The following is a 288,358-nucleotide window of genomic DNA, read 5'->3' as shown; positions in this document are numbered from 1 at the left end:
TTCTTATGTGGCCTTATGCGATAAACAGAAATACCAGATTATCTATTTTGTACTGAGGTTGGGAGACAAGGACTTTCTGGGTCATCCAAGATAGCTGACTGGGAAAAGAGCAAGCTAGGGTGAGCTAGACCTCACTTTTAACACCAAATAGGCAGTGGGATAATTTATAAACGTATCAAATAAAATAAAATAGCTAGGGATGGAGGAAATCCATTGGTTCCCACTGAAATATAATCAAATCTAGTTTCCAATTTCCAACCAAATCTTCACTTTCCATACTTGCAGGATTTGGGGGATGTAGATTTCTGAACAAGCCTCCTTATCTCCAAAGTATCAAAAAATATGTAAGTATGTATATCAGCTTAAAGCTTCCTATATGTGGTTTCCACCCACGTACTGTCAGGAATCTGAATCATGTAGATATTATAGAAGAGTTGTTATGTCACACACATAAATGTTGGGAAATGAACTATGAAGCCCAGCACAGTTTATATATTCATTTTAATTCTAATTCCTGAAGAGGGCTGTAGTCAAACAGAATATATTAATTACAAGGCAATTTATATCTTCTATTTTCTAACATGACAGAGTCTTCAAATGTCTATTAACACTCTCTCAAACTGTGAACGATGCATAACTACATGTTTTAATGTAAGCTGAGGGTGGGGGCAGAACAAAAACTATGCTTTCTAAAATTAAGTAAAATAATTGAACACTGTCAATACAATAATTCTCCATGTTATTTAATCATTTGTCCTTTCTGTTGCATTAAGAATTAAAATTTTAACAGTAATTTTGGAAGAAACCCTGCAGGCTGGCGGAGACTTTGGAAAGAAGCATGATCCTGAAATCTTACCTGGTGCCTTGCTACATGAAGTCCTCCTTTATTCAATCATGGTTTAGTGGATAAATGATTGCATCCATATAATCTACTAAACCATAAACCATGATTTACAAGCCACATTGGCTAGCTTCACACATTATGTTCAGCTAGAATTGAAAAGCCACATTGTTGCTTAATGCAATGCATAATCAAAGAATGTCTAGATAAAAGAACATGACAATATAACAATTGTATCTGACAAAACTCATCCCTATGCCATATCTGCGCTGTAAACATTCCAGAGGCCACTAGAGAGCCTATCTCTTTGGTGCGATCTCATGATCATCTGGATTTTTGCTGTGCAGAAATGGTAGACCTACCTTCGAGAACATCTAAACAGCATCAACTTAAGTTGATGCCCCCTATCCAGGTAAGTCACTGACCAGGTCTGCCATGGCAAGGAATGCCACTGTCTGAGGAGAAAGCCTTAGTTAAAATCTCCACATCAAACACTTCACTTGCTGGAAACCCTGAGCAGCCCTGTTCTGGATAGCTATTTGTGAAGGAAAGTTTGAACTGGTGACCTATTAAAAGGATGGAAATGCTCTTTGGTTCACAATTCATTATTCCTCTTGCCCCAAACCTTTAGAATTTAAGGAGTCTTCATTTTTTCCCTCCAAAATTGCTTGACCCTTCTATTAACAAGTTAAACTCACACTAAATTTAGTAGCTAAATAGACATTTCATCTGTCCTAGCCTGAGTCTATTTTAGGTGTAAGCACTTGATGTTCTCTGGGCTCCCTGATCAATCTGAATTTAATTATTTGTTTCTTTGTTTGTTTTAAATAGCAAGGTAGCATATTGGATAGCAAAGTGCTAGCATTCCCAATTATATTTACATTCAAGAATACATCTGGCCTCATAGATTTCATTAGAGAACAGAGGCATAGGGTGCCTGCCGTCTGGTGCTTTGGGTGTAAGCTGATCCATCTGCCAAGAAAAAAACTAAGTAAACTGGAGGCCATATTCAGAAGTTTGCTTTCTAATAAATAAATATTCTGTGGGGAGCCACCCCACTTTGTGCCATTTTGTGACAATACCCACAATTTAAAGGTCAAAGTGTGCACAGTAGCTCCCCCCATATCTTCCAACTCCTTTTTTAGGCATTGGTTTAATGCATTTTAAGCAGTAACTGAACAGGGGGGGGGGGGAAATAAAAATAAGTGATTGCAGAGCTATCACAACACTACAAAGAAACCGAGGAAAATCTTGTTGTTGAAATATCTGGTGAAATACAGAGGCAATATTTGTTGGCAATTCCCAGAAGCCTGTTCTGAAACTTGAATAGAAGAAAGCCACCCCCCTAGAGCTAATGACATTATTGAGAAACCTGCCATCTTTATATCAAAATGAGACTCGTGTACCCAACCTCTTGAGGTTTTTCTTGCTTACTGTATTATCTAATCAGAGGGTGAGAGGAGTGGAACACAAGTAGGAAACCCTGGATGTTTCCACAAAAATTTGATGGGAAAAAAGAAATTTGATATAGGCAGTGATGGAGTGAACGTATTATCCCAGCATGAAAGAAAGAGGTGAAAAAAGAACAAACTAGAGGGGTTCATGTACCATTTTGATAATATTCATGTGAACAAGAATAAAAAACTATGCATTCTGTCACCCCATGGATTATAGCCTTTACTGTAAGAAGGGAGATAGATGAACCCAGCAGCTGGTTCAGTCACTTAGTCAGCCTCCTGTACACTTTTGCCCATCAGTTTAGCCATGCTTGATGGTTAAATCACCATTGCCTGACTCCACACCCCAGAGAAGCACAAACTCTGGTTTAGAAACCACAGTAGTAAGACTGACCCAGCACACTAAAGTAAATATATAATGAATTCTAAAGGAATTTTAATACATTACAGATGTTGTTTTTCCACAAGAGAGAATAGGAGTAACGTTAGAAACTAAATTGTTGGGGAGGAAGCCTGTCCTTTGCAAAACCGTGATAGAGGAATATGTTGATTGGTGGGGTATGACCTTGTCCCTGAGGTGGGATTCCTTCTCCAACCCATATCCTTGAATGTGTTTAGGGAAGCCTAGTAGTTGCCCAGGGGGAGAAAATCAGAAACACTAAATCAATTCTGAATCAAGCTGATGAAAACTAATCATTGTTGGATGAATTTATCAAATAAATTCATTTTATACCTTCCAGAGTCAGAGTTGTGATTCCACATTACAATAAGTCACGAAGTAGTATGTTTGGTTTTACAGCAACATATTATGTGGACACAGCCGTAGTTTAATACTGGAGGCAATTTGTGGCATTCTAGGTATTGTCGAACTGAATAACATTCAGTAGACACACTGCCTTGGGCAAAACCTGGAGTGACACAGGTTGTCTTCCCTTGTATATGATGCATAAAGCTAGTCAAGACAAATATGACTTACTCAACAAATCACAATTAAGTAAGCTATGCCATAACGTGGTGTGTGAATCCATTTTAGTTGTGAATTGTAAAGACAATATGTTTAAGTGTGATGTAGAAACCTAGCCATAACAATTTAGTACTTTTCTAGTGCCTCCCTTCTTGTTCCTGCAAATCTCATCAGCATTGTACACCAAATGAATTTTCTATCCTTCACCACTAGTTACTCAACATTGAATAATAACTATTATGACTACTATTACTATTATTATCATTATATGACCATTATATATCCATTGTATCTGCTGGGCAAGCATCAGATGGATGCTATTACTCTTAAGCATAGAAGAAACAAAAGCTTCCTGGGAAGCAAAGCCAAGTGGGCTGAGATCTTCCTCTGCAGAAGAACATTTATCAAATGCTGACTCATCTACCCATGGGTGGCATTGCAAACCACTTCTCACGTGGCTCAGATAAAGCCTGTCTACCAATGTGAGCTATCTGGCTGCCACTTCCAGCATATAGTCATTAGTAGCACAATTGGTTTGCTTCTATTATTTAATGTTGTGCACAATTTTCCCACTCAGTGACTACAGAAGCAGCAGCAGCAGCAGCAAAAAAAAAAAAAAAAAGATTGATTAGTTCTGCAAAATAGTGCTTTCACTAAAACTATACTTGGGTTTGCACTCTCTTTCCTCCATTCTCCTTAAATGCAGTTGAGCATAATATACACAAAAATTGGTACAACTGTTCCTGCTCCTTTTTCTATGCTAGCCCCCCCCCTTTTTTAAAATAAATTGTTGTAATAGTACCACATATATATTTCTTTTACAGTTGTTCCTCTGCCAGGACAATCTTTATTTCCTCCACATTCTTCTAACATCCTTCCTCCATAAGGAAACCTCAGCACCACCAGAAGTACTGTCCTTCCTTGACCAGTTTCTGAACAAGCAAGAAAACAATTCCCCTAAAACTACAGATTGCCTGTTTAAAATGGCAAAAGATGTTACTGGCACTCAGATACGGACATTTAATATTTTCTGAAGAAAACATCTCTCAATACCAGCTATTCATCTACTTGTAGATGCATGTGGAATAGTGGATATATACAAACTGTCATTAAAACATCCTCACTTTGGCCACTATTGGTATATTTAAGTGTGTGCTTCCTTCTCCTCCTCCTCCTCCTCTTATCCACTTTCTAGTCTGCAGACAGACACAGGGAAAGAAAACAGGTGGAAAAGTTTGGTTTTAAGGGTTATTGTGTTTTCACTGTTTTCCTCTGTTTTGTTCATTGGTTGTATTATTTGGTTCTTTTTAATTATGTGAGTTGCCGAAGAGTCACAAACGTGAAATGGGCAGCTATACAAATTGAATGAATGAATGAATGAATGAATGAATGAATGAATGAATGAATGAATGAATGAGCTAACAATGAAGCAGGCAGGGAATCCACTGGAGATGTATCTAAAAAGTCAACATGGCAACTGGGACATGTGATCAAAGCATCACCCCCCTTTTATATATGTTATGTGGGCAATGCATTAAAAAAAAGGGAAGGGCTTTGACTATGTGGTCATTCTTGATTGAGGGGAAGGGTTTTTCTGGAGACACCTGTGAAATGTAGGTGAGATAAACATGATCATATTTCTTCTTCCATATTTCTGGTCAAAATAGTATTGGCTGCTATACAGGTTTTTTGGACTGATTCAAGAGATTAGAATATTTTCTCTAATTCTCAGTATACAGTGGTACCTCAGTTCACGAACTTAATTTGTTCCACGACTCTGGTCGCGACCCAAATTGGTCGCGAACCGAATCAAATTTCCCCTAAGGTTCAATGTAAATACGATCAATCCGTTCTGACCCCTCCAAATTTGGTCCCCAACCAATTTTGGTCACGTCCTGAATCAAATTTCCCCATAAGATTCAATGTAATTAGGGTTAATCCGTTCTGAACCATATGTTTTTTTAAAAAAAAAACCACCAAAATATGACACAAAGTACAGTACGAAAAGAGAGAACGCTAACCTTGCTCGACGTGACTTCTGGCGTGGAGGACAGGAAGGCTGGTGGGGAGGCGGTTATTGTTTGGAGGGAGAGTCCCCCTCCCTACAGGAAGCCACGACCACGTGTCACGGCAGGGAAAACGGCCGCAGATCCTGTCCGTCACCCGATCCAGCGTTCGCGAACGGAGGCAAAATTTTGCGAACGGAGCTGTTCGTGACCCGAATTGGTCGTGAACAGAAGCGTTTGTGACCCGAGGTACCACTGTATTTTCTCACAGTTGTAGTTTCTCAGGACAAAAACAAGACCAAAGCAAAGCCACTGCAATTTTTTTTTAAATGTACTTTTCCACTTGGAGAGCAAGTTGGACTGAAAAAGGCTATAATTCTGTCATATATGTATGGCACCCCAGAATAATAGGTGTATGACATTGCAGAGTACAAAATGAACTAATCATCATAATCATCATAAGCATAATGCTGAGATTTTTTAAAAAAGAAAGAAATGTGCAGCTGGTATGGCTAATGATAATCTTCAGCTTCAAAATTCTATTGAAGGATACCATCTTCCCATGGAGCTAATAGGAGTAAGTGTCACCATCATTCCTTCTTTTTCCTGAATGGTGAAAAGGGCTTCAGAGAAACCATCTACAGTAATCCATGATTTATTTATTGTCCTGCTCTCTTTATACATACTCTAGAGAATCTAATCAAAGCCACATGCTGGATACCCAACTCAATAACACCATATATCAATAGCCCCATGACTTTTGGCTTCTGTGCCTTGCGTAGATCCTTCAGAGGTTTACACAGCTGGGTCAAATATGACATGACAGCCAAAGACCTTATTCCAAACTGTCTTTCAAGAAGGACAGCTAATATTGGTATGTATAATTATTCCCTAGAATGACGAGCAAGAGGAAAATTCAGATACCAAATCTGCTCTTATCAAAGGTCAATTGAGAGCTGCAAAAGTTACATGATCCCAGTTCAGCATAACAAACAATGTTGCAAGAGACTAATGGATACATTAATAATATCAAAGAATGTACCTGGTTTTCAGATTTTTCTTAAATCCCTTGAAATGTGAGCATGGTTGACAATGTGCCTATACAGTATACATATTTTTCTGTTCTATTTCCCACCAGTTTAGAATAGCCTGATCACTCTACTTCAGGTGAGAATTAGAGGCATTCAATTCAGTACAGAATTGAAGCTCTGATTTAATCTGGTTTTCTCAATGGATGCAAATTTTGCACGTGCATACACTCTGCAAATTGCCAGAGTTTCAATCAAATCACCTTTGAATAAGCTCTCCACATTGAAGATTTGCACAATCCCTGTAAGTATGAAGAAAACAAGAGGTTTACTCAGCATAGGTACATATAGCTTTATTAAACATTCCTGTAATCTAACCACACTCCTGCATGTCACTGGCTTCTCTAAGGATTTCTATTCCAGTGTTTCTCAGCTTTGGCAACTTTAAGACATGTGGACTTCAACTCCCAGAATTTTCTCAGGCTGAGGAATTCTGGGAGTTGAAGTCCACATGTCTTAAAGTTGCCAAGGTTGAGAAACACTGTTCTATTCTATAGTGATGGGCATTTCTTCAAGGGAATGGATCCATGTACTGTATTGTTTCAAACAACCAAGGTTTGCAATGCATTTCATGTCATTTTTGATAAGATATTTACAACTTCTGAGTACAGCAGAGGGTTCCCATCTCCCAACTCTTCACTTCCAAACTTTACTGCTGATTCTGAAGCCTCTGAACTCTCTTCTGTCCTATGTTATCTATGTCCTAATGTTTCCCACCATACTCATTTCTAAGCTCTGAAGGTCATGGTTATGAGTTCAACATCAGAAGAATAAGCCCTTAGTCCCTGATCAGAGATATATTCTTACTGTAGACAAGGCCACTTCTAACGCAAAACAGAATCTGGCACAGCATATGCGGGCTTCCATCCTATATTCTCCAGCTCATAAAGATAACTTGCAAGCATGCTAAATGATGTTCAAGAGCTGCAACAGATGTTCACCTTAATGTCACTGTGAAGCTCTGTAATGCCAGCATTTGCCACTGCCTTGTGCCAAGATTTTATTATCATCTAATGAGACTGGACAAATTAGCCTGAAGAATATTTAGAAAGAAATGTTTTGAGGTAGAAAGTGAGGCAATGGAAAATGCATTTCATTTTAATAAATGATGACTCACCCTTTGTCATTTTTTTTAGGGGGGACAAGGCATTTCTCCTAATAGCAAGGGGAATAAAGGAGAAAGAGAACTGCTACCTTTTAAAAGGAGAATTTTCTAAGCACAATACAGAAACAAGATCTCTGTCTCCCTCCCTGCTCCCCTTCCCCATTTTGTAATTTCCAACTGGAAATCAAGAACACCCATCCACCAAGAGTTCAGCACAAAAGCTGGAATGGAATGTGCGTATAGACTGAATCCATACATCTTACTTCAAATAACTTTTCCCCTCTCCCATTTTTTGAGGGTGGTGGGCTTAGTGTTTTGTACAAATCTAGCCAGCATGATCACATTCTAGGGTTCTGCATGTTGACTAAGCATAATGGTGTCACATTTGATAAATCATTATTAAACCATGGCTTACCACCCTGGAGAACTTTGATCACAGCATTTATTCATTAGATAAATATTGACTTTGATTTGGAAGCTGAAGGTGTCATATATAGTGCTCTCTCCTCATATTTTTCTCCACCACCAGAACCTGGAAGGTGGAATGGCTGACAGAAAATGGCCCAAACTCACCCAGTGAATTTTCTTGGCTGAGGGTGGAATAAAACATGGCTTTCCTCATTTCTATTCCAACACTTTAACCACTATGGCACATTGGCTGTCAATATGAGTATAAGACATTGAACTCATCAATGGGGTTCATGAAGCAAACTAGATTATGGACAGTTTATCTGTAGTTTTGTTGAATAAAACACTATTGGCTGAATTCACAACACTAAAGCAGAAATAAGTGTGCCATATTTGGGCTCATGCTATGTGTAAATCCAGTGACTGAATTTAGGCAGATCATGTTGTTTCAGGACAGCTTAGTTGGAACAGGGACCCTTATCTTCCCAGAAAGTTCCAATTGCCAGTCTAGACAGGCACAATATTTCACCATGAAAGCTTCCAGTTCAGTTATTTGCCAGGGAGATAGCCACACAGAGATCCAACAGATTCAGATATGCAGTATAGGAACATGGATAAACATCTGAGTTGTTGATAGTAAGTGGCAAAGCCATCAGATATTAACCATTTGGGTTCATTTCAAGCCACAACATACAGATTATCTATTTCTACATCTTGTGGCATTTTCCCAGATCCAGAACCCAGTGGGATCAACTTATGTTTTATCATCCTTCATCGCTATTGATGGAGAATATTTTGCAGCTATTAATTCAGTAGAGTACAAATGACATGAACTGTTCATGTACTCCTAGAAACCTTCTGGTTCCAATCTAGCTTCCTACTCTAAAGCCAGGATACTGAACATGCATTCCCTCAAATCTTGGCAAAAACTCTCAAAACCTCTTTCAAACTTGTCAACAAATTGTAAGTTTGAGTGAGTTAGAAAATGGAAAAAAAAAATGCTTGAAACCACCTCTATTATTGTATTTAATAGTATAGTTTTGGTTTGGAAATCCAATCAGTTCAGCTGAATAATTGAATAGAATTGACTTTCTAAATTGGATAATTGTTTTGGATCAAACTGAGTCAATTGTTTCTAAACTGATCTAACAATCTGATGGATTCCCCCCCCCTTTTTTTTTTTTGGACAATCTGATTTGGAGATCCAAACTGAATCAATGCTTTAGCTGGATCTGCTTCAATCTGTGTACCCCTAGCATTTAACTAAGGGTAATGTTAACTAAACAAATTTAAATAAATTAAATCAAGTATAGATTTTTGTTCTGGCCATGCCCACTTCTGTCCAAGCCAAGTGGATGTCCTTGCATCCAAAAATGTTGTCATCCCCTCATTTTAAGGTATAAATTATCATTTGCTAACCCATGTTTTTCAAAAGTCTACTCAAGTGAAAAAGAAGAATGTTCTATTTTAAGTCATCTGAGAGTATCTCTTGTCTTGTATTATAGTTTTTCAAAGCAACACATGTTGTATATTGTTGTGAGCTCAATATGGCAAATTTAATCATTCAGTGTCAATTACACTGTGGCAGGATTGTGACTTCAACAGTAATTTACGAACTTTAATTAAACTGATTTCCAGCTAATTTTTGGAAAATATCCCTCCAATTACAGAGGGCATCTGTTATAATGAGAGCTTTGGCAAATGCCTATTTGCTTTAAAGACTAGGTGCATTGTACAATTAAGCTTGTATTATGTTTCAATGTGTTTGAGAGAACATTGATGACCATGATGTGTTAGAAGCTTAGAGGATTGCGATAATAAAGAGTGAGAGAAAGGAGGGGTGATTGTACATTAAGAAAACATTACAGTTCATTATCTTCATTAGCTGAGTGCATCTTTTGAACCAAAAAAAGATAGAAATTTCTGATAAGTGGAGACCAAGAAACAAGATTACTTAATAACTATAGTTAAGTTTGCAAATAACCAGTTTCACATGAGTGGCCTGATACCTTCACAAGTGCACCAAAAGAGTGGCTCCCAACCTGATAAGTCTATGCTCAGCCAGTCTGAAAAAAGCTGAAGCAACAGCTGATTATTTTAATTCATTGAAAATTAATGCTTAGAAAGAAAATATTGGAAATAGATGGCTCAAAATGTTGGGGGGTAAGGAGTGGAGGGGATTTAAGAAAAAAATATGGCTATAGAGGATGCAAATATAATTATTTTCTGGGTAAAATCCTTATAGGCAAATATTTTCTTTTCCTGCGCTTTGTCCTGTGTAGCCCCCTGACACTTTACTTAATGCTATCTTTTTTAATGTTCAGGGAATATGGTGTTAAAAAAAAAAAAGTTAAAATATAAAAATGAATGCTGGCCATCTCGTCTTCCTCTTCCTCCTCATCAATTTTGCTTGAGCCATATTGAACTCCTTTCAGTAATTTATAGGTATGTTTGTGTCAGTAAATGGGGACATAATGTTTGCACGCTGAGAACAATGGCCTGTTGTGGTCTGGGAAGGATCACCAACTGATAGCCCAAGATGTGTTGCCATGTTCCCAGATTTGATTATTTATACAGCACTATGACATCAATATATTAACTACTCAATCTCTAACTGTGGGATCCCTGTAGAAAGAAGAAGAGGAAGACATATCTAAAAGGACCAGTGAGCACCATGAGGCATTCTGAATGAGGGTGAGACAGAATACTCACACTCAGAAAAGTTTATTTCCGTCTTGCTTCCCAAATTGAAACGGGTGAAGATGAAGCATAAGATTCAAGAACTTGTTTTAAAACTTTTCAGGTTACATAATGGAAAGGCTTCTTTCTACAAAAGAAGGCCCCACATTCTCCTAGCTATTGGAAAACTTACATACAAAGTTATTGCTACTTTTCTCAGTTCTAATTACTATGACATGGGCATTAACCCAGGCCGGAGCAATGTTTAATGCCAAGCTTCCAGCATGGAATTTTCCAGTGGCTGCTGACACTCATAAAAAAGAGTCTGCAAATCTTTTCAATGCCGAGTCATTAGAGCTCATACAAAGGGCAAACTATTTGACACTTCTGCAATGATGCACTGTGCAAAAAGCCAACTATCATATTAAGTAGGGGGAAAGCACCGAAGGGAAACTAGAAACAGTAGCTTGTGGGAACGACTCAGAAGCACATAATGGCAGTTGGCTTTTTTATGTAATTGGTTCAACCTAGTGCATAAACACTTTCTCACCAGCCCTTCTCCTTCGTCCTCCCTGTACAGGCACAAAGAACTATACATTGTTCACTAGCTTCCTTTGCTCCAGCCGTACTATTTTATCAACCTTTCGTTTCCTCTGTTAAAGCCAGCTGGTGCTTTACTTTGCTACTGCTTAACTTGCAGCATCTTTTCCTGATTTACAGCCAAATACCCTCAACCAGAAAGCAATTTTTAGTAATTAGTAGCTGGATGCCTCAAAGACAAGAGCGGTTGAGTTCTTTTAATTTTGCAAAGTTGATTTTATTTGCCTGCCTTTGCTCTCCAAATAAACTTCAGTAATGTTAATGGTTGCTGAGCCATTTGCAATTACTGGGATTGCAATACTGGGAAGGGAGAAGAGCAAAAGGAATTGAGTTTCACACTAGGCCTCCTCCTTCTCTTCCTCCTCTTTGTACTTATGGTTTTTATTGAGGTAATTCAGTTGAAAGGCACTCAGGTGTTAAAAGAGATTAGCAAGTAATGAAATCAGCTCTTTTCCGGGTCTTCAGAATACACCACTCTTCTTTAATTTGTCAGGATTTCTGGACAGAATAGATGGTTGGCTAGGTCATGGCACTGGGTCATGGCATGGCACTAGTTTTGCAGGACATCCTGGAATCTGGCATTGGACTATTTCTGACTCAAACTCCCTGAACTTAAAAGCTTGGGCTATGTTGTTCCATAGGCAAAAGCAGATGGGTGGATTCTTATTAATTGTATAAAATCTGGGCATTTCAAAGGTTTTGTATTGGTTGCCAATCACTTATTCTCAAGCTGTACTTTCCTAGCCCATTCAGCAACTTTGTGGACATGACATATCAAGCCAAAGATTCTGGTTAATAAGTTCATGAACTTCTTATCATGTGATTCTCTAAGTAAGGCCCTAGGTTTATGACATCTGAACCCATCCCAGCCATCATTTTGGATTGGAGGAAATCATCATTTATAACCTATGATAAGCCTGGGTTTCAAATTCCAGTATCCGTAAATCCAGAACAGTAACCCTTTCAAATTATGATATAATTATAATTAGTGCTAATTAATCAGACCTTTTGGCTTAGTATGCTGAATGAGCTTTCACTTTTCCTTACAGGCTCAATGACTCAATGGGCAAAAACCTAAACAATTATTTTGCTGAGTGGATCTGGACAAAAGCCGTGAAAAATTCACAAAGCCAGGTGCAAGGCTACATAAGTATAATAGACAACAAAAATTATGTCCTTTGTGCATTTCATTCAGCTGGCAAAGTCATGGAAAGTGCAATAGGACAGAAGTGGATAATTGATGTGCAGTCAACAATGGCAGAAACAGAAGGACTGGGCCATTTATCACTTTCCAACAAATTCCACCGAAGCTGTGGATTTTTGTTTCTTTTCTACTTAGTGAGATTAGCAAAGAACACTGAATGTTGACATGTTCCTGATACATATTATTCTAACATTGATTCCAGGGTACATTGATTGATTGGAGATGCCTGATTCACTGAGATTAGAACCTAAAACTGTCAGTCACAAAATTACACCCACCTCTCTCATTTTCTTATATAGCATGTTTGGGGAAGAATGATTCCACTTTTGTAGACATATTGTTTGTACTCCCCTAAGGCTACCTTACCTGGACTGCAAAAAATCTGGAGGACCCACAATGGCAGCAAAAAGATTGTCTAGTGTTCACTTTTTTTTTTTTTTTTTGCACCCTAGCTATAGTAGCCTTATTCTCTGCTTCCAAATTCTGAATCGCTGACAAAATTTTAGGAAAATTCACATTCTATCCTAACCTATTCAGTTAGCCTACCTCTAGTGCTTTTTCCGTGTATTTCATAAACTTGAGTACTCCACTTTTTCTTGAAGATAAATTGATCTGTGAACAAAAGACTTTGGGAAAAGCTTGTGGATCATGACAGAAAAAAATAATTCTAGGAAATAAATGTGAAAACCAGTTCTTCAAATAAATCTATCCCAAGGCATAGGAGTCTGGTGTCAAAATAATTAGTGAGTGCAGTATATGGGACGTACCTTCCATAGTAGAAGGGAGTACAGTTACAATATGTTTAAAGTAGTGTTGTATACAAATGGCTGTCTGAAAGCTGAATGTTGTGTCTATCAGCAGCAAAGCACAGGATGACCCAAATATTGTAGGATAATATTTATTAAAGAGAAGAAGGAGGGAAAGAGAGGAACAATGATAAAGAAGGAAAAGAAGCTGCACTGAATTGTACTGATATGCATGCTTGCACAGATAGATAGATAGATAGATAGATAGATAGATAGATAGATAGATAGATAGATAGATAGATAGATAGATAGATAGATGATATAGGAAATATATTAACTCATTACACACAAAGCCCTGCTAAAGGGACCATATACTACAGGCAACAAATAAATCCATTGCTTTACATGGGATGCTGGTGTTATACTAATTATAAATCAGCAACCTTCCAGAATATAGAAAATAAATTCCATGAAGAAGTATTGACTACTCAGATAGAAATTCTACACAAAGCCAAAATAAGAGTTGCATATAAGTGGCCCATTAGGATGGCTCAAAATTCTCCATCCTGAAGGTTGGATGAAAAACTGAGAACATTTCACCAAATTTCTCCAGCTGGCAGAGAAACTCTCTAACATTTTCCTAGAATTAGAGGTCGCCAAGATTTGGCAACACAACAGGTTCATTCTTTTATGTTACCTTCTTTTTTTTGCCACTGCAAGTAGTGCTGGGAATAGCCATGCTGGTAACCTTGGCACTATTTTATTCTCTGCAAAAGCACAGTTTCAGAATTAATCCCCAGCATTTTCAGAAGGAAATGTTAGCCACTGCCACCACCACGGCCGCCATCTCCCCAAAATAACTAAACAGGGAACATTGGGAGATGTTCTGTGGAGTTACCTTTCTTTTCAGAAGAATAAAATGTAAAAAAATGCAGTTACACTGAACAAAAAACAAATCATGCAAAAAGCAGCAGGATAGGAATGGAAGACAAGTGTAAATGATAATTATGTCTCAGAAAAATAATGGGTAAGAAATTTCTACTCAGCTCTATTGAAATAATGGATATGAAATTTATGATGCAGTGTCTATGATTGAAGGCCACTACAAACCTTTTGTTGTGTATTTCCAGCAATGGGTAAGTAATGTAGTAGCTGGCCCTATTAATAACTAGTAATACTCATATTAGTAGTTCATAACCTTATCAAAAAGTGAAGTATCACAGGATTCAGCTAATGTTGTTAGGAAGTCTTTTATGGAGATTTTTTTTTCTGAATAAATATCTATATCTATATATCTATATCTCTATATAGATAGATATAGATACAGATATAGATCTTCAGCAACAAGATGAAGATCTATAATAGAGCAATTGAGGAAAAGAAGAAGCTTGGAAATGCAGTTACAAAGATTTCATAATTATATTGATCAAACATGTTTCTGCAAGGTGATAGCATAATGATTGTATGTTGCTGTTCCTGGACATTAATCACCCAGTTTTATCACATCGGTATAACTTCCTTTTTTCCCCCTAGTCATGCAAAAGGAATGCCAGAACTTTAAGTTTCTAGAGTATCCTGCTTTACATTAATATCTGACTTGGTGGATTCTCTACTAAGGGCAGCAATTATACAAACTGTAGCATCAGTAGTGCCATCTCATTATATATTTCAGTTCTGAGAGAATAGGAATATTAATGACATGTTTGATACTTGGCAAACATTTGCCTGCCTTCGCTTGGTGGCTGGAATGGCAAAAGAGGAATGAGAGCCATGCATTTTCTCGCCACTGCTCTACCCCTAGAACATTGGAGAGTATTTGGCATTTAATGATATGCAAAGTGTTGTTCCTGCTTGATTGTTGCTTAGTATGTATGCCTTCGAGCATGACTTGAAGTAATTTAACAACGGGAATAACAGGCATTTGGGAAGAAACTAATTTCATACAAAGCCAGACTGCAAGCATGAGCTTTGTTCATTAAAAGTTTCCTTATTCTATAAAATGTTGGTTATCAACAGGTTGGTCATGCATTTTACTTTGTAGATGGTCATGTGTTTAACTCTACTGATAGTCTTGTCTTGAAATGGCTTCCAGTCCTTGGTTTGAAGGTAGCATTCAACATTCTGCTACATAACTGTTGGGCTCCATTCTAAAATTGCTGTTCTATCATCACCTGACATCTGAAGAGATTTCAAGGACCTCTATTTTGGGGACTGATATTTTCACGCTTTGTCAAATGAAAACCATTGTAACCATGTCACAAGCACGATGCCACTGCTGCCTCAATGATCTTTCATGAAATTTCTTGGATATTTTAAGGTGACATTATGGTAACTTCCAACTGCACTGTGAAATGTTCGACACAGTAAAAAGGATACTGTAAATTTAAAGAATAGAGTTAGCTCCAATAGCATAGATAATCACTGCATTCCCTACTGCTTTCCAAATTCCTAATAGTTTATTTTTAGTGCTGATGTCAGGGTTATCATTGCTGGGCACCCTCCAAAGACAATACCTATTATAGTAGAGCATGTTATAAACACAAAATATCCACAATTGGAATGCATAGGTTGGTCCTTCTGGCTTCCTTGAGCAGGAGTCCCTAAGCCCCTCTCTTATAACACCTACTGTGCCATACCGCACTCCTGGAGGCAGCATTTTCAGTATTCAGCCACCAAATGCTATTCCAGAGAGAGTCTCTCTGGAACTTACTCAGAACTAAAGCAAGGTAAGAATTCTTTTCTCTCTGTTTTCCTTTTGTAGCTGAACCAACCAACCAGTTAGAATCCTTTCAGAATGAAGGTGCTGATTCAATAGCAAGTCAAACCTTTATTATGTATATCAAGTGCAGAAACTAATCCAGAGTTGAAAGCCAACATGAGAGAAGAAAAAGAAAAGAAACTTTCTTCTCCAGGGCTTGTCCCCACCCAGAAATCTATACACATACACAGCGAGAACAAGTAGACTAAGGTATAACAAATGCACATAACTCAAATAATTTTCCATCAATCAAAATCTCTCAATTTCTAATCTAATCTAGTTCCACTATTCTATAGATTGCTTTATTTATTTGTGTATTTTTCCCTGCCTTTTGAATCCCAGATTATCAGGGGTTGTGGTGCTGTTTACCTGGCTTGGAGTCAGTGTAGGAAACAATGCTCCACAAGTCCCAGGAAAGAAAAGGCAGAACAAAATTGGTCCCTTCCTCTTTTAAGAAGCCCACATGGAAGAGGAATTTTCTTGTTCCTGATGAACTCTATAACATTTGATTTTCCCATGCCTTCATTTTCTCTGCCTACCTAGACAGACATATCAGATTTTAGCTTTCCTATAACTCATTTCTTTCTGAACCTTTTGGGACAAAGTTTCTCCCCATTCACTACATTTACATGGGGAGTGGGGTGGGATAGGATGACAGAGATTTCTAGCTATGTTAGGCTTTTTCTTGTCATTGCTTCCATTGACCTAGTTACCCTGTCAGGACTGGGAGAAAATGAACAAATAATGGAGGCTAGAAAGAGCACTCAGTTGCTCATTAACTGCCTGTTCACCTACCTGTCTTTCCCTGCTAAGCAATAGTGGAAAATGAGCTTAGAGAGAACATGATTAGCTGTTGATATCAAGCACAGGAATGCTGCCCTGTAGAATCATAAGATCATATATCATAAAACCAGTACCAAATTTTATCCAGGGCTTATTAGTATCATGGGACTGGACTAGAGGAACTTTATTTTGAACCACAATTAAAATCCAGTGTTTACTTTTCAGCCAACCAGGATCTAGTTTCTAGTACATATACTATACCTGGAGGTTGCAAAATTTTGGCATTTTCCACTAATTATATTGGTTATCCTGCAACATCCTAGCAGTGAAGAAGCCTCACCAAGGATATGTAGGGCCCATTCAACTGCCCTTTCCAGAATTGCCTTCCACATTATCAATGCTTGTATAGAGAAGTTTCTCAGCCATTTGTGAAGGGCCCAATGTTAACATAGTCAGGGTCAGCAGAAGCGTCACTACTCCCTCCTTTGTAAATTCCCTAGGCAACGTAAGAGTTGAAGTTAGTCAAGGCTAGAGTTAGCCTATCCAAGACCTGTTTCCAGCATCCAGACTTTGACATGATCTGGAATCCTCCATGATCCAGATTCTACATAGTATGGAAACTTATGATTCCAAACTCAAATCTGTGTTTTCCTTCTTTCAATGGGAAAACAGAGACTGATGATTATGTTATGATCCAAAGCAGGTAGGAATATATGGTATAGCTTTCATTTAATTTTTCCAAAGGAGCTGTAGGTTGATTTCTAAACTGGACTACTTCCTCTCCAGCCCAGGTCATAAACTTATATCACAAGGTTAACAATTCCTGTCTGCAGTCCATAATAATTAGCTGGTATCCAATTGATTCAATTATTTAGTTAGAAGATACATATGCTACCCATCCCTTTAATTGCTTGGGTGGTTCGCAAAGATACAAAAACATCCTGCATTATAAATATAATAGACAGACAGCAGAATATAAAGTATAGGTAGATGAATTAATTTTGGATACCCTCACAAACTGTGACAAAGACAAATCTTGCTTTAACCTGAGTGGCAGTTTTTTCTATAGCATGAGCTCTATCTATATTAAGCATCAACAGTTTGACTAAGGTTACAGAACCCCAAACAACCACTAGATGTCAGCAGAAAGATACAGAACAATCTAAATCTTTCTTGCCATCTAGTGTTTGCCTGGATTTTTACAATCCAGATCTGGTACCTTTAGTTTAAAATATTTATTTTTTGGCAACCCTGAATCTGTTTCAGATATTGTGACAAATGGACATAATGAGAGATTAGTAAGAAAGTATTTCAAAGATTAATCTTAAAAAAGATTAAAGACCTTCTTTATATTTAAGCTAGAAGAAGATATATCTACCAGTTTAGAGAACATGACTTAGGGTTCAATTTATTCCTTTTCTTTTTCTGAGTGCAACATTTTGCACTCACTTAAACAATATCTGATTTGCTGGTAGTTTTCTTCTTTGTTCATTAAATTACCATCCTGGTTCTTCAGCAACATGTCTGGATAATAGCTGGGAATAAAAAAAAAAAAAAAAAGTGGCTCATACATAATTATAGTAATTCAGACAAAAAGTGTGTTATTCCCTCAAAACTAAATTAACTTTAAAAAAAATTAAGTAGGAAGTTCAATGGCAAAGCAGCAGTAGAAGTTACTGGACTAAACTCATTACACAGTATAAGAAAGAAATGTTAAAATGAAGTAAACAGGATGAAGAATGTATAGTACTCAACTTATTTCAGTGTTCTGGGGGGGAAATCAAGAGAGAAAGAAAGATGGAAGAAACTGCACAAAAATTTTAAAAGGAAGGAAGGAAGGAAGGAAGGAAGGAAGGAAGGAAGGAAGGAAGGAAGGAAGGAAGGAAGGAAGGAAGGAAGGAAGGAAGGAAGGAAGGAAGGAAGGAAGGAAGGAAGGACTAGGTGAAAGAAGAATATGATCTTACCAAGAACCTAGTCCATATATCTCTTTGGATCAAAACCAAATTCTTCCAAAGACAGGAACACACAAGGAACAATCAAGTAGCAAAATCAAAGGCCAATCCAGAGTTCAGGTATACTGGGTAGCCAAGAAGATCACATAATAAAACTTTCACCCACGAGTAACACTGATTATGAGCAGTAAGCTTATTTGTATTTATCAGACTATGCATTTAATCCAGATGCTGCTTTATAAATCAGACAGTCCTGGTTCATTGCACATTAGTTCCTGCAGCCTTTATAGTGTGTTCTCTCTAGGACCAGGAGGAAAAGGAGGCATGGATTGTTCCTTTCACCAGCTCTCTCTGCTCTAAGAAAATAATTTGTTTCCATTTGCTCCTGAAAGATGCCAATGATATACCAGACCCCCAAAAGTCCTGGTCTAAAGAGTCATAACCTCCTCTTGTTCTTCTCCTTGTCTTCATCAGAGGATTCTTCAGAGGTAACTTTGATGCATCTGTTCTGTGTACTGTGGATTGTCCAACTCTGTGCAATGAGAGAAAAATCAGTTGGGGAAGGTACTTTTGGTAGGCCAGTGGTAGGCAACATGTGGGAAGTTCCTCTGTCACACTCCCGTCCTGAATAAGAAAAAAAACCAAACCAACCAACCAAAAACATTCATAAGTCATTCTGAAGGACACAGGTTAGAGACAATATGGTACCACATAATGCCTAATTAAAATGCTATCACAAATTATTAACATTATTGATGAGAAGTTGGCATTGGGTATTCAACTTACTGGAGTCCATTGGATTCAGAACCTTGGAAACCCATGATCCCATATTACTTGCTCTAGGAGGACATTAATGACTTTGCATACAACCACAAACTGGGGAATATGGAAAGAGAATCTCTTTTGTTTGCTTGATTTATTATTTTTTAAAGTCATCTTCTCATTGCAAAAGCAATTTTGTGGAGCCTTGGGAAAATATATCTGTCTGTCTGTCTGTCTGTCTGTCTGTCTGTCTCACAATCCTTCAGTAATTTGAATCACTTCTCAAGGGGCACTGGTCGGTTGATTCAATAATATCCACTGAACATTGAGAGAGGATAGGTAACTTTTATATTACCCATCCCCAGACTCTAAAGACTTCTGTTGCCTTTGCATTTATCTGTGGCAAGTTTTGGGCAGGCGATATACCCCTCTATGCCTGCAAATGTAACCTGACAAAGAACATTAGAACATGGCAAGGTAAAATGTGCAAGCGCTTTGAATGAGGCCATCAAACTGATATAAGTCAGATTGGGCTGTTGTCAAAAGCATCAAGTCAGGCAGCATGCCATAATGATGCAAAAATGTTGACATGTAGGCAAAAACATCCTGATGGACATTTCATCGCATTCCCCCATTAACAGATGCCCATGAATCAGATTCTGAATCAGAACTGTGGACTGCATAAAGTGAGGGATATACTGAACCACTTAGATCATCAGTGCTATGGTACAGATAGCAGGTACAGCACACAGAAATCATATATATATATATATATATATATATATATATATATATATATACACACACACACACACGCACATATAGTACAAACACAATTTATTCTGTAGCCTTTGTCTATAAAACAATACATATTTGTAAAAGTTGCACAAAAGGTGGGGATGACTGTACATATGCAAATATCTGTGTTTGTGTGTGTGTGTGTGTGTGTGTGTGTGTGTGAATCTACCCCTCTGATTTGGGGAATACCCAGAGGAATAGTCTGAACTCCGCTTTCTCGACAGATGAAGGAATATACCCAGATGAAAGATGTTGAAACAGTTGCCCCATCCCTGTGGAAATCCTGCTTTCTAAAATCCCACACTCTTCTCTTTGCACAGAGGAACACATATCTGGCCCTTTGAGAGAGCATTTGAGAGCTAAGACCCTGGTAATGAATTGTTCTTAGCCCTTATATGAGTTTTTATTTGACTGGTAACTACCAAAATCTGCTGGGCAAAATATAAAGATTAGTAAATAAATAAATAAGTTAAGAGCTGTTGCAGACAAAACGTTGTGTATGTTGTATTTTCAAATGCATAAATAAATTTGTTGAGATCATACGCACTCCAAACTGTAAATCCATAACTACAGATTTAGTGGTCCTGGTTGTTATTATTAAATTTACTGAAATGAATTACAGAAAGGGGCTAGATTTCATTATAAGTCCTATCATTGTTACCAACAGAGGCCCATGCATTTTACAACTGATACGTGAGAAAATAATAAAATTAATACAAAGAATGGCTTCTGTTCTTTCTCTCTTAATAAATAAACCACAGATTGACCATCCAACTCTTTGCAAATTCATTGACATAATTGTTCCATTTTAAATATTTAGTTGAGTGAAGCTCTCTTATTAGAAGTGCGTTCATGTTTTCCATGCTTTCTTCCTTTTTTTTACAAAATAATACTTTAAAAATAAATGATATTTAAAGAGGAATAGCATAGCCTCTTTGAAAGCTGTCATAGGCTTGTTGCAAAACTGCCTCCACTAGGGGGCAAGACTATCTCATTTTAGTGTTATGAATACCACTTCTTAAGTTACTAAGACTTTCCACTCCAGAAGCATGTGGATTAAGTTAATCAAAGGAATATGTTGCTAGATGAAGGCCTGTCTTTCTTCTGATCTGGTAGCAGCTTCAAAAGCTGATGCTGTAAGTACCAGAACAAAAACTTGTCTAGATGTGCCTGCTTCCACCACTATCCTCCTCAATAAGCATAAAGACTCACCAGATGTTCTAGGTGTGCATGAAAAACATTCTTACACATTGCTGATTTTACTATAAACTGAGTGAACTTGTTAATCTTTCTTAGTTGTTGGATTTCATCTTGTGCAAACTATTGCAAGGAAGAGAAGATTGCAAACTAAGTTTATGGCTCAAAAGTAATATCTATGTCTTGTCTTACTTGTTCACTCTTTATTCCATCCTCTGCCATCCCTCCCCCCCCCCCCCCAAGCAATATCTTCTGGTTTTCCCTCTGATGCACTTTTGCTATTTGATTCTGATTCCTGGATCATGACTCCTGACTCTCAAAAGAAGCCTATCTGTGGCTATGTTGTCTTGGTTTAATTAATATGGAGAGGTTGAAATTATCTCACTAATACATAAATCATAGTATAGTGCTCTGAGCCTGAAGCAGAAAGATTCACACTGTGCATTTATCCAATTTTAGAAAAGCTGTCTATGGGTGTACATAGTCTTCTTGTATGTCAGCTGGCCATGACTGGGACTTGGGCCTCTAGCTGTATGGCATTGATGGGAAAACATTTATACATGTGTAGTATCATACTAGTATGATGTGTAGTACTGTCATACATTGAGAGCCAGTTTGGCCTAGTGGTGAAAGGCATCAGGTTAGAAACTGGGAGACAGAGAGTTCTAGTCCTGCCTTAGGCACGAAGCCAGCTGGGTGACTTGGGCCAGTCGCTTTCTCTGAGACCTAGGAAGGAGGCAAGGACAAACCACTTCTGAAAAACCTTGCCAAGAAAATTGCAGGGACTTGTCCAGGCAGTCACCAGGAGCCAACAATGACTCAAAAGCATTAGTGAGCCAGTTTGGTATAGTGGTCCAGCATCAGGCTAGAAACTGGGAGGCTGTGAGTTCTAGTCCTGTCTAGGCATGAAGCCAGCTGGGTGACCTTGAACCAGTCACTCTCTTTGAGCCCTAGGAAAGAGGCAAGGGCAAACCACTTCTGAAATGTTGCAAGAAAACTTCAAGGACTTGTCCAGGCAGTCGCTGAGAATCAGACACAATTGAATGGGAAAGAAAGAAAGAAAGAAAGAAAGAAAGAAAGAAAGAAAGAAAGAAAGAAAGAAAGAAAGAAAGAAAGAAAGAAAGAAAGATCATACTCCCATTATATTTTATTTACAGTTCCTTACCCCTACTACATATGAATTATTTCTCCACAACGACCAATACATTGACATCAGAGAAGCAATTCTGCCACAGGTGGGGATGCATGGCTGTAGGGTAGCTCAGTAGGATGGAACATAGCTAACTTTCATATTCATTCATTCATTCATTCATTCATTCATTCATTCATTCATTCATTTATTCAGCCTTTAGAGGAATTGTGTAAGCCTCCTTTAGTTCTGAATTTCATGTCTGTATTTGCAATATTAGAGTGATAAAACTGATTCATTCTTAGGGATATTGTAAAGTGAAAGGAAGCTAATTGCATATGAAGGTCCTTGAACATTAATGCATCATACAAAGCTTCCACTACACAGATGAATGTACCAATTACCACCTTTTCCTTGCAAAAACTTTTCCACTGTTTCTCTTGCTACTTCAAGAAAAAAAAGGTGCTCCTCAGCTCCTGTCCTCCCCACTAGACTCATTTCTGAATATTACTGGCCACTGTTCTGGAATCAATGAAGGGTATCATGGCAGATCTATTGTCACAATTCTGCATATGAATCATGCCAAGGAGAAACAACAACAAACAGAATTAAGGCCAAGTGGCACAGATGGTAAGAAGGCCTCTTGTATACTAGTTGCATGCTGTTCGTACCAGCAGGTGAACCAAGGAGATCTCCTTGGGGGAACAGTGGGACAGGGAGGAACTGAAACAACATGAAGAATGGCAAACTGCAAGATGTTTATTGTGATTTATTCCGAATTTCATCATTTAATTGTCTCTCTTCAATATTTATTCATGTAAAACAAACAAACAAAACTGCTTTCCACAACGTCTCCAAGGGTCCCTCTGAGAATATATCCACACAGAAGCATTTTCTTTACTGCTCGAGCTGTCCAGAGACACCATATGTTCCAACAATTGCTTACTACTCTCTCGTTTTCTCACAGCAGTCCCAGGTTACTCACTGTTCCAAATTGTTTGTCTTCCGGGGGTCACATTTTAAACTTTAACAGGCAAGTTCCTAATCTTATTATTTTCCATGCTTTTATTTTATCATTTTTCCTTGGATATTCTAAAAATGAAGGTTGTAGTCCTATATCAGGATTTTGAGGAAGTAAGCCCCACTGAACTTCTCTACAGCATCATCACAAGTCCATGGAGACCTATGAAAGAGAGGTCCTCACCACTCCTGGTCCATTGGACTTTCCTGTGGCCTTTTAATCTGATATAGTTCTGTTATAGCATTCTAAGAATATAAGAAGAAGCCATATATACCTTGCTGCTATCAAGCCACACCATCAAATATATTTGGGCACATGGAAGAGGAAAAAGAACATATATGGTTACATGGAAGATGGGGTAAAGCACCAGCCAACTTCACTGGGATGTTCTGGAAAATTGCAAAAAGTTAGTGGAAATTGGGAAATGGAAGAAAATGTGTTTAGTTCATATCTTAATAAAAACTGAACTAAATTTACATACCCCATACGACCATTTCAAAAGAAAGAAATGATAATTTTTTGGAAAGTTACAATTGCCTGTTCTCTCTCTCTCTCTCTCTCTCTCTCTCTCTCAGGGAAAAGTCTGTACAGAAGGGTACATTCATGAAAATAAATTTTCAAAAGGCATTACGTAAGGAGGAAAAATCTTTTTAAAAAGCATGTTTGGGAGAAATGGGTACCACTACTCATAATCATGTAAATAAATAAATAAAAATGCAATGTAAATAAAAAGAAAAAGAATTTAAAAAAGAAAAGAGAACTGATGAAGCAAACTTCAAGATCTGCCAATAAATAAATAAATAAATAAAAATAAAAATAAGAAAATTGACCTGGAGGGGAGGGAAGATGCAGCAACAGAAATTGACCCATTCACTCATTCTGACTAAAGGAAAACATTTTTACTCTTTACAATGATACTTATTTAGAGCTCATGTAAACAGTCAGAATACGATTCCTCACATCTATTGTAGATCCAGTCTATTTTGGGAAGATACTTTGAAATACATTCAACGATTAGTTTGTGTATGCATGTCTTTCTCCATTTAGAAATAGCAGGTCACTGAATTTTACCTATAAGTTAGAGTTATATAAATCTACCCCATTTCTGCTATGCATTTCTCTATGTCAGGTTGCAAGACTTCTTTATGTATCCTCCTTTCTCCTAAATCACAGCCAATCTATATTAGGAATTTGCTTTTAAAGTCCAAATAATATTTTTGCTTTGGATTTCCTCCCCCCAGGAAAAAAAAAAAAAAACTAAATAAAATTGAGTATTCATAGCAATAAGCCTTATTTACTGATCGCCTGCTGTGATGAAAATAACCTTAATATCCTCTGCTGAAAAATGCATTTACATTTTGTGATTATTTTTCTTCACCTGAGCATTCCTGACTCTCTCAAACAGAATGCTTTATATTGTACGATGGGACTTAGAAATCCAAAACTGATCAGAAGCTGCAGCATATAATTTTGAGTCCATTTTTATGTATATTTATGCTAAGCCTAAATCATGTTCTTGATTTCCATAAGCAGCCGGCATGAGATGGCAACCTTCTGCCACATTTCTTTTTTAAAGAAAATGTAGACAGCTTTGATGAACAAAATTGATAGGTAGGGGATGAACAGAAGAATACTGATGACACACGCGCAAAGTGATGTTTGATCAAAAAAATGAAGAGCATGTCAGATGGTCAGCCCAAAACTTCAGCTGCTTTGCAAAAGTTTTCAGGATATTAAAGGGGAAAATGAAAAGAAAGAAAACTATGGAACTTGTATATGAAGAAACTTCCAGCCTGATTATATGTAGGATGGCTCTGAAATAAATATCACTGGTGCTGGGCTTATTCTGGCTTTTTTTTTGGGGGGGGGGGGAATGCTCGGTAATATTAATGATTATGTGTGTTACCAGATTGTTGGTTCATTCACTAATTATGAAGAGATCTCAGCTCCCTTCCCCACTTCTTAGGCCATTCCATTAAACAATCTTCTTGAATGCATAACTCAGACTGATTTTCCTGTGACTTAGTCCAATACTAAACAGGCACTGTAGGAATCTCTAGAAGACAGCTAATCAGGAGATGCAAGCTCCTGATTGGCTACTGTCAGCCTTCCCAGGTAGATTAGACAGGAAACATGACCAGATGAGCTAATTTTACTTTATTGTAAGGCTACATTAACAGAATCTTGCAGGTTTGAAAGTACAAACTTCCTGCTGTCACCTTTACAGCCTGATAACTTAGGGAGGGTCTCTTCTCAGACTTTTGCTTCACCCACTATGCAGCTGCGGGCTATGCTTCCTCTTATCGGACCATTCCCTAGGCAGCATCTCTTTGCATAGTCTCTCATGGTCATTCCCACATACCATTACAGCTACCTTAAGTTTCCTTCCTTGGAAGCCACACCTATCCCTCTTAGAAGACCTCTGCTGGGGGAGCTTGCTTGGCCTTCAAAGGATAAAGGCAAGATGCTGTCTTTGAGTCTTGGCATTCTCCTCTTTCTCCTCTGAGTCATGCTGACATTTCATCACAGATGAGCAGAGGTTATTGGAGATAGATGGTCCTACAAATAACCCAGCTTGAAAGAACGTTATTTCAGCACACTTACCTTACAATGCACACAGAAGAAATATATTTGATTGATTGATTGATTGATTGATTGATTGATTGATTGATTTCTATCTCACTTTTCATTCAGGAACTTAAGGTGGCAACATAACACTTCCTCCTTCTATTTTCCCCACAGACACAACCCTGTGAGGAAGACTAGGCTGAGAGAGAATGACGGGCTTAGTGGCAAAGGATAAGCCAGACCTGGATTTCCTTGATGTTAGTCCAATAGCTTAACTGCTAGACCACACTTCCTTGATTGGTTGAAATGGATCTAGAACAGATGAGCATTGCTGCAGATTTCACTTTCCTGCAGTGTTAAATCTATTTTAAAAACTAGTGGAAGAAAGGAAAGGAAGTTTGCTTTGCAATGCCCTTAAATCCTAATTTTATTTATTTATTATTTTATCTATGTTTTTACACAAGGTTTAGTGGATTGCAATCTGTTTCATTAGTTGTACAGAATGTAACTTTGGAAAGAAACTTTTTATATACAGTGTTTTCTTTTCTTTTTTAAAGCAACAGCAGAAATGTGGTTGCTAATTTCCCAACAGTGAAAATGTAAATGCCTTATTTTCAAAAGTGAAGACAGAATTTGCTCCCAAGAAAGGGATTGGTTTCCTTTTCGAAGGTGGTTGAATCAAATCTTCAAATCAGATTCTACCTTCAAATCTAATAATTTATTTGGATCAAACTATCAAAGTGAATCAATTACTCTGAATCAATCTGTTTTTGTGCATGTGCATGTGCAGAAAATACTTTTAAAAATTTGAATGGACTTTTGACAACCTGGTTTGGAAATCCAACTTTAATCTATTCAGACTTCTGGATCAATGCTGCAAATAGGATGTGATCTAATCTGGTATTTAATTAATTTTAATTGAACACTTCTAAATACACAAAATGACCAAAAAGTTAAAAATAGATACATAAAAAATATACCAAAAAAGTTAAATCTTCACTCTTAGTTGCTTAATTATTTGGCAGTCAACATCAAGAGAAGGTAATTATCAGCCACTGAACTACAGAAACCTATAGCTTTCTCATAGTTTCTAAAAGAATGTCCGTCATTTCCTGAAACTTGCAACATTTGGCTACTTGAATGTGCAATTCTTCCATGATAAATTAATCCGAACTGATTAAACTTCTATATCACCTAATATAGAGATGCTCAAATACAGCACTCCTTTTACCAGAGAATAGTTCACACATGCATATTCATTTCATCAAAAGATATTCATGGATGGCTTGAAATGATAGGTTACAGAATCAAACCATGCTATTTCAGGCCCTATGAAAGTACAGACTTTAGCATTCAAACCCCGAGCTTATCATTAAAAATATATATTAATTCTACCTTTGATAGTCTGATGGTTTTTCCCATCCTCTGAGAATGATAGGCAAAGAGTACAAAAAGTATTGTGTTCAGATAATCTTCAATGAGTACCTATTTAAGTCCACTTATAGCTCATTCTGGTTATTCCATTAGGAAATAAGGTATTGCATTGCCAGCCTTCAAGATTATGTATTGTTAATGTTAGCTTTACTTTTGCATTAATCGCATCTATTATGCATGAGACAACTCAAAGGTGGAGGGTGTGTAGCAATCTGTGGTTTGGAGACTAAAGGTCTGTTTGAGGGCAATGTAGGAGCCTTTATGAGGGCTCTTTCCTGGAGCGACTGGTGTGAAACTCATACAATCAGCCAACTGCATTTCTTTTCACTGAATGACAACGGGATAGTGAGAAAGATTATTGCCATTTATGTCAGCGTTATTTCTCTTTGGGGAAAGGAGCTGGAGGCATTATATTGGGTACACAAAATCTCGTAATGTTTGTCTGTATCATGAGGACATACGTGCATGAGAATACCAATGCAGTCTATTCGGGCTTAAAAAAAAAAAAAAATTACGTATGCTAAACCGAAGGTCTGAAATGCATTGAATGTTTTCTCTTTGTCCTCTGCTTTTATGCAATGTTTGCCCTTACTTCTTTTAGAGGAATAAAGGAGTCGAGCTAAAAGGGCACTAATGAGAACAATTTCATTCCAACCAATCAGGAAGGTATAAATGGAAACTAAACTTTTGATTGTACTGTCAATACTTTTTTTTTTTTTTTGCAGCCATATAACTTGGTTGATTCATATTCAGCGGTTGGTCATTCCCTCCTGCCTATCCCTTCTACTCAATTATTGTGTATTCTATGCAGTCATGGGGGGAGGGGGGGCGGATAAGAAATTTATTGTCCTCATTGTTGATTTCTATCCAGCCTCTATTGCCCCTAGTTCAAGTCACTGCAATCATCTGACTTCTCTCCAAGGTAATGAATTAAATTTAACAGGTTTAATATACACTGAGGTTGTCCTTGGATGGTGCCACCAGAAGGAGGAAAACACAAATCTAACACTTTTATAGTTAAGAATGCCTAATCAAAGTATTCATGCAACTTCTTCAAATGCTGTGATGATTTTAGCTGAATCAAATTAACCCTTCAGCTCAAAATACAAAATAAAAAGAAAGATGAAAAATAAAGGCAAGAAAATCATAAGGATGCACACTTACATCATGGGGATTTGGTAATGGTCAGGTTTAAAGCCAAGGGGCAGAAGGAAAGGTTCAAAAGATTCTCTTTCCTAAAGAACTTGTTGAATTAGTCTAGAAAGGAACTGGAGGGCAGAAAGAGCCAGGAATTAGACTTCAACATGATAAAAAGAGCTCAGAATAGATGACACCATGCTTTGGGATCTCTTTGGGATCCTTGACTGGTAACTCATGACTATAATACACTTTTTGCATATTAGCTTTGAAAAATGTTCAGTTGTGTTCCTGCTTATTTCTCCAAGTGAGAGTCACATACATTTAGTCTTTTGGAGCAGGAGGCAGCTACAGCTTTCTCTGGGGGACAAAAAGCAAACATCGCTCAGATCTATGGAAATCTTATCTGGGACCACCAAAGCTTCCATAAAAGCAGTGGTCTCTAGCCTTTCACACTCATCTTACAGTCTCTCTGGAAAGATTAGAGGAAACGGGTGCTTTGCTCTGAGACATTCATTTCTGTCTTTAGTATTTGGTTAGCTATTTCTGGAATTCTGGTTGCTGAGCGCAAGAAAGAACATGGGGTAACCTAAAGAGAATAGGTGAATGAATGCCAAATTGTTCTCTTGGAAGGCTATATTTATTAAGCTAGTAACAATAGAAACAGATAAATCTTGATTGCCTTTAGCCCCTTAAAAAAATGGCAGCCTTGAAGAATTATGTATGAATTATTGTTATTGTTATTTAAAAAGATTTGACCTGAGTATGTTTGAACTATTAACAAGGAACTCTTGACTTGATTAGCATATGATCACAAGTATTAATGCGAGTGAAGTGGTAAGTTTGATCAGCCAGGTATTAGGTAAGCAGCAACGCAGAAAGGTTAAGCTGAGTTCATTCTTTCCTTTCCCAGAACGAACGTGTTAATATTTCTTTTTGAAATGAAACTAACAGGGTGAGCTTTTTCTTTTTCTTTTCTTTTTAATACTTCTCTTGACATCACAGGCTCAGTTAAAGTCACCTTTCCAGCTTCTGATCACCGTTTCCCAGGGTCAGAATGGAAGAAATTGCTTTTTTTTTTTTTTAATGCAAGCCTCATACTTGTTCATGTATGCAACAGAATCTATGCACTTTGCAAAGTGACTTAAGGAATTATTATAGGCCAACTAGCAAAGATAGCTAACCTTGTTCCTTGTGATAGCTTTCTTCCTGGTGTTAGGATTGTGATTTTGATCTTCCTGCTGATGACAACAAACATTTCAGGGTGATAGGATCTGGCTGACAGCCCCCTTGGATTATTCCAATAAATGTAGGTAGGCCATGCAACAAAGTATGATAAATTCCCTTAAATTGTTTTCTAGCTAAACACTTTGCCTTCTCAAACATTGAGCCCTGGTTTCTTTCTGTTTTAGTGCCAAGATACAACTCTCTTTTGCACACTGTTAATCACTCTCAGTATGTTTAAAATGAAGATCCCATCCCAAAGAAGGGCTTAGGAAGGAGAGAGTCCTCAGCCAGTGTCCTCTTTAGCAGCCAAGCATCCAGAAGATATGCAGTAGAATTTCTCTTGGCAAACAAGCCTCTTAATCCCCATTTGCATCTTTGCCAGATGCTTGTTTTAACCAGATAAGTTGCAGTTGGTAGCTCCTACAATTAGCTTTTTGGAGGTGCTCGATAACAGAATACAAATGCCAACATTCATGAAGGGAAACGACATGGAACTCCTTCACCACAATCCATGGGAAATTTCACAAATGGGCTGTGGAAAACATGATAAATAGGGAATCTCAAAGTGTCTTGCATTAAAGTTGATGACAAATGATGGTGAATGGAGGCTTTTTCCAAATGATTAGAGCAGTAAGGAGGAAGAGGAAGAGGATTTCCAGGGAAGAAATGGTGAACTGAAGACAGCTCTGCAAAAAATGGAGCTGACAACCACAGCAGAATGAAGAGCCAGTGAGTAGACCAGCTCTTTGTAATTCCTTTCTGGATAAGGAGAAGGCTTGAGATCACCCACAGTTGCTTCTCATGAGGAGAACACAAGACAAGAGTTTCCAGCTGGTTTAGAGCTTTGGGAGATGAGGGAATAGCCATCTAACCTTTGGATTGACAAGTGTTACAGGACTGGATGAGTTCCCTTCAATCCTTAGCAAAAGAAGTTTTAAATATGGGTTTAAGGACTTAATTATATATATATTTAAATAAACAGCAAAAGGGTGATTAAAACTTTGATTTTAGAAAGTTACAAATGAACTAAGGGTTCAGATACATTTGAAATGTATGAATACATTTGAAATGCTGGCGGCGCCTTGCAAAGGAGACAGGAGCAGTTGCTGGTAATGCGGAAGCCGCACACACCCGAAAAAGGCGCGAAGCAACGGAAACCTTGCCTCCTGTGCTCACCAGCTGGGCTCTGCTCTAGGAAGGAGGCCATGGCAAACCACTTCTGAAACACCTTGCCTTGAAAACTGCAGGGACTCATCCAGGCAGTCGCTGCAGAATCAGTAATGATTGAGTATGGAGGGGAAAAAAAAAATTGAAATAAGATTTTGGAATTAATTATGAGAATCCTTCTAGCGAGAAAATTCTTTTGTTTTGAATTCTTTAAAAAAACATGATAAGATAAGACTTTAAAAATTGGACACTACAGGGAGCTAGAAGGAACTAAGGATTGCAGTTAAAGGAGAAGAACAAATCTGACTTACTAATACAGAATGAAGCAAAATATTTTGTCATTGGACATACTGAAGGATATTTTTGAACAATGGACCCAGAAGTTAATTTTAAGAGTGTCTGCCTCTTTATATAGACTGTGTTTAAAAAATGTTATGGAAGAGGAAAAAAAAATTCCCTGACAAGATTGAGACTGATTTGAAAGTGTATTTAAAAATGACAGACTACAAGAATGACATGGAAAAATATGTTACACTGGACATACAAAAGAAACTGGCTGATGTCTTAATAATTAAAAGGGATATACAAATAACAAACCAAGAGCTTGACCTGGATAATTTTCCTATATTGGATTTACAAAAGAGGCTTGTTAAAGCTCTGAAGAATTTTGTAAGAAGGGGCAAAGAAAAAAGGAAAAGAAATCAAGTTCTACGACATTATTTGATGGGACTAAAGATCATTAGAAGTAAAAGGAAGGAATATAAAGTTGGTTTATTTGATCAAGGTTAAAATAGATATGTTGTTATCTCTGGTAACCCTTAATGGACGTTTGCTGACATCAGGTCTGAAATGATAAGGCTTTAAGGATTTGTTTATAGATAAGCAATAGGATATGGGAAGAAGAGATTATTTGTTGTAGTTTAAGAGAAAGTGATTTACTAAAATTGTTTATACTTGTGATGAAGGGGAAGTCATTTCTTTATATATTTCTATATTCTTATTTTTTTTCTTTTCTATTTTTCTTCTCTGCACTTTTTCTTTTTATTCTTTTTTTTAGTTTGCATTAATTTTTATTGTTAACTTAATTGTTTTTTATTAAAAAAAGGAGGAGCAGGAAAAGGAGGATCCCTAACAACACAACGGAGAGAAAACATCTACTGGATTTCTGCATGTTAAACTTTTCTAAGGCCTGTTGCCAAACAGCAAGAAGAAATGGAACGGTTCCTTGGTATGTTGGAGAAGTTACAGTTGTACTGTATGTGCCTCATATGGCATGGCATAAAGTAAGGACTGGCAAATGAAACAATTAGAACACAAAGTCACTCCATCCACACACCCTTAGTGGGCTCTTTGACCCAAAATGATTGGTGTGACTTCTTGTCATTTCTAAATGGCACACACATAGAAAAACTGTAATGCGAGTTCACAATACACAGAAGTATCCCAACCTATCACCAAATTAAAAAAAAAAAAAAGTGTTATGGAAATAACTGGAAATTCCATGAAAATAACTGGAATTTATTTGTTTGTTTGTTTATTTATTTATATTCCAAATTTAGATACCGCCCATCTCATAAAAAGTGATTCTGGGCGGTCCACAATAAAATAACAGTAAATGTTAAAATACAATAAAAACTATATAAAATAGAATAAAAATAGAATAAAAACCAAACACATACGCAAATAATCTCTTCCAAGATGTTAACATATGGGAGCGTCTTCAAGGTGCTAGCCACCTCCAGGGTTGGTTGCCCCTTTTTTCGCCCCATGCCAGTTGGCAGAGCCAGGTCTTGACTGCTTTCCAGAAGGACAAGAGAGTTGGGGCCTGTCTCACCTCTGGGGGAAGAGTATTCCATAGGGTGGGGGCCACGGCAGAGAAGGCTCTCTTTCTGGACCCTGCCAATCAACATTCTTTCATCGACAGGGTCCGCAGCATACCCTCCCTGCCTCCATGAAAATAACTGGAAATTCCATGAAAATAACTAGAAATTCCTGTCCTCTGTGTATATCACAGCACACTCATTATGGACCTTAGTTCTGAATGTGAAATGTAGACCTAGGACATAAAAAGATTGTTCATGTCTGCTGCCGTTTGTAATAATGCTGTGCTTTTCCCCCATAAGACCTGGTCTTGTCTTAATCTCAGAATGTTGGAGAAGTTAATTTGAGCTTCTCTTGGAGTTGTTCTTAACTTTATTTTATTGTTGGAAGGGGCTGGTGATCGTGATTTCATTTGCTATGAAACATCTTATTGTTTTGGAGCCTCCATAGCTGCCCCGATTTCCCAGTAGGAAAAAGTCATATGGCATGAGCTCCTTCCTGCCTTTTCATGACTGAAGCATAAAGCCATGAAGCTGGTCTGCTGAAGAGATGCTTGTTGAACAAAACACAGGGCACTTGCACACAAACCCTTGGTTATCTTATATCTATATGAGTGCAAGAACTCCACACTGCACCTCTGAGAATGTCACTTCAATTCTCTTCTCTTTGGGAACAAGGAAAAAAGAAAGAAAACAAATTCTCTTCCAGTTGAATCAGAGCAAGGAAGAAAATACAAAACAGGATTTTATTTATTGCATGACACTATCATCTTGTAACCCTGATTGAGACAGAGAATTGGTAGAGATGATGTAAAACCTCTCTCCCATTATAACCTCAGATGATGAAATAGATTCTTCAAGGGAAAATTGGGCATTGAAATCTGTATTACTTTGGTGGGTTCCTTCCTTCCTTCCTTCCTTCCTTCCTTCCTTCCTTCCTTCCTTCCTTCCTTCCTTCCTCCCTCCCTCCCTCCCTCCCTCCCTCCCTCCCTCCGCTTTCTTTCTTTCTTTCTTTCTTTCTTTCTTTCTTTCTTTCTTTCTTTCTTTCTTTCTTTCTTTCTTTCTTTCTTTCTTTCTTTCTCTGTTGGCATGCTTTTTTAGCATAATGAAATTGCTTTGCTCCTGCTTTATCTGAGATAACAAAAGCTCTATATGGACATTTTTTTCTAGAATGATGGATATGTACTTTATGCAAGGAAATGAAATACTAAAGAATATGTTCAACTACTGTATTTCAGTGGAAACAAAATATTTGTGTGGCCTTGTCTAGATGTATGACACTCAGGGAAATTCACAATCTCTCACATAACACATGTTTACATATTCACATTTAGTCTTAACCTAAACATGCAGGCCAATTATGTACATGTGGAACACTTATGTTTCTATTCTCTGTGCCAAATAATGAAAATGAAGTGACTCTACATTACCGCACAGGCAAGTAATGTGGTGTAAAGAGGGAAATGAATTGTTTATTTATTTGGCCAACTAGGTAATGGGAATTTAAATGGAATAATTTCTGTCAAATGGAAAAGAATATGCCACTTGAAATTTTAAAAAGCGGAGGAGGGAATTAAGCACGGGCAGATTTAGACATGGTGAGGCCTTTATCTATGGGAAGCTGTAGGGCTTCTATTGGTGACTGCTGAGGGAATAAGGATGAGTAACTAAATTTGGCAAGAATGCCACCAAGAACAATAACATACTCATGATGGGGGGGGGGATGGGGCAGACAAGGCCCCCCTTTGAACACAAGGTGTGAATGCATGCAAAAATAAAGCCTATCTTAATTAATGAGGATCATGTAAGATGTACAAGAGGGTTTAATTCATGGAGATTTTCATGAAGGAACTTATAATAAAACAGTAATAAATAAGATGAAACCTGATTTCTTTTAACATTTTAATATTTTATTGGTAAAGTATAAGAACTAGAAGATATGACAAAGTACAACCAAAAATATAATCCAAAAAGAAGATACAAAATAGTAATTAATTGAGTGAAGAAACTAGAAATATACCCATAAAGTATTAATATAAAACTATCTCAATCCTTTAACTATAAATCCTGAAATTCTTAGTGGCCCTTTCAGACCGTGAGACCCCAAGCCACAGCTTGCTCAGTTTATGCCTAAATCCAGAATTAAAATACTTGAGTTATTCCTGCCTGGTAATTTCTTTTGGACTTTTTGGTTACTGATACATAGTATTTTTTATACACACACACACACACACACGTATAAAAAATGTATATGGATTAAATTAGACCCTTATTGCTGTGTCAAAGATAAATACTTTCATTTCATGCTGTTCCTAATTTTAAAAAATTGAGAAGCTTGAAGGACTTATCTTGGCTACTCTGATAGGAACTCCCTTAATTCCTGAGTGCCATAAGCAGGGATGGGTGGCTCTCTCTTTCCCTCTCCAAAAATTCTTATTTTGCCCAAGTTTTGCTCAGCCACCTTTTGATACTCCCCCACCCCAAAAACAGCCAATTGTGCAGTTCTTTTCAAACATTTCTTAATTATTTAAGTGTGCATTTGCAAGGCAGAAATTCCATTTCCTCTTGAAAATATTCTTATATAATAACGTCACCTCTGTTCTTTAGCATGTACTATTAATATTCTGGGAATTGCAAGAATATGTACACCTGCAAAATAGATCTAATTAATATTGGCCCCAGATCCATAACAGATTGGATCTCATTGTAATTGGATGTCCCAATAAATTTATTAAAATTGCCCCAAACTCTAGGGGGACTTTGTCCAATCACATCTGAACTGAATCAGATGCCTGATATTTACCTTCCTTCTCCATTAGGAATCGATGATTATTGCCAGCTTTTGTTTCATATTTCACTTGTACAAAGGAAGGAAAGTAATACATGGGAACTCTATTGTCAATTGCAGGGTACAGAATATATCATTTTAGTCTGGATCCTTTTAAAGATTTGCAATATCACATATGTTAATTAGGCAATTTTTACAACTGCTAAGTGGAAGTTGTTATTATTATTGTTGGTCGCACAGTCAGCCAGATGTTTGGACTGAACTTGGCATTTTTATCCACCTATCGAGTCCTTCCCAAGGACCTGGGATACTCAGAAGTTGTGGTTTGACGGTGTTAAAGGTATCGTTGCTGGATATAAGCTATTCCAAGTACAGCTGCCTTTTGCCACTGACTGCTGGTGATTTTCTCAATGCCGATGGTCTCCAAGTGGAGCTCCAGATGTTTTGGGGTTATTATTATTATTCTTGTTGTTGTGTTTCAGGTGACAGTTGCCCAATGTAAAACCCACCCCTTTGCCAAAAGAAGAAAGGAAAGTTCTTCTGCAGTATCAAAAGCAAAGAAGATTGGTTTAAGACAGCTGATTTGCATGATACTTTAGTATTCTACACAGATCCTACCTTGTATAATCAAAGCACTCTCTGCAAGCCACCCTATTCATTTGTGAGCTGAGTGGGGAATAAAGTTTTCTGTGATCACAATAAATGAGATGGATCTAGGCAGGAAGGGAAGTATTTCAAGAGAGGAGGGAGGAAAGTCTCCAAAAGCAAGGTCAATGGAACAAAAGTGGGGAGACAGAGAAAGATTAAAAGGAGTTAGAAAAACATGGGGTGGGGGCATGAATAAATCATACTGAGAAGATGGTAACACTGGAAAAAAAAAAGGGAAAATGAAAGTATACTTGCTGGCTGATAGAGCAAGGGCTAGTCGACAGGCGCACGCTCACTTAGGGCAAGATTTTATTTTTCAAATAAAAATGAGAAGACCTCTCTGTGGCAGTTGGTCTCAGTGATATGAAGAAACTGGAGCCATGATATTATTTCTGTAATTTACTTCTTTCTTCCCATTTGCCTACAGGTGCAAGGTGATTAACAGTATTATGCTTAATAGTATTAAATATTTCCTTCTAAGAGCATCATGACTTCAATTAACTCCTCCAGGAGAAAGCAAAAAGCAAAGAAAAAAGAAAAAAGAAAAAAGAGGAAAGGAAAGGAAAGGAAAGGAAAGGAAAGGAAAGGAAAGGAAAGGAAAGGAAAGGAAAGGAAAGGAAAGGAAAGGAAAGGAAAGGAAAGGAAAGGAAAGGAAAGGAAAGGCCTTCCATTCAAAGGCAGTTTAAAAATGCTCACATTCTCTCAAAAATCACAAGGAATGAGGGGGTTTTTTTGGTCTGTTAATTATTCCTTTCTTTGCTGTTACACCATTATTTTTAAAAACCTCGTCAATTTAGCTACTGAATCCTTAAAATCATATTTAAGTATTTCATTTTTCCCATCATTGCTTTCTTTTATTCAGTTGGGGTGCACCCTGAAAGGTGGCCTAACATTATTTAAAATGCATTTTAAATAAATTACTGTGTTTCCCATGGTTCATGCCAGAGAACCCAGCTGTTCCTTCTGCCTATGACTCCTATATTTTCTGTTCTTAATATTTTCAGGCATTCTGTTTAGTGCCAGGATGAAAAGTGCTCACGCAATCTAAAGAAAGATTTTTGCTTTCAAACTGTCTTTCAAAAGAGAAGACAGTGTTACTAAAATGTTCATAGGTGTATTGGGGATATACTTACCTTTATTTTGTTAATAGGTATCCAGTAAGTATGAATAACCTGCCCATTGCAGAGTCATCTCTCCAACAATCTGCAGCTCTCTGACATCCTATTTCTCCATTGCATCTCAAAGAAAAGCTTCATGAAGGAGCTCCTCTGCTTGTGCTTCTTCACATGTGGTGCTAGTGTTACCACTAACAGGGAATCCTGTCTGTAAGATATTGGTGAAGAACTTCTCCATCTCCTGAATTTCTCAACCTTGGGTATGGACTTCAACTCTCAGAATTTCCCAGTTCTCACATCTTAAAATTGCCAAGGTTGAGAAACACTGCCCTAGAGAAATATGAAACAATCATGCCCCCCATTTCTTTGCTCATTAACCTAGGGGAGAATTTTGAAAGGCTATTTCTGCCCAGTACTAATTTTTACTGTTGTTCAACCACAAGATTAGAACCGCCAACACTCTCCCAGACAGAGAAAGGATTCTTTGTTTGTAGGCTATTGCAAAAGATCCACATCTTATAATGTAGACTTTTTTTGTGTGTGCGCATGTATGTGCCTTCCTGTTGTCTACTTGGAGTAGTCCCCGCAGTTTTCTTGGCAAGGTTTTTCAGAAGCAGTTTGCCATTGCCTCCTTCTTAGGGCTGAGAGAGAATGAGTGGCCCAAGGTCACCCAGCTGGTTTGTGCCTAAGGTGGAACTAGAACTCGCGGCCTCCTGATTTCCAGCCTGATGACTTAACCACCACATCAAACTGGCTCTCCTAGTCAAACTAATACTGTCTTATTCCTGCAATTTGCTTCATAGCTCTCTATAAATGCATTATGATTCTAAATGCGTTTCTCTCTTTGGTACGGACTCTTTCATTGGTTCAGTTTCTCATCACCTCTTCCTCCCACTACTCTGTTCCTTTTGTCACAATCTCCTTTTTTAAATCCAGAGCCACAATTTAAACTGGCAGATTCTCTCTCACTTTCCTGGCTAGCCTGCTCCTTTCCTCAGACTGTGGGTGGAAGGATATCACTTTAGGATCAGGCTCTGAGCAGTTGATAGACAACTAGGATGGGTGAGGGGCTGAGCTGCAAAGAGAAGCATGAAGTAGTGTTCTCATTAGAAGGTGGGAACACAGAACAAGGGGGAAAAATGCTTTTCTGTTCACTGAATATTGGGATTTTATTTTTCATTAATGTGAGATGAAAATTGTAAAAGCAAAGCAGTTTATTTATTTATTTTTTCGTTTGTCTGTCTCAAAAGGCTTCTGCTCCTACCTTTGAGGTACGGTACAAAATCAAACTATATGCACTTTCCCTATTTGGGGAGGAGGGGGGTGCCTTTAAGTCAGTTTTCGACTCCTGTCAACTACTTGGACTAGTCCCTGCAGTTCTCTTGGCAAGATTTCAGAAGTGGTTTGCCACTTCCTAGGGCTGACAGAAAGTGACTGGCCCAAGGTCACCCCGCTGGCTTTGTGCCTAAAGTGGAACTAGAACTCACAGTCTCCTGGTTTATAGGCTGCTGCCTCAACCACCACACCAAACTGGCCCTCTCTTATATACATAAGGGATAGGGGATATAATGGCTGGTGTGGGTCTTCCGGGCTGTGTGGCCGTGTTCTGGAAGTTTTGTTTCCTAACGTTTCGCCAGCACCTGTGAGCGGCATCTTCAGAGGGCAGGAGCACAGACAGGAGCAGTTCTCTCTGTGCCCAGGGTGATGTGACCCTTTTGTGGGTATTTATAGAGATCTGAGGGGGAAGGGGGTTGGAGGGGAAGGAGGGGTTGGGGGGGTTACTGAGTGGCTGCTTGTTTTGGTGTCAGAATCTGTGTGTATCTTCCTGGGGATTAGGCAGGGTTTTTTCTTCTATTGAATTGCTAACAAGGGGCTGCTGGGGGTGATTAGCAAGTTCATTGTGTGAACTGTTCACATGTCCTGGTGGTTGAGCTGAGTTCCTTGACCTTTTGCAGGCTGTATTTTTCAGGATTGGTAGCCAGGTTTTGTTGATTTTTAGACTCTCCTCTTTTTTATTGAAACTGTGCTGGTGTTTGTGAATCTCAATGGCTTCCCGGTATAGCCTGGTATAGTGGCTGTTGGTGTTGTCCAACACCAACAGCTGGCCGTGAAAGCCTTCGACAATACGATAGGGGATATAATTAACCTGTCTCCATCTAATCCATTCAGTCCTGAAGTTACAAGATACCCTAAAACATATTCTAAAAAACACTAGTTATTTCACAGATAGGCATCCTGCAGATGTGTGTGACCTCTAGCCTTATTTCTGCAAGTCCCAGAGGAACCCCAAGTTTGCATAGTTAAAATTCAGGGGCAAACTGCAGATTTTCAAAGTGCTTTTTGTTAGTTTTCCATGGGAAGAATGGGTAAAGTTGGTGCATTAAGACATAGTCAGATTGCACTGAAAAGCAAAGTCTTCAGGGAGCAGCTAGATAGAGTCCAGCAGATAGAGGTTATGAGTTGCTCTTTGTCAGGCTTCATCTAGATGGATGCTCAAACATGCAGGCAGAAGGGTGACTCTTGGCAACTGACTGGACCAGACCCTGTAGTTTTCTTGGCAGCATTTTCAGAATTTGCCCTTGTTTGGTTCCTTAAGCTGAGAGAGAGTGACTGGCCCAAGGTCACCCAGCTGGCTTTGGGCCTAAGGGGGGACTAGAACTCCCGGACTCCCGGTTTCTAGCCTGATGCCTTAACCACTATATCAAACTGGCTCTCACAGTGCAGACTAGTTGCAAATATTCTTATAAACCCTGCAACTCTCTACAGCATCTTTTCTTATACAGATTACACAGCCAGCTACAGAGGACAATCACATGAACCTGAGAAAAAGGGTAGTTGTTTTAAGGAGTTGTGGACAGGACCTGTGCATTCCACAGCTCCTTTTTGGAACTGACTCTGAAGCTCTGTACAGTCCTAATAGTTAAGCAGACTTGTCTGTCTACTGCTTGTCTGAAATTAATTTCAGAATAATGCTTATGGGATCCAAGATAAGCCTGGGGTTATTCTAATGTAAGGGAAAGTGATAGAAGAACTGACTCATCATCTGCATAACTTACATTTATATTTATACTCCAAATCTGTATCAGTATGAGGCTGTTCATGGAAAAGGCTCCTGTTTAGAAAATTAAAATTAAAATCTTAATATGAGTAAATTTTTTATGAGAACATATAACAAATAATTGGGGGAAAACACTGCATAATAAAGATGAAAGGGGAAATTATCCTTGTGAATTTTAAAGCTGAAGAATAAAGACTATTACATTAATAAGACTTAATTGTACCATTAAATATTTAGAATTACTTTTTCTAATAAATGTTGTTTTTACTTAACATATTTCTTTCCTTTTCATCTGTTACTTTGGAAAACCTGTTGTCCACTAAAAATAAAAAAGCTGCACGTTTTTACCTAGAAAGCAAAAACAATACTTTCACTCTTTTCACTGAATTTGAAGCTTCGTATTAGGATACACAGTAAGGAAAGGGGGAGGCTCAGGGGTCAAAGGTTTTAGGTGTGAAAGTTCCAAAATTCTTTCCCAGTCATGTCCAGGTGCGAATTTTGGAACTTCACTATCAATGCTTTTTTCTGTAACATGTAAAGTCAACACTGAACAAACCACGTTATAGCTTAGCATGCTGAAGGTTCTGTATTCAAAACCCAGCTACCTATTAATATAGACCTCGGACTTCGGTTGATATATCTCAGCTGCAGAAATATAGGCTGGAAGAAAAGAATGAGAGTTTCTATATATCTTTGGTATGATCTAGTGGTCACCTGGATGTTTGTAATCCAGATATGGTAGCCATAAAAGGCATGGCTATCTAGAAATTCCAGATTTTCTAGTCCCAACAGATCAGAAGGGTGTGTTAAAAGGACTGATGTAGGTAATACAGATAGTCTTCATTTAGCAACTGCCTCATTTAGCGACTGTTGCAGTTATGACAATGATGAAAAAACAACTTTGCAATCAGTCCTCGCATTTATGACCTTCACAGGTCTGTAAAGTGAAGGAAAGCTCAAACACAGTTGCAGTTTCATTTAGTGACTGCTTCACTTATCAGCCAAGTTGCTGTTCCCAATTGTGGTCCCTAAATGAGGACTACCTGTACTAACTTGGTTGTTCAATTGGCTGAGTCAATACAAGGAAGTTTCACCTTACTTCATGGATAGAAATTGCTTTCCTTAATATTCCCTCAATTTCTGCACAAGGCAGACAGGCCAATTGTGTCTTATCATTCTCCCTGAATCAAAATTTCATATAGGCAAGGAATTCCAAAAGCCATTTGCATGCCATTTTAAGTTCTGGAATAAAATGGGTTGGTGACACCATCATTCATGGTTTAGCACATGAAGTCTGCAGGTGCAATCCTGAATATTTCTAGCTAAAAGGAGAAGGAAGCAAGTGAGGTGAGAAACTGAGTGTATCCACTACATTAATCCATAGTGCAGTATTTCTTAACCTTGTCAACTTTAAGATATGTGGACTTCAACTCCCAGAATTCCCCAGCCAGCCATGCTGGCTGGGGAATTCTAGGAATTGAAGTCCATATATTTTAAAGTTGTTAAAGTTGAGAAACACTGCCATAGTTTATTTGGTTGTGTTTGTTTGATAGTGGCTTATCATGTTATGTCAACACAGCCACTGTGAATTATCCAATAAACCATGATGAAACCAACTGTAACTTAATGAAATATGTGAACCACATCAAAGATTTTGGCTTCATACTATGAAGAGTCTCTAGTAATCAGAAATGACAATGCTAAGTTAGCTGGACAAACATAAGATACACAAAAGGTAAATGGCTTGTGGTTATCGATCAGAATAAGGAAATAAAGGAAGACTGACTTGTACTGTTCCTAGCTGTGGCACAAGATACAAAACATGGCCACGTGCCTTAACATCTTAAAGCACTCCAGGGGCTTTGAAAGTGACAGATTTGAAGTCCCCCACTATCTTTTAACCCAATCCATCAACGTAACGGTTCCATGCCCTCCAACATCACAGAGACTGAAATGATGACATTCTTGACTACTGCTTTCACACTAAGAGTCGTTGTTCAACTGTATTGCCATCGGTTATATCCTTCTATAGCAGCCCACTAATAACTCTTCTTGATATGCTGGGATGACATTCGTATCAACGCCTTAGTTGACTTTGCAAAGAAGCCTATCCCACAGTGAATAATGAAATTGGGTACTAATTTATTAAAGGTGCACTGGAGGAAAATGTGACGTTCTAGAAATAGAAGACATAATATTTATATTATTTGAATGTCAATTGTAGAAGCAAGAGAGAGATCAGTATCTTGGACCGCGCATTAGATGAACGACCTATTGGGACCTTCATATTAAAACGTGTGGTCAGAATTCAAAAAATCACATATAATATGGCCCTTTATTTGAACAAAACAGTACAGTTGAGATCTGCATATTTGGATCTGATCAGGGTAAATTGTACGGGTGATACAGAAATATGATTTGTATTTAACTTGTTTCTTTTATTCTATTTTTAATATATGGTTGTATTAATGTTCTGTGTTTTATACTCCATATCAATAATAATAATAAAGTCATAGACAGACACTCCTGATTAGTACTTGGATGTGACGCTTCCAGGGGACATCAGGAGTATAAGCCAACATTGGGAGTTGAAAAGTTAATACTGGACATGTCCATGGGATCATCAGAAGCTGATCTTAACTTGGAGAAAACTATCTTTACAAACCTAAAAGTAAATAGAAACACACTTCTGCACCCAAATTTGCAAGCCAGTTAAGCACTACAAACTAATCTTAACAAGTTTACTTCCTATAGAAAATCAATGCCATGTTTACATACATGCAGACAATTAAAACAGCAAAATATGTCATCGATATGACTTTTGAGAAAAATACATGCCACAGATTTCTTTGGGATTTTAACATCTTGGAATGGGAGAAGGAAGGAGATATATCAACTTGCTTCATTATCACACACTAGAGGGCACTTGAAGCAGAGCAAAAGATGTATATTTGCAGCCTCTGAAACTGAAACTTTCCCCTAGACAAGATACATTGCAAACCAAAAGCAGAGGATTAGATCTTCTTTTCTTCTCATTTTGCATCCACCAAAATTAATGGGGAAGAATATGATAGCAAAGTGTTTTGCTTGATACATTGCTATTTGGTTTGAAATTTTATGATTTCCCATAATGTGTATTTCTTTCCTCTTAATACTCCACCTGACAGCAAGAAATCAAAATTGCAAATAGCATCTTAGGAATGCTATGGAGTTTTCATTACGCACCTACTGTTCTTGCAAAGTGCTATATAATATTAGCGGAAGGTAAGAAACCACCCTACATGTAAATGAACATCGCTCTTCACATTTCAAGAGAGCTTTCTCTTGGGACCCTCACTTCTATGGGGTGTCAGTTTATAAAAGAAACTGGGGATTTACCCTGCTCCATCAATCCAGCAGCTATCAACAAAGACATAAAACTTTTAAACAGGCACCTTATTTTATCCCTCTCTCTCTTCCTGTCTCTGGGGTGAAAGTAAGAACAGCCTGAAGAAATCAGTGGTGAGATTCAAAATGTGGACCCAGCTGTGACTGAAACATCACCATGTCTTTTTTCTAAGTGAAGAACAGCAGCAAAGACACTTTACACTCTTTTACCTTGTTTTCTGTTTGTTTGCCTGGCCATTTAATTTTTTAAAAAAATGAATTCAGAACCCACACCTGCATCTACTCAGCCAGGCATCACAAAGTTAGATGATCTCAGTTTGATGCAGAGAAATGTTGTAGAAAAAATTCCAAATCTAAACTGTTGGATTATACCCCTTGAAAAGTAGTCCTACCTGAATGTTCCTTCAGATTAAAATAATATTCATAAATTTTTCAGGAAAAAATGCATCTGTGTGTATGGGAGAAGAAGACAGTAATGCTATCCCCATATAACCTAGTGCTTCAATTCCAATAAGATGCTATAGAGTTCTAGCAAAAACTGTAATTCAGATTGCAAAGGAGGACAGTTTCCTGTAGTTTAAGAACTGCTATTTCTCCTTATTTATAATGACCTTGTGAAGTCAGCAATGTTGAGGAAGAGGCAACTTGATATACTCTAATTATTTCTAAATATTCCAATAACTTATTGTTCACCATCTGGTTGACTCTAATGACAACTGACTTCCTGCAGGTCAGCCTTGATCTCTCCTTCTTCCTTTTTGAAGAAGATAAGTCTGTACACTCTTTCATTAACTCTGACTGACTTGGAGAAAAGGAAGAAGGGAAAGGAAGAAGTATGAGAAAGGAACACCACGGTAAGTTCTGTCATCTGTCCTTCCATTTGTTCAGATCAGCAGCAGAGGAGAATGCACTTTAGGCTTTAAAGATTAAGACAGACTGAATATTGTTCTTAAACTTTAAAGTCTTAATAAGCTTGGAATGAGGAGTGCACAAATCACCCAATATTCAGTTCTAATCACTGATTTGATTCAACAAGTTGCATCAATCTGAGCCATTGATTTGATTTTATCTGTCAAGTCAAGTTGATGAATCAAGTCTATTTCATTTAGTTAATTGATCAGAGTCATCAAATCAAAGTTAGTCAATCTGGAGCATTGATTTGGTTAAAAGGGTATCTGAACACGCACTAACATCCTTTAAATCTCTAAATTAATTCAAAGGCATACAATACAATTTCACACCTTAAAGTGATTTAATGATTTACTTCAGATTTTCATGTTGAATCACTTTCTAATAGATCCACTGAATCACTTTCCAACTGGTAGTTTGAATCAAATCTTTCCATGACACTACTTAGAACCAGGTGAGCTAACATATCTTTCCATGTTTGCTTACGTCCACCTGAATCTTCAGGACTCTTGTTTCAAGTGTGAAACCCAAGTCAAGCAAGGAAGTTGGCTGCAAGGCAGATAATCTTTTTGGTGGTACCACTATAGCTGTGGAATAATTTCCATCTAAGCATTACTTGCATCTCTGTGTGTGGGCAATTGCACATGTATGCAAAATTAAAAATATATAATTTGTAGTGCTTTTTCTACCATTCTCATTCATCATCATCATCATCATCAACGGCATCATCATCGTAATACTATTTTCAAAATTTATTTTAAGAAGAGAAAAGAGACAGTTGGTAATATTCTCATTGATGGAGTGTGATATTCATGTAATAATTTAATGATGAAACTCCAGGAACTGTTGATGACTGTCCACACTTTATGGTCATTTCTTCAGTGATCTATACTTTTTCTGACTTTCCACACATCAATTAAATCTCAAAAGAAGATTTCACATGGTGCTTCCCCCACCCCCTGCACCCGGAGGTGACAGCCTGGGATGACTCAGAATGGTGCAAGGAGGTATAATAAAGAACAACAAGAAAAACGCTATCCACACTTCACAATGGAGTAAGTTTAGATTCAGAATTTGAAAGATATTCTGGAACAGCCTGGAAACAAAGAACAAAAAACACACCGTACTTTGAAGAGGAAAAAAACCTTTGAGAAATTGCAAGGCAGAATTTGGCATAGTATTAATTAATTCTGATCTTCATTCCTGTTGCTTTATCTGAAATGCATTATGCCACTAAGTTAATTTTTTTCTTTTCTTTCTCTGCAAGTGAGAGATATTTATACTGCTATTCTTTCCTTTAACATTGCACTTTATTATTTTATTTCTTGGGAACTGACAGGTCAATGTAAGTTATTTTGGCTAGCCTAAATAAATATGGAAATAAAATCAATGGGAAGGCAACTTTCTGTAAAACATATGTTTTCACTGAAATTGGGTTTTGGATTAACTAAATGCACATTTGAAGCTCTTCCCCTTCTTCCAAGAAATGTAACAGTAGTGTCTTAAACATCAAAGATTTGATGTTTCAGAATTGCATCTCAATCACAACTGTGGTTTTGTTATTCTGTTTGATCACTGCAGGTTGGATTAGTTGAAACTGGAAAGTCACAGTCAGATTTTCTGTTTCATTAACTGAGGGATCCTGTTCTAATGGCACAACAGTATAACCTGCACTGTCAGACAAACCAGTGAGGAGCAAATGAATAGTCCATTCTAGATGGTTCTTAATCCCAATCAATATAAGATAATTTAAGGTGTTTGCAGGTAACGTTTTCTCACAACTTGTCTTCTATCTGCAGCAATAGTCTAACCCAGTTCTACAGCTTGATCCGCTCTTTCTTTAGGCATTAACTGTATTTTCCCAATTTGTTTCTATATACCATTCTTATAACTTTTAGTCAATCAGAAAAGGTCTTTAGCTCTAGTTTCAATTTCTCCTTAATTGCAAGATTCCTAGGATGAACTTCTGAACTTCCTTTACCCATGACCTCATTTCCTCCATTAAATAGGAAATTCTTGTCAGTTAATGCCAAATACCATTTTCTTTTTCTTTTGAACTTCTGGCCAGCATAGCCTCAAAAGCAAACAGCAAGCATTTTGCAAACCCAAGAACCAAAGACAAGGGCTCTGTTCATATGATGCACTGAATAGCCAATTAGCCAACCTTATTTGTTTGTTTGTTTGTTTGTTTGTTGTAGAATCCCATCCTGTATGGTATTTCATTGTTCAGTGTGAAATATTGGCTTGAATAAACCATGCATTTAATCTAGCACTGGAAAATATGAATATAGCCAAAATGATTTGAACTTGCATAATTTTACACCCTTACATACAACAAAGGCTATCTATCCAGGAATAAGTTAGTTCCAGTAGAGAAAATGGGACCTTCTGTAATACCAGATGTTATCCTTGTTCTATCTATCTATCTATCTATCTATCTATCTATCTATCTATCTATCTATCTATCTATCTATCTATCTATCTATCCATCTATCCATCTATCCATCTATCCATCTATCCATCTATCCATCTATCCATCTATCCACACACTTACCAAGCTCCATATGTGTTTTTCTCAAACATTAAAAATAAGATGGAAAAAATATCTTCAGTCTATTGTTCTGTTCTTGTTCCACTTCCTGGCTATTTTGTCTCATTTAGGATTAGTCAGTCCTACCATTCATCTTGGAAGGAGAAAATTAGTTTTATAATAAAGAACTAATGATAGACTAACCTCATTTCCAAATGGTGTGAGCTATATCATTCAGTACAGAAATTGCTGGGAGAACCATTAACTTACCTCTTTGATGGCTGAAAGTGAGATTACAAGAATCAAAGAGACAGTAAATGACGGTTTTGGTGAAATGATGTCCATTGGGTCATGAAAGCTGAAAGCAAATGAGTAACTGAACAACATGTTATAGCATTTGTCCTTTTGGACCCCTTTCTAGTGGACATTTTGAGAATGTGTGGCCAATCTTGCAAACTAGCTACCAGAGAAGCCATGTCCATTCAAAACATGGTTTTCATAGTGAACATATCCAATCCCATAGAATTTACAGAATGCTATCTGCCAACCTCACTAACCCCACTCATAGCAAGATGCTTTCTATTACATCTACTTAACATTGGGCACACTCCTTTGTGATATGTGAGTACATTTCCAAAGTATTTGGTTGCAGCTACCTATTATTTTATTTTCTCTAAAAATTATTTCCATTTGGGAATTGTTAGAAATTTTTTAAAAAAATGTTGGAGAGAGACCTATGTTTTGTTTTTTTAGCATGCCTGCTTTGCAATTATGGTGACTCAAATATTTTTAAATGTAAAAAATCAAGGGGATAGAGTGAGGGTTAAAGGAATTGGCCATAGACATGTTGGTGCCCCAGGGTACAATATGGAGATATCACTTCTAGAGAATTGAAAACCCTTGAGGGTGAATACTAAGATGAGTTGCCCATCTTGATTGTACATACACGGCACCAGAGGATTCAAACTATTTATTGCATGAGAGTTAAAGCTAAGCCACCAGAGTATCTTTTGATGTAAAAAGCATGCAGAATGCAAAGGGAGACTTTCATTACAGTATCTACATTCTCATTCCTATTCAGCAAGTGAGAGCATGAGTGTAGAGGGAGTTACACCAAAAGATTCTTTATTCCAATGCAAATCCAGCACTAAATTTTTTTAAATATAAAGGAAACCCACATTCTCTGATGTTCTCTCTTTCAGTGCCTGATGTGTTTATGGTGGCCCAAGGGAATCAATTCAATTGTAAGTGGTAATAGAACATCGTCTAGTAAATATAACTACTGAACAGGAAATATATACCCTAGGTACAGATATACGATACACCTACATTTACAGTTTTCAGGGTAGCGAGAATCTAACAAATAAGAATGGAGTTTAAAAATCCAGAGGGAGACAATTAATCAAGGAAATTAAAAATATTTTCCTATGTCCATGAGAAAATTTCTAATTCAAAAGATCCTTCTATGAATCCTTTTTTAAAAATTTTTTTACAGATTCTTAACTTTTTCTCTACTTAATCTCCATTGCATTTATTTATTGATCTGAAAGATTACGAATGTATATCGTTTCTACTTCCAAGCATATTACATAATCAAAAAAGTGCTAAAATAGAACATTTGTTACAGGAAAAAAGTCCATCATGTGTTTTGAAGACCTATATTTGAAGTGGAGTCCTGAATTTTTTACTAGATATTTACACAGCAGAATTATCGCTTAGCACGTCTTTGGCTTTTATTTGGTCTGCAGATGTATTTTCCAATTTGTATCTCAGTGCTTTCGATATAAAGAAGAGTTACTTGATTTTTTAAAGTGCATGGACCATGTTGCTCTCAAAGTGAGAGACATCTGCTTTATTGTAGCCAAAGGCCAGCCTATTAAAATAAGAAATAAAGACAAGATATCCAGGTAGTAATACAATACAAAATAAGAACATCCATTAATATAAGTTAAAAGCAAGGAAAAAGGATGGGAGTTGAGCACAATAACAGGAGTACAATGACTGAAGAAAAAGTTATATTACAAATTTTAAAGCAGGTAAATTCCAAATTAAGTCCGGTGGCTTTGGGCAGAAATACCCGTAGCACAAAACTTAGACACTTTCCTGGAAAGTTCACTGAAATGATTACTTGGAAAAAAGTGTGATGTTTTTGAACATTGTGGAACTGGGGGGGTTATCCGTTCCTCTTTCCAGGGATGATAGATTGGGTAAGCCAAAAGTATATGAGGAGCAGAACAGTTATGCTGCCATGGTTGATCTTGGAAGGGAATGCTTTTATACCTCCCTGTTCTCAAAGTTAATACCTGCCACTTTGAAAAATAATGGTTGCATGTAATACCAATAGCTAGAATTGAGTTATTATTGTTATTGCTTAAACTCCACGCCTATGAGAGCTAAATAGTACAAGTCTCGGTATGCTGATTCAGATGTCTGACTGTATTCAGCTTGGACATAGGACTACAAATTTAATATTAGAGAAACAATATTCAATACGTGGGTCATTCAATAAAACATTCTCTGACCACTGGAAAAGCATCTCAGGATTTTAGCAATGTCTCCATTCCGCTTATACAGAAGAACGCCCATGGGTTGGGAAGAAAGTCCAGATCTGAAGGTTTTCTGTGATTGGCAGATATTTACAGTATGGCTGCTCCTTCACCTTCAGGAATCCAGTGGTGGAAGGGGGACAAAGGCATGTATTTCAGTGGTTATTCCCTTGGAATTCCTTATAAATTCGAAAAGTCAATGCCAGACAGGAAATTGTCATCATTAGAATATAAGAACATAAGTACAACCATGATAAATCAGGCTTTATACCCGTCTAGTCCAACACTGTGTTTCGCAATGCATTGGGAAAACTCATAAGCCTGGGAAAAGTGTGGAGGGGGAAAAAAAAAACCTGAAAAGGACAAACTAAAAACACACAACCAAACAATTAAGCAAGCACAGAAAACAATTCCTGTTTTTTTCCCCCTTCCCTTGCTCTGCCCTTGATTCAAATAATCAACAGGTTTGATCAATTGCCCTCAATTAATTGGAGAACACGTGCTTTTGAAATACAAGCATTTATTCAGTAAAGAAATAGACAAAAATAAAAAATAAAATAAAACTGCAAACAAAAAGCCACATTTTAAAAGAAAAAAAGTATTTTCCCTTAACTTTGTATGCAATTTTCTTCCCTCTTCCTTTTCCGCTGCTGGTAATTTCTCTAAAAGCATATTAAATTACATGAAGTTGCTATGTTTTTCTTAAATATTTTGAAACCCATTTAGAGGAACCTGTTTAGGGAAGAAAAAGTTGGTGCAGTTTTTAGATTATTATATTATCGTTATCATTATCATTAATATTCCAATTCAGTTCATTTCAGGGTAAAACATTTTTTCTCTTGTCCTTACTATTTGTTTTTGTTGGGTTTGTATTCTTCAACTGTATTGTATTTTATTCTCTTTGTTATATTGTGAGCCACTTGGAGCCATTCTGGAGTTGGGTGGTGCCTAAATCGATTTACTTAAAATAAAGTAAATAAATACCTCTTAATTGAAGTTTATGAACTTTTATGTACCATTCTGGTGGCATGAAGTGACCTGGCCAGCTTCTGTGCTTAAGGGAGGACCAGAATCTGAGTCTCTCCCTTTCCTAATTCAGCACCTTAATCACTATCCCACACTGGCTGTCACATTCCTTATATAAAAAATCTATAAATAAATCTAATCATACAATAAGGACTTTCAGTAATATAAAATTATGGCAGCCCACCCAAAGATGTATCATTTGAAAAATAAAAATAGAATGTCAGGTCCATGGCAAGGAGGAAGGAAAAGAAAGGAATGTGGAAGGGAAAAAGAAGATGGGGCAGAAGAGAAGAGAAGAGAAGAGAAGAGAAGAGAAGAGAAGAGAAGAGAAGAGAAGAGAAGAGAAGAGAAGAGGTTGGCTTTTGGCATTTTGAATGTATGCAGTCATCTTATCCATCCATATCTACTGAGAAGCACGCTCCATTAATCTTAGTGGGACTTATTCCAAGTAAGCATGTACAGGATTTAGTTTTCACACAAGTTATGGTCAATTAAATATTTTACAGAACAATCCTATTCACATTTATTTGAAAGTAGGTCTCATCAAGGTCTTTCTAAAACTTTGAAAGGCCTAGAGGCAGAACATTTATTTAAATCTCCCTCACTTTACTATTCCCTGACTCCTACTTCAATGTATTTTTTTCTCTGAGAGTTCACAACCCACCCCTGATTAAAATCTGGTGACTGCCTGGATTAATCCCTGTAACTTTCTTGGCAGGATTTTTGGAAATGGTTTGCCACTGCTTTCCTCCTAGGTCTGAGAGAGAGTGACTGGCCCAAAGTCATCCAGATGGCTTTGTGCCTAAAGCAAGACTAGAACTCACAGTCTCCTGGTCTGTAGCCTGGTGCCTTTAACCACTACTCTAAACTACCTTTCCCATGGTTTAAATAGCTTGCTTGCTTGCTTGCTTGCTTGCTTGCTTGCTTGCTTGCTTTCTTGTTAAACCCAGTATTTTAAACACTTTTAAGTTAACATTTTTTAAAAACCCATTCCCTTAACTACTCCAAACAACTTACAAAAGTACATTACAAATATAGAGTAGCTGTTTAAGGTTTGTGTGTGTGTGTGCCTTTGAGTCAGTGTTGTCTCCTGGCGACTGCCTGAACAAGTCCCTGCAGTATTCTTGGCAAGGTTTTTTGGAATTGGTTTGCCATTGCCTGCTTCCTTGGGCTGAGAGAGAGTGACTGGCCCAAGGTCACCCAATTGGCTTTGTGCCTAAGGCAGGACCAGAACTCCCGGTCTCCCGGTTTCTAGCCTGGTGCCTTAACCAGGACACCAAACTGACTCTCAAGCTGTTTAAGCAGAGTGATCTAATTTAGATAAAGTGGTTCACCAATGGCAATATTACAAACTTAGTAGCCAGTTTGCCCAATGTGACTACAGAAAGACAGAATATGGTGTCATACCTTGTGCTTTTTTTTTTTTTTTTTAAATAAAACATGGAAAAGGTTCCTTTACTACTCTACTTTCCTTGTTTTAATCCAGGTCTTTCTCTTTGCTTTTTTTTTTTTTTTTGCCTCTTTCCTATGTGCCCTGCTAAAATAATACTGCCTCCCATGTTTGCCTCTTCCTCTTTCAGGCAATTCCCATCCAGGTGCTTATCCACTGTTCTTTCCATCCATTGCAATATGGTTATTGGCAATGCACGAACTGACTCCTTTGGAATCCTTATAATTTTAGAAGCCCAATTGATGGACGTCCCAAATGGGAAGAAAACACCAAAGGGCACTTCAGTTTATGGCAAATCTGCGCTACTTAATGTTCAAAATCAAGTACAAAATAATCCAGCAAGGAAACAAGGCAAGGCTAAGAGAGAATTGGTAAACAGATAGTGTTCTAGCAACCATTATCTAGCAACTGCAGGCTTTTAAACCTGAGCTCTCAGAGACCTAGTTCAGCTACAGGCCATTAGATTCTTGCAGCATTCTTATTCATCTGGACTTGCAAAGGAAAAGTTACTCATGAGTTCTGCTTTCTAGATGAACAGTTCTTCACTTGGGCTCTGACTCTGTACCCTTTGATGCCTTAAAGACTTGGTAGGCAGTGATTGAGTTAGGGCTACCAAACTGAGGCTACAAAGATCCAGATGTCCACTCAATGGCAGCAAAGAGTAAATGTTCTAGATCTCTTTGTTTCCATCTGTGATCATATGGATATTTGCAATCCAATTCCAGTAGCCTGGTTCTTCTTCAAGGGGAAACTTTCTCATTTTCACTAATAATGTAGTGAAACATTTTCACTAATAATGTAGGAACTTTCCCTTATACTTGTGGTTTCCAAGCTTTATTTGTTGCTTAGACCCAGGGAGCTCCTAAAGAAGGGGCTTTAGGAGTGGGGAAATCACACTAAGAAGGCTTCAGAACTGAATGTGTGGAATACTGAATCCATGTCAGCCCTTCAAGGTCAACCAGGTCAAGAAACAGACACTACAGGGTTTCCAGGGGTGCTCTTTAGAATAATAACAGAATCTGGGAAGTCTGTCCAAGTTTCTCACTGTCCCATCTTATTTTAAACAAAATCAGATCAGGAGTACTCTGAGTTTCTTTCTCAGACTTCCTTCTATCTCAGAACCATGTAATCTTTTCTGTAAGTTCTCCCTTAAGGTCACATTCAGGAGATGGGTAGCTCTAAACGATAGATAGATAGATAGATAGATAGATAGATAGATAGATAGATAGATAGATAGATAGATAGATAGAAGCTCTCATGTAACTTCCCAAGGTCAGCTCTACATTCCTTTACAATTCACCTCTGTCAGGATGAATTACCAAAAGTTTCACATAACCCCTTAATCAATAGTACATTTGCATGTTTTTTCAGGTAATAAACACATTTCTAATAAATTTTTTTTTTAATCTAAGAAGCAAAACTGGTCTCAGACATATTGGATAAGGACTCCATCCTCCTCTTCATCTTCCATACCAAGATAGGCCAGCGAATAGGACACCACCTTCCACTCTAGAAGCTCAGAGAGACGCAACTTCATACTCCAGCTGTGTGCTTCCTCACTCTATCAGACAGAACAGCTGACTCTGGAGGGGGGGGGGAGTGAAAGCAGTAATAGGCTGAGTTCATACTTCCCATGAATCCATAGTATGGTTTTATTTACATTGAGCATATTACATGAGCCTAGCCATACATCAACCATAATTTGAGTCTCAATACTTGCAAATCCAGCCAAATGTAGTTTAATCAATAAACCATGGTTCAATAAATTATGCTTTGGCAGTTAGCACTTAGCAGGTGTTCACATGGCTATTGGTGCCTTTAAAATGGAAAAGAAACTCATGTTCGTGTCTGTATGAAAACTAGGAAGGTCTGTCCATGATGGTCACAATGATAGGCACTCTCAATCTGGTGCATTCATGCGGATGAAAGCACGGCTAAAGAGCATTAGCAAGCATTACATACGTAACCAATGCTGTGGCCCTAAAGAATGGGACATCATTCTTTGTTTTTGCTTTGATTTATCTTGTTATATTGCCAACAAACCTCCCAGTGGTTTACAATCCAGGCAATGTCTCCAAACCTGGAGCAAAATGACTACAGGCAAGTCGTTTTATTGTGCTTCGCTTTACTGTGCTTCGCAGATATTGTGTGTTTTTTTTTTTGTTTGTTTTTTTTACAGATTGAAGGTTTGTGGCAACCCTGTGTCAAGCAAGTCTATCAGATGATGGTTAGCATTTTTTAGCAATAAAGTATTTTTTAATTAAGGTACGTACATTTTGTTAGACCTAATGCTCCTGCTCACTTAATAGACTACAGAATAGTGTAAACAAAACTTTTATATGCCCTGAGAAACCAAAGAATTCACGGGACTCACTTTATGGCAATGGTCTGGAACCGAACCCGCAAAATCTCCGAGGTATGCCTTTATTCTGTTAAAGGAAAAAGAACCAGAATTTGCCCTCCAATACTGTTCTATAGCTTTGTACCCTGCAACTGGCGATTCCTTTGTTTCGTTCTTGCTGGTCTCGGCCTCTCTCCTGCCCTTCTCCGTCAGCCTCTTCTTGGCAGGCTTCCCACCTTTTCTGCTTCATAGCTTCCTTTTACTTTACTCTTTTACTTCCTTCTCTGCTGTCCTCATTTGGCACTCCTTGCCCACTTCTCTTTGCTACAAACTGCTTCCACATATTTCTGTGTTTTTTCTCTTTTCCTTTCCCCCTTTCTTATGCAACTTTCTTCCTTTCTTATTCTGCCTTTTTCCCTTCTTTTCTTTCTTCTTTCTGCCTTCTTGAGTTCAGCATAAAACTCAAAACACAGACACACACACACAATTTTTATTAAGTAGCTTCCAATTTTCTTTGGAAATTGGAAATATAATTATAAAATTACCTCTTACTCGATGGTTACCAAAAAAAAAGCTCTTTTTTTTATTATCCATTTGAAAGCTCAACTTCTTCCAACTGTTTTTCCTTTTCCATCACAGCTTTCAGTAGCTTAATGTTTTGCATGTGAAAGATTGCAAGTGTCATCTCCATCTTCTTCTGGCACTGGGAAAGGGGCCTAATCAGAAATTTTGGAGAGCCACTGCTTAGCGGTGAAAACAAAATTCAGCTGTATCCATCTCTCTCCATGGAGTCTATTGGAAAGCCTAGTTGGACCATGGAAAAGAAAACATTTTGGATGGGTGTCTCCAACATCATAACATCCTCCCTTGAAAAAAAATCACCCCATGATATGATCAGACTTTAAGCTAGCCTCTCTTCCTAGCTAATTCTAGGAAAGGAGGAGGGATAGACATTCAGCAAGGTTGGGGCTTTCCCCCATGCAGAAACTTGCCCAACAGAGGCATTCATGGGAGGAGATGGTCAAGGTAGCAGCCACAATTATACAATCAATCCCCCACTCCTTTTTCATGTGTGCTGCATGCAACACATATAGAAAAGGGACAGGTCTTTGACCATGTGGTTATAGCCACCATCTTGCCTTTTTTGAATCCCCCAAGGAGACTGCTTCTGCCAAGCAGTCTAGTCTTTTCTCCATGCCCCCTTAACATGGCTTTCATCTCATCCCCAGCCCACAAGTCTAAGTTGCCATATACATACATACATACATACATACATATACTCTGTGAGGTTCTATCACCCATTACCTATGGAGGAAGTCAGATGATTGGAAGTGCCTGGAAACAGACCCAGGAGCAAACAGATATTGGCAATGGGGACCATCAATTTCATGCTGGTATAGCTTTCTGCTAACTCAACAATGGATGGACAGCATTTTAGCTTAGTAGTGTAGTGGAAAAATACTCTGTATGTCTGCGTCAATGGAATACATCAATGGATTTCTTTAAACAAGACAAAGTTACTGTGGAATTTGCTGCCACCAGATGTGGTGATGGCCACAATTTAGGAAGTTTTAAAGGGGAAACTAGATATATTCATGGATGTCAGTTCCATCCATGGTTACTCATCCAAATGGCTGTCTATGGAGTTACAAGTCAAGGCAAACATTTCTTTGAACTGAGCTTGACTTTAGAAAACCTAATTTACAAGCTATTATTTCTGGATTTACAAAACATGCTAAGCCACAATGAGACAAACCACATCATACCTTAGCTTGGTCTGTGAGAACGTTCTGGGGCACATCCACTCCTTTTGTAGCAATGAAGGAAAAAAAAAAAAGCTGATCCAGATGAGGAAAAAACACACCTCACAATCACACAAAGATCCCAAGAAGTCTCAGAGCTTCAAGCTTTGACTTTTGTTTGTTCTGTTATGTAGCCTAGCTTTGAGGCATTTGAAATAATGACAAAAAGATGAAGACTGAAATTAATCTCTCTCTTTGCCTCTCATAACACTCCAACCTAGAAGACATTCAAGGAAGAGGGTAACCATAAACTAAAGGGGGACAATAGATATGGATACCATATCCTGCGATTTTTATTTTTTTTTTTAGTAATTTTAGAAAGCAAGGAGATTTGTCTTGGTGGTCAAAAAGCTCACCTTCTTTTCTCTAGTGCAGTGTTGTCCAAACTTGGCCACTTTAAGATGAGTGGACTTCAACTCCCAGAATTTCCCAGCCAGCCATTTGGATGCTGGCTGGGGAATTCTGGGAGTTGAAGTCCACTCATCTTAAAGTGGCCAAGTTTGGACAACACTGCTCTAGTGGAACCAGATTTTTATTGCTTCATGTCTCACCAGGTGGCAGCACTTTGTTATCTTAAGTGGGATCAGAAGGTAGGCACTCAAGCCTGCTTAGTACTGGGATGGGAGACCACCAGAGAATCTCAGGACTCTGGGCTATATATTGTAAGAAGAACATGGTTAGCTGTTGTTAAAAAAACAACAACTCATAAACTAGAAGAATGTCATGACTAGGAGTCAAACTTGACTTGGATGCACTACCTTAGTTAAAAGTTATTTCCGGGGGTGGGGGTTGGGTTTAGAGGACGTGTGTGTGTGTGTGTCTGTCCCTTCAAATCAGTGTTGACTCCTGGTGACCACTCAAACTAGTCCCTGCAGCGTTTTTGGCAAGATTTCAGAAGTGGTTTGCCATTGGCTCCTTCCTAGGGCTGAGAAAGAGTGAGTGGCTCAGGTTCACCCAGACTTCGTCCCTAAGGCTGGACTAGAACTCACGGTCTCCCATTTTCTAGCCTGGTGCCTTAACCACTACATCTATAGAGAATTATACTCACATGCTTAATTTCCAGTTTTTCAAAAGTAGACTGATTTATGCGTGGTTAATTAAATTGTACTAACATATGAATATATGAGTAAGACTAATACATATATACATAGATGTATGGTTATTTGAACATTTTGTCTGTTTTCTTTTCTCCCTCTCTTTTTGCAAATGGTTATGATGATGACAATAGGAAGGAGAGGAGGAAGAAGAAGGGGAGGCATTCAGGGAAACAGATGCTGGCTGTCAGTCACCTTTACAGGCAGAAGGGAAACCTCTGTCCAAAGAGCACTCATGAAATGGGGGCACTCACTGAAAGGAAATGGCCAGATTTGAAAAAGAGAGTCACTTAAAAAAAAAAAAATAGCCTTCACTGAAGAGAACCTTCACCTTATCTGGAGGGGGAATTCTTCTGTATAACAAGACTCCAGTACCAGTTTCAAGGAAAAAAAACAAACAGATTCATCCTCTGCCCCTGCTGGGAGCTGAAGACTGGGTTTTGATCAAATAAGACCTTAATGCGTTCCCCATCCCTTCTGAAAATCCTGTCTAAACCTTTCATCCTTCTTTCTCTTGTAAGTGAAGTCAGCAGGATGACGATTACATGCCATGAAGTCCTTGTCGACTCAGATAGAGTTCATCCATGACAATCTGTCTCTAACTGGTCTTTTGGGTCTTCCAAGGGCGCCTCCATCACCACTGTAGCTTCCACCTTGTTACTGATTGTCCTCTTCTTCTCTTTCCTTCCATCTTTTCCAGCATTACAGCCTTCTCCAGAGATCTAGGTCTTCACATAATGTTTCCGAAGTAGGACAATTCAAGCCTCGTCATTTGTGCCTCCAGTAATAACTCTGGGTTGATTTGTTTGATGACCCACTGGCTTGCTTTCTTGGCTGTCCAGGGTATTCTCAGAAGTCTTCTCCAGCTTGAAAGTTCAGAAGCGAGTGAACCCAGGGGAGGAAGGGAGAGAAAGGCAAACACTAGCTGAAGTTTAGCTATCCACAGTTGGGAGAAGAGAGCTCTCCTCCCTGTTCAATCCCCTTCTCTTGGCCTCAATTCCTTCCTAGTCTCTCTTTTTTAGTCTCCCCCCCCCCCCCCGCCCCGCTCCACTTGTCCTCCCCGAGGAAGAGGATTCCCTGGAGGTCTTCCAGCAGGCGGAACTCGCCGCACAGCCAGGTCATCTACGGATTTCTAGAGGAGTGAGGGGTCTCTAGACGCAAGCCAACCCACCAACAATCAAGAGGACTAGAAAGTTGAGCGCCAGCTAGACTGCGCGGAGAAGCGGGCGGGGGAGAGCGGGCGGGGGTGCGGGAAAGCCCCCCCCCCGCGCGTCCCCCCTCCCCGCTTCCTCTCCAGCAGCCTTTTAGACCGGCCTCCCAAGTCGGCCAAATAAGAAGTGCCAGGGGAGGCGCCTCGCTCACTTTCCCACCTCGCGCTTCGCCGTTCCCTTTGGCAGGTAGGGGCGTCGGGAGCGAGCGGCCGTGCGCGCGGGGGCGCGCAGAGTCCGGTGGCGTCTGAATGAGTGGATTTATTTTGGAATATCCCTCCCGCTCGCGTCGCCGGAGATGGGCTTTGGCAGCCGCGCTTGCTGCTGCCGCTGCAACCGCCGCCGCCGCCGGAAAGCCTTGCCGCGGGAGACGAAGACCCTGCACTAAAAAAAGGCGGCCGGGAGGGGGCTAAGCCTACAACTCCGCCGCCCTTCGCCGCGCCGGCCGACAGAGAGCGAAAGCGCCCGAGCCGCCCGGCGCAGCCTCGGGCGAAGAGCCCTTCCGAAAGTGGGGAGAGAGCCGGAGCCACAGCCAGGAGAAGGAACCAAAAAAAAAAAGGGGGGGACATCCAGGGAAGAGGAGCAACACTTGTGCGTTGGAAGCAGAGCAAACGCAAGAGACAGGTGGCTCGCCCGGACTGGCGATCGCTCGCCTGTCCTTGGCTAAAGGAGCGGGGAAGCAGACGCCGGCGAAGAAGTAACCCCAGCTTTGGAATCGAGTCGGGTTATCCTCGGTTTAACCGCCGCTTGCTTTCCCCTCCCTCCGCACCGAAGTGGGAGTTAGCGAGACGTCTTTTGCCTTCGAGCCGGGAGGGGAAGCGAAACAACGCCGTAAGTCCTGCTTTCGAAAATGATTATTAGGGTTATCACCACCATCCTCACCATCCCCAGCAGCAGCAGCTTTCTCCCTGCTTAAGAGAGGTTCTCACGTCAGAACGAACACCCGGGAAAGAGGAAGAGGGGATGGGGGGGGGGGTGGAAGGGAAAAAGTATATCTAACTCTGATCGCTCAGCGACCGATTTTTCTGCCTCCTTACTGGCTCTGCCGTTCCTGGGGAATCCTTGGTTCAGGAGAAGATGGGGGAGAAACAGCTGAAGGTGCCAATTTTGCGGTGGGAGGTGCGCTTAGTGAAGGTGGGGGCTTTGGTTCTCATCATTTGAAGCTCTAGCACACTAGCTTCTCTCCCCCCCCGCCCCCCCCCCCCATTTTCCGCCAGCTTTAAGATAGGCTTACAGACACCTCTTGAAAGACATTGCCTGGTTGGTGATGCTGAAATTAACTCCCTACACAGGGAGAGAGAGAAAGAAAGAAAGAAGGAATGAAAAGAAAAGAAAAAGAAGGAGGGAAGAAGCCACTTATTCACCAGATCCATAAATGATGGAGGAGAAAGGTGGAGTGGATGGAAAGAGAGGAACCCTTCCCCTTTTCAAAATAGCAACATCTCCCCTTGCCACTTTGGAAGAGGAGAACCAGGGCTAGCCAGTCTCCTCCTGATTTCCCAAAGCAGGCAGTATTTGAGTTATGCAACAGAGCTTCCCAGCAGAAAACCACCTTCTTATCTACAAGTTGTTTCTTTCCTCCTTTATTTATTAAATAGTCTGCCTACTTCAGAAGTGGAGCAGCTCATGCAAGATGAAACTTGCAGGAAACACCTTAGCTCCAGTCCCATATTAATGGCATCTTCTCCAACAGAGCAAGCCCAGTAGACTTTCAAAGGCAGCTCCTCTCAGTCTCTCTCCCACCCCCACCCCCACCCCCACCCCCCCACTCCCAGCATCTCATTCGGAATCAAGGAAGGGTTAGGGCTTGGAAGAATAACATGTTCTTTTACGTTTCTGCTTAAATCTCACAGCTTCTGGAGGTAACATTCCAATCAAGCTGTCAGTCTTCCCTGCAGACCACAGTGAGCTGTAGCAGAACATTTTGTTCAGCTATGGAAAAGCAGATCAGCTGAAGGCTCAGGGGCTGGGGAGGGGTTGCTGCAGATCTCCACTTTCCTGTGGGTGATGATGATGATGATGATGATGATGATGATGATGGTGGTGGAGGACAAAAAAAGCCTTTTTTTTTTAATCCCCTGTGGACTGACAGCATTAGTAAATACAGATTCCATGGTGATTTGAAGCTTACAGCTTCTATCTTAACTTAAACAGCTTGAAGAGCGAACAAGATGGAAACATTCCAAAGCAAAATGAAGGCACGGATGCCAACAGGTACCAAACTCTGTTAAGCCTAAACCCATTTTTATGTTCCCTGTCCCTTGGCTAGGATAATATGTTTGTATGCATGGTTAGCTTGAAGACTATTGATATTTCAGAAGGGTCAGTTTATCTACAGGAGGTTGACTGTCTGCTAATACCCAGGGATATCACTGTTTTTTTATAAGTTAACCCCATACTGTTAATAGCCGGTGGTCTCAAAGCTTAACTGTGTTTGCATATGGAGAGATCTAAAAGTGGTTCACTTCAGTTGCAATGAAACAATGTCAGAGTTAATGAACCTGAGTTGTGCCAAAGCCTCTTAAACTTCATTCATCTTTTCTTTTTTTTTTGGAAAATTCTCCAAAGGAATTTCTTGGGGGTAGACTAAGGCTCCTAGTCTTCACCAGATGGATTGTACTTACTGAAAGCATATTCCCTTGGCATCCTTGCAACTTCCTTGGAAGTAGATTTGCTTTGAACTGTCCTATTGCATGTGAGGTTTTGTGAAGAGACAAGGAATCCAATAAGAGTCCTTTGTGTTTTAAAAAAAACAACAACCAACCAACCTATATGGACATTGGGAATGCCTTCACCAGAAATGCAAGTTTGCTTAAAGAATCAAAATCAGAATGACCCAACTGCAAATAATGTTAATAATGATGCTGGGTTAGACAAGCTACTAAAAGAATGGATGAAAACTAAAGATTCCATTGTGGTTGTGCTATGTTGCAATGGTACTGAAGCATTCCTCATTATTCACTAAATGAAAACACCACCAATAAATAGGCATAAATCAATCCATGTTGATCAGAACCGTTGGTGTAAGCTCTTTGCTTGACCATGTGACTTTACCAAATGAGGAGGGGGGAAATCATATGCAGAAAGCAAGGGGCAGTTATGGAATAGTTTAACCTTTGCATACCTACCTTTCTCTCTGCAGACCCAGTATCAGAAGCACAGCCTTCTCTGTGAAATGCAGTTGATTCTCCTCTTCCTTTTGCAATATTGTTCTTCATAGCTTTCATCCTCCCTCTTTCCCTTGTCAAGCCTAAAGTATATAATGCATCATATCATATGTGAGCCATGATAAGAGAAGTATTTGGTTGAAACTTAGGGAAGGGCCTTTTCCGATAGGAAAGAACTAGCAGCTGTCTCTGGTCCTCAACATTGAGCTTATAGTTGCTTTTGTTTCCATTCAATGGAATCAGTTGGTCCCTCCAAAGATGTTAGAGGGCTAATGTGCATTTTAAATCAAATGTCAGAGGTATTGACAAATAACAGTTTAAATAAATCTCTCTAGCCCACCTTCTGTCTGCATACACTCCACTTTTTCTCTGTTTCCACTAAAAAAAAATAATATATATTTTCCTACCATTCTGGCAGGGAACTCTGCTATGATAACATGTAAAGAATATGGTCCAGACTTGTTTGAATTTCACTTCTAGATGCTATAAAAAAAGGTTGTCAAGGTAGCTCCAGTCTAGTCTAGATCTATTTTGGGGTTGGTTTGGTTTTACATCCATATAAAATAGCCCAACTGTATTTTATGACTGCAATGGGTAGAATGCTGTCAGCTTTATTGGCTTTTTCTATAAAAATGTTCTCTGCAAGTTTTATTTATTTGGAGAAGGTGAACAGAGATGAGTATACAGCTTGACTCCATTCTAGCCATATATGTGTGTGCACACACATGCATGCACTAACATTTATTTCTACAGGCTACCGATACATTATTCTGGAACAAAGTAAATAGATCCATGCATTTTTATTTCCTGGTTTCCCAATTCCATATATTGTTGAGAGATTAAATGGTCATTATAGAACTTTAACAAAGAAAGTTGAAAGCTTTCTGAGAATTATATTTGTCCCATCAGAGTCTTCCAGCTGAGCATCTTTGATCGCAGGAGTAATGATTTATATCCATGACTGAATCTGGAATGTATAGTCATGGATAAAATAGACCCACATTTTAATGGGGGAATAATACAATGTTGGCCAACTAAAATGTTCTCATGACAAGAGTTAATGTCAACAAGGGGAAGAAAATCCATAAAAAGGGGATGCTTGCAACAGAGTTGAGCAGATTAGAAACTGTTGCTGACACTGTACATACATGAATGCTTTGTTTTATAACGTGCCAGCCCTGAAGTGGAAAACAAAGCATACAACTCAGGCTGACCTTTAAGGAATGACAGCTACCTACAAAATGGTGATTGTGAGACTCAGATCTCACCTTTCTTTTTTGCTACTGAACTCACTTATTACATCAAATAGATGGCCTGGAGTTGATAGTGGTCTAATCTTGCTATTTCATGTTCCAGATTTTTGAGCACAGAGAGATCACGAATGAGTGGAACGCAAAGAAATATAACTTCTGTTCCTCATATGCCAATAATGTTTTCCCTATGATCCTGAACAGTTCAGGAAGACCAGTTGTTTAAGTTGGGTGATAACAGTTTGTGTTAATGGATAATCCAATTTGATAGTGACTCCAGAGCTGTCTAATCCTATATAAGAGAAATATGCAGGCTTGTAACTGCTTTAAATACTTTGTTTTAAATAATGTATATTTTTATTTTACAGACAGTAATATTTTAGATTCACCTTTGCATGGTTTATTAGTATACATCATTACAGTAGTTTATGTTGTATTTTACTATAGAGACTTTCTGCTATGTTGGTATTTTTACCTTCTTCATTTTTATTTGATTTCTAATGTTGTATATGTTCTAGACTTACTGGATATTGACTGAATGAACTTACTGATAACTATATCAGAGAGTCATTGAACTTTTGAGTTGTTAAATTATCAGAATTTTACATGGGAATGAACTGTACGTACCAGTAGAAACAGCAGCACAAATTCTGAGTATGGGATTTCATTCAAAGTTTTTTTGAAGATGGAATAATGCCTCTGTTAAACTATGGATACCTAAAAGTCCATTTACATAGTTCTTCTGCCTCTTCTTTTGCATGAATTTTTGGTTACCGTTTTGTAGATTGATCAGCATTCATTTTAGGAATTTGAATTTTATCAGAGAAAGACTGACTCAAGTTGTGTTGGAGTTTGTTGCTTCTGTATTTTGGGGGTCAAGAATCCAAGAATTAAATTTTTAGTGCTTAAATTTAATTCTTGGGAAATAACTGATCTACTTATTTAACTTGGCTGATCTGATTCTGTTTCTTTGTCTTTGCCACTGATGAGCGAGCATTTCTATGTTATATCAGCGGTACGAATACAAAGGAGCTACAAAGATAGACATATGCCTCCGAGAAACCTAGAAGCAGGTTATGAAGGCAAAAAGTTCTTTTTAGCACTTTGCAAATTCTACAATTTGAAGAGCAAATGTATGTAGGACATTAATAGTGTTAGACGACATTATAGATACAGTAAATATTAAGAAGCCACATAAGACATGCTTGTTTTACAAATCACATTCTGTCCAAAGCTTTTCTTTTTAAGAAACCAATGTTCACTGTTCCTTACATTTTCATGCTGAACAGCTGAGATTTAGGATGTGGCTGGAAACTCACCGGAACTGTAGAATCTGACCTCAGGAGATGTGATGAAGGTATATAGAGGGGAGAGAGAAAATGAGATCAGCCTGGCCAGTAAAGGGGGTCAGAGAGATAAACCAGTTAAAGGATTTTCACCTATGATGTAAATCTTTTCAGAGATCACAGTCTGATCCAGAAGAAGTAAAAAAAACCCACAGTTTTCTCCCAGTACACTCTGAATAGATGTCCTGGAATCCTATATATATAATAATAATCACAAATTTTGCAGAAATATGCATGCTTGAATTTTACTCAGACATTTCAACCTTGGCTTTTTGAAATGAAAGTTTAATTATACTGATGCACACGTACGCACAAACACATAACCTTAATTTCTTGAAGCAGCAATGCTAAAACTTAGTACATTTATACACTAGCCTACTCTCCTTGTCTCTACAATCTCAATCCCAGAATTTTTTTTTTTTTAATTCTGTTTCCGATCTGTGTCTTTAACACAGTTAGTTGGGGAAGATATCTATCTTAGCAGTATAATGTATGCTTTTCATGCAACTCATTTAAGGCTGTTAGGTCTTCAAAACTGGACTTTGGTTTCTTTTTCCTTGATCTATTGCAAAATCTGAAAGAGCACTAAGGGGAGCTGAGGATATTCAACAGTGAAATGCAGCGATAAACTAGTGATGAACAAATTTTATTATGGATAATCTATAATGTACCTTGGTCTTAAGGAGAATTGAATTGTCAACCATCATCAATTTGGACTTTTCAGCAAACACAGTCTCATTTTCACCTATTTCCTAAACCATGTTTAGTTTTGCAGACTGTGGCAGGTGTCTGTTCAGTGGAGAGTAAGGCACAAGGTGGTTACTGTTTGGGCTTTTCATTTTCTTCATTGTGCTTAGCATATCCACTTTCTATCTTTTTCCATTTAAAATGACGTACTTATTTGGAATAATTAATATGCTTCTGGTAATATCAAGCATGGATGAGAGAGAGCAGAGATTGGTAGGTACCTAGCTGATATTAGTCTAAGGGGAATGAAGATGATCTATGCATGACCCCAAAATATGACTGTAATCGTTGGATAAGGAATGAAAGGAAGGAAAGTGGAAAACAAAGGATTTAGTTAGATTCATTCCATTTCAGGGGTTATTGAAGTGAACCTGTTCCTCAGCTTGGTACAGTCCAGATAAAGTATCTATCCTTTCTTACCAGCATTGGCAATGCTAATTAGGAACTAGTGGGAGTTCTGGTCCAACACATTTGGGGGATGCTAGGATGGGGAAAGCTGATGAAATATGGTACACGCATCAGTTTGGAACATAAAGTATCAGTCTACAAACAGATACTTTGCTGCAGACATGGAGTTTTTATAACCACAGGACTTACTATAACTATACAGTTATAAGCATGAACATGCTCGTAACACTGTTTGACTGGTGACCAAATGAATGATCGGACTCCATTTAAAAGCAATATGGCTTGAGAAAATGTAAGGTCTACCCACGTTAGATCTACAGTGGTACATACACACAGTTTGTCACTTGACATTACAAGCATGCAATTGCCAATCTTCACTGATGAGGAGGAGTCCGTTTTTTACTCATGAACAAATGTGAAAGCAGACCTTTATAGACCACTTTGGCTGCATTGGATAAAAGTACCTAGCTTGTCTTACATTTCCATCTGAGGTGGAATAATCTGCTGCCAAACCAAATTAGAATTATTTAATGTAATTTAATTTAATTGATTTAGTTGTCGCACAATTCCGGAATGACTCTGGCCAGCTCACAACATAGCAAACAGAATAAAAGACCATTGTTTGGAACAAATCCACCTGTACCAAAGCTAAAAACATATTTGGGATAGAAATTTAACTTACATAGTTGCTTTCAACAGCTTTCTCATGTATGGTTTGCATGCCAAAAACAGTTTGCGTGCACAGAAACAGTTGTTTTAGGTGGCACTTTCCACAGGGGGCACTGTTTCACTTGCTCCAAATGTCATATTTGTGTATTTTAAAAGCAATGGATTTCTGAGTGAAGCAGAGATGGGAGGGGGAGAGGCATTTCAACCCTTGCATGCATATGAACGTACTCGTAATAGTTATTGTCTATATCTTTTATATGGTGAACATTGTTATTTAGGATATCACCCCCATAAAATTGATTTAAGGTGCTATTAGACTCCTCCTGATTTTAATATGTTCCTTTGTGATTCAGGTGGAATGCATATTTTCACCAGTTACACATAAAAATCCAACTCCAACTCCAACTCCAACTCCTCCTCCTCCTCCTCCTCCTCCTCCTCCTCCTCCTCCTCCTCCTTTTAAGATGCTCAGAAATCTATTGGTTTAAAGAACCACAAGTATTATGTGTTGTTGGTGGGGTACATACAAACTGGGTCAATTTCTGGTTTTGCTTTTGGGGACTGGATCATTACAGCTTCAGTGAGAAAAAATATAAGTAACGTAGATCTTCTGTGATTAGCTGAATGTTCAGATCAAAACTATTCTGAATGACTGCAGTGATACCTCTTTGATGTAGTAAATAAATCAGGGGTAGAGAAACTTTGGCCCTCAGGACATGAGGGCCCTCAATACATTTCTGCAGGCTGCAGAACGTCTGCAATTGCCTAAACCTGGTAGTGTGGTTTTCTGGCATGAAAATAACATGCATGAAAATTGTACTGTGAGTCCAAACCTAGATTTACATACTTTTTTTTTTTTAATACCAACTCCCAAAGTTTTCCCACATTCCTGGAGAAAGAATATATATATATATTACAGTCATACCTGTTTGCATTTGTAGATTTCCCAATGCATCCTTCAGTCTCCCTCCTTCCCCCACAAATTGTTAATTACAGGTAGTCCTCAGTTAACAATGGTAATTGGGACCAGAATTTCTGTTGCTAAGTGATGTGGTTATAAAGCTTGACATCAGCTTCTGGCACTTCTGGTTGTGACTGTTAAGTGAATCCTGTGCCGTCATTAAGCACAACATCATGTGGTTGCCATTTGTGACCTCCTTCCAGCTTCCCATTGCCTCTGTTTGTCAGAAGCCTGCAGTGAGGTCACAAATGGTGAACATGTGACCATGGGGACACTGCGACAGCCACAACTACAAGGACTGGTCATAGGTCCCCCTCGTTCAGCGCTGTTCTAAATTCAAACAGGTGCTGAATGAGTGGTTGTTAAGTGAGGACTACCTGTGTAGATTTCATCCCAGACTGAGGTTAATTGGTCATATAGCATGAGGGGAAAAAAGAAACCCTATATGTGAGTTTTGTAAATTTCTGTCTGTAGTAGCCAGAATCCCAAAAGAGTGAAATATATGTAAGAGCAGTTTCTCCAAATTATAAGTACAGATGGGGACATATGGACATCAAAAGGTTGGGAAAGCAGTGTTAAGTCATCCTCCATGCAAAATGTTGTTTTCACAGGTGAACATATGAAGGACATTTTAAAAAAAACATGCTTAAAAATAGCAAGATTATCTTCTGGTAGCTTCTTTTTGATAAATAAATTCTTTTATGTTTGTCCTTTGTGACATGAAGCACTTGAGATGTTAAGATTATCCATTTCTTTTAGTAACTGCTTCCCTTTATCATGGTAAGTAGGACCCTTTTTTTTAGCATAGCAGAAAGAGATGGAAAAATAACTCTTCGTTGAATGAATAGTTTAAATAAATATTGTGTCTTTGTTCTTTGCCATGCACATCAACATCCTTTCCAAACATTTTTTTTTCTTATTTAGTAGATGGTTACATACATAATATATTCTTCAAAGGACACTTGAAAGAAAGAAAGAAAGAAAGAAAGAAAGGGAAAAAAAATACCTGAGAAATAAAATTGAAGCTGGAAGATTCCCCCCCCCCGGAAAAAAGCAAAAGAAAAAAATGAGCAACAACTTGTAACCTATCAAGCTGAACGCAGACCACCCAGCCATGCACTGTGCTTTACTAGAGCTTGACAGCCCCTGAATTTGAAGTCCCAAGTGTGCTACAAAGTAGGGAATATATCAAGCCACTTGAGGCCATAAATGGCTGGCTGGCTGTGTTGAGTTCTGGTGCAGCACAGGCCTCTTCTGAGCTAGCTACCCACTGTCCGTCCCTGCCTTAAGTTATCCTGATCAGCATGAATAAGAATCCATGTTTTGATGAAAAAATGCTGAACATCTTTGAGAAAATGAAATTGCTGCTACATTTACTGGACTTGGGAAAGCCAACATCTTTTGCTTTCAGACTGCACAATTAGAGAAACTGGAGATGGGTGTCCAGTTTGTTTTCAAGGGGCTGGGTGAGTTGTGAAGTGGCTGAAGTCTGCTCAGAATGCTCTTGTTGTCTTTGTGGACTACCAGTAATTTTATCTTATGTGTGAACGTATTTGTATTTATTTTTTTTTAGAAAAATGCTGACTTGTTTAACAACTCTGGACAACTTACAAAGATATAATAATATTATTAAAAAGAAGAAATATGTACAGTCATATAGTAAATACTTAACATTCAAACAGTACAGCATTAAAAGTCCTGCATGAATAAGTCAGACTTTAGTTCCCTCCTAACTTGTAACAAAGAAGAGAATTTTCTTGAAACTAAATAGCAATTTGTTCCATAAAATGTCCCTGCCACAGAGAAAGAAGAGTTAACTATGGGTGTCACACTTGCAACAGATCATGCCACTGATGGCCTAAGAATGAAGAGGAGATTATATGGGAGCAAGTATTCCTTTGGTTTTATAATCTTTTAATGTATTATGTATTATTTATGTATTGCCGATTTTAGTTTGTTGTAAGCTGCCCAGAGTCCCCCGTTGTGGAGAGATGGGCGGGGACAAGTCAAATTAATAATAATAATAATAATAATAATAATAATAATAATAATAATAATATAATTCCTGTAAAGAGCTTGAATGAAAGCCATGTGAAGGTTTATACCATTATGGGTGGCTTGCATTGGGCTTGGAAGGTAATTGGCAGCAATGAATTAGTTTCAGCCTAGGAGTGATGCAAGACACTGTTCACCACTCACACATTCTGGGCTATCTTCAAGGGTTGACTCCCAAAGAGTACTTTGCAACAATCCATCTTAACATTACCAGTTTTTTACCCTCTGGGTAGGTCTTCCCTACCACTGATGTTAGGTGGCTGTCAAGCCTCAATATTGTATCTAGGAAGACCTCTGGACTGCAAACCTAATCCTTAAGGGAGAGTACAACTCCATTCAGTACAGTTCTCTCTCTCAAATATTGAAGACCACCCCTAGAAATAGTATCAACTCTGTCTTATCCACCTGTATTTTTCCACTTATGAATTGCATGCATATTAGTCTTCATTGTAAGTGGCAAAAAAGCACCGTACGTTTCTCATTCAAGGATTTCTAAGGAATGCAACCTTTGCAAATTTACTTAATCATTACTGCATTCACTGGAATTTTCTCCAGTCTATGGCAAGTTTAGATTGCAGTTTAAATCCTATAAGCAGTGCTCTCTCTTTTTTTCCCCATTATCTGGAGAAACCAAAATACCTTTCCACTTTTCAGATCAAGTGTGTGTGTGTGTGTGAGAGAGAGAGAGAGAGAGAGAGAGAGGGAGGGAAAGAGCACAAAACAGAATTCTTTTAAGGTGGTTTACCCCCCCCCCCATCAATATGTAGGGATGTTAGATAGATGCCAGATGTCAGAAAAAAAGATGTGTGGCTTACCTTCTGAGTTACAAGCCAAACTGAAAATTTTTGAACTAGGTTAGGAGAGTAAAAGAGAAAATGTTCAAAAGAGAGTTCTGTTTAAGTGCACCAAAGTTGTTTTTTTTTTTTTTTTAACATTTATTTGCGACTATGCTGATCATTTCTTACTGAGAGTTCTCACTTGGTGTCCTCCTTTCTCTGACTTGCACCCAAGAACAAAGTATCTTGCCATAGTTTTTGCAGCCCCCAAACAACTAACAGTTGGGAAAGATTTATTTTTGGGGAGAAGGGACATCCGTCTGGTGGCTGTGGCCTTTGGCCCTGATGTCTTTTCTGTCAGTGTAATCAATCACTCCATTGTGTTTGGTCTTCCAGCCATGGGCAAAAGTCAGGGATCAGTTCTAAAGCAAAGAGAGTAGAAAAAACAAAGTTTAAAAGCATGCAATGGGGATTCCTGCGTTATAAAATGTTCAGCTACATGACTTGTTTAACTGAACAAATAACTTGGCCAGCTGAAATTAATGGATTATCCATCTATCCATCTATTCATTTGTCTATCATAATTTTGACACCTGAGTCTTGTGGAATGGGGTGGGTTTTGCTCTAATTGTCAATAATCCAAAAATGTCAGTTGTTGCCAGTATTCCAGCACATAAATATATAGAATCTAAATGGCAATGGTGATGTTCATAGAAACATCTTTTTTCTTAAATCTCATCCATTTTTAAAAGGTTCACTTTCACCTTTTCTGGAGCCATGCCAAAAGGGGGAAAAATGGCTTTAGGCTGCAAATGACATAGACATGACTTGACTGATATTTTGCTACATCCTGTTTTTTCTCCCAGCAAGACAGAAGCAAAATGGATTGCCATTGATTAGAATTGTGAAACAGTTTTGTCTTAGACAGCTTCATCTCCATTTTCAATAGGTATCTTTGGTTTGGTGCCTTGAAAATGGGCTATGACTACAATGCCCAGAATTCTGAGGTAGCCTGGCCAAAAGGACCATGGTGAATGGGCGTTCTGAGAGTCATAGTCCTGACACATCTGGAGGATAACAGATTGAGGAAGGCTTTTTTTAGATCCTTGCAATGAACAAAGATAACAAGTAACAGGGGACGTAGTTTGAGTAAAGTCTAGAAGTGAGTCGTGTAATAAGCTCATGTAATTACCGAGAGAAAGCATTCAGGTACTTCCATTAAGGAAACTACTAAAAACATTTAAAGTTCTGTGTTTGTGTACACATCAAATTAGCAGGCTTAATGCAGGATTGCTGCAATGAACAAGAACTATTCATTTCATCGCTCCTTTGTGTGTGTTTCTAATCTGTTCTGTTCTGGTATATACTGCCTGCACTGTTAGAAAAAAAAAAAGACTGGCCCAAATTCTTAAAGCAGACGAAGGAAGGAAGGAAGGAAGGAAGGAAGGAAGGAAGGAAGGAAGGAAGGAAGGAAGGAAGGACGGGAGGGAGGGAGGGAGGGAGGGAGGGGAAGGAAAACCTATGTCTCAGATGTTCTCTTATGGATCACCAAAAAAGAAAAAAGAAAATAATAAAAGCGGGGGGGGGGGGAGTCGGGTCATAAGAGTTCCTCAATTTGCACAATGCTTGTATATGATAATTTATAGGAATAGATGAAAAGAGAGACACTATGACTTCATTTCAGTAGCAATGCACAATATCTTGCCATTAGCAGGGAACACTGAGAGCCCCTTTTGCTGTTTAGATACTAACTTCTGAAGCTCCTCCTCTGTCACCCAGGAAAATATCTGCATGTCTCCTGGACTATGATGGAAAGCATCTGCCCCTTCCTTCACCTGTCTTTCCACCCTCCTCTCCCCAAAAGATGATTTTAAATTAAAAAAGAAACTGGCTTGCCACAAGGCAAATCAGAACATAATTTTTATGCTCAAGAATGCCTATGGTACTATTTCAGCCCATAGACATTCTTACACAGATGGGTCTCAGTTTAAGCATTCATTTTGATTTCCTTGAAATAATTGATGCCATTGCCAGTATCAGGAAATATCTGTAGCAGTAAATTAAAAACTCCAAAGTATTCAGGGCAAAGAAAAGACAGAACCATGTGAAATTGAAGATGAATAGAATTGTGAGGAATGATTAGCAAATAAAGTAGGTATTTATGTGCTCTGGGTATGTGTGAGAGAATGTCAGTGAAATTGACTGGGTCTTTCCAGTATAATCAAAGGACTCAAGGAGTAGAATTAGGACTATGCCTGAGTTGTAAGTAAGGGGTTTTCCAAATGTCATATTACCAAATGAATTCAAGGAGGGAAAAACAAAAGAGTTGCTCTCCAAACAATAGGGAACGACCATAGCTTGTTGCCTTCCCACTTCATTCCACCACCAGGAGTTTCTAGACATTATTTTTATTATTATAAAAGCAGGGTTTTCTCCAATTACTCACTGAAGAGGATTAAATGAGCCCCGGAATTATAGAGTTGGAAGCAGCCACAAGGCTCACCTAGTCCAACCCTTGGCAATGTGTAGAAAAATGAATTAAATATTCATGAAAGGTGACTGTTCAGCCTCTTCTTCAAAATCTCCAGAGATGGAGAACCCATAGGTAGATGGTACAACTGTGGTAGAGGTCTGATCTTCCACCCTTCCCATGTTTTGACAATGAGATGAGGGGTAATGAACTATAATGATAGACAAGCAATGATTCCTTTATCATGCAAGGTTAGAACCCTGGTGTTGATGGCAACACTTTTAAAACGTCAGGCTGCCTGTCCTGCAGCAACTTTGAACCATAATTACCCACGCTCCTTCAGAACATATATTTGGGAAAAATAGCTCAGGTGATCCAGTAACACAGGTATTGAATCACTGGATTTCCCACCGTAACATTTCAATTGGCATCTGAATGTGCAAACTGGCTGCACTTAACAGCACTGAGGTTTGAAATGGTGTGAAGTATGACTCCTTGTGTATTTACCCATCTAGATCTGTTGGATATCTATTAATCATTACCTGTTCCAGAAGGTACCCCATAAAGTATTTCTTTGCAACAAATTTTTATTGTTGTTAGCCACCCAGAGTCACTGGTCTGAGATGAGCGGCTATATAAATTGAATGAATGAATGAATGAATGAATGAATGAATGAATGAATGAACGAACTTGCTTCTGAAGCAGTGACAACCCCAACTTTATTAACAACAAGCTGTAATATTTAAGCTTTCAATGATCTACTAGATGAGGATAGGTTTTCAGCCTCTTAGATAAAATGTACTGTCATTCTTAATCTTAATCTTACTTTATTATATTGTGCTTTATTATATTGTGTTTTATACCACTGTTGATATCCATATATTATTTAGTTGCTAACAACATCTTCACTTTACAAAACAATACATATTCAGTTACTTAAAACTAACCCGTGAGATATTGAAAAATTTAACCTAATTTTATGAAGTTTGTAAATTCCTCTTTACTCATGTTATGCTTTATTCTTTATTTTTTCTTTCTTCTCTTGTTTGTATTTTCTTTCTTTAACTTTTAAAACTGCTTATTTTTTGAAATGCCAAGTTTAATTTGCATTTTCCTATTGGCAGCATGTTCAGTAAACACATGGAAAAGGCAATGATATCTTACCCAAATTCCATGTTTTTACCATAATATATTCATTTGGGTTTACATACTGTATATAAATTCTGATCCATTCAGTCATACTTTAGAAAAACATAGATATATTCATGTAGTGCAACTCTATGTATACAGGCATATTCAGTGTATTAAAAACTATTGTTAAGAAATCGAAACTAAGATAATAAGGATGAAAAAAGCAGTGATCCTGACTTTCCAGCCCTAAATGCTAAGGGACCATGCTATTTAAAGGTATATACAACACTGCTTATAAATACTGTAACACAAGTATCAATTATCTAAAAACGTTTATGGCTATCTATGTTGACTTTTGTTGCCCAAACACATAAGTTTAATTCTGTATCAGTTTGCAGCTATTATAAAAATATGAATGCAAATTCTCATGCATTTCCAAGAGTAACATTGCACACAGGATATAAAAAAAAAGATATACTTTTTAATGTACATTTTTCCTAATAATCACACTTTTTTCCCCCATCAGCAATTTTTCCCACTCGTGCCATTCTGGACTCAGATTTCTTAAGGCATGCATTCAGCGTGTGTTTTACATTGGAGAACCGCATTGCTCAATTTGGGAAATCAAGTCCCAGTTTGGATATTAATTCCAGAGTGCAAAATAAGCTGATTCATACTAAAATGAAGAGTATGCAATTTTTTTCCCATTCCTAGATTGTTATTACTGTGTTAAGAATGGTTTTTAAAAGTATCATGCTTTCTGAAAATATGGCAGGCAAGTGCTCTCCTTCACTCTAGGCTTCACATAGATTTTAATTTGGGCACTTCGTATTTTAGTTTGTACAGTTAGTACAAATTAAAAGGCTTAGGGAGGATTCACCCCCACTGCAAGGAATACTGATTACACATAGGAACTAGACTGTTGCTGAATTACAAATCTTGGCATGAAATTGTTGTTCAGTGATATCTGGAGAGTCTACATACCACCTATGCTGTAGATAATATTTTAATTTTTTGTAATGTTACAGCATGTGAAAGCATGTGTTAACCAATGTTAAAGCATGTGGAGGGGTCAGACCTTTTTGGATGGGAGAATATCAAGACATGCCACAACTATAGGCATAAGGAATTTAGAAAAGTATCCTGGAAAATAAGAAATTATTACTGTATTATTGCCAAGAAAACTACATGGATCTATCCTTGTAACCCCCAGGAATCAAGCTTGACTTAGAGATTTTGTGTGTGTGTGTGTGTGTGTGTGTGTGTGTGTCTTCAAGTCAGTTTTTGACTCTGGGTGACTGCCTGGATTAGTCCTTGCAAATTTCTTGGCAAGATTTTTTTGGAAGTGGTTTGCCATTACCTGCTTCCTAGGGCTGAGAGAGAGTGACTGGCCCAAGGTCACCCAGCTGGCTTCATGCCTAAGGTGGGAGTAGAACTCATGGTCTACCCAATTTCTAGCCTGGTGTCTTCACCACTACACTAAAATGGCTCTCTATAAAGCAAAGGTAGATAAAAATAAGGAACTTAACTAGAGTAAGAATAAAGAATTCTTATTAAAACATTGAAATGACTCCTCCCCCTTTCACTTCTTTACCTTTCTTGATTGACACCAAGCTGATAGTTGACTACTCTTTACTGATGATCTGCTCAAACGTTGCTTCTGCCCTAGCTTCGTTCAAAAAGAGCTATCAAACAAAGTTTTTAATTGTTTACCCACGGCAATGTAATTTATTTCAATAAAATCAATACTGCAGCATTAGAAATGTAACAACAAATGTCTGGGAATCGACTGAACACACCTTAATGAATTGTTGAGGTCAGAGGACTTATCTATAACTTGTATTCACAATGATCAACAAGGCAACAATGAATGTGAAATGGAATTAGCAATGGATTGTCCCTAAAGGAAGTATTATTTGTAAAAAGGTCCCAACTCTCAAGAAATTGTAAAAATGTTCAACCCCGGAGATTACACTGCAAACCAAAGTGTGAATATGTGATGAAGCGGCTTATTGGGAAAAAGGCATTCTCTACTTTGAGACAGCCTTAAAAATTATTTTTGAGATTGTATGGCTATTTATTAAAAGGTGGTCTTGTTCATTACACTTTTTAAAAATTACTTTATTAGTCTTTAAGAAATCTTTAGACTTTAAGAAGTCTTTTTTTCGTGGACTGAATTTCTGAAATAATTCAAAGGAAGTTAATAATGGACTTTTTAAATGCATCACCTTCCTTGTTACAATGGCCCACAAGAACAAAACTGCATTGTTTGTATATTACACCATAAAGATCAATGCACTTAAGTGCATTATATATTATCATATGCATTGTCTTAACCTGGAAAATCAATTAGATGATATACGCATATTTTATCCTTGTGCTTATACCCTAAGCATGTTATATAGATTTAAACATCACTGATTTCAAAACAACAACTACTTAAATGAACCAAATCCAGAATTAGTGTCATAGTCCCCTTCTGATTCATTTGGTGTTATAGCACAAACCTATATATGGTTACTTGGATGGAAGCCCATTGCCTTTATGGGATTTATTTCTAAATAAGAAATGTTCTATGCTATCACTTATGCAATCTTAACTTGAGTCTTATGCATGAGCATGATAGATAACATACTGTCAATGAATGCATCTCTGAATCTTGACATCTGTCCGGTAAAGCTCTCATCTTTATTCTGGAGTTTTGGAGATGATCCTACTGAGACTAGAGTAGGACATCATCTGGGGTGGTGGTCTAGGACAGCCAATGACTCCCTTTGGTTTCCCCCTCTGATTATACGAGGTCTATCAATTGGATACTCCTCTTCTGTAAACTCCTGTTGTTCTCCTGCGATCCGACCCAAGAGACTCTTCTATCACAACTCTATAACTATTTGGGTGATATGTTTCTAGTAGCTTACATCTGTCAGGTTCCTAATAATTTCTAATAACAGACCCACTTCTGCATGCTAGGGACCCTTGCTTTTGCTACCAGAAAAATAAATAAATAAACACCTGATACTTCTGTCCATAGGGGCCCCATTTCGGAAGCTCCTTATCATTGTTATCAGAAGAGGAATCACTCCCTTTTGCAGATGGTTATTGTTGTTTGATATGTGCCCAAAATGTAGGAAAACTGGAGTTTATAAAATAAATGAAACAAGAACGTGTCTGCCAAATGGGTTCCTTGGCATCAAAACAAGCTAGCATCTAGATACTGTCATGTTGTGATGATAACCCTCTGCTGATACATTTTATGGTTCACGCTTGCCTAAAATAACTCAAGAATCAAGTTAGGTTTAATGCAAAATCCATTTAAATCATGAATGTTGTTTCTTCTCTCTGTTGTGGTTGATGCTGCTTTTTGTGAGCCTGGCAATAGTAGCTCTTCCTACAGAGCTATGCCAAGACTGGATTCAATTGTGGCTAATGAATCTTGATGCATTAGTGATGGCTCAATGGAAACTTAATTGAACACTTCTGAGTTGAGAGAAAGAAAGTCTAAATCTCCTGTCAAACGTGGTTTGTATGTATATGGATGCGTGTGTGCATTTAAAAGCACCTGAAAAAACATAATGTTTGCAAAACTAGCAGTTCTGGTCAGCTAATTCCCTTTCTCTTTCTTCATCATGCTAACAAAACCTGGAATACTTGCATTCCTATATTTAAGTCACAACATTTTCAGTTTTCTAGCAAGCTTTGTGCTGAGACTTTTTATACTTTATCAGGTGCCCAGAAATACCCAGAGTTGCTGTGCAGTGTTAAAAATATATTTTCTGTGTCAGCTTTTTATCATTCTTAATTTGACAGGGGGAAAAAAGTCAAAGGAGAACAGAGGAGAACATTTTGATCATATTTCCACGGTGGAACGTGTATAGCCATGCTCTTCCCTCCATTACAAAGTGACTGAGAGCATTGCAAGTGTTCCCTTTCTTCTTTGCAAAATCATCTTTCCATCTGTCTTTACTCTGCAATTAAACCCCAAGTAGAAACATCACAGAGAAAATTCTCAATGGTAATTTTCAGACTGGAAGAAGGGCAGTTCAGAAGATGAGAGAATGATGTAAAGCGATGTAACAGAGGGAGAAGACGCTGATAAATTTTCTCGGAAGGAAGGAAGGAAGGAAGGAAGGAAGGAAGGAAGGAAGGAAGGAAGGAAGGAAGGAAGGAAGGGCACAGGTTAGATAAATAAAAGATTTTAAAGGGATTCTGAAACATTCTGAGAAAAGGATAGAAAACAGAGTCCACTTTTTTTTTAGGAATGAAGACATTCTGGAATTGGAGGCCAGGTTTTGACACAATCTTCATTTAATTTTGGGCTATAGACCAAAAAAATGAGGGGTATCAAAGTTTTCTGGCTTTTATATTTATATTTATAATTAGAATTTTATGTTATAAAATTAACATGGAGGTCTACCAGCCTTAACCAGACACCAAATGGTGGCTTATGGAGTATAATCAATTTTCTGTTATGAGTTCCTATGAACCATAATTCATTATGAATAATAATCATAATAGCCTATAATTTGGGATGCATACATATCTACATGTAAGTTAGAAGAGACCAGGAATCTTAGCATCTCTTTCTAAAACTTGCCAGCAGAACTGAGCAAAGATCTCACTGAAAGCAGCCAGTTAATACTCACATAACACAAGGATAGAAGAACAGAACAGAACAGAACAGAACAGAACAGCAAACGGAGTGCCATTCAGGGCAGAGACATTTTTTTCCCTCCTCATTTATTTCCAAGTTTTAATTTTTAGAAACCCTTGAAAATCTCCTGCAGAAATCTTCCATCCTGTTCTGTGTTCTCCATGATATAGAACTATTTTAATAAAGTATAACCCATAAATAAATGAATGAATGAATGAATGAATGAATGAATGAATGAATGAATGAATGAATGAATGAACAGTGGGAAAAGACATAACTGCAGAATAGTCTCTCTCTCTCCACAAACAAAACAAGACACAAAAGACTTTTTTTGCTGCACTGAAATATAATTAAGAGCCTGCTCCATGTATTCACCCTTCCCTAATGCCAGTTTGAGCCAAGTCCTGTTCAGTATTTTTCCATAGTATCAATTCAATAAGACAAGGCCTTATTGATCATGTCACTACCAGTTTTTTTTTCAGAATAATTTCTTTAGAAAAGCTTGATTGTTGTTGTTGTTACTATTATTATTATTATTATTATTATTATTATTATTATTCCAAATGAGGGGAAAACCTTATGTATATGTATATCTATCTATATATATGTATAGAGAGGGGGGTGGGAGAGGCTTGGAGAAATCAAGTAACCTGGATTAATAGAAATGTTGTGTATGTGATGGCATAGAGAAAATTAATCAGATTTTTTCCCCCACTTTGGGCATCATTGCAGAAATGTGCTAAAAGGACTTGAATATTTTCCTTTTTTAAATGATTAATATCTTCATCATCACCACCACCACTATCACCACCACTGTCAGCTTTTACAAGGATCAGCAACTTTTGCGGTTAGCTCCATTAAACAAAAAATCATTTTTAAAACGATGATCATCATTAACATCATTGTCATTATCTGAAGCTTACGTTCAACACCCCCGAATAAACTGTTTTTGTGGATTGTGCAAAGGCAGTAGATGGGTACGTGAATTCAGCATTAGAAGCTTAAAAAGGTAAAATAAAATTGGTCAGGAAGGGTGGGAAGGAAGGAAAAGATTTCTACCCAAAGAAATTACAGAATGGCTTTCATTTTACTTTAGAGATACAAATATTCATTCCCCAAAATACCTGGAAATGAATTGCTAAATTGGATTGTTAAAATAGAATGCACAACCTTAGAATTTACAGATTTGAAAAAACCGAATGCCACACATGCCCAGTCATTTTACTGTATTGCTAACTTGAATTATTTCTCTCTTAATTTTTTAGGCATCTTTGAAGACAATAAATTCCAATGGAGGGTGTTTCTATCATCTAAGCAATCTCTATTTATGTTTATAGTGGTCTAAACACATGATGGAACTGTAAGTAAAACTCCTTTGCTGCATGATGAATCGGATGACTACAATCTGGAAGGAAGCAAAATAATTGTGTCATTTTCAGTGGTGATTTGCTTAGTGTGTGGAACAATGCCAGAAGGACTAGCAGAAATGCTTATGGATACATGGGCTCCATTAGTAATATTATGGATTACTGCATTCCCATCTATTTACATGGCTCCAATGAATCATTCTCAAGTATTACCCAGTAGATCCAGTAGAGGACTAAATGACCTCAATGAAGAACAGAGAGTGTTGAACCGTTCAAAGAGGGGCTGGGTATGGAATCAAATGTTTGTGCTAGAAGAGTTCTCTGGACCTGAACCTATATTAGTTGGACGGGTAAGTCAATATTTGTAATTCTTCAATGAGATTGATAACACATATTCATTTCTTTGAATTCTTCCATCAAACTGGCTTCATAGTTCTATGTCCTGTGAATGTTTTGACATGCTACAACTCAGATAGAAAAGGACCTGACCCCTAATTAGCTTTCTGGCATTAGAAAGAGCTATGAAGGACGATTATGTAGTTGGTTCTGATTTTATAAAATAATCGTTATTAATTTTATGTGGTTAGAATATTACAGTCACAAGAAATGGTATGAGTACGCACGCTTTGGGTTTTATTGATATAGATAGTTTGGCACTGAATGGTTCCACTCAATGTATCTTAATACTTCTGCACATCTTTGGGTTGCTTTGTGTAATATATAGCTGAGCTATATATATATTACATGTAAAATATAAAAAATACACTGTGTTGGGCCTACCTTGCTGGAAGATTAAATTATCTTCTTCAGGTAACCTCATGTGTATGTGTGTGTGTGTGGGGGGGTGAGTACAGGTGGTAGGATGGCTGAAGGCAGGAATGGTTTTCTCTAGGATGCATGAAAATGTTTTCAAGTTGGCCATATGAATGTTTTCAAGTTGTCTGTATGAATGTTTGGAGGGGAAGAGATGCATCTTTTTGATTTGACTTCAAGGCTGATAGTGAAGGATCAAATCTCAGTTGAAAAAAAAAGATTGGAACCAAAATCAAGGTGGCCTCCTGAAACAAACACAGAAGAGAATTAGTTCAAAGGCAGATTTGATTACCTGCCAGGGTTTGAGCTAAAGATGTGAAGAAGAGGCCACAGATGAAGATCCAAGAAGGAGAAAAGAAAATGAGTAAGAAAAGCCCATGGGGTGGGGGGGATTCTAAATAAAGCAGGATGTGTCTCTCATCTCCCTATCTCTCTGTGTGTCTCTCTGACACACACTTTCTACTTCTTTTGAAGCAAATAAGTATGTTTCAGAGTAGCAACAATTTAATATGTGTCTTCTGCCTAGAAAATATAAATATTGCATTTTCATTGCTAATGACACCTATTTGGTTCCCTTGGAATTCAAAGACCAACCCTCCCCCCCCCAAAAAAACAACAACACCCTAACAGAAATTAATAAGGACTAGGCAGAAGACTTCACTTTATTGTCAATCACAATGTGGAATAACTACAAACCACTTACATGATCAGAGATCTTAGAAATCTTAGTATAAATTGTCCAAACAGCACAAACAGTATGTCAGGCTTTCAACATCTTCATGCATCAAACTTCCCCCATCTAAATAGCGACCCAAATATTAACTGGTCTTCATAGGTTATTTATGTATTATCAATGTATTTAATTTGTTATAGTACACCCTCCCCCCCCCCGCCCAAACTCTGGGTGGTTTACACTAAATAGGTTTGCCATTTGATTTTCCAGCAAAATGCAGAGTGAGAAAAGTAGAAACATTTGCTAAAAAGGCTAGTAACTCTTGGTATTTCAACATTATTTTCTTTCTAATTCCTGCTTCTTTTTTATTACTGAAATGTAACTACATGGGCATTCACAACCAACTGGTGATGTGTTATTGAGTGTGATATTGAAAAATAAAATAAAATGAAAGGTTGTAATAGAATAATGAATGAAGCTGCAAAAGAGGCTTTGATTCTGTTTTTATTCTCGGCATTAGTCTGCTGTTGCTTAAAATAACAAACTTTGTTGCATATTTATACTATCCCGTGGTGCCTATCTCTGGTCTAGTTCTTTTTTGATATTCATAAATTGAAGTCACTCTTCACAATTTGTAAAGGTCTGTGTATTACAGAAGGTAAATCCAAAAGAAGTAGAAAAAATATATTAAGTTGAACATGATGATGATGATTTGAAAAACAGTTTTGATGAATGTAATCTTTGCTTGTTTACTCAAGAGCAAATTTTGAGGATAGTGGAACTTGCTCCTAAATAAACTAGAACTAAAGTTTAATAGAACACCTGAAATTGTGTAGGATAAGGGAGCTTTACAGTGCCTGATTAATCATTACCGTTCTTCTGGCAGGATGGAACCTACAGACGATTCTCAGCTAGTTCCAATCATTTGGCTATCAAACAGGACTTGATCCATGGATTGCATTCCAGGAAGACTGCAAAGCTTCCACCCCAACCTAACTTTCAAATCCAATTTATGGGTAGTCATGGAGACTGCTTTCCTATTTACTTAGGTTAATACCAAGGTATCACCCACACTTCTGTGAAAGAAGTGGTAGTTCTTACCAGCAATTGGCAATAGTAAGTGTCTGTTTAAAATTAAGAAGGACAAGCACTTTGTAGAACTATAAAGTACCGTGTGATTTCATTTGTCCCCATTTGGAAAAGTGAAATTGCTGTCACAGTAAAGGAGCCTGAAGCAGCCGTTAGATCAATAATGCCTCTACCAGTTTCAGTGGAACCTTGTTAACTATAATACCTATTTTTGCATCAAGATGATTTAAAAAAACCCAAAACTGATGCACAAATGCACTTATTCATTTTGCTAAAACATTACACAGAAAGAGATAAGATACAAATGTTGATACTGTATCTGTGTACAACCATATCAAGATTGCTTTTTTGCAATATTTTAGGAATCTGTTCTAAGTGTCCTGGTAACCCTTAAGTGCAAAGAAACTAAATGGTGTAATGAAGTATGCATTGACACTGCACTCTTTACAAAGTTCAGCTGGAAGGGTGAGATGAATAATGGAGATAGTCAGATAAAACTAACTTTCCCAAGTTAGTTCTGCCTGGGAAATAGGATAGTTTTATAGCTGATGAGCTAGCCGAAATTCAGCATTTCAGAACCATTCAGGATGCCAACTGAGGTTTATTTATTCAGTGCTAGTTTTGTACCCTACCAATCTTTCCTTCCAGACATTTGAAAAGCACACAAAAGGATGGGTTTACACAACATACACAACCCTAAATCCTGGATAGCAAAACTTAATTGCTGTGTTCAAATATTATACTAAAAGTAAGCATGTAAATCATATTGTGGCTAAATGTTAATGGCTGGTTCCCATAGATTGCTAAGCCAATGGTTAGGTTCTCACAAGATCCTGAATCTCAGGCTTTCAATTCCCCTTTTAGTCCATTCAAATGTGCTACAAACTTCCAGTTCTGGGGTAGCTGATAGGCAGTGAGAGACAGCTGTCTTAGGCAACAGATTTTGGATATCATGAAAGGGCAGGAAATTGTGAACCATTTTGTTGCCATATTGTGACTACTGGAAATAGAGAGAATGCTTCAGGGATTTTCTGTGTCACGTACAGGAAAACATTGTGCGGCTCTGAGTATTATGTTTCCTGATTTGGGTGGGTGGGCTTGTCATTTACAACTCTGCTTCAGGCAGCAAAATATCTTGAGCTGGCCCTGTGAATTAATTTATCCCAAAGTTATACATTTCTAATTTAAATTGATGCACAGTCTGGCAATAACACACCTATCAAGGAAAGTAAAATCAAAAGAAAGAAGACCCACAATCTGCCTTATTTGGAAATCATTATTCTGACCCCAAATCTGTAATAAGACTTTAGCCTTCATGGAATCTTTTACATTAATTCAAACATTAGCCAGATTTTATCCATTGATGATGGGTCCTCTCTGTCAGGGTTCCTCAACCTTGGCGACTTGAAGATGCGTGGACTACAACTCCCAGAACTCCCCAGCCAGCCATGCTGGCTGGGGAATTCTGGGAGTTGTAGTCCACGCATCTTCAAGTCGCCAAGGTTGAGGAACCCTGCTCTATACCTTTGTAACAGCTAGCAAAATTTGGTTTCCTATTAGGGCATACAAATTTATTGAAGTGTATTACAGTTTTTTTTTTTTTTTTAATGCATGCACACACACACACACAGGTTTTTTTTTTTAGGTACACGATATTCCCAACTGGATTTAAACTAGGAAAGATTATTTTTCAATCAAACGCACTGACAAAAAAGCAGATTGTAAGTTAAAATAGATTGTTGCCCATGTCTTGACTCCATCTATTTACTGCTGAGCTATTGGAACGATGCGCTGTCTTACATACCATATGTGTGCCAATTTCTCCAGTACAACTGGGGCAAGAGAAACATTGAGAGAAGTCTCTGGGAGCTTTCTTTCACCACCACATTAAATCACGTAGTACCATGCATTATGGCATCATTAAAGCATTCTGTCTTCCTTTAATTTCCATCATTATTCAAGTGCATTAGTAAATACATGGGGGAAGAAAGAGACAAGAAATAACCAACAGGCATATCCATTTTCCAAGAGTATTTCAAAAAGCATTTGCTCCTCAGTGTTGCTGTTTTTCTTTTCTTTTAATTTGCTGAGACCACTTTATAGTTTCTGAACTCTGTAGAACAGATGGAACGGTATAAAACGTGATTCCAAGGAAGAGGATGTTGGATCTCTTCCTGAATTCACAATTTTTGTACTCATTGTCTGCATATTCGTTCTTCATTGATCATACAAGCTTTGCTCTGTCTGTGCATCTATCTATGCATGTTCATTCAAACAACTAACACATTTAGAGGAAAATGATACAAAATGTCTAAAAAAGATGAGACATTTAACTCACACCAAATTCAGATGGGCATTACAATCTCTGCTTATTCTGCAGATTGGGTGTACAATTACATGCAAGGAAACAGCGGATCAGGGTCCCACATGATGACTTTGCTTCAACTTTCATATGCTTAAGTATTATGACTGGTTCAGAGCATGTAAATGAAATCCTAATTTTCCAGGAAATGGAATGTAAATTCTATCCAAATCTAATGTTAATATAGCTGGACTTTTGCATGGTTCCAATCTATGGAACTCAGTTGGCCCATTCTAATTATTAATCGATCCTCAGCAGAAAAGGGTCCTCACTAGTAGGGAATTCCAGGGCTTTTGACCAGGCCAGGCAGTTTTTAAAAAATCCTGAAAAAAGGAAGTGGCAAACTGCTTCCATATTTAATGAAAATATTCATGAAACTACAAGAGTGAAGCTCAACTTGAAGGAGATGTAAAAGTTGTCTCTCTCTGCTGTCCATACAAATGCTGGTGGATGATCTGTGTGACACATACAACAACAGGAATAGTAATTTAGAGTGGCCCCTTTGCCTGCTTGCTTACTGAATTAAGTATGAAATATGAACTAAGACTGCCTCAATAAGGTTCAGGTTCTTTGTGTAATGCTTGGACTGGATTCAGTTTCTAGTATTTTCCACCTTTATTTTACATTTGGCTGTAGCTTAAATCAGCACCAAAGAGATCTAAGGCCCCAATTTGTGTGTCTGAGCATACAGCAGAATTGTACCAGATGTGGCCAAGTAGTAATGATTATTCTAATCAATAAGTCGAAGTAGCAACAAAAGAATGTTGTTTCCGATGTTTTTTTTCAGTCCTGAAGACCCCCTCAATCCGATTTACAAATAGGATCATTTATCCCCATGATTGAACATTTTCTACCTCTTTCGTCTCTAAAGATTACAATGAAAGCCAGTGAGCTTTTGACTTTATTTATTTCTCACATTCTCACTTTCTTGTTATTCCAAAGATGCATACTTTTATTTGCATAGATTATATTAGATTAACAGATCAATCTTCTTTGTATTATGCCCATAAACCGATAACAGGAAAAAAAAAATGCCCATGGTTCTTAAAAAAAGAAAACTTTGCAAGATCCAACAGCAAGTAGAACTGCCCCATTCAAGTTTGAGGCCAGCCACAAGAAGCCTGCAAATCTACTTAAATTTATAAATGGAGCGCATTCTTCATGAGTAGTAATTTTAACTATAAAGAACAAACCCACAAAATTCTGTTTTCAGTCATAGGAATTGCAGCATAGATTGAGTAGGAAATAAATAAATAAAAATCAGAAGAATGGCAATTACATTTATCTCCACAAGTATTTCAACTGGCCAGTCTTACATTGCTAGTCTAAGCAGGCCCAAGTAAAATAAAATACTGCTGAAATCTTGAGAGATTTAGAATAGTTAAATAAGATCCTGCAAAATTTTGGCAATGTCATGAGAGATTCCTGAAATATCATGAGATTTTTTATTTGTTTGGGGCAATAGCCATTATATAATCTCATTATTGTTCATACTGATCAGCAATACTTCCTTAGAGTTGCAAACATGTTTCCCTACCCCACACCATCCTATCTAAAAATAGAGCTGTGTAGAGTGTTATCTAGAGATTCAATTTAAGATCGTTTCCATTGAATCTTCAGATCAGATCAACTCTCCAAGTCAGATTGATGTTATCTTCTTTATTGTATATTAGGGCATTTTAGTCTGGGCTGTCTGTCTGACTTAATGTTTTCAGCTGTTTTTATGTTTTCTAGTTTTGTACACTGCCCAGAGTCCACTGGAGTTGGGTGGCCAATACATTTAAATAAATTAAATACATAAAATAGTAAAAGAAAAGGGAATTGACCTGAATCAGATTGGACTGATTTTCTGAACTGATTTGAATAATCAGATTAGAATGAACGAGGATCAGAATCAAATCAAGCATTGGAATCACACTGGAGCCCACCTGCAAACTATGTGATGGTGTTAGAGATTGAATTTGGGGCTTTCCTCATCCAAAGCCCACATTGTAACCTTCTCTCATTTGGAACAATGCTTCTCTACAACGTAAACCAAATGCAGTTTGTCAAGGATGAATTGTAGTCCACCAAGGCTTCAGCATCTTACTTATTTTCCTGCTTGGCTTGAATTGCAAATGCCACTACTGTAGCTTACACATTACCGTAGTTTACACATTACATAAATGGCAAGAGGGCAACCTAAGCTTAAATGTGAACAGAGGGGGAAAGCGGGAGAGATCTAACTCTAAATCCCATTAAAAAATATTTCTGTCCATTTTTTGTTACGACTCATGAAACTCCAAATTGCTGGGGGTAAGGCATAAAAGCAAAGCTTTGGGTTTATCTGCACAAATAGATATGGGAACAGCACACAGACACACATTCACACATTCTGCCAGCTATAAGAAAAGCAGCCCTTCCTAAGAAAATGACGTTGTCCTTAACCGGCTGCTAGGGACGTTCAGCTGCACCTTTCAGGAGACATTTAACATCTTGTAATGATGGATCTCTGTAAACAATTTATGTCAAGTGTGAACACATTGGAATCAATGCATAAGCAGCTTTCAAACACTGCTTCCTTAAATGTATTTGCATGTGAAATGAAAAGGAAAGAAGAAATTTCATGTAATGCTTCGAAGCAGACCATTAGAAATCTTGATAATTTTGTTGTTGTTGTTGTTAATTATAATGTACCAGTTTTACAAATGCAATCAAATAAGAGACAAACGTTTTTGTTTTTTTTTTAATAAGAGGGCAGCCAAAAAAGATGAAAAGGATATTTGCAAGCATGATAAAAACCAGTATACAATTTCAAAATAGCAATAATTTAAATCTGCATATTAAAACATAATATCATTGTGAAGGTTTAAGTCAATATTAAAGGGTCAATATTAAAATTAGATTATTGTACAATAATTAGCAACAGTGGTCAATACTTCTCAAATTATGAATTATGAAGCAAGATAAAAGATGTGATCATTTTTGTCTAATCTGGAAAATTTGACAAAATTATGTTAGGAAAATCATACTAAATTGATATTGAAGTTAGATGTGGTACAAACCCATTTATACAATAGTAATCCAGAAATGGTTTCCACATAGTTACATTCTATATCAGATTTTTTTTTTCAGATATGAAGTCAATTTTGACATTAATTCATAATCCATAACTTAATTTGCTATTCTTCTATGGAAGTGGTTGTTTGTAATTTGCAATGGAAAACATAAAGAATATCAGCAGTTGTTACCATTTTCAAACCCACTTCTGTATACTTTGTAGGAATACTTTAATAATATTTAATAAGAAATTAAGAGGTTCAAAATAGAAATCCACCTTTAAAATTTGTTTCATTCTGTTATAAATTGCTTTCCAATATTTTTGAGCTTTTCAATGTTTTATAATATATATATATATATAAAGTGATCCCATGATTTTAGAAAATGCATAATGTATTTTCTCAATCAATACTAGGGTCATATGTTGTACCAATTTTTACTAAAAGCATATATTAACCATAAATTTGACATTTTTCTTCCATTGATACTCCCATTGTTGGATATCACTGTTCTATTTTCATTCTGCATCCATTTAATTTTGGACTTGTTTATTTTTTTAATAGTACTGTGGTGGTAGCCCATAACAAAACCCCAATAAATGATCTGAATTTTTTTGCGTGGTAACTTTTTTTTAATTCAGGAAAATCTATTAATATTCTACCTTTTTTCTGTAATTCCTTTTGGACTATACTATATATTTACAGATACTGAAACCAATGAGATGGTCTGGAGATTCTGAGGAGAGAGTCTTGAAGGATTTCATCTCTGTTTTATTAATAATTATATCTTACAACCTATATTAATTATTTCCCTCCACTGATCAAATGTCTTTGTACATTCTCCTTCATGAAAATACATATTTAATATCAAAGCCAAAGTCAATAGATCTGGAGTAATTCTTTTTCTATATTTATCCTTTTAAAACACTGATTATTATTGAATTATCTGTTAAAAATGTGTTTTTCTATTTATATCAGAGCAAAGGACATCTGGAAGTCCCACTTCTTCCATAGGAGCAATCCATTCATAAGGTGTGCTAATCTGTTACCCAAATTAAATAACTAGCTTGGTAATAAAACTTAAAATTTGGTACGGCCACTCCACCTTGTTCTTTAAAATTTTGAACTTTATCGTGGAAATTTAATTGAATCATATAAAATTAGTGTAATGTCTGATTTTCAATTTTTAGTGGGATCATTTGAAGCAAAAAACCCTGAGCCTTGGCAAAAGTTGTATTTTTAACACTGTTATCTTTCGAAACCAAGACAATTTCAGCTTTCTCCGTTTTGAAATATTTTCCATTGTAGCTTTCCAAATCTGTGAGTAATGGTTTTTAAATAAATGTGTATTACTTTTGCTAAATAATTCCCTAAATATCTTATTTTTAGCAGTAATATTAAAGCCTATGGTTTGCTGTAGTAGTGTTTTACTACCTCAGATACATTCCATGTCATCATCTGGGTTTTGTTCTTATAGAACTCATTACATCCAGAATAATGAGGAATTATTTAGCAGGGGAACAAGACAAGGTTTTTCATCCATCCTTTGGGTGGGTAACCATAAATACAACATTAGCTATATAAAGTCTTAATTTATGTTCTTCATTTAATAATTTGATTCCTGATATTGCATTTTCTTGTCATATCTCCTTTACCAGTGTTTCCAAAGCAAATAGAAATAAAGGAGAAAGAGGACAACCTTGTCTTGTTCCCTTATTTATACAGCTTTTTGTGATAAACATCTATTTATGATTATCTTGGCTGTTTGTTCTTTGTAAATACCCTGTATTCATGTAAGATAATTCATACCGCTTTTCATCTTTTATATTTATAAAAGGCCATTCCAAATTATCAAAGGCTTACCTTGAATGAAATATTATGAAAAATTAAGTTGCTGAAAGGTAGCTTTATATAATATACAGTAGCATAACATAACATAACAACATAACATAACATAACAACAAATAGACATTATATGTAATATAATTACATATATAGCTGTTAGCATTATTCTCAAGTGTTGCTATATTGTACTGTAATACAGAGTGGGAGAAAAAAATATGCCTAATTGTCAAGGGGCTGGGATGGAGATGTAGCAATAAATAAGTGCTTATTCTCATCCTAGCCACTCTGCAGAGCATTTAAATGGAATACAGATAGTCCTTGGTTAACAACAGTAATTGGGACCAGAATTCTGTTGCAAAGTGATGTGGTCATAAAGCATGAAATCATGTGACCACATTGGTTAGTGTTGACAATCCTGGCACTCCCCATTGCCATCGTTAAGCAAGGATTGCAGGTCGTTAAGCGAGTCCCAGGTGGGTCACAAGCAGGCCGCCAGGCAGGTAAGGTATGGCACAAGGTGGGGAGGTATGCAGATGGCCTGCGAGGCATGGTACAAGCATGGTGGGCTGGGGGTGGCTGCTGCTGGGTGGGGAAGGGTGTGCAAGTGGCCCGCTGCTGCCGGGTGGGGGAGGGTGTGAGAGACTTATCAGAGAGACTTGCGACCTTCCCTGCTGGCTTCCACATTGACTTTGCTTGTGGGAAGCTGTCAGGGAAGGTCACAAATGGCGATTTAATGACTGCAGGATGCTGCAACCATTGTAAGTGCGAGCCAGTTGCCGAGTGCCCAGATTGCAATCACATGACCACAGGGGTGCTGGGACCACCGGAACTTTGAGGAATGATTGTAAGTACCACTCATTCAGCACCATCGTAACTTCAAACGGTTGCTGAACTAGTGGTTGTTAAATGAGGACTACCTGTGGTGACTGTGGCAATACTTCTGGTGTACACTGCCTCCCTCCCCTTACTTTACCTTGAAGACGGGCATTCATATAGCATAAGTATTTGCAGGAGAGGAAAGCTTTTCTATTTGTGAAACATACACTTACTTTTTTGGACAATATGTTTGGGTGTAGAACTGAATGCATGAACACTGATAAGCCACCCTTTCCCTCTCCACATTACTAAGGCACGATCTTCCTGATGGTCTGCAGCAAGAACCATGCTTGTTATTTGTTTGCTTTAATTTTTAACAGATCTGCCTCCAAATTTTACTTCTATAGCAGAGCTGTCGTCGTTTTATCAAGGGACTCATTTGTTTGGGACGGCAATCAGTAGTCTGTTCCTAATCATGAAGGCACCAAAAATGGCCAAGCTTCAGATGTGGCCCCATGACACAAGCTCTGTGTACATGTGTGGCAACATTGCACACATATACATAGAGTTTGCACGGTGCTGCTGTGCCCCATGTTTGATCACCCTGCAGACAAGTATGCTTGTGTGGCAGTTAGGTAACATTTAAGCAAGCAGTATATGAAGCCAAAGCTAAAAATAAGCAGGGACAACCATTTTCTCCCCTTCAGGTACTTGAAATTCCTATTTCTGACACCTCTTCGCTCGGTGTCTCTATATCCCTTCCTACATTGCAGACATGGACAGATTGCTCCTGCCAGAAGTCTAAACTATTTTCTTGCAGATAGTTATTGAAAGTAGGCCAAGGGCTGCATGCTGCTTTAGGCCTGCAACACCCTACCCCCCATGTGTAGCTGGCAGAGCACCTAAAGCAGTTACGTGGCTCTTTTCTGTTTGTTTACTTTGCCAAATACTTCACGTTTATTTACACATGTAAATATGCAGTCTTGGTGGAGCATATCAGAGCTTTTAATTCTCTGATCTGCAGAGGCAACAGTGCTCTTGAACTTGTGTGGGTTGTGCAATGATGAGAGTCAATACCACAAATAGATATTCGCCTCCTCTTCAAACAAATCACCCCCACACAGGAACAGGGCTGGGTGAGAATTTTCATCAAGTTGTTTTTAACCCAAATGCCTCCACGTCGGTAAACGCCATCACAGAAAGGATGAGGGTGGAAGGAATTTATGAAAAAGAAAAACGTCCAAAGGTGGGGGACAAGAAAGCCATTCTGGAAGGGGACTTGCAATGCTCAGCTCTTAAAGGTTTGGATTTGAGTTCTTGTATAATCAACTACAATTATGCCCCTTCAGTTTCCAGAATCTCCAGGGTGATTTTTGGTTTGGTTTGTTTTTAGTCCGCTGTTTGCCACATTGAGAAAGAGCCTGAAACCTTGGAGAATTGGTCTTTTTAATGCAAATCACTTGGCTTTTGTTCTTTGACACATACATTTCCAAGATGCAGGACTTTTCACTGCAATTTCTCCTTAGGTAAGCTCTCCTTTTGAATGCAGCTGCTACTGTTTACATACAACGTTCACCAAAGTACCCCTTTTAGACCTTTTTTAGGGGATTTTTGTCTGAGGAAGACAAACACTCCTTGACTTTTTAATACTGCCATTTACCCCCTTGGGAAGCCTGTAGAGAGTGGGATGTTCTCCCCTTCCAGCAAACTTTGCAGCAGATTTATTTATTTTTTAACTTCCATAAAGGTTAAGCCCATTTAGCTGGGAATCACCTTCATCACTATGAACTCAAAAGGACTTAAAGCTGACTTCTGAACTGCATGCTATCGGATTTCATGGCAAGCATGCTGCCCTCTGCACACTTACGATATGATCCCATGGAATCGACCCATCTTTACATAAGCGTTGCTGCAAAGACTTTATAAGGATCCAAATAACTTTCACGAAACAATGGCCTTGACATTTCAAATGGAAGATCCCCTTTCATTTACCTAGAGATCCCATGTTTCAGGTTATTTTCTCTATATAAGGTATATGAAAGCAGAAGCTAAGATTACCCCCCCCCCCTTAATTTAAGAAAGTTGATTCTGACAGAAGCAGCAACCTAATTCTGCTGTAGAATGATCTGTCTTCTGGCATACTCAGTTGCTTTTTCCTGCAGATCTGATGGGCTAGGTAGAGCTCTTCTCTCCCTTTCTCTCTCTCTCCTTTGATGTAGAACTGGTCTATATTTGGAGTCTCCTCGGTAGCAGATGTGGGAAATCGTCGGCAGTGCATCAAATGTCACTGTTCTTTCCATTGGTGACAAAAGCAGAATTCACAAAGACTCCAGTGAAATAAAGGAAAGATGTTAGGTGACAGCACATGGCAATGAAATTTGTAGGCGTGTTACTGCAGCTTCTCATTTGCCAGCATTACAGAACACGGGGTAAATGTATCAGGCACGGTGGTGCAGTAAATGGCATCAGAACCGATATGCAGTCAGCTTTTGGTAGAAAACATGGATATTTAATGTACTTCACAGTTGTGGTTGCTGGTTTTGGGGTGGGAGACCAAAGCAGCTGATGTAAATACAATGGAGGTTTGAAAGTGACAAAAGCTTCTCTCTCTCTCTTTTAATTCATTGAATCAATACTGAATAATTCAGAAGAAAACTCCAGTCTCGGTGACAGAATGATGCGCTTTGGGTAGCAAGCTTCTCTAGTACCTCTTGTTTTACCTGATGTGATTCAGAGCTTCAAGAACCTTCCATCACTTTTAGAAAGTGCGGTGCATTGGTTGCTCATTTTTCTTTCACCCTAATGAAAACAGGAGGAGTCCTCCAAACATAAAAAAGCAAAAGTCTCTTTTGAGTTGAGTGCATATCTTCAGGATTTCACTGATGCATCTGTGCAGTTTTCTTGGTAACAGCATAGATGTTGTCTGCCATTGTCTTCTTCTAGGAAGTTTTTGTACCTGCCAGCCAGTCAGCTCTTCAAAGCAGGCCAGGCCATTAGCACACTCCACAGGCTCAACCTGAACTCTACTTTATCGATATAGGCTAAAGTAACAGAATCTGGAAAGCCTGACTGAGTTCTCCCTCCCCTCCCTCTTATACCCCAGTGAATTAGGCCAGAGGTAGACTGAGCGTGTTTCTAACGCTTTCTCTTTCCAAGGCTTAATGCATGCATTTGTTTTTGTAACTGTGTCGTTGTAGTTTCTCCAAGGTCATCTTTGTGGCTCTCTGTGCTAACCTACAACCTTGTGCTTCTATCCAAGTACTAACTAGGTTTGACCTTTGTTAACTTCCAAGTCCACAGAAGATCAGCCAGATGTTGCTCTGTGCTGAGGGACTCTAAAGTACAGATTTGTAGACATACAGTTGCTTCATGGAGCAAATGGTTGCTGCAGCCCGGGCGCCAGTACTAGCACCAAATATTCTAGCAAAACAAGGCTAGGTCTGTTAAGCAAATGTCACACTCGGATGTACATCACCAACTAAATCACATGGAAGAAGGTGGGTGGCCTCTGCTTAGCCTAATCTGGATAAGTTGTTTATTCCATGTTTGCTCACTCATCCCACTGTCATGGAGAGCTTCCACCCAACTCCTTGCTAGCACAGCCTATACTTCATCCCATGACATTTATTATGAAATATTAGGAATAGCACAGAATGATACAACAGAGGTCAAACTGCCCAATTAGTAAGTTAATCAATCAATCATTTAATTAATATGGAGCGCTCACTGCCATTAGATATACCTGTCAGAAGCTGCAAGAAGGGGTCAAGGAAATTGACGGAGGAGGAAAGGATATGTGTGTGTGTAACTGCCACATTCACTTGCAGTATTATAGTGCTAGGACTGAAGAAGCTTTAGTTATGCCACTGTAGTCTCTTTCCCCACTGTTAAGTCCCTGTCGGGAAGGGAAGGGAAGGGAAGGGAAGGGAAGGGAAGGGAAGGGAAGGGAAGGGAAGGGAAGGGAAGGGAAGGGAAGGGAAGGGGGTCCCTTGGTTTTTCCTTCCTGTATTTTCCTTGAAAAGGGAAAAGATGTATTGATTCTTTCTTTCTTTCTTTCTTTCTTTCTTTCTTTCTTTCTTTCTTTCTTTCTTTCTTTCTTTCTTTCTTTCTTCCTTCCTTCCTTCCTTCCTTCCTTCCTTCCTTCCTTCCTTCCTTCCTTCCTTCCTTCCCCTTCCTCTTGTTTCTCCCCTCCCCCTTCTTACTGGATGGCATGAAGCAGAAGAGGCAGTTGCCACATTATACTCACTTTCTGACTTATTCTCCATCTGTTCATCTGTGTCTGCCTTTCTGTGGCAGGCATTCAATAGCAAAGACTGACACTCTTCCATTGTAGTCTGCTGCCATTTCTAATCTCAGACATTTGCTTCCTTGTCATCATTATTACTTTTTAACACTGTCCTCCCCCAAGGAAGGATTAAGAACTTTATAGAGAAATCTCTTTTCTTCTTTTTCCCTTTTTTCATCCCCCCCCCCCCCCCCGTCCCCACAAAACTCCAGCAACATATCACTGTAGGAAATTAAGATGGCAAGGGTAAATGTCTGGAGCTTTGCTACACCACAGGATACCCATTTTGGGAAAAGTCTGAAAAGAAAAGACGTTAAGCAACCATTGCAGTTCTTTGGAGTATCACTGGGCTGCAAGGATCTGCCAGCTGTTCTCGATCTGAGTGTGCAATAGCACAGATTGTATAGCACTAAATTTAAGCAGCTGATGGTTAAAAGGACAGGGTCTAAGGGTGAAGAATTGGCTTCACACTTTGCTTATGGGCTTCCTAGAAAAAATTGGTTGAATCATCTCATTTAAAAAGTCTTTATAGTGTGCTTTATATCTGTTTCTTATCACTCATTTAGGTCCCCAAAGTCATATACATTTGGGTTTTCATCAAGCTTCAGTCAGTCACAAAAACTATATAATGCTGTATAATAGAATAAGAATTTTGATGCAAGTCAAATACCTAGGAAAAAAAAAAAAAGAATGTGTTAGCCAACCTTCCTTCTCTGCCATCTGTTTATTGGCATTGTATATTTTTCCTAATATAGGGTTGTGTGAATATTCCATTCAGACATTTGATTCAAAGGAAATAGAATTACTCCGTCAAATTGCATTTTTAAATAAAATAATAATTAAATAAATTATTAAATAAAATAATTAGATTAAATTAAATTAAATAAATAATAAAATAAAATAAAATAATAATAATTGGTTCACTGTATCAAACTGAATTGGATGCCTCTGAATTGATTCAGAAAAATTCAGACCTGTCTTGGAGGTTCAACAGAAATTTGAACACGCACAACGTACTCTTTTCTGAAAATCTGATTTGAAAGTTTGAATCTAGTCAATTTTCCAAATATTTTGAAAGTTTAAATTAGATTGATTCAGCTTTTTAAATTGACTTGCGAGTTTAAATTCTATCCAGGCTGATTTGCACACCCCAAATGTACGCAGCAGCCCCAAAGCAAGGCCCATGAATGGTTAGACAAGCTTGTCCAATTTGTAGAAGACATCTGGGACTACTCACTTCAGCACTCTCTCATGTACAACATTAGGAACACTACTGTATATTAGATGTTTTAAAACTCAGGCTAGAATGTTCTGACTGAAAACTTTCTGATTGAGTCTGAAGTCTCAGGTTCTGAAGGGACTCAGATATCTTTGCAGTCCACTCTTTTTATCCTTTCGGAAACCTTCTGTGGACCACTGTGAAACATTTCACAGTTAAAGTCAAGGGAAATTGTATTCGGGCAATATGACTCATGTGTTGTGCTTCCTTTCCTGTTCACTCTAATTTTCCTATTTATAGCCTAAAATGTGTACCATAAAACACTCCAACACTGAATTGCCGCCTAGCTGAACAGAACTATTGGAATATGCACTTCCGTATTTCCTCTTATATGTTATTAACTAGTAAAATGCCCATCACTGTGATCATGGAAAAGATGGATAGCCTTGACATTTATGAGTCTTCTCAAGAGAGACCCGGCTAGGACATCTAATTTTATGAGTTGTTCTCTTCTCCTCAGTAGAGGAATGTCCTATTATAGGAATGCTTACCTGCAGTTTGAAATAATACAGTGATGAAATGTGTTCCAGCAGAACAGGATTCTGATTTTCTTCCTTACTTTAAAATTCTTTATGGTAGTGCTTTGTAATTATAAACATAGGAAGTTAGGGAGTCTTGACTGTAAGGCCCTCATCATCTCCCCTTGTTGCTAGCCAGAAAATTGGTTTTCATTCCTCATTAGTTGCCAGGAAAGCGTGCTTATTTGCTTGCTTGCTTGCTTGCTTGCTTGCTTGCTTGCTTGCTTGCTTGCTTGCTTGCTTATTTATTTATTTATTTATTTATTTATTTATTTATTTATTTATTTATTTAGATTTATATAGCTGCCCATCTCACAAACGTGACTCTGGCAGCATACAATAAACAACCAATTAAAACAATTAAACACAGTTATAAATAAAACCATGGGAGAATACACCCTACATGCAGTGTAACCATCTCGGGGATTCCCCATTTCTCTGGGATCCTCAAGCCTGCTTGGGGAAAAAAAAAATGTTTTCAGGGATTTCCTACATACCAGTAGAGCTCAGGCTAATCTCATGTCAGGGGGAAATGATGTTCCAAAGGGCGGATGCTACAGCAGAAAAGGCCCATCTCCTGGGTTCTGTCAGATGGAACTCTTTAGCACAGGGTTCCTCAACCTCAGCAACTTTAAGATGGGTGGACATGCTGGCTGGGGAATTCTGGGAGTTGAAGTCCACCCATCTTAAAGTTGCTGAGGTTGAGGAACTCCTGCTTTAGCAGACAGAGAAGGAGAGGTGGCCCCTCAAATAACTTGGCCCCATGCCATGTGGACTTTAAAGGTAAAAAAACAGCACCTTGAGTTCAACCTAGAAGCAAACTGGCAACCAATGCAGCTCATGTAGCAGAGATATAACATGCGCTAAATGAGGAGTGCCCATAATTGCTCGTGCGGCTACATTTTGCGCCAGTTGAAGCTTCTGGATGCTCTTCAAGGGGAGGCCCCATGTAGTGCATTACAATAGTCCGTTGAGGAGATCATGAGTAACAGAGTAATCCTCTTAGCCTAAATAATGTTTTTCTATTCAATACATGATAATTTCATTCCCATTTCTCAGTGTGGTATTTTTCTTTTTTTCTTTTAGCTTACTTTGTTATGAGCGATGGTGGATGATGCTATTGGTGATACTGTTGTTATCTGTTGCACATTATTCCATCATTCTGGAGTCTCCCTGGCTGCTCATACTTCCCAATCTGAAAAAAGCACCATGGGAGTTGGTTCTTCCCAGGTCTTCTTTAGGAATTTAACTGAAGCATGGGAAGCCAAGGAGAGTATAGACTGTTGTAGAGAGTAATATACAGTGAAAGACAGGTCATTTTCACCATTTCTCAGACATCTAATAATCAGAAGAATCACAAGAATCCCTACCTTAATTAACATTTCACCATTTTCCCCAAGTTTGGAGAGATAAAATCAAAGGCATTTGTTTTCCAACCAAGTTGACTGAGAATGATTTAAAAAAAGCCCAGCACTGATTTGAAACAGAACTGCCAATATATTATTTCCCACCTCCATGAGAAGTGTTCTGTGTATTAAGTTGGCTTTTTTTTACTCATAACTCACTCAAGCATTTACATTTTCCAATAAAAGTTAATGCTAAACCTTAATGTATTAGATTCCAGAGCACTATTATAAGTAACAAATATAGCATAGCCCTCCAAGGTGTTCTCTATCATCAAAGTAAGATCCTTGTAATTCCCAAAGAAATTCCTTCAAACAAATGGCTGAAATTGCACAACACATTAAAATACATTGAAATGGGTTGGTTAGCTTGTGATCAATCATGTCGTGGAGAACATAGCCATTGTTATAGCATGTTGTGTAAAGAGACTATCCCATTAACTCACAGCATAGCTTGTCTGTTTGGACAAAGCACGTTATGTGAACACAGCTACTGTGTTGAGTTAGAGTTTGGGGTCTGGTGTATTGTATAAACACATCTCTGCAACCTGCTAGCTTCCTATTTATTTAATTTTAATTAAAATAATTCTTAAACCCATTGGGGCAGGGAACCTGGTGAAGACTAAAGATGTACTTGGAGGCAAATTGGTCATGAGGGTACCATACTGGGTTCCCCTACATAGATCTCCTGCAAAGTTCAACTCTGAGTTCTGTTTCAGTCTTTCTTTAGCCAGTTAATGGACCCAGAATTACCAAACACAGACAACTCCTCTGGGGCACATCTGACCTAGTTTTATTTCAACTGCAATTCCAGTTAATTCCAAAATTGCATGGGTTGTTAACTAATCCCAATAATACCTATAAGCATCACCAATCTCTTGGAAACTAAATCTGGCTTTCATATGTCACGAACAGTGAAGTTCTGTGATTGACTATTCACAAGGAAGTCTTATATTATTCAGTGGTGTTTACTTCCAATCAATGTCCTTCATTCTAATTGGTAGCCTGATCCAAGTTCTTGCTTTATATGGTTGTGGACTATGTGAAAGTCTTACTTACGTTCAGCATTCCCTCCTGAACACACAGCGCATAGATAGAAGTGTGGTTATAGGTTTGCTTTCATGTTCTCCTCTCCAGCAAATGGATGCATTTTCTTGACTGTCCAGGAACTAAGCATTTAACAGTTTGCTACCTTTGCATTACTGAATATTACCTTCTGGAAGGTTGAAATTCCAAATGCCATCTTGTGGGGCATGCTTCCAAGCCCCACAAGATGGCAACATTTAAGAAGAGGGACCTGGAGCGTGCCTACTCTATCTGATCTGGTGGAATGGGCAGATACCCTCAGGGAGAGGCGGTCTTCCACATGTCCTAGAAGGTTTGTGATTATACAACCTCCTCTTTTTCTTCTGCCATATTCTTCATTGTAGCACAGACCAGCATATATACCCACAGCAGACTTGTCTTACTGCCACATAAAGTATAATTTAGCTTCATGCTTTCTTTGATTCTTAAAAACAAGGGAAAAAACTACTAGAAGCAAGGCACCTTTGAATTTCCAAAGGATATTTTCCGCAAGACTGCTTTTATCTCTCTCCCACTCCCCCCCTTCTCTCTCTGTCTCTCTCTCTCTGTCTTTTAATGCTTCTAAGGATTTTTCTTTCTTTTTTTCACAGCACCTGCGCTCTGGAAATGTATCCCTCCAAATGTTCAAGTTGTGCAGACTTTGCTGTACAAAGACCTGTTTTCCCCCAGGTGGTAGATTAGGAAATATGTGATGTTGTGGGAATTTTAGTAATGTGTTTAGTATGATTCCCCCCCCCCTCCAATTTATCTTCTTATTTTTCTTGTATTGTATGGGCTTGTTTTTCCCTTGTATGTCATGCAGAGTCACCAGGAGTTGGGCAGCCTATCAATTTGATTTATAAATAAATAAATAAATAAATTGCATGCCCATCAGAGTTAAGAATGGCTTTCTGTTTAAAATTTGATAATTAAAAAGAGGCAGCCTCAATTAATTCCTCATTAGACTATAATCATTTTCAGTAAGGGCATAGTGAACCTTGGAAGGGCTGGAGGGAAAATAGGACAATCGTAGCTTTTTAAAATGCAGACAATGTAAAGTTCATTCCTCAAGGCAATTGCTACAGGAGAAAATAGCTGGGCATAGAATTTCAGACCTTAATCCCATTATTTATTGTTTGGAGTACTGAGTTGGAGCCAAATTGCATGGGAGTTAAATCTCCTTTTATTTTCTCTGCTCATTGGACCTCATGTCTCTTACCTGTGTCTTGAAACTAGTGACTCAGTCCTATAATCTAACGTAAAGACATTTATTTCCCATCGCTCCCACCCCAAGCAGCAATATTTGAATATAAGCAAAAATACAATTTTGACAAGTGCAAGCTGAGGATTCCTTCCTGTATGTTCCCTCAGGAACAAAGCTTGTTAAATTTAGCAGATCTAACTCTCAAATAAAACGCATAAGCTATTTTACTACAATCCTATAGATGTTTATGGAAGAATAAGACCCATACTGTTCAGTAGACCTTTCACCCAGAATGTTAGAATTCAGGATCAGTGACTGACACCTGAAAATGAGGAGATTCCAGATCAATAAAAGAAATGATTTGTTGACACAACCTAGAGTCGAAGTGTGGAATTTGCTGACATTGGGTTTGATTGTTACAAATTTATACAGTTTTAAAGGGACAGGACAGATTCATGGAAGATTCGGTTGCTGATGGCTAATATTCTTGAAGGCATATTGTTACCTCCAGTGGCATCCACCAGGGGGAGGAGTCAGACTTCGCAAGATGGCAGGCAGAGCGTCATAACACAAGCCCCACCTCTTTTGAATGTGTGCAAAATCGGACTGCAGTGTTCCCTCCGTCATCACCCATCCTTTTGCTGATTTTGACAGCCTCCCCACCCACTGACCCCGCTGGTCACTTCCAAAATCATAGATGACATGCCTGGAATAACAACAGCTAGAGAAAAAGAGCTTTCTTGCTCATGTGTGTGCACTTTCTAATGTAGTTGGCTGACCACCATTTGCACAAATACAATGCTAAATAAGCTTGTATTGTGGGTGAGGGAAAACTTCCCACATCTGACTACTGCTTCTCATCATTGCATTTTAGGAAAGACAACTGGCTTTCAAAATGTATTTCAAAAGAATTTCAGTAGAACCTCATCTCTCCAATCATCTACAGCCACTCTGGTTCCCGATGCTTCAAAGGGAATTCACCATTGCCATGAGAGTAAGGTAGACATGGGTTCCAATAAGCCGTGGTTTGATAATCATGGTTTCCCGATTAAATCACAGCGTGCTGAGTTTGCCCATTATCCCACATCACAAACCTATGCTAACAAACAACAATGGTTGACTTCATTCAGCAGGCTAAAGCTGAATGTATTATGGCTTACCACATTGTGGGAATTCAAATAGGTTTGAGCCATTGATATCTGTGAAAGGCTTTAATTCCATATACAATAGCTGGAAGGAAAAAAAAATCCCTTCACGATTGCTCTCAATGCTTCATTTTAAGCATTCCCCCCATTTTCTTTTTTCCTTTCTTTTTTCTCTGTAGTATAGCGGCATCTTCTTTAGTGCCCAGCATTATGAGAGAGACGTAATGACTTCAGTCTCCAAACATACTTGCTTTCTAGTTAATGGTCCAGAAGAGGCTGTACTGTTTAATCTTCAGATATGAAACAGTCAGTGATGCTCAGCCGTGGAAATCAAACCTTGGCTGACTGCAAAAGAGTAAAACTCTATTTCATAAAAATGAATTAAAATGAACTCAGCATTTCTTCCCCCCCCCTTTCTCCCCCCCCGTCTTTGAAAGAGGAAAAAAATGCTGAATTTAAAAGCATTATTTTTAAAGTCTTTAAAACAAAGTAAATCATGTGATTGTACAAGAAAAAATAGGGACAATGCAAGCCCTTTGAAAATCCACAGTGTTGATCCATTAATAATTATTTTTCAAATCTCATTAACTTCAGTTATTATTGTTGTTATTATTTAGACATATTACTATTATTACACACTTGGTATTAAACATAAGGAATTACACCATCAAGTTATGGCACAAACCACCAAGAATTATTTTGTGCCCTGTGCATAAAGGAATCATTCCAAAGTGTCTGATTGAAACAGAACAATGCATAGGGAACTGCACGGTGTGTGTGGGTGACAAAATGTTGATTATTATATTGCAATTCAAATGTCCTACCCCACTTACATATTTGCATGCAGAAGAATCTTGCATCATGACACCTAGGAAAAGATGCCGTAAGCATAGTCTGTATAACTCAGATTTGGCTGAACTGAACCTAGCATTAAGCCAGTATCTAATTCTTGAATTAACCAAAGTCAATAATTAGAGGTAAGAAAAGTAATTATGGCTTATTGTCTCAAGTTTGTTTTGTTTTTGTTTTCCTATACTCAAAAGAAATCTTCAGAGCACAAAATAAAACAGGATACTGGATTCAGACATAACATCAAGCAATGCTTTAAAACAAGTTATAGAAACTCACAGCAAATCGTCTTTTCAGACTGTAGTTTCTTGCCTCAAAATTACTGTAGCGTGTACATTATGCTGAGTCAACAATCAACTTAGCCACATTATGGCAGATTATTATGCATGTATTAAGCCGTTGTCTCTTCTGACTGCCAGCAGCTGAACAGTTTTAGGCAGAAGTCTTTCCCACCCCATCTATTAGAAATGCTGAGACTGAACATGGAAACCTTTACAGTATATGCAAAATATATACTTTAGCATTTTGGTATACTCCATGTTTAAGAATTGATTGGGAACATATAAAAATTACCAGGTCAGACTGTTTGCTAACAAAGCTGAATGTGATCTATTTACACAGGTAGGTCTTATACTTAAACAAGGCTTCCCTAGGAGTGTTACCTCCTCAGTATCAGCTTGAAGGCATATAGTACCCCTAGGCTACATTCACTGTTGGCACCACCACCCACTGATGTGAAGCTTTGTATTTTTGGAATGATTTGGAAGGAGGGTTGGAATTGGCAACCCCTAAGCTTTGGTGCCGTAGGCCAGTGCCTACTCAGCCTTAGCCTAAACCTGGCCCTCACCTCTTTATCAAGCAGAGATGGCAAAGACTCAATATGAGGGTCTTAATGTAAGGCAAGGAGTACAACTTTCTCTTTCTCTTTCTCAGGACTAAACTTATGTCAGAAACAGGTCAGGAGCTACTCCATATAAAGATTGGAACAAGATTCAGTTTGAAGACAGTTTGATCAAATGATTCCTTCAAACTGAATCTTCAAAACAAATAGTTTAAATTGGTCAATGCATTGAATTGGGTGTGTTTAAGATGATTGAAGATTGAGTGGCCATCTTCAGTGGATATCACTGGCATATATATTTTTACCAATCATTTTTTTTTAATTAATAGATTCAATCGTTCAGATCAACTTGATGATAGGAATTGAATCAAGCAGTTGAACTGAATGGCAGTGCAAACAGAATACATATGATTCACATACCCCTAATGATTGTTGTCCATCTGTTTAACTCTTTTCCCTTGTATTACTTTAAAAGCTGCAATGAGGTGATGACTTTTACAAAGTTCTGGGGCTACCACCAAGGGTTTTGGTGGTGGCCGAAAGGATTTTCTGTCTGTCTGTCTGTCTGTCTGTGTTCTGCCATAAAGCAATGGTTCCTTCTCATCAATATTTGGTAACTGGATGTTCACTTACAGTAAACCTGGAGTGTTCTATTTTTAACAGTCACAGCCAGTTAATGCTGAATCCATTTGCAAAACCATCTATGCTAGCAGGGATCACAACATTCTGTTGCACTGCAATGAAGTCCATTAGCTAATTATACATTATGTGAAGAAGTATTTTGTTCACTCTGAAACTACTGCTGCTGAGTTTGTGGTGTTAGCCCTGAATCTAATGTTGAGAGAGACGGGAGGTGGGTTTGGGATAAGAATATATTTTATTATATTCTCCTCCATGCGGATAGATTGTATATGAAGATCTCATGGTGGGAAAGCTCACATGCCTCTCTGTAGGAAGATGTGCAACTTTTGTTGGTGACATTCTATTAATGAATAAATTAAGTATAAGAGAATCTCATGAATCAGATTTCAGAAGTATAGGACTGAAGTACAGTTTAGTTGTTTAATGATGAACCATGCTGGACGTTTCAGGTTGGGACCCTGCAAAGTACTGTGCTCAAACCAAGCATGGCTTAGTATGATGTATGTATCTAATCAGCACATAAAGGCCTTGTTTCAGGATGGATAATGAATTCTAAGGAGAGGAGGGGAAAAAAAGGATAAAAAATGGGATTCACCACTGAGTAGTAAACTTTTGTGTCAAAGAACAGCATCATGGAAGAAAGCTGCATTTTTAACTCAACAGGTGCATCTGAAAATGAAAGAACTGATGTGGCATAGTTCTCTTGGAACACATTTTAGGAGAGTACCACACCACTGACAGAGGTTAGGTCTATCGGAGCTGGGCTCCAGAAATCCAAGTATCTAGTCAATGGCAGCAAAAAGATACAGAAGAACGCTAACATTCTGCTGCCATCCAGATACTTTCAGCCCAGATATTATAGCCCAAACAAAGCTTTTTCATTGTGTGCAAATGCTGGCAAAACTTTTTTTTTTTAAAGAGATCATACTTATACATAAATTCATGCATATATTTATTCTATTTCTGAAAGTTGGAAGCTTCACTCCTCCTCCTCCTCCTCCTCCTCCTCCTCCTCCTCTAAGTATCCAACGATAATCTAAATGATTTAGATTTTCTGAAGAAGGAAAGGGAGAGTTGGCTTCTCTTTACATCAGTGCATCAACAGTTACAGAAGAAATAGTAGGTGTTGGTTATTTACCAACAGCTCATTTCATTTCATTCATTTGTTTGTGTGCTTACAATTTTGTTAGTTGTGGCAGAGATTTCTGTACCATCCTATTCCAAGATCATGGATAGCATACAACAATATAAAACAATAAAAGAGATATCATCTGATATCTCAGTACACGCAATACAATTAGAATCCAGCAAGAAATTTGCTTAGGCACCAACATTTTGTCTAAAGAGGAAGATTTTTAGTATTTTTTTGAATGCCAGAAGAAGGGAGTGGGCAGCAGCGTGTTCCATAATATGGAGGCTACCTCAGAGAATGCCTGTTTTATGGTCCACAGGCTTTTCATTTCCACCAGGGTAGTATCTTAAGCAGAGCCTCTCTAGAATTCTAACAGGACAGGGAGATTCAAACTGGATCAGGTGGTCCCTTCAGGAAGTTAAAAACAGATTGTATAACACTTAAACCAAATTATTAGTATATAGTGACATTATATCATTTGGAATATTGCCTGAAGTACCCATTAGTCCCCATAGTTTTGCACTATACACTTAATATTGCTTTGGCTACCTCGAGACAGAGTTACCAGGTCTGAGTTGCAAAAAGCAACTCCTAGATGACAGCAAAGATTTAACTATTTTTCTCCTGCATGTGTTTGTAGCCTACATATGATAGGACTTAAGGGGCTGGCAGAGAAATTCACGGACCTGTGATTTCATGCATTAAAATTATAACATGGCTTTGATCTGGCTTAACCTGTTGTGTGAATCCACCATGGCATATAAACCTTGTTGTTGTGACTTAAGCCAATTGTGGTTTATTATGGAATAATTCATAGTCAAGAAAATAATGGTTTATGGTAATATATCACTCCAATCCCAAGGCTAATTATGCTGTCTACAAGTGGCCATATTTCTGGAAGGAGTGAGGTTAGGGATGCGACTGCTTGTGGACGTAAGAACTGGGATGGAAGGATTGTTCCCTTCTCTTCCACTGGTATGATCATCCGTTCAATGATGTCATATATTTGTGGGATTCACACTTTACCAAATGTGATTTGCTTTTGGCAAAGTACACTGTACGGTTTGTAAACCATGGCTGGTGTTATGCGTGAACCCATCCTTATGTGGCCTGTTCAGCAAAGCAAGATCAAACCAAATTGTGGCTTTCCCCCCCCCCCACTTTTTTTGATATATGAATCCAGCCATTGTATATGTTTGTGTGCTTCTTTACATGTTGGCTAGCTGCTTCATATGTGTAAAGCTTCATTGAAGCAGTCTTAGAGAACTCTAAGGTGAGCTGAAAACAAATAATAATAATAACAACAACAACAACAACAACAACTGTGGACAACTGCACAGACACTAGTTTCAGAACAGGAAGGAAGATGGGAAGCAGGAAAGCATGATTGGCCAGTCTAACAGAAGATGGAAAGAGGGAATTCTGTACATTTATTCAGTGACATTGGCTGACCCTGAAATCCAAATTCATCTTAAAGACAATATCTTTCTCCTTTAACTGCCAGCACATTTCTTTCTTCCATTAGCACAGCCATCCTGCTGAAGCTCAACAGCCTTGCAGATTCATTTCATTTGGTGCTCCTGCCAGGATGTCATTTCTCAGAGAGCCAAGATGGACTGTGGAATTCTCTCAAATGCATGCTCATGAGCTAACCTGGTTTTAGGTTAGCTAACCCAAGACAGTGGAGATAGAAGGAGGACAGATACTTGTTGCAAGCCCAAATCTGCTACAAGCCACAAAGAATATAAATCAGAACAATCCGAGAAGGCAGGAGCAAAAGCACTTCCCAGAGGCATTTGCCAAAGCTACATCTCACTGCAGAAGATTGCTGTTCCTCAGAGACCCCTGGCACCCTTGTTTCTCTTCTCACAATAGGGATTCGCTTACCTGCTGTATAGGTGCATATACAAGAAAGAGCAATTAACAGAAGTAACTAACATCCTTTATTGTTTCTTTCCGGATGATGGTCTTGAAACAAACCATTATCCAGAAATTAAGTTAAAAAAGATCAGTGGAACTGAACAAGGCCTTTTGAAAATCTTACCTGAAAGATCCCCCAGTTTAGAAGCCAGCTCTGTTGAAGAGGGTGTGCACCCACATTCAGCTGATAGTCCTGGCTTCGCACATATTCAAAGTACTGGAAAAAAGTGGAAGAGAAATCAGAAATAAATCTTGGCACTTGAATATAAAATGTTCCTACTTGCAGAACAATGCCCTGGGTTTCATTATCACCAAGGTAACTGCCAGGTTAAAAAATATAAAATAAAACAGAGTTCTCCTCTCCTTCAAGTTTTTCCATCTTCTTCTTCCCTCATTAATTCCAAACCTTCCTCAGCTCACTGTGTTGAATGTTTAGAAGAATTAAATATGACTTCCGGGAAAAAGGGGAAGCCTGCTCTCCAGGTTAACCAGGAGAACTACTGGGGAGTGCTGAAGACAGTTTCCTTTCTCAGAGTGTGTTAGAAATTTTTGTTCTCCATTCTTGTTAGCACACCCTTTGAGAATCAGCTGCACCTCCAGTTTGGATCCTTCAGTATGCTTGCCAGATTGCCTCTAGCTATCATCTCCCAAACTTTTCCTCCCCTTAAAACTCCATTTTTCATCTAATGAAACAAAGATATCAGTTCTGGGTTGAAAAAAATAATAATAATAAAACCAACAAATGGTACTTTATTTAAACAGACATTTCATAGCAGGAGACTGTGCTGTGGTTGTCATCTCCATTTTTATTTAGGGAACTGTCTCTTTTTATTACTTTCAGAGAGAAATAAGCTGTGCACACAGTGTTCTCTTTTTCAAAAGAATTAAAACTCCCAGGAACTGTAAGATTTTTTTTTTCACATAAAATAAAATAAAATAAAATAAAATAAAATAAAATAAAGCACGATTTCAGCCTTTAAGGAAATGGGCGGGGGAGGGAGGGGGAGGTGACTGACATATACACTTCAAAAGATGTGCTAATTTCATTTTATACCACTGAATCCAAAGATGACAAAAATGTCATTGGTATATCAGTGGAATAATAAGTTATATAATACTAGATAAGCAGATATATCTTATACTGGGGTTACGAATCTTGTTGCCCTCACACCATGCCACAGATTAGTAAGGATGAATCAGATGTGTTGAATTTGAAATGTTTGTTCTGGGCCCTTCCAACCTGATTCGGAGCAGCTCTGTCTTCCATTTGAAACAGGTGTCTTGACCTCCAAATAGACTTGGCTCAGATGGATTAGAATCTTTATTGTAGTCAAGAATAAAGCCACTTACAACAATGGATGGCCACTGCCAAGAAGGTGAGAATGATTTTTATCATTAACTTAAATTCATGGCTTCTTCCTCCCACTTTTCCAAATTAACAGATACTTGCTGTGGCACTTGGTGTCACTGAAGCTGTAATACTGCATGTTGACTTAATGGTCATCTCTGGCTTGAGAACTGTTGCTTCTTGCTTCAACCCTTACCCCATGCGTACGTAGATGCAGCACGTGGGGTTCCCTGTGTGGAAGGGACCCACTGAAGCAATCCCTTCAATATACTTGGGATGAATTGCAATAGATGACAAAACTTGATATGTTCCATTCTTTACAAAAAGAGTAAAAAAGAAAACAGAACAAAAAAACCCTGTCCTCTTTTACATTGGTCACCATAGGTATGATTATGATAATGACAAAATACCAAGCAGATATGAATAGTATTTATTGGGACAAAAGGTCAAATGCTTGTCTAAATACTAAGCCACTCCCACATGAGAGTAATGTTTAATAGTCTGATGTCATGGCAGTTTAGAAAATTAAACTGTTCACTGTGCTGTCGGTTTGCTGTCTGGGAACTTGGATTATGCTTATCTCTGTGGCTTCACCTTAGAGCATCAGCTGATTAGAGCCTGGGATTTAACAAAAGGATGCAGTTGTTTCTCTGGCAGTTATCCTGCACTCATTATATCTGAAAGTGAGCCCCATTGATGTCAATAAGATTTATTTTCAAGTAGTTTTTTTTATAGGATTACATTGTTGGATGCTCAAGAAGGCCAGCTGCTGTCTGATTACTAAGATATTCTGGAATGCATGAAAGAAATAATCAGATTTTGGATGATAAACTCCACTTTGACCAGCTATAGAAATTGGGATTTATGTACATTGTGACTGGTCATGCCCACCAGAGTCACTGAGAATCAGGGGGGCATACAAGTTTAATAAATGATGATGATGATGATGATGATGATGATGATGATGATGATGATGGTGGTGATGGTGATGGTGATGGAGAAGGAGAAGGAGAAGGAGAAGGAGAAGGAGAAGGAGAAGGAGGAGGAGGAGGAGGAGGAGGAGGAGGAGGAGAAGAAGAAGAAGAAGAAGAAGAAGAAGAAGAAGAAGAAGAAGAAGAAGAAGAAGAAGAAGAAGAAGAAGAAGAAGAAGAAGAAGAAGAAGAAGAAGAAGAAAGACAGAAGCTCAAGCACTTTATGAATTCAGAAACCTATGTCTAAGCATCTGCTGTAGAATAATGACCTGGTTGCTTAACAGGATTATATTTTACTTACATAGTTTTAAATGAGCATACACTTTAAAAAATGATTGAACTCCAGTGATCTCTCCTCCAGAAAGAACCAAAACACCCAGAACACTGACACAGAATGTCTCACGGTTCAAAAAAGACAATAAAGAACTTTCCACACTGTGCTAAACCATAATGTATTTTACTTGCTTTTGGCTAAGCGTGTGTTCAGTTCTCTTTTTGTGGTCTGTACTTGATTGTTCCCATGCTTATGGTCTCAAATCTCTGGGTTGCTGTGTTTTTGCTTCTCCCAATGCACCTGTTTCTAAAACTTTCTGTTGATTTGTCTGCTTATCGAAAGCTAATTTCTGTGATTTGCTTTCCATGCATTGGGAAAAGATAGCGAGTCAGCAAAACAGTTTTTCAAAAGTGCCAGCCAGGTTAGTTTAGTATGAATCTCTAGAGTTGCAATATTGAGCTATCCTTCAACCACCTACAAGGATGAAGGAAGGGGGGGGGGGGAAGTGGTTTAGCATTTTTTCCCCCATCCTGTTTTACTGGATAGTGGTCTGCTCTGGTGAATAAAATCTTAGCTCCACTAGAATGAATAGGAGTGGGATAGCTAAATTTTACCAATCTCATTTTGCTGGCTTTCTTCTTGATAATGAGAAAGAAATCTAACATTTTGATCAGATTAATAAATATGACTTGCTTTTCTTATTTTTCCAAGATTAAATGCACAATTCCCCCCCCAAAAAAAACAATTGTCATGAAAACTCATGCATATATCTGAGTATTTTTCTCCTAATATTCCTCTTTTGTTGTGTTCTCTCCTAATTGATGCAGTTTATTTACAGTTTTCTCCAATATTTTATCTCCACAGCCAAAACAATCAATAGGTTGAAGAATCAAGGTCATAAGCAGAAATATATCTGAGATGTTTGCTGCTGTTACACAAATCCAGCCAAATGTTTGTGGGAATGTAAATTCCCTTGATGAGATGGGAGAAATATCTCAATTGTTATGTGTACTTTCCCCTAACATATTCGTTTTGTAAATTGGGTGACTCCCCCTCTTTTTCCCTTTATCCTTGAAGTCAAGCCATTAAAACATCATAACCATTATCAACAACTGTGAATATATATTGTCAACACAATCATGATTATACTTTTTCCCCATACACTGAATTGTGTTGGTCATAATAATAAAGTTAATGGTTTTAAAGTGATATTTAGCATTCTTGAAATGCTTCTGATATACTTCTAAATGTGAATTAAGTAGTGAGTTTTAGGTAATTGTATCCATCTTTCTTTGTGAGGTAGTTGAGGATAAGCTTCACAGGTTCATGCAGATTTGAAGAAGGAACTTCTTGAACTTAATACAATATTTCAGCCTTTATGCTATAGTGTATCTGTAATGCAGCTGTGTAGAAACTCAGGCACTACATTGTTTTGTCTTCTTCAATCCTGAGTTGGGCAAAAAAAATGTAAGAAAGGAAGGGGAGGTAGGTAGCCAGGAATCAGGTCTCGAGGTGAAGCCCAAAGTGCTTGTTTTAAAAGGAAAGCAAAGTGCCTTCTAATGATGGATTTTACTCCTGTGGTATTTTATTAGTACATCAAGTTGAGCCCTGAAGTGCTAAATTGGCATTCTCTTGATTGTAGAACCTTCACCACTGCTTTCTGGGGAAGGGGGTGAGGAAAAATGAGGATCTCCCCATCTAAATGATGTTTTGCCATTTAAAATTCTCCACCAAATTTATGGGCAGAGAAACAAAATGGAGAATTTATCCAGGGAAAGGAGAAATTTCCCAACCACTTCTTAAAAGCAGAACTCACCCTTAGTAGTGATAGTACCATCACTAGTAGAAATGTCTGTCTGTCTGTCTGTCTGTCTATCATCTATCTATCTCAGCAGAAAGTTACCTTTTTATGTTTTCCCTTGGGATTTAATGGAAGTGTAGGAAGCCAGAGAAAGCAGCCCATACAATTTTGTTTGGTTATGGGAACTTCAAGTTGTGTAGTTAATATAGTTAAGGCACACATTATATTGTTCTGCATTTGTTTCCTGATAAATGCTGCCTTTTAATTTTGGAAGTTCTCTTGAACTGCTTACTTAAAAACTGGAGGTTTCCTATCTTAAAATCCAAATGCATAAAACCATTTCATCAAGGGAGATTACATTTCCACAAACAGTTGTCTGGATTTGTGTGACAGCAGCAACTTCTGAGATATTTTCCTGCTTATGACCTTGATTCTTCAACATATTGTTTCAGTAAAGGTCTGGGAAGAGGCTTAACCACCCTTAGTACTCAGGTGAACAGAAAGGAAGGATGTGACCTCAATAAACTTTAAACATATATGTGATATTCAGCATCTCTGTGGAACCTGAGTTTTTCAGTCCCAGTAGAACCATCACTCAGGTTCAGAGACACAAGAAAATGCTTCCACAATCATTTTAAAATTAATTAAAATAAAAACAATTACACAAGAACTTATATGAGAACACCTGGGAACTCATGAGATTTCAGTTGCTTCTTTAAAAAGTAGCTTTTAAAGATAGTGGACACCTAGTGATATTATGGGCACCTCATGGCTGACCCACATCCTAAATCCTATCTTTGAAAGCCTCCAATTCTAGTCATGCTCAATTCCAATGTAGAACATTGTTTTTAAAGATTGGTTTAGGTTCTAATGGATCAAGAGTTCAAACTGAAACTGCTGAAGCTCAGATCTGCTCTTAGTTCCATTTGTGTTTAAAATACCTCTTCTTTTGAAGTAGCATTTCTCCATCTTTCATTGATCTTTAAAACAATGGGAAAATTATCCGCAATAAAAAAAAATTAAGATACACAGCTTAAAGCATGTTCTTCTTCTTTCCCCTATGACTCCCACCATATCTTGAGGTAATTTATGAGTTTACCTTCCAAGTATCCCTCAGTCTAAAGTTTAGATTTTGGCAATAAGAGAAAGGAAATCTTTTAGGTTGATCATGCCTCAAAAATTATTCAGAGAAATTGTACAAGCTCAGTATCTCTCTGCTCCTAATTAAAGCAGCCATGTCCTTTTTCAGGCTTCAGTATCAGCCTGAAAAAGAATGCCACTGTTTTAAGAAGTTTAGTCATTAAAAGGACTCTTGAAGCAGTGACATCAGTTTTGAGACTCGGATAGAAGCTTGAAAAAAACAGGGTACTTTAATGAGTAGGAACAAGCTTGTTCTAGTGTTGTTCTCATGCTTGCATCAGGTCGAAAGCACTTTGCACCGTCTCTGTGTCACAGCATTTTCAAGAACAACGAAGCAGAATTAAACACAAGAACATAATTTTGGGCTAAAAGTAGGGGATGTGAAACTGCATACATCACCTTTTATGTGTATGTAATATATATTTTTCACAAGCGGGTATGTGGACAGCTTTCACTGTTATTATTGTTGTTTTATATTTATATCCTGTCTTCCCTCCTAGAGCTCCTATAATGTATATGGGCGTTCCCTTTTCCCATTTTATCCTCCCAGCAAAATATGCTGTGAGATAAGTTGGGCTGAGCTGACTGGGCCAAAGAAGAGTAATTAGGTCTTCAACTAGAGACTTGACGTTGGAACTCCTTGGGTTCCATTGCAACACAGTATATACTGCATTACTTTGATATCCCTGCATCTTTGATTTTAAAAATGACCCAGAGGATTAAAACATGGTTAAGAAACATGCACAGAAGCCTATGTTCTCATGCAGACACACAAACATTCATACCCACAGAGAGAGTGTGAGAGAGAATTATTGAGGGAGACTGTGAGTTCCCGACAGCTTGATGTTTTCCACTTGACTATTTGTCAGATGGCATATGTATAATTTATTCTTCTACATGGGCTACTTTGTCTTAAAAATGGCATTTCAAGCTCTCTAATTTTGATATTCCATTATTTGATTTCAGCTGCAGATAGCAATTTCTGTGGGTTTAGGGAATTTGTTCTCTCCTTTTTATACAGTTACTTGGAGATATGTTGACATTGAAATATTATGTTGGCATTTAGTCAGGTAAAATCACCCCACCACCTTTTGCATTTTTATAGTCATTGTAGCCTTATGCATAGTTCCTTACAATTAATTTCAACTAAATAAAAGTGTAACAATTGGAAACTTGATGTGGATTGGAAATGTGTTGCAAGTCCACTTTGTATTTATCCATCCAAAATACATCCAAGGGGGGATAAAAAAGTCAGCATGGTAGCTGTGACCGTGTGACTGAAGCCTTGTCAATTTTTTACATGTATTGTACATGCAATACAAATGAAAAGGGGCCAGGGGCTTCAGTTGCACAGTTGTAGCCATTGCTGTATCAGCTGACTTTGGCCAGGGCAGACGGCAGAGAATTCAATAATTTTATTTCAAATAGATACATGCACACATACACACAATGTCTGTGTGTGTGTGTGTGTGTGTGTGTGTGATCAAGTCAGTGTTGACTCTTAGTGACCACATAGGTAGACTTTTTTCCATGATGATCTGTCCCTAACCTGGTCTTTCAGGCCTTCCAACGGTGCACTCATTGTAACTGAGTCCATCCACCTTGCTGCTCATTGTCCTCTTCTTCTCTTTCCTTTCAGTAGACAGATAGACAAATAGATACACCCTGCACAAGCAGTTATGGGTTTGGCTCTTTATTCCCATGCAATACCTCTGCTATGTGAGCTGTATAAGTTACCAGTAGGCTTCCAGGTGCAATTCAAGGTTGCCTTGGTAGTTGTCACCTACAAAGCCCTACATGGCATAAGGCCTAGTAATTTGAAGGATCTTCTTTGTCTTGTTGTCTCTGTCCCATAAAATCTGATGTTGTTGGCAGGCTCTGGGCCCCATCTCTCAAGCAGTGCAATGCTATGGAACTCAGAAAGTATACCTCCCCTGTCATGGTGCAGTGGAATATCATTTCCCTAAAGATCTGAATAGTCCCAATCCTGTTTTCCTTCAAACAAGCCTTGAAAACCTGGCTTTAGGCTGAGGTGTTCACTCAGGGATATTCTATATATATTTTTAACATATATTTGTTCCACCTGTTAGAACCAGCTTTTATATTTTATTTTTGTGTACTTTTGTGTACTTTTTTCTTTTTTTAATATATTTTTAATATATTGCATTGTGCCATTATTGTTGCTGTTGTTTAACTTTATACCCTACCCAGAGTTGGTGGTAAGTTGGGTGGCTTTAGAAATTTAAATTTAACTAATAAATAAACGCCCACGCTGGCCCACCAAAAATAAAGTTATTTCTAAATTCTTGTGACATCACAAATTCATGATATTTTAGCCTTTGCAGCTTGCTGGACTTGGATCATCATGTAATTTTTATTGACTAAGAACTGCTCCATTCTGCTGCTGCTCTGAAATAGTAGAACTGAAAGAACTACTATTAGTAGAACTATTTCAAAGAACTACTATTAGTAGAACTATTTCATTGATAATATTTCATCCTGCTTTTTTGCTCAACAAACAATTCCTATTCTAAAAAATGGTACCTAATCTCTCTCCCTTTTCTGCCTTCGCTCTTTCCGTCTTAATATAAGAACTTAATAAAACTTGGGGATTTCTTTTTCAATAGGATCAGACAATTTGAACTGGGTTAAAAAAATTAGGAATTAGAAGTTAAACTGACAGATTTGTTCATTCAAAAAGTCAGTGAGTATAGAACTGCTGGCATGCAATGTCATTTTATAAATTTGTATTCTCTGGATCTTGCTGGGGAAGATGTGCATGGATTCCAACCTTGCATCTGAATTCTATAAACATTTCCTGGCAAATAAACCTAACTGAATTCAGAGTGAACGTGCCTCTGCATGGGTGCGAGTGGCTAACATAACCTGCTTTATTTCAAAGAACGCACAACTGGCAGGGGTTTTGGTCCTTTTGTGGCTTATTATTCATCTGTGTTCATTATGTGGAACTTGTGTAGCATAAAAATGGGATACACTTCACTGCAAAAAAATTGGAAAGAAGGGAGTCAGAAATTTATAGCCATATGTACTTGGCCAGAGATGAAAACACTCTTTTTCCTCTCTTTTTCTTTTCTCTTCCCCTCCTGCCCCCCACCTCATGAGTGTATAGCTAGTGGTTCTGAAGGACTGGAGACAAATTCTCTAATGATAAGGGTATATTTAACATGGACAGTCCCTCCTGCTGTTTAGAACTGGAAATCTGAATGAAAACCATAGGAGTCTGGGCTGTTTCTGATAGAAAGCAGTTTTTTAACAGCGTGAATTTATGAAAATACTTGCTTCAAATGAGAGTTTATTATTCTTAGTGCTGAAAATGATGCCTCATTTATTAAATTAAACCACACAGACATATCTGTCTTTGATTATGCAAGAAGGAAGGCTAGACTTTTATCTTGGGGAGGCTTCTGCTTTAATTTAAAGGGCTCCTTGTTTGCACAGCTGACAATAGATTGGTATAAACAATAGGTCAGTGTAAAATATTTGTTTTAATACATTGTGGGGAAGGTTTCCTATCTAACAGATGTACGTTTGGGATTTTAATGTAAGAATCTGAATGTAAATTGGCTGGTCTATTAAATGGCCAGAGTGGTTGTTACTTTCTGAAAATGTATGAGCCGTGTATCCAGGACTCTCAGCTATATTACTTCTACATTTATTTATGTACTACATTTTAAAAACTCCCATCAATGATAGGCCTTTGCCTTGTACATTTATTAATGATATAGATACAATTTCAAATAAAAACTTCTTAGAATACATTATATAATAAAACAGCATAAAAAGGTCTTTCCTTGTTTCTAGTGTAAAACTGCCTGACACTGTAATAGAAGTATGAATTTCCCCTTACAAGTTATTTCTACTTTGCAGCACTTCCTGGACTGACCATGTAACCTCAGCCCGTTAGCCCATGTTCTGAGAGCTTATGAACCTTATGTACATTAAAAAGCTGAATAAGGATTTTAAAAAGCAGAAAGCATCATAAATAATTTAGAAACAAGGGAGGAGGAGGGGGAGAGGGGGAGGGGGAGGGGGAGGGGAAGAGGAGGGGAGATGATGATCCTGAAAAACAATCAAAAGCTGAAATAAGAAAGACTCTGTATCCAAAGGCTAGCAATGAAGACATCATGGTAATGTGCCTGGAAGGTGAATTCCATAATTTGGGTGTTATCCCAGAAAATGCATTCCTGTCAATAACCTGAGGAAACAAGAGATCTCAGAAAAGAACCTCCAGCTGGCAGGCAGACACAGATGTTTTCCAGTAGACTAAAGTATTCTGAGAAATCCCTGTTCCCTTTATTTATTAATTTCCCCATTCACAACATTGGCCTTTCCTTGACTAAATTTGGCTGGAAGACATGCTTATCTCTCCATGTGGTGCTTATTTTCTTGGAAGGAATAACACAAAATACTTTAATGTATGTACTGATTAATCATCCAGAGAAAGTGCACTTTCCCACTAAATTAGCTCCTTAACGGTCAATGAAGGGGCACTTGTGGGTGAAAGGATGTTACAGGATGAGGTTGTCACACAATTGCAGCAGACGTCATGACACAAGTACGTAATGGCATCATTGGCATGATGTCCTTGTTGCCTGTATGCCATCACTGTGACAGCCTTCACGCTCTGTAACCAGGTCTTCTGTCTACAAAAAGCAATATTCACTTTCAAGAACAAAATACTCATACTGCTAGCAATGGGATGCTGGCCTCAGCGAAAGAGGAGGTGCAAGGGTGTGGCGATGCTCTTGCTGAATGTGGGTGTGAATGTTTAGAATTGACTGCCAGGGAGCTCCATGAAACTGAAGAAGAATCACAACAGTGGACACCTGTTTTGTCTTTATAAACTTCTTCGAGCTTTTGCTGTAACAGATTTTTGCTACTTCAAAACCCAGCTTTTGGCTACATTGAACAGTCAAAGTAAATTTCCACTTTATTGGCCTTTCAAGACGTAATGACAGCTTATTTCATGCTAAGTATCAGAAATGTCACTAAGAGTATGTACTGAGCTAGATAACAAATAAAATCAGCTTATGTGCATGTGCATGTGTGTGCGTGTGTACATGTGTATATGTGTGTATATGTGTGTTTGCATGTATGTATGTATATGCATGTGTGTATGTGTATATGTATATGTATGTATGCATGTGTGTATGTGTATATATATATATATATATATATACATAGACCCCCCCACACACACAGACAAATAAATGCATAAATAAATAAATAAGAAATGGGTATTGATGGGGGGAATCAGCTATATTTTAAAGCACTTTAAGATATTTTTATGGGATTTTCTTGTGGTTGAAACGTGCACAGTTCCTTCTGAAGGTTTTCCATTCTCATTTATATTTATGTATCACCCAAGACAAAGTGTTATTTTCATGAAGGGCCTAAATGGCTTGTAGGCAGAGAATTCTCTTCTGGGTTTCCCATAATTGTTGCACTAAACTTTTGATATTTGTAAAACTAATTAGGGAGATCTAGTCACCTTCCCATGTTGGCTTTTCCCCCCCTTGCTATACGCTCACTTTACTGCATCAGAAGCTTTTTTGTTTTTAACTGACTTCTTACATTGTCTGTAAAGTGGGACTGAACATTCATTTTCCCAAGACTTTTATTACATTAAAGACATCAAAAATATATATTTTGCTTGTGCATTAATTTGTTTCCCAAACTACTTTAATAATTGTTGTGGTTTTTTGTTTTTTTTTAAATTGGGATTCTTATGCACCCAGTAAAATCTGATCAGATAATCTTTCTGCTATTAATGACATTGAATCAGTTTTTCTCAGCCTCGTGGTGTAAACCAGATAGGAGTCACAACCAGAGGAGCTAATTCTACTCTGTTGTAATGCTACATTGACAGAATCTTGCAAGTCTGAAAGTACAATTCTGCCCCCCCCCCCATCTCTTTTACCACCTGAGAAACTAGGGAGGGTCCCTTCTGAGCCTCTTGCCCCTCCTACTTTCCAGCTGTGGGCTATGCTGTCTCTTATCTGACCGTTCCCTTGGCAGCGTCTCTTTGCCCAATCTCCCAAGCTCTTTCCCACATTCCATTACAGTTTTGGAGTCCAATTTATAAAAAATATGGGTAATTTCTCATTCAAGCTGAACATGTTCCCATAGAGTTCTAAAATATAATTGGTTTGTTTGGCATGGTAGGCTTTGTGAATCCTGCTAGTGTGGTCTGTACAAGGTATCTGTGTACAAACACAGCTAATACTCTCAGTCCAAGTAATAACTATGTGAGAATGACCTGAAGACACTTCCTATGCATCATGGGTGTCTGCAGTAAACCAAGACTGTCAAAATGATGACATACGCATGGTGATATCATAATGCAAATCCCACTCTATTGGACTTGTGTCACAACATCTGATGCAAGTACCTAAACTGTGGGTCTTCCATCACAACATATGTTCTGATCCCCACCACTTTTGAAAATGTGTCTTAAATGCATAGAAGGAAGGTGTCACATAATATAAAAAATATTACCCGAACTTTGGACCATGTTTTCCTGATGAAACTGGAATGATTTCCTCTTGAATAAATACCTTCATTGAAGCCACGGTTCCTCACATACTTGGCAGCACGGTCCTAGAATACGTCAAAAATAAGCCCTATTGATTTCAATAGGATTTAATCCAGGCTAGATTAAAATCTAACATTTCTTTTTTGCTGCCAAGAAAGTAAAACATAACTTATTTTTGCCCAGTTAGAAAAAGAGATGATTCTTTTGTTTTAAGTGTATGCGACTCATTTCATAATGCTACCAAAAAAAAAAAAAACCAAAGCTGTATGTGCTTTGTGCTTTGAAAATTCACAGTAATAACAAGCCTCAAAACATTTCAGTGTACACATAACTAAATACGTCTTTACTTTGCTTAGATGATTCCCCCAATGTCCTTATAATTACTTATAAGAAATAATGCAAATGAGGTTTTTTTCCCCTATGTATCAGGTCTGTCTATTGCAGGCAATTTGAAAGGGGGGTCTTTTCAAGTTTATTATGGTGTAAACAAGAAAATTGACATTCTACTCATGGATTTTGAGCAAATACCCATATTATTGAATGCTTTAAAGATGTTAAATGAATGAGATAAGCAGCTCTTGTTGGCATTCATCTAGCGTTTATTCTACATCTTTAAAATCCAATCTCAGATGGTAGTTCAGCATCGTATAGATTAAGTTATCGCCTGCTAATATATCTCACACATGAAAAATAGGCATTGTGCTTCAGTGATAAGGGCTAGCACATCTATAACTCAGAGGCTGACTGGACTGTGAGAATAGGTAATCACATCAAGATAAGTTAAAGTTGGGAGGGAGCATCTACATTTAATAAGCACCTGGAAAATTCTGCTGAAATTATGTGCAGTTTAGAATTTTATGTTTATCAATCAATATCTTTAGAGCAATCAAATACTATCATACATACACCAATACAGAGTCTGTGCATAAAGTAACACAGATAATATACTGAAACAATTGGAACTGCAATATTAAATGACAAATAGCAATTTAGCAAAAAATTGAAATTTGCCCTTAACCTGCCAGTGAAGAGGTAGATAGATCTGCCTTTTTGCAGCTGAAGGCCAGCTCCTTAAAATAACCTATAGGAGAAAATATGCAGGTAATAATACAATATAAAATAAAGAAACACCCACTAATAAAAACTAAAAGAAGAAAGGGGGAAAGCAGGGAGTTGAGTATAACGGTTGAAGAACATGGTAAATTATACATTTTGCGGTATGTAAATTCCAATGACGTCCAGTGGGTTCCCACACCAATAGCTATACTGTGACATTTAGTACTTTTCTGAAAACTTCACTGAACTGAGCACATAGGTAACAAATGCACTGTTCTCTGTTGGTGCCAACTCAAATATTTTGCAATTAGACGGGTTATCAGTTCTGCAGGGGTGATATGGATGATGGATTGGGCAAACCACAAGGATATGAGTAACTGTCTCCATTTCACATCAGAAAGATTGCCCACTCAATCTTGGAAGGAACATTGTTATGTTTCCCTGTTAGGTTCACCAAGGGGAAGATGTCTAGGCATGCCAGCAAATGCCCTTTGGTGTGACAGTATAATATTTGGGGCATATTTAAGCATGGCAAATGCAGATAGATGAGATTGAAATAGAAGCAGGGGGAGATGGTAGCTCTATCTCTTTGCTCATCAGGCTCCTGAATTCTTGGTTAACTTCAGTCCACATTTTTCAAGGCCTAGCATGCACAGAGTTGTATGGGTAAGTCTGCAAGAAATCAGGTCAGATGAAATTTGGTTCTTCAGTGGATAAGTGAGGCTGTCTAGGAATATGAACTGGGCCAGAGAGTCTCTTCCAAAAATGTGCTTGAGCCAGTATTTTAACTGGAATAGTCTCAAGTGGGCCTTGACAGTGATATATCTCAGTTGTAGTTGAAGGATATTATTGACAACTGTGCATGGGACTCAGAGTGTAGATCTGAAGAATCTGGATTGCATTGACTCTAATGCATGCATGCCTTTGTACATACAACACTGTATACAATACAGGAGAAGACTTAAGACTTTGTCCTTAAATAATTTAATTGCAGCAGGCACATTCTTGTTCCCCCTTTATCCTACATAAGGAGTAACAAAATATTTGAAGATTGTCATTTATAAGAGGTTGTAGATTGGAAATAAACCCTGATATATTTGTAGGTCTTTACCTGCTCGATCAAGATGTGTAAGGCAGATTAGAACTGCCTTGTGAATATCATCACCTTGGTTTTTGAATAGTAGATTTCTGGCATTGTAGTTGGGCAGAATGATGCCAGTGTACAAAGACTTCATCTTAGCCCTGCTTGTGTAACAGAGAATGACAGCATCATCAGCATATAATAGTATGGAGATTACGCTATGGATTAAGGATGGAAGGTGGGATTCAGGTGTAGTGAAGCTCTTCCAATATCATTGAAAGGATGCTGAGTATAAGCTAGTTCAGCTCTCTGCCATTTGTACAGTAGATCCACATGTAATGTACTGAGTAACACTATTATTAAGTGAAGAAAACAATAGTCCATAGAAGAAGCTCCCAGTTTTTGCCATTACTTGTTCTGGGGAACTATGTTGAAATCTACCTTCAAATCTATGAAAACAGTATAGAGAGAGCCTCTTGGAGTACTAGAATATTTTGCTGACAGATGGTGCATTGATCAACTATCAAAAACCATGGTCAAAAAAAGCTGCTCCATTGATCAACTATCATTGATCAACTATCAATCAGAAAAGCTGCTCCATTGATCAACTATCAAAAAGCATGGTGAAAAAAACTGCTCTATTCCCAGGCTACAATTTTTGGGGAGATTGTCTGGTCAGCAAACTTTCTGCACAGAATTTACTAATTACACCAAGCAAGCTGATTAGATAATGATTATCCAGGTTGATCTTATCCCCTTTTGTATGTATTCGAGTTACTAAGGAGTTGCTCCAGTCTTAGGGATTGAAAGAGAGGTGTCAGTGTGGGTAAACAAGGGGGAAAAACAGACCCACCATCCCCTGGAACTTTGCTATTTTTTAACTGATGAATTAAGGACAGTATTTCAGACTCCAAAATGAAAGGCCAGCCAGGTAAAGGATTAAGAAGGAATTAGTATGGACTCGAGTCCCTGACTGGTGTTTAAAATAAAGTTAACAAATATGCATTGCAAATTTCTGACTGCATTAAGTTATCTTATCCAAGACAATGTCCCATGGCTAAAGAAGCAGACAAATAAGACACTAGAACAAAGAGTCATGTCAGGAAGAAGGGTGTACATTCCAGGAAGGGAAAGGAGACAAAAACAATACAGTCCGCAGGGGGAGTGTGAGAAGCAAAAGACATTCCGGATAGCCACTCCCTAGAATCTTCCAGGGTATATCCACCAGTTGCTGTAGTATAGATTGAGTCTGGCAAGATTCTGTCTATAAGGTGTAAGCAAATAAAGGGACTGGACTGGACTGGACTGTTTCACCATTGTTCTTGGGCTGGGCCTGACAGTTTTAGAGAGAAGAAAGTTTCCTGGGAATAAGGATTGTTGTTGATTCTAACAATTTTGGGTGTACTGATCACTCAAGCTTTGACATGGATGCATTCCTTGTCAAACCAAAATTTGGAAAATACAGTGTGGGCATTTCAGGCTAGCCCTCGAGTAGACTTTAAACAGTAGTGGCATGAACAAGTAAACTATTGCTATCTGTATCTCCCTTGTGTTAGTGATGTATCATTTCGCTGCACAGCTTTAAATATGATTAAGATTTTCAAGCATGCATTCACTGAGTCATTTGAACATTTGATATGGTAAAGTTTCTTACATGTCACTTCTTCTCAAGCACTTTGTAGTAACTTGCCATTCTCTAAGGTGATGGTGAAATACTTATTACCAGTAGAAGGATGAGAGGTGATAAATCTGGAGAGCAGGGAGCCAATTCTTCAACAATTAGCATCAGATTGATTGTACTAACACTTTCCTAAAACTGAGCTCTTCTTTTTTGGTGTCCTGGAGTTATATAGTTCAGTATTGGTAGGCCATCTTTAATAGTCAGCTGTACCAATCTCTAGCCCCTGCATCAGTGCCCTTATCTTTTGAGCAATGTGGACTGAACAAGAAGGCTTTTCTTCATGTGTACTTGAAGTCTGGAAATATTGGAAAAAGAGTCCATTTGGGCCCATCCTGGTGATCTAAGAGCTAAAGTATAATTTCCTTTTTTAAACTTCCATGACTGTGATTAATAAACATGTTAAAGCCCCATGCTAGCTCATATATAAAGGACAGTAAAAGAGTATCTTTTTGACTAATCCTATATTTTTGCTGGTCAAGCTATTTTTTGATTTGAGGTGGGGGTGTTAGATTCTCTATGCTTAATTGCTGGGTTTCATTAGACTGGGTTTCTGTTGATCATGAAGTGATATTTATAACAAGTATGTGGGAGAGAATATAAAAGCTTTATTTGTTCATACTAGTATGTGTCAGAGAAAATTGGAAATATTCTATGTGTGCTTTGCTACCGTTTTCCAATAAATTCCCAACTGAACATATTTAGATAGCTTCAAAGCTGATACTATAGATCAACCTGGGTTCAACATTGATGTAGTATTTGCCTTGTTGGTCATAGCAACTTTTGGGTGGGTGTATATCCATATATTGTACACTTGGCATTACAGTATATTCTTTTCAAACCAGAATGCTGCTATTCTGATAGAGGTGCAGCTGTTTGTAGCTAGACTGGTCATCAGATCTATTGACCTTTGCAAACAGAGAACTTAGATTAAGAGTGAGTCCTTCTAAAAATATGCAATTTACACTCAGTTCAAAAAAATATTCTGGTGAGTTTTTCTGTCTATTGCAACCTTGCTATTTTCAGCATAGGTGGCCAATTTGATGATTACTCTCTCAGACTCTGAAGACAATTATTCCTAGTTAGTTTCTGACCATACTTAAGCAAGATGTAAAGGTGTTCAAGACATAGCTTGGGTGCAAGTGAAGGAAAACTGAAGATAAACTTGTCACAAGTTTGAAGTCGTTTTATAGTCTATGCTGTTTGAACATATACTATAATATATGTTCTTTCCATTGTTGTTGTATCTATTTACTGTCATACAACAGAAGTTTTTCAAATCATGAAGGGACATTTTGATCTAATATCCCAAAGGATAAAGGAACCTCAGAAACCAACTATGGCCAATTTGCTAGACACTTTATGCCTAGAATCATTCATATTCACTACAGCTTGATTTGTGCAGGTCTCAGAGGATTATTTTAGGGGTCTCCTTATCTGGTTTTGATAAAAAAAAGTATGTATGTATGTATGTATGTATGTATGTATGTATGTATGTATGTATGTATTTCCCTGTTGAGGTTAGCAAGGGTACAAGTGTGACTTTTGACAATTTGAGACCACTATATATTTGTTAAATTCTTGCCTGATGTACTTTGTAGAATCAACTCTATTGACCACTTTATTGACCACTCTTTTAAAAAGTGGTCAATACTTTGCTGGAGGGAGAGTTATCTCTTCAAGGAGGCAGTAACCTATCCAAAAGCTTGTTTGTGTGGGCAAGTATGTGCAAGTATACACATGCATATACCAAACATACTGTTTTAAATAAAGTGACCAGGCACGTGAGAATAAGTTGTTTGCAAGGATTCTTGGGTAATGTTAGTTTCTTGAAGCCATAGCAGGCTTGATCAAGGCAGGATTCCAGACTCCTTGTTAGCCCCCTGGAGCATATAAATTGGATCTGTTGTTTTATGACAGGGAAACGCCAAGGGATAGGACTAGAGAATGGCATGGCTACTCTATCCTGCAAGATTGATTGATTGATTGATTTGCTGTCATAACTCACACAACTTTGGGCAATTCACATAACTCATAAAAAACATAATCCATGATACATTAAACCAGCAATTAAACTAAATGTAAGTGAAATATTTAGCTAAAATAAAAATAAAATTAAGAAACCTCCTTCTCCAAAAAACTTAAAAAATAGCAGCAGTCCAGCAAGATAAGCCCCAAATGCGTGTGCACACACACACACACATACACGTAAACACAAACACTTTCCTGTGGACTAATAAATGGGGGCCATCTGGTGTGGAGAGGGGCATACAGAAACAAAAAGGGCTATTTCTGAAGTTCTGTCTCCCTCACATCACTAGGTTGGGGGAATCTGAAGTATTCTTTCATGGCTGAAAGCACAGATAGCCAGGACCCAAAACATGGTGAGTTTAATAGGTCAGAAACAGTGTTTTGAATTGTACTCAGAAGCATATTGGCAACCAAAGCAGTGCAGCACTCACAATACAGGTGTTGCCCTGTTGAAGTACCTCTTACCTGGCTGACATATTTAGTACCAACTGGAATTTTTGGGTGGTATTCAAAGTCAACCTCGAGTACAGTATGTTGCAGTAATCCAGTCTCAAGGTGATAAGGGCATAAGTGACTGCCACCAAGGCCTCCTATTCAAAAACCACCACCACGATAACTTCTTCCAGCTAATTTAAACATCTACCTGTTCATCTTGGATGTCTTTCCTCACTAGACTGCATATCATATTTCAGGATTCTGTTATATCATCCCTTGACAACTTATGTTCATATTTTTAAGGCCTGGTTCATAAAGAGTTCCTCATCCTTAATTGGACAGAAAGGTTAGTATTTTATTTTATTTATCCAGTTGATACGATGCCCATCTATCTGAAGACACCGTGGATAGCGAACAAGCAAAAAGAAGGCAAAAACAAAAGTTCCCATTAAAACAAAGAAAAACAAAGCAAGTTGAGGTCCAATACAATCACCATTGTCACCTCTCACAGACAACCATTCTGTGATGGAATGGAATTATGAAGGCCAGACTCAGGGAGAAAAACACTTTCTTTCATCTCCTGAGGCAAGAGGGAGAGATAAGAGGATGAGACTGGCACCTCCCCGAGGAATTCACAGTGTTGTGGCTGGCTGACTTTGGGAGTTGGGGTTTCAGTCTGGGAAGATTCTTGCTAGAGGTTGTAGCTAATAAACATTGCTGGACTGAATTTGCATTGTCTCTTGGAGTTCCTTGGGCTAGGCCCGACACATTCTGAAGCTCCCACAACACCTGGGGGAAGAGCAGGGTCTACATGGCCTTCTGAAAAACATGTAAGGAGAAGAAATAATATGCATACCCCATAGCAATCAACATAACATACTGTGGTTAATATTGGCTTCCAACTTAACTATTATTAGTAATAAGGGAACATTATGGTATATCAGTTAAAGTGATGGATTAGGACTTGGGAGACTAGGTTCAAAACCATCCTCATTTATGAAGCTGACTGGGTAACTCTGGGCCAGTCATTTTATCTCTGCCCAGCGTGACTCATAGGGTTGTTATGGGCAAAAAAAGCGGGGGGGTGGGGAGGGGAAGAAAGGAAGAAGAAAAGTTCCTGAAGGCAAAGTAGGATAAATATAAATCTAGGAAGCAAATATATAGAAGCCTGATCATTGTTAATAATTATGGTAATTAATCTTTATGAAGCATTTCAAATCAATGGCTCCAGTTTGGGCTACATATAGTTGGTGTCTCTCAGTCCAGGGTGCTCAAAATGGTCTGTTGGTTGTCTGTTTGCCCTAGGAATACTCAGTGTTGATTGTGTAGAGGGAACATAAAATGAAATTAAAAACAACTATAATATCTGTAGGGTAGGAGCTTTTGTTTAGCAAGAGAGTGCAGTTGCCATGGCTGTGATCAGATCCTTTTGTCCCTTAGCAAATGGCAAAAATCAGCTTGCCAGATTCCTCCCTCTGCAACTTCTGTAATTTCTTTCTCTTCATTCTGTTGTTCGCTCATGACATAAAGAAGGAAGTAATATTGCAACCTCTGTTGTCCTTAGTGGGCTTGCTGTGGACATTTGTCTACATTTTAGGAGCTTCTCTCTTCTCACCCTTGATTTCAGGTAACTGCTAGTTTATAATCTCTTCCTTGTGTGGATGTAACTTGGAAGGGCTACCCTCTACGGCCTCCTGATTTACCCTCAGTCCTTCATCTAGCGCTACAGTTGGCTTAAGAACCCCTCTGCTGTTGTCAAATTCAGTCAGATATACCTTGTGTTTTCACTGGGGAAAAAAAAAAGCTTTCAGCAAATGAAAAATTCTCAGGACATGCTTGAAGGTAAAGTTATCTCAGTCAAACATAACTTGCCATTTCTTGATGGACATGCTTGGGGAACTTTGGCTTGGTTGTTTATAGAACCAGCTGTCATAAGTTGTAATCAGTAAAGGGGTATCTGGACGTTAAATAGCTCATGGTTGCATTTTTTTTTTTAGTTCAAAACTTAATGTGTCCTGCCAGTCTTGTAAGAGACTTATCATGCCTTTCATGCCATGTTCTTAAATCCTACAATGTTCTGTTCTTTTTTCTTAATGTTTTAATGCTTTACTAGAACAGTCATTGCTAATCTAAGTATGAGTTTCCTTCCCAGGCTCATTTTTCCAATCAGATGTGCAAAATGCTGTCACTCAAGAAAGGACTCCATAAGTATTGGGTTTCTTATGTTGTACTTGAGTAGCTCAGAACTGCCAATGAAGCCTTCACCAAATATTTGAGGTCTCTGCCTGGCACTTTCTTCTACCCTTCAGAACTGAATCCTCCCTTGAGGATTCCTTATCCCACCTCATAAAGGTGAGAGATGAAATGAAAAGGAAATCGTTCTTTTCAATTTCCCTTTCAATTCCCTGGGAGTCCAAACTGAGTAGAGGACTCAACGTATATAGTGAAAGAAGAAGTGGCAAGAATGTCCTTCTATTGCATGTCAGTGCTTTTCTGTTTCTGAGGCCAAAGATGAGCAGCCAAGCTCAAAGTGAAGTGATACAGTTGTAGAAAATTCAGATAAGACCTCCTGGGGAAGAATGGGAAATAACTGGAATACAAGGGGGTGAACAGGAAGAAAGACATATTTAATCTGAACAGCCAGCTCTCATCTTTAATCTTTGGATCTATGTCTGTATTCCCCCCCCCCCAATATATCCTGCATGGGTCTGTGCCCTCTTTTGTGTGTTGATGATTTTATTTTATTTTATTTTATTTTATTTTATTTTATTTTATTTTATTTTATTTTATTTTATTTTATTTTATTTTATTTTATTTTATTTTATTTTATTTTATTTTTCCTAGTCTTGACCTATGTGAATCTTTCTTTCTGGTCTATGTGCGTCATGGCAAACATTTTGTGAATGGTCCTAAAACTCAGGTTGCCATATTGAACATCCCATGAATAGAGGAGAATTGTCATAAATGTGTAAGAAACTGGCAGTCACCTGTTTATCCTGGCTTATTACCACCTTGAATAAAAAATTGTTCACTGCTGCTTTACGTTTTTTGTTTTTGTTTTTTTGCCCAAGTGACAGTAATAAGGTGCTGATTTATGGCCATGTTCATCGTCTGTGTTGATAAGATTAAATCATAAATTGAGTATGAGCTAGTAGACTGTGGAAATACTGATCATAATTGATATCTTTAACATCTTGTTGTATAGATCTTATTCCTCTGGAATATATTTGCTTGGATATCTTTAATTTACTATCCTCCTTTATATATTCTTTCATGAGTACACTAAATATGTGGAGACAAAACTTTCTGCTCTTGCTGCTCTCCATCATGTTCTCCATTAGGTCATCCAACAGACTTGATAATATGAAATGTCAAAAAATACAGTTGCACATACATAGACATGTATGCCTTGAAACATGAGTGGACATGGAGCATAGTGTATCTAGATCTCTAAGAGCCTTTGGATGCAGAATCCTTCATCAGTAGGTTTCAGGAAGATGCTGTTATTAGTAAATTTCCAAAAGAGTTTTCTAAAAGCTTTTTTAACTTCCAATTCCCTGAATCTAAAAAGAGGTATTTTCCTACTGGATACTGATGAAAGATTTTTAGATCTCTTGGAAGAACATAACACTCAAAACCTGCTCTCCAGAAGAAGCCAAATAGGACTTTATTTTAAGAGCTCTTTTGTGCTATGGATTGATATGATTCTTCTAATTAAGGCAATGTGATTTATCTCAATCAAGCTGTTTCTGTTGCCTCAAAGCCTTGACCAGAACATCCTTTTTCATATCTCCTACGCATGTGCGGAAGGCTGTTCTAGGTATGGAATTGTCAGGGCGTGTTTGTGTGTAATTGCTTTATAGGTAGAAGAAAGGAAAGCTGTGTTGCTTTGCAAAGCAACTTTGAGGGTGTGCTTCACTCAAACCTTTGTTAAAACAAAATACTCACTCAACTGCTCTGGAACAAACTTTAAACTCTGAGAGTCTATAAAAGCTTTTCAGCTCAAACACAGCAGAAGCTATCCAGACACTTAACATGGCATGACTGAATTGGCAAACCTGTATTGTACGCTAGAATGAAAGCTGTTTTAAGAAGTTGATTGCTCTCTCATCATAAAACACGCAACATTCTTAATGCCATGGTAGTTTATTTAAGGCACTTCTTTCTTTTTCTAGTGGTTTAACATATATTTAGCCTTCCATTTCTCAGCCTTAGATCTAAGGGACTGTAGGTTGTTGACATAACCAACATCTCTGCCCTGAGAAACTAGCTCCCAAGAGAGGTCCCACTGTTGTTACCCATCACTTCCTTTATCTCAGATGCAAGGTTGCTGTCCTAGGTACTGAATATTAGCCACTGACCTCTGAAGTCATAACTATGCTTCTATTCATAGCGCTGAGCATCCAAGTTAAGCTAGGATTTCTGGATTTCTCCTCACTTTCATTTGATCTATTTGATTTGCTCAGTAATGAAAATGACAGGCACTGGTTTTTATAACTCAAAACCTGAGCATTCCTTTTTCTTTATTATTATTTTGCAAAATGGGAAAAGAGCGCAGAACTGAAAAGAAAAATAAACCGAATAAACCAATCCCCCCCCCCCAAAAAAACCCACAGAATGAATCCAGCTAGCGCTGCCAAGCCTGAGGAAAAGAAAACCTTAGGTCTGTACATAAATGTGTGTGTCCTAGCCCACCTCCCCCCGCAAAAAATTAAATATCAATATTCAATATTTCTGTCCAGAATAATTATTTTTTTTAAAAAAAAAAAGCATTAGTATAGTGAATAAATAGTGGCCAGATGTGAGTACATTTATCCTTTATTATAGAGTATTATCTATAATCCCTACCTCCAATTGTTTCTGCTTGTCTCATGAAATCCAACAGGGTGGGCATGCCTCAGGTCCAATTCATCTGATGGGACCCAGAAGCTGTGCCTTACCTTTTGCTGTGCTTGCCCTATAGAACAAAATGCCCCTTAAGATCTGGATGGGCCTGATCTTGTTGGCCTTTCATAAAAGATCTGTTCCATCCCCCATTTTAGGATTTGAACCAGAGCGAACACATTTTTAAGGTTTGGTTTGTACAAAATTGTGAGTGGCACCCCTTTTTTGAGGGGGGAGGGGAGTCCATTCTGGTGTTTTTCTGACATTTTTAACTGGATGTTAGCCACCCAGAGTCACATATGAGTTGGGCAACCCTATAAATTGAATAAAGAAATAAGCAAACAACACATTAATTTATATGTAGGAAAAATAGACAATAAAGCAACAACAGGATTCATTGTTGTTTATTTGTGATTTTTTCCCCCCCATTTCTTCAAAAATGACCAACTGGAAGGATTGGCTGTTGTCACCAAGATACAGTGGAACCTCGGTTTATGACCTTAATTCATTCCGTGACTCTGGTCGCCACCCAAATTGGTCGCAACCCGAAGCAAATTTCCCCATAAGGTTCAATGTAATTACCGTTAATCTGTTCTGGCGTGGAGGACAGGGAGGCGGCTATTGCTTGGAGGGAGAGTTCCCCTCCCTATGACCATGTGTTGGGGGGGGGATGGCCACGGACCACGTGTCGGGGGCGGAAAATGGCCACGGACCACGTGTCAGGGGCAGAAAAATGGCCGCGGACCATGTGTCAGGGGCGGAAAATTGGCCACGGACCACGTGTCAGGGCAGAAAATGGCCACGGACCACGTGTCAAGGTGGAAAATGGCCACGGACCACGTGTCAGGGGCAGAAAAATGGCTGCGGACCACGTGTCAGGGGCAGAAAATGGCCACGGACCACGTGTCAGGGCGAAAAATGGCCACGGACCACGTGTCAGGGCGGAAAAATGGCCACGGACCACATGTCAGGGGCGTAAAATGGCCACGGACCACATGTCAGGGGCGGAAAAATGGCCATGGACCGTGTCACGGGAGGGAAAATGGCCGCATATCCTGTTCGTACCCCGAGGTGGAGTTCGCAAACCGAAGCAAAATTTTGCGGCCGGAGCTGGTCGTAACCCGAAAAGTTCATTAACAGAAGCGTTCGTAACCCGAGGTTCCACTGTATATGCCAGTTTGCTTACAGTCCTAGAATACACTCTAGGAAGGTTACAGTTTTAACAGAGTGTAATACTACTTATGGATTGCCTTCCTGGGCAATTTCTAACATTGTTAGAATTAGGATAGAAGGGAATTTTGTGCCACAGAATATTCGCATGAGATTTTTGAAGTTCAGAATCTAGATTCATACTCCCAAAATTCTGTAAGACTTTCATGAGAACCTTTATTTGGATTAATCTCTAAACTGAACTAAATGGATTGAAATCAGGAAGAAATGAATTGGATGGTTTTCTGAATTGTCAAATCTGGGCCTGTATCAAATCGGGCAATAGATGGAAGGTTGTTGGTAAGCTAACAAATTAATATAAGGAAAATATACAACATTTTCAGTGCAGAACCACAGATTAGATTGGTCTCACAATGCACATTCAATATATGCACATCAATCAATCAAGTAGTTTCTGCTGGATTATCCTAATCCTGATGAAAGAAGTATGATAAGACCAAAACACTGGGAGGTTGGATGGATAAATAAGGATGAGACAGTGGAGGCCATTGGAATGCTCTTAGTCACTGACATCCTCAGTCTTGGAGTCATCCCAGGCTATAATTAATTCTATGATGGCCTGACATGCTTACATATCATATGAGTTGATAGAATGCTAAAATAGTCAACTACATTGTGATATCTGAAGACCTTCTAGGACATAACAGTATTTGTTGCATCTTTACTCTGTTTCATTATTCCAGCATTCACACAGAAGGGGAAAATAAATTCAGTTTAGGAAAAGTGTAAATTTCTTTTTTTAATTGAGGAGGCTGCATCATATCGGCCAACAGTGTGCAGAGATTTTGAAAATAAAAGCTGAATTGTTGACTCATGAGGCCCACTGTGAAAAGCAGTTAGTCATTTGGCCTTTTTGAAAGAAATGAGAGAACCACAGGAATCACATTTTCAGAGATGGATTAGAAGACAGAACTATGGTTATAAATGGACTGCTTGTTCTCTAGCTGTATTCCTGTAACATAAAAGATCCTTCTGAAAGGTTCGTCATGTGAATTTCTCCTGGAGTGTATAATTTACAAACAGGCCAGTCCTGGCGTCACAGAGCAAGAGGGGGTTCTGTAAATTGAATCCCCTGTTTAGTGCAGGTAATCTAGAGTATGTCTCCACACTTCAGGCTCATCTGTAGACTGTGGTTTACAAGCTACAATACTTCTGTTTGTATAAACATGAAAAGCCAAAACCAAGACAATATATAACATTTGGTTGGGCTGTTACTCAATTATTGAATAAGCTATTATTGATTGGGTTCAAACAATATGCTACTCCATAATCTATGGTTTACAAACCATGAAAGCTGAACTCACGCAACACATTATTTCAATAAGCAAACCAAACCATGGGTAAACTAGGCATTTAAGTTCATTTTTTAATGGGCCAAATTATGCACATCTATTTTCAATTTGTTCCTTCTGGTGGGCAGTTTGACTTGGACCAAGCTTGTATCCCATTTTGTTTGTCCAGTTCATATCAAAATACCTTAATGATTTTGATAATCCTAGATTGGGGATGCTGTGGATCACATCAGCCAAGGAATGTCAGCGGGCAGGGACCAGAAGGCATGTCTTCTCAGCCCCTTCCCTATGGAACATTCTTCCTTTGGGGTTCAGGATGGCCCCAACCCTGCTGGTCTTTCATAAGGCTTTAAAAAACCCCAAGCCTGGGGTCCCGAAAGTGTTAAAGGTCCCATTACCTGGTTGCGCTGTTGATTTTTATGTAATTTTATGATAATTATTGGCTGCCTGTATATATAATTTGTAATGGTTTTAATGGTTTTAACAATTGGAATGGTTCACCACCCAGAGTCACCTGGATTGAGATGGGTGGCTATAGAAATTGCATAAATAAAAATCAACAAATATGTCAGTTACAGTCCTACCTCGAATGCAAGGATATACATGGTGACCCTAACAAGATAGTAAGTAGCAAGCAAGGCAAAAACTGGTACAGAGATTATGGTTTGTTTGTTTGTTTGTTTCCAAAGCTGGCAGTCTGGAACAAAAAGCTTTAAGCCTGAACACTCAGAAACCCAATCTAAGATCAGCTGTGGCCATCAGAGATTTCCTATGTCTATGGCTCATGAGAAATTCTGACAGATCCATCCACCAATAAATTTTGGAGACAGAGCAAATGTAACAATCCCGACAATGTTCTGCTTTTGCTTCCTGAATTCCTCTTCATTTTTTTTTTTTCCTGGATGCTAGGTAGCCCTCGCTTACACTCTCAATACTGAGAGAAGTCAACAGCTTTAAAATCTATTTATATACACCACTGCTTCAAATAATGCAACACCGTCTCCATGCTGTGCTCCTTCCCCTATCTTTATTATTCTTATTTGTCCTTTATGATTTCTGTATTCACTCAATAGATAAAAAGCCATTAGGTGACAAAGAGAACTTATTATACTACCACTGGTGACTTTTGGCACCTGAAGGATGATGAATGCATTCATCAATGACATATCATTTAAATGATCATTTACCAGCATAAGCATTCAAGAGAAGCAGCAGATCATTTATTTTCAAGGGGGAATTTCTCCTGCAATTGAAGCTCCAATTCAGTATGATCTGTTGTTCCTTGAAAAAGCCACTGGTCCTTTTAAAACTTAGCACCTTCTGGAAGGAAGCTAGATGGATATTGTGAAATATTCTGCAGAAGCAAGCATGTGAAGATGTAATACAAAACTATAGTTTGCTTATTCACAACTTGCGGAATAAGCTACTTACTCACAGCTTGTGGAATAAGCTACTTAGCTTAGGTTTACTAGGTTTACATCATACTAAATGATAAACTTTACAATGTGGCTGGATTGACACATTTCATTAAGCCAAAACCAACAGATCACATTATAGCTTAGTGTAATGCATGATCCATGTAATACATACACTTCCTAGCCCCAGCCTGAAATGGTACCCAAAACTCTGATAATATAACACGAATAGCCAGTTCAAGCCTTTACAGCCCAGGCAATATCTATCTATCTATCTACCTACCTACCTACCTACCTACCTACCTACCTACCTACCTATCAGCTCACATAGCTTTGATAATGAGCAAGGATCAAGACAGAATGAGAGAGGAAGAGAAGAGGCAATACAGTCATTTGTGGATTAATTCTTCCTGCTAATGGAGAAGAAGTTTCAGTGGGTGGCAGTTTCTTTCTCACCTTGGTTGATCTTGAGAAGCTGAGCACAATGAGACTCATTTAGTGCTTGGATGGGAGAGCACCAGGAAATCCTAGGATTGTGAGCTACAGTGGGAAGTTTTTAAAAAAGAAAACATCTCATAAGAAGGTAATGGCAAACCACTTTAACTTTGTTGCCAGAATAAAACGACATGGACATGTCCATGAAGCTGTTAGAAGTTGAGCCATTAGAAGTGGAAGGAATGTTTACAGGAGACAGTTGTAGAGTTGCTCTGTCTGTTCTCCCTTTTTCTGTGCTCAGTTGGAATGTTGTTTATCCTGTTCTGAAATGTTTAGTATGTTTTTGTGTGCATATATGCTTTTTAAGGATTGTTCTTGGTTTGCTTCCTGCTGGTTGAGGAAGAAGACTCGAATCTTCAATGTGATGTGTATTTATTTCTACAGAGATGAAAAAAGCAACTGAACCTTTAAAAATAATACAGATTTTTAGTAGCATTAAGCATTTTTATTTTTGGATTTTATTAAAACTGTCATAATATCTTTTCTCTCACACAAAGATTCATAAAAGTCTTCTTGTCCTCCTTTTTTTTTAATCTTTACTTATTTCAGTATGTGTCTATGTATATTCTTCTCTGTTTGATCTTGTATGTCTCACATTATTCATTTTGTCATCTTTGAATTAGTCTGTGGTGATATAACACATTCTGAATGGAATAAACTTGCAGTTAATCCCTACCATCTACCTTGAAAGATTGATAGGAAACTCTGTGTTGGGGTGGGGAGAGGGAGGGAAATTAGTTGCAATCATCTTGAGATGGTGACTGATTCAAAGATTGTACTAAACCATGATTTTTGCATAATTTTAATGAACCTGCTACAATTATTTGGATGCCTGCAGTGCATCAAGCTATCATAGTTTTGTTTGCAACACACCCAAGCCACCAGTTTTGTGCATAGTATATCAAGCCAAAATTGAATCATATTATGCTTAGCATAATGAGCAAAAAAGTTATTGCTTGCAGAATAGCTATGACTGTGCGCAAGATAAGATATACTGTATATGTGTGTATGCATAATGAAGGTTGACCAACTGAAATAGGCAACTGGGAAAATGCAACATCACTCTTCAGAGGATAATATGCAGATTTGTGGGGGAGGAGGGGAAGAAATAGTCTTGATTTATAACCCAGCCAATATAATGTTTTTAAGGTATTTCTCAAGTTCCTTTGCTGGAGGCAGGAACTAGAACCAGGAGCTCATTCAGATCTAGAAGAAAATGCTACAGATACAGATAATAGGTGCATTTTTAAAAATATATCTGCACAGTAGCAGCAGTGGGATCTTCATCCTATGTTCTTTGTCTATTGTTCATTATGGGCCCACGTAATTATGAATTTGTTTATCTTTAACTTTGACATGAGAAAAGAATTTTGAATCCTAACAATGACTTTACATCCTTATACATATTTTATGATACTTAAGAAACTATATCCTGGGAGATAACATTAGTGCATTGAATGGCTTTTTAAAAAAATTTGGTAAAAATGACATAGATTTTGAAACATCCTTAAAAATGGTTCTATTATTATTATTATTATTATTATTATTATTATTATTATTATTATTATTAATCACATGGAGTTTCAAACAGCTGGCTTGCTAATGCTTTTAATTTCTTTTCACATTTATTATTGATTTTAACAGGAGAAAAATAATTACTGTTTTACTGAATTACTAGAATTGAGGAGAAGAAATGAATAGATAGATTAGCTTGTTTGTTGACCTCCAGCATAAAAAAAGAAAAGAAAAGAAAAGAAAAGAAAAGAAAAGAAAAAGAAAAAGAAAGAAAGAAAGAAAGAAAGAAAGAAAGAAAGAGAAAGAAAGAAAGAAAGAAAAAGGAAAAAAGGAAAAAAGGAAAAAAGGAAAAAAGGAAAAAAAGAAAAAAAGAAAAAAGAAAAAAAGAAAAAAAGAAAAAGAGCTTGGTTTTCTTTTTGCTGTTATCTAACATCTACATTTCAGGTGGTTGTTTGTGAGTAAATAAGATAAATATGCATGTATTTAATAAACTTCTCTAGTATTATCATGAAATACATCAAAGAATCTAGCAACACCTTAAACCAGGAGTCAACAGCATGAATCTGCAGGTCCCTGTATGTTTCCTTCATAGACCTTTCTAACAAAGAAAGGCTATTTCATCCATTTCTGTATTAATTTGCAAGTAATTGAGATGCCGATTGTGCCTTTACTGAATAGCTAGACTTTTAATATCTCCATATATTTCTAATGCCCAGTCAGTATTTTTGAATTATTAAATGGAAGCTGATTTCATTTGTTGGTGGTACAAAGAGGTAGCCGTATTTAGGGTTCCTGTTTGTGTCTGCATGCATGTGAAAATGAGAGGAGAGTCAATGGTGGGAAAACATGACATAACTGTTCTCATATGTAGTAATATAAGCTGCTATGAAATCTACAGTGTGCTGCTAGAAATCAAAAGACTGATTTGCAGAGATGAGTAAATCCTCAAGCTGTGGAAAGTACTTGAAAAGTGATTAATCATGATCCCAGTGAAACTTGCATAATATCCAGGGAACAGAGAAGAGCATACTATTCAGGCAGCCTACTCATTATAAAAATCCCATCTTAGCTGATTTTGACAGTTTTGTGATCCATCAGAAATAATACTTCTTTCTTTCCTTATTATTCTAAATATCTTCATTACATTAAATAATCCTGTATCAGGACTGTGAATTAAGCAAAATGAATGAGATCAAGTTTGTTGAATATTTTCAGATATACCTTTGTCCCCAAAACTGAAATTAAAATTCAAAACTATCCAAAATAAATGAGTAACAAAGTTTTTAACTAATGTTATTTTCTTGCAGTTTTATATATCCATTAGGGATGCTTAGGAAATTTGCTTATTTCTGAGGGCTAACAGAAGACATAGAACAGTTGGTTTGACTAAAAAAAGAGAGTGATTTACACCTTTGTAGAAACATATGTTTGATTATCTTCAGGTTGGATAAGCATGCATGCAAATTTTGTCTATTGTGTATTTTCAGACTGTTCTGTGGAGGAATCAATAGATCTTGGATGAACATACAAAATGCAGTGGGGAGGGGAAAAAGTTGGGTAGCTGAATGAGTGCAAAAAACAAATTGCTTATTTATAATTTCAGCTACACACAGACTTGGATCCAGGAAGCAGCAAGATCAAGTACATCTTGTCAGGTGATGGAGCTGGGACTATCTTTGTGATCAATGACAAGACAGGAGACATTCATGCCATGAAAAGACTTGACCGGGAAGAAAAAGCAGAGTATACATTGACTGCTCAGGCGGTCGATAGGGATACAAACAAACCACTCGAGCCTCCTTCGGAATTCATTATTAAGGTCCAAGACATCAATGACAATCCACCAGAATTTGTTGATGGTCCGTATCATGCAACTGTTCCAGAAATGTCCCTTGTAGGTATGTATGGCAGAATGACAGTTCCACATTTCTTTACAAAGCATTTTATTCCTCCCTGCTTTTGCATTTCTAGATTTGTATTTGAGCAAGTTTTCTTTCCAAACAATTCTTTGAGTCCCTCTGAAAGATGAATTGTTTGAAGAACAACTAGGTTGTTTTTGCACTACAGTTCAGGTGTTGTTGTGAGACTAGTGTTGCTGAGACAGTTTATCAATGTTTGTTCCAGCACATCATTGTGATACCATTAGTGTTACATTAATATTTACTTGTCTGAAGCATTTTTTCCAAGTATATGTGGATCACTTAGGATCTATGGTTACATGCTAATATCTCCCACACACCCGCTTCTTTCAAAATATAATTAGCTTGTAGTGGTTCTATGGAAGAGGTGACTGAGAGCAAAAAGTCCACTCAGGTAAAGCAAAATAAGAGAAGGTAAACAAGAGAAAGCAAAGCAAAATAAGAAGCACTGAAAATGTAGGGGAGATGTCTTGGCACTACTTTTGTAAAGAGATATAATGATGGGCCATAAGCTTTGCATACTGAAACTTTCTTGCTTGGTCAGTAGTCCTGTACAAAGTTGATGGTTAACAGGGCAGGCCCTGTAGTTGGGCAAAGTGATGTTGATACAGTTAGCAAATGTCTGGGGTGGAGGGCTGAAATGAGAGCTAAACTCTTAAACTAATCTATCTTCACATATAGGGTATGTGAAGATAGATTGAACACATAGGGTACAACTTTCCTAACCTTGAAATAAGCCAGTGGGCCGTGAATCAAGAACAGCTTGAAAGAGATGCTGTATAGCTGTATGGCTGCTGTGAGTTCCTGGAGGAAGTGTGTCTCTGTCCCCAACCAAAAAGGCCATAGCATTTTATACCATTTATAAAGCAAAAGATAAATTTTCAAGTAATTGCCCTACATCATTTAGAGCTTGAAAATGAAGATGGGAAGCTATAACCATACTGATGGAGGCAAACTTTGCCCTAATTTTAACATTCTAAAGCACATCACATCTTTACTAAGAATCCTTATTCTTGGCAATTTGCTCCTTGTGGGAAAGAAATAATGTAAATAGACATTTCGCTTGATCTACCATTTGTTTTCACCCTGTCCCTATGCAGCTCCTAAAATATTATTTCTGGACACTTGACAGAAAAGGTTGCCTGTCCCTGCTTTAAACAGCTAAATTTAGTAATGGATTGGCATAATATGGTAGCACCCAGTGTAAGTTAACAGTCAGTGCAATTTAACAATCTTGTGGTCTATTTTAAAGCAGCTGAAGTTTCCAGGCCATTTTTCAAAACAGATGCACACAAGACAGCTTGCACTACCAACTGGGAAGTCATCAGTGTGGATAATTGCAGCAAGACCACCTCTCCTTGGTTCACAGTTAGTCTTTTGACCTGAGCTATGCTATGGCTCATGACACAATGCTAAATCCAAGAGCACTTTAAAAATATGCACCCGATCTTCGACAATAAGGGAGAGCTAACAAGGACCACCTTTGGCTTTTATATAATGTGCTAGGTTTGGGTGGGGGGGAGGGAGAAGGGGGAAATGCATAGTCAAAAGATTTGTTTTTCTCTTAAAACTCATCTCTTTTTAAAAAGTAAGTTCAAGTCTCTCCTAAGTTACCTTGTTTTAAGAACACTGAATTTAATTTACTAAAGATTGTCAGGAGGCTTATGGCAAATGTATATCATATTCCACATCTCCTTCAAAAATTGCCGTCAATTTGTAATTGTTTAATATGTCTGGAATCAGGAGGGGAAAGTGTTAAGTGTATGGGAGTAATGATGCTAAATATATTTTACTTAATTTTAATCTAATGTATTTTATTTAAATTAAATGTAGAGTTTTTCCTCCTGGCCTACTTGTCAACTGGCCAATTAATGTTACCTCCATTCCTTCTGGATTGGCTTACAGCTTACTGGGTTTCATGTAGTCCATTACCACACAGAAGCATTAGTTCAGGTCATCCAGTGTTTGCCTCCCCCACCCCCTCTTTTTTTAGCACACAGCACAAAAATCCTCTTAACTTTCTCTTTTGTTTTAGATACATTTCATGAACAATAACTCCAGGGGGCTTTTCAGTAGTAATACTGAAAAGAATATTATGGAGAGGGAGTCATCCACTTGAGAAGTTTTTGGTGAATTTCTCCTCCTGGAGAAATTCGTAGAGATTTTCCATTCCATTTCTCTGCTGACAAATATGTGAAAGAATTTTGAGAGGCCAATGTTGGTCAGTTGCAATACCAGCATAAAAAACAAAATGCTCTCCTAATGAACCCAGTTCCTCACTCATTCCTGGTACCCTTAAAGAGCCTCTTTCCATGATGAAAATATCCCTTGCTTTCAGGAATTGCTGCTATAGAGCACTCCAAGTGCTTTTAGATGGTTCCTGCCTGAGGCAGCCTCTCTGTGGGGCTCTGGAGAGGAGAAGAACCTTGGGCCAAAGCATTTTGGGACAAGATGACACTGCCCACCTTTCCATATTTAGAACCAGATGAAATTACAACTTACCTTGACACTGGTGATAGGACAGGAAACTCTACTGCAACTGAGCACATCAGACTAGTTTTGGAGATGTAGGACGAATTGAATGAAGTACAGAATCTGTCCTCCAAGAGAGGAAAATTGTTTGGAAACACAGTAAGAATAATTGAGGAGTTGTCATTGCTGCCTCCTAGCTCATACCACCTGACAAAATTGCCTCACTTTGCTTAATAACAGAGCCAACTCTATCCATGAGCCAACTAGCATGATCCAGTCTATGTTTATGCAGGTTACAGAAAACAAAACAACATTAGGGATGCCTAAATATTTTCTTTAGGCTGTATTTGAAAGCAAAACAACCTCATTCGCACTGATGAACATGTCAATCCAAATTCATTTATCTGTTGGGTTTTGTTACTTCTCAGAATGTTATTGTACAGTTCTAGCTCAAGTAACAATTATAAAAGGCAAGTAAATGTACATTTGAGAAAGTCGTGCTAATACATTTGGTGGCTTTTGACCAGAATCAAGTTTTTAAATTTAATTTTACTAATATAGTTAGAAATTCTGATAGGTGTGACAGCCTACATATTTAGATGAAAATGATAGGTTTTTTTTTTTTTTTAGTACAGGTAAATGCAAAAATGGGGTAGATCAAGTTTATGAATAAGAACATGTTGGTGGACAAGATATGAACTGATCCATCAATTTGTCTATCAGTAGAAATGCTTCAGTTGGAGCCCAGGGATGACCACTTAGTCTGAAAATACATTCTATCAACTTAAACTAAGATTTCAGTTTAATCTACCTCACAGAGGATAAAAGTGATGATACCTCCTTGAACTTTTGGTAGAAGAGGAATATTAATTAAACTACACAAATAAATTATGGTCTGCTGGATGCTCTATTTTATAGACCTACTTTTTTGCATTATAATTAAGGTGTTGGACTGGACCAGGGAAACCCAGCTTCAAATCCCTACATTGTTGCAAAGGTAATGGCATGATTTGGGGCCAGTTACTTTTTCTTGGCCTAATTACTTCACAGAGTTATTAGGATAAATAATGCAGGACCCATCCCCGTGAACCACCTCCTGATTCCAGAAGAAAAGTGGGGTATAAATATAATGATATAACATACCAATGAGAGCCTGTGGCTCTCTAAATGAGAAATGAAATCTCCATGCCCCTCACTATAGGCCATGCTAGCTAGGAAATTAAGAAGCTGTAGTTTTGTAATGCCCAACTTACACTTTCTCACCTTGTTTTGAAAATGCTCTTTCTCTCTGTGTTCATGCACACAGACATTCTGAGGGATCTTGTTTTATTTGGAAGTAGCCAGCAATGTGGCTTTCAGTAGTTTCTATAAAGCTGTCAAGGCAAGCTGCTCATAAATGTTTACTTGGAAAAATGCCTGGATGCTTTATTCACAGTGTTGTGTCCTGTCTTGGATCTAAAAACAATAGACTGTCCTATTGCAGTTTTAAAGCAGAAGTACAGCCATACGCATTTACTGTGAGAGGCCAGAGTTGCCCTTTTGCTGACAGCCAGTACAATCAGTTCTACACAGCTATTGTCTGTACTAACTGGAGTGGGCCCAGAAGCATTTGTAGAGTTGAGATTGAGCTAGCTTGTCAATTCCAGCTCTTCTGGAGGTTTGAATGCCTTTGCTCCTTTCAACTGCTTCTGCTGAAATTGGCATAGGAGTTCTCCATTACTGTGTCAGCTTCCATGACCCAAATGGGTGCTTAATATGTTAAGCTCCTTTAATTATACCCCAGGGCAGTGAAGGCTTATGGCTTAGACATTTATATATATTTTTTTTGCCAGCACATTGGCAAGAGACTGCAAACACTTGGCACTAAAAAGGGAAAAGAACAAAGAAAATATGGAATGTTGGGTGAATGTTAATAATGGCTGCCTTTCAAAGCTAAGCGTATGAAAGATAGTTTCCTGGGCAAGATGTTCTTAATCAAATGAAAAGTCTACTGAGTTAAGCTATACATTTCTATCAACAGAAGAATAAGATGCTTCTAGAAGCCAAAAGAAAAGAAAAGAAAGTTGGCATGAAGTCTGTGGAATACACAACTATTTTGTGGTCAAAGGCATTTCTTCACCTTTTCTAATTTGACTTTCAGAGACTACAGAGACGATGGTGAAAATCTGAGAATTACTGCATGGGGCAGGGATAGAATTTTTGACACCTTGTCTTTTGATTGAGATGTTTGTAAAATATGCACATGGGCATCCCCAGAGGGGATGAGGGCAAATTATGACATGTATGTGATGCTATCATCGTGGAAATGATGCGACCATTTATGCAATGACATTATGATGACGATCTCATTTTGATGTCAGAATGGCTCGTTATGGATAACATTGAATGAGAATAGAATCTTTTATGGATGGAGAAGTGAGAGTGTTTATTTGAGACCCCTTTCCTCTTACTTTCTTCCCACAGCATCCTAGTGGGAATTTTTTTTTTTGCACCAATGTGTTTTTTGTTTTTTTGTTTTTTTGCCCTTTATAAAGTCAATGATTCAATAGACAGAAATAGATGGGGAAGCCCAAACCACTATTAGATTTGGGCTCATTAATTTTACTAGCTTGAATGGAAAACATCAGTCCATCGAATCATTCCCCTGAATGGGGCTTAAGTAATTTCTCCTATTGCCTCTCTTTCAAAGAGACCCATCCTGATTTCACTATCATTTTTCTAATGCCATAGTGAAGTCTGTCTTACAATTTCTCAAAAGCTTTTTTCCGTACTAAATGAAGCTTCTGTTTGTCTAAGTTTCTTTCAGAGTGCTTGAGAATTTCTTTTGCATTTCTTTACAGTGCTTTTCAACATACTTGATCATAGGACATAGTGGAGAATCCCATAGCTGCTGTTGTTTTCTGTTGTATATATTTTCATTGTTTGGGTGTCACCCTCACTGCCCACACTAAAGCCCAATGAGAGAAAATTCCTTCTGACTTCTTTCTCTGGAATTTAATTGACATGCATGCCGGAACCTAAGAAGGCTTTTGAAGGGGTGATTACAAAGTGAAAAAAAGGAGACATTCACAACCCTCTTGTACTTATTTAGTGAGGAGACAGGCAAGAAGGCCAACTTCACCCACACAAATTTCACTATTTTTTTCTTCTTCTCTTTAAAGGATATGTCAACCTTTGTGTTTTTTTCTATTCAACAGAAGAAATTAGAAAAAAGAAAAAATGCAGGAAGAACATTAAGACAACACAGCTATTGTCACATGTACCAAAGCAGTAAAAGTTATCACTGTCCTTAAGAACTCTTCCAAATCAAGCCACAGACCTTTCTAAGTTAGCAATCTGGTTCCCATAGTAGCTGTCTCTCACTGTTGTTTCTCAGCAGCTGGTAATTCAGATGCAAGACAGCTTTTGATCCTGCTGGTAACATAATACCCATTATGGTTTACAGCAATTGTCCATGTAGCTGTAGACAGAGAAGTCTTCCCTACTCACCTACATTACATAAAATGAGATGGGGAGGTCAATTGTATAAAGACTATGAATAAAGCTTTTTTTTTTTTTAATCCCCTGGGCAACATTTTCAAAATGTCCTACTTCCAGCCTAATGCACAAAGGAAGCTCAGAGTGATAGGTGTTTACCCTCTTTCCTTTGCAAGACCCCAATTTGGGATGGTTGTTCTGAAGGATTGTGTGCATGTCCCACTGAATTACCCCAACCACGCATGGTTGTAAAGGTAGTTCAGTATGAACAGTTAATTCTGCCTTTTAACCTTCGATGTAGCAGAAAACTCAAGCTCAAGAGTCAACTGTTACTACTCTTAACAGCCTTCCTGTTGCTGCCACTTTTGCCTGATTTCTTCCTGCTTTTAGACAATGGTAAGTGCTTTCAGTTAGGGGGGAAAAAAGGCCTCAGTGTCATCGAGGGCTGGAGCTGAAATGAGGAAAAGCTTGAAAATAATTTTAAGAGGGTTTAAGTTAAGGATTCTACATGGGGAATTAGTTGTTCAGAATTTTGTAGACACGCTAGAGGTAAACCAAGGTCCGGATGCACCATTCAATATCCCTTTCTCAAGCTGACATAGCGATAAAGCATATCCTCTGAAGAATAATTAAGTGGCAGTGTATTGAATTAGAATGTAGTTTCCTGTATTAAATCACTCTACTTGTGAAAAGTATCTTTTGCTTAGATATTCTGGATTTTGTTTTCGTTTTCGTTTTTGTTTTTCATTGCATGTACATTTCTCACTTTGCATTTTTGTACTTTTTTGACCCACCCATTTTCATGCTATTTCCATAATTTAATCTGCATGTTTATTCAATTTTATTTCTATACATGTTTGTACTTACGTTAGAAATGAAACTGTATCATAAAATGCAGAAAATCCAGAGTTAAACATGCAGTGATGTACTAGCTAGCTTTGAGGTTTGGAAGGTAGGTGAGAGAATCAGGTAACTTAATTTTTTTTTTTTCCCCTCATGAAGCTCAAGACTATCAGTTGTCTCATACAGAGATAGAGATACAGACATATTGAACACACAGAACATGTGTTTTTCGTGCTTCACCCCTGAACAGCAACTTAAACTGATAAAGTCCGAGGTGGGGAGGGGACTTTATTTTTCCCAGATTTTTCTAGGGTAATTATGCCTCTAGTAACAGAGGCTTTTCAGTTTCTAGAAATTCCTGACTTGGATCCCAACTTTAATTTAATTGTCAAAGCTTCAAGTACAATCACACAAGTGTAATCTCAGTGCATACTTAAAAACCAAAAGTAACAGTGTCAGTTATTATTACAATTTTTTAAAAATGGAAGGAATTCACCTCCCCAAATTATTTGCTAATAGTTATTTGTAATTATGACAATGATTATTAACTCATGCATTTTATCTTAGAAAAAAGGAAAAAAGAACTTTTAACTTAAAAAAGAAATATCCCACTCTTTCATCCAGGATATTTAGTGAATTTGGTGGCAGATTTGGAAGAGGTAGAAGAAAAGCTCCAAGTTATAGTATTTAATAGCTTTAAGAGATTATGTTAAAGAAGCCAAACTCATAGAAGCCAAAGTGGATTAGCCATGATAGCTAAAGAAAATCTATGCTTCAGAGCTTTGAATATCAAAACCTAGAGAAGGAAAAACAGCAGGAGTAAGCCACTGCTTTTATGTCCTATTTTGGGCTTCTGTGAAGCACCTGGGAGCCAGTTTGGTGTAGTGATGAAGGCATAGGCTAAAAACCAGGAGACCATGAGTCTCCTTAGGCACAAAACCAGATGGGTGACCTTGTATCAATCCCTCTCTCAGCCCTAGGAAGAAGAAGAAAATGGCAACCCACTTCCCAAAAACTTGCCAAGAAAACTGCAGAGACTAGTCCAGACAGTCACCAGGAGTCAATACTGACTCGAAAGCATACACTCACAGACAAAAAAATGAAGAACCTAGGTGGCCAAAGTTTGGAAAACAGAACAGATGGATACTTTGCTTGAGGATTTCTATAGAACAGTTGCATAGAACAAGGGAAGGGGCAAGTAACAATGCTGTTCCTATGTGTGTGTGTGTGTTTGTGTTTTCCTGCCAATTCTTACTGAAGCCGATGAACAAGAACTTGCTTTCAAATGTTCTTCCAAAAGGAAAAGGACTTTTCAGAAATTCTCACAGGTGGAGAGTGGTGGCCTTCCATTTATGCTGTCATGAAGTGGTAAGGAGGTGTGCAATCCCTTCTTCAGTGGTCTGCAGACTCATTCAGTTCTTGTGCTTCTGTTAAATCCTAAGGGTTGTACAGTAATCCTCCCTTGGGGCTTTTTCATCTCTGAAGCATGAGCAACCATGGGGGCCTCAGAACATAGAAGGATGTGAGCAGAAAATGACACTAGCAATAATATTCATACTGCCTCCAACCACCAACTCAGCTCAAAAATACTACCAAAAAGAAATTTGAATGAAATACTTAAGCAATCTAAGAAAATAGCAGGGAATTCCCTCCCTCCCTCCCTCCCTCCCTCCCTATCTGAGACATTGCAAGGCAGATTTCAGGGCAATCTTCTTTTCATAACCAGGAATTCTTTTTTTGATGAAGCTCTGTGGGTTTTTATTTCTTACCCATTCTGCCATTTCCCTGGTAGAAAATCTTTCCTGGCTTCCTTAAAGCTACCTAGCCAATCTATAGATGAACAGCCTGCTTTAGTTGTGGTTTGCATGCCTCTGTGGTTGGGATACCACTTGAAACATTCACGCCTTGAAATAATGTTACGATGCTGCATGCCCTGGAACTAGAGAACTTGTCTCTGCTGCAAAGCCCTCAAGCGACAAAGATGTTGTACAAGCCATTTCATTTTTAGATAACGGCACAAAGTTATAAGCAAGATAGAAGGGTGAGTGAATTAATCTCTCCAGCACTCTGCAAATAAAATCCAGGGATCTCGAGGAAAAGAAGCCTTTTATTTGTGGGATGCTGGAGAGATTAATGTTCTCACTCTTTATCTTGCATATAACATTGTACTGTTATCTAAAAATGAAATGGCTTATACTGTGTCTTCATAGTTTGAGAGGGTCTATGGATTCCACCATGGGCTATTGAAGGTAGAAATGGGTGACAGCTTTGTATCTGGAGGCCACATGTACAGCTTTTGGGGAGGCTGTAGAGCACAGTGGTCAGGACAGTAATGAACAGTGGGGAACACATCACATATATGGATAGGGACAGGACTTCAAGGTTTTCAGGGTGATTTTTTTCCTCTGTTAAAAATTATGTTAAATGCACTTAAGAGTGTGTGTTTCAACATGGTAGGAAAGCATTTCATTGATTTTGGCAATACTAGGGTGCTCCAAAAATGGGTTGAATGGCTATGTGTGGCTTCAGGCAGTCAGGCTTCAGACTGCTTATGGAATGTCTTGGATATTCACCAAAGAAGAAGGTGTTCAAACAGCAATCCCATTTTCACTATATAAGAGAACAAGATCAAATCGAGCTTTTCCCAAGTAAAGGTGGCAAAGTAGATTTCTTCTGCACTTCATAAACTACACAGGCAGGATCTGCAAGTGAGAGACAACAATTGCTTGTATGAAGTTGGAGCCAGACTTATTTGGGTTTAAGTAGGCCATGAATGTCTACTGGATGGTTGTATGTGTATGACACACTGAATCACAAATTAATCAACTGCACCTGAACCTACTCTATTATATGAAATCAATCAGTGTGCAAATCCAAAAAAAATGGATTAATCATAGTTAAGTATGTTGTGTAAATGCAGTTACTGAGTAGCTGTGGAAACTGAGTAGAATCTCATTTAATTGTCTGTTGCTCATGTCATGAATTCATATGGCTTAAACACCACCCATCTGAGATTCTTCCAGTCTTGTTCTCGCACTTGTACAAGACATTATAGCTACCTGATGTTCATGTTGGTGACATATTCATGGTTATATATTTTCTACCACAGTGCTCAGTGGAAACCACTGACTTCTAGCAGTGAAAAACATTAAAGTGGCGATATTCACATTCAAAGCAAATCCAACTGTAACATATGGAATCATGTAACATTTTTGTAAAATTGTAAGTAGTAAGAACTAGATCAACTTCATTTGCTGTATATGGTATCATCTTATTATGATAAAATGGTATTATTAAAATGGCGGTATAATCTGGAGTCCTCCTTTTCAAAATAATTATCAATAGGGAAGTGCAAAATTAATGGATCCGGTAATGGAATGTTCCACAGAATTCAAACATTTTGGTTTCTCTCTGGACCATGCTGCATCTCCTCCAGGAACATGCCGTTCTGGGTGGTTTGGTGGTTTCCAGATCCAAATCCCCCAGACGTGGTTCAGTCCTGATTGCCACAGTCCTGAAACAGCTCTGTGGTAATCTGGAATACCATGTTTGTGGCACCTCCAGTTGCTTCTGGTGAGGAGAATTTGATTCTAGAAATCACCAACATGCATAGTCTCAGAAGGGAGAAAAATGTTCTAGAGTCCTCCAGAATGGTCTGTTCCCAGATCGATGAATCTTCCCTGATAATCAATATTCCACATTTGTTGCAGAGAAGTTGGCAGAAGAGAAATCATCTATTCCTCCTACGTGGAAGTTGTTACGCAATCCCTCAGTTTAATGGAATGCAGAGGCAACTGAAACCAGCCTCTTTGACGGACTCAGCATTGCTTTGTCAGTGAAGCAAAATGTTCTGTTTCTGATGTCATGGAGCTTGTCAACAAATAAGATTATCTGTTGGTTCAATGCACCTTTCTAACAACTTTTGATTGAACGATAAAGATGCTGATTAGTTTTCATCAGCAATGCCAAGGATCGTCTGAGAGAAGCTGTTTTGGAGAAAGAAAACATGAGCTTAGTTTCTTTAGGGCTGACAGCGTGGGGTTGATTTACCAGATGCTTTAGGTGGCACTGTTGTGTCATATTGAGAAATAGTGGTTTCTCTCACATGTGCATGCACTGAAGAGAGTTCCCTGGGATTTCTTCCCTGAAATACTAGGAAAAGCTAGATGTTGTACACGCAGATACTTTGGTTGTCAGTCCAAAGGATTTGCATTAAATCAAGCCGTCATAATGACAATATTTAAAAGAAAAAAAAAAAATAACCAGAATAAAGCAGCATCATTTTGGCAGTTCTACAAATCAGTTTGAATTCTTTGCTTATTGAACTCTTGCTTCCTTTTATACATTCCAGAGTTGCAGTTATTTGTCTCGTATTTGTGATGATGATGAAGATGATGATGATGATGATTTTTAAGGAGCAACCAACTTTCTAGGATACAGGGCATTTTAAAGAAACCTAAAAAGCACAAGCCCATTTTGATTTGTGGCTTTCCTTGATGGGGAAACTTTTTTTCATGAGTTTGGTCTCAATTCCACTTCCTTTGTCTGCATTCCAAGCACTAAGTGGTCCTCCTTGCATACAGATGAGACATTGGAGTGGATCTCAGTAGAGCTTTTTTCAAGACTCAACCTTTAGAGAACAGCTGGTTTCACAATTTGATTGCACCTTTTCCTAAAGACCAAACAGTACCTTTCCTGTCTATGCTTGGCAAAGGCTCTTGAATCTGCTCTAACAGGTAGTTTTGGTCTTTGTGAAAGAGCCAGGAAGCTAAAGAACAACTGCAAACTATACTGACCATAATCTTAGAAACATAGATTCATCTAGTTTCCTCTCTTTTCTGAGTAGGGGAATCATATATCAGCTGTATTATTCTATTGTTTTATTATAAAAGTATATATTAACTGTATAGAGTTGAACTGATCATTCGCCATGTATTTTTACACCTATTACTTGTCTTGGCTTAAGTTTCCTTGCACTCAATAATAGTTTCTGAATACACATAAATAATCTTGCGGATTTAGAAAACAACCAGTTTACAGAACAACAACAAGGTTAATTTTGCCGCTGCTTTGGGTGCTCCCCTAGAACTCTTCATTGTCTGCAGAATTTTTCATTTTTGTAAGCATAATAGCCATAATAGCCATACTTTGTTCAGGTTTGGATGAATGCTGATGAAATTGATAAGCAGCCTGCTTCTTTTGTTTCTTTTCTTTTCTTTTTTTCTGTTTGCTGCCCTCTCATAAATGTCATTATTTCTTCTCAAAGAAATTAAGGGTTTCCTTTCACCTAATACAAATTCAAAATAAGGAAACAGTTAATATGACAGGTGCAAAAGTTTGGACACTCTTTCAGTTAGTACTTTACAACACTTCCTTTGACAGAAATAATAGCTTCCAAACATTTCCTGTAGCCAGCTGAAAATCTTTCTACTGATTTGGATTCCCCCCCCCCCCCATTCTTCCTTGAAGCACTCTTTCAGTTCAGAACTATTCTTAGGTATCTTTACATGCATTGAGTATTTGAGATATTCAAATAATATTCAAATCTGAGGAATTTGGGACCTTTCCCAAGCCTTTCTCATTCTTTCCTGGTTGATTTGGAAGTAAGTTTCAGGTCATTATCTTGCTGAAATATCCAACTCTTCTGTCATTTGAAATGAAAGGTTTATTGTCTTTGAACATGAATGTTTCATTTAACACTTTTTCTGCACAGCTATTTTTTTCTGATATACTATGAGTCTACATCAGAGGTAGCTGAACCTTTTTTTCAAAAGCTCCCTTCTCCTAAATAAGGAAAAGGTAAAATCAGAATGACCAGCACCACCCACATTTTGTCTATAATACATCTCCCCCCCACCCCCACTATGGTATCTCTTCATGACTTTCTTTTGGAGATAGACCTGTTTTTCCCCTCCCTCTCTTTCCTTCCCAATAGGCTCCTGGAAAAAAACAAAACAAAATCTTCTTGATAGAAGTGAGAATGCTTGCTTGAAGAAGATTTTTGAAGCTAGGTTTAGGAGGACCACCTAAAATCAGCCGGCATGAGTTTATGAGACCATAGATTGCCCATTTCTGATCTGATTGATAAACTCTTGCATGAATTAAATGTTTTTAATGGTATAGAAGAGAACAGAATGTTTCTTAGACTTGTTTCTAAAAAACAATTTGCATGTCAACAATTTATACAGGTTTCTCTAAGATTATAGTAACATTATTCTAAGGACTTGAGTTACCATGACAACAGCTATCATCTACCTATGAGAAGATAAGAAGGAGGGGAAAGCTAGGCAGATATAATTGTGGAGAGAAAACTTACAGATCTAGAGCAGGAAATGGAATGACTTCAGTATTAGGTATTCCGTAGTTCACTTTTATAGATAAACACCACCACCCCTCCCTGTGGTCAACTGATTTAAGGAGATTATACTTATTATTTTACCAGTTAAAGGAAGTCTAGTCATGTAAAGGGATACTAAAGTTATGTTATTGCTTAAAATAGTCTTGCTGGGTCAGGAAAAAAAAGTTTTTTGCAAAACATCAGTAATTAATAGATGATAGATACACATAAGTCAGGATCATATTGGTGAATGGCATACTGTATGTTTGTGTCAATGTGTTACATGATGATATAGAAGTAAGGCTCCATTATTCTCTTCCCCTGAAGCATTAAGCATGTTGAGCAAAGGCAGGGTGGTCAATCTTCTCCCAGCTGAAGGCCAGCTTTTTCCATTTAATCATTTACTGGGGTTGAAAAGTGGCAGGGCCAGAGGGGGCAGGGGGAAACAGATGTAATAATTAAAAAGATAATGAAAGTTAAAATATGAATGTACCATAATGGTACATCATTGGTCTCTTTGAAATCATGATGTTGGCATCCTTCATTTTACAAAAAAAGTCAAGATGACAAATTTCTAAGTATTAGGACATCCCAAAGGTTATGAAGCAGTTGAGAAAACAGCCTTTGCTCCATACAAATTAAATTTTGATGGTTGGTTCATTTCACCTGGAAATCTGTTACTTCCATATTAGTATGGCTTATCTTGTAGGTGGAGGTCTCAGCCTCCTTTTCCAGAAGCCTTCTACAGCTTCACAACCTGTTTCCTAGCCCTCTCTTCTGCCCCTTTGTAAAGCAGCTACATAATTGCTGACATTATTTCCTATAGGACACTTTACTTGGGATTATCCTTCTAAACTTCTGTGTGACACTGGACTCCCACATACTGCTGCCCTTCTGGCCAGTAAAAAGGTAAAATGGTATGTGACTAAAAGTGCTTCCTCTTCTTGGGAGATAACTCAATGTCACAGGGAAAAAACAAAATTAAACTTTTTTAAAGGATAAAATTGTAGAAAAACTTATAGCTTTAAGTATTTGAATGCAGGTAATAAATGTCAGAAAAGCTAAATTACAGTGTTGTCCTCTCTGGGGATCCAGCAACTGCAAATGAATGGAACAAGACAATTGATCTGAGAGAGTGTTTAAAATGACATATAGGAATTTTGGCATTCCTCAGAGGTGCAGATCTGCTACCAATCAAAGAAAACTGTTCCTCTCTCTGTCAATAGCCCATATTTCCTGAAGGTTTCATTCAGATTGTCAGATAATACAATAATTTTAAAATAAAGAGAAACATAAAAATGAACGCCACACACCAAAAAATGAAAATTAGATAAATGTTTGCTTAGAATTCCACTATTTCTGCTAAATAAGCAATTCTTGGATTGGATTTCCCTTCTGATTACAATTTACCTGGACCATCTCATTTTTCTTGAAGTTCCCAATTTTATTATTGGACCGAAGGAAAATGATCTCAGTTTTGTTCCTTTCTCTAATCCAGCATACAACTGTTTGCTTGCCTTTCTTCCCTTGGGGTTCTGCTTGTAGTTTCCCCAAGAACAAAGCTTTTTTCTATCTAGGAGGGGAAGGTAGGAGATTTGATTCTATACCTGACAAATACCATGTCACATTCAGAGTCAATGTTAACTGAAACTCGGACACTATCTCTTTGCCCTTCAGATTGGTCAGGCTTGAAGACTGCCTTTTACAACAGTATATACATTCCTTTGAACAAAGTGCTGCTTGCAGTAATGTGCAGATGTAAGCATGTGTACATGAGATGGCATTGCAGATCTTTTAACTGAAGTGGAAATATTTTTCCAGAGTTTAGTTGTGGGAGAAGAGGTAGAATCTGAAAAAGCCCTCTTAGGCTATACCATGGACACATTTCTTCCTTTATTTTATTTCTCAGCCATTACAATATTTCAACAAAATTGTTTCTTCATTGAATATAAATGCATGTACATTTTGAATGCTGTGAGCACATTCCTTTAGGGCATGTAAGGTTTCTCTCTCTCTCTCTTTCTCTCCCCCTTGATATTCCCATTTCAGTGGCATGTCGCCATCCATACTTTTCCACCTCCAAGGTGTTTTGTACATTTTTCTTTCTGAGTAATGTGCAGATTTGGTCCCCTGGCTTGCACATTAAAAAAAAAAAAGTGAGAATGGAATGCTACTGAAGGATGAATATCTTCACTTTGTAGAGGATTTTAATATGGTTTGTCAAGAAACATAAAGAGCTAGTGTGTGTCTAAATAGAAGAAGAAAATGAACAGCCACTATTGCTCATTTTTGGAATCTTTATTATGTACCCATAGGGATAACCCTTGGTACCTATTAGGCTCTCAGACCACTTCTCCCCCCACCCCAGGTTAGGTTTATTTATACATACCCATACCCCCACTAATACAAACATGCATTTAAACAGGAAAATTACATTTTGCAAACCAGTGCACAAATGTCTCATAGACAATCCTAGAATGAAAAATAATGGATGGCTGAACCCAGTGCTTTAATTGGAAATATTCCCACATGTTGAGGTTGGATAGGGGATATTAAAGTGAGGTGGTAATGACAGAAAAACTCATGGAGACTCAAAAAGGTGCTCAAGAACATTCTCTCCAGTTTGCCTTTGGGGAAACAGGGATGTTTTAATTAACTTTTCCATCCCCCAATGTAGACATTTTAGGAATGTATCTATGACATGCTTCCAAAATTGCAAATGTTTTCTACCTTAAAAAGTTTGAGACCTCTCTCTTTTGGAAGGAGTTCCAACATGGTACTCATGGCCATGAAAGGTTCTTGGAAACCTTCCTTCCTTCCTTCCTTCCTTCCTTCCTTCCTTCCTTCCTTCCTTCCTTCCTTCCTTCCTTCCTTCCTTCCTTCCTTCCTTCCTTCCTTCCTTCTCCCCTTTTTTGCTTATGCAGTAATAATGTCAAAGATTTACAAGCAGAAGTGAAAACAACAAATGCTTATGGATTCCCAAGCCCTTCCAGATTGTGTACATTTTAAAATTTAAATTTAGATTTTGGCACACATTCCCAGTTATGTGTGATATATGTTAGCTGGATTATTTCGTTGTGGTAAGTTTTATGTTTTGCCTGTTCTTTATGTCCCTAAGTTGTCGTTTTTTTAGCACCATCAATTTGTCTTCTGTGCAATGGGTATTTTGTTGTGCTTTAGGGAACAAATGCATGATTTTGCATTTGGGAGTAAGAGAGAATGAACAGAGAATAAAACAGAGCAGAATAGTTAGTGATTCTATGCAGGATGACATGGATAAGATTTCCATTAACCCTCTGTCCCTAGTGTGAAGTAAAAAAAAAGGGGGGGGGGTTCAGAGGAAAATCTCAGCATGGCACAAACAGAATAAAATGGTGAATTAAGGTTAACATCTAAATCATATTAGAAGTTATTAATATACGTTCTCCTTCTTTGAAGTCCACACTTATCGTGTGATTAGCAAAGCTTCAGTAGGCTGTTAAAATAATATGCTAAAAGTTCTGTATATATTTATCTAAAATGTGCTAATATTGAATAAAATTGTATTAATTGTGTGGCTGAAAGGAAGAAAAATAATTCAGATATTATTGCAGTAGTCTTTTACAAAACATCTTATATTATTAGAAGTAGGATCAAGTGCAATTTAGTTAATAACAGCCACTTCCTTTAAAATAGAGATGTGTCAGATGCAGAATGGCTTACTGAATAGGCTTGTGGTGACAATGGCAGAAGAAATCTAAGCTCAGAGAATTAAACAAACAAACAACACACACACACACACACACACACACACCATCTCTCATAGACAAACACCCACCCACCCACAGTAACACTTATTAGCTTTTCATTCTTCTGGATGAAACAGGACCTGCTGATCTGATTTTATTATTACTTTTTTTTATGGCCAACACTTATCTCCAGCCTTGTCAACAACATCTGTACTTGATAGTTTTCACACAATTAATTCAAAATTGCATATGCCCTGTATAATTGTGCTCATTTTGGCGTCATCTAAACAGAGATGCTGATACCATGCTTTGATAGAGAGGTTGACCTAGGCTTAGAAAGCAGAGTTAAGCAAAGCTCCCTGAAAGAGTATTTGGAGGCATGCTTTCAGTAGGAACCTGGTGTGGTTGTGTGTCTAGGGCAAATTTGAGGACTTCCCTTTAAGTGTGAACTCACAGGATAATTTGGGCTTTTATACTATATTTGTCTTCTTTTTATCATGGTATTCTTCCTAACTCTGATATACAACTTTTTTTTTTTTTTTTTTTTTTTAAGGGAGCAGCATTTAATCCATAATCCAATCATACATAACTTGGGAGTAAGTTGAGATAATGGGTTGGAAGTAAATCTGGAAAGGTATTCAACATTTCGAACTCTAGCGTTTTCCAAAAATCAAATAATAATAATTTTTCAAAAATAAAAGCTCTACTGGATGACTAGATTTGAATGGTGGGCTTTATTTTATTTTTAATTCACATTTAAAGCCCACCTACGAATTCTTTTGCCTGCTCGATCAGCTGAAGAAATGCATACAATTATAAGTAATTATTGTAAGTAATAAGTAAAATGAGAAGGAATATACATGTTATTAAATAACCATCTTTGGCCATGGTTAAACCCCATCAAATGCTATAGTAAACCTCGAAGGTCAGAATCTGCCAACTGTTTACAGATGCTAAATAGTCTAAACAGTGAAGTCTATTATAAATGTTATTTGAATATCTGTACACAGAGAAATAGCATCACTAGCAAGAGTAACAGAAGGGGAGGAAGGGTGAACAGACCTTCCAGTTTTACATATAACTGTGGGTTCCACATATGCAAGACTGGGTTTGAGCACCATTCCCAGGAGGGATTCATTCCATACTTTCTTGCCTGCTATCCCCACTCTGGGAAGTTCCCAGATCTGGGGCCTTTAGGCAACTTGGCTGTTACTGAGAATTCTAAGATCTCTCGAGGGATTCTCAGGTTGGGAGGACATTGCTAAATAATAATATGGCTTCAGGGTTTTTTGGGAGGTGGAGGTGGTAGTGTATCAGTCTACCCCAGTCTGACTTAGCATAACCAACAAATTAGGCTACTGTGGCTTGCAATACAAAGCAGTTTTAAAAATCCTGATTTCACGTCGTGTAAGAACCAATCCATCATGTGAGATTTATTAAAGTTCACTAGGTCTTAATTATAGCAACTTAGATCTCCTCATGAATATGGACTGTAAATAAAACAAAGACTGCTGAAAGACATGAGGTGGGCTCAGCTGATGTCTTTCTTAAACAAGAAAGGGACTCTCTTCCCTATATCCAGGCACATAAAGATTTGGTTTCAGAATGTGTAAGAAGTTGTGATGATTATGACACACACACACACACACACACAAACATGATGTACAACAGTGTGAAATCATGCAATGAATATTTAATCTTCTAGCCTTCTAGACTTACCAATTTCAGGCATTTGTGTTGAACAAAGACTGGCTGTGGACAGGCTTATATAGAAAAAGTGATGCTTGATGGAACAAAAAAACTGATGTATTAAGCTATAGAGCTGAAGAGTAATATGGGCTATGCAAAGTGACATGTTTATATTCAACATATAAAAATAAGAAGAGAGGAGAAAAATTTCAGGCATGAGATTCTCAGAGGGAAATACTAAGTGGAGTGAGAGTCCTTTAGCAGTTGCTTAAAAATTTCTAAGATAGATAATATGACGTATTAAAAATCATGTAGCATTGCGTGGAAATCATATCAATTAAAAAACTAAATATCATTTTAAAAAAAGCCTAGCCTACAGTTGCACCTCTGAAATCACCTACATGCTCATAAACTATGCATCCAGAAATTTCTGGCTAGCTATTTGTGAAGCATCAAGTGGGATTAGATGAGTTTTTTATTACTATTTGATTTCAGTTAGGTAGTTCCTGTGGCAATCAGGTTTATTGTGCCAGTTCTGGAGCTGGAATGATTGACTTGGAAGTGAACGACCAAATTCTGTTCTTGGAAATGGTGTTAATCCCAGTGGAGAAGCCAAGTCTTAATGTGATGCTAAACATGTCTGCTCCGAGTAAGCCCTGGGACTTGTGTCAAAGTACGTGGGCCTAGGATTCCATATGAGCTTCTGCCCATCAATTTTTCTCATTGCTAGTTGTCTTTATTACAGGCTAAGCAATGCCATCACTCATTTTCTAACATGTAAATGTAAATGATATGCTGGTAGCAGAGCTGGGAGAATTGACTCAGATTTGATTGGTTTAGCTTTCTTTGCGATCAAAATCAAAAGAGTGATCCGAAAAGGCTAAAGAAAGGGCATTTTTTTTAAAAAAAGAATTCTCTCAACAATGCAAAGTAAAAGAGAAACTGAGTAAAGGAGGTGATTGAAGAGAAAATAAATAATATTCAGAGTCTGACTATGGTTACCTCAAACTGTTGTAGCTGGAAATCAAAGAAAGAAAATACTTCACTTTCAAACCATTGTTTTTATATATATATATATATATATATATATATATATATATATATATATATATACAGCAGTTGAAACACTGCCAAGTTCCTTGAAATCTCTTGCTGCAAAGATCTTAAATGGAATATAATATACTGTATTGTTCATCTAGAATTTTGTACCCTTTTGATATGATTATTTTCCAAATGCTTGGAAGTCCATTTAATTCTGATAGGTAGCTTTATATTTTACAAAGCATTAAAAAGATATTTCAAATAATGTAACTGTTCTAAAATAAAATACATTGGCCTCAGAATTTTTTACATTGAAAACATGGAGCAAGAGCAGGCTTAGGAATGGAAAAATCTGTGTTGCACTCTGTGCTGTATATTCATGATTCATATGCTTATTCAGAAATCTCTTCCATCCTCTTCTTGCATTGCTCTGCCATTTAACAATGCGTAAAGTCTCATCTTGCAATATGTACTAAAATGCATCATTTTAAATTGTGGATTTCTGAACTGGTTTTTTTTTTTTTTTTTGGCTGAGCTTGCAATGAATTATTAGGCAACTTTGAAAGCTGTTCCACCTTGGCTGAATTCCATTCTGCATCTTATTCCAAGAAGCATGGATCAGTTTGCTTCTCCCTGAAATGTACAAAACATCTTGTGTAAATGAGGACTGATAATTTTGATAATTCCAAAGCACTAAATATCTAAGTTTCTTTAAAGACTGCCTGCTCCCCATTTTATTAATAGACTAAAAAAACCTTGAAAATCATTTTTTTTGGAACATCCCCAACTTGTGATTTAACCCTAAGTGTCCTTCAGGTATCTGGATTTCTGTGGTCATGTTGGTTAGAGAATTTTGGAAGTTGATATCTACACATCTAAAGAATACAAATTTTGGGAAGGCTGGTTTAATTGATGACAAGGCCAGACCTAGGGTACTCAGGAAAGGTCAGTGTCAGATCTTTCCCAGAAGAGTCCAGCTAAAGCAGATCAATCCAAACTGAACAGGGGGAAAACATGATTAATAGGACTTGATTCGCTGCAGGAAAAATCAAGGTGCAGGGAGAAGGCCAGCCGAAATAAATGGAGTAGTTCCAATTGGCTGAATTTCTCAGTCATTTGACAGTGTGATCTCAGCAACAATAGAAAACCAATTGATCGATGTCTTGTATCCGTAGTGTAATGAGCTTCACCCTCTTTGAAGGACCTACCTGAGCTGCTAAGACCCCTTACTTGATTTTGTAGTTCCAGATATCTGAGTTGCAAAGGAGATGGAGGTTTCATTGAGAGATCATCTTCTTACTTGGAGCACAAAGGCAAGGGACCCGTGCTCTGTCTTGGAGAATCATGCATGTGGAACTGGCATCTGAGAAGAGCTTTCTGGTATATTTGGAAATGTAAAGTAAACCTAGGAAGCTTTCTCTATAGAGATTTTTCCTTCCTTCCTTCCTTCCTTCCTTCCTTCCTTCCTTCCTTCCTTCCTTCCTTCCTTCCTTCCTTCCTTCCTTCCTTCCTTCCTTCCTTCCTTCCTTCCTGTTCTTTTGCTGTCATTGATTTTGTGCTACTAATTAATTTGGCTCATTTTTTTTAATTGATAGGATTTTTATACAATATTAGGATTTTTAATACCTTAGAGATTTGTTATTTGAAAGGCAGGTAATACATTTCTTTTAAATATAGGCTGCTTTTGGAATGCCCGACCCATACCTGTATCATGGTGATTCGCCTTTATTAGATTTGACTACCAGGTTAAACAATATTTTTATTTATTTAGGCTTTTAATATTTCTTTGGGGTGGGGGAAGAGGGAGTTACTTGCATCTGATCCTGTTCTTAATACATCTTAAATTGGGATGGCTTTTTTATCTGCTACAGAGTAAATTTATGCTTGTTATGCTTTCTGCATTTGATGTTATAGTACAGCTTCATTTCTTTGATCCTAATGTAAATTTTAGCATTTATTGTGTTTTATTATATGGTTTGCAATCCGCCTTGAAATATTATCAAAAGTCAAGATATCATTGTCATTTTGTCACTTCTGCATCCTCCACATTAGGATTAGAGCCAAAAGCGCCATTAAGAAATAAAAGGGGAATGACATTGGCAAATCTCCAGGGATGCTGAACTGTCCTATAGTCAACCAGTCCCCTGTCAGTCCTTTGAGGCAGGCCAAATCAGGTAACAGATACCCCAAAAACCATTGTGTAACTCAACTTTATGGTTACAGAGTGTAACAGAAGAATCTTGAAAATTTGACATAGTTTCTCTTATCCCGCTTTTATGCCAAAGAGAATCAAGGCAGGGCAATCTTGAGTGTCTTTCTCACCCCTTCCTCTCTTTCAGGGCTAAGCTGCTGTTTACATAACTGCTCTTCAAGGTTATCTGCATAGTCCTTTATGCCCACCCACCCAGGGAAAAAGTAGCTTTAAAAATCCATAAGCAAATAGGACCTATTACCTGCACAAGTCTTGGAATTGGAAGGAATCTGAGATATCAGCCTCATAACAGGAGAGAACATCTTCTGCTGGGGGGGGGGGGGGCAGGAAACACTCAACTGTCACAATTAAAATACAGAGACTCAATTTAAAAAAAAAAATGGCAGGGGCAGAAAATGCTATTGCTATTGTTATTATTATTTACACTTAATAGCAGCTTTCCCAAAATGGTCATACTTCTTATGTGTTGGAATTGCAGCTCCCAGAATTTCTTCCAGCAAGAAATTCTGGAAGCTACAGTTCAAATACATCCTGAGATTTCCATTGTTAGAGAAGACTAGCCTATGAAATCTTAGAAGAGACGCAACTCACATATTTACTCGCTGGACCCCTGATGTGCTGTGATCTTTTGCTCCAAGTTCCTCTTACTACAAGAGTAATAATTTAGGTGATACAGAAAAAGTAATGATAGAAACAGGTTGTTCTGTGTCTCTTGATCATCAAACTAATGGTGTATGTGTGTTTTTGCACACACACACGGATACACTGGAAAAAATCACGTTGTGTTTTATTTTTTCCTATCTTCCCCAAAGAAAGGTACCAGTGATCCAAGATCCTATTTTAGATGCTACCATCTTCAGTAGTTAAGTGGATATCAGTAGAGACAAAATTTTCATTATGATATTACAGCTGATGTATTTGCTTGGTAACTTACTATCTTGGTTGTGTTAGTGGCTCTTTCATTTTGTTTTGCTTTTAGAGTAACATTGTTTTTGGATCTGACTAGAGTTGGACGGATCCATGTAGATTTCTGCTACTCTAAAGCTGCTCCTGTTGATGCTCAGATTCTTTAGAACTTCAGGAGATAACCTTTTGAATATTATTTATGTTATGTGGCTTGATGATCTGATGCAAAAGGCTTTCTCATTTTAATTCCCAAATTGTGGAATGTACTCTGTGGAGCTGCAAATGGTTATGACTATGTCTGCTTTTCAAGTTTTGACACATTTTTCGGTTTAGCCCTTTGAACTGTTGGAGGAGTGTGGCTTTAAAATATTTTATTTGTATTGTTGAATTAACATTTTAGGATACAGCACCTCGATGTTTTGTGTGTGTGTGTGTGTGTTTAACCAAAGGATGGTGTATAAATGTTAGGGCTGCAAAAAGCCTCAAAGGGACACTTCACTTTGATCAAAGCGTACTTCTAAGCTCTTCTGCAAAGTGCCACAACACACTGCTTCTAATTTGGCAGAGCAAAGTGAATTTTGCTTTGCCTGTCACATCTGGTTTCTGGACTCGCACACCACATGTGCAGAAGGCACTTTTTTTGAAGCAAGGGAGCCCCCTTGATCAAGGCAGATTGGCCCTGTCTTGACACATCTAATGAAAGCATCAAGGCGGTGTGTGTTACTCCCTGTGTGCAAAACATCTCAATGAGATAAAACATGACTATTGTGCACAGCCTAATATAATTAAAGTGATCAACGCTGCATCAGTGCACAAGGTTAAACATTTTACTACTGGAACTACCACTATTAAACTCAGATTAATATTTGCCATGTACAGGAACATTTTGGTAGTGATATTAAGAATGGATGATTACCTTCCATGAAATGGTCATCCTGCTTTCTTACTCTGCCATTGTGATTACTGGAAGATGCTGTATTCATGTATGAGCCTTTAATGGTTTGGGGGCTACTTAGGTTGATTTTTGTTTCTTCTTTGACGAGCTGATGGTTTCCTTTATTTTCTCTAGCATTAGTTAATTCCATTTCCAAAGACAGCGTGAAACAAGACCATAAACTAGATTCTCCCTTACCAGTTGGGAGTTTACCATACATCTTTGAGAGTCTTGAACAAAACCAAATATTGTTTCTTTTTGCCATTAGGTACTTATGTTACTAAAGTGACAGCCACTGATGCTGATGATCCTGTTTATGGAAACAGCGCCAAGCTAGTCTACAGTATCTTGGAAGGACAACCTTATTTTTCAGTTGAACCACACACAGGTAAATGCGTCAGAATGTCAACTTACTTTCTTATGTGATTTGAGGAAAAATATGCTTCTGCAATGCTGTTTTGTGTCTTGCATTTAAACATAATGTGTAGGTAGGTGGTTGCCAACATTAGTCAATCTGTAGAGCATAAATATGTGACTCATTTCTCACTGTTGTATCCAAAGGCCTGACAGAGTACAAAGATTAAAATGAAAGAATAATGTTTATCAATTCTGTTGAGGCAACCAAGGTGGTAAGAGGGAAAAAGTCCACAGCTCATTGTTGTCAAATAGTCTGCATTTTGAGGAAAAATAAATGATTTTGGTAGTGTTTGTGGATGCAAATTCTTTTTACAGTCCTAAAGCCGAAGTTGTATTACTTTTATTGGGGGGGGGGGGGGAATCAAAGCTTGTGTACACACTGATATAGACAAGAGAAGGTTAGTGAGAAAATATGTGTTTTGCCCCCAAGGAGCTACAGTTTTAATCTTTAACATCTCCAGTTTGAAATGATAAATTTATCCTTTTCATTAGTTAGTTTCATTTATATCCTAGCAAAGAACTCAAGGCAGGGTTCAAGATTTTCTCCTATTTATCCCTATATTAGCCTTCTGAAATAATTCAGTTTTAAAGTCTGACTCAAGTTCATGGCTGAGTATCTGAATATACCCAGTCTTAGTCCAATGCTCTAACCAATATTCCCATTCTAAATCTAACTTCCCAAGGGATACCATGAAATGTGTTTTTCTACTGGCCTTGGAGAGCCAGTCAATGTTGCACAATTATTATTTTGGCTGCTGAAATGAAATAAATGATGTTATTTATTTTTAAGCTTATGGTTTGATTCTGTAAATAAATGCAATAAGCCTAGCTCTGGGGAGCATTCAATATTTTTTATTACTGATAGTACATATCTCCCCAAAGATTTTATACCAAAAGGGTATAACTTTATTGCATGACCGCCACAAATGAAAGAAAGTCCCTTTTTTTGATAACTACTCCAACATGGGAAGAATAATTTTGATATAAACATGCCAATCTAAGAAGAGTCAAATACCAACAATGTATAACCTTCACTGCAATTCTTGCATTGAAGCTGAAGTGAATCCACTCAGTTTCCATAACTTCTGCCAATTTGTCTCCTGTATGGGATTACCATACCCAAGCTTCCTTTAATAGGTGGATCTCCTATTTCTGATTGCAACAATAACCTATACATTTTTGAAATTGTTCCTTTTGGTTCTCAATAAAGACGTGCAGTGGTACCTCGGTTCATGAACTTAATTCGTTCCATGATTCTGGTCGTGAACCAAATCAAATTTCCCCATAAGGTTCAATGTAAATAATGTTAATCCATTCTGACCCCTACGAATGTGGTCGCCAACCGATTTTGGTCACCAACTGAATCAAATTTTCCCATAAGGTTCAATGTAAATAAGGTTAATCCATTCTGAACCATATGTATTTTTTTTTTAAACCACAAAAATATGAAACAAAGTACAGTACAGTACAGTATGAAGAGAGAGAACACTAACCTTGCTTGAGGCGACTTCTGGCGTGGAGGACAGGAAGGTGGGTGGGGAGGCGGTTATTGTTTGGAGGGAGAGTCCCCCTCGCCTACAGGAAGCCACGACCACGCGTCAGAGCAGGGAAGATGGCCGCGGGTCGTGTTCATCACCCGATGCGGAGTTCGTGAACGGAAGCAAAATTTTGCGAACGGTGCTGTTCATGAACCAAATTGTTTGTGAACAGAAGTGTTTGTGAACTGAGGTATTACTGTATTAAATTCTCATAGTTGCCATAGGACCGTGTTGCTGAAACTTTAATATTTCTATTACCCAAAAGAGATTTGAATTGATACCAGAAGAGGCATGGCAGCTTATCAACTATTCACTGATCGCTCTGAATTTATTGAAAGGTTCCCTATTACTATAAAAATCTTTTAGTCAATAAAGATTATATTCTTTCAAAGATTTCATTTTAGTCAAACCATAATAATTATCCTGATCAATATATTTTATTAGAGGAGTTGAAGGGGAAGTATCCTTTATCAAAACTGTGTATTTACAAATTTGAAGCATTGTTTTAGTAAAAACACTTTCAATTTGTTTTATTTAAGAAAAATATTTTGGGTGAAAAAAACATTGATTTATAAACTTATCTGGCTCTAACATAGTTTCAGTTTGAATCCACTGTTTAAAATAGTCTTCCAGGATAAATGGAATCATCTGCCCTAATAGTGCTGTTTGATAATATATTAAGAAATTGGGCATACCCCAGTCTCCCTGTTTTTGAAGTCTATATAAAATCCTTTTATTTAATCTCAGTTTTTGTGCATGAAAGCAAAAGCTTTCTTTTCTTTCTTTCTTTCTTTTTTCCCTTGCCAATGTCTTAAAGCCTGTTCTGGAATTACCACTGGGAGGCATTGAAATAAAAAGTTAAGCCATGCAATTTTTTTTTTCATTTTTACCACTGCAGTTTGCCCTAAAATATGGAAATGTTTTGAAGCCCAGTTTTTCATTTCTTTGTTTAATTTCTTCCATCTTGGTACATAATTATTTGTAAAAAAATTATTAATATTTTTAGTTACAGTGATGCCTCAATATTTTAGAGCTTTGTATACTACTGGAATCATTAGAACTGTGGAAATTTCCTTTTGAGTTTTTGGGAGTGCATGAAGAAACATCAAATGTGATTTATGAAAATTAACTGATAGTCCTGACACTTTTGTAAATTCCTTTAGCTCCTCCTTCATATAACTAGCTGAATAAGAAGCATCTGAGAGACTCAAGTTCATATTGTCTGCAAATAGATTTGAAAGATCCATTTTATCTCCCTTTTTTATCCCATTAATCTGATTATTGGATCTAAGTGGTATTGCCAGCACTTCTATAGCTAGGTTGAATAGTAAAGGTGATAAAGGAGAACACTGCTTGGTACCTCTTAAAATCATGATGAGATCTGAGTCATAACTGTTAACTCTTATCTGTACCTTAGTTGGTCTGTAAATAGGTTCAATCATCTTACAAAAGCTTGCTCCAAATTTAAATTTAATTAATACTCATTTTAAAAATTGTATTTCCAGAGAATAAAAGGCTTTAAATATATCTAAAGAACATATGGCTAATGAAGATTTATTCATTTTACTCATTTGCAATTTCCTGATAAGGGTAGATATATTTTGGTTTGGAATAAAGCCAAATTGGTCCGTATGAATAATTTTCCTATAATCACTTTTAATCAGTTAGCTAACAGTTTAGTATACATTTTACAGACCGTATTGAGAAGGGAGATGGGCCTATAAAATGCCAAATCCTGGGAATTTTTACCTGATTTAAGGAACAAAATTTTCTTAGACTGTTTCCAAGATGCTGGTAAAGGTTCACCCTGGTTCAAAGTATTACATAAAAACAGAAATTCAGGTATTAGGATCTCTTTAAATTCTTCATAAAATTCCCTTGACAATCCATCAGGGCTAGGAGATTTTCCATTTTGAATAGTGTTAAAGACTTCAGTCATTTCTAAAATAGAAAAGGGAGATTTCATAAATTGTATATCTTTTGGAACCAATTCTGGGAATAATAATCTATTTAAATATTGATTAATTTTTATTGGTGATGGGTTATTTGAGGAATATACTTATTGAAAAAAAAGTTCGAATCGTTCACTTATACCTTTAGTTTTGGTCACAATTTGACCATTGCTATTTTTAATTGCACTAATACATTTTTATCCTTAGGTTTTTTCAACTTATTCGCCAGTATTCTAGAATTTTTATTATCATATTTGTAGTATCTTTGCTTAGCAAAAATAAGCTGAGAGATTTTATCTGTCTGCAAATCATCCAACTCTCTCCTTTTATTTACTATCCGTTTGTAAATATTATCCAGTTCTGTTATAGTTTGCTAATAAATTGTTAATTTCTAAATAAAGCTTACTTCCCTTTTGTGTTGATGTATATTTGTTTAATCATGCTTCATCTGGTTTATACACTCTCCTCTTAATACTGCCTTCACAGCATCCCACCTTGTTCTTACTGATGTTTCGTTTGCATGATTTTCTTGAAAAAAGTGTCTCAAAGTTTGAGTTACTCTTCACTTTGCTGCTCCATTGTATAGTATTATAGGATTAAAACACCCGTTATAAGTAAATGGAATGATTTCTTCTAAATCGAGAATAATCATCATTGGAGCTTGATGTGATATAAATATTGTTGCAATTTTAACTTGTTGCAAAAAAATTGAAAAAGTTTTAGATATCCTAGAATGTGATTTATGTCTACCTGAATAAAATGTATGTGCTTTTGTTGCTGCATTCATAATTGTCCATGTATCCATGAGTCCAAAACTATGCACTAAGTTTTGAAATCTCTTATGCATTCCAGTCTGAGGTTTTAATGAATCACTATTGAAGTCCCCTCCTATTTTAAAATTATCTGCATTACTTTTTTTTCCTGTTCATAATCTTTTAAAAGTAACCAATCTGACCCAGATTAGGAACATAAATAGATGCTAAAGTTAATGATTTATTATCAAATTCTCCTTCTGTAAATATATATCCACCTTCCCTATCTTTCAAAATATGTTGAACCTTGAAAAGAACCTTTGACAAGAACAGCTACTCCCCTTGATTTATTAGATCCTTGTGCAAAAGACTGTTTATCAAAATACCTATCATTCAGCCGATTTGTTGTATATGTTTCTTGTCACATAACCACATGAGGTTTCAGTGACTTGACACAATTAACAATCCTTCACCTCTCAGACCTCTAACATTTAAAGAAATATTTGTACATTGTTCTCCCATTACCTACATTTTTTTAGAATGTCTCTGTCTAATTTCTCTATGCAGTTAAGATTATCTTGCATCCAGAAAATTACTGAAAGCTTATGGTTCACAAAAATCTATCGAAAAATTGATAGTATAAAGAGTATGTATAGCATTAGAATTCTTTTCCCTGCATTAATACCCTCCTCCTGTTCTCCCTCCCCACTTTGAAAATCACCCTCCTCCCTTATCCCTCCCCTGCCCCATCCCCATACTGTACTATGCCTCCATATCCAACCTCCCTACCCTCCAATCCCAATTAGACTGGTAGTGAAAAAATGGCAGAGGATCCTTTAAGGATCCTCTTAAGGGTGTGCGTGTGACCCACTGAGGTTCCTTCTCCCCCTCACCAGCCAATGAACTCCCAAATTTAATTAGTTCCTTGCCCATAGTTTTAGCTACATTATTATTTTATTTAATTCTTTACTCTTATTTATTTAGCTCCCTCCTTTTCCCCCTTCCACTAAACCTAAACATTAAAAAAAAGAAGTAATACAGTCAATATAATTTATTTGATTCCGCAGCTCCATGCAGCATTCTTATTTAATCTTCAGCTTGTAGCTGAGCCTGCTTTTCATGGTTCCAAGGACAAGTCATGGATTGCTTCCTTCATCCCTTGGTAGAGAACTCTGCCAATGAGTTGCCCATCTCAGTCAAAGTAGCAATACCTTTTCGTTCTTGTGATGTAAAAACAATCAGCTTGAAAGGGAATCCCTGCTTGTATCAAATATTGTTCTGCATAAGTTTTTCTGTCAGTGGTTTAAATTCCTTTCTTCACTACAATGTAGCTATGCTGATATTTTGAAAGAAGAATATTCTCTCACTGTCCTATTTAATCTGCTCCAGTTCACATGATTTTCTTATAATTTTGCCTTTTATATTTGAATGGGCAAATCTGACCAAAAGTTTCTGTGTGTTCCTAGGAAAGTAAACCTGGTGAGCACATTCAATATCTTTGTCTGTTAAGTTCAAATCAGAGCTCAGGTCATTAATTTTAGAGATGAAATAAGTAGTCAGATTGGCTGTTCCAGTTTTCTCTGACCCTCCTTTGATCCTTAAGTCATTGCTTCTGCTATGATCCTGTAAATCTGCCAACTCAATCTTTATTTCAGCAATACTCTTTTGAGCTTTGCCTATCTCCAAAGTATTGTTTGTAGCCATATCATAAGCTTTGCTGGCAACCTCACCTATATCAGTGAGATTTCCTTAAATTGTTTATTCATTTGCTTAGACACACCTGTCAAGTCTTTAGTTTCTCCCACAGCATGTTCATTCTATTCCATTCTGCTTCAATTCTTTTTTAAGTTGTTTTATTAATTGTCCAATTACCTCCATATCAGATGTCTGTCCGTGTCTGTGGGCAGAGGTTTCTTCCTCCATTGCTTCTTCTTCATCAGTGGGAAGAGGTAATTCCTCAACCTCCTTCAGGTCTTCCCAGTAAGCTTTGATCCTCTTTCCTTTGCACAGCGTCTTCTTCCTCAACATATTTTAAATTATTTTACTATTTGATAAGATATTCAATGAGGTAAACTGGCTATATTAAAGAAAATAGCTAGATCGGGGGAAGAGCAGAGAACACAGCACACCATCCTTCTGTAGACATACCTTTCTGTAGGTGGAAGGTAGCAAAAAAGAAGCAGAACTAATATTTGACTCTGTAATTTATGCTGTGGGGGGAATCCATAGCATTCATTGCAAATGTATGATTTCTCTTTTAAGTACATTCCAATGAAATGGACAAAGTGCTTGAAAGTATATTTTTTTAAATGGCACAGTCTAAAAACAGAACAATAGGCCTGTCCCTGAGGATGAATCAGAAGTGTGAAAAAATCATTTTATATTATCATTTGTAAATATCCTTTTGGAGTTTTCCCTCCCCACCCTTATCATCTTTATTCTGGAGCTACTGAGGTAGTGATTTTTCAATTGAGTAAGAACTGAATTATCCATTTTATAATATACTCCTTTGAATTAAAAGCCAGACAGAATTTCCTCTCCCCAGTTCCATATGTAGCTATTTATTCTAGCTTGCCAGGTTCTTGACAACCCAAACATGGATTGTATTATGAATGCAATAGGCAATAGCTGAGGGTCTTAAATTTTGAAAACTGCAAGAATATGGAACAGAGTATTCTTCAGAATGTGAGACCTTGCCAGTCGGGAATTGTATTGTAGGAAAAAATATTGTGGAACTCTTTGAATTCAAATGTCCTTTTGGTGTTTCATTAAAATTTATCTCTTCTGCTCTTCCTTTGGACGGTTCAGGCATGAATATTCCGTTCATGGCTTATTTGTATGTGTATATGCTGCTGCATTTTATTTGTTTCTTATTATTTTATAGTGAGGAATGTCGTCCTCCCTCCCTCCCTCCCTCCCTCCCTTGCTTCCTCCCTTGCTTCCTTCCTTGCTTCCTTCCTTTCTTGCTTGCTTCCTTGCTTCCTTGCTTCCTTGCTTCCTTGCTTCCTTGCTTCCTTGCTTCCTTCCTTCCTTCCTTCCTTCCTTCCTTCCTTCCTTCCTTCCTTCCTTCCTTCCTTCCTTCCTTCCTTCCCCCATTTGTATAAAAGGCTATATAGTGGAGAAGTAGCCTATATCTATACGAACTTTGCAATGTTTAATAAGATACTAAAGTTGATGCTGATTTTCTATGTCATGGATATGGGCTCTTCAAGTTTCAGCTGAATGCACAGATAGTGTCAAACTAGAATAAATGAGAGACACATGAGGTTGGCCTCTTTTCCTCCCTGACCACCAAATATGAGCCAGAAGAAAAGCTCTATTTTGCTCAGGGGCATAAATAGAGCCATCTGAACCACAAGGCAAATATAGCAGGTGCCATCACAATGTAACTTTTTTCTTTTCTTTACGTATCTAAGAATAAGTTGCACTGTCTGCTAAGGATTTTATGTTCTTTCTGACCTTTTGGAAATATGTGGCCTGCGATCGATTGATCGATCGTAGATAGATAGATAGATAGATAGATAGATAGATAGATAGATAGATAGATAGGCAGGCAGGCAGGCAGGCAGGCAGACAGACAGACACACACACACACACACAGACACACACACACATGTATGTGTGAATTCATTTATATGTATGTATTTCTCTCTCTTTCACACACATAGATACATTTATATATGCTTCATATAGTCAATTCATTACTTGTCTTTTAAGGAAAAAAAATCTTCCTTTGGCTGTTTTGGCCCAGTTTTCCTGTTTTGGCCCAGTTCATTTTTTTTTTTTTTTCATGGCCATGAATGCTTTTGTCAGTGCAATTCCTGGCATGTCCTGCAAGGTAAAACATACGTCTTGATTCAGAACAGATCACCCACCTTTGAACTATAATATTAAAGATCAAAATACTGCTTTAGGACATCATACCTTGGGATAAAGTCATGAAGGGTGAGCTGAAAGTACAAGACAGACAGAAGTGTGTATTCCAAACCAAACCATCTGAAATTTCAAAACAGACTTGAGAGATGATCACCTTTGATGTAAACCCTAGTCACATTAGTAGACTAGGTTCCTCACCACTACTCACATTCTAATATGAATAAATCTGAGCTTCTCCCATAGGTTGAATGTACATAGTTTGACATTTGGTGAGTTGATAGCCATATCAGTTGAATGAATGAATGAATGAATGAATGAATGAATGAATGAATGAATGAATGAATGAATCCAAATCACATTATTGTTTAATTAGAAGCTCTGACTACACAAAACATAATACATACAGCATGCATTAATCTTCTTTGGAAGACAGTTTTGTGATGTAAAATTCAATCTCCCTGCTGGTATAAAGTAATATAACAATCTTGCATTAAAAAAGTAAACAATGGGTTATTCAAGAAGCCATCCTCTTTCCAACACAAATAGTTGCAAACAGATGAACAATTTGATGGGGGGAAAAAAGTGTGCCATTAGATTTTTTTTTTTTTTTTTGATAATCTGAGCACTTTCCAGTTATGGGCATGATAATATCTGATATGCACCATGAATGTTTTTATGGGGTTTTACATGCAGTTGCTGGAAAGCCAGGAGTAACTGATCAAAGGGGGGTAGAGTTTCCAGCAGTTTGTGGCACTCTGAATTAAACTTTCCAGAGGCTGACATGCATAAAACATGTAAATGATACAAAGTTCTCACTGCAGCTCTGGGATCCCAGTAGTTTTGCAGTTTTTATAATATTGATGTTCACCAGAGGTGAAATAAGCACAGAGAATATCCAACGTTGGGCAGGCTACACATCTGAGTGACAGAGTATATGTTTGCAAGCAGAAAGTCCCTGTTAGGGCTGTGCAGGAAAAACTAAAAACAGTTCTCATTCATTTCAGTGAAAGAGAATTTGCTTTCATTTTTTTCTTCAGAGAAAAGAATTTCAAAGAAATGCTTGTGAGAGGAGCGTGGGATTCTTATGCTTAACTAGTAGCTGAGTATGACTATTGCTTCTTTTATTGTAAAAAAGTCTTTCTGGCGAACTCTAGCCTCACTGGCTGCAGTTAAATCCCAAAGAAAGATATGATAAGGGAATATTTCTTTTTCCTTCCTCAGATTGAACTATTTCTCTTTCCTTCCTCAGATTGAGAAGTGCAGATAGGTGGTATGTCTACCAGATTTTCTGCTGTACCTGAATTTACTTATATACATACATACATACATATATATATATATACATATTATATACATACATATACATATGTATATATGCATACATATATAATGTATGTATATGTATGTACTATATGTATGTTTCTAGCCTGGTGCCTTAACCACTACACCAATCTCTCTCTCTCTCTCTCTCTCTCTCTCTCTCTCTCTCTCCTCTCTCTCTCTTCTCTCTCTCTCTCTCTGGAACATGACATCTTTCAAAGTAATGAGAGTCCACCATCATATTTCAGTTTAAAAATATGAAGGGATGGTAGCATTAGAAAATTGTCTAGAAAAGAGCAGAGAGAGAGAGAGAGAGAGAGAGAGAGAGAGAGAGAGAGAGGTATTAGGTATCATCCTAGAAAGCAGCAATGGTTGGTATGGAGCAACCTCACCAGACCAATGCTTGGTCCTCCTTGTATCTCAATCTGCATCCCTTCGCAAGCCTTCCATGGCAATTCTTCAACGTCATCTCAGATGTGGAGATGTTCCTAGTCTCTCAGCAAGATGACATGCCTTTGCTATAAAGGAACTGTACTGGGTTACCTTATATAAAGAAACCACTTTCTCTGTAAGGGAGAACCATATTCAATTCCTATTTTTCAATTTTCAAATCTTGCAAGTCATCAAATTCACCTTTTGCTGAGTTGCAAAGCAATGACGTCCCAGCTTAAAAACAAAACAAAACAAAACAAAAAAACTGGGAGAAACTGCTCAGAAAAAAGGGAATGTATCAGGCAGAACCACTTACAAAAATGGACGTAACGCACACAAAAATATCAAATTGAATTTTGTGTGAATGTTTATGGAAGAAAATATCAAACTGATATGGAAACAGGCTGTGATGAGGCTGTTTCTCTCCTAAGACAATGACAGATAGGAGATTTCTACCTAACCCATCTCCCCCTTTCTGCTTCACGATGTTATTCCAAGCTCCTTTCTAGACAGTGCTTTTGAGTTAATGATGCAATGCTGTCAGTTCTTCTCATCATGGTAAAATATTATTTGCTTTTCTGTGTACACAGACATTAAGGTGTCCATGTTTTAACATGGTTGTTGTTCATTAACTGAAGTAAAACCAAACAATGTTTGTTTAAAAAAAAAGGAATGGAAAACTGTTTGTCAGCCTGGATAAATTTTCTGTCAATGATGCCAAATTAGTAATATATTTTATGTTGGACCTAATCATTATAACTTCCATAAATCATCACTATTACCTGCCAGTTTCATATGAAGCTGTAACTTTCTTTTCTTTTCTTTTTTTTACCATGTTTGTTGATAAGTTGACTTTCTGATATTATTTATAAAGCCATGCAAATTGTGTTTATTCTCTAATAACTCACTATCACCCAATTCTGCTCTACAGTTTCTCCCCCAGCAGTTGGTGGCTAGAAGTTGGTCTAAAATAGTTTTCATTTTTCAGCTGGTATGAATTAGGTTTTAAATCATGGCAAGTCATTATTGCAATTACAGTTATCTTAATGGCACATAATCTGAAGTGAAACCTTGTAGTGCAATAGAATCATGGTGAAAGAAAAAGTAAAAAAGAATACCTTTCAGCTATATTTGACACATTTATATTTTGCATGCAACTGCTAAAATAATTGAACTCCTAAATTATTTTTGATTATAATGAGGAAGATGTTGCATTTCCAAAAAGGCAAGTAGTGAGTGTTGTTGCTTTTGTGTTAATGGCGTATAGGTAGTAGTTTGTGTGAATTGTGCTCAGAAGTTGTATTTGAGCCCTGCTCTTTCTGTGTAGGGAACCACAGAGATGACCTTGAAGAAACTATTCTGAGTTGGTTACAACAGGTGCAAAAACATGTTGAGCCCAGGAAACAAAGGAAGTGTTAGGAAGAGACTCAGATGGACTCCTCCCTGACTTTCTGGGATAAGAGAAGAAAGATAAAAGGAAGATAATATTTAAGGAAATGGAGAGCCAGTTTGGTGTAGGAATAAAAGCACCAGACTAGAAACTGAAAGACTGTGAGTTCTAGTCCAGTCTTAGGCATGAAGCCAACTGGGTGACCTTGGACCAGTCAGGTTTCTTTTAGCCCTAGGAAGGAGGCAGTGGCAAGCCATTTCTGAAATCTTGTCAAGAAAGGGACTTTTCCAGGCAGTTACCAGGAATCAATAGTGACCAGAAGGCACCATAAATAAATAAAATAAATAAAAATAAGGATATAAGAAGGAAGGTAAAACATAAGCAGACTTGCAATAAAGTGGAGTTCTAGTCTTCCTGTGGGGTCTATCTCTATCTGGTCAACCTCAAAGGACTTGTTTTAAGAAAGGAGTCAAAACTTTCCTATTTAGACAAGATTGTTTGGTTGAAATTAGTTAAGATCTCACCAGGAATGACTTCTGGCCAGGAGGACAAGATTCATCCTCCTTATCTTTCTCCCTTTCCTTTCCCTTTCTCTTTCTTTCCATCATCATCATCATCATCATGGTACCTAAGGAGCAATGGAATAAATTTACTTAGAAATATTACCTTCATTATCAAATATGTATACAGTCACTAAGAAGCTGTCTCATATCAGACTCATTACTTTGATAATAACTAACTAAGACGTGGTGATGGAATGTGGCTATATGAGCCCCACTTCAAAATTTGGAGTCCCCAAAAGTTCCTGAGATAGCTGAAACCTGATGGCATGGCAGCAATTTCAGCAACATATTTTCCCTTGTTTAAAAACAAACAAAAAGAAAACCTAGAAATTGGTCTATTAAGAATATTAATTAAATATTAACAATTTAACCATATTTAATAAATCAACCCCACTTCCTAAAAATATGAACTGATTAAAAAAAAATGAGTCGTCCACGTCTCCTGATCAAGTTGTCTATCTTCCCCAGATGAAGTTCTTGAGGCCAAGTATAGCTACTTCCATCCTGTGCTAAATGTAAGCCTTTTAACTGGCTACGTCAGGCACTGAATCTAGGGTTTTCTGTATGCTTCGCTGGAGCATCAGGACTCAGCTAGGAGCCTCTCCTTTCATTCTGGAAATGAACAGTGTAAAATGAAAGCTAAGTTTACCTGTGGCTCAAGTTGTTTGCACTGCAGAAGGACAGCTTTCCAAGAAATGCTTTCCATTTCATTTCCTAAAGAGATTTGCCAATGAACATTAGTTCAGATCCAGAACTAATAATTCCTTAATCTTCTTGTAGCACATAGTTATAATGGTTATAATACCAGCTTTAGCCACAAGCTTCTTAAGGCCCATTGATAGGCTAGATCCTGAAAGTGCCATTAGTTACTGGATTAAAAACTCTGTCTTCCTCAAACGTTGTCTGCTACTTAATTAGCTGTGGAGCTTGTCCATGTTGGATGGCTTTGTACTTAAGATTTCTGGTGTCTTTTCTAGCATTTCTAATTTATCTCCCATGTATTTCTGTTTATAATATTCCACACAGTTTGGGGAACTCCTTGAACAGGAGTTCCTGTTCTTATTTTCTACAGTAAAAGTAGAAAATATATAAGAAAGACACAGTTCTCAGTTTATATTTGTGGAGGGGTATGACTCACTGAAGATTTGATTCAAATTATCAGTGACTCCATCGATCAGTTTGACAAATCAAGTGGATTTGAAAAGTTGAGTAAATTCAGTTGGAATCATCATTTTGATTTGGTTAAATTGTGTAGTTCTGTGCAAAAGCCCATCAATCTGCTGATTTGATGTGAAGGCATCTACTTAAGTTCAGCACATTAAATTGAGTCAGCAGTTTGATCTGAAGTTATTCAGTGTAACTGCCTTCAAATCAAAATTCCATAACAAAGCTTTGGTAATATCCACTGTCTGAGGTTGTTCTTAACAGGGGGTTAGATGAATTAAATGATAACAGTACTTTCCATGATTTTATCAAAACTTTATATTAGCAAATTATGGAAGAGATTATTAGAGAAGCAAAAGAGGCAGGTGGTTATCTTGATCAAAATCTGATCAATCAGAGTTGAGATCAAAGAGATCAACTATATTGGCTTTTCATTTAATCCAGCACAATTCTTATCAGGGAGATCTAAGTTGGCTTGATGTACCCATATGGCCCAGAGTTTCATGTATGTTATAGAAATTGCGTGTGAGAAACTTATCTCAGGCAAACCCAGCTCATAACGTGGGTGTCATTAAACCAAATCTGTTCACTCTTCGGGAAACATTATGAGAACATTAATTGGAAACAGACTTTATGGCATCAGTTGAACTAATTTTGATGTAAATGTCTTTACAGGGTTCTGAACTTCTATTAAAAAAGTGCCCCCCCTTCACCTATTAACATCTTTTCACCACCAGGCATGACCTGAGAGAGTGAAATGGCTTCTGTTGTGTTACATTGTATCTGGGTTAACCCAAAAAATGTTTACAAGGTCATCTTTGTAATCTTATTAACTTCCAGCAATGCCCTGAGTAACATCTGAGCAAATCCATTAAGTGCTGTGTAGTTGCACAGGTGGGCAATTGAGACCATATACCATGAGAGCAATCCAAACATAAAACTGATGCATAATGAGGAAGCCTGTTTATTAAATAGAGCGCATTAGACTGGAGCTGTCCAATCTTCAGAGCAGACATTTCCAGGTAAAATTGGAGTTAACCTATAAAACCCTGAAAGGTAAACCTGAAGGCTGGCAGAAGTAACAACTATTTATTGTAACTTGAATTTGGATGTCCCTAACTGCTCTTTGATTCTATGCTTCTTGTGATAACCAACTGAATGTAAATGGTATTTATCTAGTAAGCCAACTGAGATCATATGGATAAAGTAAGAGAAAGAAAATATTCTGCTGTGGGAGGTACACTTTTATAACTAAACATGGGGCTTTGAAGTCCAGAGTGAAAAGGGCAGTGAAGCAGTTACAGCAATGCACAACATTTCCTCAGAAAAGAGTGACCTGTGGACTTTGACTAGCACATCAGGGCTCACACAACCCATATCTTAGTGATTCAAAGAAGCTGTACCTTATAAGAGAATCCTAGCACAGTTTGAACTGCTAAAAAACAACTGACTTCCTTACCTACCACACATTTTGCATATATGTGTTTTCAGGATATACAAGATCTTACAAAGGAAATTCCCTAGATACTTTTCCAAAATTAGTGAAACTCCATCTCTCTCTTCTTCTAAAGCACGCGTTCCTCATTTCCGAACATTGCACTTGATGTGGATTTACAAGGAGGCTAAAACTATCAAAAGAAGAAAATGAAAGCACTGTAATATAATTGTGTTTATGTCCTTATGAGGAAATGTTCAGTTTTGTGGCTCTTCCATGTAACGTTTTGATCTGAAGAAACCAAATCTTTACTCAGACATCAGCTACTTGTCTATCGAATTTAAAATTTGGCTCCATCTATGATTTCTCGACCTTTTCTTCTATCTCATCTCCTGCCTCTCCTGCTGTTTGCTTCATGAATCTTGGACATATTTCAGGTTCCCTCACCACCTTTTCTTTCTCGTACTGCAGTATGCAATTTTACCACACCGCTATGGTGAAATATTATAACAGTGTACAAGTTCTTTCACTGGGGGAAAATAACTGAGTGTTAAAGTGAGCGAGAGAGGGAGAGAGAGGTGCTGGGATCTGATGTGTGATGTTAGTTGGATAACAATTTTTGTATATTGGGTAAGAGATAATTATGAGAAGTTATCAAATCACTGCTCAAATATTTGAAAGGTGTTAATGAGAGAAGGTGAGGGGACAGTTTGTAGCTGTGTACAAGGAGGTGTCAAAGGTACTGTCCTAGAATTAGATAAAGCAACTGCCTTGGTAGTATTAGAAGAAAGCTTTTGTTTGTTTCAATCAGGAAGGGGTGATGAGGTTTCATGTCCCAAAAAAGTAGATGACTTGTTTTTAATCAGAGCCTCAACAACAAAATAATTAGGAAAATAAAAACTGGGTGTGTATAATAAAGAGTAAAGGTTATTCCTGTTGCTGTTTACCAATCAGTTCAGAGACAGCCAATATGTACAGTAATTATCCAGTTGTGGCAGAACCACAGAGCCCAGCATTTTCATCATTGGCCAGACCGGCTGAGACTGCTGGGTGTTATTTGGGAGCATCTGAGGAGCCATAGATTACCCACCCTTTGAATTAGACTATGTTGGGGGAATCTATGTTGCTCCAGATGTTACTGAACTTGAACTCTGAGCAGCCTTATGAATTCTAAGCGTCCTGAATCATTAGAAATGGATCTAGACCTATATAGGGCTCTTCTCACCACATATCCAGGGATGTTCTATAATTTCACAATGGTGAAAAAAAATGTTTGAAAATGAGGAAAGAAACATGGGGAAAGAAGAAAAGGTAGATGGATTCATACAGAAAGAACTACATCATATTTTTGCCTTCATATCAGGAGTAGGGAAGTTGTTTCTTAAAGCCAACAATGCTGTATGTGCCTACCTAAAAGTGAAACACTTAATTCACTGGGATTCTGTCTCATATGGAACTGGATTCAATCCAGATGCACTTAGTTATGCTAAGACAACAGCTTTTTTTTTCTTGGTTGGCTTGTAGGAAGCCCTATGAACTTAGTGGGGCTTAACATTTTAAAGCACTAATCTAGAAAGATGAAAGTCTCAACATAGTAATATTAATTAAAAAGGAGGAAAATATCCAAGTCTTTACTTTTGAGGCCAGTAAGTTTAGCTTAAAAAGAAAAAATGGATTTCACTGTAGATTGTTTTAAATAATACTGCTTGTTCTATCAATGTTGTTGTTTTTTCTGTATACAAGGCAGATGCCCAAATTCTGCAAATTTGATTAGAAAAGTGACTGCATTCAGAATTTTAGTCTCAGCTTCAGAAGCTGGGTGGCTTCTACAATTGCCTGCAAATTTACAAAGAGAGGTCTAATCTAAGAGACGATCTCACATCCTCCATGCCGCCAACATGGAAAACAGAAGCCAGCATTAGGGACATTCTCCATATCTGTAATAAAAATGGGAAATGTTTTCAGACATTTTCATGCTGTTCATTTAGGATAAAGAAAATAGGAGCACAATTTCTGGCATTAGCCTTTGTGCATTGGTCAGTGAACATCTGTAGCAGGAGGGGTGATCTTTTTTGGTGGCTCCGTTGATTTAGGTGGTAGTATAACCAAGGTTCTAAATCATATAGAGAACCTATGTAAGCAGGGTGGAATTTTGTTTGTGGAAGTTACTTGTCCAGCACATGAAATACAATGAATAGAATAATGAAAACATGGAGACATAAGGACTGCTCTCACGTGTTTAGATGCTTGCTCTCACGTATTTGTAGTTGTGCAGGAAGGTAAACACTTGCACAGAATCTATTGAAACTGCCAGTCCAGGTGACACAAAGGGTTCGTCAAGAAGAATTGTATCATCTTGCCTTGAAATAGAGGATCTTGTTGCCTCTGCAGCATGAAACGCCTTTTTGAGTCAAAGTCAGTCTGTTTCACAAAGGATTCTTCTTCACTGTAAAGCACATGGGTAAAGTTTGCTCCCAGCTCTTCATTCTACTTCCCATTTTATCCTCTCTTTTTGTTGCTGATCAATCATTCAATTCCTTCTGAGTCTTCATGACCTAAATGGACATCATTTTGCCAGGGTTGCCTGTCAGTAATTGCTTTTCTTGAGTTTTGCAAGCCCTGCCTGCCTGCCTGCCTGCCTACCTGCCTGCCTGCCTGCCTGCCTGCCTGCCTGCCTGCCTGCCTGCCTCCCTCCCTCCCTCCCTCCCTTCCTTCCTATGCCAGCCCAATAATCAAGATTGTGACTTGCTTGTGTCCTCAGTGATTGTATCTATCTACCTCATCTTCTGTTGGCCTCCCTTTCAATTGCTTTTGATTTTCCCAAGCTTCAGAATCTTCTCCACTGACTCTTCTCTTTGCATTGTATGTCTAAATATGTGTAAATTTTAGCTTCATTATTAATGTTTACAGTAAATAGTTTGGTTTTACTTCAACTAGTCTTGAATGATTTGGTTTCACTGAGGTCCAAAGTGTTCTCTACAATTTTCTCCAGTGCCTCAAATCAAAGGCATGACTTCTTTGTTCAGGCTTTCTGATGGTCCAGCTTTACATTACAGTTGTTAAGCAAATCACACAGTTGTTAAGCAAGTCTTGGCTTGTCAGAAGCCCCCTAGGAAGGTCACAAATGGCAATCACATGACCCCAGGACACTGCAACTGTTGTAAATACATACCAGTTCCCAAGTACCCAAATCACAATCACGTGACCATGGGGATGCTGCGATGGTTGTAAGGGCAAGGGCCAGTCGTAAGTCATTTTTTCCAGTACCATTGTAACTTCGAACTGTGGTTAAATGGTCGTAAGTTGAGGACTATCTGTGTTCAATCTTTGCAGACCCATTAAAAATCTCTACAGCTATTACCAACCTGGTATGCATCTTAGAGGGGTCTTTTCTGCAGTTCATTGTCATTTTCTTTGATGCCTTTGCCCAATAGCAGAGAAATAATGTCTGAGAAATGGAAGTTAGAACCTTGGGAATGGTGAAGGCAGATTCTGAGATATTATTTGCCCATTGTTCTGCCTACATGCTGGATGGTGAGGAGGTATACAGGAAAAAAAAGTTTCTTTTTCTTTGCTTTTATTCATTAGAATTACATTTGTTTCATCACTGATTCAGAGAAAAATCAATTCTTTTTGTAACTTGTTTTTTGTTTGTTTTTGGGGGGGGGTGGCAATGGGAAAACCAGCCATTGTTCTATTCAGTGTAACCTTTGGGTTTGCTTTCCAGTTAACGTTTTTTTTTTTTTCAGGATTTCCATTCCTTCTCCTTGAGGGTTCCTGATGTTCTGAATGGGAGGTGATTCCATGTTTTCAAGCAGGAGGTGGTGGAAATTTTGTCACAGAGGGCTGCGCTTTTCATTTTACTTTTCATTTTTGTTTTTGGAGCTGTCAAGGCAGTGTCATAATGAGATCTCGAAAGGACACAGGCTTGGCGGGGGAGGAACATTTGCCACCCTTTTCTTCACCATGAGAAAAGGAGTTGAGGAATGAAAAATAATAGGTCTGTTAAGCTGGTCAGAAGCCTGGCACCCTGCTTTATTTTTTTATGGAAAATAGACAGCAATTCAACTGATCTGCTGTCAAATTTCACTGGCATAATGTTGCAGTTTGATGTACATTGTACATCCTTTCAAACACACACACGCAAAATGATGCAAAACTTGATTAAATCATGGTAATAAACAATCACATTTAGTCATTGGAAACTCACAAGCTGAATTATGAGATAATTTGCTGGCCTGCTTTTTTTCTTTCTTGATATGATAAGAGGATCACTCACAAGGAATTCCTAAAGCAACAGCATTGTTATAACCTGGTTTTTGATGGATAAGGTGTTTTGTTCTGTTTGTTTGTTGGCTCAGGGATTCAAATAGGGTGCGAGTTTGCAGAGTGAAAAAAGAGAAACAGAAATAAAATTTTCGTCCTCCTTGTAATTTGTTAGTATCTCTACCTACACCTAAAATTGCACGCCCCCTGCTCAAGATCTCCCGTTTGCTAATCTTCAGCACTTTTGCCCTTGAATGCTGCACAGATGTGACACCCATCAAGTGGTATATATCCTAGTTTCTAAAATGAATAAATATGCTTTTCTAGGGCACACCAGATCCTTCACCACTTTAATAGGAATGGTTAATTAGTTGACTTATCCAACTTCCCAGATGACCCTGTCTCAGTGTTTCTGTTTCTTCTTAGGTTTGGAGGGAAAAAAAAAGAAAAGAAAAAGCTATTTTAAAAGTTAGCTAATAGCCTACAGTTTTCTGTTTTTCTCTCTTTGCTCCATTACCCTTTTTCTTGTAACTGGCAGTAAATGATGTGAAAAGTAATCCAGAATTTTCCACATAATTCCATTTGCCTCTGATGTTATCAGACAGGTGGCTCTGAAAATAACTACTGAAATGAAAGAAGTTTAAAACAGAAATGATTTTCCAAATTCCAATTCTCATTTTTTTTAAAAAAAAAGCTGGGTTTTTTCCTCCTTCCCTGTGGCCATCCCCTACATCTGTCACAGTACTGACAATTGCGTTTTGCCCTTTTCTAAACAGATATTTGATGGTGAGATGGTTTTTCTATGACAGTTTTATGATAAAGAAAAATAGGTTTGACAAAGGGGAGCTGCATGCCAGCTGGGAAGCCTGCTACGTAATTATTCATTCACCTATTAGCAATTGCTAAAAACATAACTGACAATACTTGATGGGTAAAACTGAGGGTTTTTTTTTAAAGGCTGATAACAAAGAAATGATACATATTGACTATTTCCTAATATGAGGTGGGCGTTGTGTAATACCTAAGGGCATAGAACATTTTATATATCTTCCCTGATATTAAAAACCATCCATGAGAGTCAGATCATAAAACAAGTACCAGTTTTAAAAGGAGGAATTTCATGAAAAGATGGTAGATTTTGGGTTAGTCTGTGTTTTTAAAGGAGCTAATTTTATTCACTGTTCCTGAGCTAGTATGCAGATGGATACACAATTATTCATTGAATTCTACCGTTCTCGAGATTTTGCAATGCATATCTTGACTACACGCATGTGTACAAAGAACACTTCCATGAAAATGCATATTGGGAAATTTGATGTGTAAATAGATCTACTCCAGAAAATTAGATAATAAATTTTGCATTGCATGTGATTTTTTTTTTTTAAATGAAGAATAATGCAGACATGAAATACAATGGACTTCCAACCAAACTACAACACAAAACTGATATGGGACAGATATTGACTGAGTGGCATATAACCCTACATTTCATGTTCACACCTTACATTAAAACATTGCTTATTTTTATCTTGATTGGGTAAACCAACCACAGGCAGTTGTATGGATCAACCCAGTAATTATGACTTATTTGGTCAATTTGTAGTTTGCCGACTGAACTTTTTCAATGTCTCTTTCCATCTTGTGGAGTGATTACAGGCTCAAGTGAGGTATAAAAACTAGGAATAAGCTAAAATACCATAAATGAACCATGTATACCTATTAACGTATTACTCTAAGGCAGGGTTCCTCAACCTTGGCAACTTTAAGACGGGTGGACTTAATTCTGGGAGTTGAAGTCCACCCATCTTAAAGTTGCCAAGGTTGAGGAACCCTGCTCTAAGGCACAGTTGCAATCCGTACATCAAAAGCAAAACAGAGCTTCAAACTAAGTTTTATTACCCTATTATCATTTGCTCACTGACCCCATTTGCATGGCATTATAAGACAAAAATGAAAACATTATGGTGAGGGCAATAGCTTTTCTAGTCCAGCATCCTGTTTTTCATAGTTAACTAACAGATTTTATGGGAAGCAAATAGATGAGAGGGCTTCAATGTGCGAAGTGCTGTTACCCTAATAGGAAACCTCACCCACGTAGTCTGGCCAATCGCCACATAAATGTTGTTCAGGCACAAAAGGAAATGGAAGTTTTGTTGTTGTTTACACTTCTAAAAATGGTCTCATTCTCTTGTGTTAATCTGCATTCCTCGTAGCTGTCCCTTTCCCATGCAAGTGACTTGTTTTACAGAGCGTACTTTTGTAACTGGTATTTTTTAACTGACTCTTGAATGCATTTGCTTTTTTTTTTTTTCCCCAGGAAGGCAATTAGCACATTTTTAAGAATATGTAAATAGATACATACATAAACAATACCTTCATGTACTCCCATTAAGCTGCCAGATGTCCCAAGAATGGACACCACCAATCACTTATTTAATAAGCAGAAAGGGAAATTCAAGTTTCGCTGCCGGAAATGGATAGTTACTGCCATTAAAGCTGACAGTATTATCATTTTTATCCCTGCTGCCTGGGGGGTTACTAATCCATTATTATAGACTGCATGTTCAGTATGCAGAGAAAGTGTGAATAAATTCAGCTGTGCTGCAACTGACTTGTGTTGTTGTTTTTAAATAATATAAATACATATTGACAATGTCTATGTTTTCTATTATAATGTTTTAAAAAATGAGAAGACTGGGCAAACCTGATCATGGAAGGGATGCTGGCTTTTCCCTCTCTAAGTTTCAGGTCCCAAACCAGAGTTGTGTGCTCTACGGAAACTCTCAAGGGCCAAAAGAGCTCAGAAAGTGGCAAGTGCCTCCCCCCCCTCCCCAATTTCCTCAAGAGTAGCCTTCCAAGCCAGGATATAATAACTTGTTTCAAACTCATAGCCAGCAGGCCACATGCAGCCTTCCAAATAATTTTTTGAGGCCCACAACAATATTTTGCAGGTGCTGAGGATATTGCTCAGCAAGGCTAGATTGCTGAGCATCAGGTAGACACACAGGATGGGCCACAGGATGTGCAAGTAAAAGGAGTAATATGGTGGCAGCAGATAGAGGCCCCTTACACAGAGCATTGACTGAATGCAGCTCCATTGTGCATTCAGATGAGCTTTGGAATGGGGAAGACCAAAGTTTCCAGTCTTTTTGTGGGTCTCTATGTGGGGCGTTTTGTTTTTATTTTTTGCAGGGGAAAGCTAAGAATCAGAATCCAGAGACTTAAGGCACCTAATTCACCCATTTAAGTCTCCCAAATCCCCATGATTTCAAGCTACCCTTAAATACTCTAAGGCATGTATTTGTCCATTAAAGCCCTTCCTGGCCAGGTTGAAAATAAATATTATTGGCCAACCTGCACTGTGTGGCATCCATCCAGAAGTAAGTAGTCTATACCTTGGTTATGCATTATTATGAATGCATTGATCCTCTAGCCTAATGAAAATCGCTAATGGAAACCACTGGCTGGTAACAAGGACAGCAACAATATTCATAGTTCCTTGATATCTGAAACATCTCTCCTTAGGTGAGGGGGGACAGAGACTGCCAGAGGCAGTTATCTGATTGAATTAAACATAGATGGAATCTAAAACTGAAGCTTCTTTACAGAGTAACAGTTGATCATTAAAGATCAAATGCCGGGTTTATTTTTGTGCTCCCTGTTTTAGGGAACTGTTTACCAATGCTCAGCTATATGTGTAAATAAATATCTTCTGAAGGCATTAGTTCTCTTTTAATTCTTTCCTTCTTTCTTCTCCCTTCCTGCCTGGGGCTGCCTGAAGCAAAGTATCTCATCCTGCTGTGCAGGAGAGTCAGATGCAAAGAGAAGTAAAGTTAAACTGCAGAATTCATTGCCCATTTAGATAGTTTTGAAACTGAAATGGAAAGATTTGGGTAGGGTCACACTATTAATGGCTGTTATTTTTAATGCTGGTTGCTACCTCTGGAATCACCAGGAGCATGCCTTGAACTTTCGGAATAAGGTTGGCTTGTCAGTGCATGACACGAGAGAAACACTGCTCTTATCGAGCCTTGGCCAAAGAATAACACAGGTCTATGTGGGATAGTCATAGTTTCCCACTGAGCATGCTGGTTCAGGAGGGACACACAAGGAGCAGTGAAGAAGGAAGTGGATATCCACCTAGCTATTCAGATAAGCCAAATCAGCTGGCAGTTAATAAGGTGAGAGATACCAAGCTAGATACCCGCATTTCTTATATATTAAATATGTTAGACGAGATAAGCCATTGGCCTGATCCAGATGGGTTCTTCATGTGTTATTACATTTTAAACCTTACCTTTGAATGAAGATGGTTTCAAGAGAATCATCCCAAATATTAAATCCAGCTTTGGTCACTCTGCGTGAAGTTCTCACTTCCCTTTCTGATGGTATTTTCTTTCTTTCTTTCTTTCCTTTCCCCAGCTATCATCAAAACTGCTCTTTCAAATATGGACCGGGAAGCCAAAGAGGAATATACCGTGGTCATCCAGGCAAAGGATATGGGTGGGCACATGGGTGGACTCTCTGGAACCACCACTGTGACTATTACTCTGACTGATGTCAATGACAATCCTCCAAAATTTGCGCAAAGTAAGTGACCCTTCAGATGCATCTTACTCATAGTAATCAGGCATCAGTGATTGGATACACATATCACTGGAAGGAACTAAGTGGCTTGTCTGGTTTTGTCTTGGCATGCTAACCACTGTTATTTGTAATCAGTGGCAGGTGCTATGTGAAACCCAGTCATTGTATTTTACCCAGTAAATAACAATGGTGTGTGATTTATAAAGTTCCTAATTGCATAAAATAGAAAGGTGATTATTTTGGGAGCCAGTGCAGTGTAATGGTTTAGGTCTTGGACTAGAAGTGAGGAGACTGTGATTGTATGTGGGAATGACCTTGGGAGACAGGAGAAAGACCCACAGCCAGGGCAATGGTCTGGTAAGAGGCAGTTCAGTCCACAGGTGGTGGTGGTGGGGAAGCATGGGAAGCATTTCAGAAGGGACCCTCTCTAGTTTTCCAGAGACTAAAAAGAGAGGAGGGGAGAAACACTTTCAGTCTTGCAAGGTTTTGTTTAATGTAACCTTACAATAAAAATAGTGCTGATGTTCCTGGTTGTGCTTCTTGTCTGGACTACCTCGAAGGGCTAACAGAGACCCAGGTTCTAGTCATCCTCTGGATAGGGAGATTAGCTGTATGACCTTCGGCTAATCACTCCTTCTCAGCCCAAATTAGTGTCAGGTTACTCAACACGCCAGCTGTGGAACAAAAACTGCTCATCCCATCAGTCATTGATACCCTTTTGTTGTGGGATCTAGGCATGTTCAAGGCAAACCAAATGGAGCCTGCAACCAAGCAGGACAAACACAGAGATGAAGAAATATGACTATTTAGGGGAAGTGGAAACAGATAAAAATGGTTGCATAATTCAGTATAATCAGCAGCACAGTCACGTTGTTGATCTCTTTTGTCTTCTTGTTGCCTTTCTTCCATTCTTTCATCCTCATGTTCCTAATCCTTTTATGATAGCTCCTTTTCTGCAAGGCACCTATTTATTTCAATCTTCTCCACTTCTCCTTCTGTGCTTGCAGCTGCTATAGCCGCTTTCCTCCCTCAGGTTTAAAGCTGGGCAAAAGTTGCCTTTAAAAATTCTCCTTGCAATCTGTGGGCAAAGAAATTGGAGTGATTTGTCCAGTCGATAAGCAGAAGAAAGCCATGCCTGTGAAAAGTCTCCGCCTGGCACTAGTCACACCTCCAATCTGTTGTTCATTGTTCTTGAAATAGTTTGCCTTTTGATATATATGAGTTTTACTTATATCTTATGTAAGTAAAAAATAACTTGGCAGATTATCTATCTATCTATCTATCTATCTATCTATCTATCTATCTATCTATCTATCTATCTATCTATCTATCATCTATCCATATCTATCTATCTATCTATCTATCTATCTATCTATCTATCTATCTATCTATCTATCCATCCATCCATCCATCCATCCATCCATCCATCCATCCATCCATCCATCCACCAAGTCATTTTTTACTTAGTCCACCTCTAAAATGCTTATTATAACATGGGAACTTGTTTTATATTGAGTTGCAGACAATGTCTGGATGGACATGGGTTTACTGATTGCTGTAGCTATTTAAATTTGATCTGTGTGAAGGATAAGGGTGGATTAGTATTGATTCCAACACAGATACAATAAATATTTCTGATATGTAGGTTCATATAGAACAGCACCGGGATTGGAGTAATCTCACACAGGTTTAGGGTCACAGCTTGAATTAATGAGAAGTTTAAAAATGTGAGCGCTGAAAATCCATAGGAAAAAAAAATCTGTTTATAATATTGATATCTATACCCTCCTTTTCCCCATTTCCTGCATGTCTCCTTTCCGTCCTCTGTTTCTTAGCCTTGTGTTGTTTCCAGTGCTTTCAAAACCCCATTAGATTAGTGTTGTGTTAGAATCAATGAGTGACATGTCTAAAAAGATAAGCAGTGATGAAAGCAAGAAACCAAGCAATACATAATTGGAGAGGAGAACTGGAGAAACAATTCTAGGTCCAGTTAATTCTTGATCTTTAATTCAAAATCCATATTTACTGCTATCGTTCCTATGTATGCCTCACTCAGCTGTTCTAGGGTGCTGGGTTGCGTGGATCAACAACCTGAGAGTTATAATAAGGGTTGATTTTATTGGGCATAGGTGCATTCTCCTAGGATTTATTAATATAACCATCCATGACGGTTAGCTGTTTTTCCCTATCATTTATTTTAACTAGATGCTTAGTATATGAAAGGAAGACAGAACAATTGGAAAAGAGGCAGACTTTGTGTTTGTCCAACACACTTAACCAGGTTAGTGAATGCTCAGGCAGGTACATTCACACATGTTAAACATACTTAGTGCTAATCTTCATTTTCTTCTTCTTCTTCTACTTTTATAATATTTTATTGAGATTTTAAAGATACATATTTAAAAGTTAGAAGTGAAAAGGAAAATTTGAAATACAAAATATAAAGAAAAGGAAAAGAAAAAGTGAGGTAAAGGAAAGGAAAAAAAGATATGAAAAATAGATAACTTCCAATCTATCTCTGGTCTTAGAAATAATAAGACTATCATAAGTGCTAGTTTTTAATACATTAAATAGGAATAATTCTTCGTCTAAATATATCCCATTACATTTATAATCTAATCTTCAAATCCCCATGTAAGCTTCACCCCACCTGCATTTTGCAAATAGTCCATCAATGGTTTCCATTCTTTAAGGTAGTAGTTGTTTGAGTTTTCTTTTAATAGGTAAGTCAGTTTGTCATTTTCTGCCACATCCATCAGTTTTAACAACCATTCTTGTATTGTTGGTAGTGTCTGGGTTTTTCAAAATGGTACATAAGGTCATCTTGCTGCGGTAATCATGGATTAATCTCAATTTTCTTCTACCCTTGATTTTCTTTCTTACTATCTTAGTAGACTTGGCAAACCCAGCAGTTTTGTCTGGTTAGCTTCTGATCAGTGTGTTGCGCACCACCAGATTATACATCAGTTCAGTAAGCAAGTTCACTGCTGAGTGCAAACACAATTGGCCGCATCATAAGTCATATTCATGCCCTCAGCAATTTTTTTCTGTATGGCAGCTGCCTATGATGTTATAATTATACATTGGCTGCTGTTTTATATTGTCATATTTATTTATTTATTTATTTATTTAAAAGATTCGTATGGCTGCCCATCTTAAACAATTCTGGGTGGCTCACATCAGCAATCAGTCATAGCTATATATTATTAGCCCTGAACTGAACATCCAGCATCCAAGTGTTTCTGGTCAACAGGCAATATGATGTAGAGGAACTTGGCATATGGATAGTAAACGATGCCAATAATGGATAGCATAGTCATATTTTGTTTTTCAATTGCTTCCTTGGCGGTCTTAGAATTAAAAATGGTGGGTTGACATCAAGCTAGTGCATGCTTCGTTTTAATTCATGTAATTGTGGCAATAGCCAGAATTGTTAGTCATTTTATGAGAACAACATTGTTTTTAGCCAAGAACAGGAAGATTAGAAATTGTATATAAAAATAAAATTCCAAGTACGTCAACTGGCTTAGCAAAGTTGTTTATTACCATTTGAGTGTGATATATAAATCTTATCAATATCTACCTAGTATTCTCTTTCACAATTATTTCACCTAGATAGGAACCTTTGGAATTGTATGATGAATTTATTCTTTAAAAGAATTTTTAGTACCTTACTGAAGTATATTTTCTGTGATTCCTTTGCTGGAAGTCATGTTACTTATCTAGATTTTTTTTAAAAAAAAATTGTTTTGTTTGCTTGGGCTCAGAACAGAAGTCTTTTCTCATGCTACTACTGGTTTAAATATGGTAGCTCTTTATTATGGATTCAAAGTTATAATTTTGAAAAGTTGCTCTTACAGAGCAATTCTACACATGTTACAAAATCTTTTGAAAGCAGTGGAGTGTCTTCCTTAGCTAAATATAAACAATCTAGGAATAACCTTAAAAAAGTGATTGGGGAAAAAGCAAAACAAAAAATTATTGTAGCCATCCAATTGTGCCTTCAAGTCCATGCTGACTCCTGGCAAATGCCTGGACAAGTTTCTGCAGTGTTCTTGAGAAAGGGTTTTTGGAAGTGGTTTGCCATTGCCTCCTTCCTAAGGCTGAGAGAGAGTGACTGGCCCAAGGTCACCCAACTTCATGCCTAAGGCAGGATTAGAATTCACAGTCTCCCAGTTTCTAGCCTGGTGCCTTGACCTCTACACCAAACTGAATCTCTCATATATATTCAGTGTTTATCTGTAGTTGTTCTACAGAAGACTTTAAATTCATACATATAGCAATTACGGTGCAGTAAATGCTTGATTTACAATGGCTACTCATTAGGACCATCTAAAGCTTCAGTGTGGAGATTTGATTGAAACCGGTTTGACTGAATCTCTGATTTAAATCAATACTTTGAATATGATTGGAACTCAGATTGGATTTGTATATGCAAAAGAGCTCTTCCCTCTGTATCAACTTGGAAAATTGAATCGAAGCAACCTGGTTCAACAATTCAAATCGGAAAGTTGAATGTTGGACCACTTGATATAATGTTGTGTCAATAGCTGTCAGTTACTGAATCACATCAGATGAAGAAGCAAAATTGAATCAATAATAGGAATTAGCGCCAATCTGCAAAGCCAAGAGTCCACATACTAGATTAGAAGGCTAACCTTCATTTCTTTCCTTAATAATAATGAAAAGAATCACATTTTCATTATAAACTGCTACACATCAATGGTGTATTATATGTTAGCTAAAGCTACAGTAATTATAAAATGATCCTCATTCAATAATTATACTGTATAGGCCAGTCCTCTACATAATACTGGTTGAATAGTGAGCATTGAATCTATCATATTATATTGCCCCTCAAACCTTTTAAAATAAGACTGAGCCACATTAAAAGTCACGCTCAGATTGTGATAAATTACAATCTGTTCCCCCCAGGAAGTGTTTTGGTACCATCAGTTAGCTGCAATGGTTGTAATCTGTTTGCTGCTCATTGTTTTAATCTAACTGGATATTTTATGGAATAAAAATTAACTCAGCATATATTGACTTGAAGTCTTTGTGGCAGTCTGAAACAGCTCTAGTTTTGTATTTGATTTTACAGGAAATTGAACCTAGCTATGTTAGATATCAGGAGAGATTAATAGCAACAGCAACTCTGTATATTTGCCAACATATTTTTTATGCCTTTCACAAAAATAAGAATAATATAGTAGTTACTGTCTTGGACAAGCATGAGATTCAGGTTTGAATCCCCACTCAACCATAGAATTCATTGAATAGCTTTGGTTCGGAGATAGCAGTTGGCTTAATTAGTACTTAGTGATGTCCACTTATATTGCCTTGAGATCCTGGAGAAAAGATATAATAGATATATAGGCACACAGACATTGTTATGCATATTTTTTGGGAAAATAAAAGTAAACAACAACAGAATGTCACAGCTGTAGTAGAACTACACTGAACTAGAAGGTGATCAATATTCATAAGATATAATGCTTGGCATATTCACAATAAATTATAATGAACTCAGACAGTACTCAGAGAGCTATGTGTGTTTATTGTTTCTGAGCAGAACATATATGTGTATTTATGGCTAGATTTCAAATAAATACAGCCCTCCTGGGCTGTTGAAATAAGAACAGTGAACTTTCACAACTATTTGAGTTTTCTTGAAAATAATTTTAGAGGCACTTATAACACACAATGTAAAACAAACCCCAATAGTTATAGATAACACTTTTTTTCACAAGAACAGCAGATTTTTGGACAAAGCTTTCAGTGCATGAAAATAAATATATATAAATGTATAGTGCATAAACCATATTTCAGTTTTATGTTCTGCATTAGGCAATGTAAATAGCTATCTCCTGTTGAATTACTTTTTTGTTATTCCATAAATTAATTCCCTTTCAGAATGTGTAATTGTTCTAAGATAGCGCACAATGTGTTTCAATGACTTCAAAAATTAGATTATTTAAAATAATAATACAACAATAATGTTCTGTAATGAATAATAGACTATTTGACTAGATTTCGTTGTATTTTAGCCATCTGTGTTTTTAATGGACATTAAGACATTGAGATGTAATTTACAATCTCAATAAAATAATCTGAATATGTTTTTAGCGGTCCCTTTAGAAGAAAAATATTGGGTGTGGAAAATGTGACAGTAGGTAATTAAAGCAAAGCAAGAGTCAACAAACTTTTCAGTGCTGGGTGTTATTGTATTTCCTAATTTGTGTGTGTGTGTGTGTGTGTGTGTGTGAGAGAGAGAGAGAGAGAGAGAGAAATGCATGCACACATATGGCTGCAATCTTGTAAGACTGTCACGTCACTTAAAATGTGAGATTCTTACTGTGGGTGTACACAAATGAACTAAAATCCATTTTGAATTTGTGATCTGGTTTAAAAAGTCAAGTCTGCAAATTTGAATTGTCAAGTAGAATCTGTGATTTAGGAATTTGATTCGTAATAATTTGTGCTTGCATGCAGAGAAGACTAACATATTTTTGAACTATTTTGAAGGCACCTGATTTAATTTGGAATGTTTTTTTCTTAATTTGCTTCAAAATCACTCTCAAATCAAAGCTTTGCACAGTTCTAATTTTCACAAGATTTTGCTGCTATTATTATTATTATTATTATTATTATTATTATTATTATTATTATTTCATTTAATTTTGAGGTCCTGTGGATATTAACTGACCCCTGCAATAAGGGATTTAAAAGTCAATGCAGCATTTTGAATTGGCCCTGGAAGTAAGCGGGTGCAGAACCAGATGTAATTTAATGTAGTTAATATTATTTTGCACTTATGTAATAACCCACCTTTTGGGGAACTTCATACAACCTAAAGCCCTAGGTATGAATGACTGTGTGCAAAACTCAGCATTCTGGGATTGGCTTCCAGCTTGTGCAGATCTGGCTATGAACTGGGACTGCTGATCCAGTTTTCTGAAAGTAAATCTACTTGAACAGGTGTAGCAGATGTTCCATTCCTAAAACCGTGAATTTTGCACATCCCTAGTGAGAGAAAAAAGGATATTTCACATATAAAAGTGTACTGGTGTATTTCCTGTGGCCTGTGCATCAAATAAAGAGGAACATTTCTCATATACTTGTCACTGAGATGGTGAAAACATGGTCGATACCATGTGCTAAATTATTTTTTGGGGAGTCATGATCAGTACAGGTGGATGTTATTAGAAAAGCATTGCCAGACAAGTAAGATTGAAGAAACATGGTTCTTGAGGGATTATCTACTATCTTACAGGATTTATCTGACAGACGGAATTCTGCAAGACTGCTTCCTGAAATAACCTCAGAGAAGATAATTTTGGACTCCTTCTATTCAGATTATATTCACAATTGTACATTAGATCATGTCCATCATCATGATTAGGATTATAAACTGTGTCCAGTACTGGCATCTTAAATGGAATCTCTGATCCAACTAATGATGTCCTTAAATTATGGATTTTTTTTTTTTAAAGATGAAAAATGAGTATGGGCTATGGCATATATTTTTCAATATATTAAGGAAAATGCCTGATTAAACCATAGAAGCCTTCTGAAAAATGGCCTGTGACAATCTTTTATTGTAATTCCATTTCTTCCTTATATGTTATGAATTATTTTAGTGGTTGCCAGTGAGATCCCTATCTATATTTCAACCTCGGAAACACTAACAAAGAATATAGTACATAATAAAATGCTGTTCTGTTTTTGTAGCCCATCATGCATTATTTTAGGCAATAAGCATAAGACATAATGGGTACAGAATCTGAATGTAGGGAACAAAGAAATCAATTGTATCTTAAGGCTGCAAATGAACCATTTGCATGGTTTTATTTTCATTTATTTATTTATTTTTACATGAAGGCTCTTGTATCACCACAAATGGCAAACTATTTTCAAAGAGATGTATGAAACAGAGTATATTATTTTTGTTTTTGCTCATACTGGCAGAAGGAAAAGTTACATGCAGCTATTTTCTCATTTCCTTCCTAGAGATGGAGGAGATATTGTTTTGAATCACAGTTTAATGTCTACTAACCTCTTTGCACTTTCCAAACCAAAGCTTGCAACATTATTTTGATACACTTCTGAATTTTATAAAGCTTTAGGCCAGTAATGATAAAATAGGCCAAGAAATAAAAATAAATATTCATTACATTTGTCACCTTTATAAGATTGTCTGAGTGGCAAATTTACAACAACGAGAAAAGAAATTAACGGACATCCAGAAGAAATAAAATCAGCACCATCTGAAATACACAGCATTCCCACTGGGACCCCATATCCCTGTCTAAGCCAAGGGCTCTGGGGAAGACCCAGGTTTTAAAGGCCCATTTGAAGTTTAATTGCAATGACTTTTGGCTATAGCAAATAAAGTTTGTATTGTATTAAGTGTGTCTGTGTGGTACAGCCTTTTCCAAGCTAGGTAAGCAGATATGTTGTCATTTCCCAGAATTCTCAGCAGAGGTCATGGGGACAAATTAATTCTGGAAGTTTAGCTTCACATACCTGCAGGGTGCTGTATTTGGGAGAAGATTAGTATATGTGAAAGAGTGATGTGGCATTCCCTATAGCTGATGTTGGCAAATCTGTCAGGCCAAAGAGCATATTTGGAATGTTGAGAGCATGTCATGGATATTTTCAGCTTGGCCATGTCCAACATGACTGTCATGGTAGATGTGACCAATCATAAAACATTCATGTACCAAAAGGGAAACTGAGGAAGTGGCTGACACACTTTTTATACTCTAAGGATGTGCCGTACTACCCAGATTACATTTTATTAAATTTCATCTTACCTTACCTTACTTGACCTTATTTTTCTGGGCATCTGGGCATACCTCCAACAAACCACTGAGCTATCACCATCCTCCATTTTTTTAATGCCTATCAAATAACTGTATACGTCCAGCTTTGACTGAAGGCTGATCCACACTTCCTGTTTCCCCAGTAAGAGGGTGGGTCACCAACCATTTCAGGAGAGCACGAATGGATGACCCCCAGCCCACGAGAAAGGCAACTTTCACTCATGTTTTCTGGGTCCAAAGTAGTGTTTTTTACTCTCTCCAAGTCTACAGATCCCTGATGTAATTATATTCTAGTACTTAATAGAGTCTATTTTCTTTACAGATAAGTAGCAAGCTCATTAGTCTTAGCCCAGAAATGAAGTTGCTATCTCCTAAGGTTAGGCATTCTAGTGCCCTCCAGATGTTTTGTCTTTCAGTCCTCATCAACCCCAGTCAATGGTAAAGGATCAAAAACACCTGGAAGGCACCAGGTTGTCTACCACTGTTCTTCTTGCGAGAATTCAAAATCTTTCAGTAAATCTCCTTTGGCTGGTTAGATTCAATCAACAGAATGAAATAATTGATTAGTAAAGAGGCTTTTTTAGCAGAAAAAAGCCTCGTTTTTTCCATTTCACAAACAATGGACTTTTTAATATTTTAAACAAAATGTGTGCCCCCAAAACAGGGCTTCTTAAGTATATATACTTTATAACCGTTCTGAGACATGCTATTAGTGATAATCTGTGCAAATAGTTATGGCAATTATGTTATGACACCAGCAAATTCTGCCTGTGAAAGGAACCAAAAAATGAGAAGATGAGGTCCTGGTGTTTCTATTTAAGACTGTCTGACTCATCTGGTATGCATGAATTGTATCTGATTGGTTTCAGAGATAGGTAGTCCCTGAAACGGATAATTTCACCTCTTACCCAGAGCTGAAACAAGTGAATTACTAAGAAGCATGCATAATTAGGCCATCTGTAGACATGTTCAGGAGGCAGAGATTACCCATGCTTTGCCAGCTTCCAGATCATTACTAAAAGTCAGAGATGTCATTAGAATGAACAATTTCATTCTTTCCCTAAGTAATGAGAAACTGAGAGGTAATGTAAAATACTCTGTTGGAAACCAGTTTAAGCAGGTAAGAAATATTTGCCTATGATTTGAATTAGGAATGGGCAAAACTATTAGAATGTTCCACCAGCCCTAGTTTAATCAAAAGTGTCTTAGAGGAAATTTCTGCAATTCTCATTTTAATGTTCTTTGAAAGTTTAGGGTTCTTAATCTCCCTTTTTTTATGTTTGAATTGTCTATTATTAGACTTTAAAACAATTATGGATATTTTACCCTGATATGATAAACTGTGTGGAATGTTATTTCATGAATGTCACAAACTACTATTAGTGATTACATTTCTGAAAGTTGGTAAAAATGAGGGGTTTCTTTAGATGGCTAATGGTGATTGAGATAATGCCTATTGATGACATGGTTTTCTTTATTATTACTGATTTTTATTACTTAGGTATTTTATTTAGCATGGATGTTTTGTTGTATTGTTGTTGTGAACTGCTTGGTTCAGCGTGGTAGATACAAAATGAATGAATGAATGAATGAATGAATGAATGAATGAATGAATGAATATAAATAAACAAATAAATAAATAAATAAATAAATAAATAAATAAGAAAGCAAGGGATACATTTTAATTAAAATAGTCAGTTGCACAGAGCAAATCCCAGTTAATACAATAGTTCATTGTTCTATTTTATATTTCTACTCCTCCTTTGAAATTTTGCCAAATGTCTCCAAATAAATACAACTTTCCAGATCTTGTTCATCTAGTTGGCAATACTTACTCTCTCTACTCAGCTCCATAATTAAACATTAATAAATTTGCAGCAATTAGTACATCAACATGTAAGTTCCCCACTGTTTTTTGCTGTGATACCATTGAGGGGCAAAAGGTTGAGGATTAATGAGATTCTTAGCAAGGTTGAAGTTTAACAGTTTCATCTCCTTCTGTGGTCCTGTGGGAAAATCCCTTCTCTGGAACTTTAGAATGAGAGTCATTTGCAGAGTTCGGCACCAAGACCATAAGAGATCTGCTAACAAAATGGATCATTCTTAGACCTAGGTATTTGTCATCCTGCAGACTGTACTATATATGATGCAACATATAGCCAAATAAAGCTGTAAGAATATGACTATATTCCAAACTGCCACATTTAGGATATGGAGAACAGGAAGAAAAGATGGAATGAAATAAGGTTTGATGTTATTCAGGTTGCTGCTAAGTGGTTGCTGTTTTCATCTCTCTTACTCTCACTTTCTTTCAGGTTTGTATCATTTCTCAATATTGGAAGACATTGCTATTGGCGAACCAGTAGGAAGGGTTAAAGCAAATGACCTGGATATTGGCGAGAATGCGAAGTCATCCTATGACATTATTGAAGGAGATGGCATGGATATCTTTGAGATCACCTCTGACTCTCAGACTCAGGAAGGCATTATTAGATTAAGAAAGGTAAATGGCATGGAAACTGGAGGAAGTCTGAGTTTGTGGATCTTGGCAACACACAAAACAGCCCTTAAAGCAGAGGTGCACAACTTGGGTTGGGACCAGGACAGAGAAGATGTGGACCAGCTAAGAAATATATTAGATTTCAAAAGTGAAGCCTTCCTCAAGTGAAGCGCAGCTCCTGGGTACTACACATGACACATTCATGTAGTTTTATTGGCAGCAATATGGAAATGGTCTCTCATTATTGTCTTCTGGAATGTATTTTTGACTTTTCAACTTAATTTACAATTCTGGGATGTCTTGGTGATCTCCCATCCAACTTTTAAACAGGTCCAATCCTGCCGCTTAGTCTTTTTGAGATCAGCCATGGTCAGCTAGATGCTGGCACTTCTTGTGACAAATTTGATTTGATTTTGTTTAAATTTTGGTTGAGATAGAAACTGATGATTTCCTTCAGTGCAATTAACATAATGGTGCACTGGGTGCTCTTTTCTCTCACGAAAACTTCAGTTGGGCAAAATCTTTTGGAGAAGCCACAGGAAATGTATGCAAGGCTTTGGGGAGCCAAATGTGGCCCTGGAAAGTGAAAGTCTCCTTTTGCTGTCAAAGTAGAGAAGGCTTCTGACTGGGTGGAAGTAGATATTGTCATTTCTAAATTTAGTCATTTATGATTTATATTCTCTCTCATATTAAGAAATAAATGTTTGAATATTATAATCGCAATCAGAGGATAGAATTAGGTCATACTGGTCGGCATGAGGAAACATTCTTATTTATCCTCACATGGAGGCCAATCCTTCATGTGCAGATTGGCTTCCATGGATTTATTTGTCAGAAGAGAGAGAGAGAAAGAAAGAGTGTGAAATTGTTGGACTTTCGTTCAATGAACATCTGCCAGCACTATTTTGGGATGTCCCATTCTTTTTCTTCTGTTTTCCTCCCATTCTGCGGTCATTTTCAAATATTGTCTCTGACCTTCTCTATGTTCCAGCAAAGGTTCTTGAATTCCAAATCTGAATAACAATCCAGACTGTTAGACTTCTTGTCTACTGCTCCTTCATATTTTGTAAGAAATCAGTTTGGGACTATTCAGACAGTCTCACTGGATTTGCTCAAACCTCCCTTTAATTTTGTATCTTGTCCATACCTTGGCCAATCAGATGCCTACAAGCAGGAGATAAGGACAACTGTCTTTTCTCTACCATTGCCTACTCCTGTTCTTGTTCTCATCAGTTGCTACTTGGAGGCATATTGTCTCTAATTATCTTGGAGTTGCACACAGCAGGCAATAACCACAGGTATCCCATACCCTGTATACATGGATTTTACTAATCCCTTTTAAAGCTATCCAGTGGTTGTAAATTCCATTATGTTGTATCCTATGTCCTTCTCTTTTTCTCAATGTCCATCCAACCAGTCTCATTGCAGGACCCTAGTCCTGATATCCAAAAAGTAAGGGTGCAGGGAACCATTGTATCTACTTTCACTATACTAGGTGCAATTCTACAATGATTTGTCATGTTCCTTTAAAAAAAAAAAAAAAACCAAGCCAACCTTGAGCAACAATATACCCTTTCTTAATAGAGAATGTGTCCCATCCTTAGTGTGTTTGGTTGGCATTTTCTGCATCTGGTTCCCCAAAAGAAACTAGTGAAAAGTGTTTTAATAGATGGAAAATCATCATCGTCATCATCATCATCATCATCATCATCATCATCATCATCACTGTGATTTGCACCTCTTTATATGCAGAGGAAGAAGAGGTTACCAAATAGCACTGCCTTTCATTCCCACTGCTGAATTTTCATTTCTTGTAATTTTGAAGTGGGAAACACATGGAAGCCATAAGATAAACCTAAGAGAGTTTTAACATTATTAAAAAAAAAAAAAAACCCTCAATGGAAGTAATAGCCTCCCCATTTGTATAATGTGACTTAGCCCACTTGCACCACCATCCTGCCCAACTAAAAATTAAATGTTTTCCCCAGCCACTAAATGTTGTCTTCCTCTGCTTTATATCAGAGACTTCTATCTTGCTTCTTATAAAGATTCAGGAAAGGAGTTGATCCTGGAGCAATTAGATCCCAAATTTCCACTAGTTTGAACACTTATTAGTAGATACTGGTTGCAATCAGACACAGTTTCCAGCTAGTACATGAACTAATGGATGTATATCTGTTATTGTTTTTAATTTCAGGTGTATTATTATTATTATTATTATTATTATTATTATTATTATTATTGTTTCCATCATGCATTTAGAGCACTAGGCTGACAGATTCCTTGGACTGGTATGATTTATTGCTGCTGAATTTGCAGTGGTTCAAATAATACCATTAAGTGATTGGCAAATTGTGTATATGCTGATTTCCAGCAACCTATTCATCGGTACAAAAGCGTAGTAATTTCTGAGTTGGCAGAGAAGCGGGTGCTTGTCATGTTTACTAAAAATTGCAAAGTTACATTAGAACTAGATTCAAAAACTCTGCTGATTTAAAAAAAAAGATATGAAAATATGAATATATACTTAAGCTTTCAGAGACTTCCTGAAAGAGTTCTGGAATTTTTATTTGTGCTCTTTATATTTGCATTGCAGATTTAAGCTTCTCTGTTTCTTTTCTCTTTTTCTTTGTTCCGATCTATGGGACATTGTGATGCAAATTTATATATCTTTCTGAAGCTTGACAAATTTGCACATTTGAAATGTTAATCATTGTGAGGCATCAAAGGGTTGGATTGTGAATCCGTACATGTCAATGTTCTTGAAGTTGCAGCAGATACTAATCTTGGGTGATCATAAAATTGATGATTTAGGATGCCTCTTTAAAAAAAAAAAAGTCTTGTAACTCCTATTATTATTATTTCTTATCTGCCATGTTTCAAATATTTATGAGCAAAACCAATCAGAAGTGCTTCTCTCCAAGGCCTATAGAAATGATTGGCAAATTGTGAATATGAATATCCAATCATCCTTGCTCTATAGAGATGCTGTGAATCAGAGACTTTTTTTTTGCGCTCCTGATACAAAGATCATTTTGCACACAGCATGTACAATTGACTTAATTGTGTATCAGCTGTTATATCCAGCCATTGTATATTCTCTCCCTCTCTCTCTCTCTCTCTCTCTCTCTCCCTCCCTCCTGAACCCCATAATACTATCTCCCGGAACCTTACATGTAATAATAATAATAATAATAATAATAATAATAATAATAATAATAATAATATTCAGATCTGCACTGTAGTATTTCAGTAGCAAATGTGAATAGAGAGCCTATGGGTCATTTAACTTACTGTCAACAATGTAAGTACAACAATTATTCAGATCTTCAGGGCACTTATGCACTTAACAACTCTACTCTTGAAGGTAAGTCTCCAAAGCTTGTGATTTTAATGTGCAAGAAGGCCCAAACAATCATGAAAACAAAGGATCACGTTGCCTAAATCTCTAAAGCTGTGCCCCATCAGTCTCTCGATAATTAAAACTGTATTTGCCTTCTTAACTGTTTGAGCTTCAATGTAATAGCAGCAGAATTTCCTTGCAAGCTGCGCTCTCAATGACCAGCTATAAAGTCTCATTAAACCAAAAGTATTGGGTCTCTTTAAGCCAATAGTAAAAGAACATTGGATATGTTTAAAAGTGGGCTTTAAATGCAGTTCTGAACCTCTCTTATGCCATTAAGATAAACTTCTGAGCCTATTTTCTTTTTTGCCCAGAGTTTTTTGTTTTTTTTTTACTCTTAGGGATTATGGGCAGAGGTCTTTTCCATTGCATGTTTCTTGACTCTTAACTGGAGATATTGTGAACTGAATCTAGGTCCTTCTGAATGCAGCTGACCTCTCAGACATGATTGCTTCCATTTTTGATTAATACTAATGATGCATTAATGCATTAAATCACAAACAAAGCCAGATGTAATGTTGCACACCTTGAAAACATTTCCATATGCTCAGTGCTGCTTTGTTTAAGTGTACCAGAAGGTTAAGCTTCTAGACAGTTACTGTAAACATCTCTCTACCATTATGATTCACAAATATAAATTTAAGTTAATGGATACTACAATGTTCCTCTCCCCATATGATTAGAACTAAATTGTTCTGAATCCTGATACTCTTAATGAAAGAACAATACCTTCAGTCTGTTCTTTTCACACATTTCTGCAAACAGTAGAATACTTATGCCACATGAAACTTGTTCATTTTTCCCTCTTTGCTCTTTAACTACAGTGAACAGAATGACAATTAGCTGAGTGATTTACATGCAATCTAGGCTATTAGCAGGAAAAATTATTCCATAGCAAAAAAAAAAGAACAGTGACAAAATTTCAAGTGAGAAACTTTTATATGGTTTTTTTTTTTTTTAAGATTTTAAATGGAGAGAGCAAATCTCCAATTTGGTGGGGTTTCACTGAAGCTTACCAAATAAATGAGACTACAGTAAACAGCCATGAAATGTGCAGTCCTGATGAAAGACAATGAAAAGGGATTGCATTCAAAGTCAAAAAATGGAGGTGAAACAGATGCACTGGCAATTACATTTGCTTGTTCTTGCTGCTGTGGTCATTTGGAAAAAGCTTTTGTGTTTGTTATTCTTAACAGCCCTTGGACTTTGAGACCAAAAGTTCATATACATTGAAGGTAGAAGCAACTAATGTATATATCGATCCACGTTTCATCAGCGTGGGACCCTTCAAGGATACAGCAACAGTAAAAATTGTAGTGGAAGATGCTGATGAACCTCCAGTCTTTTCATCACCAACATATCTACTGGAAGTGCATGAAAATGCTGCTATTAACTCCGTGATTGGTCAGGTGACTGCCCACGATCCAGATGGATCTTCAAGCTCTATAAGGTACTGCTGCCTTATAACAATACCTCCTGCCTGAACAAAGGGCTTCATAATGTGCATGATATCTGAAAGATCATCTCTAACCTCCCATTGTGTTTGACTTCTTTTTTTTCCCTTTGGAGAACTGAAGAATTAAATTTAGTCAGATCATTTCTCCATCTAGTAAAGTCAACACTGAATGTCTGCAGTTTTCTAGGTTTTCAGCTAAGAGTTTTTTTCCCAGTCTGACCTAGAAATGTTGGTTCTTCAGCTAGGAAACCTGTGCATACTATGCCACTGAGCTAAGCTTTAGTTTTATAGTAGCTTTAGCATTACAGTATTTTTTTGAGTGACCTTATCACACCCCTGCTTGTTTGGACCTTCTGTCTTTCCAGGTCGAGAGAAAGATTGTTTTACCTTTCTTGGCATTGTTTTTTTAAGTGATTCTAAGACGGATTTTTAACAAAAATGCAACTGTGTAACATTTACATTTTTCTCTGGATTTCATTCTGGATTTAAGATCATACTGATAAGGATGATTCTGTGTCATTTGATGGATAACCACTGTATAGTCTCTGAGCATGATCATTCTGAATGCCATGGAGGAAAGAAGAAGGGAGGGAGAAAAAAGAGGGGGAAAAGCCTGAAAAACAAACAATATGTTTGGGGGAAAACAACATTTTCTTCCCATCCTTCCCATCAGGTTCCCTTAAATTGAGCCAAGTGAACAAATGAAGGCAGCTGATAGCCAATGAACAAATAATATTCTTGTGAAACCTGTTTCTCACTGTGTCCCCCCTGTTGTGTCAGACTTTTTGTTTTATGGGGGATGGTGGTAGTGGTGAGAGTAGGAGAATATATTAAAGCCCAACATTTTACAAGCTTCAAATGATACGTCTGCAAGGATTGGTTCTGGAATGAAATGAAAGTTGATTAATATACTTAAAAAAAAATTAATTGGAAAGAATCCCAGCTTCTTTTGTACTACTGAGTATGCTGTAGACACTTAAGAAGAAACAAAAATTTTTTTAAAAAAAACTGCCATAAAGGATGTCTAATAGAGTCAGGTTGTTCCATTCCTTATTCTGTGGCCTCCCAGGGCACCCATTGCCACTACTTTTATCTTCCCGCCCCACCCCACAAATCAGTGGGCACATTTACACATAAAATATAGATCTGTTGCCTCATCATCTTTATTTCCAAACAACACCACTGATGTCACTATGATTTGTTTGTTTGTTTTGGTATGAGAGAGGTTGTGTGCTTGTTTTTATTACAAATAATTTAAATGACATCTGGTGGATATTTTATTGTACTGTTCCTATGGTCATACTGTGAACTGCCAAGAATTTTTTGATTGTGGCAAATGCAAGTCTAACAAAAATAAATACATCCAGTGCCATGTTTTGATATAAAATTGATTCTGGAAGCTGGTGGTTTGCTTTGCAGCATGCTAGCTTAAATTTCAAATATAATTGAAGCAATGTTTATATACTTTTTAAAAAATGGTTTAGTGCCCAGGATGCCATGTTGGAGACCCACCTTCTCCACTCTTCTTTCTTTGTCTTCCTCCTTACCTGAAATCTATATATCATGGTTGTTAAGTGCATCTATTCCAAGAACATTTTCTGGGTTAAGAAAATATAAGTCACAGAGCAAATGTGCTGGTCTTCAAGGTGCCATTAAAAAAAAAAAAGCTAGATAAACATTCAAGCTGATCAGAAAGGGGAAAGTTCTTAAATCCATCACCTTCAGGCACTTCCTCTTTTTTAATTGCTTTGGAAATGTTTCTTTGCCTCATGAGTACAGGCCCTACACCAAATTCTTTGAAGCTGCCATCTGTGCAATAGGATTATACAGGTCTGGTTGTTAATCAGATAAGAAATTTCAAGTTATTAAGTCACAAGAGGAAAAATTTCAGGCAGAAATTCCTGACTAGTTATTGAAAATATATATCTTACTATGCCAATCTCTCTCATTAAGCCTTGTGAGCATTTTGGGCACCACACAATCCATCATTACCTTATTGTATGATGGTATTTCACATGTTTTAATTAAATATGCAGAACTAGTGTGTGGGGGTCCCATTTCTCATCTGGATTCTGACTGATATGCATCCTGATTCAGCCTTTCTAATGCCTACAGTGCTTTTGCCCTGCATTTTTTTTTTTAGTTTTAGTTTTTTGTTTGTTTGCTGGTCTGTGGTTTCTGTGCAAGCCAATGCTTTAAGTTATTCATTTCAGTGAATAGATTCCTTAAAGCAGTGAAGTTCCCCCCCTCCACCAGGTTCAGGAAGTCAGAATGCTTTAGAGATAAGCAGAGAGAGATTGTGCTTGTGCAAGATCCAAAATACATGTTCCAAATAGTTTTTTGAAGCACACACAGCCCTACTATAGACTCCTAAGTTACTAAACACAGCATAGTCTTGTTTCAAAATATGGCATTGCCCATATTTCAAAACAAATGATAAGGCTAAACATTAGAGGGGCTTTCAGGGAAGCAAAAAGCTGGTTTGACAAGAGTAACAAAATGTATCAGGACGGTGCTGTTTTCAGATTTCTGGGGGGGAAACCCTTCTTAGCATGCCAAGGTTTCTTTTGGGGGCGGGGGAGGTAATTTAAATGCTATGTAGCCTTTGTTAAGATTGTTAAATCATCATCAATGACTCTTGATGGTTTTCAAAGTGCTGTCAAGGGATATGATGAGATGTGGGTAGCATAACTGGATGAGTGATCTAAAGAACTATGATCAGGAGAATGAATGGAAAGGGGAAATAGATTGTATAAAAATCAATAGCCATATGCAGATTTCCTTATGAAGAGATTTTACATACAACATCCCAAAAATATATAGTTATTAATGTAAATTTACCTATTGTAAGACATCTCTGTCCTTCACCCCATTTTAGTAGACAACTCTAGAAATGTGTTCTTTTTTTTCTAATAGAACTTGCTGAAACAAATCAGAAATGTTGTGAAAGATGGTTGAAAGACAGATGCTTCCTGTTCAGTTGATTTACTGAGAACTTCTTTTTGTTGTTCTTTGAATTTTATAAGTTGAACTGTACCTAGATACTATTCAATCTGTTCCAAATTTAGTATCTGCTTACTCTATAACTTAGAATAATATTTAACAAATTGATTTCTTACCTTCTCCATTGTTAAAACACATCTGTTGCCATCCCAAATAGAAGAAATGATGATGATGATGATGATGATGATGATGATAATAATTCTCTCTTGTTCCTTTTGCAGTTGATAAACCAGATTATTGCAATTTTCAAAATATTTTTGATTAGCAAACTTCATCTTCACATAAGTGTCATTTACTTCCATTAAGTCCAGTTGTTTACATAGTTTTCAGCTTTTAGTCTAAATGCAAAAGTGGATTCTGCTTTTGTCTTAATTCTAGTTGCTTCCATTCATTCATCAATATGTCTATTTTCATGTGGCTTTCTTTCAGTTTGACAGTTCTCTCTAAATGTTTTACTCAAATCCTACACTGAAAATAAAGAACTCTCAGGAGCTAGTTGGCTACTGCGCTGACATTAAAGATAACAAAGTATTCTAGTCATTTCCAGCTTCCTTTTATGAAGTGGGCTATGGAAGTGTAGTGCTTGAGGTTCATTGTCCAAAATGTATAGTCCTAGGGAAAGATACAGCTGGTATGTGTTCATCCTTTTGCATTCTCTGAAGCATCTTTTGGTGAAAATATCCAGAATGATGCCCAGCCCTGTTGCTATTTCTAAAAAGAACCTGGGTAACCAAACAGTGGACATGTTGGAATTTCAAAGTCTGTCTGTCTGTCTGTCTGTCTGTCTGTCTGTCTGTCTGTCTGTCTGTCTATCTATCTATCTATCTATCTATCTATCTATCTATCTATCTATCTATCTATCTATCTATCTATCTATCCCATTTAAAAAGTGCAATTTATAACCGAGAACTGTGGTGAATTGCAGTGAAGTGTGAACATTTGGAGAAGGGTGAAATCTAAGGAAAAACCAAGTTCAAATCTGCATGTTAGAGCAAGGGGTCCATATCAGTTAGTTTACATATTTGGAAAGATCAGATCCTTCATATTTTTAATATTATATCTTCCCAAACATCTTTGTGGAATTCAAATGAGGTTATTCTCCACTCTTCCAAACTTGTGTTGGTTTTCTCTCAAAACTTTGGTAACTATTGGTTCTTGGATCTAGTCTTTCTCCCTTCAGTATTCTTCTTCTTTAAGAAAGGAACACTTGTATATGCATATGTACACAGCACACACACATAGAGTCCTGAAGGGTATTTCATCTTCAGCAAAAGTAAATCATTTTCTTAATACACAGCAGGGTCTAAAATTCTAGATAAAATATTTTATGCCTTCCCAAGCTATGGCTGTTTATCTCAGTCACCTAGTAGCATGCCCTCTCTGGTTGGCATGGCTGAGATACGGTGATTTACAGTATCAATATTGTGATTCATGTCTCAGCAGGAGAAAGCTGAAAGGCTGGGAAGGTTCAGGTTTTGTTGTAAAAGCCTTAATTTACATCAATACAAAACAGCATTTGGGTGGAAATGAGGAAAAAGGCAGGGAGGTAAAGTTACACTCCAATCCATATTTCTGAACCATTGGCTGAAGAAATCTATGTTCTCGCTACCCATTTCTTCCAAATTCTGTTTCCAAATCTAGCCACCACTACCCAATTAACTGTGGCATTACTAAAACCATTTCAAATTACTAATCATTTATTTATTCTTTCCATCCCACTCCCTCCATTTGATAGAAACATGCCTTCATATGTTGCTTAGATGTTCAATTACTGCATCTACATTGACAGTTTTCAGGTTTATTCTTTTGTCCCTGCTCTGGATGATACAGCATAGGCATCTCTTTTCAATGTCTTAGCAGAATTTCTGACTGGATGTGCCTCCACTGTCTTAAACAGAACATGAAACCATGAAGACAGGCATTATGGTATCCCGTCTTGGTTATCTCATCTCCCTCGCTCCCCTTTTGTTTCTCCCTTTGCTTCAAGGTTGCCAGCTTCAGGTCTCCTGATGATAGGCTGTCTTTAAAGTATTCCATTAAAAAAAACAAAACCAAAAGTGTTAAAACCTGTGATTTCCATTTAATGAATATTCAAAGGATCCATCAGTTCCTCACTACTGAGATGGGTAAGCAGTTGGTTCATGCCCTGGTTGTGTCTCTCTTGAATTATTGTGGAAGGCCGTTGGCTGGATTACCCAAGACTCATGCCAACATTTGATCTGTGTCCAGAATACTGCTATTTGTATATGCTGGACCTTCCTTCTTTCACGTCTACCTCTTCTTATTGCCTGTTGTAACACTGCTGGGGTTGACATTGTACTTTGTGTAAGGGCCCACCCAGCAATTTAAAAAAAGCTTATGGTGGTTTATAAGCCCATGAGTTTAATCCAACTACCAGACCAGAGTTGATAGGTTCTCCTTGTGTACTAGAAGAGCCAGGTTGTGATTGCAACCCTTTTCATGCCTGTCTCCCTGTTTTTCTTTAATCAACTCCCACTCAAATAACGTTTACAGTCAGATCTCCTAAAGGTTTAAAAGCACTAAAACACTATTTTTTTCTTGAGACTTTGTGAAACCACTCAAATAAATAAATAAATAAATACTTATTAATTTGTATGTTCAGATGTTGTTTTTATTATATGTCATGGGCCTTATGGTCTAGAAGCTCCATATTTTATTCCATAATTTTACAATATTACAGGATGTTACAGGATGAATTGTGGGTTTTATTCTGGACTGCATTTAGTTCTAGGGGCAGGGTAAATTTACTGCTGCTGTTTTTGCTACTCCTCCACCTCTAAGTTCTGGATGCCAAAATGTATTTCTGTTAGATAACCAAGTTATGATGCAATGCATTTTCTTGAAAGATCCAAATCAGTTCAGAACAGAGTTTGAAGAGAAAAAGTTGTTTAAAGATCCCAGATGTACTCCCCAACCTGAACATGGTATGAGATAGCTAACATACTAATTAATCTCTCCGAGGCAAGGGAGAATACTGAATAGATGCAAACCAATTGATATGATGTTTTGAGATATAATACCTTAGAACAATAGTCAATATACTTCTTTATTTAAATTCTCTGGTGGGATTTAGTGAAACCCTAAAAGCTGTGGTTGCTATGCCATATCGTTTTTCCTCCAGTCTCTCTACCTCTTTCTTTCTCTTTCATTCTCTGCATGACCCGTCAGAAATTGGAAGGTTTAATTTCTCAGTTTGGTTTCTTTTACAAGGAATGCATTAATAAAACAACTATATGAAAATGGTCTGACATAAAAGCTTTCCTGAAGAATTTGCAGGGAGTTCTAAATCACCATTTTGTTTAACGCACTGTTGGAGCAATTTACTACTGCGATTTCTTGTTTAGTCAAGTTGGCTTTCCGTGTTTAGGCTGCATAATGTACCTGCACATTCTCATTTGCTCTGCTATCAGTTCAAAGTTGTTTTGTTAGACACCAATGAGATCAATTTGTAAAATGGTCATTTTTCAGTTTTTAGAAGTATTTTACCCATGAAAAGTTTTTTTTTTTAAACCAGCTGTTGTCTTCAGAATTGGTATACAACATAAACAGATGACACATTTATCTAATTAATGTAAAGTCATTTTTCTTGGAATGAGAGTGCTGGCTGCATCTTCTTTAAAACACACAGACATGTACAAAACAACCTTCCCTCTTAATGTATTGACAGAATTATCAGCAGTTGCGATGAAATACAACAGGAGCTGTCCAATAAAAGTGATGGATCATCTAATTAACTCTTGATTCGCAGTAGTTTTTAAAAGACGCTACCTACTGATCTTAGTGACGGCTTCTAACCTTCATGCTGAGAGCGTACAGCTAATTACTCCTTGGACTATAATTCTGCTTCCTGATTCTCAGTCCATCTTTATTTATTTATTTATTTGGCCTTATGAATTATGCCATTATTGAGTTCAGTGAATCCACTGAAGCTAGAAAGCTGCTATTCAACCAAACATGGATTTCTCCGATTATGCTAACAATGCATTCAGGTCAGGCAAAAGTATTTAAGTGAATTTCAGTGATGTTCATTTTCTAGGTTTTCCATCGATCGAAATACTGACCTTGAGAGACAATTCAACATTAATACCCAAGATGGAAGGATAACGTTGGCCACACCTCTGGACAGAGAAACTAGCACATGGCATAACATAACCATTGTAGCAATGGAAGAAAGTAAGTGATTGTCTTATTTTGTCTTTAACTACTCAGCTGTGTTTTCCTATTTTCTTGTAAAGGTTCAATGAGCTAAAGCCACCAGGAATTGTAATTTATCAGTTAGTCTTCTGAAAAGTTGGGGGGGAGGGAGAGAGAAGAATAATGGTTTATGGTGAGTAATCTACATGTATTCCTGTTTATTATTGTTGTTTTTAATCAGATATGCCACCAGAGTAAAATTATGCCATCCAGGAATGGAATAGTATGGGAAATGCTCCAAGTAATGCTTTTAATAAATAGCTCTGCAACAACATGTGAGAGCTGACATTTTTATGACATGTAGATGTCTCTCTCTTTTCCCCTTTGAAATAATACCTAGGTGCTTGGACCTGCCTCATTTTTCTTTCAAACCATGGGATATAAACATTATACAAAATTTAACAGCCTCCTGAAAACGCATTGCCAGAAATCCTGTTTCTTAGTTATTTTGTTTACTTCCCTAAAACAACATTGACTATCTGCTTCACTGCCTTCCCCCTTAAGGTTTTGCCAAGGAAATAGATGAATTTACAAATCAGAAATGAGTGTTGGCAATGGAGTACAGACAGTAGTGATTCCACCAGGTTTATGAATTCCTGCTCTAGAAATAGAAATGTCTTTGGCTCCTGAAGGCTGGCTTCAAATATTAGCAAAGCAGAGCCTCTAGATTAGTTCACAATGCGCATCTCTAGAGAATAGAATTTATGCCCAACAGTCCACCTTCAAAACATTATTCTTTCTATACTTTTACTGACTTAAACTTATTTAGGGATTACATCACTGGTCATAGTCAGAGAATAGATGATTCCCACTGATAGATTGATAAAGAGAGATCAGACTTAGTCCCTGGTGTTTCATGAATGTGAAACAGAAACAGGCAGCAAATGCACCCTCACTTGCCCTGATTATGTTACCTAGTTGGATGATGAAACGTCTGCAACCAAACAACCAAGCACAGAGAACACCAAAAACTCCACTGAAAACTTTTAAAATATATTTATTGCGTTTTAAAGATGTTATGTTCAGATACAAAATGAATTCAAAGACAATGAAGGGCAATGAGCCTACTAAAACAATATCAAGCCAAAAATAATACAAGTCAGGCTGGTGATGTAAGAGATAGATACAGTGGTACCTCGGGTTACGAATGCCTCTGTTCACAAACTTTTCGGGTTACGACCAGCTCCGGCCGCAAAAATTTACCTCGGTTTGTGAACTCCGCCTCGGGTTATGAACTGAATCTGCGGCCATTTTCCCTGCTGCCACGCGGTCGCGGCTTCCTGTGGGCGAGATTGCGGTAGCAAGGAGACGTTCGGTGAGGCCTGTGGTGTGTTTTGTGGCGTTTTGGAAGGTTTTTGGTGTGCTTGTCAGCATGGCTCCAAAGAAAATGCAGAGCAGGCTTGGCAAGAATAATTTGCTTCGGGTTGCAACCAATTCGAGTTGTGACCAGTCACGGAACGGATTAAGTTCGTAACCCGAGGTACCACTAAGGAACAGAAGTCTGATATATACCTCCAGTGTACCCTACAAGACTCAGTAGATATTAGTACTTCTGGCAACATGCACAAAGGAGTCCTAATGGCAGCTGAATGGACTTGAGGTTAATTTCACAGTTCTGAGGCATTAAATAATGTAAGGCAGATTTTTGTTTTGCTATGTTTTCTTTTTTTCATGGCAGAAAGAGGTCTTGAAACTGGTCCCCTGGTTTGCCTATAGTGTTAGCCTAGGAGCAAGGATACCCAAATTTAAATACACTTTAAGCCATGAAAGATCCATTTTTTATTGGTTCTGATTTGTTTGTAACTTCATGAGGTTGCAGTTAGGGGATGTACAGTATGGGCTGGCAGAATTATGAATATGCAAGTCCAGAAAATGCCTTTTTTTTACTCAAAATATGCCAAATGGTGAATTCCTGGTGCCATTCTCAGACTGCTGGAAGCAGCTGTTCTGGGAGAGGAAGCAGTCTGTGGTGGTTAACAAGCCAATTGTAAGGCCACCTCATATCCAGAACACCAGAAAACATTTCCTGTTCTGTGGGACATTTTCAATAGACTACGTAGGGGAGAGTTGTGTTAGTCTGTGATGGAAGAAAATCAGGAGTCTGGTGAATGCCTTTCCTAACACATTTTATTAGAAAGCATAAGCTTGTGTGGGCTGCAGCTTCTTCCTCAGAAGAAGTGGCACAGAAGTGTCACTAGAAGGCACTAGAAGTGTCTAGCCACAGAGTGGCTAGACTGATGTAGGATTTAAATTGGGGTGACGAGAGGAAAGGTAGGGGAGGAAGGAAGATAGGTTGGTTATGCAGATGCAAGTTACATGTGAGATAGATTACAGGTACCTTATTAATTAACATTTGCAATGTATTAAAAATCCATTGTGTTCGTTGAGACCTTCTGAGATTGCCTGAAACCTTTTGATGTTAACAATTTCTCGCTTGATGTTGCTGTTAAAGACCCACTTTTCTAAAGCGTCCTGAGATGTTGAAGAGGTCTCATGTTATGCTGTCCTTGTTCTGATGTCAAACTTGTGTCCATTAATTCTTTTGTGCAAAGTTTGTCCTGTTTGTCCTGTGTAGAATCCAGAGGGCCATTGCTGGCAGATGATCAAGGAAGAGCATGTGAAGGTGTCTCTAATCTTGTGTGTGTACTTTACGGGGCCTGGGATAGTGCTGTTGGTGTAGATGTGGGACCAAAGTAGATATCTGGGTTTGTTGCAGGATCTGGTTCCCATATTGGTATTATTGCTCTGTTGTTTCTTACTGCTTGTGAGAATCTGATTCGGGTTGGGTGGTTATCTGTATACAAGTATGGGACTGCTACTCAGTGCCTGAGAAAGTGTGGTGCCATCATCCAGTATGGGCTGTAGTTTATTAATAATGCATTTGAGTGACTTGAGTTGTGAGCTGTAGGAGTTCTGTTTCTGTGGTCTGTCTTTTGATGTCCTCCCTGGGAACTGATCTGGTTCTATTGTCTATCGATCTCATTGGATGGGTAGTTCAGTCTCCTCTGAAATTCATGGTTTAATTCCATCAGTTGAGCATCTCTGTCAAGGAAGCAGAACAGGCAGAGCTGTACTGTAGAGCCTGGATGTAGATAATAGATTTTGATAGATTTGGTGGTGTGTTCTGGCTGAAAGCTGGAATCATGTAGGTATGCATGGCAATTTGTAGGTTTCCTGGGCAATGTGGTACTTATGTGTCCATTGGGTAGTTTTGCAGTGACATTCTGTAGATAGTCTAAGCTGTGGTTGATGGTGAGGTGGAAGTTGTTAAAGTTATAAATCTCTCATAAAATTCCTTCATGACTTCAACAACTTCCATTTACAAGAAGGGGAAAAGGAATCTACCTGCCAATTATCGCCCCTTCAGTCTACTAAATATCGTAAGCAAATTATACGCTAAAAGTTTAAATACAAAATTACTGGACTTGATGGAATCCTAACCAATTTTGGGAGAGGAACAAGCTAGTTTTAAACTAATACTTCTTCCCTTGATCACACATTTGTTTTACAATGGCTAGTAGAGAAGTATACAGCTACACTCAACTCAGCACTATATGCAGCTTTCATTGACTTTAAATCTATGTTCAATACAATATCCAGAGTTAAACTGTGGGACAAACTTAATAAACCCTTAACACATAGATAGCTATTACTATTGATATATAAGTTGCTAGAAAACCCCTGTGTAAAAAATCAATTTATTTCACGAGGCCATCTTACAAAAGCAATTCCTGCAGTAAGAGGACTCAGACAGGGCTATATTCTCCCCTCAACATTATTAAATCCTTATATAAATTCCCTGGTGGCCTACCACAACACTCCAGGTTTCCCACACACACACACCAAAATTAGCACAGAGACATATCTGAATGCTAGTTTATGCACATGACACAGACCTCCTGTCCCAGTTTCCATTTGGTTTAAAAGATGCACTAAGATTATTTGCCACTCATTGCATAGATGAATTAACAATTTATGAAAAGATAAAAATGCTGGCATTTACTAAGCACTCCAGTACCCACAAATGGCAACCAAATGGACATAAAATTGAACAAATTAAAATTTTCAGATACCTTGGAATTGTCTTCCAGGTCCCAGGTGGGAGAAACACGCATGAGGATTATGTAGTTCAGAATGCTCCAAAATCAGTTTCAGGAGTTGAAATTTTTTACAGAGGAAGAGGTGGCTTATTTATTCTGACCATCCTAAAGCTATTTACAGCTAAAGCATGTGCCCACTCTTGTGTGGTACACAGCTTGGCCCTGATGGCAATTATTCAGAATTACAAATTGTGCAATCCAAATTCTTAAGAAATATCCTCCAGGTACCACGCTACATCTCTGATGTTGCTCTCTGATGCAAAACAGGGATCAATTAAAATTGAGGAGACGATCTTGCCAATCTTCTTTATGTACTGGCTGAAGTTAATTCTTTTCCCCATAGAATGTACCTTTCTGATACTAGCAGATAATTTTAATGCTAGGTGGAAGAATATATTCTAGACAAATTGCATGTATAGCTTTTTGCAGGAAGCTCTCTTCTCCTATGAACAAGCCAAGATAATTCTGACACCATGCATTCTGGGCAGGGAACAACAAGACCAGTCTTTCCTGCCCAGGAACATTTTCCTGAGCAGTCAATCTTGCATTTGAGGCTGGTGAGATACTTAAATTATATCATGGTATTCAAGTTGAGAAGAGATTTAACACTGGCTTGATTTAATGTTCTGCCTTCAGCTATTCTGGAAGGCAGATACAAAAAAATTCCATATGTTGCCTGATTATGTCTGTATAATCAGACACCATAGAATCTACTGCCCATATTTTATTGAATTGCTCTTTTTATAGAGATATTCAAATCCATTTTATTGCCCCTTATCTGGTAAACTATCCAAGTCATTCTGATCTCTTCTATACACAAACTCTTCTTTTAGATCAAATGGACTGTACCTCCTCGGGTGCTGCCAAATTCTGTTGTGCTGCCAGCAGAATAAGATCCAGGTTGACTAACCCCAACATTAATTAATATAATATAACTATAGCTTACCCTTGAATACCTTTGAATTAGTATATACATAAATAGGGAGGTTTTATTGTTTCCCTACTTCTGTCTTAGACTCTTAATTTTATATCACTATTGTTAAGTATTTAGGATAAATCACTACTAGGTTACTAGTAGTAAAAATGTTCTGTTTTGCCCTTTTAGCTTTTGTTTCATATTTAGGCTTCCTCTTCTACTTTTAAATAGTTAATTTATTGTTTTGTTCTAGACTGGTCTTTGACTGAAATAAACTTGGAACTGAATAGAACAGTTTCCACCCCACCATCAACTTCAGCCTAGATCTGTGAACAGAACAGGATAAAAAAATGATTTCTTCTAGTAAATAAAAACAAATGACATAATTTCAGAGCTACAAATATATAGATGTAGATATATAGATATATTTAAATAAAGAATCAGGGTATATATGAGAAGAATTATTTCATAAATAGCATAATTATTTCATAAATCCATTGGGTAAGATTATAGGATCTGTGATTCTGTTCCCACAGCAATCCACTTTGAATTCCTATAAAATTAGCTGGAACTGAAACAAAATGAAGCCTTTTCAAAATATTGCAACAACCAACTACATTCATTTAAATTAATCCCAAAAATATGTTGATTTACCTAGTCTTGTTTCCAAAGCACACTGACATATGGGAGTCCACTGTTTCTATAATGATTATTACTGAATGTTAGAGAATCTATAAAGACATGTTTGAATCCTTGCCTTTTCATTCCTAGATTTTGGAAGGGGATGATCCAACATCAAGTCCTACTTCCATTGTCCATAGATGGCAGTTTTTGGAAATCCTGCCATTGGACCCCCATAACTTAGTGCCTTTAAAAATAATAGTCAAGACTGTATTATTTCCCAAATGAAAGTTCAACAATTGAGAGTTTAATTTCTCATCCCTTTCTGTTTTCATGTATGGCCCTCAGGGTTTGACAAAGAAGGAAGGAGATATTTTAGATTAGAATAAACTGTCAAGCAGGAAGCTAAAGGAGAAAGGGTGTCAGGCCTTTGAGGTGGTCCAGACAAGAAGCAGAAACCATGAGTACTAACACTACCTTTATTGTAAGGTTACAGTAACAGAATCTTGCGAGTCTGAAAGCACTTCCACCCTCCTTTATTTTTACTTTCCAGAAAACTAGGGAGAGTCCCTTCTGAGATGCTTCTCATACCCCTTTTCCTTCTGTGGGCTGAGATACCTTTTGCATGATGGTTGTCTAGTCTGTGGCTCTTCCTCCTGTCTCCCAAGGTCATTCCCACAGACCATTACATTGGGGCAGTTTGTTTGAATCCCCACGTTCCACTTACAGGAGTTTATAATGAATTGCAGAGCATCCTGGCAAGTCAAATTCACAATTGGATATAACCCTCTAGTTTTGGATTTGCCTGGGACACAATTTAAATTTTATCAGTTCTATAATATGCAACAATTGCCATTTATTTATCTACAGTCTGATGATGATAATGATGATTCCCAGATATTCATATATATATCACATTTATATAGCTGCCCATCTCACACAAAGCAACTCTGGGTGGCTACTATTCAAATAATTAATGTATGAATGAATTAATGTATGAAAAAAAATGAAACTACCTTAGACAATATATCTTATTAATATGTCAGAACAGAGGTTGGCAATCAGTCAGCTGCAAGGTGTTTGTGCATTTCTAAAACTTTGATCCAAGAAATTATTTTTTTTAAAAAATGGCTTCAAACATTTAACATATTGGTGTTCTTGTATGAGATCTCATGAATTGTTGGCATTTTCATATGAAACCTTATTAGATTTTGTCATTTTTGACATGAGGTGTGAGATTGTTGACATCTGTCATGATTTCCTTTTTAATATCTGGGGATGGGGAAGAGGGTCCCTGAAAAATTGCGAATTAGTGTCACAGGGATTTTAAATATATACATATATATACACATACACACACACACACACACACACACACATTTGCTATGTATAGTTTCCTTCTGGGCACATATGATCTGTTTTCCTATTTTATTTTTTCTGCTTTTCAAATTACAAGCCTTCTAGTGTTGTGTGGAATCTCTATTGACAATTAAAGAATCTTCACTAGAATGAATAAGGGTAATAAGCAAGAAAGCAGGAATTGAGAATTGAAATTTTCCTTCTTTCAGAATTGTCCATTGAATCAATATAGAGAATCAGTGTCTCTTATGATCTTAAAAGAAGATTAATTCATAGATATGGATGGATGGATGGATGGATGGATGGATGGATGGATGGATGGATGGATGGATGGAGATAGCGATCTGTAGGACTCAGACTCCTTAGTGGATATTTTTTAAAAGTTGGTTCTTGACTTTCTTTTGTTTGAGAACTAAAAAATCTAAAGGTATGTTCATGTATTCATTTTGATTGTGTCCCTTGGTAGCCTCTTATTGGGTGAATATTATTACTATGGTGAACCAGGTTCTTGGAAGAGAGTTAAGAATCAAAGTTATCAATATGTTGCTAAATTCTGTTTCAAAATTTTGGAATGTTCCTATTTATCAAGAACTTTGGATTTACCATGCTGAGATTTTTGCCAAAAAGTGGTCCTGGAAAGGCACACATATATCAGGTATGAAAGGTTAACTAGATGAAATGTATCAGCTCTCAAACTTTGAACTGGCTTTTTACTGATGTCAAGAAACATTGAACAATGTGGCCAAGGTTTAATTTATTTAAAATTGAGTCATAGCATCTTTTATATAGATGTAATTATTGTTGTATTGTTGAATTTGGTATAGGATTTATGGGGTGGGGGGTATAGTTTCCTCTATCTTTTTTTCAGTGTGTTTTGTTTCGATTCACATTCTCCCTTTTGCACAAAGAAATTTATCTGATTTTTGGCAAAGGAGATGGTAGTCTTCTAGAAATTGAGAATGCAATCCAGAGGGAGAAGAACATTTAGAAAAGCTTCTGGCAAATGAGGTTGTAGAAGGATCTTGCAGAACAGGCAGAACATGAAAGTTTATTTTCAGTTGGAAAAATGGTGACCTTTGCAGAACAAAAGAAAAATGAACTGTGTAGACCTTTTAGACATTAGGGAAATACCAGTTTGAACAGATGCCATCAGCTTCCTGGTTCTTTCAGCATGGAACAAAACATCTGTACATTTTGTTAGAGTGAGCTGTGAATGGACCACAGTTCTGTACTCCCAATTTTTACCAAAGAAACTACAGTGCTTATTGGTGTAATGCTCCTTTAAAATGTAATTCCATTTATTTATTTATTCATGCATTTAAATTATTAGAACAATAAACTACAAATGTAACCAGGCAGTTTTCTGTTATCTTAGTAATTGTGGAGTTTGATTTGGTTGTGTGTGTGTGTGTGTGTGTGTTTCATGTTTACTTATTATAAACATGTAAAACAAAACAACAGTGGTGCTAATAATTAAAGCCAACAGTTCAAAACAACAATCACTGGGATACGTAAAGCAAAAGAACATTAGCAACAGCACCGATTATTAACAAAGAAACACAAAACATTAGATAAAAATCCTGTTTCAATAAAATAAAATAAACATCCTGCATTTTTAAAGGCTTTAGTAAATTAAAAAAAAATCAGTTTCACTTTTGGACTGAACCCTTGGAGTCATTATATTATTTTTATCATTTCAATCATGGACTGGACTCCTAACAAATTTTACTGTCACCTCACCACTATAAGGACTTAGACACTGTGCCATGAACTTGTTAAAGTATGGTGTGCTGCTTGCTTTCTTCTGAGCATCAAAGTGCAGGCTCTAAATTTACATTCATCCTGTATTATGACTTACAAAACCCAAAACAGGTCCAAAAAGGTTTCAGATCCACTGATTTTTAATGAACTTGATTGCACTTCTCTCTCTGTATTGAACTGCAGTCTATGTATTTTCTGTGGAGAATCCTAATAGAATACCCCAAACGTAGCAGTTACTTGTAGTGTGAATTTCTCCTCTTTTTCCTCAGGCTTGACAAATCAGACATTAGTGGGTTTTATGATTCTGCTTTAAGTGTGCAATTAATATTGCTATTGATGGCTCTTTTAAGGTTATAAGAAAATCAAGTGTGGTGGGTTTTTAAATTTATTTTTAACTTCCATAACATCCGCTTCACTAAAGCTTGGTATCTGTAATATATGGAGAACAATTTGATTTCTTAAGACTTAAGATTGGATTATTCAAGCTTACATAGTACTAAATTTCTGCAATTGTCCCCATGTCACAATTAAAATGGTTCCTTCCCTGCATATAGTACATAGATGTCATTTCAATCTTATTAGAGCAGGGCAAAAATCTTGGCACAAGCTATTTCTACAGCTGCTTGGAAAAGCATCCATTGTTTTCCAACTTGGCATTAATACTATTGTAGTGTCCTCACCCTCAGTCATGATTAATTAATTGATGCAAACAACATTGGATACAAATGGGGATTTAATATTGTTCAGAATCACATGAATAGATTATAACAGTGGCAACAATATAACTACGACAAGGCAGGCAGGCCGAATTAAAACTATGATAATTACACTCACAGAATGTAAGTTTGACCTGGACCATTCATATATCTAAGTTAAAAGCTACTTAAATTGTAGGGCTTGGATACATCTTAAAGGTATTCATTACTTTCCTGGTACACATAGACAAATTACTCTGATAAAATGATGTAGTTTCCTTTGAATTGTGCTCTGCTCATAGTGCCTTCATGAATACATCCATGTAGTTTTCCTAGCAAAAATGCAGAAGTATTGTTCCAAGGTTTTTTGTTTTTTTTTAGATCCCCCATCCAGCTTGCAACTTCATATTCCTTAGTAAAAATTAGGCCTAACTCTGCACAGAGAAGGTCAGTCAGGCGTTGTCACAGACTTAGTCAATCAGTTAAAGTACAAGAGGTCATGTTTTAGCGATATGCCAAACTTGGTTATTTTTTAACTTTGTTATTTTTAAAAATGTGTTTTTGATGTCTTTTTGTGTTGTGTGATTCCACATTTTTTGATTACCTTATTGGGCCAACCCAAACAATGGGTTAATTCAGTAATCAGATTATGAAATTTGTGTGGTACTAATGAAGAACTGAGTTTTTGAATCCCAGGTTTTCTTCTGCCATTCCCAGGGTGGGGTATCAGAAGATAGAAGACAAGGTTTGGTGATGAGAATTGAGTGGATCAATTTTAACCATTTTTATTTATTTATTTATTTATTTGGTGTGGGGAGTATGGGAATTAGTTTGACTTAGTTCAGAGATCATCAACAGCAAAATTAAGCCCTGACATCTTTCTCCAGCCATGCCCTTGACTTCCCAAATTATCTCTTCCTCTTCCTCTTCCTCTTCCTCTTCCTCTTCCTCTTCCTCTTCCTCTTCCTCTTCCTCTTCCTCCCCCTCCCCTCCCTTCCCCCGCTCCCTCCTCCTCCTCCTCCTCCTCCTCCTCCTCCTCCTCCTCCTCCTCCTCCTCCTCCTCCTCCTCCTCCTCCTTCTTCTTCTTCTTCTTCTTCTTCTTCTTCTTCTTCTTCTTCTTCTTCTTCTTCTTCTTCTTCTTCTTCTTAGCAACAACTAAACTAAATAATAAGGGAAACATGTTTCCAGCTACCCATAGAAACCCCACAAGCATGAGTTTCTCAGAAGGTGGGACAGGAAAGGAAAGTGACGTCTTATGTGTCATGATGTCATCAAGCAAATGATGTGAATCACATTCTATGTCATTTACTCCATTACACAACTGATACAAAATACACTATTCATTCCAGTTGGGTGATGATGTCATGAGGTATGTGACATCATTATGGCTTCTGCCAGATGTCATTGCTGACAAGCAAGGCATTGCCATTTCCACTAACTACAGATTTGAAGTTTGGTGTAGATATTTCCACAAACCAGCTGCCATGGGACTACTTGCCTATTGAAGAATGACTGCCATAATTGGTATGGCATAAAACATCCATTTATCAGAAGCATGGAAGGTTGTTTCCCAGATACTCTGGGTCACGTGCACACCAGCCTTTGTGGAGATGAGTGGGCAGTTGGCATGCTTCTATAAATAGCAGTGTTCTATAAATAGCTCCTAGGAGATTTTCTTTTAATGTGGTCCTATAGAACCTATATAGGACTTGGGGACATTCTTGGAAAAAAAAGGAGAAAGAGAGAGAGATTGATGTTAGTGATGATGATGATCCTTTCTATTTATTTATTTTTTTATTACTATGATTTTTCTAAGAGAGAGAGAGAGAGAGAGAGAGAGAGAAACATATGCTGAGGTGGGGATTTTTCCAAAATTGGGCAATTAAGTGAAATGCTTTCCCCAGAAATGACCTTTTTCTGCCTACTGAGAAAGAATTGGAATTCTGCCATTCATGTCATCAAGGTCAGAGAATCCCTCTGAAAATGTGGTGGAAAAAAAAATGTGTTTTCTTTCATTTGGTTTTCCTGAGGCAGAACTGGAATGACAGATAGTTGCCATTTGTCCAATACAGATGGTTTAAATGGCCTTAAAAGAAAATTGGACAAATTCATGAAGGAGACATAAAAATGTTAATGCTGTGCCAAAATCTATCCTGCAATTTCTCAAAAGATTTCTTCCCATGCAAAAGATACTCTTAAAATTTTACATTCATAGAGCTGGAAGGAACTGCATAGGCGATTGAGTCCACCCGATGCTTATGGATTTTTTACAGGTAGTCCTCATTTAGCAACTGCCTTATTTAGTGACTGTTCACAATTACGACGGTGGTGAAAAAGTAACTTTGTGACCAGTCCTCACATTTATGACCTTCACAGGTCTGTAAAGCAAAGGAAAGCTGAAGTAAAATCATAAGCACAGTTGCAGCTTCACTTAGAGACTGCTTTGCTTAACAACCAAGCTGCTGATCCAAGCTGTGGTCGCTAAATGAGGACAACTGCACATTATTGTTAGAATGCTTTAGAATATCTTTTGATCTTACTTTATGGTAGAGCAGTTGAAGGTGTTAGTGCTCTTGTGTATTTTTAGAACATTTTTCAATATCATTCCCTAGCTGTCCCTAGTTCCTGAGCTGAAAAAAACTTCATGGGAAAATCTACCTCTTGGTATCTTTGTTCGGAGGTTTATTGAAGCATGAGATGCCAGGGGGGTGCTGGAGAGAAGATTGTACCATGAAATGCATCCTTAACATTTTTTACTAACTCCTTCATAAGATAAATGCAATAACTCCACACCCACGTTAACAGAGTTTTCTTTTCTTTTGGGGTAAAAAAGAGGAAGCTGTTCCTTTTCCATCAAATAGAAAGAAAATTGTTGAAAACAATGCTGAAGCAATTTTTGGTCCAGCACTAACATTTATAATCAGCTACTGGACAGGACAGCTGAATAGTTCCAAGATGTCCAGAAGCTGCATGGCACTGAATATTTCTAGCTGTTGAGAGGCAGCAGTATAAGAAAAATATTGGCCTACATGTTCTGAATATTGGCCTAGATGTTCTGACTTCACTAGTTTATCACACTGGGAAGAAGGATGTTGGAACCAAATTCTAAACTCTAGTCATCATCGAAATTTCTTATTATTTCAGTGAATCCCAGCACCCCCGAAAAATTAATAATCCTATTTTATTATTTCATGAGATCAGCAGACAATCACTTTGGCAGTATCAAGGAAAAGAATCTGAATCTTCAGATAGTGTTAACAATGCATCAGTCCAACTGTTTACCACTCTCTCTGCATCAATTTCAGGAAATAAATAGTCAACAGAGGAAATATTGAGGAGTTGGCTTAGAATTTACTGGTCAGTCCCAAGAAATGACAATATCATTGATATTGTTTCATTAAGTGGTTGGCTTCAAGTGGCTTTTTGTTTAAAGTCCAGAGGAAGCAAATGAGAAAGATTACCATCTATAATTCCAGAAGGAATGAGAAGTCCATGTGTTGATACTGGCAATTAGCCTCACTAAATGGTGTACAACAAACAAAACATAAGAATCTCAAGGATAAAGCTGTGCAATGTTTCAGGATGTCATTATATATGAATGTCTCTGTGTGAGCGACAGAGACAGAAATTACTTTTACCTGCAGCATTGTCGAAAATGAAAGCTGCGATATGTTCTTTGTCACAAGCCAAAGTTGTTCTTGATGGTTTACCAAGAATATTAATATTGTAACTGAAATACCACATTCGTATCAGTTATCTCTCTCTCTTTTCACGCTCACACACACACAACACATTTAAATATGTGATAAAAATATTGGAAACAGATTAAACGGAACGAGACAGTTGAACTACTCTGTCAGATGTCACATGTATTACAATGCCGTAAATAGTTTGGTCACAGTTTTATTTTTCCAGTTTGTTTTTCAATTTCTGCCTTTCTCTGCAAGTTTAGAAGTGACATATCTAATCATCTTTATGAAGTTTGTCTCATTCCCCCACCTAATTTTTAGCAAATTACACTACAGTGATTTCCTCCCCTGGAAAGATGGTATCAAACATATATTTAAATTTGATATACACTATCCCATGAGTTTAAAAAGGAATAAATGGGAACTAGCTTATTGTCATCATATTAGTTAACTAAAATTAGGGTGCTCGATGCTAGTACCATTTATCACCAGCATTTGTGTGTGTGTATGTGTGTGTGTGTTGTTTTGCAGTACAAATGTATTTGCATCTTTTCAACAGTGTCCATGGGGGAGATCAAAATTGACAAGAGAGCAGATGGAGCATCACAATGCAAGCCCCGCTCCTTTTGAATTTATTTATAAGCGGGACTTAAATTTGCAATACTCTCTCTGCTGTTTTTGATTCACACACCCCACTGATCCCGCAACATATTTAATCTCAGTAATGCTCACAGCCCCAGAGAAAAAAGTATATTTTATTTATTTTACCAATAGGGCTAGGACCTGTCTTTCAGTTCAGCAAAATCTAGTACTCTTTTTGTGAAAATCATGAAGAAGCTGGGAAATTAAACTGCAGTGCCAAATGGAGAAAAGCATTTGCTTTTCCCCCTCTTTCCCCCACTTGTTCCCCATTTGTAATAAAAATTGAATTGGTTCCATCTATATCTTGTCATTCTTACCACTGTAATGATTAAGTGGTTAAGCTACAGGGCTGTGAAGCTCATGTTCAGGTCTTTACTTGACCATGAAACTTACCTGGTGACTATAGGCTAGTCACTCTCTCTGAGCCCACTTACCACACAGGGACTTTGAATGGAGGTGCTTGGTACACTGTCTCAATTTTTCAAATGAGACATGGGATACAAGTGTGATCAATAAACGAATACACTTCAGTTGAGGATGAATGCTAAATGGTAATGAAGGTGTTCAGGAAAAAGACTGAGGAACTGGATGATCAGAATTTGTCGGTTTGTTAAATTTGGATCTCAGCTGTGATCTGGATGGGTCTCTGAGTTCCTTGCTTCCTCATCCTTTTGGATGAATGATTAGAAGATGTTTGATAATGGATTTTTTTTCCTAGTTAAAATTAATCTTCCTTTATAAAATGAGATTATGTGGCTTTCCGTGATAATAGCTCTGTCCTTTGACTCTACCCTCTCCTGCTGTTTTTGTGAATGGCTGACTTCAGTGATTTTTAAGTTTAAAACCCCTGTTGTGATGGTTCCAGGAATAAAACGAAAACAAAACTAAATGTGTTAATTTCTAGGAAAGGTAAATGTGTGGAAAAGATAGGAGAATGTGAGAAAGGGAATTTATTTTAAGACTGCATTGACAAAATGATTGTGAGCTGAAAGTCTCCCGCCCCGCCCCCCCCAGGACTGGATGACTGCCAAATGGAAAAATGTATTCCTGTCTCATGAACAGATATTTGCACAACAAACCTAGATGGCTCCTTCTTCTCCTTCTCCTTCTCCTTCTCCTTCTCCTTCTCCTTCTCCTTCTCCTTCTCCTTCTCCTTCTCCTTCTCCTTCTCCTTCTCCTTCTCCTTTTCTTTCATACAATCTTGTCTTTCAGGACAGAGTCCATTCTCCATTATAATTGTCTGATTTTTTTTTTATGGCATGCCAAAAAGCTGTTGGGTTTTACTGAGATTTTATCATATTTAGAGTCCTATCTAAATTTTGTCCCAAAATATTTTTGGTTGTAAATATAAAGCAAGAAGCATGTGTTTATATGGGTTCTGGCAAATGAAATATTTTTGGAAGTGTTCATCTTTGCTTAAAAACTAATTAAAATATTTTCCTGATCTTTTGAAAGAACTTTATAAAAGAGGATTCTGACATCATTTAGAATACTGGCAGATAAGGATTATAATTAGGTCCATACTATGTTATATTATGGATTGTTTGGTTTTGGCTTAGTATGCTAAATTAATCTAGCCTTTGTTATTTGCCAAATCATGTGAATTCAGCCAATCATGGTTTGGTCAACATACCCAAATTAAGTGTATCATGGATTAATGTGTACATTTTTCACTATTTCTTGCTAATAATTCATACTGACCTGGCCTACTAATCTTATAAAGGTGATGGAAAAACTCATTTTGGGAAAAAAAAGTTTAATATATAATAAATGTAAGGTTTTTTTTTTTTCTTTTTATGAGGCATTAATAAGACTTGCTTAAAAACAGCATACAGACAGTCCTCACTTAACCATTCATTCAGTGACTAAAGTTACAGTAATGCTGAACTAATGGTACTTATGCCCGGTCCCTGAAGTTACAGCTATTGCAAAGCCCCTTAGGTCACGTGATCAAAATTCGGGCAGTTGGCAGCCCACCCACAGGGGTGCTTCAACTCCCCCCTCCTATCTCACCCCCCATCTCTGCCCTTTTGGCCACCCTGCACAGTGGCACTCCTTAGCAGCAGCGCTGGGGCTGAATTAGAAGCCAGGAGTTTTCAGCAGTCTCAGCTGGCCACCTGCCCCCCCAGATCTCTATTTCAGCCCCAGCACCACCACCATCGAGGAGTGTCACTGTGCAGGATGGCCAAAAAGGCAGAGATGGGAAGAGATAAGTGGGTGGGGGGAATTGAAGAGTAAGCAGAGGAGGCAGTCCCTTACCTTACCAAGGCTTGGAGCTGGGAGAGACCAAACCAGGAAAGGCTTGGATCAGGGTGGGTTCTCACCTAACAACTGATAGAATTTGGTTAACAACAGCAACAGGGAGTGCCAGGATTGCTGTCACTAAGTGATACAGTCACGTGACATTGCGCTTTATGACTGTGTCACTTAGTGATGGAAATTCCTGTCCCAATTACTGTCATAACTTGAGTACTACCTGTATTAAAAATTGTAGTAAACAGTCCAATGAAAAGTTGTTTCTTGTTCCTCTTACCATTTTCCAGATAGATAACTTGTCTGGTAAATTGTGGCCTGGTGGTGGAGCAAGGAGGCCCTGCCAGGCAATCTCACATGAGATATTCAAAAACCAAATATGACTGTTGAGAATTATTTTTTAGGCTCTGAAAAAGGAAAGGGGAAGGGGAAGGAGGGGAGGGAAGGGAAGGGAAGGGAAGGGAAGGGAAGGGAAGGGAAGGGAAGGAAAGGAAAGGAAAGGAAAGGAAAGGAAAGGAAAGGAAAGGAAAGGAAAGGAAAGGAAAGGAAAGGAAAGGAAAGGAAAGGAAAGGAAAGGAAAGGAAAGGAAAGGAAAGGAAAGGAAAGGAAAGGAAAATCTATTATTTAGTCATCAAGGATAGGTTTGTTTGTTTGTTTATTATTTTTGAAAGAAGAAAAAAAGAGCAAATCAACAAGCAAAAAATGGGGAAAAAAGATGTAGAAATATTATATGAGTAAGTGGACAAAGGAATCACCAAGATTATACAGTTAGTGCTTAGTATATCATTGATGAGAAATTTACCATAAAAAAACAAAGTACATTAAATTATTTTAACAATATAAGAAGGGATTTGAATCACTGTGCTAAGGGCCTAAATCTCCATTATTTCCTAAGGATAGTTATTGAGAGCCTCAGCAAGTGTTCGCACCTGGCCATTCTTGGCTTGCAAGATGCTGTAAGCAGAGTCGAGCTTAGTACTTGGATCGGGTTCCTCTGGAGAACCCCAGCTTAGTAGTCTAGACTGGGAAGCCTAAAAAAATATCCCCAAAGAAGGCATTAAGAGTCAAGGTCAACTTGAAAGAGACTTTACTTTGTGGGGTTGAAAAAAATATATTTGGTTTGGCTTTTAACATGAAATCACTTAAATATTGTACTATTTGAGAGCCGTTATGGTATAGCAGTGAAGGTAGTAGAGTGGAGAAACCAAGGTTCTAATCTTCCTTTAGGCACAGAACCCAGCAAGGTAACCATAGGCCAGCTGCTCCCTCCCAGCCTTAAATCAGCATCAGGTTGTAAGAAAAAACTCTCATCACATTATGCGCTTCACTATGTGAATACACCAAGCACAGTGCAAAACCAGCAGAGCAAGTAGACAAATGTCAGAAACAGCAACAATTTGATTGTATTATTTCATCTGTCATAAGAACCCATAAGTTATTTATCTTTGAAATTAGCTCATGGTCTCCAAATTTTTTGATGCTGTTTCCAACTAAAAAAATGCATACTTCGGAAGAAAGTTTCCTAAGGAAGGGGATAATATATTGTGGAAAAATAACGTGCCCCAAAGTATTGTATTAGAAAATTGGTTGGGGAAAAGAATGGTTTCTATTAAGCAAAATTGTGCAAAAAGCAGTGGAATGCTTACTGAATTAATGATAAAATGGATTTTTTTAAAAAAGATAAAAACCAATGGAATAATGGCGGGGGGGACTTATCACAACTGGTATTTTGTAATCCCATTACCATCTTTTGTTATTTTTTTTTCCTGGAAAAAAATATCAACTTCGTCTTTAATGGGTAGTTAGGCATTTGAAGCTGGTGTTTCCAAATTCAAGGCTAGCGCTTTCTCCATTACATCACAATTCGGTTGAATAAAATGCTTAAATAAGTATTCAGTCAAAATATGGATGAGCATACATATTGCTGGTTGTGCTATAAATCCATCAGTTCTTTTAGGTAATAGGCATGGATAATGGCTATTTCTGATTAAAGCAAAGAGTTTTAAAATCAAAGTAATTGTTGTCTTATTACCTTCAAACCAAATAATTAGGTAAAAAGAAATGAATGCTTTGCTTTCTTGTCACTCTTCATCTCCCCCATCTGAGGGGAAGGGGAGGTGGAGGAGAGGAGGTAGCACCAATATGTCTGAGATATAACTCTAAAGTTTCCTTACATTTTGTGATGTATTCAGCGATCCTTTTTATATTTTAGAAAGTCAAAGTTGCAGGGAAACAAAGCTGTATATTGTATGATCTCTTTCAGTGTGAGACCATCTAAATGCCATTGATTTCAGTGGGAGAATTAGGTGCTTTCTTCTTCTCTCTCCCTTTGAGATCAATAGATATAAAAATGTTCAAGTTTGGCTGGTTTTCCCCTGCAGTTCTTCAAGCACATGCAGAAGAGGTAATAAAGGATGCATTCAAAAGATTTACTACTTCACTTTCCAATCAATTTGTCTGCAGAACACTTTACCCTTGTCTTAGATTAAACATGGTTGGATTTTTTTCCCCTTAATGCATTTTTTTTAATCAACACCTTCACATTTTTAGATTATTTTCACATATAGTTTTTTTGATGTGGTACTTAAATGTCAGCATCGTCTCTCATAGGCAGAAGGGGTCCCATGAACAATGGCCAGTACTAAACATACTCACTCCTGGCCTTTCGGAGGGATCTGAAGACCTGGCTCTGCCATCTGGCCTGGGGCAAGGAGGGGGATCATCAGCTGTGGGGTTGGCTAGTCCCTTACTGGCTGCCTTGAACCATCAGCCTCCTGGATTTTTCCCTTTTATTTTTGTGAATGTGTATTGTTATAGGTTTTAATTGTATATTTATTTATTGTTTTAACGTGTTGTGAACCGTCCAGAGTCCCCCATTGGGAGGAGATGGGCGGGGGACAAATTTAATAAATAAATAAATAAATAAATAAATAAATAAATAAATAAATGGGTGAAGATAGTCAGTCTCTAAAGGTGCTGAGGCCACAGCTTACCCTTCTGACCTCCTGGTGGGCTGCAGGAGGACAACCTATGACATGGTGGTGTTATTGGAAGGGAGGGGCCATTTTGTCTCTGGGAGGTAGAATGGCTGAATTTCAGTGAAAAAAAAAACTAGTTTTGGTGTATTATAAAGATGGAAATAGAGATGTCTTACCTCGCACATTGTCAGTTTTTCTGTTTGTGTGTGTGTGCTTGGATTTTTTTTTTTTTTTAAGAAGAAAGGAAGAGAGGGAGGAAGAACATATGGCAAATATTGGCTATTTTGCCACTGAAATTTGGTAGCAAAATTTCAGAGTTTGGGTCTTTCACTTAGGTTTCATAAGGACGCCCTCCTGGATTCTTACTCAAGGAACCTTACCCTATAACCTCATTGGTTTTTCGTTTAGAGAAAAGTGCCCTTCTTCCTTCTACCAATGTCCAAAGTTCTTGTTAGTAAGGTAAGGATTTTTGTTTGTTTGTTTTGTTTAGGAAGGGCTTGTCCTTCTAGATTTTTGTGATAGCAGTCTTCACTTCTCCTGAGAATCATAACCATGCACATTTGATAGAAAGCTATATATATCTATGCTGCATGCAAACAAGCAAATCAGTTAAGGAATATTGCTGGCTACCCAGAGAACTGAAGTGGTTCCAGTCTCCTAGCAACTTCTGAGAAGGATGGCTTTCCTAAAACCCTGGAGTATCAGTGGTGGTCAGAGTAAACCTAAGACATGTGAACCAATGATCTGAGTTGACATAAGCACCTCTGTATTTGCAGACATGAGATTTGTCATCCAGCTAATAGTGTTCGTGCATGCAGTAACCACCACTTGAGTTAGCAGGATAGTTGCGTAGACAAGCACGAATATCACCTCTACCAAGTTGCCTCTCATTTCTCATGACTGAACTACTTAATGCTTGCAATAGCCCCATTGGTCAGGTGTGTCCCCAAGAAGCTGCATGTGGATGAGTAATTTGCCTGGGGTGCTCTGGGTTTCATATCTGATGGGAAAACTTCAGCATGGACCTGATAGGTTTTTTAATTAGGTCTCGGTATTGATGTGATTACAAATCTTCAGTTCTTTGTGACTCAGGGAAAGGAGAATGAAAATTCACCTTTGCCTGCATATCTCCAGATCACCTATTGATCCCTCACACAATAAATGACCTTGGCAGATATATGTCACCTCATGAAGGTGAATGGAGGAAAAACTCTTGAGAGTCACTAATCAGACTTGTAGATTGCTTGAGTGCCACTGTTTATGGATTTTCAGCTGCTTGTTCTCTGAAAATGATCCAAAATCATTTACACTGGAGGCAGGGTGCCCACTGCACTCTTATTAAATGAACTAGGTTTTATATGTCAGAAATGCAATACTATGTTGGTATTCTGTTAGGTCACAGCCACAAATACAGTTAAGTACTGAGTTTTGGGTGAATATGCATAGGGTTGATTTCACATCTAGCTAGCTATCATCATCTACACCATCAGCATGATGTGTAGGAGTGAGAGACTAGTTTTGTTCCTTTCCTGTTTTTGACAATTTCACTGTGACCTGTAACTCAACTGCATCATCTCACCTTCTGCATCCTGAGTTCAATGGGGGAATCCCTAGAATAAGAACCAAAATTGTACTTTTCAGCTCTGTAATTTTCAACACTTGGCATTCATTTGCATCTCCAACCACCCTTTACATTACCAAGACTCAAGCATGTACGGATTAAACATTGTTGCCCCCTCCAAAAGACATATGTAGATATGCAAGTTTTTGGGTGTGGTGTTTCACTGTGTACAAATGCAGTTCTGTGCACTGTTAGAACAACATCAAAAAGAGAGTTTGATGGATAAAAATCTGTCAGTATATCTATTCTTGTAGTGTTTTCTTGTATAAATGTGAACAAGGATAATAGGGACATTAAGTTCCCTGAAGAAGTAAATAAATTTAGGAAATTCTGAAGGCATAGTGCTTTTCGCAAGGCATGAAAATATAGTATGATTTCTCTAACTATTTTTGTAAACTGTTTTTTTTAGAATAATGTTTTCCTTAAAGACAGTTTAATCTGGTTAGTAAAAACTCCACCACGACCACCTATTATAAAGAAAGATATTATTGGGAACAATCAAAAACAGCAATGGAAAGAACCTTGGCCACTGGTGACAATAGTCCAGAAGCTGTTTGCTGTTGCCAGTTTCTGTTTTGTTTTGTCTCAAAATGAAAGCAGAAATGAACAGGCAAACGATGGAAGGGGCTTAAAATACCATGCAGGATACATCACCAAGCAGTCTGACCCCACCATCACTTCCACTTCATACAGTTCCACATCAGAGGTGCCTTCAGGTTTGCAGCTTCTATCGAAAGGACGAAAGCAGCATTGTGCCATTGCAATGCAAACTCCAGAGCTTCCATATGTGTGTCAAGTCCATGATGTCCAAAACCCAATTCAGAAGCATCCTCACGCAACCAGGTTTGGTTCAGAAAAATATTTCTTTATTATGGGCTACATGTAGCTTGCAAACAGAACATTGCTAAAACTAAAGCCTTGGGTAAACTTCCCTCTATTTATCCCCCCTCCCCTTATTGCCTGGCGTCTCAATTCTTCTCCACCTGGTGGTGACCTCTTTCCTTCCTCCCCCTCCTACCTGAGCTCCTTCCTGGCTCTTTGGGCCCCAGCTGCCTTGCCTGCAATCAGGCCAGTCTAAATTGCCCATATATGGTTAAGCTCCTTCCTACCTCCCTTACTACTCCCATTACAACCTTTAACAGCAACCCCCCCCCCTTAGTTACAAGTGGCAGAAACAAATCAATCCAACTCCCATCAAATGCAATACAAAGGAAAACAACAATAGTTGGGTGATGCAGGTTCTGACAATGTGTGTGTGATCTCAAATGTAGGTACAATGGTGGAAAGCTGCTTTCATCATGTGCTCCCTTGATTCTCGCCTTGCTCATATTTCTCTCTCTCTCTGTGTCTCTGTCTCTGTCTCTGTCTCTCTCTCTCTCTCTGTGTATGTTTGCACACACACATCTTTGAGGTAGTGTTGACTCCTGGCAACTGCCTGAACAAATTCCCTACAGTTTTCTTAGCAAGATTTTCAGAAGTGGCTTGCCATTGCCTTTTTCCTATGGCTGAGAGAAAGGCACTGGGCCAAGGTTACCCCATAAATATCTGTAGCTTAAAGGTTACTAGAACCTGGCCCCCCAGCTCCTGGTCCAGTACCTTAACCTCTAGACCAAGCTGGCTTTTGGACTGAGAGAAAGGGACTGCCCAAGGTCACCCAGTTGGCTTTGTGCCTAGGGCAGGACTAGAACTCACAGTCTCCCAGTTTCTAGCCTGGTGCTTTAACCACTATACTGAACTGGCTCTGGCAATGTATTTAAGTACAAAGTATTTAAAACAAACTAAGACAAATCAATTATATCCATCTGTTTGGCTTTATACCATGCTCTTCCTATCCTGAAGTTTGCAAAGCTGAAGCTTTGCACTTCTATATTCACATGGTTCACATTTATCAAGATGGTATCTAGTTGTATTCCCAATCACTTGATTTTTGTTGTTTGTTGTTCAGTCGTTAAGTCGTGTCCGACTCTTCGTGACCCCATGAACCATATTGCGCCAGGCCTTCCTGTCCCTCACTGCCTCCCTGAGTTTGCTCAGTTTCATGCTCATTGCTTCAGTGATGCTATCCAACCATCTCATCCTCTGCCGTCCTCTTCTCCTTTGGCCTTCAATCTTTCCCAGCATCAGGGTCTTCTCACTTATTATCACTTGATTTTACCTGTATTGTTTTAGTCCTTTTCTCCTCCTCCTTCCAGCTTCTCTTACTGTGATCTTAATATCCAATATTACACTGCATATTGTAGAGGGAGGAGGAAAGGGGAAAAGCTTACACACTCAGCAGTTTTGAATAGCTTGGGATTACAGAAACGTATTAAATGAAATAGGCACAAGGAATGACCCACTCTTGGGGGCCAGAAATGCCATGGGTGACTGGGATCTCAGATTACAGAAAGAAAAACGGACCTCTCTTCCCAGGAGTATGGAATGAAAGCTGCTGAGAAGATGGGATGGAACCTGGTAATACCTTGTATAAGTATAGGGGAGAATGTGGAGGCTGAAAGTGTGGACATTCCACTCTGGGGCATCCTTCTTGTGGGATGGAGGGTACAGAATGACCTGTGGAGCTGAGGGTGAAGTGATAGGGCATCTGTCATTCCAGTTTGGACATGGATCTGAGTGACATGGGCCACATTGTGCTATCTATGCTGCAGTTGCTGATGACTATAAATGGTCTAGATGGCTTGCTGGAAGAAAGTCTTTCCAGGCCTTTGTATTACAGATGGCGGTGAAGCTGTCAGTTTAACTGTCTGGTGTAGGTTCTATTGCTGCTGGGCACTGGCCAAATGAGGTGCTATTGCAAAGGGCGAACCTTTTGCTACTTGTCCATGGCTGTGGGAGCTGATTTAGGATGATGCCAATGCAGCAGAGTAGCGTGAGGAGGATACAAATGAGGCATGCTGATTTCGAGAGCTTCTTGCTGTGCTGAAGGATCATATAGGTTATAAGAAGATAGCTTTGTGGCAGTTGTCAGGTTGTTAGCATATATGGGTATTCTGAAGCATAGGGACAAGGACGGGTTGTAAGGTATATCAGGCCATGGGCTTCTACACAATGTGTTGTTTTAATTTGAAATGCTGTTATTCTGTGCAAAATGGACTGAAAATAACATCTATTTCAGGATATAAGCGCTTGGGATAAGAAGGTTTATTGTAGAAAAACTAAAAAAGCCATTATGAGAGAATTTCAGCAACTGCTATGTATCAAATGCAAGCTCTATTTATAGAGAAATCATTATTCAAATTCTTGTGCCTCTTTCTCAGGCTCAGAAGCCATTTCCTTTGGGCAGGAGAGGTGGTTTTAAGAACCAGCTTATCTGTTCCATAAGTTCATATTTTTTAAAAAAATCAAAATTTGATCTACTTCCATATTTTAAAAAAAAGAAATTAAAAAATGGAATGTATGTTCCATTGAAAATATCATGTGGTCCTTAGTCCTGATTGAGCCCATGAATCCTAATCTGTCAATTAATAAATATAAGAATCTCCTTTGTTGGATGAGAATATGTGATTAGAGACTCATATATATATATATATATATATATATACACACACACACACACACACACACACATGCAATATGGTTCATGGGGTCACGAAGAGTCGGACACGACTTAACGATTGAACAACAACAAATACACACACACACACACACACACATATGTATATATTAGAAGGCTTGCGATTCAAATGGAAGACAAGTAGGATCTCTGCGTTTGCAAGAGTACAGACCTGTCCCCTCTAGCTTATATCCTGTCTGTTCAGAATATGTTCTCAAAGCCACAAATTTAGCATGATTGATTTGGACTGTAAGTGCTCCCTGTGAACAGAAATCTATTTTTTGAGGGAGCAGTATGCTATAACAGTGTTCATTCATCCTGTTCTGCTAATTTGCTACATTAAAGGAAAGAATAAAATATATTTTTGTATGATCTCTTGACCTGGCATGTGAAGGAACATTATCAATTCCACCACTTAGGCCTCCTAATTCCAAGCAACCTGATCAATTGCTAGTAGGAATTTACATACCTGGTTATCTGGGAGAGTGCAAGTGAAATTTCTGAACAGTAACCCAAGGTATAACCCCACCCAACACCCTCATTCTTTATTCTTACTTATCAGCCCAATTATTTTATCTCAGCTTTCTGCTCGAAGCTAAACATTCTTCCTCCAATTTGCTTTTCACAGCAATCCTATGAAATAGGATGGGCTAAAAATGTCTAGCTCCATTTCTTTGATTTAGTGAGGACTTGAATATTCACCTCATGATCCCACTCACTATATCACATTTGCTCAGATGCTATAAAATGCAAAATTCCAACACCTATGACATGAGAAGACAGTTTGGCATTAAGGAGGTTTAGATAGGAATAATCCATCATATTCTTTTTCTTCATTTACATTTATACTTACTGATGTTTAAAATGTGCATTCCTCCCTTCAAAACCAGGGTTTTTTTCCACACTAAAACCATAAAATTAAAAAAAATCCTAATCTAAAATGCACAATTAAATATCCTAATTAAAATACATGATACAACCAATGCAAGCAAGAACTAGAGGACAGTAGTTCAGAATTTCTAAGCAGCATGTATGCTTAAAATTAGCACATGTACTGATTAAAATGTCTGAGAGAATAAAATAAATTTGGCTGACACCAGAAAGACAATCAGCTCAGCCCTGAATATATATCAGGGGGTGACATGAATGAGTTACCACTGAAAGGGCTAATTCTAGGTAGCACCTCACCACTTCTCATCATGGGAGGGCATTCAGAGTAGGGTTTCTGGTGATCTTCCACCCTGAAATAAAAATAATTATACTTCATAAACAAAAGGAGCAAACAAATAAGAAATCAATTTTCAGTTGTAGTCTTAAGTAATCTTCCTGGTATCTCCATCTTGGCAATTTCTGTACTCAGTAAGTTTTCCTCTAGTGTGTTTAGCAAATTATATAGATTGTTTAATGAATTCTCTGCCAGTTTCTAAGAATAATATCTGTAGGTTTCATGTTTGTGGTTCAGATGAAAGACAAACATTTGGGGACCAGCCACAAGAGACATAAATAATTTCTTCAGAAGCTTATCTAATTAATTGCATTTCACTATAACGTCTCTAAAATTTGAACTGCCATTGTTCTGCTAATTTAGATAAAAGGAAATCTTGAGTGCTTAAATGTGACACTTGGCACTGAGAATTCAATGCTGTGTGTGTGTGTGCGCGCATATTTGTGATGTTCTGAATATTCAGCTTGCATGTAACTGAATCTCACCCTGATAAGAAATACATTGTTCTTCCGTGTTCAATGCATACCCTACATCAGTGCATGGCAAAGTGATTCCTTACTGTTCTCCTTTATGTAAATTCTGGCAGGTAGTGAGCAGGTGAAATTGACACAGGCTAGTTGGCTTATTCTTACGGAACTGCATAATGCAGTCTTCAGATATATCCAAATATAGGGAGCAAATTTATGCCATTCTGTTCTATTTTCAGCAAAATGTCACCTGCAGCGCCTGGTATTTCAAGGAGAAGGCCACAAACCTTATTTATAAGCAGCAATTATAAACTAGAATAAACTGATTAGGGCTCTGTTTTGAAAATTAACTGTATGGAACAAAACAAGACTCATATCTAAGTAAACACACATAGGAACTAGGCAATGAATTAAGAGAAGTATGATAAAGTGTAGCTATAAATGTGGGTCAGAGTTTTTGCCCCCTCTGTGCATAATTTTCATGAGTTCAAAAGCACATATCTTTATCAAATAAATCAACCCGAGTTCTTGAATAAGTGGGAAATATTCTTTGTCCCTTTCTTTTTAATGATTCACCTCAATTTCTGTTATTTATGCTTTCCACAAAACATTTTAGAGCCCTTCTGTTGGATTTTTTTAACCCTTCTCTCTCCTTTTCTCTATGCTCCCCCCTCCCCTTCTCTTTTCCCCTTTCCTTTTTGCTAAGCCGAAATAATAGATGTGCAGTCAGGCTGGCTAATAGAGTAAAATGGGAAAGATAAGAAAGAAAATAAATCTTGGTTGTTTACAGCCTCTCTTCCCCCATGCAGAATGCCCTTTATCAATAAAACAATGCAAACTTCATCAGAAAATAGGCATCTACCAATTTAATCCAAGAAGGTCTTCATCAGCCTAATCTCCAGCAAAAGCTGTTTTCAATAGGGATTTATTTGCTGTCTCTCCTTTGTTAAATACTGTCCCTTCTTTATCTTCATTTCCTCCCTCTTCCAATTTTGAATAAATCAGCCCAATTACTGGAAGTAGAAAAGGCGCATCGAGCTTTCAGGACAAAAATGTATTTCTACCTTGGGCCCTTGATGTCGTTAGAATGGTATGAAGTGTGCTTACCTTTCTCTTTTCTCTTTTCTTTTTTTCCTCCCCTGTGCTGTGTTTTTCTTCTCTTAGGAAATCCCAGTCAAATATCTCGAGTACCTGTTGCTATCAAAGTTCTTGATGTAAATGACAACGCTCCTGAACTTGTATCCGGGAACGAAGCCTATTTATGCGAAAATGGAAAAACTGGAAAAGTAAATATGCCTTGGTTCTCCACCCTGTGCAGTTTTTTTTTCCCCCTCTCAAGTCTCTTGATTGCCTGTCTGTTGATATGGTTTGATGTGAAACTGGCCCTGTTCAATTTGAAGTCGTGGTCTATTTAGTAACAGCAAGTCCTTGGCAATTTTTCTCACTCAAGGGTATGGAAAGCCAATGTGGAACAGTGCTTTAAATGTTATAATTTTGGGCCTGGGAGATCCAAGATTTATCATTCAGCCAGAAAAGTTGAACAGGGTGACTAGTCCAGGGACCTCTCTACCCCACTCCACAGAGGACTTGTGGAAAAGCTTGGGGAAGTGATTGCTCTATATGCCACCTTCAGCTCCTGGAGGAAAGGCAGAATATAAATCTAATCAATAAACTCTATAACACTTTTCCCAGTTTGGAACTTTCTGGGTGTGTTAGATTTCTAACCCCACCACTTTAAGACCACAACTGTCTTGGAGTTATGGGAGTTCATGTCTAACACTTCTGGTGGGTTACAGGTTGGAGAAAATTGTTCTTCCCAGCTAGTTGATCAGATGGCCATGCAAACTCTCACAAAAACTCACACAATGGGCAGACTGGGCCTATTCACAACACAGCTATCATTCTGAAGCAGGAGATTTGACCATGTTGCCTTGAAAAGCAGGAGGCAAACTGCTAAGGGTGTTATTAGTAATCCTCTTAAACTTTCTCTGATGGCCTCCACCACCACATATGAACTTTATCTATTTTGGAACCAGAGCCATTTTAATGAACATATTGTTTACAGAGGGCTTTTGAAATTAACCTAAGGATCACACACAAATACAGAAGGAATTGCAGAAATATTTAAACTTACAAATAGATATCTCCCCCCCCCACACACACACACATTGTAAGTACACAAGTTCTATACATATGAATGCTAACTTTTTTTTTTTTTTTTAACCTGGATCAGTCTTGACACAGACATCCAAAATTGCATTCCTAAGTGAAAGATCATAGGTTTAGGAGGAGGAGTTTGTATACATGATCCTCTCATCCTCCATACATGTTCAGTTTACTCTGATTGATCAGGCCTTGTAAAGATTGCAAACATCTCCAACAGATGGGTGTCCCATCTCCACTTGAATATATTCAGCCAAAGACAGCTTACCACCACCTTTGCTTGCTAGTTTTGCTGTCAAAGTGCTCTTCCACCCACAACCTGCCTTTCTGTAACTTATAGCCATTATTCCACATCCTACGTTCTTGGGGAAAGACAAGTCATGGTCTTATCCTGTTTGACAATTCTTGGGTACTTATCTGTCTTTTCTCAAGGCTAAACAGATCAGTGTCAGTCTCTCAGTGTAAGAGCCCATTCTCCCAATTTTACCAAAAAAGACTGACAACACTTTTCTAGTTTTAGATGAACAATAAAGAAACAGTTGCTGATTTTATTTATGTGTTTGTTTAGTAATTTATTTAGGCAATATCTCTGGTGTAGAATTGCAGGATCTTGAGCACCAAACTTTTATTTTTTTTATCAGAGATTGAGTCTAGAGATGCTATTGGAAGAAGGAGAGAATAAGGAAAAAATAAAAGTGCAGTTTGCAAGTGTGTATCTAAGATGGAGATACTTTTAAAGCATGTATCAGGCAGAAAAGTTAACCAGGTTCTTAAATCTTTCCAAGGAGATTGAATCCACATCAGCCTTGGCCATCATTCAAGAAGACACACAGTGTTGGACTCTGTTGAATGATGTAACAGACCCTTATCTATTAGAAAGTAATATAGGACAAATGAAACAGAATAGTTTTATAATCCAGCTTGTGAAGACAATGAGTGATTGGAAATCCACAGCTTTCTATATACCTGATTTATTTTTGACTAGTGACATTTTAATTTAAATAAACAGCAGTTGACAGCTTGCCACTAAAGTTGTTAATCCAGCTAATTTTGTGCCTTGTGGGGTTTGGCATTAAAATCACCATTTACCAAAGCAGCTTACCTGATAATGATAATGGAGTCTGAATTTCTAGACAGTTAAAAGAAACAAGCAAACAACAGTTCCATTGAATAATGAAATTAGTGAAATATGGCTTCCACACTTAATCTAGGTTATCAGTGTAGGTAATGTTGGGCATTTGATTTTATCCCTTCAGTGGAATTCATACTACCTTCTAGACTCCCTTCCTTCCTTCCTTCCTTCCTTCCTTCCTTCCTTCCTTCCTTCCTTCCTTCCTTCCTTCCTTCCTTCCTTCCTTCCTTCCTTCCTTCCTAGCAATCCCACTACTGGTATAAATATGACTGAAATAAATATGACTATGATATAAATATGGCTGAAACAGTAAAATTCAGATTCCTGAGGTCTGAAGCAAATTATGAGTTGTACCCTCTCCCCACTCTATATACAGTAGAGTCTAACAGCTCTCCTTCACATACTCCACAGCATACTCCACAGTATCTGATGATAATACACTAATTTTTTTTGGGGGGGGGGGATTGAACCTTGCTAGCACCCTTTCCCATTTAGCATAGGATGTCACATTCTTACTAATGTTAGTCTAGAAAGGTACAAATACTGCATTTTCTATTAAGGCCAGTCCATACATACATAAAATAAATACACTTGCACACACATTAACATTCCCCTCCTCAATTATCTTGCATGTATTTAGTGAGTGAGAGAAACAAAGAGAGAAGCCTCCTTCAACTGGACCCCAAGCTAACATTTAGCACAGTTTTTTTTAAATTTCCTATTTAATGTACATAATCTGGGAGAAATCAACATTTGGTTGTTCCTTTATTTCACAGCTGAACGACAGAGGAAGCACTTGAGCTTCTAATGACCCCAAAATGAGGATTTTCAAATAATTATGTTTAGCACGTGAAGAAATAAGTGAGAAGAATCAGTGATTGGTTTGCTGTCCTGTTAGGGCAAGCAGCTAATCCCATTCCGGTCCCCATCCCAGATTATATTCTCAGATAAGAAGGCTACAAGAAGTTGTGGGGTTTTATCTGTCAGACTGCTGAAAGGCTTCCTCCACACACATATAGGGTAGGCTGCAGTATGATGGACTATTTGTGATGATTCTAACTGTTTCAAGAGTTAGAAGTAATGGCGATAGGAAGTTAACAAATAATGGATGTTTTGAAAGGAAGGAAATAACTTCAACTGGCTATGATAGGCTGAGAATTTCAGTATATTATTTTACGTGGCACGATGAAAGGAACACAGAGCTGAGACAAGAAGGCAGAGAATGGATAGACAGCCAGAGAAAAGATGAAGGAAGGGAAGGAATATAACTAAGATACTGGACTAAAAGAAAATATGAATCTCATAGAAGAATGGATGAAAAAGCAGATGGAGGTGGATGGAAACCAAAAAGAAAATGATACAACTGTTTCACAGGATCTTAGGACAGGACAAGTCTTAGTAAACTGCTCAATATTTAACTATGAATGCCATTTTCAATCAATCCCAGAACATTCAGATTGGCTTCACAAGGCAAGAATACCATGTCTAAACATGCCTCATGAATTAAAAATGCACCACTGATAAACTGAAACCAGAAACTTAAAATGCAGTTCAAATTATGTAAACTCAGTGTTAAAAAAATTCACTTCCATTAATTTAGGCAGACTGACCTTACGCAAATGAAGTAAAAAGTTGAACTTCCTAACCTATCTCTTCTTCCCTATAATTAACCCTTCCCTCTTTTGCCTTTTTGCTGTTGCCCTTTTGGATCATGGGGGGAAAAAAAAAAAGATTTGGAAAAGACAATGTCATGATTGCTATAATCTGACAACCAGGATGAGACCATTTACGTTTCAGCCTCATGAATTGTGAACCCAAGCTATATATATCTGGGATTCAATAATGAAGTATAATTCAGAAGGACAAAAGTTTCTCAACAGTAGAAGTGTGTGTCTGAATATATTTTTTTTAAATGTCAATTTGGTATGCAGATATTCATAACAAACTACCCTCAGAAAGTAGCCATTCAAAGCCTTTCTTTAGTCTAAATCTGAATTCCCCAAGTTCTTTGAAATTAAATCTCTATCATATAACATGAAGGACAAATGCAGTCACTGCCTATCATTTGAATACATTTACAGATTTGCAGGTAAACTTACAGCTGAGTTTGAATCACCTTAAGGGAGCTGATTACATCTCAACCTCTTAGAAAACCTGATTTGCAGTCTGTAAATATACTGAGTAAACTATCGGGTGCAGTTCATTTCTCCATGTGTTCTATTTTGGATCCTGCTATAATTGAGAGTGGCAATGATGGCTGCTAGTGAAATAATGGAATACGTTAAAAAATGTTGATGTACAACATTGCAAGATGAATTCTTTAAGCTTTTATTCCAAATCCATAATAGTTGAATGCTAAACTCAAATCTGCTGAAAAAGCATGCTGCTTTGCATTGGGTGTTCTTTATACAACTTTGCTGACTTAGAAGCCCGCCCCCCAGCTTGCTTCTACTCATCAATCTGAGATTAATTAATTTAATGAATCACCAGTTGGAAAAGAAAACCCTTACAGAAGAGTCATATCCATTAATTGAATAGAGAGAGAGAAATTGGATTGAGCCAAAAATATCCTTTACCCAAGAACATTCATTTGTATAAGATATCATTTCTTAATTTCTAAAGTATTGTAATCTATCCTAACTAAATTCTGCCTTGAAGGATAGCAAATAATATGCATTATAGCATTCCTTTGAAGTGGGGGGAGGTGTTTTACATAAAAAGTTCTCATCTCACAATAAAGAGGAAGATGTGTTCTAAACATGCTCATCTGGTATCTAGAGGTTAGTGGCAGATAGACTACTTCAAGTCCCTTAATCTCCCTTCATTTTTAGTCACTGTATCAGATTTAGACTGAACAACTCTTCCAATACAGCAAGACTGCTGTGGCCTAATTTTGCCTTTGAGAAGCACAAGAGGGTTTGCCTTCCCCAAAGTGGGTGGTAAGGGGGACAAGGAATTGGGCTGGACTAGGACCCATACTAAGTTTCTTTCAGTTTGCATTAAATGAAGTGCAGTAAATATGAATATTCCTCATGCATTTATTGGTTTCTTTTTCATTAAGCTATTCAATTTGGAGGCAATATTAAGAAATGTGTTGAATGCTACAAGCCGTGCAAGGAAAGGACTTTCTGAATTATCCTGGTCAGGCTAGCAGATCCACAACTCTACCCTAGAGTACAGATTTTCAAAAATAGGCTATCCAGTCTTTGGTTTTGAATCAAAGCTTCTTCGCTTTGCCCAACTCTCCTTCCACCCCTTTCATGCTGTCTTCCCAAACTTAACATTGCCTCTTCACATATATCCAATCTCTTCTAGGGAATCCAGCTGTATGTTGGCCAGTAGTGGGAATGCCCAAGTTCTGATGGATAATCTAATTCAAGCACAGAGGAAGATTACCTACCATTTACCATTAACCAGCTTCCTTGGCCTCTTAAAAAAGCTATTATTACCTTCTTTAGGAGAGTTAGTTCAAATCAGCATCTAGAACAGAAACAGGTACCAGCCACTTAAACCCTAACAAATTAAAGAAAGAAAAAATGTAAACCGATTCTCTGAAAACTGAAAATAGAAGCTGTGTTGCAAATTTATCTACAGGGGGTTTTTTGTTTTGCTTTGCTTTGCTTTTTAAGGAAATATCACTCTCAATGTGATATTTGTTAAATCCATTAAGATATAAGATATGCTCTAGTATTTCCCTGTGTGAAGGAAAATATATTGCTGAAAGAAGGTAGTGCCAGCACAAGCACTAATGCAGTGCTGGAGTTTGCCTTGAAATTTCTCAAAAGGGTGTCTCTCCCCCCCACTCCTGGTGAAAGAGGCTTCAGGACTTCTACTTTCTTTTCAGGGTGCTTGAAAATGTCTTTCAAATTTCTCAATGATTCCCCCCCCCCCCGCCCCCTGTTACACATCTTTTCATCACTGTGAAACCTCTGCCCGCACCTAGGGATATAATGCACCATATGAATGGGGGTGGATGAACATCTTAACTACATCTGAATCACTTTTGAAAATCAAACCTGTAAAGGATGTTTTGTGGGTTAATCCAATTCTTCTCCCTATCCATGCAATGGGTACGGAAACGTTTGTTATTTTCACACAGAAATAAATTATCCCATGTTTTCTCCCTATCAGTTCTCATCCAATTTCATGAAAAAGAATCTGTTTTTCAAATGTCTTCCAAAACAGAAGAGAACATTCTCAAGGGTAGAGTGTGGGTGTTCTTGCATTTATTTAATTAGAAGTATTTGTCCGGACTGTCTTTCATTATACAGTTATCTCTGTACAATAAAAGCAGCTGTGCGTTCATTGGCCAAGTAGCATCTGTGCACTCACAACACATTTTGGACAAGTGACAATCCACAGCCAATGTGCTTCCTTCATTAGAAGAGGTGAAATGTGGTGCTTTGTAGAAGGACACCAAAGGGACATATTGTTCATGCCTTCATTAAAGCAAAGCAATTTTTCAAGGCCTGGACAACCATGAAAGGTATGGTATAATAAACAGAGTGATGGACTGGGATCAGGGAGACCCAGGTTCAAACCAACATTTGGCCATGGAGCACACGGGGTAATAGCGATTACATTTTCTCAGCCTAAACTACCTCACAGGATTGCTGTCAGGATAAAATTAGGTGATCCCTGCCTAGAGACCACCTTCATTCTGATAGAGAAAGGCTGGTATAACTCTCAAGCCATGACAAAGTCTCATACTCCAGTCTTATATAGATCTTTGAGGCAGTTTCAAATAGCAAAAGCAATTGATATTGGAAAACAGGGAAAAATAGTATCCCCCCCCCCCAAAAAAAAGCCTCTCTTTCCATTTCTGATGTTGTGATTTCCAAGGTTAAAGGTGACAACTAATTACTATAATCATGGTCATTTATTAAGCAATCACTTAGTACTAAGGTAAGTGAGGGAAGAAGATGCAATTTACTTGATAGCATGGTAAGGAGAATTGGGCAATGAGAAATTGTTGGGAAGTTAGGTATCTGCCTGGAACAACAAAACCCATACAGGTGTCATTGTTGTTTGCCTATTTTACATATGGTAAACTTACATATGTATGTTTTGTAAAAAGATACAAGTTTGTTTTACCCCTGAAAGAACCATTGTGACTCTCCCCATATTAACATTTAAAACATTAAAAAAAGAAATCCCATGATCCCTAGGGCAATGTTACACTCCTCAAAAGGTAATGAAAGAAAGGTCTGACATTAGAGGGGAAGATCTTTCTTGTATTCCTCTTAGGGCACTATGGGACAGAGTAACATTGGGTCCTTGCATTTACTTATTTACTTTACACCGAAAGTCAGTAGCTCTTCCCACACAAATTTTGGTCACTGTCTAGCCAGTATTACATTGAACATCTCAGATTTAAGTAAATATGTTTGTTTTCCTGTTTTAGGTCATTCACACCATGAGAGTCATTGACAAAGACGATCCCAAAAATGGACACTATTTTGTTTACAACCTTCCATCTGAAATGGCCAACAACCCTAATTTTACAATTAAGGAAAATGAAGGTAAATATAATATGAGGGAGAGTTGGAGACTGTATTTTTTACTTCTTTCATTACTTCATTTTGCTAATATTCTTGGTGACCTGCTCTGTTTCCCAATGAGAATTTGACTTCAGTCTTTATGGCACTGTCACTGTTCGTTTTCAAGGTATTTGGTATTGATACTCTACATACGATACACTGGATTATAGCAAATATAGACAGAAGGATTATTTCACCTAGCAAAGTCTTTCAGGAGAGTTTTATGTTGTAATGCATTTGTTGCTCTTTTTGATGTACCGGTGATCACTTGTATACATTATGGTATGTTTCTTCATGGACAAAGCAATATTTACTTCACATTTAACGAGGGGTGGAATTATTTCCACTTGTATTTCTTTACTGCTGTGTGGGTTTCTTTTGACCTGCACTACACTCGTTCTGAATTCTGACTTAACAACAATAATCTCCAACATCAATTTCAGAATCACAGCACAGTTTTCTGTAGTTTCTAATGGTTTCAGCTTATTTGCCTCTTCCGTCCTTCAATACGTTACTAGAGCATGCATTTAGAGAAATGAAACTGGAGCTGAGATAAATTTTCTGAAAATATTCTTTTTCTTAGGATTTTTTTTTTTTTTTTTGGTATCCTGCTTTGCAGAAGGGGAAAAAAAAAAAAGCTGTTTTGAAAAGGAAACTGGAAATGGCCAAATAGAAATGCAGAGCAGACCAACTTGAAAGGCCTCCTGAAACTATAATTTATTCAAGATTTGAATGGACACAGAAATGTCCCCAAATGATACATTTATTCTCAGGCTTGTCATCTGTTAACAACAACAACTGCAGGCTTGGTATGGGAATGAGATTGTAGTTATGTGATCAATAATTTTAACTTCTCTTCACAATCAATGGTTCTCCCAGAGCTCATTAATTGCCATGTCAAAGGAGGGGGTGGAGATTTTAAGGGTATATTTATCACCTAGGGTTTTGCTAGACATGAATCACAGTGTGATGGAGCTACAAAAAGAGTAATATGATTTTAGTCTGCATTAATAGAACCATCCTTTCCAAATCCTAAGAACTAAAATACCCCATACCTGGAACATTAAGTATAATTTTGGACGCTGTGCTTTAAGAAACATTAGAGACAAATTGGAACAGTTTCAGAAAGGGGCAACTAAGGAGCTACAAACTACAAAGAAAAGCTAAAGAATTTAGCATGTGGAAGCAGGAGAAAACAAGACCAATGAGAAAAATAAGAGAAATTCTCAGTGATGCTGAAGTGATGCCACATGTAAGAGCAAAAGGACTTGTTTTTTATGTTCCCAATAAATTGGATTACACCTAGTAGTTGCATGTGAGAGAGGGGATAAACTTTAGGAGAAACTTAGTATGGTTCAGTACTGGAACCAATTGTCTAGGGACATCAAAGATCTTGACAAAAGAAGGATAGGATAAACATCCATTACTCATCTCTAGTTGAGACTTTCTTGCATCAAACATGGATTGGACTCCTCCTCCTCCAATTAATTATTCCAAGTTCCATTAAAAATGGTCATAATGTAACTCACAACTGTGAAAGCAATGTGATCGTGCATTCATAAAGCTCAGCTATGCTAAATCATCCCTAACCTCTCCCCTCCAAACAGTTTCTTTTCTGAAACTTCCTGCCCCTCTAAATTCACTTGCCAAACAGCATAGGAACACTTTGTATTCTCAAGCAGAAGTAATGCTATTTTTGTATGACTTGATGGCAAGTAAGTAACCTTTATCCTGGGAGACCAATCCCAAGACTTGTTTGCAGTTTTTTTTTTTTTAAATCATTATCTCCTATCTAATAGATTTTGATGCACATACATTCAAGCTTACTCATTAAAACAGTGTGGTCCAAACTTGGCCACTTTAAGATGAGTGGACTTCAACTCCCATGGCTGGCTGGGGAATTCTGGGAGTTGAAGTCCACTCATCTTAAAGTGGCCAAGTTTGGACAACACTGCATTAAAACAACACCCTGGTAGCTGAGTTACTATAGAATCTTTTCACTTCAAGTAAATGATGAATTACTGGAGGATCAGCAGCAGCAACAAGCCAACCATTTGTTCAAGCTTAGTGATATGAGATCATATGAAAGGTCCAGATGTTTATAGAGGCAAGGTGTAATGATCACACAAAGGCCTTTCTTCCATTGCCTTGTAATATTGTTCCAATTGTGAAAGGCACAGACTTTAACATTTCTTTTTTTTTTCTTCTCTTAATACAATAAAAGGAGTTACGATGATGATTCTGCTCAAAGAAATCCCCAACAGTATATGAGGAAAGAGGAACAGCTAAAAAGAAAAAGAGAAATCCTGCTGTAAAACCCATAAAATAGTAATAAAACAATCACCCATGAAGTAAAAACAAACCAGAACAAAACACTGAGAGTACGAAAACTAAGTTCATTTGAAAAGGCAGTCTGAAAGAAAAGTTGGTTCTGGAACAAATGTCTGGGTGAGGAAGGATGTCCCCAGTCAGGGGAAAATGCAGGATCCAGTGCTTTCATCCAAATGCCAAAGCAGTATTGCATTGTTGCCACACAAGGTCCACCCCTTTTGTACATGCATAAGTGACACATGTACTAGAGAAGCAGCACCTCCATCGTGCCACTGTGTGACGCTCCTTTCATAATTTGACCCCCCACACACATACACGTCCTTTTGATGTCACTGTGTCCAGTTGTTTAAAACAAAGGACTCCATGGAAACTGGATTTCCCTAAAGGAGTTTTGTGATTAATATGCCAACACCAAGAAGCTGTATTCCTAACCATTCTGACCTCAATCCACCAAGCTACTCTTAGTGCATGGTTATACTGTGGGGAGAGGCATTGCATGCTTTACATAACTGCAACTCCGTTTCCGATTTATTTATTTATTTAGTAGACTTGTCCCCGCCCATCTCCCCACAATGGGGGACTCTGGGCGGTTTACATCAAATTAAAACCATAAATAGATAATTAAAAGTTATAAAAAGAGAACCACACTTACACAGATAGAAAAAAGATAAAAAATCCAAGAGGCCGATGGAGGCCACACCAGGCCACTAAGGGCTAGCCAACCCCATTTCTGACAACCTCCCTCCCCGCCCCAGGCCAGATGGCAGAGCCAAGTCTTCAAATCCCTCCAAAAGGCCGGGAGTGAGGGGGCCTGTCTCACCTCTGGGGGCAAGATGTTCCAAAGGGTGGGGGCTATAGCAGAGAAGGTCCGCCTTCTGGACCCCGCTAATCGGAGTTCTTTTGCTGAGGGGGTCCGGAGCATGCCCTCTCTGTGAGATCGGGTGGCACGGGTTGACATCATGGGGGCGAGGTGGTCCCTCAGGTAGCCTGGCCCCATGCCAACATTCCAAACAACTGTTTACCAAGCTATGTTGTTATTTGGTGTGTATGTGTGTATCTATGTTTGTGTGTGTGTGTGTCTGTGGGCGTATGTATATGTACACACACACACACACTCACATACATACTGTTCCTTTATTAGAAAATGTTTTGAAAAGTGAAATAGGAGAAAATGTTTTTCATTGAAATAAGTCCCACTTTATGATATGCCCATTCCCTTGGAAATCTGGATATATGCCTAAGTTCACCCATTCCCTATACTGTGTACTGCATGACTGTCTGCACTCTGGAGACAATGTATCTTTTTGGGGGGGGGGGTAACCCCAAGATTGTTTTGGGGCCCACATTTGCACAGTCTACTCATGGGATTTTCTGTTGTGTTAAGCATGAACATTTTAATGGAGCATATGCTTTCCAGGGTTTTATGCTCATTTTTCCTAACATTCAGTTTTGATAAGGTTTTTCTTGATACACATGTTTGGACATATTTGGATTTTGGCTTAGAAACATCTCAAATGTCACTCTGCGTGTACTTTCCCAATAGTGGTGTAAACTGGATAAATTCATATTAAAATTCACTGGGAAGAATATGTTATCTTCATCATCAATCACATTGATATCCCACAACATAATTTCCTAAATTCATAGTCATCAATTTTTTTTTAATTACACAGAAGAATAAAACTTAGCAAAAAATATGTGGGAAAGGCATATATTAGGGAATGGTTATTGCAAAATGCATAGGCAAACATTTACTTATAAGAAAATACATGAAAAAATGCATTTGCATTCCAACTCTTTTTTTCAAAAAAAGGCATTTGCTAACTGATGTATAAGAAAGTGAACTTTTGCTTGGAAAAGGGATGTGGGGTGTGGGAAAGGAAGAGAAAGAGAGAGGGAGAAAGACAAAGGAGACTATTAAATGAACCAGTTTTATATCATTCATATTTGTATATATATATACACACGCCAATCATTTGTTCTTCCTCTGGAGTATTGCTGTATTTAATATTCTCCAACTGTGGATTACTGGTGAGAATATGAATTAATTTCTCTACAACCTGTTCAGCTATACTTCTTCTTTTTATTTTTTTTATTATTAACCATTGGGGTCTGGTAGATTATAAATCAATGGATATTCCTGCAGATAAGCCCTCATTTGAAGTCATGGAAAGCTGGCAAACATTCTTTTGCTACAACTATTATCCATCCTGGGAGATGAACATGTGATCAAAAGGCATTCAGATTGGTCACCTGCCTTATCACTATTGAGCTGATAAAAATCCCCCTGCATAGTGAAGTTCTTTGGTGAATGATTTAATCCCTTTCCTGTGGCTTTTATGATGAGATAGATGCTTGCAGCCCTGATGATAGAATTGGCAAGAAAGCTGGTCATTATGTGGGGCAGACTTTGGCGGATTTTATTCAACAGCTGAATGGCAAATTAAATCAATGTAAGTGTCTCAAGAATACTAAATTCCAGCTTTACCAAGGGCTTTACTGCAGAATAATCTTCTGTTTCAAGCACACTTTTCCAGTATTAAGCTCAGAAGTAGCTTTTCTCCAGGGATGGAAAAATTCATTTTTATGGTTCCAAACGTTTTCCCTCTCCTTTCCATAATTAATAAGTATAGCTCTCACCTTGCAGCATGAACAAGTACAACAAAATAAGAAGATCCAATTTAATCATACCCAATTATTCTGATGCCTTCAAGTTGAGTTCAGTTCCTCTTGACTTTATGGATTCAGACTTGACCTGTCTTTAGTTGCAACACATAATTATTCTAGGGACATTCCAGTAAACTCTTTAACCCTATTCATCTATTCTATCCATTGTTTTCCCCTTCTTCTACTTCCCTCAATTCACAAAGCCTAATTATTTCTAGCCCATTTTCTCTTTGCATCATATGCAAGATTTTTTATTCTCACCTTAAGACACAGTCAGCCTTCGATTGGTGCAGGACTGATTGACTGGTTCTTCTCAGTCTATGGTACTCCTAGCACAATCTCCAAAACCATAATGTGAAGACTTCTACCATTCTCTCTAAACATCTAACATACCAGCTGGCCAAGTGTTTCTAGAAAGCTCACAAGCTCAAATAAATGATTTATTTGTTATATCACCATAAATATTTGAAATTTATTAGCATACTACCTTTGAATGTGATTTTATAAAGATGTCATGCCTAAAAGCCATTGCCTTTTTTTAATGAATAGTGTTGCTATAGATCAAACTGATTCAGAGGCTTCCAATTTTGTTTGATAATTTTATCTGAATTGTTGATCCAGTTCAGGAAGTCAATTTGAAGATCCAGTTGAATTAACTTTGAATCAAATCACCAAAGCAAAACTTTGCAAAGCCTTAGTATCTTCTCATGAATTTACAAGAACTCAAAGTAACAGATATTGACATAGAATCCTGGTGAACTGTTTTCCATTGGGTCACAAAGGGCTGGAAACAACTGAACAACAACAAATATTTATCATGGACTATTCCCAGCAATATATCAAATTTGAATGAAATGGTTCTCTTCTGTTCAGAGTTCCAGTTATCAGTCTTGGACTAGGAAAACTTACTTTCAGGTTTCCATTTCTTCATGGAACTCAGTAATTGTCTTTGAACCTGTTATTATCTCTCCCATCCATCTACCTGAAGGTTTTGATGCTGTTAATATAAATAAAGGGAAGTCTCTTTATGTCTCTCTCTGAGATCCTAAGAGAAATGTATATAAAAGGAAAGATTTTGGTTCTAATGTAGAAACAGTACAGAGATGGGAAGTTGCACCAGGACAGGCATAGGTAACTTTCTCCCTTCCATGTATTTTACAAAAGAGGTCTTGACAATCCTTTGGCTATGCTGATAAAAGTTAATAAACATTGAAATCTAAAACTTCTAGAGATACCATGTTGAGTTCCATTAGAGTGTCACACTAGTATAGGAGTATACAGCCTTCTTTTGATTTGATTGCCATTTGATGGTGACTTTTGGGTTGTGTGAAATGGGCTCCATTACAGTATGTGTTAAAAAGCCAGGACAAATACTGACTGCCTTCCATGTAGTTAATGATTTTCTCTATTACACAGGTAGTCCCCAGGTTAAGAATGTCCAGTTTAAGGATGACCCAGAGTTAATAACAGAGCCTATTGAGCAAAATTCAAGTAAAATACACAGTTATTCAAGTTAAATGCACAATGATTTGAGTTAATTGTACAATACTACTTATAAAGTCTTATGAAATAATACTGTTTCGTCTTACATACAAATTCAACTCAAGGACAGACCTTGGGAACAGAACTTGTTCTTAAACTTGGGACTACTTGTAGTAAAAATTAAGACTTCACAACCATTTGGAGGGGTTCATGGTTCATGGTTAAGGCTTTGGAAGATCATAATTGACCTGAGGGCCTTTAGTTGTAAACCAGCTGCACTGGAGCATGACAAAATCTTGCAGGATGGAATGTTATATAGAGAAGCAGAGCTCCTAACTTTTGAGAAATTTCCTGGAAAAAAAGCCCAGTATTCCAAACAGAACCACAAAAGTATTAGGAATACAGTTTAGAATTGATCCTATAAGGTTTATATTCTCTGGGACTAAAGGTCAGAGAAAAGTTTTGGCATGTTTTAGAGACAATTATCTAAAGTTCAGACATTTTGAAAGGAACAGAATTGGAAATTAAACAGATAATTATTTAAAGTTCATTTTGTTCCAAAGGGGAGAAAGGGAGGGAAAAGAAACATTCAGCATGGCATTATTTCCTAACTATTTATGATCAGCTATGTCAGTGTCAAACATTTTAAACCTTTGACTATCTCCATGTCATCTTTCATCATAGAGGATAGCAGAGTCATTTGATAGGCCAAAAACTCATTCTTCTTCTTCTCCTTGTCTAGCTGTTTTCATCCTTTAGGTGAACTTCATATTTGTTCTTGGAATTTGAACTTGATTCCTAAGCCCATTAGCCTATTACATTGTTATTTATACCATAAGATGAATCAAGAGTTCTTAAAATAATTTTGATGGCTCAGATTTGAAGGAGCAAGCCATGTATGTATGTATGTAGGTATATATGTATATATGTATATATGTATGTATATATGTAAGCTATTACTTACAACAAAGATATGGCAGATGTCTTTTCTACTGTTTGGTTTAAGAATAAAGGAGAATTTCAATATTGTTGAATGGCATTGCATAGGCTTTGAATTATTGCAAGGCAAGAAAGACACTTAAAAAAAAAAATCCCCCCCCCCCATAGGAATATTTCTTGGGGAGGAATTTTGAGGTTTGGCATTCAAGATGACTGAGACATTGATTAATAGTCCCTGAAATCTATTTTATTATTTTATTTTAGACATATATAGCTGCCCATATTATGAACCTCAACTCAGAGTGGATCATAAAAGAATACCAACATCAAAAAATAAAATTAAAAAAAAAATTAGATTCCTCATGAGAATCCAGCTTTTCAACACACAGAGAAGACAGTGTAGGAATTATAGATCCTGAAATATTACTACTATTATTAAATCATCATAGTCATCATTATTTCAGATCAGATAGTCCAATGAACCAAGCCAAAGTGATTCCTTGATTCAATTCAGACTACTTTGCAGTAATATTTGTTTCCTGTGTGTCAGATGATGTTATAAGATGCAAAACTGAATGAGTTAACTGGAATTATAAAGCACTGTCTGTATCTGTGCTGTAATTCTATAAGATTTCTAATATAAAATGTTATGGCTGCCATCAATTTGATTTTTCCAGAACATACATTGTAAATTTTTGATGTTCACTGAAAATTGATCATTTTGCATTAACCATAAATATGTCTACACATATATAGCTTGGTTACCATAACATTAACCTTTAAAAACTACCAGCTTATAAAAGAGATAATATCAAGTAGCATAATTTATTTTAATCAGCCTTCTGGCTGAATAGGGCATTTCTGTCTTTATTGTCAAGCTCATAAAGAATGTATTGTGCATGGTCTATGTGACCTGCTGTGTGTTGTCCTTTCTAAGCTATTTGGTCAACGTAAGGTGTTTTTTTTTTTTTCCATTTTCTTTTTCTTTTTTTGCTCATTTGCTTCTGCTGATAGTGGTTGCATCAATGAGTTTCACCACTAAAGCTCTTGACCTTGGTAATATACTCAAGAAATGATAGAAATGAAGAAAACCTCTTGTCTAAACTATTTATGTAGCCACAAATAGCTCAGGTGTTACTGGTTTTTTTATGGGCAAAGTTAAAGCTACTTGCTCTTTAGTTCTTCTGATCAACTGTAGGAAACTGTAAGAGATTCACTGGGTCAGAGTGAAAGGACATTTGTTCTCTCTCCCCACCCAGAATACCTGTTCTGCTGCTAATATCACTGTTCATGCATACTGACTGTGACCTAATGTTGAGTATGTTCTTCTGTGTACATTAAATCCATGACGTCATAGTCTTCATGGAAGAGTCAGAAGATGATGAGGCAGGGAGACTTTGGGAGTCATTTAATTAATTAATCAGGGCTCAGCAAAGCAAGCAATAAAGGGGTACCCCATTTAAGTATGGCATCTATATCTCCAGGTTCCTTGAAACAGGATCCAAACTCATGGAAAGAAAGGTGGCGACATAGAGAATCAAAGGGCTGAAAGGTGTCCATGTATTAGGTTGTAAAGAAGAGTTCCCTGGGAGCAATAATTTACTTTAGAGTCACTGTTGCTCTGGAATAGCACTGCATTCTTTATGTATTATATGCACGTCATTTGGAAGTAACTCACTGCTAAAAACAAAATCCATACGTTGTTGCTAGAATGGCAAGATATATTGAACTCTACCCTAGAGTATTAACTTCTTAGATTCTGAACTGGTTTGTACTCTGACTTTGTGTTTTCTCGTGCTTTCTGGATGGATCTACCTGGCTTGGCTGACTATTAGGCTACCTCCATTATCTGCCCAATTCTCTAGTTACTCATGGATTATTTAGGAGATGTTTTAGCCCCTCCCAGTAAGCTTATCTTAATTTAGAGCCCTTAAATTGTCTTTGTGGTTAAATCTGGATAGTATAGACTGAAGTCTTATCAAAGATTCCTATATTTTGTTGCAAAAACTGGCAGTACGGCATTGATCTAAGAAGGTGGAAAACAGCCTGTGAAAATCTACAGAAAATGCTAGGCTACAGCTCTCGATCCTTCAGCCTTAGTTATGGTGGCTAGGTATACTATATGGAATGGTAAAATTGAGCAACTGTGTGACATAGTTAAAGGTGGCCCAAACTAATCAGAAGATCTAAGATGTTCCAATTGCTGGCTAATGCTATGAAATTCCAAGAAATCTCTGCTTCAAGTCCTATTTAATGCCCCCGCTTAATAATGGCATAATGTAATTCCTAACCAAGTACACATCAGGATCTGAACATAACAATTTTCATTTCATGCCAGCTAACTTTTATCTAAACATAAAGAAATGTACTTTGCCAAAGCTTCTCAAGTCTCCAGCTGCAAAAGTTCCCAATTAAAATTTCTTTTCTTTCTCTTCAAAGGCAACATACCCAGCACAGGTAACTTATAATACATTCTTTAATGCCATTAATGATTTGATATTTCTAATAACAGTTATTGAAAAAAAAAACGGAAAGAAGAAAAAGAGAAAAATAGCTAGCTAGTTGGAAGGTTACCCAGCAGGGAAACTTAGAAATGTGTACTTATTAAAGAAAGTTCCATGAAGTAAAGGAACATCAGGTCCACTCATAAAAGCCTGACTTACAGGCATTTAACATATAGTTGCTTCTCCTCCCCTCCTCCTCTTTTAAATCAGTCTAGAAATGTGGCCTGACACTAGGCACTCTTTGTTTCTGTTGACCTGCTGTTTTAAGACTACTGGAATGCAGGCCCAAGTGTGCATATGCCACACAAGCCAGTTTGTTTGTTGTCAATATTATAGCTACTCACTAACCAGAAGACCTCATGGCAGGTTATCTAACAAAGGGATGAAATTTCATTTCAATGATTTGTCAATACAGCTTTTGTCAATCATGTGACCTGTCCATGTGACCTGAAAGCTTCATTTGCAACCTCTGGACAAGCTCTCACATTGCTGAAAATCAGAAGTAAGAAGATCTGTCATTTTTGAAGCAAGAAACATGAGACCTTCCACGTGTGTCCTAAAATAGCCTAGTTTTGAGGGAAGAAGCACAAATTACCTCCCAAGAGAAACCTGGCTTCCACAAAAACTCGATTTGGCTATGTCCACTTTGTCTCACCCACTATATTCCTTAAAAAAAAAAAGGGGGGGGGTAAATGTCCCTACAATCAAAAAGATGTCCTACACTGATCACTATGAAAGAATTGAAGTGTAATTAGAAGGAGCTGAAACAACCAGAGAAGCAGCTGCCTTGACTTGCAGAAAGATTTTTTTACATATATCTAAGTATGGTATAACCAAGTCAGAGAGGAGAAAGGAGAATATAGGAAGTGTTTCATCAGTGAAGAGATTATCTTTCTGTAGGCCTTTCCCTGGCCTGCAAAGTCTAAGGCTGAGTACAACCCCAAGCTACAAAGACCTTCAAATTGTCTTTCCAAATTATAAGTTTTAATGTGCCTGGAGGAAGATATTATTAGGTATACGGGAAGTAAATAGTATTAGCTGCACTTTATTGTTCGATTCAGTTTAGATGAAATCCAATTTCATTTTTGTCCTGGCCCCATCTATTATTTTAAAGTGTGGCTCTTGCCGTACTCCTCAAAGGCAGATGTAGCCCTCGGCCTGGGGAGGCGGGGGGGGGGGGGAAGAATCCTTTTATCAGAACAACAGAGAAAGAAAAAAGGTAAGGAGAAAAATATCACTCTTTCCCCAACCTGTTGGCTCTTCTTTTATTGCTGAGTTTTGTATAAATAAATATCAAAGAACATAGCAATACTTTGAGCCAGTATTAATCGCTGACATATTTCCACCTAGAATATATTTTGTTTTGTTAAGCAAGGCACAGGTAAATAAATAACATGGAAAGCAAGATAATGAAGGAACGGAAGGTTAATTGGGGAGATGAGTGGGGAGCAAGATATCCACTACCCTTTGGAACACCTGCTTCCAAACTAATTCATGGAGTAGCCTTGGTGTCTACAACTCTAGAAGCCACCTGCTGTTTTCTCAGCTTCCAAGTGCTATTTTTAAAGTGTTTGCCAGGAAGGGAAAGTCAGTCAGATAAAGTGATTTTGTTACTAATCAGGAAGATAGGTGGCCTGCAAGTTTCAAGTTGGAGAAACTCAATAAAAGTGCCTAATTCCCTTGGTAGCACCCTGTAACCTCAAGGCAACATGTCAAGCAAAGGATAGATGAATCTGTCAGTTTTGCTTTCTCTTGTATTCAGTCTTTCTTCCTGGTGATGTTTTAAATCTCAAGTCTTTTCCATCTTGTTTATGAAAACATTTGTTAATTTTGGCCATCAAACTCCTCTGAATTCTTGCCTACTTTTACTGGCCCAATTTAATAAATGACACTTTCTTTGATGAAAAGGTTCATCCTGTAATTACTAAGAATTTCCAATCAGAGTTGAACATAGAGGATTCAGAACTAGACTGTAAGAACTGAATATTGGAAACCATTGCCTTTATGGACCAGTCTGTCAGTCCCTGCCTCTTTCAACATTTTCCCCCAATTCTTCAGTTATTTATATTCCATTTATAAATGAAATTTAAATTTGTTCATAAATCCTCATTTTAAATGAACCAAATAAAACTTTTCTGTGTCAATAAATATGTTTACTAATATGGTAATACTGTGCAAAAGAGATAGTAGAGAAGGGTTCTGATTTAAAAAAAACAAAACCCAACCATAGGTCATTTAAATATGATACACTGAACCTACCTCACCATATTTTAGCATGCTATATCACCCTTTGTAGTTAAGTGATGGTTTGGCTTGCCATGAGAATTCAGGGAATTGAGGATTAGTGGGAGAGTAAATCTGGCCTATGACTAATAAAAATTTGATGGATTGAATCTCAAAAAATTACAAGCAAATAGAAGATTTATAAGTCTTAATGGATTTAAGAATGAGTCTGCTTTACATAAAACTATTTCTGTATCCACCTTTTTTTTATCTTAAAAAATCTATGATCTGCTTTAGATCTGGCGTAGTGGCCACTAATGGTCCACAAGGTTACTACAGACTGTCTTTGGTGTGGTTATTATTTGATTTGTTCTGTTTTTCTTTATAGTGAAAGAATATATTGAACAGCATCTGAATTTGCAGAAATTCAGAGAAGCAAGCAAGCAAGATCTATTATCAGTAGTTCCAATTCCTTTTCCTTTATGCAGACTACTATATTAATACTGAAAGATTTGAAGGTCCCCAGGAAAGTCTAAAGGTGCCAGTGTGAAAGTTGCCAGTTGGGATTAATAAATAAGTGACACCCACCCAGATGGTGTCCATTAAATAATTATGCTTCTTTTAAAAATGACAAAATCCATGAGCGTCACCAAATCTCAAGAGGCGCTGGTACTCCCACAAGTATACTAAAACTTGTGAGATTTGATGAGAGACAGCAAGAGAGAGAACCACACCAAAGACAGTCTATAGTAACCTTGTGGACCATTAGTGGCCACTACACCATAAGCTGAGAACCACTGATGTTGGGTAATGGAATATAACCAACAAGGCTTTATCCAGATGCATGGATTTATCAGTAATTTGGGGAAATCTTGGGATTTCCTGAAGTTAGAGAAAATCTAGGCAAAACTTGTAGTACCTATTGGGAGGAGGAAAGAAAAAAGAATTATTAGGCAAGCCTAGCTGGATAGTACATGCAGATCAACTTCTGGAAAGAAAATGAAAAATTGTGTTGAGTGGGGGGAACCAAAATGAAAAGCGTGGAATTCTGAATAGGAATATTCCAACATTTTGTTATTGTGTTATTTGTAATTCTGCAACAGAAAGCAATAAACAGCTAATGTGAAATAAATCAAATAACATTACATTTTTGAAATGTTTGCTGCCTCTCCCAGAGATGCTAATATGTGGGAAATGGTGGGTGAGCTGTGGCCTGCCAATAATGTAGGGTTGCCTAATGTAATAGAAAAATCTCATGCATTCAGGAGTAAAGTGAATTCAATAATTACTTGAGGGATCCTTAGCTATTTGATTTAATATACTCATAATACCTGCCATTAAATAAAGCCACCGTTTACTTCACTTGAGCATCTGCAGCATTGCCTATATTTTACATGTTAAATGAAAGAAAGGACTCTGTAAATTCAGCAACTGCACAAGTTAAATGACAGTTTTCTGATGTCAACTGGGCCCAAAGCTATGAAAAGGGGGAAAAAAAAGTAATATCACTGTGTGAAAACAGAATGATTTGTTAATTGCACACCAGTGCTTAACAGCCCCCCATCTTCTGTACTAAGACCACCGCTTGTCCATTTATCCAAATGAATACAATAAAATGGCCAGAGTCAAATTCCTGCCTTTCTCCCTCATGTGCCTATTCCATTTTTATCTCATCTCTAGAACCTGAGAATCGGATGTCTTATCCATAGAGTAAAAGATGGAGTAGATCAGTGTTTCTCAACCTTGACAACTTTAAGAGGTGTGGACTTCAACTCCCAGAATTCCCTGGCCAGCTTTGCTGGCTGGGGAATTCTGGGAGTTGAAGTCCACACCTCTTAAAGTTGCCAAGGTTGAGAAACACTGGAATAGATGTTAATTCTGATGTTTTAATTGTTTTACTTTTCCATTAAAAGATGACTCAAACTGAAAGTATGTTCAAAGGAGGGCCACCCTGGGGAATGAAGAATGAATCTCTATTTTTGCTACTGTGAAGCCATAAATTTAAGATAGAGGCCCAGGGTTACATTACACAAAGAACAAAGAAAGTCCAGAAGAACTTGGTTATGCCATTTTAAAGGGGGAATCAATATAATATCATGAAGTACAGAATCCAGTATTATTTAACTGCACCACTGAATCTGTACTTCAGGGAGATTGAATATTGGAATTAAAAATTGGGACTATATTAGGTTGGAATATTTATGGAAGGGTCATTTTTTTAAGATTCTCTCCTGCATCCAAAACTTTGTAAATGTTCACCATTTGTACAAGGTGCAAATGAAGGTGAAGCTTTGCATCAGATATGCTTGTTGATTATAAACAGGGACTTTATCCATATGAAAACAAGTAAGAAATGCTGGAAGAAGATAATAGAATTACTTCCCTTATCTGGTTGATTCCCAGAGATATCTATGAGATCACTGGTGGATGTATAAGTAAAGATGAGATTGAATCATTTTATGACAATCCGAGTTTTCAAAAGATGCAACTGGGCGCTTCAAGAGTAGACAATCTGGGGTCCTTTAGATGTTTTGAATTATATCTCCCACAAGCTCCTGTCATTTACCATACTAAATTGAATCGAAATCCAAATAATTTGATGGGTCCACAGCTGCAAACCCAGGTGCATAATAAGGATATACCACAGAGGGCCAGTTTGGTGTAGTGGTTAAGGCAAAAGGCTAGAAATCAGGAGACTGTGTGTTTAGTCAGGACTAGGCCCAAATCCTTGGGCAGTCCCTCTCTCTCAGCCCTAGGAAGGAGGCAATGGCAAACCACTTCCAAAACCTTGCCAAGAAAACTGCAAAGATTTACCCAGGCAATCACCAGGAGTCTACCCGGACCTGAAGGCATGCATATGCATATCATAGTTCAGGTTTTACTGGAAATAGATAGTTTGGAAGACACCACAACTAGATATACGTACAATCCTGGAAGTGTGGCCATTTAAATGAATTGCAGGCAGGTATTCCATTCACATCGCAAACCAATTGCTTCTGAATTGAATCTGAAATGTTGCATAGCTCTGGCATCTCATTTATGTTGGGGACCAAATACTTTAGTGGGTGAATGTTTGTGTGCAGGCCCATGTACTGTATATATGTTTGCATTAGCTTATTTAATTATAAGAATATTTCCTAAGCATCTGGGATGTGGAGACTGAGGGTACGAACACATCATTACATTTACGCATGTAACTATCTGAATTTAACAGTCTAAACCTAGGAGAATGGAGATCAGGCAAGGTAAGTAAATCCATATATTTGGTAAATGAACATAAAAAATAAGCAGGCAAATGCATATTATAACACTACCATCTTGTCCCTTCTGTTAAAAACAAATATTTAGAATATTTCACAGAAATAAGACTAAGAAGGTACTACAATGCTCATGCTTTTAGGAAAACTAAAAACTGTATTGTCTTCCTCCCTCCCTCCCTCCATCCTGCCCACTCCATCCCTTCCAGATAATACTTTCAACATTTTGACAAAACGCAATGGATTCAGCCGGCAGAAACAAGAAGTCTATTTTTTACCCATCATCATCAGTGACAGTGGGAATCCTCCAATGAGCAGCACTAGTACTCTTACCATTAAGGTCTGTGGCTGCAGCAATGATGGCATTGCCCAATCCTGCAATGCCGAAGCTTATGTCCTCCCTATTGGTCTCAGCATGGGTGCTTTAATAGCAATTCTGGCCTGCATCATTTTGCTTTTAGGTATGTATGAATATATTGCTGGGAAAGACATAAATGGTACAGTGATTAGGGTGTTGGAAAAGGATGAGGGAGATCTGCATTTAAATCTATGTTTGGCCATAGAAGGTCATCAGGTAACTGACCACTATTAGGGCTGTGCCCACTTCAAAAATGATTCAAGAGAAAGGCATCTGTCTGATGTCCACTAAATCATGCACATCCTTTTTCAGGTTTCTTTAGCCTTAAAAATGAGATTGAATTCATTAACTGAATCTTTGAAATGTGACTCTTAAAGCAGCCACATCTTTTTTCAAGCACACAAGTGTAGAGGGGCGCTGTGGTTAGGCTTCTGTGAGGAAGCATTTCCTCTAAATCATATTCAAATCCCAACCTACCTCAAAGTCTAATTATAATAGAAGAAAAAAAAATTCCAACAGAAGGAAATGTATGCTGGCTTGATTATCTGGATCACAGATATACGAATCTCATGAATAAACAAATACAGTTCTTCAGGAAGAACTTCTGTGACTGGGAAAAAGTTCTGAGTATAGATTGATTCAACCTAACCCCTGCTGTTTTTTATATACCAATTCAAGTCATTCATTCATTTGATTTCTTCCAATTATGTCCACTTTTCCATCAAATGGCAACCCAGATGCCTAACAGCATTAGTACACATTTAACCCAATGTGAGAGATGCAAAGAGCATAAAATAGTGACATAAAAAGCAAGTAAAATGTTCCTGAAAATGAGTCAACATTCCCTTAGAATGTATTTATTAGGCAAACTCTCAGGCTTAAATACTCATCTCTGCTAATTTCAAATCATCTTCAGTATAAATGAAGTAAATAAAAAAGCAGAGTCTGTAGGTGCAAAGCTTAAAAACAAAATTAAAATAATGATGCAGTAGAGTTAAGCTCCTAGAATTCCTCAGTCAGCAGGTGGCCATTGGTAAGAGCTCTGAGAACAGAAGTTCATACTTCTTGAGAGAATTCAAATTGGGGAAGGCTGATTTAGCAGAGAGGTGGAAACAGGTCTTTCTCATTCTTTAGCCTCTGTGTGTATTTTTCTTTAAAAAAAAAAAAAATCTCTAGTAGTTTGCAGGCTCCCTGGCTTCCCAAGTTTCAACTGGACTTTTTCAGAGCAGGACTTGTAGGGAACAAAAGAAGCTCAGAAATAAATTGGATGAAAAATTTGAACAAAATACATTGAAAAGGCATTTTTAGCAATCTCTGGATGAAGCAGAAACATCTGAAATTTATTTAGTCAACAACTGTGGAGGTCGTCAATGGTTGTCAATTTTCTTTTCCAAACTACCCTTGTATGAAGATATATGAGATTATATAGAACTGCAAACAAATACCCTCTATTTTTGTCTAGCAGTTCTCATTCATTTTAGGAAAGAGAATTTGCTTTTCTTTTCGGTTTTGCAAAGGAGAAGAGAATTTCAGTTAAATTCTCACAGTAGAGTGTTGTATTTTTGTACTTATTTAATTTTAAGATAACTAAAGATGCATATGAATACCCTTTCTTCTCTTCCTGATTTTTCATACTTATGGTCAATCTTAAGGAAAGACCACAGGAAGAAACTCCTCCAATTGAGGGCTTTTTGTTGTTGTGCAAGTTTGTTTCTTTGTTTCATATGAGGGCTTCAGATTGATAGAAAAATGTGTAACAACAACAAAACCAACCCTCCAAAAGTATCATCCCTTTCCATTTCTGATAACCAATAAACTTAAAACATCACCAAGAGAGGGATGAAAAAATTCTCAAGTACCATCTTTTTGAAGGAGAATAATTTTTTTGAGAAATTTCAAAGCAGATTTCAGCAAAGCATAAATATTTCTCAGAACATTTTTAAAGAAAGTAAAATACCAGTTCCCAGTACACATAAACACCCCTCAAGTGTGTGTCTGTTTTTTTAAAAATTCATTTGGTATCCTAAAATTCTCACTTTTTTGTGGGGTGGAATATCCTCATTTGGCCCCAAATAATTGAACTTCTAATTAAGTGCCGATTGAAATAAATTTATGCTAAGAGAACAGAGATATAAAAAGTTGGTATCCTCCAGGCATTTCAGACACCAACTCCCAAAAGCTCTAGGTGGCATAGAAAATGATTAGAACTTACAGCAAAGATGCACAATTTCTTGATGGCAAACAGCTACACTTGACACAGTGGGACTGAACAATGACACCAACTAGATGTAGCTGTGTCACTGTGTTATGTGTGTGAGCTGGACTACAACTTCTTGGAGTTTGTACAGAGAGTTGGGGATTTATTTCTTTGGGTGTTCTTAAACCTACATTAACATTTGTTGTAAGGATTCCATTACAAGATCTCTGTGTAACAGAGAAAATAGCTTCAGGTTCGGCCACTGATTCCAGCAATTGTGGTTGAAGGGCTATAGTAAGTTTCAGAGAAGTACAAGTATGAATGGGTAGTAGAACCTAAGTCCTATGAAGAATTCTCAGTCCTTCCAGTGCGCAGGACATGGCGCAATTGCAGGAAGGCAGATTCCAGCTGAATGTTCAGGAGGTGGGGAGCTCATAGAAGTAAGAGGCACGTGACAGAGGACCAATTATTTAGAGAGGAAAGAGTTCATTTTCACTAGATGTCTTCAAATGGAGGCTAGATACTTCTGTGCACAAGATGCTTTAATTTCTTCTTGCTTCCATCTTTATGATTCCAGACCTTGATTTAAGGAGCTGTAGCCTGGGGCTCACCATTTTGTGATATTTCCTTTGCAGTCATTGTGGTGCTTTTTGTAACATTAAGGAGACATAAGAATGAGCCTCTGATTATCAAAGACGATGAAGATGTGAGAGAAAACATCATCCGATATGATGACGAAGGTGGCGGTGAAGAGGACACAGAAGCATTTGACATTGCAACGCTGCAGAACCCAGATGGAATAAATGGATTTTTACCCCGTAAGGATATTAAACCTGATCTTCAATTTATGCCCAGACAGGGGCTGGCACCAGTCCCTAATGGGGTTGACGTTGATGAATTTATCAATGTTAGACTCCACGAGGCTGATAATGATCCCACAGCTCCTCCTTATGACTCTATTCAGATATATGGTTATGAGGGAAGAGGATCAGTGGCTGGTTCTTTAAGTTCTTTAGAGTCGTCAACTTCAGACTCAGATCAGAATTTTGACTACCTCAGTGAATGGGGACCCCGTTTTAAAAGACTTGGGGAACTATATTCAGTGGGTGAAAGTGACAAAGAAACTTGACAGTGAATTACCAATGTTCACTTTTTTTCCCAGTCTTGACTTAAACTCTCATGTAATATTCTAGGGCCACCACAGTTCATTATGACTAATGTGGCTTTTGTTTAGGGGCAACTTTAGCACCAGTCATCTTTTAAAATCAACTACATTGTAATGTTGAACCAAAAAAAGTACATAAATCAAACAATATATGTTAGGAGGTCTGAGTCTCGTGGAGTGTGGCGTTAAGTATGTAGAGTGTCTAGAAGTCTTTGGATATTCTATATTCACATGACCACTCTGAAGATGGGGTTTGGAGCTTTGATCGTCTTTGGCGACGGGAACCAGTAATGCAATGGAGAAGGTGTTTCCCTTCCTAATTGACTTCTGTAGGACTTTTTTTTGGTAAAGAAGATTATCTTCTGACAGTCCATTAAGAACAAAGGGTTTATCTCCCCACTGCCCACAAAGATTCCACAAGGGAAAAGGAAAAAAAAAAAAAGAATAAAAGTTTAAAGCAATATCTGTCGTCTTTGCAATGCTGATTTTTTTTTCTTTTCTTAAAGACAGGATTGATAAAACCCCTCTTGGCCTCAACTGTGCAGTGACTCAAAGTTGTACATAGGATAATTGTTGGCTGCAAAAACACCACAGACCGAACAATAACATCTTTAAATATTGTGTCAAGCCTTAAAATATTCACATGTTCTTAATCCATTCCAGTGACAGGATTCAAAATCCACAGTTGTGGGGAGGAAATCTGACAATATGGATTGTTTTCTAGAAGGATTGCTCCTTCTTTGACTTTGATAAAAAGAGAGAGAGAGAGAGAGAGAAAGAGAGAGAGAGAGGAATCCATGAAGGAGGATGGACTCACATATATGAAACAAAAGCTGGTTTTATTGCTAAGGAATGCTTTGATTTGTTTAATCCTTGAAATAAATATTTTATTGATGTCCATTACTGCTTTTATTTATTAAGATTGGTTTTTGGAAGAGTATAAGCAAAAAAGAACCATCTCAAGTATATCCACTGATAAAGTTTTAGAATTATTTGTTCTATATATAGTGAATGTTAATTGAAACATGCTTTTTCGAAAACACAACACAAGGAATGTTAGCTAGAGGAGTCAAAAATGAATGCTAGCAAGGTGAAAAATGTCCCTAGAGGAAACTAAGTTTGGATGTTTTTTATATTTATATCATAAACATACTAACTATGTTCAGTACAAGCACAAACAGCTGGAAGCAAACCGGTTCATGTGAATATTAAAACAAAAACAAAAATATGACTCTAAACTTTACAAATTCCACACCCAACACCATAAGGTTTTCTGCTGTGTTAGAAGAGGATCCAGTGTGTATATATATTTTTTTCTGCTAATGTTTTTAGTTTTTATTTCTTTTATTCCTTAGACTATTCATAGTTCTGTATGGAAATCTTGTTCAGAGAAAACAACCCATGGAAGCTGTCGGCATCCTCAATTTGTAATGGAAACTTATCATTTAGAAATAGCGTCTGTATAATAAAATTAAGTGGTATATAAAAATCATTTTACTTTTTTTTCCCTATTTCTGTTTGAAAGCTTCCTTTTTTTTTTTTTTAATTTTTCAATGTATTGTATTCAGAGCAAGAAAGGGAGGGGGGGAAGAATCAGAAAGCAAAATACCTGTATTGTTTCCTACTTCATGGAAATATATATTTTTATAAATACCTTCTTTGTGATCACGGTTTCTTTTGGTGTTATCTGCATCTTGCAGGGAAGCATTACCAGACTGAATATATATAAATCTGAGAGTTGCAATTTCTTTTAAGTCTTTTAAGTAATCAATACATTATTCGGATCTCAGCCAACATATGAATTTCCTGTTTATGATAAGCAGACCAAGCCAGGCACTAATAATAATAATAATGATGATAATGATAATAGATGCGGAAATGAATTAGACCTTATGAAGACCTCTGTATGTTCCAAATTCACTTCGCCCAGATTAACAAATCATGATTGCTGTGTTTATAAAACATGCAGTGCCCAAACAAATAAACCATAATATGGTTTAACACAATGGCCCAGTTCATGCACACACTTGATTTGATTGTTTGATTATGTGTCATCAAGTCATTTTCACCTCTTAGTGACCATATAGATAGCTTTCCTCCATGATGCTTTGTCCCTAACCTGGTCTTTCAGGTCTTCCAATGGTGCACCCATTGCTACTGTAACTGAGATATCTACCTTGTTGCTGGCCATCCTCTTCTTCTCTTTCCTTCCCTCTTTCCCAACATCAGAGCCTTCTCTAGGGAGGTGGGTCTTTGCATAATGTGTCCAAAGTAGGATAATTGGAGCCTGGTCATTTGTGCCTTGAGTGAGAACTCTGGGACAATTTGTTAGATGATCCATTTGTTGTTTTCTTGGCTGTTCATGGTATTCTCAGGAGTCTTCTCCAACACCAAAGTTCAAATGCATCAATACTCTTCCTATCTTACTTCTTCAAAGTCCAATTCACAGACACACATGGACAAAATACAAAGACAGAACATGCCAAACTGTGAACCACACAATTCCATTGGAACCTAGCCTAGTTTGTGTGAACTAACCCAATCTGCTTTCTTCAAAGAAAATGGAGTTCACTGCATTAGGTTAGATGTTTCACACTCCTAAAACACTGAGTGGATGGAGGACAATAAATAAATAAGCAACCAAATATCCAAATAAACATTGAAAATCATCATTCAGTAGTGGGACTTAAAATTTGTACATTAAGAAGACTATTTTTAGATGTAACCATATAAACCTATCAGCATTTTTTAAATTAATACCAAGATCATTTGTCAAAATAAATAAAAGTAAAATGAAACATTATGTTATGTTTCAGAGTCTGGAAATTTCAGATTCAGATTTGGGAAACTGTTTCTTCTGGTCAACAACCAATTTTATCCCCTATAAGATTTTTTGAAGATCTAAATTGCAGTAGTCCCATTGCAAGACAGAAGACTCAGTGAGTATATGATTAGGGCAGTTAATACTGGACTTGGACTGCAAGTATCTAAAATTTAATTTGCAAATTTGCCACTAAGCATTAGGATTCATAAAATGAAGGTGAGGAGTTTTCCCTCAATGCTCATTTCTTTGATGTCCTTGAAGGCCACTAAACAAAGTTGAATTATTGATCTCAAAACATTCTGCTCATTGTATTAAAATGAGAATGCAGTTCTATCAGTATTAAGGAATTGACTACACTGATGTAAGTGAGCACATGATTGCATGATACAAGCAATGATAGCGGTGAAAAATTATTTTAAAAAATGTCACTTTCCCTCCAGATTCTTAAGAACGCAAGTAGACTGAAAGTAGACTGAAAGTAGGATCATCCATGGATGTTTATTAAATTAATGGCAACTGCACAGAAGGTGTGTGTAGAAGCGTGAAATAGTGTTTCAATATAGCACTTCAGTGTTCTCATCCTTGCAGCAAAAGAAGCTGCTTTTGTTATTTAAGAAGCAGTGATAATTTCTTGGGGTGGAGAGTTCCACATAATAACATTACATTGCAGATTAAACACTCTACTCTGTTTAATAGGAATATAAAAGAAATGTTGCAGTATGAAGTTCCTCTTCAAGGTTCCACTCCACCATCTATGCCCTCTTCTTGGGTATTATATTCCTGTTTTCTCCCCTGATCCCATTTTTCCCCATGCTGCTCCTTCCAGCTACCATTCAGTGCTTAATGGACAAAGTCATTTCAATACTTATTTTTTCTGAAAAGACTCCAATCCTTTGAAGAATTTTCTTTTCCTTCCTTCCTTCCTTCCTTCCTTCCTTCCTTCCTTCCTTCCTTCCTTCCTTCCTTCCTTCCTTCCTTCTCTCCTTTTTACTTCTTCATATAAGACACTTGGCACTTGGAGAACTAAATCTAGTGTTAATACTTATAATTTTCATACAATCATGGATACTGGAAGCCAGGAAAATGATGAAGCTCTTGCAAGTGATCCTCAGTCATGTTTTTCTCTCAACAGACAGGACCCCGAAAACATATGAGCTCACACCATGTGATTGTTAATCCCATTTTCTCCCCGCCCCCCCCTCAAAAAAAACAACAACAAACTTTAATACAGTTCTCCATCATTTAGGCCCTGTGCAAATATTTAATCTGACTAATACTGTGTGAAAATCTGGGGAAATTCCCAGAACTTTCCTTTCCATGCAAAAGTGCTTTCCTACCTCATTCTCAGAGTTCTTCTGTATTTTTTTTTTGGGGGGGGGGAGGTGATAATTTGGAGCTTATTCCTTATTGTTGTTATAAAATGCCAGGATATCCTGGAGAGATTCATTGATTTGCTTGTTTTTCAGTTATCTATCTCTCCCTCACTCTGTAACCTCCCTACCTGAACTGAGAATGCCTGATAGAAGGAATTATCTCCTGATGTCTTCCCTTGAAACTGATTGTATGTATGGAAAAGCAGGGACACTGCAGGCCACTGGAGAAATAATTGTCCCATGAAAGATAGGGAAGCATTCCTTGGCCACCTCCTATCTCAGGAAAACAGCAGAGAATGGAAGTGACGTCTTTGTCCTGAAAATAAATAAGAACAGTTGAAAAATGCAAAAGAAATGTAAAACTAACTCCAAAGTATTGATATTAAGCTGGCTTACAGAAGGTATAGCTCCTTACTATGGATGGAGTTGCACATCCCTGAAAGAGCAAATATAGAGCTTGAATACCTCAGTTGCTCAATGTCCAACTGATCCATCAGCTATGAGCTTTTCTGGATGAGGAGGCTGGAATACAGTAGTGTTCTAGTAACCTCCCAGGTAATCTATTAAAATGCACTTTATATGGGTCTGCCCTCAAAGTTGACAAAAAACCTGAAACTAAGGTGGAATGTAGAAGCAAGACTAGCCTGGAATAATGTTTAGAGATCATGAAGCATGAGGAACTATGCTGTCTCCTTTTACATTTAAGACTGGGTTATTGAAGAAGACCTCTGCCAGTATGTAGCAGTCAAACATACTTTCTTTTCTTTGGAATCTTATTCTCTGGAAGTTCTCCACTCTTGCATTTGGACTAAACAACTACAGCCCGTCCACATGCTATTTTTTCTTTCCAAAAATCTTTGCTTCTCTATTATGATGAGTATGGCCATTTTCATCTTCCAGACTATGATTTCCTTTTATCTCATTTCAGGATGTTATCCTGTGGATTTTATGGCTTGTAATTGGCCCTGAGATCCTTAGGGCAGGTGGCAGGCTATAAATAGTTTATTACTGCAAGCCACGTTTGGTACTTAAATAAGCTGAAAGACACGGGATGCATTTAATAGTAAATAAAAAATAATAAAATCTTTTAATGAATGAATAAAATAGTTATGCTCCATGGAAAATTTGGGTGTACGTGATAACGTTCCCCTGTGACACACAGATAATTTGAGCTTTATCTGACTAATCTTTCCAATGGAACTATGATTTGCATTCTAATTTCTATGTACACACACACACACACACTTAGATATGGTGTGCTTCTATAGATGAAACTTGGGATTTATGTCAATGTTCCAATCCAAAATACAAGTGCTCCAATATATGGATCAAATTACCTTTCCAAGTCACACAGAAATTTAAGCCAAGTAGTTGCTCTGTGTGATTATATTCCTCCATGTAATGCCTAACAGGTTTCTTTTCAGAGAAACTCTCAAATATATGACCTTCCAATTGCCTTTTTGATTGAAACTGCAACAGAGACCACAGCAGTAATAAGATTCTCTCCCTCCTCCTCTGAAATGCTATTGTCTCCACTGTAGGAGAATCAAAGCATGACGCAAATCTCATTGGCATCAGTCAAAAAGGTACCAATAACCTATATCATTGGGTGTTATTTTAAATTATGTGTCTGTGCAGCTTTAAAGCACAAAATGTATCTAAAGAAAGATGGGGAACTAATCACAGTTCTATCTATGGTAAATGTTAAGGTGTCTGTGAAAACTGTCTCATCTTACTGTGTTTAGTGGATGAAATCAGCAGAAATTCTGTTGTAAAATGGAAGAGGTTCAAAGCAAATGTCTTTTTTATTATTTAGCTATTCCACATTTCAAGGATCAGGAACTTTTCCAGACCTAGGTACCATTGTACAATATCCTATAAATTGTATTTGCTAATCTTCCATGCAAAAGCACCAAACATTCCAGAGAATTCATAAGTTGTCACAAAATCTCAGCATTCTTCTGAACTCTGGAGATTCTGGAATCCTTGAGATCTAAGAAAGATTTGACATTCTCAGATCAAATCTCAGTATTGGAGGGAAATTGTCAAAATCTCAAGGAACCTTTGGGATTCATAAAGAGAGACCGTCCTATTAACTGGGCCATTGTTTTCCTTCCTTTTATGTAAAGAAGCCTACGTCATTCCCACAACCTGGAGTCTGTAGTGTGAAATTCAATGGCTTTTTCCAGTTTCCTTCCTTCCTTCCTTCCTTCCTTCCTTCCTTCCTTCCTTCCTTCCTTCCTTCCTTCCTTCCTTCCTTCCTTCCTTCCCCCCTCCCCTCCCCTCCCCTCCCCTCCCCTCCCCTCCCCTCCCTTCCCTTCCCTTCCCTTCCCTTCCCTTCCCTTCCCTTCCCTTCCCTTCCCATCCCTTCCCTTCCCTTCTCTTCTCTTCTCTTCTCTTCTCTTCTCTTCTCTTCTCTTCTCTTCTCTTCTCCTAGCAAAAATTTCCCTGGTGCTTAATGAATGGTAATAACAGTACAGTAGAGTCTCGCTTATCCAACATAAATGGGCCAGCAGAACATCGGATAAGCAAAAATGTCGGATAACACACAGTAACGATTGAGTGCAGTGTAAAAAAAAAAAAAAAAGCCGATCCGCTGCGCCTGTTGTGATCGATTTTTGCATTGTGGTGCTGCACCGTCAGGAGCAACAAGAAAGAGTACACTCACGCTCGCAAACAAGTGGCACACTTTTCTCGTCACCGATTTATGCGTGTTGCTGTGTTTTTTTTAGGGGCGTCGGATAAGACGCAATGTTGGATAAGTGAAGATCGGTTAAACGAGACTCTACTGTATTACAAACCACCACAATTGTTTGAATGAGGAATGCTAAATGTGACTTATCAGGTTCTGGAAGTCAGTCCCCTCCTGTTGATGAGTTGCATTGCTCTCCATTTCCTGGCAAATGCCCAAGTACGTTCCTTTTTCTTAGATCTTGCTCATCCCTTATACACCCACACCACCATACTGCTAAATTTCTGATGCTTACTGTGTAGCCAGATGTTCCACAATATTTTAAAGAAAATGAAGGCCAGGTATATTGGCCTGCAGCTGCCAAAACTACCACAGTCCAAACAGTTTCTATATGCCCAGGCTGCTGAAGATTACAATCCAAAACACTTCTGGTGGGTGCAAAGTTAAGGAAAACTGCTTTAGGCACTATAATTATTTCCCTAATGATTCATGACTGTTTATTAATTCAACTAGCTGAGTATTATCTACATTAACTCACAGCTGCCCTCAAGGATTTTTCCAATTCACGTTAGAGCAAGGAGATTGAAACCATGCTCTTTGTATAGCTCTAAAAATGCTGTCAGTTCAAGCTTAACCCCTCTTTACATCCATGTAGTTTTTAAAGCAAATATGTGGAAATAGTTTGCCATTGGCAAACTGTATATGCTTTCTTCCCCACCCCCCCTTCCTCCTGACTTCCAGTCTGGCTGTATCCTGGTATTCCTAGTAGTGTCCCATCCAAGTGCTCACCAATCTTGACCTTACTTAGCTACTGAGTCCAGATTGGCCAGGGATTGTCATTTGCTGAGCAGTAGCAGCACCAGGAAAATGAAAAAGGAATAAGACCCAGAATGTGTATACATTTCCATCTTTTTTGGCAACCTTTCTTCATTGTGATATTTTCCCCCTTCTCTTCCCTGTCCTTTCCTCTGCATGCCACCCCTTTCAGAGTTTCAATGGCTGAGGTTGGTAAGATGCTGTGAGAGGGCTGAAGAACAGAATAAAGGCAATGTTTGAAATGCAAATGAATACAACAAAAAGGAAAGCATTGTAGAAACCAGAGGAGTGCCAAATATCACCCCCACCCCCACATCCTTTCGTCTGTGAAAGCAGAAGAAGAGTGGTATCATTGGGAACAGGGTAGCAGTTATAACACTTTCAGTATTCTCCTGAGTATGAGGAAGCAACAACTCAAATAGGCCAGTGGATTTAAACCACTGACACTAATGGTTAATGGGGATTAACCATAACTGTGTTGGATTATAGCCAGGTTTTCTTGCTACAAATAGGAATTATTAGCATAAATTTCAGAGGAGTTATATATGGTGCTTTGACAGCTTGCCAACAAGCATTTCCAGGAACTCTGGCAGCCTGAAAAAGATGAATGCCTTCCAAGAAATATTCATCATTCTTTTGAAGAGCAGTCCATATTGTTCAGAATGCTTTCAAAGGTTGGGGAAAGAAAAGGAAGCATATTCACCACATTTCGAGTTTGTTTCCATATGACAGCAGATGTCATTAGCGGCCAACCTGCTATAGATGGAACACCAGAGATCAGGGAATGGATTTCCATAGTCATGGCTCTGATAAGCTGGACCTACTGTATATTATTTCTACATTTGTACACTTTTTGTGCCTGATAATATTCTGGCTTTGTGGAAAGTGGAAACCAATTTAGCGCACCATATAATTCACCATGATGGAATTTGTAATCACACTGTAAAATGAGAGAAGCTGTTCTATTATAGGATGCTGAGAGAGGTTGCACTGCCAGGAAGAAGGAGAAGGAGAAGGAGAAGGAGAAGGAGAAGGAGAAGGAGAAGGAGAAGGAGAAGGAGAAGGAGAAGGAGAAGGAGAAGGAGAAGGAGAAGGAGAAGGAGAAGTCCAAACCCCATCACAGGATTCTCTATGAAAATTTTAAAAACCCTTGGCTGTTGTTTTTGTCACCCTGCAACGAAGACCTCTTCCAAATGGCTTCATAAAGGCAAGCTAAGCCATTCAATGCATGGCAGTAGCTGGGGAAAAGGCTCATTAACATTGCAGAACATCACACTGATGCCAGAAGAACGCCTTGTGGTCTTCAAGATATTGTTTCCTTCCCTTTGCAGGAAACTCCTTTGGGGAGTTACCAACAAACCCAGTTGGGAATATGACTCAATTGCAAATTTTAATTTTTGTCCCAGAAGGCTGGTTAAGTGAAGGTTAAGAGCTTTCCTTCACTTTAAAAGTCAATTAATAAAACCAGTTCAACAGAGAAACTCAGGCTGTATCCACAAGACAGGACCAGCTATTAAGCATTTTGTCTGAGTTGGCTTAGTGTGTTGCATTCATCTAGCCATTTTGACTTTGCAAGCCAGAGTTTATGGCTCAGTGTGATGGGTGAACCCAACTTAAGTTAGTGCATTTAATAAACCATATTTTTGAAAACGATGGCTAAGTACAATATGTGAATCTAGGTTGAAAAGATGCTAATACTCCCCACCTACCCATTTCATATCCGTTTATTTTCCTTTGAAAGAGAGGCAAGCACACTTCTTAATCTGAAAAAGGGAAAAAACAAACAATGGAAAGCAGAAGAATTTTTGTACTTCACTCATGAGAATTGCATTGAAATTCTCTGAAAGGAAGGAAGGAAGGAAGGATACCTCAATGAAAACTGGTAGAAAAAAATGTAGAATAATTTTTTCTATATTGCACTACTGTTAGGCATGAATGTTAATAGGGTGTTGAAAGATTTTTCCTTGTAGATGTCATCTTATTCCAGCCTCTACAATTATTGCTATTTGAGTAGTAGGTTGGAAATCTCTGGAAATAAATCAGTGCAGAAATATAATAAAAACCATGAATTATTTTCTTGTAACAAGCGGAATGGTTTTATTTTAATACAAATATTTCCATACATCTCAAGTGAATTTAAGATTAGCAAACCCACTATCCTATAAGGAGAGTGCTAGCTTGATCGTGTCTTGTAGAAGCCATTCATGGTTTCAAAGAACTTGAGAGTCATCTGTTTGTTTGTTTACTGGTTGTACCACCCACCTAAAGCAGTCTGAAGTATTCTGTATAGCTGCCTCAAAGCCAGAAGCCAAAAACAGCTTCTGGATTCCAACTGGCAATAAGAGGATGGAGTTATAACTCTGCACAGACTATAAATGGTACCAAAGAGATACCATAACTTCTTTGCATAATAAAATGTGAAATCACATGACCTTAGTAAGCTTAAACAACAGGATAAACAGAGGCTAAAAAAACAAAACAAAAACCCCAGCAAGGCAATTCTTTCTTTCAAAAGGGCATTTCTGCGATCATTCACCAATAACCTTTAAAAATGCTTACTGCCAATAGGAAAGAGAAAGAGAGAGAGAAGGAGAGAGAGAAGGAGAGAGAAAACTGTATTGCACTTTACTTTATCATTGCCTATCACTTGGGGTAGAAGGAGATTTGGTAGGCAATCTGATTTTCCCCCCTTGGAAGAGAAACGGTATAAACAGGACAGTTCATGTATAATCTACATCAGGATATATACAAATGTTTCTCTACAACACACAAGCCTGATTGATCAGCTTTCCCATAGAGGAAACCCTAATGATACACATAGACATCACCGTCTTTAGACTGATCCAATTGTAAGTTACCTGGGATACAGAAACATCAGATTCGTTGGCTTTGAGGGGACACTGACCACATAACTCCAGCATCCTCTTACTCTGTCCCAAAGGTACTAAACATTTAAAACAGGCAGGAGATTCCGACTGATGCAAAATCTGAAACTTTACAAGAGTCACTTATGTAATAATTTGAAAAGAAATGTCAGTTCTTTAGATTTATTTAATGCACTACATCAGAACTTGTTTAACTTCTTTTCAACATTAGCATGACTTTGGAATAAAGAGAGAGGCGATTGCTAAAAATAAATCTAATTCTTTTGTACAAGGAACTTTATCTGCCAAGATTATAGCCTCTTTTAAGGTTTGGTGCTGTATGCATGTGAATCTTTATCAGTTCCACCAAAGACAATTGTATTTTAAATGAAAATGGAAAATTCAAGTCAATTAATATCTGAAGCCTGTCTCATCATTAATAATATGTGTGAAGACTTTTTGCCCTCATAACATCTTAAGGTTAAGTAACCTTCCACATATTAAAAAAATGAAAGAAGAAACCACTGCATTTTAAGAAATAAATCTACCTTCACAGATAAAAGTTGATGTGGAAAATATGTTTTATGTTTGTGTCCATAGAACTGGAAGACACAAAATACAAGACTGCATATGAAAATAACTGAAATGATTCTTTCTTTATGTTTCTTCCTTCCTTCCTTCCTTCCTTCCTTCCTTCCTTCCTTCCTTCCTTCCTTCCTTCCTTCCTTCCTTCCTTCCTTCCTTCCTTCCTTCCTCCTCCTCCTCCTCCTCCTCCTCCTCCTCCTCCTCCTCCTCCTCCTCCTGCTCCTTCTTCTTCTTCTTCTTCTTATACTTCTTCTTATTCTTCTTCTTCTTCTTCTTCTTCTTCTTCTTCTTCTTCTTCTTCTTCTTCTTCTTCTTCTTCTTCTTCTTCTTCTTCTTCTTTGCACTGATGCTGGTTTTAAAGTGCAAAATGGGCTCCAAAGCTTCTTTGCCCCTTAAATGCTCTCAAATGCCCAAAATGGTGTCGGGGGGAGGGGGACACCGAACAACTTGCCACTGGCTCTTCTAATTCATATGAATGGCTTGAGTACTCTTAATAAAATAATGAAATTTTATGCTGTCTCCTCTGGTTACTGTCCCATCTCCATGCAGCCATGAAATGGTATTGGGATCAAAGCTTGTCACAAAGAATCAATCTGTGTGGCTAGTATGTTTCTTTATGTCTTTTGAAAACTGTATACGCCATGGTTGAGTTAAACATGAGTAAGCATCACATATAAACATAATCTGTGTGTCTCTATGCTCATTTTGTCCTTTAGCTAATCCAACCAAAAGTATTTGGATGAGAATAATTTGAGAGCTAACAAACATTGTATGTGTTAGTTTGAATGAATGTGCCAATATTAGTCACCTGCACATAACCCAGGATTTTCCAGGTATGTACTGAGTCTTTTTGCAGTTCATAGTAATGATTGATGCCAAACCTTTATCTCATGTGAATAGGAACATCTTGAAAGACTGGTCACAGTGATCAATAGATTTCCCAAGAATTTCATTTATCCTAAGGAAGTGTTTCCCTAGTTCTCCATTCAAAAGTGAGCTTGGCAAAGATCTCCACTTGGTTTATTTCCTTTTTGGATATATTTCTGAGTTCCCTTACATAAATAAAAATAAACAGACCAAAAATGAAAACAATATAGTTTGTCTACAATAAGCCTAATGTTCTTTAAACCTCATTTTATGGCAATTACTCCTTCCCACCCATCTTCTGCTAGCATCTGCTCTGCTCATTTACCTAAATACTCCATCTGCCTCCTTTGAGGTGTTTTAGGAGATAACAATGGCTATCTATCACTTGGAACCGTGCTGATGTTTCCATGGCAGGTTTGTAATTAAGTTTGCTCACCAGAGACTAAGATGGGCCCACTAAACACTTTCGGTACAATGCTTTCAGACAGAACGTTACTCTGTGTTACCAGGGCAGTACTGAAGTACAACTTGTCAAAATGTGGGAAGCTCATTCTCTTCGGAATTAACAATCTTTAGAGTCTTTCTACGATGATCTGCTATGGACAGAACAGACAATTAGGTTGTTTGTTTCCCGAGCAAAGATTGCACAGTTGTAAGTCTTTCAACATATTAATGGGGAGGGAGAGGAACATTTGGGAATTTTCAGAATAGCATTAGTGTAAACCATGAAGCTTGGTAATGGGAAGAACACAATTCTTTAATAGCAAAGAGCTCTTGGCTGACCTAAGCTATGCATTTCACTGGGATGCTAAGAAGAAAATGGCAAAGATGACCTGGAAATTGCTTTTAATGTAATTGGTTTGCCATCAGCCAAGGCATCTCTGTAAAGATTTTCAGAGATGTCAGAAGAGAAGAGGCACAAGTGGAAATTGGAAACCTCACAGAGAGGGGGTCAACCCAGGAAGAAATGGAGGAACTAAGTGAAATTACACTTTTGACAGTGCTAAAGGAATGATAGATGGGTCATCTCCATCTGTATGGAGGCAACTGACAAATCCCAGATCTATTCTTCCTGGAATTGCCATTGTCCTGACTGAAGAGGAAGGTGGAAGGATGGCAGATTATAATCAAAATTCTTTAAGATAAAGATGCACAAACTTGGTCCCCAGGGCCTTTGTAACCTCCAAAAGTTTTAACTGCAGTCCCCAGAATGTGTATAGAAGTTGCCACCAACTTGTAATTTGGAGTACTGAATAACCAAATGGGAAAATTGTGAAATATATATGGATATTCCTGTTAACTGTATCAAATTCATCAGGCTCATTGAAGCTTCATAGAATATAATCAGAATTGGAAGGGTTGTTAGAGATTATCAAGTCCAACCCCTTGCTGGGCGTAGGATCTGCCCAACCATCTCTGACAGATGACCACCCAGCATCTGTTTGAAGACCTTAAGCAAAGGAGGAGTCTCCTCCCTGTGCAACAGCCTGTTCCACTAGCTGACAGCATGTACAGAATGGGATTATTTGATTTGAAAGGAATTCATTGAATTACGCTTTGGAAGCTGATCTGTGAAGCAAAGTCACCAGCTGTGCCACTTTGCTTTGGGTCTTTGTCTGATGTGTGATTTGTCAAAATTGGGAGAAAGTGAGGATAAGATTTGCAGATTTCATTAAAGCCTCCCATTTTTCCTCTTCCCTTCATCAACTCCTGCTGGCCTTTTCTTGGAGATCACCAACTGCAGCATGGAGAGACCCCAGGGCATCCTTTCTCTCAACCTTACTCACTGTGTGAAAAAAAAAAAAAAGTATTAAAAGTCAGCTCCTAGGCAGAGAAATAAACTATGAACTACCCTTAAATAGTCACAGAACAGATGAACCAATTACCCAAAAGCTGAAGCAAAAACCAAACAGAAGTGAGCATGAGGAAGGTAAGAACTCTAGGGGATGCATCAGTCTCCAGAGAACAGTGTTGTCCAAACTTGGCCACTTTAAGATGAGTGGACAACTCCCAGAATTCCCCAGCCAGCCATGCTGGCTGGGGAATTCTGGGAGTTGAAGTCCACTCATCTTAAAGTGGCCAAGTTTGGACAACACTGCCAAAGAATAACAACCCTCCATATTTACTGGGGGGTGGGGAGGGGGAGGAAGAGGAGAAAGAGACAAACTTAGCAATATTGTGATGTTTTTTTTACCAAGGAGGAGTGATGAAAGAAGACTTACACCACAGGTGCAAGTTCATGGCTGAATTGGTCATGAAAGACTGCCAACCTTGACCTATCTGAGGAAGGTCCTCCAAATTTTGGGACTGCGGTTCAAGGAATTCCTCTTCAGTCTAAAGATAACCCCTGCTCCAGATTTTAAGACAACCGGCCTGCTTTAGAATGAAGGCCTGTAAGTTATTTCTTTAAAAGTGATTATTGTTCTATTCACAATTAAGAGTTATACTCCAATGTAGAACTGAATTGTAGGTAACCACTACAGTATATCACCTTTAAGACACTAGATTACGAATGAAGAGAAAACCTTGGAAACCACTCATGATTTTAAGCTATCAATGTTCAGTCCAACCTTTTCCACAAAGCAATTGTAGAGAAAAGTGGAAAAGGGAAGTATTGCACACGATACCTTGAAGTTCTGAGAAAAAGATTACATAAATCAACTGAATCGATGTACTTACAAATGGTGCTGTCCCTAGGGGGAGGGTCAAAACAGGCAAGATGACAGTTATGGCATTGCAGAAGAGGCCCTGCCATTTGTATGTGAGCTGATCATTCAGATATATAGGAGCGCTGTGATGTATGTTTTATCAAATGTGTTTATAGTCCGTAACAACCAAACTGAAAATTCATTTTAAAGAGCTACAAGGTAAGAGTCAAATTGTTGTGCAACTACAAACAAATAGGGCAAACATTCTATCTTGTTTTAAGAGGTGAATAATCTTTAATTTGTGGGGTGGGGATGAATCTATGTAAATTTAAAAATAAAGGTAAAAAATGGGGTACAAAACTGAGCCAGATCAAAAGTAAAGTCATAAGAGAGAACGAACTCTTGGTTATGATCCAGCAAGAAATTTTTGCCCCCCACCCTCGCTAATTAGAAATAGAAAATGTTCCTGTTGATGCCAGTAAAGTTTTATATCCCCTCTCATATTTTAATTAATTGGCATAGGAAATTATTTTTGTTGAATTGCATAGGGTGGAATTAAACCATCGTTCCTATGTCTTGTGTTAAGTGAAATAGCTGCATGATACATATTTAATATCATGGATAATTTGCTCCTTGGTTGGTTTAAGTCAATGATATTTGTATAACAGGCTCTTGCAGTTTGAAATTGCATTTTTATGAATTTGCCATCTGCATTATAGAAAATTCCTAGAGAGTCTGCTGTACTTTTCTGTTCAGGATTTCTCTTGCATGAGTGCTTTCTGCAGAATGCTTTCCTTCTTTCTTTTTAAGTAAAAAGAAAAAAAGAAACCCACCACTTTGGATCTTTCTTTGTTGTTGTTGTTTAGTCGTTAAGTCGTGTCCGACTCTTCGTGACCCCATGAACCATATTGCGCCAGGCCTTCCTGTCCTTCACTGCCTCCCTGAGTTTGCTCAGTTTCATGCTCAGGATCTTTCTTAGAGGTTCCAATTTTGATATCACCATCCTCCAACATCTTTGAACATAGTATAAATGGGGACAGATCATTAAATACAATAAAAAGGAATGTTACCTTTTGTTTAAAATATAAAGTGGAGTTATGAGAACATTTTAAAAAGCAACCTTTCCTGAAGGGTACATTCCTGCATGATGCTTTTGTCTAGTTGTTAATAAACTAGACTGCATATCAGAACATGGTGTAGTTCAGCCCAAGCTTTATTCATAAGGCCAGGGGAAACAAAAAAGTCTATCAATTATCCATTTGATCAGTGGGTGAATAAGATTTTCAGGAGAGGAAGGGAATAATTATTTTAAGGCAGAGTTTGAGAGCCTTAAAATAATTCAAAATAAATAGCCTGGGTAGCTATTGAAATGTATTGTTTTTGGGGGAAAGTACATGGATATGTTTATGTAGTCACTAGGAATCAAGCTTAACTCAGAGGAATAGGCCTGGTTGTATTAAAGGTTAATTAAAGGTTCAAGCTGGCTTAGCTTTGTGGGATCAGCCTAGGTTGTCTAAGGATACTGAATCCCAAACTGCCAAGTTCATTTTAGCCTAATCTAGCATGTTGTATGAGCCCAAGCATTATGTGATGTCAGCACAGAGCAATAATCATGTTGCCATTGTATTCCTGGACCTCAAGTTCTTCATCATTCTTTAAAGTCTTTGGTTGTCTTCTCTTCCTGATCTGAGAAGATCCCCACTGTGTCCCCTTGGCATTGAACTGAAGTCTTGGAAAGCTAAGGAGGCTGCAGTGTGCTGGAGATTTGAGTGTACAATCCAAGACAGGACCTTTACTCAGGCCCACATCCTCAGTCACCTTCTAACTATACCAAGGGTAAGAATTCCATACCACAAGTAGCAGAAATTCCACTGAAAATGAAATTGAATGAAAATTCTCTCCCTCCCTCCCTCCCTCTCTCAAAGATTCCTCCTCTTTAATACTATATGAAGCCAACATGGAAAATTAGTAGTAGTAGTCATCTTCTAGCTTGTGTTCTTCAAGCATGTTGTTTGTATCACTTTTAGTTGCTACTACAAATGCTACTAGAAATGTTTCTCTAATCTGACCTCATTGCTTCATATGCATGCATATGTGAAACAAACTTGCAGAACTATGAGCTGCAAAAAGATGTAATTAATACTTCTATTTCAGGGAATGAAGGACCTGACCCAGTAACTGGATATATTCATTTGAATTCCCAGCACAGAAAAAACTTCCAATTGTACATGAGTTGGCACACACAGCCAATGTGGTACATTAGCACATAATAGATATGCATTATGGCAGTGTGCACATGTACATGGAGAGCAAAAATAGGTTTGTAGTACAGTTTTGAATCCTTTAATTCAAACAGTTCCTCAAGAAAAGGAAATCCTTGTCAGCTGAATTAATTTTCAGTCGCTACTTATGCTAAGGCTACATTGTAAAAACTTTCAATTTCCCCTTAAACGATCTGTCCTGCAACTGAGTATATTGTCAGTTGTAGAAACTATGCCATGTGGATTTATCTAAAAGCAGGAGATAAAAATTTCACAGAGAATGACAAAATAGGATACCTATTCCTAAATGTGGAAAGAGCTTAAAGGGCTAATTTGAGAAGTATGAAACAGGCAGAGTGCAATTTCCTTTCTGTCTGCATACAATATCTTACTTTGGGTCACCACATATGTTGATGACGGTGGCGGTTTAATGCTCCTATGTCTAGTCCTCTTCTTTCACACCATGTGCATACTGGATGCTCGTATGCATTTTGCTAAATGCCAGTGTGCCACATACAGGAATGTAATCCTGTATCACAAGATTGATTTTATTAACCATTAAAAAACAAACAAACTTTGTGAAGCCACAAGGAAACATTTTTCCCCTACTTGGCTTATAGATACACTTGACCCTTGGTGCTCAGAACTTGATTTCATGCCCTGTAACACAAGTGGAGAGGTGTAAGCTTATAGTTATGGTGGACACAAAACAGAATATTTGATCACCCTACCCCCACTCCCCAGATTATCATACATCAAAGTATAGCACCAAGATTATCTGGCTGTCAATCTGCAAGAATGAATGGCATAAACTTGTCCCTGAGGACTTTATATATGTAAATGTACCCATTGTAAATGGACACTGTGTCGCTCTAGGACGGTGTTTCTCAACCTTGGCAACTTTAAGACGTGTGGACTTCAATTCCCAGAATTCCCCAGCCACCCATGCTGGCTGGGGAATTCTGGGAATTGAAGTCCACACGTCTTAAAGTTGCCAAGGTTGAGAAACACTGCTCTAGGATTACTAACCCTCTTCCTCTTCCTCCTTTTTTTCCCATAAAGGCCTAAATGGAGCAGCTATTGTCACCAATCAAAGAATATCCTTCTGATTAGGACTGAGAACAGTTATTAATTTGAGGCAACCACCCACGTTCTATAATCGCTCAAAGGACAGATTTATGTTAAGTTGCAAACATTTCCTCCTGGCATATGCTATGTTGGACTGATTATCACTTAGTTACCCCAAGATACATTTTACATGATTCAGATTTTTTCCCCTCTCCACGTGCTTATTATTGCTTTTAAAAACACAAAGAGAGGCTGTTTTCACTGGCTGCATTGGAAGGGTTCAGGTTTTCAGGATGTACTTTGTCAGCCTGAAGACTTTTTACGCAGGAGAACATTCTGTATATAAAATGAAGGAACAGAGTCTCTTTGAGCATATTTGTCATCAAGAACTAGAACAGGGTTCAGTTTTCTTCTGTTACAAGCAAACAATCAAAGCAACCACCCTGCCTGATCAAATCGCTTCAGTTGGTAAAACCAGTGAGCCAGGTTAGATCAGACCAAAGATATGATTAATTCAGAATACTGTTCTCACCAAGGCCAACCAGATGCCTATGAGAGATTCAGAAGCAGGATATGGGTGCAATGGCCCTCTCCTTCTCATTTTTTCCAGCTACTGACATTTGCAGCCATATTATCTCTTCCAATGTGTGTGTGTTTGTGCATCTCTCTCTCTCTCTCTCATCATACTTTTAACCGACATTAATTTCTCTAATCCAAATGTATTCAAATTGGTAGTTGTTCCCACATTTCATGGAAGTCAGTTTTACAGATTAAATCATGTACTCTGTACCATAACCCTTTCTTTTATCTTTCTTCTTATGATCAGTTATCTTTACTAGAATTTGCTGTCTGGGGAGAGGAAGAAAAATCATCCATATCCACATTTTCCATATCATGCCTAATTCTGTACCCTTTCACCATCCCCTCCTTCCATTTTTTCTTAAGCTACCCCAGGCCCCCCTTATCATATGAATTTTCCTTAGCTGCTCTAGTTTGCAACCAATTGTGCACTACATGTGTGAGTGTGTGTATAAAGTAAGGCCTATTGATTTTAATGGAGTAAAAGTTCTCTTCCCCAGCGGTCATGAGCAGATGGAAATTAGTCCATAGGGAGCTGCTCATTATATACCTTGATAGATAATAATAAAGACAAAGTGCTCTGAATATGTGTAAAAGGGGCTGTTCTTTCAACTACATGTCCAGGAAAGTCGGTAAGCAAGATCTACTTCTGCGTAAAAGCTATAGTTATCCATAAGTTGAGCTTGATTCTTGGTGTCTTCTGGGACTTTTTTTTTTTTTAATTTCTCAGTCTAGCCTGCAGTTCTGAAATTTCTTGGTATTCCCCATCCAAGGCTGCTTAACTTTTCAAGATCAGCCAAAATCACATAGATTCTGCTGTTGTTCCAAGCAATGGAGAACTCAGAGGTGATTTGGGGGAAGAGATCTGGTGACCTACTTTGCAAAGTATCCTGAACAACCTCCATCACCTTCTAAAATACAGCAGGAGTGGCTTACCACATGTTGAACTTAAGCAAAATAATGCAGATTGCTATCATTAAAACATTCCTATTTAAATGTGCTGTTGGTTTAGCTACAGTCTTACTCCTCACAAATAAATAAGAATTACAGTTTTTCCTTTTATAAACTTGTTTTTCCTCCTGCATTTTTATACAGATGTTATTATTCCTATTTGTGCATATCTGCACCTATGTTTTCCTTCTCATATTTAGCAATATGCAGATTGGTGTAAATCCAATTTGCTTTAGTTTTCTCTTTGCTGAAAATATGCAGACATATTTTTGGCACATCTACATTCATAGGTCTAGCACCCCAAGACATTTTTGTCTACCCTGGCTGCTTTTAGGATAAAAAAAAGAGAAATTGAACAGCCAATGGTGTGTAATTTGGTTCAAAGTCAGCAGGTTCTCATCCATTTTTGAAAGAGGGGATTTTGATGGAGGGGAGAAACAAAAGATAATATTCTAAAATTCTGACACATGTTTAGATGGATGGAAATGCAAAGAGGAGGATATGGGAAGAACCAGCAGACAATCTCAATCTCAGTTTTAATTTCATGTTCAATACGCTAAGAATATTGAATCCAGATGAATTATACACTTCTGGATTCCCACCCCCTCAACATGTTTTCAATGTCAACTTCATCTCTCCCCCCCGCCCCCTCCAGTCAATATGTATTCTGCCTGCCAAACCTTTAAGGTCAATTGTCTCATTTGTAATGAAATTTAATGAACCCAGGAGCATGGGCTCCCTGGTTTTTTGGATGGTTTTGTATGTTGTTGTTGGTGTGGAGGTATGTTGCTTCGTTTGGTGGCATTGATTCTTACCCAGACTTTTTCAACCCATTTTAGTAGAGGATTGGGCTGGCCTAGATTGGACCCCAGGCTGGATCATCGGGACTCCTTTTGGGCTCCTTTCAGGCTACAAGGAAGCAGAGCCACACATGTCCTTCGCTCCCACAGGTTGCCAGCTGTGGCAGAAGCTCTGTATGGGCCACTTTGAAGGAGGTTGGCCAGTCAGAGTTTGCCACTACTTCCCTGCCCCTGTGTGGCAGCAAGGCTGATGGTTGGGCTGACAGCAACAGAGATGTGATTCCGAATGAGGCTGTGGGGAACTTTGATAGTAGCTTGGAATGCGTTTTGCCATCTGGCGGCTGGAGACTGGGTGACTTCTTGTATTATGGTGACTCCTTTCAGGATTTTTGGGACTGCTCCATCTTCCACTTTTGGGGCAGCGGGAAATTGCGATCGATGGTAGCCAAGCTGGGAGGGGGTAGCAGCAGGGGAGGGCTGGTGCCTGAAGGCTGCTGTGGATCCCTCCCCCCCCCCCCCCAGTAAAAGCCATCTTGTCTTCTTCCTGCTGGTGTTTGAAAAAGGACAACATGGTGGCCATTTTGTGGTCAGTTAGATCTTCTGTTAGACTACATCTTCTAGATGGTCTAATGCTGACTGGCAAGGTTGTGTTTGGATGGTGGGGGGATTTTCCCTTGTAGGAGACTAAATGCCCTTCCCAGCTGAGGGCCAGTTAGAGGGAATTGGTGGTGTGGAGTCCAATCTACTCATCCAATCAGGTCCAGCAGGAGGGTATATTGTGGGTCCTGTCTGCTAAAGAGCATCATCTGATGGGATCCAAATTATATGCCTTTTCTGCTGTGGCTCCCACCCTCTGGAACATCATCCCCCCCACCCCTGAGGTGAAGTTAGCCCCATCCCTGTTAGCCTTTTGGAAGGCTCTGAAAATGTGGTTCTTTCAGCAACCTTGGGATCCCATGGGGAGCCTCTGTGATGGTTGTATTGTGTTTAGATGAGTGTTCTCCCACTTTTATTATCTTATTTATCTTGTTTTTATTTATTTTTAAACTGTTTCAGTCATTGTGGTATTGTTTTAAATATTGGTTGTACACTGCCCTGAGTCACATTTAGTGAGATGGGTGGCTATATAAATGGGTTAAATAAAATAAAATAAAATAAAATAAAATAAAATAAAATAAAATAAAATAACTAAAACATTATTGACAACAGAGCTAAGCAGAATATTGTCTATGAACCTATAATCCTCCAATAGAAATTCTTTGGGGAGACAAGCTAACATTCATTATGGAAAATTTCCAGTGGACCTAATGTATTCTGCTGTGTGTGTGTGTGTGTGTGTGTGTGTGTGTGTTTCCCTGCTACATTCTTATAGGGGGGAAAAAAATCCCCATTCTTATTATGAAGAAGACCCTTTGCCACTGGGTATGCAGCTCCAGACCAAAAAAAAAAAAAAAAAGTCCAAGCAGTCATATTATGCAAGCTTCACTTCTAATGAATGTTCAAAAACATTATCTTTATCTTTGCTAATTGTTTCATTTGGATTTTAAAATATCACAAATGGAGAAGTGGCCCTGTAGTGCACTCGCTTTCTCCATTATAAACCCTCTTTTATTAAATAAAAAGCAATTCAGAACATCTCAAAAAATGATCATTATTTTGTATATATTTCTATTCCACATTGAATTATGAATCAGACTAGCTGTAATTATGACCAGCTTGTTTCATGGAAATTTGTAAGGTGGATGGTAAGGCCTTGCGTATGGTGCCAAAGACAATTAAGAAGTAATTGCAAAGATCAAGAGAATGCAAAGGCCCGTGCTCCAATCTGCCAATAGCATTGTCCTTTAGGCTTAATAACAGCTACAAGAGCAAGAAGAGTTGAATTTACTCAGGGAACTGGTGTTATGGGAAGGTGGTAACCCCTAACACTAATAGCCTAGACCAGTGTTGTCCAAACTTGGCCACTTTAAGATGAGTGGACTTCAACTCCCAGAATTCCCCAGCCAGCTGGCTGGGGAATTTTGGGAATTGAAGTCCACTCATCTTAAAGTAGCCAAGTTTGGACAACACTGGCCTAGACTGACAGGAATACTACATGGATACATGAGAGCCATTATGGTGTAGTGGTTTAGTCGCTGGACTTAAAGATTCAGGAGATCCTGGTTCACTCACCAGGAGGCTTTTCGGGGAGAGATGTACTTTCAGACTTGCATGATTCTGTTACTGTAATCTGACACTGAAGGTAGCGTTAAACCTCATGGTTGGTGCTTCTTGTCCGGATTACCTCGAAAGGCTGACATCAGTCTTGCAAGTCTGAACGTACATTTCTGGCCCCTCATCTTTACAGTCCAAGAAACTAGGGATGGTCCTTTCTGAGACATTTGCCACCCCCATTCCTTCTGTCGGCTAAGCTGCCTAGTCTGTGGCTCCTTCTCCTCTTCCTCCTGTCTCTCAAGGACATTCTCACAGGCCATGACACTTGATCCGTATCTGTCAGCCCTTTAAGGTAGACTAGACTAGGAAATCAAAGTTATGAATACTAATGCTACTTTTATTATAGGGTTGCAGTAATAGAATCTTGCAAGTCTGAACATGCCCTACCTCTATATACAAGAGAGCTAGGGAGGGTCAAGTCTGAGACATTTTCTCAAATTACATTTCTGCCCTGGACTCAGATTTCTCTTATCTAACCAATGTCTTGGCTATGTCTCTTCCTCCTGTTCCTCAAGGTTATTCTTACAGCCCATTGCAGCATCAGCCTCTGAAGAACAAAAATCCCTAATCACATCATTCATTAGGCAAGTGCAGTGCAAAACAAGTAGACTCTGCAACTAAGTGGGGCAAATGCTAACAGCGTTATTATTCAGCTATATATGCCAGTGATTGCTTTAAATACTACGGCCCATCAAAGAACCAAGCTTCTACATTTTAAACTATGATCGCAAATTGGAATGTAGTGAGCTATTTTATCAAATTGTTGATGGTATATTTAATCATTTTCTAGTGTACCTAGCTATAAGGCACAACAAAAACAGAACTACTACTATAATTACTACTGCATTAATTTTAACAAATATATAAGAAAATACCTCATAACTGAAATCTCTCTCTCTCTCTCTCTCTCTCCAGTATTTTTTAATATGCATATTAGGGCTATGCAAAACTTTCAAAAGAGGTTCTTCACTTCGCACAGGAATGCACATGAATCATTAAAAATAGACATTTTGACATTTGCTAAAAAGGTTCCCCAATAGCTTACAACCCATTATCTTTGTATGATAGTATGCATGCAGATCTAAGAAAAAGAGATAATGAGAAAAAGGAGGGAGCTCTCTTCTTTTTGAAAAGTACATTATCTTTAATGATCAAGTCAAAACTTGAAACTTTACCTGTAAACCACAAAAATACTACATATATTACATAAAGCATGTAGCAACCTGTACTGTTACAGCACATCTTCCATGTTTAGCTCAGATTATTTAAGGCCGCCTTGATACAAGCTGCTACCTTCAGTGCTAGGTCTAACCTGCTGGAATTATATTTTTGGTGAAATATGCCCAGAGTAGAAACTTCCATGTCTCTATTAACAGGAACCAGTAATTCTAAAGCAATTTACATTTTTTTTACAGAGGGAATTGCTTAATTATTTTCATGGGATCTTAGGAAACAAATAAAGCAAAATATCAAGGAGGCCTAAATAATAGCACTTTAAGAATTTCTGCTTTATATCAGTGATTCTGTATTTCTAACCTTGATGCTTTCTTTACAGCAAGTCCATTTCTATCTGTATATTTCTTTTGAATTTCGTTGACTGGCTTACATCTGTAAATCTGTTTTTGAAATCCTTCTGGAGAACCCTTATGGCATTCCTTTTTGAAAAGGTATTTTGCAAACAGCTGGATTATGAGGTCCTAGGTTTATCAATGGTTATATATCATAATCAGTTCTTCTGAAGAATAGTAATGAAAGAAGTAAAAGGGGCCTTTGAACTTCTAATGTGACTAACTTACCATTGGACCAGTTCCTTGCCATCTCTAGTAATAAAAATTTCTTCAGCACAAATTGTGTATCATGATACCTTCAAACACATATACATTCACTTATACATATACAAACACATATACATATACATTACACAGTGCAATGGCACTGATGTAATTGGTAGGAGCTGAAGTGCAATGTAAAAAGAAGCACATTGGCAGTATTGGTGATGTGTTGATGCTTTCTCAGTCATCCAGGTGGAATTATCTGGAGGCTGAGTCATGGCAACTGGACTTCTTTTCTTTTTGTTAGATACGTTTCACTGCTTGTCCAAGCAGCTTCTGTCTAGAAAGTTGGTGCTTTCTAGACTGAAGAAGCTGCTTGGACAAGCAGCGAAACATATCTAACCAAAAGAAAAGAAGTTCAGATATTGGTGGCGTGTTGCCTTCATGAAAGAGGAGAAAAAGAGGGCTCTCTTACAAAAGAGGGATGAAGCAAAGCCTGAAGCAAAGCCTAAAATGAACTTGTTCAGAAGAAGGCTAAAATGGTTTAATGGAGATGGCTGCCCACCATGCCATTATAACAGAGTCTACTTTTTAAGTTGAACTTCCTTTATCCTATTTCCCAATTAGTACAGTATAGTTGGGATCCTTACTTGATCATCTCTATGACCACTTGCTGTACTGATTAAAATTCAGTGGAATAATGTCTTTCCAATCATGATTGCTTCCATGTCTCCCTGCAGAACTTTGGAACAGAAGCACCTGCTTTATACTGAGTCAGACTGTTGGACCATTTAGATTAGTACTATCTACACTGACTGAATTTACTATATTTAACTATAATGTGGTTTGGTTGGTTTCAGTATGGGAATTCAGATTCAATCAAAACACCACACTTCCTGTGTTAGCATTATGTTTGACCCACCGTGTTTAAAACAAACTACATTATGGATTAACCATGACTTTCAAAGTTCCAGGCACCTTTCTAATCTGGAACTACTGAAACCTGGAAGCTTCTGCAAATAAATTAAATGCCTGTCAACTGACTTACACTTATTCCCTTCTGTAACATTGCTGCATCTGGCAACAAACGTGAAGAATGTACAGCAGCCATGAAGGTCTTCTGTGTTTCATCTGACAGAAGAATTTAGCTGGAGTTCAAGTACAATTAAAACCCAAATTATTTAATAGTAAAAAAAAAAAAAAAAAGTAACCTTCCTCATTGCTTGATACCACTTGAAGTGCCACAATCCATTTTCCAATTTCCTCTTATATTTAAGACTACCAAAGATCCAGATAACCACTTTCTTCTTCTGGTGCCTTTGAGTCAGTTTTGACTCCTAGTTGCTCCCTGGACAAGTCTCCACATTTTTCTTGGCAAGATTTCAGAGGTGTTTTGCCATTGCATCCTTCCTAGAGCTGAGAGAGAATGACTGGCTCAAGGTCACTCAGCTGGCTTTGTGCCTAAGGCAGGACCAAACCTCATGGTTCCCCAATTTCTAGCCTGATGTCTTAACCACTACACTAAACTGTCTCTCATAACCACTAGATGCCAGCAAAGAATAAGAGTTTTCTGTATTTCTTTGCTGCCATCTAGAGATTATCTGTATTTTTGTGACTCAAGTTCTGCGTCAGTACTTATAATTAAACCCATAGTATGCAGCTCCTATTCTAATATTACACAC

General features: G+C 37.7%; 1 protein-coding gene across 3 annotated transcripts; it reads left to right on the top strand.

Annotated features, from left to right (window-relative positions):
* The first annotated feature begins 58,787 nt into the window (after positions 1-58,787).
* Positions 58,788-264,185, top strand: CDH8 (cadherin 8). Of its 3 annotated transcripts, XM_088136004.1 has the most exons (14): positions 58,788-59,584; positions 60,908-60,967; positions 79,650-80,101; positions 137,476-137,770; positions 161,699-161,818; positions 184,958-185,125; positions 196,263-196,450; positions 201,047-201,300; positions 208,367-208,503; positions 235,569-235,690; positions 243,104-243,221; positions 258,852-259,103; positions 261,833-262,015; positions 262,869-264,185. In XM_088136004.1, the coding sequence occupies exons 3-14, from the start codon at positions 79,850-79,852 to the stop codon at positions 262,925-262,927; spliced, it is 2,148 nt and encodes a 715-aa protein (XP_087992130.1). In that variant the 5' UTR covers positions 58,788-59,584; positions 60,908-60,967; positions 79,650-79,849; the 3' UTR covers positions 262,928-264,185. The 3 variants fall into 3 exon arrangements, with proteins under 3 accessions (XP_087992130.1, XP_087992128.1, XP_087992129.1); XM_088136002.1 differs by having other exon boundaries at positions 261,833-264,185; XM_088136003.1 differs by lacking the exon at positions 184,958-185,125 and having other exon boundaries at positions 261,833-264,185.
* The last annotated feature ends 24,173 nt before the right edge of the window (positions 264,186-288,358 follow it).

This window comes from Python bivittatus, unplaced genomic scaffold (genome assembly GCF_059951505.1).
Source record: "Python bivittatus isolate LINGU-HERP-01145 unplaced genomic scaffold, Pbiv_v1 ctg000190_np1212, whole genome shotgun sequence".
Lineage (NCBI taxonomy): Eukaryota > Metazoa > Chordata > Lepidosauria > Squamata > Pythonidae > Python > Python bivittatus.
The sequence above is the reverse complement of the archived record's forward strand: the minus strand, read 5'-3'. Positions and strand labels throughout refer to the sequence as shown.

Excerpts from the sequence above, each read along its gene's own strand:
- CDH8 (XM_088136002.1), top strand. The coding sequence starts at position 79,850 with ATGCCAGAAGGACTAGCAGAAATGCTTATGGATACATGGGCTCCATTA. Across the intron at positions 161,819-184,957 it reads TTCAGTTGAACCACACACAG|CTATCATCAAAACTGCTCTT; the intron begins GTAAATGCGTCA and ends TCCTTTCCCCAG. Across the intron at positions 185,126-196,262 it reads TCCTCCAAAATTTGCGCAAA|GTTTGTATCATTTCTCAATA; the intron begins GTAAGTGACCCT and ends ACTTTCTTTCAG.